Genomic DNA, 288,358 nt, shown 5'->3' on the forward strand with positions numbered 1-288,358 from the left:
TCAATTCTATTCCGTGCGGGGTCTGCCACCCTTACAAAGATATCTTCAGCTACGTTGACCTCGCGACATCGCTGATTAAGGGCAAGGGACTTGAAAAGGCAGTGCTGCTGAGGAGGTGTCCGAATGCTTTGTGCAGTCGTCTAGACATGTGAACGACGCTTGCGTAGATTTATTTTAATTATGCATACTGTTAGCATACATGCCAAAACAGGCCTTGCTGTGTTGGGCACAAATAGAAGTGTTATCAAATTGTATACAGAGTTTTTACGAAGTGCAAAAGCAAGAAATTTTAACGAGCAAAACAAACAAACAATATGCTATCGTACAATACACATATTAGCACTACTCAGCAGAACACAAGTGAGCAAGAAACTTCATTTGGACATATCAATTCTTATTTCAACATTTGGAACTTGCATAAGTACAATGAGCGATCTCGCTTTACAAAGCCTCCTCAAATATTTTAACATCATTGCACAGTGCAATATCATTCAGTAACTTGTTCCATGTATCGATAGCCCACACAATAGGTGAATGTTTAAAGGAGTGTGTTGTGTCGCAAAGGCATTGTGTGCTTACCGTGCTTTGTGGATTAACATCGTGTATTAATCACTAATGTTTTCGCGATTTCAGTTTCATATTTGCCAAACAATATCTGGAAAAAGAATTTCAGGCTGTTGATGTTCATTCTTTGCTGTACAGTAAGAATTGCTGCTTGTGCCCTCAGTCTTGTTATCAACTGCGTTCGACGGAATAAGGTTAAAAATAAATCTTAAAGCCCTATTTTTAACCCTTTCACATTTCGCGATGCTTTTTGTATATATGATTTCCTTAACGGGCAGGCGTATTCTAGCAACTGCAGCGTGGTAGTTTTATACGCTAAAAGTTTTACTTTGGTTGCCGCATTGCTCAGCTTACGACAAAGCATCGACAGTTTTTAGAGCGCAGCTCTTTGGCGTCCGTTCCTGGGTTTCGCGTCGTCGTCGGCGTCGTCGTCGTCGGCGTCGGCCTCGTAACCAGCTCGCCTCCGCCGCCGCGCTCCGCCGCCGCGCATGCGCCGCTGCTCCGCCGCCGCGCATGCGCGCTGTCGGCTCTCCGGGCGAGCGAGGATGATGGAAGGGAGGAGGAGAGACTGTGGAGGAGGGCTGGCTACACAAATGGCTCTTTGGCGTCCGTTCCTGGGTTTCGCGTTGTCGTCGGCCTCATAACCAGCTCCGCCCCCCTTTCATCCCCCCAGCGCTAGCAGCGACCGACTGATACCGCTTTCGTGAGTCCGCTACCGCACTCACGAAAGACGTCGTGCACTTCCTGCAACTCGCATTAACCGTCCATCGATCCACACCGATGTTAGTAGTGGGGGACTTTAATGTTGACATAAAGACAAACAGCAATTTCCTAACACTTATGCGGGAGAACATCCCGTTCCTCTCGCTCGTAACGCGTCCCACGGCTGTGACAACCTCGCGAGGCACTTGTATAGATCTCGTCTTTGAGAATCAAGCATTGGTGTACCAAGTCGAACATATATCAGTCTATTTCTCCGACCACAAAGCTTCCTTCATGACTGTCAAGAACTGTTAATGGAGTCTTTGTTAAAGGAATACGTGTGAAAAATAAAAAAAAATTCTGTGATAGCGCATACATGTGTTGCTCGATTTCTTTGCCTCAATCTATCGAAAAGGTGAAACAGCTTATTTGCTGCGCTCAAATTTCGCATTAGGAAGTAACGTAATCGTCGGTAATTTTTTTTTTGTTTTGCGGCTTATCGCAGATATAATTTATGTGGTGGCCCGAGCTCAAGTTATCTGTGACAAGATAACCCAGGTATTTATATTCTGACACACCGCAGTGCAGTTTGTAATAAGTCACGTAATGGAATAATTAAAATTGTGGGGTTTTACGTGCCAAAACCATTTTCTGATTATGAGGCACGCCGTAGTGGAGGACTCCGGAAATTTCGACCACCTGGGGTTCTTTAACGTGCACCTAAATCGAAGTACACGGATGTTTTCGCATTTTGCCCCCATCGAAATGCGGCCGCCTTGGCCGGGATGCGATCCCGCGACCTCGTGCTCAGCAGCCTAAAACCATAGCCACACGTAATGGAATAACAGAGGCTTGTTTTAGTCGGGCGACCGCAGTAAAATCATGAGCCATTTCACTCTGTAAAGGTGCTGGACCAGCAACGCTGTTTAGCACAGGACACGTACGTGACAAAGAATTTTGAACAAAGGTACGCACACTCATCATTGTCTTGATCGCTGATTATTATTTATCTCGCAACTGCAATCACATTCTTTGATAATGTGAAATCAATGCACTTATGCCACTGTGTGGTCGGTTGAGCCCAATCGGTGTGGCTTCGCAAGAGACATGTCTGCAGCGCGGAACGAGTAAACCACTGCCTTTTAGGTACCGACACATCCGCATTGAAATCACATACAACGACAACAAGGGTAGTGTCATCGCAGCTAATTCAAGAAAAGTGAGTAGCCACGAGCCTTACGGGATTAGGAGTCGTTGCATTTTTTGGTTGCTTACGGAGGTATGAGCCATTTATCACGGGAATATGAGTCATTGATGACGAGTTTTAGACATGCAGTTTTGTATGTTGCATGCGTGGTTATAAAGAACTTAAGTGTTCGCTTCACTTTACTGAGTACTTCTAGCCTCTGCCTTACGGCGCTGTACGCCAATGCATTTTTTGCGTGTTTACGGGAGGATGAATGCTTGAGGGTGTATGAGCTACTGATGATGTTAGTTTTTGTTCACGGAGAACAAAAATTCACGAAATCCTAGCGACATAGAGCTTCACTGTAAAAACAGTTTTGCTAGGATTCTGGTCAATTTGCCATTTTTAGGACCAGCAGAATATCATCCCCAAGTGTTCATTAAGTTTTTGCTGATCATTGATAGAATCAACTTTTGAGTATATTGTAAGGAAGATAACGAACGTGCGCACAGAGTCAGCAGCATCGGCAGCATCAAGCGTGCAGCAGAGGCTTGAGCTCGGGAACTGCTCAATTCATCCTAGAACCGGTGGTCGCTACGAACCCCAATAAGTCTACTTGATAAGTGGTGGAGCCGTGCGGTGTAACGTTCCATTCTACCATCCGGGAACTCCGTTCTTGGACGCTACCCTCCACCATGCCTGACGCCTACCAGCAGACTCTTCCATCGCCACCCGTCCCTTGCGCTGGCACCGTTCATCAGCGCAAGGGATGGGTTCGACATGAAGTTAACTTCATCTCGAACCCATCTCGAACTCGGACACATCTTCATCTCGAACCCAGTTTGAGAAAAAGAATATAATTGGTTGATGCTAGACATGCACGACAGAAGATGACTTGGAGAGGCCTTCTTCTTTCGTAGATATAGAATAGGCTGATTGTAGAGATAATCGCCAGGACTAATTCCTCTTTATTCATCAAGCGCCTCCTATCTTCAGCGGAACCGACGACAACGATGTTGAAGACTTGCTGTTGTCCTACGAACGGGGGAGGGTGCACAACAAATAGACTGACTCGGACAAACTGGCTGACGTATCATTCTACCTCGCCGGCCTGGCCAGTCTCTGGTTCAGATATCACGAGAGGGATATCCGAACGTGGTCGGTGTTCAAGACGTCGATTACAGAAGTATTTGACCGACCCGCCGTCAGGAAACTCCGAGCTGAGCAGCGTTTGCGCACACGCGCACAGGACACGGGTGAGACATTCACCAGCTATATAGAAGACGTTCTAGATTTGTGCAGGCGCGTGAACGCTGCCATGACGGAAGCGGAAAAGATCAAGCACGTCATGAAGGGAATCGATGATGACGCGTTCCGGATGCTTCTGGCCAAGGACCCGCGCACTGTTGGCGACATCATCAGCTTGTGACGGAGCTATGATGAATTACGTAAGCAGCGAGCTCTGACAAGGCGACATCCCACACCAAATGCGGCGTCTCTGTGCAGCCTGACCACCAGCTCAGAACAAGCATCCCTGATGACCCGAATCAATGATTTCGTCCGCGAAGAAGTCGCACGAGAGCTATCTCTGGTGTCCGTCACTCAGGAGTCTGCCAGCACTTTGCCGTCTCATCTACGTAACGTGATCCATGAAGAGGCCGCGGAAGTGCTGCCGGGAGTTCACGAGCAGGATGTCGTGACTTCACCAGTCACTTATGCTACGGTTGCTGCAATGGCCCCTCGCACTGTGCCTGTGCGTCATTTCCAGCAGCCTGTGCACCGCCCTACCCCTCCCAACCCCTGGACCACCACTGCCATCGCTAACCCGTGGTGTACACAGGACAATCGCCCTATCTGCTTCGCATGTAGGTGTCCCGGTCATGTCGCAAGGTTCTGCCGCCGCCGATCGCAGGCGTTCGATGACGATCGCCGAGCGCCCTATGTGCCGCCCGATTCAAGTGCGCCTTATGGACCCTTCCAAGCTCGCTCCCAGACTGATCGCCGCCCTCGGTTCGAACGCCTCCGATCGCCCACCCCACGTCGCTGATCGCTTTCCCCTATGCGTCGACGACCCGTCTCTAACGAAGAGGGAAGCTAGACGACGCAGTTTTTGAGGCAAGAACTGCGCGAGTGTCGACATGCCGAAGTCCTCCTCCTTTACTTGCCAGTGTCATTGATGTGTTTACCGAAGATGTCGCTACAGTCGCCCTCGTCAATACCGGTGCCGCTATTTCAGTTATGGATGCCAGGTTTTGCCGTTCGCTTCGTATTGTGACGACGTCTCTGCCTGGATTGTCGCTTCGAACGGCGACTGCTCAACCTATTCACCCTACCACTGCTTGTACTGCCCGTGTGAACATACAGGACGTTTTGTACACGACTGAATTCATTGTTCTTTCGTCGTGCTCCCACGCCGTTATTCTAAGATGGGATTTTCTCTCACGCCTCAATGCCATCATCAATTGCGCTCGGGCTGAGATTGAACTTTTTCGCCTTGGTGACCTGGCCTCCGTCGATGCTCATCCTTCCACTAAAATTCTCGTGAATGAAGACACCTGTACTCCCCCGTGCTCTTCAGCATACGTACCAGTCTTCTGTGGTACCATATCCGATGGGACGTTCCTCTTCATGCCCTCTCATCACTTTGTTACCCGAAAAGCAGCGCTTCCTTTGCCCTTTGCAGCTCTTGATTTTGCCGCCGGTGTTAGCACGATGCCCATTTACAATCATCTTTCATCGCCGCTATCACTGCTCCGCCGCGAATGACTTGGTTACGTCGAGTCGGTCGATTCAACACGAATTGTCTCCGTCCTCGACGAAGTGCCTTCTACTGCCGTCCATGAACTGAATTCCCTCTCCGTACCTGACTCAACATGGACTGGTGTGTTCAGCCCATTCATCTCCGAAGATCTGACGCATTCGCAGCGATCTCAACTTCTCGCAGTCCTTCAGCACTTCTACCGTTCTTTCGACGTTACGAAAACATCTCTTGGCCGTGCATCGATGGTCGAGCATTACATCGACACTGGCTCTCACTCACCGCTGCGACAAAGACCATATCGCGTGTCCGCTACGGAAAGTCGCGTCATTGCAGGCCAGGTCGATGACATACTACGTCGAAGCGTCATTCAACCTTCCTAAAGCCCATGGGCCTTTCCGGTGGTCCTCGTCACAAAAAAGATGTTTTCATCTGCTTCTGTGTTGATTTTCGACGGTTGAACAAGATCACGCTGAAGGACGTCTACCCATTACCATACATCGATGATGCTCTGGACAGTTTGCAGGGAGCCGAGTTCTTTTCTTCGCTGGATTTGCGGTCAGGCTACTGGCAGGTTCCGATGGCAGAGGCCGATCGCCCGAAAACTGCCTTTGTTACACCAGACGGCTTGTATGAATTCAGCGTCATGCCTTTCTGACTTTGCAATGTCGAATGCTACGTTCGAAAGAGTGAGGGATAATATTCTGCGTGGCCTCAAATGGAAAATCTGTCTTTGATATCTTGACGACGTTCTGGTGTTCGCCCATGATTTCACAACGCACCTGCTCCGCCTCCAGTACGTACTCACTTGCTTGACCAACGCCGAATGGCAACTTAACCTGAAGAAGTGTCGATTTGTTGTTCGTCAGCTCACAATTTTAGGCGGTGTCGTGTCAAAGGAGGGCATTCGCCCGGATCCCGAGAAGCTGCATGTGGTTACTGCGTTCCCAAAACCTCTTACTATGAAAGAGCTACGCAGTTTTATCGGCCTCTGCTCTTACTTCCGGTGATTCGTTCGAAACTTTGCGTCAATTATATCGCCTCTCGCGCAGCTCCTTCGTGGCACTAGAGATCTCTATCATGGTCTCCAGCGTGTGACGATGCCTTCACAACCTTGCGTAGTCTTCTCACGACGCCACCCATTCTTCGCCATTTTGACCCTCAAGCGCCAACCGAAATCCATACCGATGGAAGCGGTTTAGGCCTTGGCGCTGTGTTGACACGGCGTCAACCTGGCCACACAAAATACGTCGTCGCATACGCTTGTCGCACGTTAACCAAGCTGGAGACCAATTACAGCGTTACAGAAAAGGAGTGTTTGGCCATTGTGTGGGCGTTTGGCAAGTTTCGCCCATATTTATACGGCTGATCGTTTGAAGTAGTGACCAACCACCACGCACTATGTTGGCTGTCGACGATCAAAGATCTATCAGGCCGCCTTACCCCTCTGGGCATTGCGAATCCAAGAATATGACATCCGTGCGGTTAACCGTTCCGGGCGAAAGCGCTCCGACGCTGACGCGCTATCCCGATCGCCGCTTCCCCCGAAGGCTAGTCACGACTCCTCCTGCGAGCGCACATTATCCACTCTGGCCTTTGACACTATTGCTGCACAGCGTAATGATCTCTGGACTGCATCTCTGCTCGACCTTCTCTCGGATACGTCGAAAGCTCCGGCGTCACGTACGCTTCGTCGCCAAGTTCCTCATTTTGCGATTCGAGACCAGCTACTATATCGACGCACCTATGGCCCAGAGGGACGCACCTGGTTACTCGTCATTCCGAGAATCTTGCGGTCAGAGCTCTGCTCCTCGTTCCACGTTGATCCTCTGTGTGGCCACGTGGGAGCCTTCAAGACCTGTGAAAGACTTCGACACCGCTATTACTGGCGGGGACTGTACAATTTCGTTCGAAAGTTCGCCCGCTCTTGCCATAAGTGCCAACGCCGCAAAGCGCCAACGCACAACTTCGCGGGTGTACTCCAGCCTTTACAATGCCCATCCCGACCCTTTAAACGCGTGGGCATAGATCTCTATGGGCCACTTCCGTGGACTCCTATCGGCAACAGGTGGATAATCGTTGCGGTAGACCACTTAACCCGTTGTGCGAAGACTGCTGCTCTACCAAATGCTGCAGCGCAGGAGGTCGCCAATTTAATACTTCGCCGTTTTCTCCTTCGTCATGGAGGTCCACGTGAACTTTTAAGCGACATAGACCGCGCCTTCTTATCTGAAGGCATCGAACAACTGCTTGCTGAATGCGCTACTGTTCATCGTAAATGCACTGCTTATCACCCACAGACTAAAGGTACCACGGAACGTTTTAATCGAACTCTCGGTGACATGCTAGCCATGTATGTCTCACCTTATCACTTTAATTGGGACCTAGTTCTTCCGTTTGTCACTTACGCCTACAACACCGCGACTCAGACCACAACCCGATTCCTACCCTTTTACCTTCTTTACGGCCGTCATCCTTCGCACACAATCGACACCATTTAGCCCTATCGGCTGAACCCATCCGAATGCCTGCCGATCTCGGCAGCCGCCAGACACGCCGAGGAATGTAGCCAGCTGGCCCGCCGATTCACCTCGGACGACCAGAACCGTCAAAAAGCCGTTCACGATACCCAGAACTCGACTCCCACTTTTCTCCCGGGCGCTCTCGTCTGGTTGTTAGTGCCACACCGCACGCCTGGGCTCGCTTCAAAACTCCTACCGAAGTACGACGGGCCATACCGCGTTCTCGAGCGAGCATCACCCGTTAATTACCTGGTTGAGCCACTAACGCCGCCGTCCGACATGCGACGTCGTAACCGCGAAGTCGTTCACGTTCAGCGTCTCAAGCCGTACCCCCATTCTACCGTCTTTCCAGAAAACTAAGTCGCCAGGATGGCTCCTTTATTTTCGCGGGGCCACTGTAAGGAAGATAACGAACGTGCGCACAGAGTCAGCAGCATCGGCAGCATCAAGCGCGCAGCAGAGGCTCGAGCTCGGGAACTGCTCGGTACATTCTAGAACCGGCGGTCGCTACGAACCCCAAATAAATCTCCTTTATAATATAATGGTGTCATCCGCGTAATGTCTAATGAAAACGTCGGGCGAGAAACCACTATTCATATCATCATTATATAGTGCGAAAAGCAGTGGTCCTCTGACAGAGCCCTGGGTAACCCCCGAGCGTACCGTTCGTCTCGTACTTGTGGCGCCTTGGATGCAAACCACTTGATCTCGGCTTGTCAAATAGGCTGCAATCCTCTTGATGAGCGTATGATTCCGCAAAATCATGCTACGTTTATGTAACAACTTGGGATGCGGTATTTTGTCGAATGATTTCCTGAAATCAAGAAAAATAATATCAACCTGTCCTGTAGCGTCAACGATTTGGCTAATGAAGTGTGTTACATGAGCAAGAATGGTCACAGTAGAGGAGCCCCACCTAAAAGTATGTTCTTGCTTGAGCGTTAGATTGTACTCGTCAATAAGTTCGGTTAAGTGCTTAGTAAGTAGATGCTCCAGTATTTTACAGCATGTGCTTGTCAGTGACGCGGGCCTATAGTTGTTCGCGCTATCATTAGCGCTTCTTTTAATAATTGGTATTACTTTCACACATTTCTAGTCATTAGAAACCTCTGCTGTTTGCGTAGATTGGTAAATGTGTCAGTCAAGTAATAGGAGCACCACTCAGGGTACCTTTTCAAAGAGGCATATGGAATTCTACCCAAGCTCGTTGATTTTTCTACAGCAAGGTTAAAAGTGCCTTCTTTAGTCACCACAACACTGGTAATTGCAAATACAGCACAAGCTATATTCCGGTAAATGCCGTCATAGTTCGTAAACACTGATTCCAAATAATCATTAGGAGTAGAGGCTATCTGGAAGTTATCGAGAACTGTGCAGCTCACTCTGCTTAAATACACGTCACTCTATTCTTGAGCTGATAGATAGTGCCAAAACAGCTTCGGTGCTGTCTTAACACAGTAGGTTTGCGATTACTTCATGGATCGCCGTCTTCCTGTGGCCAACTGAGCTCTGAACGACAAAGAGAGCGTCGTGATGTCATCGCGTTTTGCACTTTGTTTAGTATTATTTTGTTTCGCAACCATGCGCCTCAGTCGACGCTTCATATGGATAAGTAATCGCGTGATTCATCGATTCTTCCTTTCAACCTTCTTCTTTCGCTCAGGTATGTACCGTTTTCTTAGGGTCTGTACTACTTCATGAAAACTTTTCCACGTATCGTCCACCGCTGAAGTCTCACATGGCACAAGCCATTTAAAGATGTCATGGCTAACATCGAGGTAGTCCAAAAGTGAATAATCTTCAGCTGTTAAATAATTAGCCACAAGTACAGTCTTCGTGTTACGCACGTGATGACGCGTGCCTAATAGGTAAACAATCACCATTTTGTGATCTCAAATTGCCTCCGTGATTTCCCAAGTGTACCTGCGTAGAGCTAGAGGCGGGTTCAAAAAAACAAGATCAAGTAGTGAACCTCCCTTTTCATCTACCCGAGTGTGCCCTTGAACAAACTGAACTACGTTGAGCGAGAACATCACGTCGAGAAGTGCACGTGACCGCAATACATCAACTCTACCGCTTTATATTCTGACCATTTACTGTATAGGAGGTTTAAATCACCAGCTATTACAACTGTTCTGTTTCAATTCTGTAATTCACTCTTTATAAAAAGTAGTTTATAGAGAACTTGTATTGTTCTATTCGATTAGGAGGGCATAAACTGCAATGAATGTGAAATTACTGGCGTGTAAAATCCTTTCACAGACAATACATTCAATTTCTAGTGGCGAGGACCATGCAGTGCCCACAAATTACTTTTCATAAATAACACAGCTACCTTCGCCTTTTCCTCTTTTTTCTTTTTTTCTTGGAAGTTGTATAAACGAAATATTACTGGCCGGGGGGTTTTCTAGCTTCTTTCCAAGTCAATGCATCCATTCTAAACTGCATGGGCTTACGCATATTACAGAAAAAGTTTTTTTTTTGCTCACAGCATGAGACAATTCATTTGCACATTCATTCAATTTCTCTGGAAGAACGTTGAGTGTGAAATTATTCTTGCTCAGTTAAAGCAGAAACTGCCTCTTACGCTTCGGCAATTTTCGGAATGAACAACGCAATAGTGGAGAACCTTTCCTAAATTTTTCAATCTCATCCATGTGGGCCGGGCTGGTATTCTACATCGCTTCGTCGAAAATAGTAGTTCCGGCTGTCGGTCCTCTGCAGGTTCTTGATGTGCATACGGGCGAGCTTTCGGGCTTCATCGGCGCGCTGGAGATAAGCGGCGACGTCTAGATTCTCTTCGGTGACATGCGGCAGCATGGCGTCAAGAGTCGTTGTCGCGTTCCTGCCGCAAACCAACTTCAACGGCGTGATCTGCGCTGTTTCTTGCACTGCCGTGTTATACGCGAAGGTTACATAAGACAGGATGGCATCCCACGTCTTGTGCTTGACGTCGACGTAGATTGCAACCATGTCGGCGAGGGCCTTGTTCAGCCGCTCTGTGAGGCCATTATTCTGCGGCTGGTAGGCAGTTGTCCTCCTTTGGCTTGTATGGGTGTATTACAGAATGGCTTGGGTGAACTCTGCAGTAAAGGCCGTTCCTCTGTCGGTGATAAGGACTTCTGGGGCACTATGTCGCAACGGGATATTCTCGACGAAGAATTTCTCCACTTCAGCTGCACTATCTCAATGCAGAGCTTTCGTTTTAGGTAAGTGGTTGAGGTAGCCCGTCACCATGACGATCCACTTATATCTGGACCTTGACGTCGGAAAAGGTCCCAACAAATACACACCCTTCTGCTGAAACGGCCGACAAGCCGGATTGATTGGCTATAGTCCGCTGCAGTCCGGTAGTCGCGCTGGCAGTCCCGCTGGTCTTGTCGGCAGTGTTCTGCGTCGTTGGCAGTCACGGCATGTTTTGATGTAACGGGCGACGTCGGCGGCCAGGCGCGGACAATAATACTTCTCTTGTATCCTTGCGAGTCTGCGGGAAAACCCGACGTGCCTGGCTGTCTGATCGTCGTGCAGGGCGTGTAGAACATTTGAACGGAGTGTTGCGGGCACAAAGAGGAGGTAGTTTGCGTGGGCTGGGGTAAAGTTCTTCCCCAGGACATCCAGAACAACAAGCACCGCTGTGTCGGAGGCATTTTAGATGGAGGAAGCCTTCATGAGTCCTTCATCAGTCCTTCATCAAAGAATACGTAACAATGAAAATGAGCCTGCCGTAGGAGAGACAAGGAAAGCGTTTAGCCCACTGGTAGTACATCTCCTTCTTGAACTGAACGCCGCAAAGTAGTGGAAGTGGCGTTACGCAGTCAACAAAGCAAAAGTTTTTGCCTCGTACAAGCAAATGCTGTTTTGGTGATCTGCCACGACATCGCTGCACCGTCAACTGACAGCCGTTTTGTGCAACGGCTGCAATTGGAAATCAAGTTCTTGGGCGACGACCGAGTATTGATGTAAGTTGATAAGGAGCCATGACTTAGGGTGTTAGTAAAGTTTCGTTCGTTCTCTGTCCTCGCTTCACCGTTGGAACTTGAAGCTTCTCGGACGATGATCGGCAGTTGTTGATCAAACGCAGGCAGGAAACGATGAGGTCAGATGTACAAGAAATATTTATATGTAAACTTTTCTATATACATGGCAGGTAAACAAATACATTACAAATTTGAACAATTGAGAAACAAAGTCTCACTCTTCGACTGTCTCAATGACTGTTAGAGCCCAGACTCGTTTTAACCTACATAGTACGGAGGCTCACTGATTTATCAGCAATCCTGATTTCAGCCAAGTCTGGGGGACAGCATGTCGTCCCGATTTTTGTAGCCCAAATATACAAAGAAAAAAAGGCGGTAGGGCCGTAGGCCCGTCCCACAGTTTCAGTTGCCAATCAGAGTCAACCGCTTGTTAAGCCACAACCAACAGGGATGGGCTTACTCTTAAAAATAAACATATTGGAAAACAAAGCCCTTTTCCTTCTTCGCCAAAACTCCGTTGCCCTCTCATTTCTCCGTAGTTAGTGACGGGCTCAGCAAAACACGCCAGGCCCGAACAAGTCATCGCTAGACCGTTTCAAATCCCAACGGCGTCTAGGCCGCAAATGTCTCGGAAGCAGGGGCATCGACACCACGAAGTGCCGCTGTACTCAAAGTTTGGCCGTGTGGGAGACGGATGGCCCTCCTTGTCCTTCAAACTTATTGTCTACAAGACAAAGTTCTCCGAGTGCGTGTTTCCAAGACGCCGTCGTCCGAATGCACTCTTTACGTGTGCACCGCATTCCTACAGCGTGCACGGTAAGCTGGCCTTCGACACCGCACAGGCAGTCGCACCCAACAACAAGGCTGGCGATTGCGTTCCGGACGCGTAGAAGATTAGGTCCATGCTCACTGCATGCGGCACGGGGTCAGAGTTGCTAAGTCCTTATTAACCTCGGCGGCGCCTCCAATTAGTCAGGCACTCGGGTGCCAGACCCACAATACCTTGTACAGCGGTCCGTTTCAAGGCTGGTCTGTGTGACCGTCGGCGGACTGCCAACACCGTGCGCACAATACCGACTTCCCGGAATCGGTACTCGCCCGCCTGGCGCCTGCCGCGACGGTGTTGGCACATAACACAGCAACTGTCGCCCCGCTGACATGGGGGGAAGTGAACCCCCTCTCTATACACAAAGCACGAGGCCGATTCGTGACACTTAAAAACACGAACAATCAGAGCGACCTTACAGTGTTCATACGATTTGACTATCTGTGGACCATTTTGAGGGGCGTAGTTATTTTCATCATGGAAGTTCAAGGACTGACTGCAGCCAAAACTTGCTTCGGATGCACGCTGCAAAGACCGCTTCGTCAGAGAGGCTTTCTAGATCACAGCAGTAACTTGATGGTTTATGTTCTGCGGGGGGACATCATGGAAGTTGGAGATGAAAGAATTTCGCAGATTTTCCAGTCTTTCTGAAAGCTGGAAGCAATAAGCATTGAGGATGTCCGTGAGCCGTCTTCAACCAAGTACCTGGATCGCTTTCGAAAGACCAGCCAAAAGTCCAATGGCAGGTACGCTGTCGTGTTGTCGCGGAAGGATGATCGCAAATACCTCATCGGTAACAATCGCAACGTTGTCGTCAACCGTCTACAGAAGCTTGAACGACACGAATGCTTACTTGAACGCTACCATACAGTGTTACGACAGTATATGTGGTGCGGTCTTGCAGAAGCTGTGCACAAGAAGATTAACGATCATCATCCAGTTTATTACCTGCAACATCAAGAGGTTATCAAACAAGAGTCATTAACAACAAAATTCATGGTTTTGTTCGATGCATCTTTCAGTGCACCAGGACTACTCTAACTCAAAGAATGCCTGGAAAAAGAAACTTACGTAAATCCTAAGCTTCTGCGCCTGCTAATTCCTTTTTAATGTTATTTATTGGCGCTGGACTCACACATAGAAAGCTCTCCTGCAGATTGAAATACAAGAGGCAGACAGAGAAGCTTTTCGGTTTCTTTGGTTTCATACTACGCCCAAAGAGAAGAAGGCTAATGTTCTCGAATGGTGCATGACGTGCGTGCCTTTTGGACCAACTTCAAGGCAACATTTGTGGATGGCTACTATTCAAAACCATCTAGACAACGTTTGTACTCATGACGAGAAGCTAGCGGTGACTCTGAAGAGGTTGTCGGGAGCTCAGTTTAGCGGAAGCAAGGAATACACGCTTTGACAGGTTAAGAACGGAGAGTCCACTGACTTTATTCAAAAGTAAAAGCGGGTTTGCTGAGTGGCAGTGGGGACGCCCCATACGGGCAGCCACCCTTCGGTTTCAAGAAAGAGCAGAGGAAATACCCCATACGACGGGGACGACGAAGTGACCGACGGGCGCAACAAGGGCTCCCCCCCCCCCCCTAGAATGGCGAAGGCTTAGGTGTGAATGGCGGAAGGAATGAAGAGCCAATGGCCAAGTTAAGCCGGTTTCCCGCGGTTGTACGACCTTGTCCCTTATTTGCCACGAACGTCAATCTTCAAGGTTTTCTCTTAACATGAAACCACTATAAAGAGGCCTTCAGAGGAAGGAGTCACTGGTGGCTTGATAAAGTCGTGCCGCAAACATACGTATGTGGTTGTGTCCATTGTCTGGAGACTAAGCACAGGCGGCCTGTGTGTGGGCGATACGTGGGGGTGTAGGTCGAAGCTGGTCAAGCCGGGAGTGTAGCCTAAGTACTGGGCGGCCGTTGGCAGAGTGTCTTGCTGGGTGCCGAAACGGGCTTGGAGGGTGTATTGCTGATCCATACAGCATCTCGGCTGCACTGACGCCGAGGTCATTCTTGATTGTTGTTCGCAGCTCCAGTAGCACTACGGGTAGCCTTTCCGCCTAGTGCTGTCTGTTGAGCGCGATGTTCAATGGCGCCTTCAGTTGTCGGTGGAGACGCTCGACCATGCCGTTGCTCTGAGGGTGGTAAGACATGGTGTTATGAAGGCCCGTGCCGCGCAGTCTCACCAGGGCATAAAAAACGAGCTTTGGAATTTTCGGCCTCGGTCAGTAGTTATTCCCAAACGGCAGCTTTACCATGAAACCCACGTAGCAACAAATTCTTCTGCCATGGTTTCGGCCATGATGTCTTGTAGAAACGTCGACTCAGGCCACCTTGAGTACCGGTCGACACACGTTAGGAGGTGCCTGGAACCAAGGAGGTAAAAAAAAACTGCTGGAGTGGAAGCTCTCGTAGCTTCTTATAAGGAAAGGTGAAGCCAGCGCCTGCGCCTCCTTCACCTGAAATAGAGCCTCATCTGGCGATTTCCGGCTACAGATTAAGTTATTTACGTCTGTTATTGTAATGCTAGACTAATTAGAAAATATATCTGGCTGTTCCCAACGAAAATAATAAATTCTTTTGAATATTGATGACGTTCTTCTCAATACAATATACCAGGATATTCAGATTTCATACTAAAAATATTAATACAGAGATACACTTAGATAAGTATCCGTCCGTGAAAATAACCCACGATTAACGAAGGAGGTTGATCAACTCGTGGGAAGTATGCGAAAAGCGCTTCTTCACCATTTCTTTATCGCTTATTTGCTGTTTTATCCTGTCCCTCGTGTGTGGCTTCACATTCTGGGCGTAGTTTCCACAACAGCAGTTTTTTCTAACCTCCTTGCTTGAAAACTTCGCAGGAGGCAGGAGGCCTCACTAAGACTAAATGCATGTGGTGCAACGGCTCTTCAGGGCGTGATCAGCTACCGGCGCGCGGGGCTGTCTAGGCCGTGCCGACGTCATCAGCCGCGGGCCGCAGTCACGTTTTCGGTGAGGTCAAACTGAAAACATGCTCCTGTCAATCATCTTGAAACCGAGCGCGTCGCCTGCTACGAGCATAACGCGACATGAATTGTGAAGTTGGAGCGATCACGCACTCGTTACGGACCGGCTTCGCATGGTGAGTCTGGTGGATTGGACTGGATCCATACGGCGGCCGCAGCCGCAGAATGGCGCGTTCGGATCCAATCCTTATTCATAATTTGAGAAAATGGCGCTTGCGACAGAAACTTCGGTTGCGGCCTTGGTATTGCTTGAGGAGGAAGGAGAGCGGCCTGATGTTCGAAACGCGTTTGAAGACATGATAGAAAGCGAATTCCGGCGTCACTTTCTTTTCCCGAAACAACCAGTGCGTTGTGTTGTATCCTTCTTTAGTGTTTCAGTTTCGTTTGTTCCAGTGTACATATCGTCATAGTCATTCAATATGTTTTGCTCGTAGAGTTTCTCAATAAATATCCTAGAAGGAAATGTGGCGCTAGTGTCTACGGGGGCTTTCATGAGCGTTGCCTCATCGTACATGGGAATGATGGGAAGTACAGGCTTCAGATTGACTTCAATCTTTAGACTAATGGCGTTTGCTTGCGGCGCAGTAAACGAAGCTATACTCAAATATCGCCTAAAATCTAATTTCATTTCTGCAGCGTCTTATATAATGCACAACAAGTTACATAAACTTTGTATGACTTTGAGATGGAAACATGGTTTACTATGGTTTATCGCCAAGGCACACCAGGGTATGCATTCTTGTGTGATTCTGTTCTCGATTTAACGCCAGGGAATAATTATTTATTTATTTTTGGAACAACAATAACAACCATGCATGTACTTATATAAAAATACTCATCAAGTATTTATGGAAATAAAAATGTTTTATTGTGAGAAACTGTTGCGCCCTTGAGCGGAATGCTACAAGTGTCGTCTGCTACGACACCTGCTCGCTGCAAACGCGAGACATTTCTCGCGGACGACAGGCACTTGCGAACTCTCTCGCTCTTTCGAAAGGCTTCGTCGGCTGTCGCAATTGCTGAACGTCTTCAAGGACTTTTAAGCTCATCTGCTACAGTGCTAGCTAGGACGCTTAATTGTGGCCTCCTACGAGTATGCTACATCATATTTTATATTGACGTACCGCGTCCGAAGCGTTATGTCGTGGCTTTGCACTTATCCATTTTGCGACACTAGACTAGATGATGATGATGGTTTTGCGACACTAGACTACAGCCAGGAAGTAGCAACCTTTCCTACCACAAGTACGTTTGTGTTCTCAAAGTTCTTAAAGACGCATTTCAATGAGCACGTAAACGAGCAATGCATAATGAAGCCCTCAATAAAATTTGATTGTCAAGCCACTAGAAGTACAGCTGTCTTTTATCAGTAGTGCCTTCTTTTTCCTATTCTGGGGAAGTTTCATGAAGCACGTAACGCTACAGCGCCAACCTAACACACTTAAAGGGACACTAAAGCGAAACAATAAACCAGTTTAGACTAATGAAGCGTTGTTTGAGAACCCTGCAGGCAGTCATTTAAAAAAGGTTGTTTGATTATTAGATTAGAAAATGAAGGTCCAAGTATCAGTATTTGAATCTCGCGCCGAAACCCCCGCGCCGGTACGTCCGCGTGACGTCAGGGATTCCAAATTACGTTTTCGCATTTGGTTCGCGTTGCCTGAATAAAGGTTCCTGAAACTTGCCATGTTTATTATTTCGTTCCTTTAGAACACAATGTTGCCAATCTGTACCGCAATATATAATTAGTAGGCCGTAGAAGATGCCATCAAAATCCAAGACGTCACAGCCCCCAGGTGCGGGAAACTAAGTAGGCGTTTTTGCGCTTTTTCTGGCTTACCAAACGTCTTATCGTTGCAAGAGTGGTGTTTTTGGTGTTGTAGAACGGTAATTTACTGATGCAAAAGAAAACATTTTTCACTTTAGTGTCCTTTTAACAAACCAAGGTCCAAACGCTCAAAACATGTTCTTTCAACGTTTACGATGCCGTCGCTTTCTCGTCAGGGCTTCGACACCACACCACGACAAAGACATCGTCCCAGCCGCTAGCCTAGCGCGCTATCGCAACTTCGAGCAACATAACAAAGGCAGAGAGCTTTGCGTTGCACTGTCCCACACCAGGTTACAGCAATTGCGCTTGGAGCGAAACCGAAACTGCCAGAAGAATACTTGTAGACTAGTTCGCCAGTCAACAGAATGCCAATCCGAAGCCTGTACCTCCCATAATTCCCATGATGTTTGAACGATCGCAGCGCCAGATTTCCCTCTAGGTATACTAATATGAAATTCTGTGATTTTGCTAAGTGCTAAGGTTTTGCTAAGTGGCTTTACTGTAACGAATAAAGGGGGAATGTACATACTGCGCTTGCGTGGTCCAGTGTCATGCGTCTGGGCTGAGTCAGACACCACATATTGGCGACGAGGGTCAGTATCGGAGCCATGCCGCTCGGGTGTTTGCCAGCACGGCCCCCTTTCTTGCCTGCACCCGGTGACCCGGCTGTGCCTTGGCAGCAGTGGAAACGCGTATTCCTGAATTTTCTAGAGGGCATTGGCGGCGACAACCTGCAGCTTAGGCGTTGCAGGGCAATTATGCTAAACTCGCTCGGGGTTGAAGGCCAGCGAATATTCTACATCGTTCTTGCACAAGGAGCAGACGTGACCGCGGACGCCAAGGCCGACGACACAGTGGACCAGTTCAAGCACGCGTTTGCTGCAGTGGATACGCATTTCGCGAGCGCTACGAATGATTTGGTGGAGCGGCGCCGGTTTCGCCAAAGAACTGCCTGGTGAGACCTTTCAAGCATTTAAAAACAGTCTTCGGGACCTTGCGTCTACTTGCAATTTTGGCAGTGCTACCGATAGCATGATTCGAGATCAATTACTGGAAGGCACTTCGTCACGAGCAACGCGTGAACGCATGCTTTATGAAGGGTCTTCGCTTACGCTGCAGCGTGCTGTTGACATCGGGAAGCAAATTGAGCAAACGCAACAAGAGCTCGGGGAATTCGCGCAGAGCTCTGTGAACAAGATTCAAGATGTGCGAGAAAGGTCAGACTCTCAGCAAGGAAGGTGCTACAGGTGCGGCTCGTCATCGTATATGGCCAACTCGACTGCATGTCCGGTGAGGAATAAGCGTTGCCACTCTTGTGGAAAAACTAGGTCACTTTTCAAGCATGTGCAAATCGAAGAAAAAGAAATATGCCGTTCGAAAGCCCAAGAAGGCCAACGCCGTCACGGTCCTTCAAATCGGTGACAGTAATGCCATGGCGAAAGATATTCGAGCCAACATTTCTATCGGGAAGATAAGATTGTCGTTGATTGTCGACACGGGCGTTACGGTTTCTTTGCTCAGTGAAGAGCACTACTACAAATATCTAGCCAACAGCTACTCGTTGCTACCGCCGACCGCAACTTTGTGCAACTATTCCAGAGAACAAATCAAGTTAAGCGGTTGCTTTCTTGCTGACGTATCTTACAAGGGAAAGAAAGCCAGTGTGCTATTTCATGTCACAACTAAGGGTACATCGCTGTTGGGGCTTGATGCCGTTTGGAGCCTGGGAATCACTATCAACGGCTCAAGCTTGAATTGCTGCCAGGTGACATGCCCCGACTCGCTGCCTTCAGAATTCACGCACCAGTTTGCACACTTCTTCACGGAACAGTTCGGGTATGTGAAAGGCTTTGTTCAACATGTTCATTGCCGTTTATCTGTGAAACCAGTCGTTGCGAAGCTCCGACGCCTGCCGCTCACGCTACGGCAACTGGCATCGGTGGAGATACAACGTCTGCTGGCCGAGGATTTAATTGAACCTGTCAACGCATCGGAGTGGATTTCACTGATTGTCGTCGTGAGGAAGAAGGACAGTTCAATTAGGTTGTGTGTGGACATACGTGAAGTGAACAAGGCAGTAATTGCCGATGCTTCTCCTCTCCCGCATACACAGGAACTACTTCATGAACTAGCTGGAGGAACGTGTTTCTCCAAGCTCGATTTAGCGTCGGCATAATACCAGCTAGAACTGACTCCGGAAAGTCGGGGATTACCCACCTTTATCACACACGAAGTGTTGTTTCGTTTTAGGAGAGTGTGTTTTGGCCTTGCATTTGCCCCTTCAGCCTTTCAGAGAATGATGCAGCATATTTTGAAGAATTGTAAAGGTGTACTCTGTTACATTGATGATGTGATTGTGTGGGGCAAGACACGTGAGGAGCACCACAAGAATCTACACCAGGTGCTAAAACGCATCAGTGATTCAGGTTTGAAGCTCAACCGGAAATGCACATTTGCCGTTTCAGGACTATCCTTTTTAAGGCATACGGTGAGCTCAAAAGGGCTCACACCATTGCAGCCTAAGGTTGACGCTATTGTGAAAGCGCCTGCTTCTCACGATGTTGCCACGTTGCTGTCATTTTTGGGTATCGCTGGTTACTATGCTCGGTTTGTGCCGCAATTTGCTGATTTTGTCGAGCCACTTTGAAGGCTCCTGCGGTCTGGTCAACAGTTCACGTGGGATGATGAGGCTGAGCGTAGCTTCCAGCGTGTTAAGACAGCTTTGTCTTCAAGCCCAGTCATACAAAAGTTCGATCCAGACCTTGATGTAATTGTTACGACAGATGCTTCTGATAAGAGTCTGGGAGCCGTTCTTCAGCAACGCGATGATGACAGCGTACGCACGGTGGCCTTCGCACTGCATGCCCTGACTCCTGCTGAGCGGAAGTACTCTTCTGGGGAACGCGAGGCCCTGGTTTTTCTGTTCGCGTGCGAGCGCTGGCACATCTGCTTGTGCGGTAGAAAAGTTTTGTTGCGCATGGACCATCAGGCACTCGTAACGTTAGTTTCAACTGCCGGTACAGGACGCCGACCTTTGCGTGTATCCAGATGGTCAGCTTGACTTATGTGTTATAACGTCGACACAGAGTATCAAAAGGAATCGCAAAATGTCGTGACCGATGCGCTTTCACGCCTACCTCCTGACTGTGATTCACAGCAGACGATGCAGGAAGAAATTGTGTCTGTTGTATCAAAGTGCCTAACAAAGGAACGTCTGCAGGTGGCCACTGCTGCAGACAGTACACTGCAACAGGTTGTTTTACACGTGGTACATGGCTGGGCGCCTAGGAAAGCTTTGTCAGCAGAAATAATGCCGTACTTTAACGTGCGGGAAGAGCTTTCTTTCGTTGATGGCCTTTTGATGCGCGGCGAGCAAGTAGTTGTTCCGAGTGAATTAACCTTGCTACTTGTTGGTTTTGCGCACGCAGGTCACCCAGGAATTGTGAGGACGAAGCAGAGATTACGTGATATTTACTGGTGGCCGCGCTTGGGTAAGCAGATAGAAGAAGAAATCCGTTTCTGTCACATCTGCCAGGCCGCGGGCAAGTCCGCTAAACCGTCGTTTGCACCACTGCAGCCGGTGACGTTTACAGCACTACCATGGCAGAAGTTAGCAATGGATATAGTGAGACCGATTGACTGGGCGCCTTCAAACTGTAGGTACATGGTATCACTGATCGATTATCATTCCAAGTGGCCTGATGTGACTTTTTCGTCTACAGTGACGTCACAGAGTGTGGTAGATTTTTTTCAGACTGAGTTCAGCCGGAGAAGGATATCCGGAAGAAGTTGTCCCAGATAATGAGCCTCAGTTAAGGTCGCAAATGTTTGTAACATTCTTGAGAGAAATGGGTATTGCGCATCATTGTTCTTCTGTACTATCCACAAGGAAACCTCGCGATTGAACGCTTTAATCGCGTGCTGAAAGATTTCATGCAGATTGCCCGATGGGAACAAGGGCCCCTCCAGGCTGCTGTGGTTGACTATCCGGCATTTATAGGTCGACACCGCACGCAACAGGTGTGTCGCCAGCCAAGTTGCTTCACGGGCGCCAACCAAGGACAAGACTCAATACAGTGGGTTTGCCCACAAGAGCGGGTGTGCATGCCGATTCGAATTCAAATGTTCCTGCCAGGTTTAATGCGAAACAGACGTATGCGAAACAGTATACGGACACGAGGCGAGGTGCGAAAAGGCCAGCCTTTTGTGGGGGGAACTTTGTTCGTGTACGCAAGCCAGCAGGCGGTGGGAAAGCGTCGGTAAACTACGTGGGTCCTTTCAAGATTGTCGGCAGAAAAGGCAAAAGTAGCTTTTTGATGAGCGACGGTTGTTGCTGAAACGCGTCTAAGCTAGTTCGGTTTCAGTGCAACCAATTGCAGACAACAGAACAATGGGCATGGGAATTGCCTCGTCATGACTACTCGGGTACCGCTGGGGATAAAAGCTGCGCAGACTCGCTGAGCAGGGTGAAATATTGCGATAGCCGGAAATAAGGGCTGAAGTAATGAAAAATTGGTCGCTCTTTCAGAGGATTCGGTGGAGAAACCTTTGCGTCGCAGCACTAGGGTACGCCGACCTGTCGAACGTTTGCGTTTACTTTACCTGAACAATAAGCGTTTAGTTCGAGTTATTATGGTTGTTACAAATGACTATGCTGTATTTTCAAGCGCGAGGCGATGTTGTATCCTTCTTTATTGTTTTCAGTTTCGTTTCTTTCAGTGTACATATCGTCATCGTCATTCAATATTTTTAGATATATAAGTGGCTTTACTGTGACGAATAAAGGGAAGGTACATACTGCGCTTGCGTGGTCCAGTGTCATGCGTCTGGTCTGAGTCAGACACCCCACGTTGGTTGTGCGGAGCCCGACCACGTCATCGGATGCCAGCCAGCCTGTTGAATGCTGTTGTTGCCTTTTGGAAGGTGCACCTATGTTTCCGTTGTTCTTTGTCCGCGCTGTGCGCAACACCACATAGGGACCACGCAGCGACACTAATAGTTAGAAAATGTAGTAGCTATACGTAATCCAATGTTAGTAAGTGTTTAATCTTGAGAAGAAAAATTACGTTTTTTTTTATGTAAAGATTTGGAAGATGTACAGGGAAGTGGAACGATCAGCTCCCGCTTCCTTTTCTTTAATGTTTTAGGCTGGTCCATCTTCTCGTATGGCTGTGAATTTGGTCTCAATCGACGTGGGAAGTTCTGACGCTTTTGTTGATATCAAACTTCTGTCTGTGGGTGGTGTTTTCGCCGACATATTCCTGTTTTTGTCTGCGCGACACGTTGTCGGCTGCTCAGCCTAACGGCTGACAGGCCTACAGCGCGGCGAAGCGCCAACGACTCCTTCGCTGGGGGCGCGGACCGCCTTTCGACGGCTGCTATGGCGGCGGCTTCTATGCAAGTAGAATATTTCGACGAGGAAGTGGGCTAGAAGACGGTCTTTGGCAGAAGAGCGAAAATGGCTGGCCGGGTCTGCCCTCCTAACCCACCCTCTAAGCAAGGAGGCCACGCTGGCGCGGGGCAGGTGAGCGCACGTTACCCATTTTGAAACATTATAAATCGGGTAGGAACGGCTTCCTGCATGTATCCGATGCCTCAGGAGCATATCGGAAATTGTGCTGCGCCAGAGAAGTGGCTTGAACTTGAAGAAAGCCGGTCCAACTTCAGTGAGCACAACAATCATCGAGGCGGCAGGCCTAAGTCTGGAGCAAACGATGGATGATGTAATTTGCCAAACGTTATTCAAAACAATTTGGTGGCCAGCACCCCCCTTAGAGCAGCACCCAGCAGCACCCAGCGCCCAGCACTTTCCTCAGTACCTCCCCCCCCCCCTCGGTGGCCTTTAAAACCTATGAGGTCAACGCCAATGAAACTGCTACTAGCGATACGTGCAAGGAACTTTTCGAAATGTGGACATTGCCGATGCGCCGGCAGCCCTTGAGAGAAACATTTTGAACGATCGCAACCCGCTAGCTCTCGGCGTCAAGAGCATCAGCGATTCTGGTTCAGTTAACGTCTTCGATGGACTTCGTGTGCCGAACTTCGTGAGATACGGACCTACCTTAGTGCGCTGTTTTCTCTACCGCAAACAAGCTGATTTATTTATTTATTTATTTATTTATTTATTTATTTATTTATTTATTTATTTATTTATTTATCATACCCTCAAGGTACGGTTGTACATTGCAGAGGGGAGGGGCAAAGTAAGTAAATACAGAGGCAAATCACAAAATAAGAAAGTAAGGCAAACAACATGGCAAAGAAACATCGTGTACAAAATAATAATGGTAAAAAGAAACTTGTGAGCGTGGCAAAAATACATGGCATAACAAAATAAAGAAAGGAAAGAACATACGATATAAAAATACAAGCCAAAATGTAAAAACAATGACATAAAAGCAGTTATTATGCAGAACAAGCAAACGCAACAATAATTTATAACATGAAGCTTTGAAGTGTGCTTTTAAAGTTATTGGTGTCAATAATGCTTGTAAGTAATGCGGGTAAGTTATTCCAATCTTTGCTCGTTTGGGGAAGAAATGAATATGAAAAGCCGACGGTGTTGCAGTGCGGAATGTTTACCTTTTGGCGGTGGTCTAAGCGAGATGAAATGTATGGTGGGGGTTGGACAAAGATAGAACGTAAATATGTGTTATGGTAGTAGATTTTATGGAAAAGACATATGCGAGATAGTTTTCTACGGGTTGATAACAGCGGGAGGTGAAGGAGAGCTTTCATGTTAGTGACACTCGCAGTTCTTTGGTAGTTGGTGAGAATGAAACGGGCTGATCGATTCTGTATTGCCTCTAGAGACTGTATGAGGGTGTCATGACCGGGGTCCCATACTGATGACGCGTACTCTAGTTGTGGGCGAATGTAAGTTGTGTACAGTAAGAGTTTTAGTGATGATGGTGCTTGAGAAAATTTTCGACGAAAGTATCCTAGTGTGCGAGTGGCCTTAGATGTTATGTGATCAATGTGAGTTTTCCAGGATAGATTGCTGGCAATGTGAACCCCCAAGTATCGATATGACGTTACACATTCTAGTGGGATGTTATTTAGCGTATAGGTGGGGCAGATGACGTTAGTACGAGAAATCCTCATTGTCTTACACTTTCTAATGTTTAATTCCATGCGCCACGTACGACACCACTCATTTATGTTATTGAGATCCTCCTGAATTAGTAGAATATCTGAAGAATTAGTTATTTTACGATACAAGACGCAGTCATCCGCAAAAAGACAAATGTTCGAGGAAACGTGAGTGGGCAAGTCGTTAATATAAATTAGGAATAATAAAGGACCGAGCACAGACCCTTGCGGGACGCCGGAGTCAACAGGGGCTAAAAGTGAGTTAGCGTCATTAGTGGTTACAAATTGAACACGTGATGTCAGAAACGCGCGAATCCAATTAATTATGGAGGGGTCTAGCTGATGTATGCTACACTTGTGGCAGGATTGGTCATCGAGTGGACGTCTGCCCGGCACCTGGAACAACGGAATGTAGGGGCTGTGGTTTGCGTAACCCAAGTGAATTGCATGTGTGTGAGCCGAAATGCAAGTTGTGCGGTAGCTTGCAAAAAAGCGGCTGACAAGGTGTGCAAAAAGCAGCACTTAATTCAATACATGGTACGTGTGAGACGTCAGGAACGCGCTAGAGAAGAGCGTACGTAGACACATGTGGCTGAAGGGGAGCCGCAGGTGGCGAGCGTTCGCCCCACTTCCAGGGAACGCTTTCACTCGCGCAGCCACTCCCGCTCCCGGCAACGTGCGTCATGAAGACAACGAGGATAAAGCAGAAGCAGGAGCCGCTCCCGCTCCAGGGGACCTCAGATGCGGGTCTCGTCTGGTGGAGACGCTGACTCCTGGTCTGACAAGGCCAAAGGCAAAGAGAAGGGCGCGCCCAGCTGTCGGATAGTGAGATTCGCAGTACAGAAAGATATATGATTTTATCGTTAGAAAATGAGAATAGCAGCCTCAGGGCAGCAGTCGATAGGCTTACACTAGAGCTATAGTTGAGCTCCGTAGAGAAATCACCCGCAAGAAGTCCGCTTTGTCTGAGCGTCTGTGGTTAATGAGGTTGCGAAGTCTATGTAGAACGCGGGGCCCACGATCGTCCGGCTCCCAAAAAGAGGGCCTTCGTTCTTTTTATCCACTTGCAAACCAAGGCGATATCTGACATTAAGGAGGCTCTCTCTACCATTAACGATAGCATCAGACAAATCAAAGACCGATTTAGTCGTATTAAGTGCAGCAAGGAGGAATCAGGAATCAGGTTGCAGGAGATCGAGGCGTATTTTAAGGAGACGGTAGTTCCCGCCATGAAAAAAAAAAAACGGTCCCAAAACTCTACCAATGCAGGGCAGGTCTCTTAGTAACTCTCAGATGAATAAGATATCTCCAAATAATCAGGATGGAGCCGGCTAATAGGAATGATAGAGTTTGGCAATGGAACTGCAGGGGAATAAGTCCTAAAGGCTGCCCTCCTGCCGGTAATTATTTTGGAGGCTGAGCAACAACACGCACTTATGTTCCAAGAAACCTTGATGATCAATCTTTCCTTCGCGGGGTACAAGATGGAGTATTTTCGAGGAGATAGAGGCAGGGGTGTCTCCATTTGGATAAAAAGGAAAATTCCTTTTGTCCGACATGAGCTCCGCACGTTACACATCAATGTTGAAATGATTGCGGTTGAGATTGTTTCCAACATTTACGTAGGGAATAGCAGCAGCATATTTCTCCTCAATTTTTACAGCAGTCCTAAGGATTCCAGGCAGTGCTTCAAAGCAATCCTAACCAAGGTAACTAAACTTGCCAAGGGAGCTCCTCTGCTTGGGGGGGGGGGGGCGACTTGAATGCACCTCATCAAGAGTGGAGATGCCCCTTCTCCACCTGCAATGGGGAGAGGCTGTGGACGCACGCTTCGGAACTTAGTCTAACTCTCGTTGCAGACCCCGAACATACCACTATATGCGGTACCTTCTCGGGCAGCAACACTACTCCCGACTTCACTTTTGTGAGGGGAATCAGGGAGTACATTTGGGACAATACCAACATTGATCTGGGCAGTGACCATTGCATATTAAAAATCAAACTCAAGATAGTCGTTATAAAGGTAACGGAATATAAACTGACTAACTGGAACAAATTCATTAAATTGAGAACCCCCCAAAGCTCACCCTCAGCCTCAGCTACGGCTCATCCGCCGTAAGAAAGCTGGGTAAACTCGGATCTGACATCAGAGCGTCAGAGAGGGCTATTGTCATGAATAAAATGGGCTCCAGGCTCACTCACCTCCTCAAGGCCAAGTCATCGACATTAGCATGGCGGAAAGGTCAACGGTTGGACAGCAGACTTAGAAAGAGAATAACAATATTGAATCGGGAAATAAATGAACACTACAGAGTTTTGTGCAGACAGCAGTGGGACGAGGTATGTCTCTCCCTGGATGGCATATTCCTCAAAGGCGGTGGCTGGGGCCTCCTGGAACATCTTCTCAAGGGTCCGCTCAAGGGTCCCTACTATGCAAAATTATTCACAAGGCAAGACAAGAAATGGCGGATGATAAGTTGTTGGATGACCTAGCTAGTCAGCACCTCCAGCTCGAGAGGACGCAATCATTTACCCCCCTTTCAGTCGGATACTCGGTGTCTCCCAATCACGCCCTCGACGTAGATTTTTCGGAGAGTAAAATTCGCTTTGCGATTCAGGTACTTAACAGTAGGTCTGCCGCTGGCCTCGATGGGATCTCTAACAGAGTTCTGCGCAGCCTCGAAGATAATTCTGTCAGTTATCTCCCAGACAAATCAATAGAGTCTATAAAGAGGGCCCGCTTCCCGGAAGAATAGAAACACAAATTTACGGTGCTCATTTCCAAGTCTGGCACACCTCTTAGGCTTCTAAACCTCAGACCGATCTTTCTGACGTCATGCCTCGGTAAGGCCGCGGAACATGTCGCGCTCACCCGGCTCTTGAACTACACGGAGGAGAACGAACTATTTTCGTACAGCATGATCAGATTCAGGCCAGGACTTTCGACCCAGAATGCTGCGCTTACAAGTAACAGAAGGCTCATAGAAAGGGTCACTCTCGATGTCAAGAAAGTTTCGACACTGTACGCCACACGGCAATTCTTCAGGCCATTTCGGATTTCAATCTGGGTGAATGCTTTTTCCGCTATATTCAATCTTTTCTGAGTGGCAGAACCACTTCCTTGCACATCGGCGACTTAAAATCACAACTTTATGAGCTAGGTGACAGGCCCACTCCACAGGGCTCGGTAGTGCCTCCCTTCCCGTTCAATCTGGTCATGGCCAAGCTGGCCAAAACATTGTTAGACATTGAGGGGGTTGAACAAGTCATTTATGCCAATGATGTTACTCTATGGAGCGCTGGCGGCAGCGGAGGAGATTTGGAGGTTCGAATGCAGAAGGCTATTAGCATCACGTAACTTTGCTTCTCCGCAGCGGGCCTCAAATGCCGGTCGAGTAAATCGGAATTGCTCTTTTACCGTCCTTCCAGGTCAGGACGAAAACCGAAGGGCTGGGAGCAGGATAGTAGGAATATCGTGCTTTTTGGCATGAATGGTACGGCATCCGTGAAGTAGAGTAGGTCAGAGTCGTAGGACCAACTATTGAAGATAACGGATCCAATGGCTTGATGCAAAGTGGAGCAAAGTGGAGAATGCTCTACAAATGTTTCGATGCTTTGTCAATAGAAATAGAGGCATGAGCAAGGAATGTGCCATTAGGCTCATTCACGCTTTCGTCCTTTGTCATATTACTTAAGTCGCGGCTATGCTCGATTGGAAAAAAAAACTGAAGAGGAACTCCACGACACCACCACCCGTCAAGTCTTCGAGGTAGCCCAGGGGCTACCCTTCAACGCATCCACCGAGCTCTTTTCGGAAGTAGGAGTATACAATACTCCTGCTCAAATCAGCACACAGTGCAGGTCGTCCGGTTGTCAAGCGCCAGAGTGGGCAGGGACCTCCTGGTCGCTCTAGGAATTTTTACTGCACGCGAAAAGGATAACGTCAGACATTTTAGCAAAGAAATCAGGGACGCGACAATGGTTCCTCCTTTTCCCAGGAAAGCCTACCCCGTCTTTAACCAAGGGAGAAGGCTCGCCCGTGCGAAGGCTCTTCTTGCCGAGGGTGCTACGGATGCTGTCTTCGTAGACGCCACCCAGGTGGTCAGTCGCGAAGATTTTTCGGTAGACTTATTAGACGCCAATGAACGAGCCTGCAACGCACTCTCTGTTGACGCCAACAATCCGGAACAAATGGCCATTTCACTTGCTCTTCTAGGTCCACAGCTCTCGGTAATCTATAGTCATTCTAGGGCAGCCACTCGCTCCTTTGCTAGGGGAGTGGTAGATGCGAAAGCTTCCAAGTTACTCGAAGGTAGACCGATTAGTATCGACTCTATAGTTTGGTTACCAGCCTATATGGGCGATTTCGTGGGAGGACAGCAGAACCTTAACGAATCCGCTCATAAGGCCACGCGAGAACTTGCGAACCGCGCTCCACTGTTGACCCCCTCGTCTTCTCCTAAGGCCTTTAACGATCAACTTCCGATACATTGAGCTCACCAAGCACTTTTATTTAGGACGTAGAGAATTCTCTCTTCCAAACAAGGGGCTTAACAGGGTGCAGTCAGTCACTCTCCCCTTGCTACAGACGAACTAGTACCCCAATCCTTGGCGTGCGTGCCGAATCGACCCGGACTACAACGGATCATTCAATTGTGCACAGTGTGGTGGACATGGGAACTTGGGACAAATGTTGTGGGGATGCGTGAGGCAGGCCTTCTATCTGCAGTACAAGAATAAGTGGGACGACGCTCTTAGGAGCAGCGAGCTACAAGACCAACTTTGGGCTATCTAGAAGGCCTAAGTTGGTCGTCAGTGTTGCCGCCAGTCGTCAGCTTTTCAAGTGTACTGGTAAGGCGGTCGACTGTTTCCTCCAGGCGCATAAGTCGGTCCCCTGGCTCTGAGACTTTCGCAGCGGTGATAGGTGGCCGTGGCGCAGACGAGCGGTCGCATATACGGTCAGCGAGTGCAGCTAGCCGATCGAGGCTCGTCTCGTCGGAACCCGCGAGTACGGTGCGTACGGCCTGCGGGAGGCATCCCAAAACATCTCGCGCAAAAGCTGGCTCTCATTTGCGGAGTGCTCACGCAGTAACGGACGCAACCGCTGCAGGAGGTGTGATGGTCGTTAGTCGCCCAGTTCCTCAGAGAGGAGCTGTTGGGGTCTACGCTGTTGTGACCGCTGTTGTGACCGCTACGCTGTTGTGACCGCTTGTGACCGACTGTTTGTTTCATATCGCCATATGCTGTGGCCGAAGGCGTACCCGCGAGCAAGTCGTCTGTGGCATCGGTGATGCCGCAGGGTAGCAAGGCGACGACATGCAGGTACTCTACTGTTTGTGAAGTAATGCAACGGAGTTGAAAACGGGCCCCTACATGCATAAACCAAACTCGGTCATTCTTGGGCCAAAAGTTGAGAAGCTGAAGCTCTGCGGCGATGACAGGAGACGTAATCGTGGCATTGTCCCTGCCAGCAAGAGTAAAAGCAGCGTCGTCCATGGCTAGTGCTCGAAAAAAAGAAATGTAAAAGTCCTGGGTCACGACTGCCGGAGGCTCGGTTTAGCGGAGGTAAGGCGTACATGTTTTGACAGGTTGAGAACGGGGAATCGACTGGTTTTATTTAAATGTAAAACAGGTTTGCCGAGCAGCAGTGGTGGCGCCCATGTCGGGAAGCCGCTCTTCAGTTCAAAGAAAAAGCAGGGTGGAAATGACCCCCACTGCCAGGAAAACAGGATTTCCGGAGTAAGGAGCAATGACCTCCCCCCCCCCTCTCCCCCCCGGCGGGGACAACGAAGAGACGGACGGTCGCTACAAAGTCGCTTTACGTTGATGACTTGCTTATCGGAGTAGATACATAGAAAAAAGACCTTTGTATTAACGAAAAGACAAAGACAATCATGAATAACGCCGCAGCAAACCTCCGAAAGTGGAGAACCAATAACAAGACAATGAAAGAACTTTTGCGAAAGAAAAAAAAAACCCTGATAGATGGAGACATTAGCGTTGTTACGGTTGTATTAGGCCAACAGTTGGATACAAATTACAATTTTAAGTTTACTCTGGAGCCAGTAATCGAATTCTTAGCGTCAGCAAACACAAATACAAACGGCATTTACTAAAGACGGCATCCAGGATATTTGATCCTTTTGGAGTAATTTCACCCTTCACGGTGACACCAAAACTTCTACTTCAACAATTGTGGGTGCGGAACGTTTCGTGAGATGAAGAGTACGCCTCGGAGTGAATGGTTCACGGACGTCCTACAGCTTGGCTCGATTAAAATTCCGCCCTGCGAAAGAAGCAGTCTGCAAGGAATCACGGATGCGATAGAAGTCCACATTTTTGTTGATGATAATTTGAGAGCGTATGGTGCATGCCATATTGGAAGGCAACCAACTTGTAAGGCGTGTCCGTTACTACGCTCACAGAAGCAAAGTGTCGAATTTCAGCGATGAAAATGCTCGCGTTGCCGAAGATGGAACTCATGGGCGCAGTTATCGGAGCAAGGTTGTTGGAGTACATTCGACCTGCGTGGGATTTCCGACGTTTTGCTTGTGATGTGTTGATTTACCTTACTAGTGTTTCCAGCTGGATTCGAGGAAGCAGGGACAAACTTAACCAGTTTCCCAACGACAGAGTGACGAAAATATTAAGTGTAACAGTCCCCAAAAATAACATTACTGTCCAGGACAACAGAATCCGGTAGACATGCTCACACGTGGCGTATATGCAAAGACACTTTGGGAAAGCCGCATCTGGTGGAGTGGCAAAGAATGGCTCACGCGAGTGAGTTTAGTGTGGTCTGCAGAATCAACTACAGTATCAGAAGAAAATGTTGAGTTAGGAACTGGGTCTACAGTGTTCAATGCCCTCATATAAGCCAATTAAAAAAATGACATATTCGGCGATTTAAGGAGATTCAGTGATCTACAGAAGTTTCGACATATCACTGCGATATCATTATTGTTTCTGGATAGATATCGTCATACGCGAATGCCCTGTTAAGGAAGAATGTGAGGGAAAAATTCTTGCAGGAAACATTACGCAGGCTGAAGAACTATGGATTCTTGTGGGTCAGGAAGAGGGTTTCAAAGAAAATACATGTCAAGTGTCGCGCGGAAATTCCATTAAGATGAACTCTACGCTAAGAGATCTGCATGCATTTTTAGGTCCCAAACGAGCACTTCGCCTTGGCGGACGACTTGAAGAGATGGATGGTATCTGCTAGGAGAAACTTCCTGTCATTCTTGCATATAAGCATTCATTTACAAGACTGCTTATAACAGACGCACACTAACGTGTTTTACATGGCAACCTGTGAAGCAGAATGAGTAGGTCATCTTTTGCCACTTTCCTTGCTTCCCATCGCATCGAATGAAAATCAATTGTACCGAGTGCACCTTCGTGGGGAGGTTGGTGCGAGATATTGATGCGGTCAATGAAGTCAGCGCTACGCAAGATAATTGAAAAAAAAATGCTGGATAGCTAAGAGCTAGCAAAGTTACTGGTGGAAATTGAGAGCGTAATCAATTCTAGACCACTCACCAATACGTACGCGGACGCAAGAGAACTTGCGTCGATCTGCCCGGCCATTTTCTGGCAGAAAATTTTTGTTGGCTAAACTGGATTACGCGGCGAGAAATACCAGAGCCGAATTTTGCAGACAAGTCAAGAAGACCCCGTTAAGCAACTACGATATCGGAACAAGCTTCTCAAACAACTGTGGTTTCTATGGATGGAAGAGTATCTACTCGAACTTCGTTGGCTTCATCACTACACAACAGCGACAAACAATCGTTGGTGTACGACACAGTGATCGTCGAGGAACCCAATTCCTCACGATACGTTTGGCCACTTGGAAGAATACCTGAATTCTATCGAAGACGAAGTATTTGTAGAAGCCTGCCGAGTTCAGACTCAGGACGGGAAGTTAGCAAGGCCTGTGCAAGAACTGTACCCACTAGAGATGACATCTGTTTCTTCTTGCCGAGAGAATGGAGAAAAGTGTTATAATAAACAGTGGGCTCTCGTAGAGAAAAGAAAAAGAGGATGAAGTTGGAGCGCGCCTTCAGTGTCCTAGTCAGTCTCGGGCGTTTTACAGCGGAGCTGTATATGGCTAGGGCTACGTGCATTTTTTTGTGTGCATCAAAAAACTATCATCGTCAATGGCTCATACCCCTGCAAGCATTCATGCGGACACCCAAGTGGCACACTGAAGTGTGATATCGAGAAGTTCAATACCACGCACGTTACGAGGATTTGCCGTGATGACAGTACCCCTGTGATCATCGTCGGAGACATCATCGTGGATATTTCATGGCCAGTCGAGAAATGGTTCACTCAATTCGTGCTAGAAGAGTTAGACTTGAAGTGCCACACCAATACAAGCCACTCAACTGCTCAACAACGTTCCTGTATAGATTTCACTTTGACCAAGATTTTGTGCAATGTTGTAGCTCAACTCCGTGCATAAAGAGATTAGCCTCTCTGTCGAAAATCATTAAATTTTTTCATAAGGGAAGCTAGGCGCGCGGCAGTAACCAGGGAATCTTGGGCTCAGTAGGCCACTGTGCAGAGAGCAGTGCTGCAGCTTGCCGCTGACGCCGGGCGGACGGTTTAGTGCGTTCTCGAGAAAATGACGCAAAAAGGCTTCGCCGCGAAGACCTTTTAATGCGCCCTGCTGAAGATGCGGCCCGACAGGTTTGCCGCCGAGACCCTAAAGTGCGTGCTGCTGAAAATATCTCCCGGTAGCTTCGCCCCCAATACCCTCTAGTCATTCTGTTGCCCAAAATGTGGCCCCGCACCTTCGCCGCGAAGATCCACGAGTGCCTGCTGCTGAAAACCAGGCACGACAGCTTCTACGCTAGCAACGTCACGTGCGCTGAGCCGAAAATGCGGCCAGGGAGCGTCGCCGAGCAAACCCTCAGCTGCGAGCAGACGAAAATGAGGCGCTGGAGCTTCTTCCTATATGATAACTGTCAACACAGAGGTAATGGATGGGCTGGTCAATGATACGGTTGGGAACCTCGCCCACAGTGAGGCAGATGAGTCGGGCCTCTGAAAAAGACTGACTCAGGTTCGACTGTGGTGCTACGGGAAGGCTCGCTTGGCTACAGGCGGCGCCACTGTGCAGTTTACTTGGGAGCGCGGTCCACCCTGAGTGGGTACCTGTTGAACAACGCACGATGAGCACAACGTTACCCCCTAAGGTTGACATTACATGTTGTAGTACACAATTTCCCGTGGTGCAGGCTAGTGCAATAGCGATTCATAAGCCTCAGGGTGGCACGTACACTAGCGTTGTTTACGGGTACAACACACATCACCCCAGAAATGTGTACATGGCACTGAGTCGAGTCACTTGATGGCCTTTACATCAGGAACACTGAAGAGGACTTCGCGTTTTACCACGCCGCCAAAAAAACCAGATCAAGCACTGGGCGACGAATTTCATAGACTCAAGCAACATCGCCTTGACGCAATCACGGAACGTTGCTTTGTACTGCGCGATCAGCGCCACCAATATGACATCTGCTCTCTCAGCGCAAGTCCTCTGGCTGCACACAGGCTTGACGTCATGGACGACTACATCTGTTTCTCTGAGACAACGGGTCGTACACATGACGTCACCGGCTGTAGGTGTCTCGTGTCAACAAATGAAACTACGCAACGGGCCTAGGGTATGGATATATACGAAGGACGAATAGAGGGTGTGCCATTCAAACTCGTAAGAGCACTGGACGTGGACTTTTCCGACGTGCGCGCAGTACATAACTTCGAGAATATTGTGGTTGCCTGAGCGTATGTGTCACCAGGTGCTCAACATGGTAAGGTTATGGACTTCTTGGCACATACCTTAGCTCCTCAATACCATGTGCCCCTAGTTTTTAGAGGTGATTTCAACGTAAACGCGAAGATCCCCACAACTCCTGGTTCCTACACTGTGTTAAGACCGCGGCATGGAATTTGTGTCAAATACAATATGCAGCTCTTCGAGCACCGGTTCTTGTTTGAAATTTGTTTTTACAAACATCAAAATACCCTTGCAGCCCCGCTGCATGTCCTTTTGCACCCACTTTTCCGAGGAGAAAGCACACCTTATTGTGTTTCAATAAATGCATGAGAATACAGACATGAATTTCAAAATACTTACTATTTGCAGTTACCGCGTGCAGTCAGTTTACGACAGTCTCCTATGGCGACGATCTTACAGCTTACGCTGCGACTGTGGTGGGTGTGCCGCGCAATCCTGTGTTTTTGTTTTTCGAATAAAAATGAGCACCACGAATCCCGTCTCCAACTCCCTACATCAAGTTTGACTACCGCGGCTTAGAATGACTTTAACGCTCTTGCAGTTTCAGCGGTTATTACAGTGCACAACACCAATCTGTGGCTGATGTGAAGTCCACGGCCTCGAAATCGAAATATATCGACACCACTACAGGCGTTTTGGTTGGTCCCCGCAACTTAGAGAGCCCCATGCCTCGTTCCCACTCGGACGCTGCTGCTGTGGTCTTTCTCTCCTTTACGGCGTTAACAATAGTATCGGCTGAGCGTGAGACCGGGGTTGCTGTGTAAAAAAATCAGAAAGGATCAATGTCACGACGACTGTCGACGTTAATGGGATTAGCACTGAAGCAATGCAGCGATGCGCAGTATCACAACCACTGAAACGCGTCATGTGCGAGGCGTGTATGCAGCAGGCCTCCTTGCGCTTTCCACTGAACCCACGGCGCCATCTATGTTCGTTTACTCTCCGTAGCACAGGCTCTGAGTGTCCGATGGGCAGGAGAATTAGTGAGTCAAATGTTTCCTGCATGATAATGTGGGGCAATGTTGTCTTGTCTAATAACTGGGCACGGCAGCACCGCAACCGCCATGCCGTCTAATCAGCGATTTTTGTTCCTCGAGCAGGTACTGCTGCTTTGCGCATCGATTCAAGCGCAAGCCCCGGACATGTGCATCGTCGGATCGGCTGCTGACGCGGCCGGTATCAGCGTTGGAACGTTGGATAGCCTCAAACCCGGAAGCCATGGAACGACGCCTACTGTCTGGGACAAGCCTATAAAGCTGGCACCTTTGGGAGTCGGCTTCAGTGGGCACGGCAGCGCCGCAACCGCCATGCCGTCTAATCAGCGATTTTTGTTCCTCGAGCAGGTACTGCTGCTTTGCGCATCGATTCAAGCGCAAGCCCCGGACATGTGCATCGTCGAATCGGCTGCTGACGCGGCCGGTATCAGCGTTGGAACGTTGGATAGCCTCAAACCCGGAAGCCATAGAACGACGCCTACTGTCTGGGACAAGCCTATAAAGCTGGCACCTTTGGGAGTCGGCTTCAGTGGGCACGGCAGCACCGCAACCGCCATGCCGTCTAATCAGCGATTTTTGTTCCTCGAGCAGGTACTGCTGCTTTGCGCATCGATTCAAGCGCAAGCCCCGGACATGTGCATCGTCGGATCGGCTGCTGACGCGGCCGGTATCAGCGTTGGAACGTTGGATAGCCTCAAACCCGGAAGCCATGGAACGACGCCTACTGTCTGGGACAAGCCTATAAAGCTGGCACCTTTGGGAGTCGGCTTCAGTGGGCACGGCAGCGCCGCAACCGCCATGCCGTCTAATCAGCGATTTTTGTTCCTCGAGCAGGTACTGCTGCTTTGCGCATCGATTCAAGCGCAAGCCCCGGACATGTGCATCGTCGAATCGGCTGCTGACGCGGCCGGTATCAGCGTTGGAACGTTGGATAGCCTCAAACCCGGAAGCCATAGAACGACGCCTACTGTCTGGGACAAGCCTATAAAGCTGGCACCTTTGGGAGTCGGCTTCAGTGGGCACGGCAGCACCGCAACCGCCATGCCGTCTAATCAGCGATTTTTGTTCCTCGAGCAGGTCAGTTACTATACCAAATTTGGTTACAGAAACGACAACCGTTTTGTTGTAGTGCTGCCGTGCCCGAGTGTGCTCTTTTCCGAATTTGCATCTATGTGCCTCTTGTTGTCCGGTGATGTAGAGCTAAATCCAGGGCCTGACACTAAGGTTTTGTTGAAGGAGCTTTGCGATGGGCAAAAAGCAATTCAAAAGGATCTAGATAGCCTCGGAAAGCGGCTCGAGTGTGTAGAAAAGAGCATTCAAATCGTTAGGGATCAAGCAAATAGCATAGTCAAGTTAACAAAAACTGTTAAAGAACTAAACGAGACCATCGTGAAGCAACAGGAGAGGTTGATAAATTTAGAGGATAGAAGCCGGCGAAACAACCTCGTGGTCTTTGGAATCAAAGAAAGCGAAAACGAATCCGCTGATGACCTTAACACAAAAGTTCTAAGTGAAGTTCTTGAAGAAAAACTTGGTGTGACGTTCAACACGGTAGAAAGAATTCACAGAATTGGCAAGAAAAATAGTAAGCACCCTCGACCAGTGATCTTGAGACTTTATGACTGCAGAGAAAATCAAAACTGTACCAAAACTGCAAGAAACTTAAAGGAAGCGGCATTTCGATTGGCGATGACTTTTCCAAGGAAACACTGGCAAAACGCAAGCTGCTCTGGAATTCGGCAAAACAGGAACGTGATGATGGCAAACGAGTCCGTTTTAATTATGACAAGTTAACAATAAACAGCGACGTGTTTGCCTGGGATTACTCTAAGAACCGCCGAGTACGAATACGCCAAAATAACCCTCCACCGGCCGAAGGCTCAGAATGAAGCCATGTGAGCCTAAAGTATTCTGATTTTCGATTAATTAACTTTATGCTAGGAGCCTTACGAATAAAATTACTGACCTAGAATACTTACTGGCTAGCTATGATCCACATATTGTCACTATTAGTGAAACATGGCTTCGTCCCGAAATAAAAGATCATGAAATTATACCCCCCGGCTACAAAATATTTCGCAATGATCGAGAATCGCGAGGAGGAGGTGTAGCCATCATAGTGAAAGAAAATGTTCAGTGCCTACATATGCAAGGCATTCCGAATCACGAGAGTGTTTGGTGTCAAATAAACTTTGAAAATTCGTCATTTATTATTGGAGCATTGTACAGGCCACCAAGCGCGCACGTATCATATTTAGATTTACAACGCCACTTGGAGGGACTTCAACCCTCGAAATGTAAGCTGATTCTCGCGGGTGGTTTTAACCTCGGGGGTATTGACTGGAATAATTTGACAATTTATACAAAAGAGCGGGCTTCCTCTGAAGTTCTTCTTGATATCGCGTTCAATCATGATTTGACGCAGGTTGTTCGTGAAAACACACGTATAGCAGGATCAGCACAGTCTACGCTTGACTTAGTTTTTCTTGATGCATGTTTGGATAATTACAAAGTACAAATTCAAAGTGGACTATCTGATCACAAAGTTATTTCTGTAGAACTTAAAACCGATCTTACTTCCGCCCGAAATAAAGCAAAGACCACACTTGTTCGCCAGTATGACAGAGCCGATGACACGAGCATTATAGACTACTTATCATTTACGTTGGACACTTTCAGAGCGGAAAGTGACGTCAATGACTTGTGGCTGCGGTTTAAAGATATTGTCTCGTATTGTATCTCAACGTTTGTACCGTTGCGAAAAATAAGACAAAAGAAACAAAATCCATGGGTAACCAGAGAAATAATTCATTTAAAGAGGCAGATCGCCCGCCAAAGACTGAAGAGAAAAAGGAACCACGAAAAAATAGCTCTGTTATCACGGCAATTACGAACTAAGCTTCACACAGCCAAAGAAAAGTATTACACCGAAACCTTGTCCAACTTTATGGTCTCCTCCCCACACCGTTTTTGGCGTCACTTATCACAGCCCGAAAATAACCCACATAGTATTATCATGAACGGTTCGGTTCTGCACGATGACGGAGCGATAGCGTCACATTATTACACGTTTTTTCAGTCTGTTTTTCCCCCGCGGTCTGGTGGTGATGCGTCGCAATATCAGATGCCTGGCCATCGTTCTTCGGAAATGCCGGACGTAAACGTAACGTACGAAGGCGTCGTTTCCCTCCTGCTAAACATTAACATAAAAAAATCTAATGGTCCCGACGATATACCAAATGCTTTTTTACGTAGATATGCGGAATGGATTGGACACTCTCTTACGATCATTTTTAAAGCGACACTTGAACAAAAACGCGTCCCAAATGACTGGTTAGCGGCCAAGGTTGTCCCAGTTTTCAAATCAGGAGACCGGCAAAAAATTGAAAATTACCGCCCCATTTCCTTATCTTGTGTATGCTGTAAACTTCTCGAGCATATAATATCAAAATCAATATACACCTACCTGGAAGACAAGAAACTTCTATATTCCAATCAGCATGGTTTTAGGCGAAATCTTTCGACAGTGACGCAACTGGTTGAAACAATTGATGATTTCGCGAGGCCTTTGAATAACAAGGGACAGATTGACTGTATTTGTCTTGACATGTCCAAAGCCTTCGACAGAGTCCCTCATTCAGAACTCATTGATAAGTTGGTTCATCTTGGCATAAACTACAATGTAACACAATGGATTCGTGCCTACCTAACAGGCAGAACTCGGTACGTAGAAATTAATGGCTCCAAATCAGAATTATTAGACGTCACATCGGGTGTTCCACAAGGGTCTGTGTTGGGTCCAGTCTTATTTCTTGTTTATGTAAACGATATTGCGCAATCTATTAACAAAGACATAAGGGTGCGACTCTTCGCAGATGATTGCCTCCTGTATAAACAGATAAACAACCAGGACGATTCGAAAATTCTTAACGAAGCTCTGCAGGTGGTTGAACAGTGGTGTGAAATTTCAAAAATGAAAATTAACAGAAATAAAACTTTTGTATTTCGCGTCACAAACAAGACAAAACATGTCGTTGACTTTAACTACACCCTGGGTTCATTTACACTTGCCGCAGTTGATAGCCTTACATATTTAGGCGTAACTATTTCCAAGAACCTGAGTTGGAAGGAGCACGTTAAAAACATTTGTTCGACAGCAGAAATGAAACTCTGGTTTTTGCGTAGGAAGCTCAAGCTTGCTTCGAAAGACTCTAAGTTAACTGCCTACCTATATCTGGTAAGACCGACACTGGAATACGCCAGTATTGTTTGGGACCCTTATGAAACAAATTTGATAACCATGATTGAAAGAGTCCAACGAAGAGCCGCTCGATTTATTCTGTCTAGTTACTCGCAAACTGATTCTGTTACAGAAATGCTGCAATTACTTAACTTACCCTCCCTAGCAGAACGACGCCATGTAGCCAGACTTAAGTTTCTTTTTTTGCTTTGGAAAGGGCATTTCAACATAAATACTACTACCTATTTAGCACCAAAACAAGGCAGAACCTCAAGAGGTACACATGAACATAATTTCCGGATATCTCAACTCCACATTAATGCATACGCCAATTCTTTCTTCCCCAGAACAATAAATGAATGGAACAGACTACCAAAAGCCATTGTTCAATGTGATACCGTTACACAATTTGAAAACAATCTGAGGCAAATCATGCCCTAAACAAAATTATGTGCATTATGTTACACCAACACAGATTGTGTTTATTGTCCCTGCATATTGCTTTTGTATTTGTGCTCTTACTAGATTCCTGGTTTTTATGAATGTATGCTCAAAAGCAGTGTTTTATGTATAATTTGCGTGCATTGTGTATAATGTACATTATGTTTTTCATTTTCTGTGCTGTACCCCACCCCTGTAACGGCCTCCGGGCCAACAGTATGACTAAATAAATAAAAAAAACTGTTGCACATGGATAGATGGTGTCGCAAGGAATTACGAACTATTCTGTGAAAAGGATCCGCATATGTTGATTTACATTACGACTGTCTGCGGGCCATAGTACTTCTCATGCATTCAAACATGTTTTGTTTGGTCAATTATATTGGTTGCATTATTCAAGACGAATAAAAGTGAAGTTGCTTTTGAAACCTGTGTGGCAGCGTCATTGATTTCCATCCTATTCGCTCACTTTCCTAAGGAAGCTACTGGAGCAATTGCCATCAATAACAACGTAATGATTTGGAAAGATTGGATGCGCTTTGTAGACGATCACAAGGAAGAAGACGGGACAGGCGCAAAGATGGGCAGATGTCCACAAAGCGCATCCAATCTTTCCAAATACAACGAACCAACTTGCCCAACAACGCATTTCGCTAAGCCTAATTACGTATTATGTTCACATTAGGACATACGCCACTCCTATAGGTAAAGGACACGCTGACGCTTCAGCTGAGGCGAGTCGCAAGCTCTCCTCAGCCTAAAAAAATAAATATAAATACTAATAACTGCTCGCGTAGTGGTCGAAATGCCGGATGCTAAATAAATTCCAAGAGTCGCGCCAAGCAGCATAAGAACGTGACGTCACTGCCATTGCCTGTTGTGAGGTCACTTATTTTTGCTTGCTGTTAGTTGTCCCCACAATACATATAGATGATGACGGTTGCAACGAGCTGCCATTGTTTCGTTTTTTTTTTTTGGCATGTGGGCTTCTATGGAAGCTTCGCTACCAGTTACCTTGCTTGTGCTCCGTGATGTTTAACCAGTTTCACGATTCGCACCGGTCGTGCATGGTGCAGTGGTGCACGAACGCCTTTAAAACAAGCCCAGCAAGGTTCTTCCGGGTGCCTAAAGAGCACAGGGCAGCGCGCAGACCCATGGACATGGGCAGACGCATGTATACGAACACGGCCCTATGCATGTGTGAGTTCCATGAGTCTCGGGACATCGTTGCGACTTGATTGTGTTATACTTTGCTCTTAACAGTAGTCAAAGCTGACAAATAGATATTCCTCCTCATTGTTACCCGGAATTTGCCTTCTGTTTTTCTGGGCCAAATCTCATTCTGCAACTTCAGTAACTCGCCCAGCTTTCCATTCCGCCCTGGGTGCTTCTTCTGCGTGTCACCGCTCAATAAATGTACTAACAGCTGAAAAAATACTCTTTGTGCTTATGCCTTACCTCAGTATTTGCAGTGGGGAAACCGCGCGAACAGCCTTCATGTGTAGGCATGTGTGTTTTTTTTTTCTACAAAGGACGAGCATTGCAAGTGTCCTATATGTAATTTTTTTGCGGTTCGTGTTTGTTACACAAAGGACTGCCCTGTATACAAGGTGGGACTTAGTGCCTTCAGCGGCATAATTTTAGGCCTAAGCTTTGCATTCATGGTGAAAGGAAACTTGTGTTGTTGACTTGTTTTACCTGGCCTTTCATTGAGTAATAGGCCTTTCGGTGAATGTTTTATGTGTGCTGCTGCAAGAACTGACTACCTTCTACTTCTCCTTGCCACTGCTACTCAAATTGTGGCCAAGTGCAAATTAATGTGTCTTTCTGTTTTTAGTACAATGTTATTTTTGTTCTCCCATGTCCGCTTTTCCATTTTGTTCAGTAGTAATGAACATATCACGCATTTCATAGGCTTTTGAGCAGGTACACAAGCTTCTATTTTTTGGTATGGCTGGCACTAAAACAATATTTGCTTGTCATTTGGTGTTTTTTAGGTATTTTTCGTGTCGTTGTTTTTGCCATTACAAGTGTATTTTTGCATTCTCTAGTTGTCATGACTTTCATACACGTTGTCCAGTTTTGTGCAATATCTGAGTGCATATGTGAGAAGCTCTTCTACACTTTGGTCTTCAGCGCAATATGTAAGCATTTTGTGCTTTTATAACTGTGTACTTGAATAGCCTTCACGTTGTCTTGCTTTTTATTTTTTTTTCACTGTCCGTAAACTTTTGTCTTGTTTTGTAGTCATGTACATGTCATGCATCTTTCACTTTCGTTCATTTCCTGAGCGTGTATCATGCGAAGTTCTACTAAAATCTTGGTTTTCGGAAATGGAAGTCAATAAAACGAGGCCAAAGATTTACTGTATTGGTAGTGGAATTTATTGATCTTCTGGCACGCGCAGGCACAATCAAAGTACGGATAGTACTGTGTGCGCGCAAACACATAAAGAACCCACGGCGCACACGCGCTAGTTAACAAACAATGCCAATGCGCGGCGTAGCTCGCGCGCGATTAAAAAGAAAAAAAAAACGCGTGCACCGCGCAGCAGGCGAAAAGAAAGGAAAAGTTAACTGCGAGCACGGCATGGGGAAGGGGGAACAGGCAGTGAAGTGGGTCGGCATAATAAAAACGAAACAAAAAACACTAAGAGCGCTAGTGTCAGGAAACGCCGCGGTGCTGCTGTTCCTGTTGCCATGACAACATAAGCAATCGTGTGCGCCGCCATTGCGCTAAAGTATCGCCCACCTGCTAGGGCCGTAACTGAAGGGGGAACTTGGCGCTAAAGTCGAGAGCGTGTCTGCATTAAAACAGCCAATGGCAACTGAGCGGAGATTCACCCCTCGGGGTGAAGGGCACTAAGGGTTTTACTGCTGCACTCAATGAAGTCCTAGCGTCGATATGTCGTGCAGCGGCCCTTCCCGCATGCTGAGCACAGCCGGACTAGACGCAGCAACGAACTGAGCGCACACTCCGATGGCGGGTGGGATAACAAAAACCATTATTTCGTGCCAGCAGCGTACCTATGTAGAAAACACTCTTGCGAAAAGTCACGTACAGACAGCATTTCATACGTCAAGGCGGCAGCGCCATACTATGCGGACGCATCAGACACGCAGCATAGTCGGTATCGCCAAACCGCACAAGTCGGAATGACGAGAATTCAGTGCGCTCAGCTTGTGCACGAATTGGGACGCCGATGACACCGCCCGAGAAGACCACGTCGGCCACCGCGTGCGTTTCCTTGTCGTCCGCAGACTCCAGCCGTCACGGCGTGAAGCTATTCGCTGAGGAGGACACTACGTGTTCCACAGCGCCTGCTCCTTTTGCTGTCGTAGATGCCGGCGTGTTTGCTGGCCTCTTCGACATGTTGCCCCAGCTGCGTACCTCTTCTGCCCCTTTAACCAATCTCGCAGAGGTGAAGACGTAGCTAAAGTATGCAGTTAGTATTGTTGTTATTTTGCTGTATGTTTCTCTGCTTTTCCGTATCTCACCTCTTTCACGCCGACTTGAGTCATTAGATAGTCACGGTCTACTGGATGGAACATCAGGCTGATCTGTCCAGTGAACCGGATTTGAAACAAATTTGGAACACTGGGTGCGTGCCAGTAGGTGTGTGCACCTCTACAATGAGCGAAAAAAAAAGATTCTTTAAATTTCTCCGATGCTCAGCGGAATCGAACCCGCTCTGAGCGCGGACACATTGCTGTGGCAGCGCTAGATGGCGCAGCGTGGGCAGCGCTAGAGAGGAGCGCTGCTGCATTTCACCAAGCAGATTTTGCGATGGATGATGTCGACCAACCGAGTGAAATATTCGAAACATTTAAAATTTCTCCCATGCATGGGCGAAATTTCGCACAGTATGCCGGGCGATATTGAGCCTCCTTCGCACGGGTTATTCAAGGACAACAGCCGGACGCTTTAGCAAGGTGCACTGGGTGTACTCCGCTTTCCAAATAACGTCTTTCACGCGAACGTGTTTGTGAGCTGCACGCCAATAATGCACTGGTTATGTGCCACTCTTCAATGAACATCTCCCCGACTCGGGTCACGAAGCATGAGCCACTGTGTGTGCGGCCAGGCTAGGTGGAGACAAATTTTCAGCGTTCGGACATACCGGCGCGCAGCTTCAGCCTCGCTATCAGGCTTCGGGTGCCATGCACGGTCTTCCCAGCAGTGCCTCTAGATGTCGGAGCGTGTCCAGCAAAAAGCATGAGGGAGGAGACCTGTTCCGCCTGGCGATTGTCAGCGTTCGCATGCACTGGCATGACACGTATTTCGGAGGGCGCACGCACGCACGCTTCGCGGCAGCGCCGCTACACGACGCCGAGTGTTTGTAGGGACGCTCGAGAGAGAAGTCCCTCTGCAGTAAACGCCTCATACGTAAGGTTTGACGGTGACAATACGTTCGGTTGCTCTAGTGGTGCACTCCTAAACCCCTTATCTTTGACAGTCATCCTGAGATGGCTTCAGCCGAATTTGTTTTGTTTCTCTGTTAAGATATTTTCTTGTATATTTCCTGTTATTGTGCCTCCGAAGCTCTACTAACACATCTTCTATTGCTCCTAGAGTCGATGCTGCAGTTGGCGAGTGCCTGTTGCCTAGTCAGCTTTTTCCCCACAGGGCCATTGAAGTCGGCTATGACTAGTGCAGGCTGAGTTTTCGGCTTTGTCACTGGTAATTCAGCATGTTCATAGAAATGTTCTACTTCTTGCAGGTGACGGAAAATTGCAGCTAAGCTTGTGTTACCTTTAATTCATATCTTCTTTTATCCTTTATTACGATCAGTGCTATGCTGTATTTATTACACTAGAATTTATCATTGCCCATCCGCCTCTTATGCTGTTGCGAATTTGAAATCATCTCCTGTGCTCTCTTTTATCTGGAAGGGCCTTGTAGAAAGAGAAGTGGCCGTTAGGCAGCACTATATACTCTTCCTATAGAAAAAAACCACACCCTGTATTCTTCTATGAAGGCATCCGCCCACGTATCCTCACTAAGGCTTGCCAGCGAATGTCTGATAATATCTGGAACACCTCTGCTAAACTAATTTCACTCATGCGTGTTCCCGTGTTGAATGTTTCCAAGTACAGCTTCCACTTGCGGCATGAGATTCCTAGCACCCTCTGCTACGTCGCACGCTTCACCGCCGCCTTGCTCAGGTGCTCCGCAGCCGCTGGGAACCGAGGACCGAACATTCATTGCGAGGTTTGTGAGTGAACTAGTGGCCAAATACTGCGCCAGGAAGGCTACTCCCTTATGAAAATGGATTTAGAGTTCCGTTAGAACTCATAATGAGTTCCTATGAAGTCAAAAAGGACTCTATAGGAACTCGCGATCTATAGAGTCTTATGCAGAAAATTTCTATAAGAAGTCTGTAGAAACAAGTCATTTCACACACAATATATGTGCAATAGAGGGCGTATTGACGTCATATCTACTAAATACTATAAAGGAATTTTTCTAGAATGTCTTTAAAGCTTCTAACGCAACCTGTCTATAGAATGGCTTTCCATTCGCCCTCTATAGACGTTCAATAGAGGGTGTATTCATACTATATGTACCAAATTCTATAAAATAATGTTTATGGAACGTTTTAATACTTCTAATGCGGCTTGTCTATATACTGACATTCCATTGACCCTCTATAAGCAGTCTATAGAGAGTTTGTTGTCATCCTATGTACAACATTCTATAGAAGAATGTTTACAGAACATTTTAAGCAATTATAATGCGGCATGTCTATAGACTGGCTCTCCATTACCATTCTAAAAATGCGCCATCGTATGACATCACATGCACTGACTTCTATAGAGGAACGTTTATAGGACATATAAAGAAGCTAAAGTGCAGCCTGTCTAAGAATGGCTATATATTTGCACTCTATAAACATTTATTAGAAGGGGTTCAATACTGTTGAATAATATCACAAGTTGTCTTTCTAACTCGGAAAGGCAACAATGCACCCATGGAAAATTTTCTATATGGAAGAAATGATATGAAAAAGTGATGTACATTTTTTCAGAGCGAAATAATGCGAGGCCTACCGCATTGATAGCGTACTGAGATATTGAGACATCAGAGTAAGGTTCACGCACTGTAGCACGTTTAGATATTTTGCTGTTTAGTCGGATGTACAGAGCTGTATCACTAAGTCCTTGTAAAATTATCACTCATGCACTTTTCGAGGAATTGAAAGTCTGATTATTTCAACCCTATTTAAGAAGTTTTTACAATCAAGCAAGAACGCCTTTATAACGACACTCATTGACGAAGGCGAACAAGGCACTAATCCAAATTAGAAAGACCAAAATAATGTCATGGAAGCGCGCATTGTGGTTCCTATCGCATATGCAGGTAAACCACAAAGATGACCTAAAATACTAGGCAAAACGGCGCCTAATCAGCCGCGTAATATCTATTGGCTGGAATGCAGTGACTGCAGTACTTGGGGTGGAAACACATCGAACGCCGCCGCACATTTCTGGAACACACCGCTTAAAAGTGACAAATGCACGCTGCACAAAAGTGCAGTTGTTTTTTAAAATTTTTTTGAGGAATCTTGGAGGGTCGCACAATGCACACAGAAGGCCTGAACAGCATGAGCGCGATCCGCGCACGGTAAACACACCGAAACAAAAGCAAGATACAGACCACATAAACGCAACCTGCGCCTCACGAGCAAAATTAAATACCATCGTATATTTGTTGCTATGCGACAGACAGTTATAAAGCGCACGGAAACATCATATACTGCCCACGTGTACCTCCGAGATCGTGTCAACAATTTCTGGGCTACATTTAAACAACAATAGGAAGTTTCTTCATAGAGAAACGACCCGTCTACCTTTTGACAGATTCTTTCTTCTATTGCGTTTCCACGCTTATAAATGCATCGACGTTGTGCACTATCTCTGCTTACGAGGTTCTCTGTTAACGAACAGTTCTAGGGAAAAACTGCAAGGTAAACACAGCTTGCTCCTAATAGAGCTTTATTTTCAAGACAAGATGTGTTGACATGACTTTGACTTAACGAAATATTACAGGGGAAAGTAATGGAAAATACAAAATTACACTGTAGTGTGCAGCTTCGGCGTGTCCACAATTTTACTTTGTTGAACAGGTCCCTATTATCATGACATTCGATGATTTCAACCTTTTCCTCACTTGCCACATTAGTGAAAACATTGTTTTCGTGACTCTTTAGGTGCTGCTTGCACGTGTTCTCGATATGACAGCATTATTGTCCCACTGCTACAAGCTAACACAGAACTCATTTTGTAGTGGTAAGATCGTGACCCAAAACATAAACCACAAGACCGAGGAGTCCCCTGAAATGCAGACCCCGTGGATATATGGCTACAGCAGCATGGCGTGTGATCTGGATGGCCGGCCATGTCAGGTGTGTATGAAGTGCATGTTCCAAAAAGTGGGCTTGGTATCATTCATGGTGTAGTTTACGAATACATTACTTCACACAGCTTATAAAGAGGAAAAATATTTATGAACCTTTATAGGACTTGATACTTATTTGTGTGCATAGCCATTATGCCCACATTATCGTGTTCTGTACAAAACTATACCGAACCTTTCCTGACGTTTAGCATTTTTTCTCGCGTAAGTTGCTTGGCTGCAAGCTACATTAATTTTTGCGGTATACATAGTATATTTATAGGTTTTATTGTGATTTTATTCTTTGAAAATTATTTCCTATGCTGTATCTTTTATGTACGTATCTTTTTTTTGTTTGTGCTACAATCTCCTGCAGTTTTCTGTGCATGTAACAATTCGAAGTGAAGTGGGCTAAATATGTCGCAGGTATAAGCACGTAGTGTGCACACCATTGTTTATCATTCACATGTTTAGTTCTTATTTTTGTCTTGTTCCCATAATAACAGCCACTGACAAATACACATTCGATGAGCTTGAATTTCTCGAAAATTAATATGAACGCCGTTACGCTGCATTTACTTCAGTAGTAAATAGGCACAGACTGATTTCGATCCCTTGTGATCTACACAGGATGCCTTCTTTGGTTGTTGCACTAAAAATGGGGGCTCTTTCACATATTTTGCTATTTATGATGTATGCCTCACTGATTTCACTAGTAAATTTTTTACGGTGAATGAAAACAGATGAACGATTGTAATCCAACATGAAGCCCCGTTGTGGAAATGTATGGCCAAGTTGGATGACCATACTCGTCTTTTGTATGAAATATGGTGACCTCTTAGGTACACGATAAGGCACCGGCCAGTTTACCCTATGTACGCTTGACCATTTGTGAAAGGGATACAGTAAACTCCTTATGACACACACTGGACAAATTTGCTAGTATCTTTAACCGAGCAAACCTCTCTTGCCTGCTTGGCTTTCTCAATTCACTTGCGCGCTGCCATGTATATGCTGCATACTTTATTTTTCACAGGATATATAGGCATCCCGTCAAGGAAGCCTTGCTTAAAGATACCACTAAATACGCCGTAGTCGCTTAGTGGCTATGGTGTTGGGTTGCTAAGCATGGAGGTTGCGGGATCGAATCCCGGCAACGGCGGCCGCATTTTGATGGTGGCGAAATGCGAAAACACCCATGTACTTAGATTTAGGTGCACGTTAAAGAACCACAGAGGGTCCTAATTTCCGGTGCCCCCACTACGGCGTGCCTCATAATCAGATCGTGGTTATGGCAAGTAAAACCACATAATTACTTTTTTAAACATACCTCTAAATTTGTCGTGTGTCTGCCAGGGGTATGTAGTCTATTCCTGTGATCATGTGTATATTTGTTCAAATGTACATGCAGCAGACTGGCCAGTGGCTCAACATGTGCCTAGGGCACCACAATAATTACCTCAAGGGACCAGTATGCTCGTCCCACTTGACCATTCACCGATGGGACTGGGCGGCGCGCTGGATTTAGACTGTTCATCCGTTTTGTTCACTTACGGCAGCCAATTGACCAACAAGATCGCTGAGAAATACCACATAAAAACAGTGGGTCAAAATCTGTTTACTGAATTCTCCGCAACCTCCAGCAGTAACAAACTTGTTTCTTGCTACTAGCTTCAGACACCTTATTCCTGGCCAAATCTCCTTCTTGACCTATAGAGCAGTTATGCAATCAATTTTCAAATTTACATCATTCCTGAGTATAATTTTTTTACTGTTTTTCACATGCTATGTTACAAGAAGGACCATTTTTAATTAATACTTAGTTAACTTTACAATTACAATTGGGAATTTTCTACATTGCACTCAGGATACACATCAGTGTACATACCCATAATAGATTAGAAACTAGTTGTTTCGATAACTCAAAAAGCACAAATATACTGTGCCATTTTATCTGACAGTGACACTGCGACTGCGTGCCAAATACCACACATTGGTAGTTATGCAACATAATTTGCGAGAAACATAAAACATTATTGTCCCCATGCAATGTATACTTACATAATTTATCATGATTGCTCAATCTTAGGCTCCACGTGAGAAATTTATTACTGGCATATTAGGCATAGTACATACCAACTATAGCTAACACCTATGGAATACAAATTTTGTCTAAAGCTCAACAGAGCCATGAAGTCATTCCTTTCTTTTCAAAAAATTTGTTTTTGCTGCGCATAGTGTGATGTCTGTATAGGACTCTTAGCTCATGGGGGGTGCTCCTACTTGCTTATGTTATAAACGGGAATGTGTTGTCATTGCAAGATGAGATTGATGTGTGACTGGGCTGTTGTCGTTTGGAGATACCTTTTTTTTCATCAGCAATAATATTCTGGGGCCAGGCACATTGGCGCAGTGCTAATGTCAGAGAATCTTGGGAAAGTGAAAATGTTCTCAGAAGTGGTTATCAAAGAACTGCCCCTCTTTGGCAGAGTGGTGATGGAGGTGGGGCGTTGTGGAACTTTTTTGTTATAATTTTTTCTGAAATACCCAAATGAAACTTAGCATAGTGCTACAACTGTATAAACATTTGTGGCATGTTTGTGCCTGCTAATACATTATGGCTTAACATTCATTACACGTTTTGAAAATTCATTTCAATTGTATTTTGCAGGCTCCACTGTCGCCGATTACTAAACGGACCAAATGAGGCTAAAAACTAGCCTTTCCTCGCTTCTTTCCCGGGAAGTGAAATAGCAGGTGATCATGTAAGAATGAACTTGCAACTGTGAGCAGTAGCCAAAGCTCCATACAGGTAATGCTGGTGGTCGAATGCTAAGACAAACAGTAATGTTTATTTTTTTGCTTCTTCATTTAATATTTCTTTATTCGTATCGCATGAATACTTTACAGGTTTCCAGCAAGGAATCAGATGAAATAAAGAAATATCGTTTCATCAAAGTAAACATCTTTTTCGAAAAAGCATAATTCATGTAGCACATTAACGCGATGAAATGTTATTAGGCAGCTAGATGGCTTTTTATACGAATCCATGAAAACTGAAAAATTTGAAGAAACAAAGCTGTAAGGTTAAGAAATCTTACTCATAAGTAAAAAACGAGATCACATTTTCATTGGACCTAGTACCATAATTTAATCTGGCAGATTTGAGATATCGTATTTCGCTCCAATATACAATCACTAATTTGTGAGTAGATGCCGAGAACTGAAGCATCGCAACAATTTCATGTAAGCTGTAAATTTATATATCAAATTTGCTGACTTCAGACATAGCAGATGGAGTCTGCAGCACTACGATATCTGTTTTCGGCACAGAGACGTGGATTATTAAGCTTCGGAGCATTATTTTTCCTTAAGCCTGCCAGTGTTGAATAATTTTTACCTCTACGCTCTGAATCACACAGTTCTTCCTGCAACGAGTAGAATTTAACTTTCTCAAATGTCACAAACTTAATTCCAATTAGTTATGTGGTTGTCTTAAAAGTATTTTTGTAGTTTGGATGTACTAGGGTAGCAAAATTTACAGAATTAAGGAATTGTGCTAGTGATTTTTTTGTAATTTACAGTTGCAAACCGAGCAAGTTTTTTTCCTTCAAGTTTGGCTATTTTCAGCAATTTGCAGCAAGAATTGATCGCGTTAATGTAAAAATTATGATTTAAAATTTGCTTACTGTACCAAACCTCATCCAACTTGGTCGCATACTTGGCGAGGAAAACGATGTTACTGTTCATGTGCATTACATAGGAGCTCCCGAGCTAAATATTTTTTTAGGTATTGCGTGTGTCGGTCTGGTTTGCATTTTTCACCCTAACTTTAGAATATCGACTCTGATCTCAAAATTTTTTTCCTTACAACGAAATTCAAGCTTTCAACCTTTGTGCGATATATGGTGTACTTCTGTATGAAGACCACTATTTGCCACATTGTTGCAGGGACTGCCAGTGCTAATTTTATCCATAAAAATAGACTAAAATGCTGTGTGGTTTTGGTGTATGGTGTACTTATCTATGAAGACCACTATTTGCCACATTTTTGGAGGGACTGCGAGTCTTATTTTTGCACTTAAACATAAACTAAAATGCTGTGTGGTTTCGTCAGGCTGACACAACATTGCAGTGCACATTCATATCAGTCTTCGTTCAGGCTTTAGTATCCAACCATTTAATGTGTACTGCTGGAACAAGCAGCCCTTTTGCAGTTTTAATGGCAAGGTTTCATGTCCTAGTATAGCCTGTTATTTCCAGGTGTCAACTGTATTCAAGTCTGCCACTGATTTTTTTAGCTCATGTTTCGTGCGTTAGCACCACCAGCTTGACCCGAGAAGCATGTTGGCAGCTACAGTTTGTGTGTTGCAAGTTCTAGTCTGAAGCGTGTATGTAACATATATGAAGCATGTCTCTAGTCTGAAGTGCAATAACATTTTCAAACTGAATACTTGGTGGTTACAGTACCCATTTTTCGCAACTGCATTTACTGTAGTCCTTATTGCCTACATTACCAGTTCTCTAAAACCTTTGTAAATTACGAGCACTTTACACATGTCTGCCTAGCTTCTATAGGCATTTGCCTATAGGGACTCGAAAGCAACTCCATAGAAATGTTCTATAGAAATTTGTCTTTAGCATCTCTAAAGCAACTCGTCAGAAATGTTCTATACAAATTCTTCTTTAGCATCTCTAAAGGAACTCGATAGAAATATTCTATAAAATTTGTATTTAGCATCTCTGAAGCAGCTCCATAGAAATTATATATAGAAATTTGCCTTTAGGATCTTAAAAGCAACTCCATTCAGCCATTCTACATAAATGTGTCTTTCTAGTTCCTATAAGAATGCGGTGGCCAAAAAACTTTTGGAACTCTATAGAAAAATTCTATAGGCAATAAAAATAAACAATATAGTTGTATAGAACAAATACAAAAGTCTTTCTAAAAAACAGATTAAAAATTTTTGTAAGGGCTTACGCACCATCGCTAACACTAGCACTTTCGAGTTACCCATAGATCAGCTGATGATATCCAGAGCAAAGCTGAGAGCTTCAATCGCGTAGAGTGAGGCTCCGTTGCGAGGTGTTTTAGCGTGGAGTGAGAAGGATTGAAAAGGGCGCCGTTTATTAGAGAGAAATACGGCTGTCTGGCATTGTGTCGCCGAGCCGCCTCAGCCAATGAAGAAGGGAGGTCTCCGGATAGGGATGTGGGTGTCGCACATGCAACGGAACCCTTGGCAGTAGCCCGTGCTCCCAGGGTAGAGACGCATGCACCTTCGCTGGCACGCGAATATCATTCCCCGCGCACATCCGAAGTCACGACCTGCGACAAGCGAAAGAACCTTCTTAGCCGAAAGCGATATTGCACCAGCGATGTGTTTGACTACCCGCATTTTTTCTCATATAATCACCCTTCATTTTAAGCATATTTTTTTATAAATTTTTAATACACAGCCTACTAGAGGCGCAGAGGCTAAACGCTTAAAATATCTGACAAAGACCTGTGACCTTTCAAGTTTTGGCATGCTGCATAAGCAATTAAAATAATATGTGCAGCCATGCTTTCTTCAAATGAAACATACAGAAAAAGCAGAGAATTTATTCAGTTTACGCTTCGATACATATGAAGAAGAGCATCATTATCTAGATGTCTGTATCGTAATTACACACTACACAGGATATATATATATATATATATATATATATATATATATACATATATACATATATTATGCGCCCATGAATTTGGTCATGGAGACATATTCCTACCACACACGCAGATATTTCGATGCACATATACTTATTACACGCATTCATATATTTTCACACATGAAACAGATCAAACTTAAGGGGATTCCATCATCCGAAAAGTTATTCATGAGCCAGGGGCGTAGCTAGGAGGGAGGAGGGGGCGGGCTTATGGAGCGTCAGCCCCTCCTCAAAATTTTTTCCTGCTGTCATGCACCGCCGACCAAGGCAACATCTGGTGCCGGAAATCATTCTGGATAATATCTAGAATGGCTTTTTTCTCGCACGAAAAAATATTTCGGGACCAATATTGCGAACTCGGGCTGGATTTCGCCGGAACGCCCATGCACCGGGAGTCACATAACGCAGGAATTCCATCCGAGCGCAAAGTTTCAAGGGTGTTTTGATGGTGAGCGGGCTCGTCGCAGCATCTCGCGGAGGCCACGGAATCTACGGAGCACATGGATTTCAATTCCCAAATTTTATGGGTATCAAGTTTTCATAGACTTTTGATGCGAAAGATGCATTGACATTTCCAAAGTCGTGCTTGAGATTCAGAATTCCGGAACTTTGTGGGGTTTAATGTGCTTATAAACATTTGACGCCAAACGTATATTGATTTTCTAAAGTCGTACATCAGGTCATACAACTAGACAAGCCAAATCTACACACTATCAGACAAGCTACTGAAGCACGCAGCGAGGTCCGATGAGACGAAGCCATATGAAGCGCTGTGGACGTTTATTTCAGCCGTCTTATGCCACAGAAAAGGATATCAAATTTTTTTTCACCTGCGCCAGCACATCCATGTCGAGTCACTAAAGCCAGCAAAAGTAACTATTTATTTTATTTGATTTATTTATTTTCTTTCTACTTTATTTATTTCTTTATTTTCTACTTTGGCTTTTATTAGCGAGGACACATTGAGTCTCTTCAATTTTTTTGTTCTGGCTACCCGCGGGCTGCCAGAGCCAGCCAGAGCGCACGCATTTTTCTCGTGTTGCCCCGACCACCGCGTGGTGCACTTCGGTGCACGTTCATTTTTCTCTGGCGGAGGGGATTTTAGCCTGGGAGAGTTTTGGACTCTTTCTGGCTAGCAGACGAGAAAAAGAAACAATGGTCGCTCGCGGCCATCACTGTGGAGACTCAACGGATTGCGACGCATTCGCTTGATCACAACCTCTCCGAAAAGTCTTGTCTAGCCAGTGTAGAATACCGAGCAGTATAAGTATGGCTCTCTGTGAACCAAGCGTCTCAGCTTTTCTTCGCTATTCCTTCGGTAGCCACAGTAATTGCTCAAAATGGGCCTTCGATTGAGGTCAACATGTTTTCCTTTGAGATTTTTTTTTTCATTTCGATGCCCCCGCCCCCACAAAAAAAAAGAGAGATTGTTGCGTCACAGCGCATTGTCGCATGGTGAATGTTCGATTTTGTTACTTCTTTTGCGGAAAGTAATGAGCCGCGGGAGTTTTCAGCTGCCGGATATTCTTGTTATATTATTACGATAGCCATTATATGGACTGTCTAGGCGCATTCCTGCCGTCACCCTCGCCTTAATATTCAGTATAAAGTCAAAGGGCGATAAATTTGCGACCGCGAGCCGCATGCTGTATCTGCGAGTGAAAGTGTAGGGAAGGGGGGTGGCATGGTGGCTCAGTCTTGCGTGGGCAAGAGAGAAAAGCGGGGAGGAAGCAGGCCGCCTTCAGTCGGGTATGGTACATCAGGCGGAGCGGATGGAGGGGGGAGACTTTGGATTCTGTAATCTGGGAATCTGTGATTGCGCAACATGTCTATTTGCATTGTTTGACGCATTATATACAGTGACTTTTTCTTAGATACGTTGATTTATCAGTTACTTATAGCTATATTTGGCTATCTTGTTGCGAGGTTCTGTGTATACGTACAGCGAACTTTGTTTGAAGTGACCCTTTTTTGCCTTAAGCATGCTGTATCTTCGCATTTGTATATTCCATTGTATTTTCGCTTTTATAATGCATGAGGGTGAGTCAAATGAAAGGGAACCAACTCATCCCGCGCAGTAATGGTTCGGTTTACTATATGCTAGGCATGCGCGTCGCACACAAGCATGTCTCATTCAAAAAAGTGACATGCAGGTGTGAGGATAAATGTTCTTTAATGCTCTCGTATATTGGGTTGAACATGGTTGGGTGACCTAATGGACACTCTAGAAGTTGAGCAGCGGGGTGTCGTGGGGTTTTTGACAGCTGAAGGTGTTTCTCCGAAACATTTGTCGCCCTATGGCTGCCGTGTACGTTGAACATTGCATTTCGTTGGCCACCTTGAAGCGTTGGTGCAAACGGTTCGAAGAAGGCCGTGAAAGTTGCGAAGACAATCCAAGACCGGGCCAAAGCCACCATGCAATCACCCCCAACACAATTGCAAAGGTTGATGAGCTGGTTAGACAAGAATGGAGGATAAGCATCGACAAATTGGCAGGGCGTGTGAACATCAGCCACAATTCGGTCCACAGTATTATTCATGAACATCTCGGACATCGGCACTTTTGTGCGCAATAGATGCCCAAGAGTAGGAACCACCGCCAGTAGACCGAGAGTTTTGGCGCTGTCTTGACTCATCTCATCCGGTATTGCAATGAGGGTGACGACTTCTTCTGTGCAGTTGTGACCGGGGAAGTATCATAGGGCCACTACTACGAGCCTGAAACACGATGGCAAAGTTTACTGTGGAAACATTCAAATGCACCACCCTCCAAAAAAAGCAAAGACCGTTATTTCTGCCAGAAAGGCGTTGCTGACATTTTTTAGATCGTCAGGGGCCATTACTGATCCAACTTGCTAAACCTGGAGAGGCTATCAATCATTTCCGATATTGTTAAACGCCCGATCGGCTGCGTATCGCAATCAAGAACAAACTACGTGGAAAACTGACGAATGAGATCATCTTGCTTCACAAAAATGCCCGTCCCCACATCGCTGATGTGATTGACATAAAACTGGAAACTTCAAATGGGAAACGCTGCAACATCTGCCCTACAGACTAGACCTGTCGCCTTGCTACTTCTACATTTTGGGGCAACTGAAAAAACAGCTCAAGGGAACCAGACTCCTCTCAGACAATGACGTGAAAGAGTCAGTTACAGACATATTGAAGTAGAAACCCAACAAGCTTTATGAGACAGGAATCACGCGACTAGTTAGTCAGTGGTATAAATGTCTAAATGTTCACGGAAACTACTTATAAATAATGTACCCCGTTTTTCATATATTCACATTGGCTCGTTTTCATTTGATCACCCTCAGATGTTTTGCGGAATTCCTGCTTTTTATATGCATGTGCTCTCTGCTGCAATTATAATTTCGGTGAAATTACTCACAATACACGACCGGTGAAAGCTGCTTCTGCGCAATACATTAGAACAAGGGACAGCATCATTGAGATTTTTCCCTGGCCGTTGCATATGTAGAAAAACGCAAGCAAGGTTCTTGAGTGACGAAGTTTCATTAAAATGTGTGTTCAACTTGTTCATTTCTTGGCCTTTACATTTTTCATATCAGTGGCATGCAATGCTTTGCTGGTTTCGAACTGATATGTTTCTAAAGTTCTTGGAATATTTTCTTTACGTGCAACATGGAAGCATTGATATCGCGTATTTCGGGTACAATTTTCGCGACATACTAGTATATTCTTTGATGAAAAAAATACATATTTTACTTATCATGACAGTGCGTAGCGTTCAGGAATTTGTTTGCATCATCATTGGCAATGATAATGCAGTTTTTATTCATGTATCATCCCTCCACAAGTCCTACAAGGAGGAGGCTGAGCTGTCGTGAGCCCCACCCCCCCCCCCACCCCAGCGAAATTTCTCGTTACGCCATGGTCATGAGCGTATTTTAATTGATAAGTGCTTATAACACTTTTAATGTTAGTTTTCAAAGTATTATAGAGGTACTGAAACAATTTTCCTTCCCGCTTGCTTAGCGCATAAGGTATCTGATATGCAGCTTGCTGTCTTCCGTATCCACTCCGCATTTTGGGTGCGCATCGTTTAGGAAACTTCATATAGCTAGAAATTATTTATACTTCTGTGTTTTGGTGTAATAATTGTAGAAGCTTGAATTAATACAAGCCTGCCCGCAGTATACAATGCTTATGAATTTAGGAGCCCTTCTAAAATCTCGCACTCTACCGTAATAATTTTCGAAACACCGCAAAATTTTTTTGCAGTTAAAAGAAGTTTGCTGTAATTTGTTTAGGTAGGGGTACTAGCAAACCACATGTGAGTTTAGAACAGAAAAGCCAATAATAGTGTTCGTTTTAGCCAAACAGGTATAAGGCAGATTATCCTGTACAAATATCCAAGGCACGTCAAAGTCTGTAATGAGGTAGTTTGTGTGTGTAGTCCAGCTTAGTTTCTGTTTTAACCATACCCTGAAAATGTTTTGTTCTTTAAAATATTTAATTATGCTTTCTTCAAATCTTACCAGAATGGTAGTGCATATGGTTTGTTTGTAGACGAAATATTATGTGCGTGGTTGTGGAGGCATTTTAAGTCAACTTTCTCCGTTTTAACCATCCGGAATAAAAAAACAAGACATGCACTGGCATTGCTTTCAAGTGCTGCAAGATTGTGGGAGGCAAAAAATATATCTGTGTCATGTGCCGACATGATGCCTTCAGTGGAACATCATTTATCAGAAATGGTGGTACACCAGAAACATCATTTATAAAAACCATAAAGAATAGTGGTCCAAGTATGGAACCTTGAAGGATGCTTTGTTGATCTTTTATTCCTGTTGAAAATCCATCATTATTCATTACAAGTTGAAAACGATCGTGTAAGTAGTTTCTGAGAAGCCCAAGAGCCATGCCTAGAACTTCGTACCTAGATAATTTGTTTAGGAATAAATGGAATTGTACATAATGTAACGCTTTCCCGTGGTGTGAAAACAAATCATGCGTGTATTCCAAGTCCTCCGTTTTTAGATTAGTTAGTGTTAGACATTTGCAAGAGCATGTTTAGCTGCTCAGTTGGACAATGCTTCGAGAGAGAAATGCTTGTGTGAGGAGACGGGTAGCCATAACTCGTGCACTGATAGCCAGCCTCGTGCAAAGTCAGAGAGGCTGAAATAATCTCATAGGTGGCGGCAATGGAAAAGAAACCTGCCATGAGCAACTACTTAATAGTGAAAAACAAAATCTGGGAAGAAACAATTTATGATAAGTCCAAGGGAATCTCATTAATTTTCGAAGCGAGATGAGGCTGCCTTAGAATATGCACTTATAAAGCCAGATATAAGAAGGAAGAAACATCTACTGGCTTCGGTAAACCTAGGCAAACCATAGAACATGCTTTATTAGAAGGTCAAGATATCTGACCAGGGGCCGAATAAGGCACTTGTGGCCTCCTTGAAGCCCTTGGGTTCAGGGATAGCAGGGGGAAAGTAAACATGTCCCGCAATACACATTAGCGAGAGGTGATTGGAGGTTCGGGAGCAGAAAAGTAGGAAGGCCACAAACAACCCAGACGCACAAAAACGAAGTTCCGAGCAAAAAAAAATATGAGGTGTGACGCGCCAAAACTATGATTATAATATAAGGCACGCTGTCGTGGGGGACTTCGGAATAATTTGGATCACCTGGGGTTCTTTGACGTGCACCTAAATATCAGTAAACGGGTGTTTTCATATTTCGCCCCCATCGAAATGCGGCCGCCGTTGCCAGGATGCGATCCCACGACCTTGTGCTCAAAAGCCCAGCACCGTAGCCACTAAGCAACCACGGCGGTTCGTTCGCAGTAGTGGTTCAGAAATTTCATGCTGGGAATTTTGTGTTTGTATATTTTCTAAAAAAATATAGGCAGGACTAATTAGGTAGGCAGAATAAAAAGAAAAGCTCGGTGGGGCTATTCAGCACCCTCTTTACAGCATCGATAGCACCCATCCATCCATCCATCCATCCATCCATCCATCCATCCATCCATCCATCCATCCATCCATCCATCCATCCATCCATCCATCCATCCATCCATCCATCCATCCATCCATCCATCCATCCATCCATCCATCCATCCATCCATCCATCCATCCATCCATCCATCCATCCATCCATCCATCCATCCATCCATCCACCCATCCACCCATCCATCCATCCATCCGTCCATTCATTCATTCATTCATTCATCCATCCGCCGGTCCATCCGTCCGTCCGTCCATCCATCCATCCGTCCGTCCATCCATCCATCCATCCATCCATCCATCCATCCATCCATCCATCCATCCATCCATCCATCCATCCATCCATCCATCCATCCATCCATCCATCCATCCATCCATCCATCCATCCATCCATCCATCCATCCATCCATCCATCCATCCATCCATCCATCCATCCATCCATCCATATACTAAAGTGCACAGACTAAAATATCAGTCTACCAGTCACGGATTCTGGTTCCTTCGCCAGGCTATTCCAACAAGCTCAGTTTTTTAGAAAATCATACTTCAAGGCTACAGGTATGAACTGAGGGTAATGTCTTCAGCCAATTCACCAGAACTACCGGTCTTTGTCACGACAAATCAATTAATTTGGTGAACAACATTTACACAGAAGCCGCTCCCTAGATTCGGAACATTTAATTTGGTAGACCTAGTTACATGACGCCCCACTTGAAACAATCTGAAACCGAAAATATATTGAGGTTAACAGACGTAAAAGCAATTTATTGAGCGTAGACGCCAGCCAGGGCCCACGCTGAAAGTCCCCCCGAAAACATATTAAAGTATGCCACTCCTCCTTCCAAAATTACTTGTTGACCTGAATTTGTATCCTTACAATATTAAGGTGAAGGCAAAGATTGAGCTTGTTTCATCTGTTGTTGTGTGGACACGGGATGCTTACTGTGACAAGTGCGTGCACTCGCATGTCGACTATGGGTGGGGCTTGGTTGGTCAGTCCTGAGAAATATTTGGTAGGGAGTAAGTGTAAGTGTTGGCCGTTGAGTGTTTACGTGTGCGGAGGCATCCTTGTGCGTCCAAATGAGTAAAACAAAACCCCACTCTCATCCACTTTTCTGCCTGCCCAAGGCTGACGCTATCTCGGATCAATATTTTTCGGAAAGTATCGTTTTAAATGGGTAAATATTGCTTCTGGCGTTCCGAATTTCAGAGTGTGGGACCTAATCGTTAAATATTGTGAGGAACATTAACAGAATTCTTGAGAATCAACGAATATCGATGCCTCATTCAGCGGGAAAAGTGAAACCACTGACTAATTCCTGTATTACACATGCATGCGAGGTGTACTAAAAAGAAACCAAAATTTTGCCATACAATCTTTGTCGCTTATTGTACAACTTTTTAAGCTCTGCTCCCTCAAATCAGTCCCCTGTAGTTAATACACTGTTCCCATATTTTCTTCCATTTTTGGGAAGCCTCCTGCAACGCACTTTCTGTTATGGCGCGCCGGCTTCTTGCGGAATGGTCCTGAATCTCTTCTATGGTTCGGAAGAGACGTACTTTCAACGTGGTTTTAAATATGGGAAACAGAAAGAAGTCTGCTGGACCTAGGTCCGAAGAATACGGTGGATGGAGCCCAATGGAAGTGTCATGTTGGGCTAAGCAGCGGTGGACAAGGAGCGCCGCGTGAGCCGGTGCCCTATCGTGGTGCAACATCCAAGCCTGGTTTTTCCGCAACGCAGGCGGATTACTGTGCACATGAGCCCTCAAACGCGCTAAAATTCCGTGGCAGACTTTCTTGCTTGCCACCTGGCCACGTGGTGCAAATTCCTAATGTACGGACAATGCCTTTGCAGTAAAAAAACACAACCAACATCACCTTCATCTTTGACCGACTCATGCGTGCTGTTTTTTTGGACGAGGAGAACCTTTTTCCCACCCCGTGAGACAGCAGCACCTTCGTTTTCAGTATTGACACGTGTACTTGTTTATCGTTCTACGGTGACCGCTTTTCACCGGCTCCCAAATGTTAAACATTATCACTCGGCGCAGGACGCGTCTGCATGTATCGAAAATTTCTCGAATGTCCCATCGATGGATCTATCCAACCTCTGTGGTCACCGAAGCTCGTGTATTCTGATTTTATGCGCGGTGGGATTTTGTGTAATACTTTCGGGAAGACACGCGGGCACCAGCGTGTCTTGTCAGCACTCTGATACCTTCGATGGTTCATATAAAAAAAACCGATGCGCTAGACCTGCAGATCAAATTTTCGACGATCGCCGACAGTGCTCGCCGCTATCGTTGAGCTTTGAGCGTCATTAGTTTTTTAGGGGTACAAGCTCGTCTAATAAAGAGCTCATTTCGTCAGTCACAGTTTCGTTTTTGACCGTCACTACAACGTGACATCTGGTGGAGGGGCTTTGGCGTTCGTGTACTGGACTCTCCCGCAAAGCAGTGAAACGAACCCGAACCGAGACGACGACGACACCAACGTTGTACCGGATGATCGAGCTAGCCTCAGACTACGAAGCGAGTTCCCAGAGTAGGGACCTCTTCGCGCGAACACCAAGAAGCGCTCGGCCACGACAATATCAACAATGACAGCCCCAGTGCCGCCTACAGCGACCGTGTTGCAGCACCGCAGGTAGCCACCTACATTCCGTGGCTCATCATTTGAGTATTCCAGAAAGCTGGCTGGAGACGTATGAAAGGGTCGCTACGTTTAACAGCTAGAACAGTAACGACAAAATACTCCATCTCTTCTCATTGGAAGACGCCGCCAAGACGTTATTCGAGAATCGAGAAACCACGTGGGAACTTGAAATTGTGGAACCTGTGGTTTTACCGGGCCCTGGCACGGACGCGCCAGGCCCCGGTAACTCCCGGTAACGCCAGGAGCCCGGTAACGCTGCAGTTTCGCTGTTCGCCGCCTTCAGCTCACCCGCCCGTCGGCCATCGCCGCTACCGAAGGAAGACATGTCTGGCACGCTCTAGAGTACCGCCCTCTCTGCTACTACTGCGGAGAAGTGGGTCACGTCTAGCGCCGCTGCCCATACCGCGAAACTGGACTACGAGGGTTTGCGGAAAACGCGCGAGTCCACAGCTTCGCGAATGGTATGGTGATATCGCCGAGTACCTCGACGCCACTAAGTGGAGCCCTCGAAGACCATCCCGTTCGCCGCCAACAGGCCGCTACTTGTTGCCACAACGCCGACCATACGCTGGCCCAGCCCGGGGTCGGTCCGTCTGTCCAGAAGGAAGTTGGTGGGGTGCGTGCAGCAGTTGCGAAGTGCACTGAAGAACGGGAATGGCCAAATAGGATGCTCACTAGACAAAACTTGTCACCAAGTTTGCCCTTGCAAAAAAAATTGTTGAATATTACGTGCCAAAGCTATTATTTGATTATGAGGAGCGTCGTAGTTGGGGATCCTGGAGTGATTTTGACCACCTTGGGTTCTTTAACGTGCACCAAATTAACCGTAGAGAGACGGGTTGCCATTTTGCCCCCATTAAAATGCGACCTCCATGGCCGGTGTTAGATCCGGTGACGTCGTGCTCAGTACCGCAGAACCATAGCCTTTATGACGCCGCGGCGGGTTCCGTCCCATGTGCCTCGGAGGCTGTATACTTCATTACCCCGAGTGTGGTCACGTGTACGTAGGATGAACTAACTGGTGCCTAAATTTGCGGTTGAAGGACCACCTTAATGCAACGAAAGGACGAGTGTGTTCCTCCAGCTTGGCGATCAATTACTGAGACTGTGGATGCATGCGCAGCAGAGTTCGGGCACACATCGGTTTTCTTCAGACACCGGGAAAAGGTAAGGGCAAAAATTAGCGAGTCCACTATCAAGAGAAATGGGACAATGTGTGACAGCCAGCCCTCTCTAGAGCTTTATAAGCTGTCTTCCTTGCCCACACTGCCCGCCCAGGTTTTATTCCTTTCTGTACGTGTGTTCATATTGAGGCGGCACGTACACACTAAAGTGAAGTGTGGAAGCCAAAAAAAAAAATTTCTCGCGTTTAAATACCGGCCGTCAAAGGGTTAAGGCAGCGTCTACCCTGTCCTACATAGGTACTACTATAAGATAATGCCATTTATTCTTTAGTGTTTGCCTTTCTTTTCACGTGAACGCAATGCCACCATGCTCTGTTGTCTCACATACGCATGGTCTTTCTCATGGGCAATAGTGTAGTTGGTGTCTGCGGCGTAGAAACCTTTTCTGTTCCGTTCAAGCTAAGAGAGATTTGCGCTCACGCAAAAAAAGGTACAGCAAACGTCCCCGCCCCTCCCCCAGTCTTTCCCAATTAAATATCAATTAAGAAAAATGGTTGCTTGTAGCGTACAGCACAACTTGCAAGTGGTGCGTCGTCCCGCGGGCTTCGTGTACAATGTGATAGTACGCGTTTAAGGTTAGATGAGCTTGGTGTTTTATATGAATGCGCAGAAAAAGACAAGGCCGAGCGGGGCGAGCGCGAGCTCCACCAACAACAACCGCCTTCTTCCTCTTCCTCTCCTGCTGGCGCCCATATTTCCCACTACCATCACTCCCCGACGACGAAGGAGCCATCCTGGCGACCTATGGAACCGGCAGCACTGATGGGTCGTAATGCGGCTTCAGTGGGCCGACATGAACACTTTCGCGTCAGCGACGCCGCTGGTCCGTAGATGGCTGAATAGGCTCCATGACGTAGTTTACCCGCGACGTCTGTTGTAGAAACCGGTAGGGGCCGTCATATCTTGAGCTGAGAACTTTGTAGCAAGGCCAGGAGTAGAGGAAACAACGCGAAGCCATACGATAGTTCCAGGTGAATATGATGCAAAAGTGAAGCTTGCGTCACGGCCATGTTTCCAGCTGGCCTGGTCTTGCGCGGTAAGTGAGTGAGCGATTTGACGACACTTTTCGGCATAACTGGCTGCTTCGTATAGGGTCGTAGATTCGGAAGCGCCAGGGCGATACGAAAAAATTGTGTCCATAAACGAGGAGCGTTCGCGACCACAAAGAAAAACGAAGGGAGAGAATCCCGTGGTAGAGGGAGTGGCGCTATTGTAAGCATGCCTAACAAAGCAGAGGATGCGGTCCCAGTTAGTGTGGTCAGCGGAGACCTACACTGTGAGCATGTCGCCGAGAGTGCAATTAAAGCATGCAGTCATACCATTGGTTTGCGGATGAGAGGCGCGTGTAGTTCTATGGGCAATGTTGTATTCGCGAAGGAGGGCTTTACAGCTTTGGATAGAAATGAACGACCACGGTCACTCAGTAGCTCACGAGGTGCACCGTGTTGAAGAACAAGGTTGCGAGTGGTGAACAAGCCGACTTCATGTGCTGGGACTGCCGAAAGTGCTAAGTTTCGGCGTAGCGCATGAGGTTGTCCACAGCGACGACGACACAGCCGTTGCCATGTGGGGTGTACGGTAGAGGTCCATACAAATCAATGCCGATACAGTCGAAAGGCCGGGAGAGACAAGGTACTGGATGGAGCGGCCCTGTTATCTTGTGAGGTGGGCTCTTGCGGCGTTGGCACTTGGAGCCCGAGTGGATTTACTGCCGAACGAAGCGGTACATTGCTCGCCAGTAGTATCGAAGCCGCAGGCGTGCATACGTCTTTAGTACACCGGCATGGGCGCATTGCGGATCCGCATGAAAAGCGGCACAGACGTCGGAACGTAAATGGCGAGGAATCACTAGCAACCATTTACGGCCATCCGGTAGGTAATTGCGGCGGTACAGGAGCCCTTCGCGGATGGCAAAGTGGCGAGCAGTGTGACGAAGCGAGCGGTCCGTGGGGCGCGATGACGGTTTAAGATAAATACTCTAGAAGAGAGGCTAGCCAAGGATCCCTGAGTTTTTCTGCTGGCATGTGGGCGAATGGAAGAGACGACGAATCGTAGCTGGAGGCAGACGGAGCACCTTGCTCATTGGGCAGTGGTGTGCGCGAAAGAGCGTCGGTATACGAATGCTTACGGCCTGACCGGTAGACAACACGGATGTCATAGTCCTGTAGACGAAGTGCCCAACGAACTACGTGACCGGATAGGTATTTTAATGACGACAACCAGCACAGGGCGTGGTTATCGGTCACGACGTCAAATGCACGGCCATATACGTAAGGTTGAAATTTAGTAATTGCCCAAACAATGGAAAGACACTCTTTTTCGGTGTCCGAATGGTTCGTTTCCGCTTTGGTGAGAGTGCGGCTAGCGTAAGGAATGACGTACTCTTCGAAGCCAGACTTACACTGGGCAAGAATAGCGCCGAGGCCTACTGCACTAGCGTCCATGTGGATTTCAGTAGGAGCGTCCGGGTCAAAGTGGCGTATAAAATAGGTGGATATATCAAAAGATGGCGTAATGGGGTGAACACGTCTTCATAAGCGGTGGACCACGCCGAGATGCCTTGGCTGTTGGAAAGCAGTTGCGTTAAGGGGGCGATTATGGAGGCGAAATTACGCACGAAGCGGCGAAACTACGAACACAGGCCTCTAAAGCTACGGAGTTCTTTCGGCGTAGATGGTCTGGGGAACTCGGCGATGGCGCGAAGCTTTGCAGGCTTGGGAAGGACACTATCCTTGCTGACAACATGGCCTAAGATGGTAAAGCGGCGGGCGGCAAAGTGGCACTTCTTGAAATTAAGGTGCAGTACAGCGTGTGAAAGTTAAGTCAGGATGTTTGCGAAATGGGTCAGATGGGAGCCAAAATTCTTCGAAAGGACTACAACGTCGTCCAATTAGCAAATACACGTGTGCCCGTTGAGGCCTCTAAGAATGTTGTCCATGAGACGTTCGAACGTTGCAGGTGCATTACAAAGGCCGAACGGCATCTCGATAAACTCATATAGACCGTCTAGGGTTACGAACGCAGTCTCGGGATGGTCAGCTTCATTCATAAGGGTCTGCCAGTGCCCAGATGGAAGATGCAAAGACGAAAAGAACTCGGCCCCTAGCAACCACTTGAGAGCCTCGTCAATTCTTGGCAGCGGATAGACATCTTTTCGTGGGATCTTGTTAAGGAGCCAATAATCAGCGCAAGATCTGACGCTACCGTCCTTTTTTGTTCACCAGCACAACTGGGGAGGCCCAAGGGCTGTGTGAGGGCTGGATAAGGCCACGATGAAGCATCCCGTTGACTGGTTCACCAATGACGTGGCGTTCAGCATGAGAAACTCCGTATGGACGCTGGCGTAGGGATGCATGAGCGTCGGTGTCAATGTGGTGAACGATGGCGGATGTGCGGCCCAAGGAATATTGCTTATGATCGAATGACATCTGAAAGTGTTCGAGCAGCTCCAAGAGGTGGGGACGCTGCGCAGGCGGGAGTTCAGAGTCAATTAACACAAGGAAGGCCCCGAAGGAGGACGAATTGGCAGTGGTCACAGGAGTAAGGCTGTGGACGAGAAGACTTAACATGTCGTCAGGCAGTTGAGTATAGTAGACGGAATCAATATCGTCAAGCCAACCTATACATTCGCCACGGAACAAGGTGGCTGTGGAAGAATACGGATTCGTGACATAAATGGCGCTGCAAGAGTTTTCGACTGCGAGAACTGCAAAAGGGAGGAGGAAGTTTTTGCGAGAGGGGAAGGCTTCGGAGGGCGCAAGCAGGGGGGTGGAAGAGGGAGCATAGTCGCAAGAAAGTGGTACAAGAACGGAAGACAAAGCAGGTATCTCGGTGTCCGCGGCGACAACCACTTGAGAAGGAGGTGGCTTGTCAGATGAGGCGTCACAGATGGGCGACAACTCGATTTCCCCACACGCACAGTCAACAACGGCGCGGTGAGTAACAAGAAAGTCCCAACCCAAAATAACGTCGTGCGAACATGGGGAAAACACGCCTAATTCGGCTACGTATAAAATGTCCTGAATGGCAAGGCAAGCTGTGCATGCCACTGAAAGTCGAATGGGGTGCGCAGTAGCGGTACGCAGGGAGACTTCGGAAAGCGGAAGCGTGATCTTTTTCAACTATCGGCACAGTTCTGCATTAAGAACAGACTAAGGGGCTCGAGTATCAATGAATGCTTGCACGGAAACACCTTCGATATCGACCGTTATTTCGTTCCCAAGTAGAAATGTACCACAAATGTACTATAAATGTACCTTCGTCTTGCGGTCGTGCCTACATCGGAAAGGTGGAACGCAGTCCTAATGCGAGTTTGCGGGTTGTTGCGCAAGAATGACCTTGTGCTCTTTCAACCCTCAATCTCAACTCGCGTTGCATTGCGAGAAATGCGGCTGTTCGCTAGTGCTTCACCGCCAGGCTCACGTTGGAGCAAGGCATTATGACCAGACAACACGTGAGATTCTTCAGCCTTGCCACATTTAGAAAGAAACGGACAAATTTTACCCATACATAAGTAAAATTAGCATAGCCAACCTATGTCCGTCCGCTACAAGAATTTGGTTAATCCACGTGGTCACCATATCAGGAGTACCTTATCAACATGTTGGAAGCTGCTCAGAAGAGAGAAACCAGATTCCTCCCGCGTAAATATGACCGTCTTTCTAGCATAACCCGAACAAAAAAAAGACGTTTCACTTCTGTCATTAGGAACTCGCCGCACGTTCGCTTTCCCCTGTTTGTTTCACAGGTGCATATTTATATCAATAATTCTCAGAGTTGGCCGATTCACGCACATGTGCGCACGTCCCGGCGCCTTGGAAACACGCTGAGTTTCATGCGCCTACATGGTTAGAGACAGATATTTCGCTCGTCATCCCTGCCTCGCGCTATTGCTTATTGGAAGTCTTCCGGACCACATTGTATCCATGTCGAATTGTGAAACTTTTCGTGGTAACCTGAATACGCTCTTTGATAACACTGTGTAAATATATTCCATTGTACTGTTTGTAACCTTTGCTTCGTGACTTTTTTCTTTATTTTATCTTTTTATGCGACATGTTTTTGTTGTGTACAATCTGTTACCCCCTTACACAATGCCATTCAGTGGGTCCTGTAAGGTGTTATCTATAAATAAATAAAAATATCAACATCGATGCTTCCAGCCGCCCTTTCGTAGCCATGGCTGGAGTGGCTCACAAGAACCATAGCACAATTGCTTAGAAAAACATACATGAAAGAAAGGACACCATAGCGCATGAGAACCCTCGCGATGTGAATACCAGATCTTATGCATTACACACAACCCTATCCATAGCGCAATCAAGTCAAACAAAATAGATAGTTATCGATTGGGTCCGTTTTATAGACTCCAAAAACGCGACTAATACACAGAGTGTAACAGCAAAAGGGAGGACATTAAGCTTATCTAGGGCAGTCATCAAATAAAAAAAGACAGGAAGATACCACGAACATAAAGAACGTGAAAATAACTCCTAGATAAATGACGTGCAAGGGCAAGGATGATCTCGATATAAAACTACAATATCAAGTGTCGCGCATCAAATAATGGCGAGGCAGCCGCTGCAAAAAGATCCGCTTTCAAACACATCACGTCATTTGGAAGTTTATTCCAGCCTGAGATAGTCACTGTTTCACCCGAAAGGCGAAGCATTGTGTGCGATAGGAAATTATTAGACATGTATGCGTAGTAAGGTTAGTAGTTTTGTGAACTGCATAAACTGCTGTAAGCATTCGCTTACTAATTAAATTAACAAGCACGTTGCCACGCCCACACAGGCAAACACGAAACTGTCTCCGTCGATCAACGCGGACACACTCTGGCAGAATGCTGGCAAGAAGAAGAGCAAAATCAGTGACAGCTAATTCTTCGTCATGTTACTTTTCTCGCTTAAACGCGAACTAGCCGCGCGAGAACACAGTGCACATAGGCTATCAGCTATCTGTTGGCGATTAGCCTTCTAACCCACCGGATATTGCCTCTTAAGACGCGCACGGCCTCGATCAGCCGCCTGAGCTGGAGTAGAAGAGGAGATGTGCAAGAGGAGATGTGCTTTGTTCTAAAATTGCCGAGTGGCATAAATGTTAGCATATTTATATAGGCCCCCAGACAACATTCTTGCATTCTAGTAATCGTCGAGCAAGTGACCACTTGAAAAAACGTACATGTTCGTTTTTTTTTCTCTGTCACCCCTTGAGACTGCCTTTCATTTTCTAAGCATGCCCCCTCTGGCATATATACACACAATGTGGCAACGCAATAAAATATTGTTGGAAGTCAGCGCTGTGTATGTCCTCTCTCGCAGTCCTTGTTTTTAGCGCTGTACGTTATTTTCGATCATGAATTGCCAACTAGCCCAAGCAACCACACTTGTACATGTATGTGCCTTGCTTTAGCTAATAAAATTACTCACCCTCGTATTCGTGATGCTGTCTTTGCCATTCTATCATCGTCTTTCCACTTTCGTGATCTCACTCTCATCATGCCGGTGTTGTCAAGCAGCCTGTGCCGACCCAGTGGCCCAGTTGTCTGAGTGCTTGCGCTGATAGGTATCTAGTCGCTATGCGGTCGTGGTTGTTACGTCATCGCCAATTCAGTACTCTCGTCCTCACGCCGTCGTCGTCGTGCACTCGTAATGCGTCTGTCGTCTCGCCGCCGCATGGATGACGTCATGGTAGTTAGGTCGTCGCCAACGCACTGCCGTCAAACAGGTTTCATGGTGCGCAGTCGTCATCACGCCATTGTCGACGTACACTTTCAGTTGCCGTCAACCCATTTGCTCTTACCGCAGTCATGCCGTTGTCGTAATGGCATCGCGTTTGTTGCCGCATCGTTATTCTAACATGATCATTTGACGCTTCTCATGTCGTTGTCGTTACACCATTGTGGTCACAAAGTCGTAGTCGCAACAGTGTCGCCAACATTGTTGCATGGTAGCGAACCGGGTGCCTTAACTCTGGTTAACCTTCCTGCCTTTCTCTAATTTGCATCTCTCTCTGTCGCCATGTCGTCGTCGTCACGCTATCGCGCTACCACCGTAATCACTGCACTAACGTAATCTCAGTGTCGTTATGACGTCTTCGTCATACCACCTTCGTCTTTCCATCGACGTCAACCGTTCTTCATAATGCTACTGCATTTATGCTGTCGTCATTCAATCGTGGTTATGCTGCTGTTGTCGTGCCTTTACCGTCATAGCGTTGTCATCCTACAGTCGTTAGCATGCATCGGTTGTCATGCCTTCATTGTTATGCCGTCTTAGTAGTGCCATCATCAACGCACGAGATTTGTCATACGACTCTCGTCATGCTGCCGTCACCATAGAGACATCACGGTGCTGTCTTCGTCACGCCATTGCCGTCATACACTCGTCGTTATACCATCGTCCTCATATCGTTGTGATGCCATCATGGTCCGCGCGTCGTCTTCACACAGTCGTCACCCATTCGTTGTCGTAACGTCGTCGTGATGCTGTCGCGATGGTTCCATCGTCATCATTCTAACTTTGACATCCGTCGTCATGCCATTATCGTCATACGGTCGTCGTCAAATCATTGTCGTCATTTTGTCGTCACCATGCTGTAATTTTACGGTTGCTGTCACTTAAGTAATGTCATCCCGTGGTCTTCATACTGCCTTCGTCGATCCTTCGACGCTACTTTTTAGTCGTTCAATCATAATCATAATCAGAAAACCCTAGTACGATCCAAAGTAGAATACGCAAGCTCGGTAGGGATCCGGTGCTCGAAACATTTACTAACACATTAGAATCGGTGCAGAATCGGAGCGCCCCTTTTATATTGTCACGTGTGAAAAGATACAGACGAAAGATGCTATTTACACGCTATTTACACTGGAGCCAGGCAGCCAGCCTGACACACGCTCGTGCCAAGGGCACCGACCAACTTCTTCGTCGTTCTCACAGCGGCTCGTCTCTTGAGCATCGCTCGATGGTATCGGAATATTACACCCCCCCCCCCTCCACCTTGGCGGCAAAAGCACCGTCACGGTGCTGTTAAATATCCAAGGTGCATGGAGAGTTGTAGGGCTTGAGTCGGGCAACGGGGACAATGTCACTGGTTGTCACAGCGGAGGACGTAGTGGGCGTGACTAGAACGATTTCATAGGTGACAGCGGTCACCTTGCTTATCACGCGATATGGGCCTGTGTAACAGGAAAGCAGTTTTTCAAAAAGGCCGACTTTACGCGATTGTGACCAAAGCAACACGGGGGAGCCGGGCACAAAATGGACATCACGACGACGGAGGTCGTAGCGTTGTTTCTGCCTGTCTTGAGACACTTGTAGACAAGCACGCGCAAGTTGGCGAGCATGGTCAGCATGGGCGATTGCATCACGGGCATAATCGCTAGTTGAAGCTGTGGCGGACTGAAGCACAGTGTCCAGTGGTAGCGTCGGTTCACGGCCATACAAGAGGTAAAACGGGGAAAAGCCAGCAGTTTCAAGACGGAAAGAGTTGTATGCAAAGGTAATGTAAGGTAGAGCCAGGTCCCAGTCACGGTGGTTGTCTGAAACGTATTTGCATAGCATGTCTGTAAGGGTGCGGTTCAAACGCTCAGTGAAGCCGTTCGTTTGGGGGTGGTCGGAGGTGGTAAATTTATGCTGTATTGAGCAGGCACGCATGATGTCGTCAATGACTTTGGCCGAAAAGGTGCGGCCACGGTCGGTAAGCAATTGACGCGGAGCACCACGCATCAAAATAATATCATGTAGGAGGAAGTCCGCAACATCAGTTGCGCAACTGGTCGGAAGAGCACGGGTTACGGCGTGGCGAGTCGCGTAGTCCACCGCGACTGCAACCCACTTGTTTCCTGATGTGGATTCCGGAAATGGGCTGAGAAGGTCCAGGCCGACACGATGGAAAGGCTCGCCAGGGATGTCGAGCGGCTGCAGGTAACCAGCGGGGAGCTGGGAAGGCTTCTTGCGTCGTTGGCAAAGCTCACAAGCGGCGGCGTAACGTCGTACGGAACGGGCAAGGCCCGGCCAGAAAAACGGCGACGTACACGGTCATAGGTTCGAGATACGCCGAGGTGTCCTGCCGTTAGTGCGTCATGAAGCTCTTCTAGAACGGTGTAGCGCAGGTGTTTAGGTATTACAAGCAGGAACTCCAAGCCGTCCGGATGAAGGTTACGACGGTACAGAGTACCGTCGCGGAGGACGAAGAGGCGTAGAGCAGCATCGGCCGGAGAGTGTTCAAAACGGTCGATGAGTGCTCTGATGTAGGCGTCACGATGTTGCTCGTCGGCGACATGAAGCAGCTGGGATACAGAGAATACGCAAGAAGCACTGGCGGTATTGGAGGAGTCACAGTCGTCAATCGGGTAACGCGACAAACTGTCAGCGTCTTGGTGCAGGCGGCCGGACTTGTACACCACGGAATATGAAAATTCCTGTAGCCTCAAAGCCCATCGACCAAACCGGCCTGTTGGATCTTTTAGCGATGAGAGCCAGCAGAGAGCATGATGGTCAGTGACTACGGAAAAAGGGCGACCTTAAAAGCAAGGACGGAACTTCGCAACCGCCCAGACAACAGCAAGGCATTCGCGTTCCGTAATGGAATAGTTGCGCTCCGATGGGGCTAGGAGGCGGCTCGCATAAGCAATAGCGCGATCCACCCGTAAGATCCACCCGATCCACCGGCGATCCATCGTAATAATATTGTTCGCTCATAGAGCTAGCGCAGCTGCAATGAAAAGTACCTAGAGCCTTCCTAGTCTTTTCCTTCGTAGAAAATTGTTCCGATTGATACTTTTTCACAAGATTTATTACCATAATCACCAACTAAAATGTGATCTTTTTCTGAGTCATCATTTATATCACCTCTCACAGATCATCGCCATAAGGCATGCATTCCACAATGCCGTACGAATGCGTATTTTTACTCATTTATACCAAAGACGGCCAACGATTGCAACCACCTGCCCACCTCTGTTGCCGATATTTCTGACACTTCTTTGTTTAAAACCGCCGCGCAAAACTATGCACTTGAATAATCTGCCTGGTTGTCTGCTGTGCTTCCGCGTTTGTAAACTTGTACTTTTTATTACTGTTATTCATAATGTTTTTTTTTGCTGTATTACGACTAGAACCCTTTTTTTCCCACTCCCTTCTGTAACGTGCCGCTAGGGCCTTGAAGGTATTGACGTAAATAAATAAATAAATATGGCCACCATAGGCATGCCGTCGTCGTTAGACAGTCGATATCATTCGTCCATTGTCATACTGTCATCATGCCGTCATTGTGGAGCTGTCATCGTCATTCGAGCTTCGTCATCCGGTTGTCGTCGTACCGTGGTTGTTACGTCATCGTCATCATGCACCTGCCGTCCTCATACTGCCTTCGTCACTCTGTCTTTTGTACACCATCGTCATCATTTTAAAATCGCCACGTCATGCCGTTGTCATATCGCCTTTGTCGTATCATCGGAGTCAATCCACCTTTGCCATAGGTCACGGGGTGATGGAGTCATCGTCATGCCATCATGCTCGTGAGCGACTTTGGGAAGCGAATCACATAGCAAAGTCGGACGATACCGCAGTATGTCACATATAGCCGAAGAAACGAAAGTTTTCGAATGACAACTACAGAAGTTAAATCAAGGTCACTTGATAAATAAGGCCTGTCGTTACCTTGCTAAAATGCAGCTGACGTAAATTAAAAAAAAAAACTGTTGTAAATTGCGAACATCAGAAAAGCGAAAGTACTCTTTCTGAAGAATCACGGAATTGAAGCTCATTGATTTTTCCATGTCGCGTACAACTTGAACTTGACTAGGCTGCTACTCGCTAAGCTTCTGGTTCAGCCTGTGATTTAAGTTTCTTGACGTGGTAAGGACTATTGTTTAATGAAGCAGGTCAATGAACTCGTGCATGACCAAAGAACATTTCTATTATTTCGCAACTCAAACGGCTTCGAAGCACGTGAGTATACCTTACCAGACTGTGCCACTCTAATGGGCATAAACAATATAACCACTCACTAGCGTTCCCAGCACTTAACTGAGCTACTCACGTGATCGCAGATGGGCTTCCTCACTCATGACGGCCGTTAGACATCCTGAAATAGAGTTCAGTGTTGATGTTAGATTTGTGGCTGAAAAGGAATAAAAATTATGCTGAAGCAATCTGAAATCTGCGATAGATGTTAAACATAGCAGCTGGTTGAAGAAACGTAGGGGGGTCAACAAGGAACAGAAAATACGGTGTTCCACTCCACACAATAGGGGACGGCGAAGGGAGAAGTCTGGCGGATATGACGCATCACTACCTTCCCGGGGGTGGGCGGAATGTACATTTGCTTAATGATACTATAAATCATTAACTACCCGTTATTTTTTCTGCCCTTGATCACATTTTAAACGAAATTCTGGCTTATGCAAGTTTTCTGACGGAAACGAAAAATACTAAATTGCCTATTGTCTACACGCATTGGACAGAATCATTACCTTCTGATGACTAATATCTGTGCTACGCGAACTTTTAAAACATATGAAGAAACTAAAGCATTTTCAGTGACAATATTCTTTTTGTATACTTTCTCAACTTTATTATTTAATTATCTCTTCACTTTCGGCTAAAACCGTAATCGTATGGCCCTTTTGCATAAGGAACCCCAGATGCTCAACGAACTTCTACGACGCCTTCTCGCTTAAGCGGCCATTTAGTTGACCTCTTTTATTGGCAGCAAGGCCGAATTGAATATGCTTCCACGAACGCTGGGGTATTTTGCGTGATTTCTTGAAGTTTAGAAGTTTTCCACCGAAAATAGAAATTGATGGGGCCTCGAGATTGCTAAATCAAGAGACGCGATTGCCTGTCGGCCCCTCGCAGAGCCCTGGATCGCGCCTCACACGGCGCTTGTTTTGCTGCTTTATAGTTATGGCTCGCGGCCACGTGAGTACCGCGGACTGTCACATTAACGAAGCTGAACACCTGCGCCGTAAAACTTTGCCGGCATCTTTCGTGGAGTTCGCGCAAGCCACTTGCGATATCACGTCGGGCTTCCTTGTGCACAAGTGCGAAAGCTGTTCCCGAACCCAGGTTTGGTTTGCCCAAGTGAGCGCAGTGACGGACATGTTCGTGAATCTGCGAAAAGCCAGCAGCCGGCGGCGGATACGTCGTCGTCATCAGACTGCAAGGCCGTGCCTTTCCTGCGTTCTAATGATTTAACCGCATATGATTTCTCACACACGGAACATGTGTGGGGCAGTGCCATAGTCCCAAGGTGCTGTCTCATATGAATATCTTTTCTAGCTAGTCATCCCTTCAAGCGCAGCAAGTTGCTAGATTAAGTATTCAAGCTGACACTCCAGAGAGTTCAAGTGGAGATCACGCGCTGTTTTTGTTGTATACTTTCGCAAATTATAACTCTTCACAGTGAAAGGTTTCCCACTATTAATGGCGCTGAAAGACCGTTATTCGTGTATACAACCTCCACTGCGCCTATTTACCACTAACGTGTAATTGAACACACCATGATAGCGGTGCGTGCGAAAAAAGAAACAATAAAATTAGTTACATTCACAATTATGCTGAATAGGTGTTTGAAAAGATACAAAGGTTCTTGCGCTCACTAAGATATTAAGGACGTTTCTACAAATAAATAGATCATATCTTCAGTATCGTTACAAGAAAGTCGTAATCAATAATAATGCGGTAGATATTAGGCCAATACTCGCAGGTGTACCACGTACAGCGTAGCATTTTGGGGCCAATATTGTTTATCATCTATATAAATGATCTTGTTTGTATTGCGAACAACCCCACCTTTATAACGCATGGGGATGACATCAGTTTAATATATTGCGCTCCATCGGTTTCCCAACTTGTAACTCAGGCAACGAACTCCTTGGAATTGCTCTAGCAATGGTCTGTAACAAATTCGTTCAAAACAAAAGCCAGTTCTTTTCAGGTCACCTACAAACTTTCCTGTGATCAGAGTATCGTTCTCAGAGCTGGCACTTTTGTTGTTCAGGCAGTGCAATACATAAAAATATTCGTGTTAAACAAGGGTGAATCAGAAATTCTTTGCTCGTATTTTTTCTTCGCAATATTACAGACGTAAATGCAAAGTCAACATATCCATTCCCTGTGGTGGACCTTCCTTGGACCGGCCCGGCCTTATCTGCAGGTAGCTCCGCGGCAGGGCGCTGCTGTCAGTAGTTGAAGATGGCGATTGTGCTTCACATGTCCACAGCGTACGAGCAACGAAGTGTGATGCCTTTTCTATAGAGCAAGGGGCGAACGCTGATCCAAATTCACGGTAAAATGCAGCCCACGTACGGGGATAGGTGTCTCGCTTTGAGAAGTATGAGATGGGGGTGTTGCGAGTTCGCAAAAGGCCGTGAAGGTTTGTACAACAATGAGGATTCGGGGAGGCCGCGTGCATCGCTGGCTGAGCGCAGGAACATCTCAAATTTAGTGATGCGATGCGACAAATGTATGGAACAGCTGTTGGGACTATGTGGAAAAATATTCTGAGGTACGTAGAATAGTACGTATATCTGTAATCGACTGTATGAACAATCGCGATCAAAAATGCGCGGCCCACGGCTCCGGGCGCAGGAGCGGCTGCGGAGCCACACCGGGGCGCTGCAATCTCCATCGCGCAGCGCTCGCCTTCATCCCCGCGCCAGCTCGCATCTCTTGCATACGTGCACCGGCTACGGCAGTCGCGCGTTCCTCCGTTCGGCTAAGCGCACAGAACGTAGTACGCCAGGCAGTGCCCGATTTGGTTTCACGCTTCATGTTTACGTGCGCCTCGCGCCCGTGTGTGCCGTGGTTCCGTGCCTTGTGATGCAGGCTCTAAACGAAAGACGCCATGGCAAGGCGCTCGTGCATAAGAGTAGCAAGCAAAGAGCCACCACTTTGTTGGTGTCAACGCCCGTCCTGACTAAGGTTCCATTCTCGTTTAAGGCGAAAGCGTTACTAGGCTCACATTGCAGAAACCGTCCGAACCTGCCAGCCTGCACGGAAGCCGTCCACCACCGCCGTGCCAAGAACTGCGGCAGCACGGCAAACGAATCAAAATGGAAGCGCCCTCGTGTGTACTGATCATCAGCTGCGAAACAGCCGATCGCCGCACTTGAAATTTATCAAGCGCTTGACCTGGCCGCACGAGAATGAGGGCGAAGTCTGGCGTCGCTAGGTGCACCCTGAAAGCGGGCGGCCGATGGAGACAGCAGCGCCGCAGTGTCGCCCCGTAGCCGCTTCTGCGCCCGGAGCCGTGGGCCGCGTACTTTCGACCGCGACTGTACCTTATTTTGGCTAGTAAAATATAGGAGCAAACACTTTCTGATTCGCCCTCGTATTCACCAAAAAAGCACTTTATCCTGTAAACGTCAAATGAAGCTGGTCACACATAAACTAGCGAAAAATGCTGGTGTAGTCTCCAGGGTGCGATATATGATGCCACAAAATATCAAAAATGTTTTGTATGATGCTTTGTTCACATCCGTATTAAGTTACTGTTTTTTGGTGTGGGGAACCACAATTTCTTCGAGTATAAGAAAACTCCATATAATTCAGAAGCGAGCTGTATGTCGTCACATTATGAATAACTCTGCTTGTTGTATATTTTTTGATGTTTCATTTATAGTTGTTTACATGCATGGCTTAAGTAAATAACTTTTGTACATGTTATTTTTAACAAAGCATTTTTTAGCTATCATTTCTCCGTTTACTTGTTCCCTGCGCGCTGTAGGGGTTGGGGTACGGACTTCGCGGATGAAAACCCAACTTGGTAGGAGGTTTATTCTCATATTATGTACAGAGAGGTGAGCGTCAATTAACAGTGGTACACACATTACGGGCCGGCAGCAACTCGGACGCTGCGGCCCGCGGCAAGAAGTTCGAGAGAGGTGAATCAGGGAATCAGGGCATGTCCCACAATCCTCAGGTCTCTCTGGAAGGCTTCTTATAAACCCTTAGAGCACTGCAAGTCACGTCATGTTTGACCAATGGGAGAGTCCACTCCGATGACGCCACTTTCAGCCAATGGTAGGCGCCCGTGTCGTGGTGTCACACCTGGCGGCTTGCTGCGGTCTTGCCTCGCAGACTGGCAATGCACTTCGAACGAGGAGAAGGGGAGGGCTGCTCATGCTCCATTGTCCGAGCCCCCCTTCTAATCCCGGCGGCACACGACCTGGCGGCCGCAAACTTGTTTGCTCGGCCGCTTCTCTGGAATGCGCTTCCTGCTTCTGCATTCCTCAATTAGCTGTGCTGCCATCCGATGTGGTCTGGGGAACTCGAAGTAGCCTCAGGAAACGGCGCCATATCTAACAGCTCGTCCTCGCCCCGGTAGTTCTGAATGGCCGGTGAACTCAATTCGCTGGCCATGAGGAACGCTGAAAGAAGCTGCAGGGTACTGGGGTCGAGCCACGTTTGACAACCCTCGGGATCCTGGGCCCTGGAGAACATACGTCAAACAAACCAAATAACACAGCGCTGCCCCACGTGTAAGCGCAGGCTCTTCACCCCTGACTCGCCAGGCTATTACTGAGTCAAAATCAACCCTGATCTTTTATTTCCCCAATTTTGACCAACAGTTCCAACCACCCTTCCAAACAGCTATCCATTTCTCCTCGATTGCCGACAAGACCAGAGTACTATTGTTGTTGCAAAACAAAAGGTCGTCGACGATGCAAACAACAAATGAAAACAGCCGAACATAACTTAAGTGGCCTAACTACACGAACAGCATGTTTCCAATCTATCGCAGTGGCGTACTTATCGCACGTATTGGTGCCACTGAACAATCTGGTCAACCTCACAAGTACGTAATCACAAGCGCACTAGCCTTGCGGTCACTAAACAGAACGCGTACTTGCGTTGTAGGCAAACTTTTCATTTACGCTTACTCACGTTTCTTCCCTGAAAGTCCTACAGGACACGTGACGTAAACGAACAATTAAACATGCGGGACTTACACACTCCGCAGAACCCTTAAAATAATGCGTCTTAATAACTCGTTCCACGCATACTTATCAGAGAAGTCAGAATACGGCTGCCCTAACACACACGAGCAACCCAGTCATAAATCTGCTTCCTTCCGTCCACACAGGACACGCGCTAAAGGAACTAAAAACGCTTCTCCGTGCAAATCATGCACTCACTTAAAAACTACGCGCTTAACCTTAGAAAATTCAAAACACACACGCGCTTTACCATAGGCCTTTCGACAATAACCTTGACCTTCAGGTTACTCACACACACAAAAAAAAGGCCTATCTACTTATTAATGAGCATCTCGCGAGACTACATGTTTACACAAACGCGTCTTTCAAATCTCGGAGCTTTCGAATGAAAACACAAACAAAGCTCATACGTTTACATATTGAAAGAAATCCTAGTCTCAATTCGCGAAAAACTTTCCGATGCTCAAAAATAAAACAAAACACTTCATTTCTACGGAAGGGCTCCTGGCCTCCCTTTCCAAACGCTTACGTCTGACTCATACTTTGAGTCGTACCCGGGGTGGGCGTGGTCTGAAAGCTACTCTGGCTGCCGGGGAACAACAAAAGGACTGACTAACTATCAGCTCCCCCAAGACGTTACGCTCTCCTGCCAATTTGCGTCCTCGCGCCCCGCTTTCAACACAAACTCGATTGACCGCGTCGCTACTGCCCACCTGGTCTCGTCCTGCCACCTTGCGTTTCTTCGAACTACACGCTGAGCTGTGAAAAGAACTACGGAACGACGAGGAGCTTAACTGCCTCGTGCCCTTTGTCCGCGTCCGTGCAGAACATTCTTCGCGGTCCCCCTTTGACCGGTGGCTCGACCATTCTGGATGCGTCAACATCGTCCTTGACGACCGCACCTTTTTCCTCGCGCCCTGCCCTTTTGGGTTTCTCGCCATTTTTGGCGGCGCTACATTAATTACCGTCTTTCGGTCTTTACTGCGCTTCTTTTTACGGCGCTTTCTCTTCGCACTCACTTTCCTGTCGCCTTCTCGTGCCTCGTGCTGGCCGGTACACATTTCGTCGGCCCGGATCGGTCTCTTACCCGCACAGTCTGAGTGATTCTCACTTAAATCAACACTCGCTCTGCCTCGACTGGCGGACAGCTCAACCGACTCTGGCACAATGCAGCAGGCTTTACTCGAGTAAGACAACTCGCACTCTTGCGAACTGCCCTCTGCTACATTGCCCAGCTCACGCTGTGCATCGGCACACAGCCCGTCGGTATCGATCGCTGTCTCACGCGCACCGTCCGAATGATTAACAACTGAATCATCCCTATCTAGGCCATCTAGACTGGCGGAGAGCCGCACCGATCCCTGAACAATGCAGTTGTTCTCTCGTGGACTACGGAGCTCGCCATCCCGAGAACTACTCTCAACTGCATCGTCCAGCTCGCACTGCACTTCTGCACGCAGATCTGGCTCTACATGGGTGCTCGCGTCTGTCGCGTCAACAGTACCCTTTTCCTCGCTAGCAACCTCGCTAACCTTACTAGCAACGCACACACGCGGTAACTGTGCCAATTTGTTCGCAGCTGGCCTAGCTGTCTCCACAGTCATCTGTTGGCACAGCACCTCGTCGCTCTCACTACGGCCTTTAACGGCCTCTGTTGCCACTAAGGCATCGTTAGCAGCTAGCCTTTTCCCTTCACTTATTAATCGGCAGCCAATCTCACAGGCACTAATCTTTTCCTCGGCTTTTGGCGAAACTCTGCTAGAGACTTCCTCATTCTTTCGCTCTCTACTACCTGCAGAATTCTCAGACAGCCGTTGTCTCTGTGCCAATAACTGATCACAATACTGTATCTCTTTGATCAGTGCTGCCTTCTCTCTCTCATACTTTTCCTCTCGCTCACGTTCGCGTTCATTCTCACGTCCGTGACGCTCACACCTAAGAGTAAGTTCTTGAAGCTCATGCTTCCGTTCATTCTCGCGTTCTTCACGCTGACGCTTACTCCTAACTTCACGACGCTCTCGCAAACGTACACGACGCTCCCGCTCCCGTGGCTCCTGTATCACCTCCCAAGCAAGCTCAATGCTTTTCTCATCATTGCCACTATCTTGAATCGCCTTTATGATAGCTGGCGTTTCCATCCGTTCGTCCGCCTCAACTCCCAAATCGTCGCACACCAACAACAAGTCTAACCTCGTCAACCTTCTAAGATCCATGGCAGCTGCCCCGACAGGTGGTTAAAACTGTTTTCCTTAATTAATTTGTGCAAACACACAATGCATCAAACTCCCGATTCCCAGAACTATCAAAATTGAACACACAACCTTTGAGTCTGGCGAATCATAAGGAAAAAAACCATGCACTCACTTACGGTTGCAGCACCCTGCCATCCGGTTCGCTCGTCCGCTGTTGCCGGTTCCTTCCGGACTCCCTGGGTCGAAGGCTCGCTCCTTCTTCGATACTCCCAGTCTCTTCGGACCTCTTTCGACGAAGGCTCTCTCTTCTTCGTTCTTCCCGGTTCCTTATGATCTTTCTCGACGAAGGTTGATCCGTAGCGCTGCCACCAGCTGATGCATTCGGAGGTGATCCTACCGCTGCCAACCAGATGTTGGGGTTGGAGGACGGGACTTCGCGGATGAAAACCCAAACTTGGGAGGGATTTATTCTACATTATATACAGGGACGGTGAGCGACAAGTAACATTCGTACACTCATTACGGGCCGGCAGCAACTCGGACGCTGCGGCCCGCGGCAAGAAGTTCGAGAGAGGTGAATCAGGGAATCAGGGCATGTCCCACAATCCTCAGGTCTCTCTGGAAGGCTTCTTATAAACCCTTAGAGCACTGCAAGTCACGTCATGTTTGACCAATGGGAGAGTCCACTCCGATGACGCCACTTTCAGCCAATGGTAGGCGCCCGTGTCGTGGTGTCACACCTGGCGGCTTGCTGCGGTCTTGCCTCGCAGACTGGCAATGCACTTCGAACGAGGAGAAGGGGAGGGCTGCTCATGCTCCATTGTCCGAGCCCCCCTTCTAATCCCGGCGGCACACGACCTGGCGGCCGCAAACTTGTTTGCTCGGCCGCTTCTCTGGAATGCGCTTCCTGCTTCTGCATTCCTCAATTAGCTGTGCTGCCATCCGATGTGGTCTGGGGAACTCGAAGTAGCCTCAGGAAACGGCGCCATATCTAACAGCGCCTATTTGTATACATTAGGTTGCTGCACATGTCAAGCGGCCAAATGTTTTTTTGGTTTTAATGTGTCTTATTGCGGATAATTATTGTGTAAACTTTTATTTGTGAGCTGTTTGTATAGACCCTCTTGTTGTTGTTTTTTCTATTTGTAAGCATGATGTCTGTAAGGTCTTCTGTAGGTGGTGCAGGCCCCTGGTCAAGCCTTTGCACATGCTTTTTGTCTGCGCCCCTAGATATCCGTGGGATGCTCAGTAAAGTTTGACTTGATAGGCGCGGTGTTTATGTGCACGTTGTAAAAAGAGTTATGTTACACCGATTAGAGTGTTCGCGGATGTTGAAATCTGTCGTTGCGAATACGAGGCGGCAAAGCGGAGGTTTGAAGCGCAACGAGCGTATTTTCTGCTATGGAAGATGTGATCTGATACAAGGTTTCTTATAAAATGGAGTAGTTTGATGATAGAAAGAAGTTTCTTGTAGTAGTAACTAGTTTTTAAATAATAGGTCATAGAATAAACGATACTATTGCACAGCAGTGCATTTATAACTGTTAAGGTGGTTTTTATATCAACACTACTACTCCGTTTACTATTGCTCGGAGTATCTACTCCGTTTTACTACTGCTAATTACAAAGAATTATGAATCGCAATTATAGGTACCCATATTGCCACATCTGCGTCAAGCTTTAGAATTATCACAAACTTTTCTGGGTGTGGGCAGCGCTAAAGTTGCGAGAAAACATCTGGTAAGCTTCAGGACACATTATGTGTACCGCAATCAGAATCAAAGGGCCGCAACGTGTCTGCTGTGGGCGTAGTGGCTACAATTAATGGATTCCACGTAAAGCTCTGGAGCTTGAATCCGCCTTGTGCGCTTGTTCAAGAACGCGCCTACGAATTATTTATGATCCTTTTAAAATTGCACAAAGTTAAATAAAGGGTCTAAAGTACAGAATGCTTCAGCGATTACGTTTTTTTTTTCATTTCAGGGCCAGAACGAGCTTTTTATTTTTCGCATTGATGGTGTTACATATAAGAGAACACAGGAGGTCCCATAACGGACGGCTACAGGAGGACCTCCTCTTGCTCCTAGTTCGACCAGACGAAAAAACACGCAATCTAGCATGCGTACTTTTTTGACGGTATTTGGGCTGACGGAATTTCTGGCTGCAGCCGAATGACCGGTAATGCAAAGCCACGTTCGCAGCATCCACATTTAGGGTGTTGCGCATATGGAAGCCCCATTAAAAGTGTAATTACAGAGGCAATTGGAGATCGCGGGTAGAGACCTTCGTCCGGCAGTGATGCTGCTGCTGCTGCTGCTGCTGCTGCTGATGATGATGAATATTTATTTTATGGCAGTTTTAAGCTGTATGCTCGTGGACACAACCCCATGCTTGTCTCCCGGAGCTGGTCGAACTTATCTGTTCACCAACTGCGGCCTGAATTCCCTGCGATTTTTTACAGCGTAAGCTGTTGTGAGGTAATTCTAATAGCCGTTTCGTTTGGCAATGGTGTCCTCCACCGCCGCCACCGGCATCTGTCGCAGCTATCGCCTGGAATGAAGAAGAGAACACCCAGTTCCCGCCGCTATCGAACCCGGGCCCGCTGCATCGAAGTGAGCTACTCTACCAGTAGGCCACGCCAGCGCTTGCTAGCCGGCAGCACAAAGATGCCATGTAAGCGTGTCCTAGCACGCGAGCAGACACGCGATCTAACATGCGCGTCGCGTGGCGTTTGCATATTATTACACCAGGTGGCGCGCCGTGTAGCACAAAGTGACTATGAGTGAGTGAGTGAGTGAAGAAACTTTATTGCAGGTCCGGCGAGGACGCGAACTCGTCGCGCACCCGGCTAGTCCCACGTCGGGACCGGCCACGTTTCAAGGGGATTCCCAATAAATCGTCATCATCATTATCATTAGCATTGTATACTGCCACTTGTGATGCGAGATGCGTGCGGCGTAGCGTCTATGCGTGCGCCCCTTACATGGCATTTGCTTATTATTACACCACGTGGCGCACGCACCATGTAGCAGTTCCACAGGTAGTGGTACAAGGTAGATACAGTTGTCATGAAAACGAAGAACACGATTTTATGAGATGTCTAAGTACTGCTTTAATGAAAACATGTATGGCTTACTTGATTAATTTAAGCATGCAAGGTGACTGCTTGCCACAGCCGTGTTACAAAGGAAGTGCCAATAAATCCTCCTCCTCACCATCGTCCTCTTCACTAGCATCGTAGTGGGCCACTTGATACGAGATGTCAGATAAGCACCGCCTAGCGTCGTTGCGTGCACACTTTCTATCGCAGATCCATATTATTAGACACTACAATACGAAAAGCATGTGTAGCACGCCTTAATAAATCAATCACGCTAGGTGACTGGTTGTCCCAATCCTGTTCAAAAGGAATGTCATTAAATCATCATCATCATCATTATTAGAATCTTATTGTGCCATGTCACGCGATGTGACGCGCCGCGTAGTGTCGGTACGTGCAAAGTTTGCATTGCAGTTGGGTTATCTTCGACCAGGTGTCCCGACATTTAGCAGTTGCGTGCTGCATGTAGAAGATATAGAAGATAAATATAGAAGAATAGGTCTCCTTCAAGATCATCTGAGTAAATTTCTCTCTCCCTAGGTGATTTGTACGGATGCATCATAACATTTAGAGAAGGTCGGAGTTGGCATCTTTTCGGGTCACCTTAACTGGTCTTTTGCTCTGCGCCTCGTTGATTATACCTCAAGATTTATTGCAGAATTCCTGGCAATTCTACCCATGAGAAAGTTGGGTCTACACATATCTAAAGTTACAGTTGTTACCGATACACTTTCGACTTTTACTCATTAAGCTTCTAATAATCAGTCACACCTTCCGAGTATATTTTCGACGCTGGCCCAGAACAATTTGTCTGAAACCCGCTTTGTCTGGGTCGCCGGTCATAGCGGAATCTTTTTAAATTAATAAGCTGACTCGCTTGCATCCTCATCGCTAAATTCGCCAGTCTTGAATATTTTTTCCTGGTTTCGCTTTTATAACAAGAGCTAGATTTAAACGTCTTTTATTTTTAAATTGTAGTGATTCATCCTTACTTTCCGCAGATGATTTCTGACACCTAAATTTCCTATGGAGCACGAGCGTATTCCTTTCACGACAATGCGAAGTGACCTTAAAAAGCTTCCATTGAAAAATTCCGCGCCTAAATTTTTGCCTCCATGGATCTGGTTTGCCCTTCACTAACCTCTCCTCTTTTTGCAATGATCCAGATACAATGGACCATTGCTTTCTTTCTTGCCGCCGCTTCACCACCCTCCGCAATATGTTCCTCTTATATCCAACTAGTAGGCTAGGCTTAATGCTTACTGCACCAAACATCTTCTCCTTTGGCGCCTGTCAATTAGGCACAAGCCAAGGGTCAATGATTTCTCCCGTACACTTGTTAATTCAAGCGTCAGGAATGTTTCGCTGCTAGGGCACCGACTGGCGGACGCTTTACATTATTTTCATTTTATCGTAACTTTATTTATAGGCCCCTTATAAATTTGTGTTAGCGTTTTGTTGCCTAGTGCTTCGTTTCGAATGTATGCCTTTACCTCATTTTGATATTTTATTAGATGCATTTTTCTACCAAACCAGTGTGGCCAATCCCCCCTGTGGGTACGAGCCATGTTTTGAGGCAACAACAACAAGTACACCAGTATAATCATCTGGTGCCTCGACACTAGGCTGTTGTCTTAGAGACATTTGTTCGGCTTTATTTGATTATTTAACTGAAACAAAACGATTGCCCTTCTAATTATTGTGTCTTTATTACAGATATCAAACTGCATTCATTCCACCTCCATCGGTTTCTCTAAATTTTTTATGAACATTTTCTCCTTCACTGTAGCCTCTTTTAACATTCACTTTACCGTAGGCTGACTGCTCGCTGGCATACTATTCTAGTTGTTGCATCATCTCCTTTTATGTATTTGTTTCACTTTGAATTTATCGTCTTCAAATAGGAATTTCCTCAAGCCACCTCCTGCCGCCCGATTTTTGGCCTATACCCCTTAATGGGCGCGAGCGATGACAGGTTCATCATCATCATCATCATCATCATCATCATCATTATCATCAAGAAAAAGAAATTATGGGAGACGTCTACGAAATCACTGGAATGAAAAAAAAAATTTAGCATACCTGGTTAACTGAAGCAGGCTAGGTGACTAGTTGTCACCACGCCATTTCTAAAGGAGTGCCAATAAACCATCATTATCGTCATCATCATTAACAGCAACCGACCGTGCCATGGGTCAAGGAATGTGACATGTGCACAAACGTACTCTGGGTACTTGTTCTTGCTTTTCGGTTCACGCTATGGCGCCTCCTGGCAAGCTGCGAACCGCTGCTGAAGAAACGAATCGTAAAGCTACGCACCCGGCTGACACCAGTTCACGTTCGCGCTCAGCAGACAACTGTGCAGAGAGCAGCACAAGCCGCAGTTCACCGTCGACGCAGGGCGGACAGTTCAGATCGTTCTCGTAAAGACGACTGAAATAGACTCCGCCGCGCGGACCCTGTAGTGCGTGGTGCCGAAAGTCAAGCTACTAAGGAGGTTGGTTGGTTACAAAGCCGCTCCTCTAACTTACGATGTGACTGTGCTGCGTGTGCCACGCAAGCTTGTGACTTTTTTATGGACGCATTCTTATAACTAAAACCTGTCTCACGCTTAAGCGGACCTGAGCGGCTATGACATCCTTCCGTCGATCAAAATATCCTGCATGAGGTTCTAGGCACTGGAACGTCATTACAACACAAGGTCCTAATTAAGCCATCAATATTTGCCAACCAGCCACTCAAATGGTTCTCTTAACATCATTTCCTGCCAATGTACGTGAAGTACAATCCAAATCCTCTTTCAGTGATCTGCCGTTACCCCTGTCTTATTTCACCCTGTTCTATCACTTCAAGTGTCGTTCCTCGTCACTAAAGTTGGGATTTTTGAGACATGTCACTATTTGTAAAAATTGCCCGATGTTTGCATCAACTAGCTTCATGCATCTGTCGAACTGCTTGCAGCTTGTTGCAGCATAATCTCCCGCATTTACGCTTGTTGTCCCGGAAAATGACAGATGGTCCCGGTTTTTCAGGTTTTCTGCAATGTTTCCAGTGATTTATTCGATTTGCCTAAACTCACTATGCCATTACCCTGCACGTAGTATTTGAAGCTTGTCAGGGAGCACTACCGGTTTCTTCTACGTATTTGGCTGTGGCATCCAAATTACTTGTGCTGCAATCTTCCATTCCTTCACATGTGCAAGAACTGCGAAGGTACTAAATTTAAATCAATGGCATTGGGTGTCATGTGGCGAGGCACCTGCCGGGTCCTGACTTTTCTTTTGTGTAAATCATTCGTCCTGTCTCCTGTAATGTGTTTCTCCTCTTTTACCAACTCTATTCATCACACGATCTAGGCATCTACCGCTGCTAGTTTTCCTTCCTTTGACATTCATTCTGTCACTTCAACAGACGGGGGGTTACCTGTTTCACGCTAGGAATGGCTTGCCCGTCTCCAGTTATTTCTTGATCCCGGAAATTAGCCTGCATGTCTCGGACCAGTTTGTCATAGTTTTCGCGCTCTATGAATTAACTGAGGGAAGCACGAAAGCACTAACGCCGCTTCCTGCTGTAGTGGAAAATGCAGATAATAAACGTAATTGGAAATGAGGCAACGACAACAAAATAGCCAGTATGGTGGAGTGGTAAGACGATCCAGGCAGGGCACTCACATGCGTAGTAAGTTGTTGCATCCCTGCATAGTAGCCCGTCTGCAGGACGTAAGCGTGCAGTTTGAAGAAAGGCAAACCGCAGTGCATCATGTGCATATCTGTGACCGCGAATGCCGCTAAAAGTAGCAACCGCGCTGATGCCTTGAGTATTCTGCGGCTTCTTTGACTACCTGGATCATCGATAATTTTTATTCTTCTCTAGCTCTGGTGTGGTTCATGGCCGCCATAATGGATTCATGTGCTCTACGGGTTGCAGGAATATAAGCGTCGATGGGCTGATGCTTCTCCCGGTGATATTGTCGATGTCGTACGTTTTGAGGAGCAGAGCTTATCGAGCGAGCTGAGACCTAAGCTTTGCTTGGAGCACAAAAATATGCTATGCCTAGCCGTGTAAAAGCAGAGTGACGTGAAGCTTCGCAACAAAAAGGGGAGGGGGGCAAGCGCCCTACCCAATATTCTGTAGAGACCTGGCATCTGCAAGGCAGATCCGCTTAGAGTCGCTGATGGGCTTCTTTTGGGCGTAGGCTGGTTTAGGCGACCACTTTTTCGGTCCTGTGAAAACCAACGTTACCTAAAACTGTACCATTTTCTTTTCGGTGTGTACACGGCAATGTTGTTTTAGTTGAAATCACGCGATCCTAAATTTCATACATCTCAGAGCGCAGTTAAAGAGGCGATAAAAACTTTCTAGACGCGTGAACCCATAGGTGAGCCAGACAGCGTAAGTAAGGTAGTGTTTGCCGAATGTTTTGGATGTAGTTATGCTTTCCGGTAGCGATACTGGAATTATGTCTTGAGGAAGGGGAAGGCCTCTGCAGAGGGTCCACCAGATTGCCTAATTTGCGAACCGCGTCTCACTCTTGTTCGATATATAGTTTACGTTCCGCAAGTTGGACGGGATACGAATAGCCCCTGACTGGGCATTAATAGAGTAAGACTATTCATCGGCCTGACTCTGCTCGGACATAGCCGAGAAGTTGAGACCACAGCTGTGGACATCAATAACTCACCTATTATGACCTTGTCCCAATAACTCACCTATTATTCCACTGGGGATGGCTGGCTACAACTCTATAGCCACCTCCTTCTTTTACCCATATTTTTGCTGCCTTCAAGCCAGTGCCTCTCACTCGCATTTTATTATTTTCATGTGTATGTCTGCTTTGGCGGTTAACGTATCCCCCACTTCTGCCACTAATACTGGCAGCAACGAAATATCTTAGAAGTAAAGAAATAATTAAAGCCACGTAAGCGTCGTAGTCGCATATACCGTCATAACATTGCAGAATGTATCACATAACAAATATTTCAGTTCAAGATAATCAACACAAGCTTAAAATTTGCAACGCTTTTCCTTCTTATTTGCCTTTTGCAAGTAGCCAGTTGGCTTTGCTAATAATATATTTAAGAGTGCGATTCACTGCGAACTATGCGACTACCCTTTCGAATTGCTTTGTAAGAAAGTTTAACAGCGGAACCATTCTAACTCTAACCTTCGCGGCCCGGCGTCCGGCGTCACGCAGGGGGGGGGGGGGGTGCAGGTTAGCGGCACCGATCCGTTATGGCATCGAGCTGGGCCATAGGATTGGGAGGCGATAAGTATAGGAGCAGGTGTTTCGCCGCCATGCGCCCTTTCGCCCCATGGATTCCGTTCGGTGTGCGCGGCAGCGGGAGCTCGCACGAGAGCGGCAGCGCACTCGCGCAAATCGCGAGCTTCGAGAGCGAGAAACGCAAGCAAAGCGCCAGCGGAGGGAAGCCAACTCCCACTTTCAAGAGGAGGCACCCCGAGCCAAACGCCCGCCATACGCAAGCTAACTCCCAACTTCGAGTGTAGGAGGCGGAGCAGAGACGTCGACGAAGAGCGATTGCTCTCACGGAGGGTGCCGACGGACGGTTCTAGAGGGAAGTCCACGACCGTGAGTGCGGTCATAGCTGCAAGGTGTGTCGTAGACTGTGGTTTGATCCCAATCTTACACAACTGAAGAATGCTCGATCCTGAACTGAAGCTCAAATCTAGCCTTTAATGAAGATTTTAATGAAAATTGGTCTAAACACGAGTTAGCGCTTGAGAAAACGACCCCCAGCATCGCTGTTTTCGCAACTGGGACTGCGTGAAACTGGCTTCCCTTAAAATATAAATACGGGGCCCAGATATACAGTCTGACTTTGTGCAAATTATTCTATAACTGACGGGTATATATGTACCTTCGCATTTACCTTTCGCGCTCTCCAAGTCTATGTCAGTTCAGCTATGAAATTTCCTGAGACTGAGGGCTGAGCGTTTACTTTTGAAATGATTGTCACGATGCGCTCAAAGACAACTGTGTCAAAAACTTATTTCTGTGGTTCGCACCGTATACAGTGCGAGTGAAACAACACGACTCAGAATGGGGCATGGGTAACAAGCGCTGCCTTTGGCCAAACAGCGTTCGTGGGTCGTTACGTTCGGGTAATTGAGCCAAAAGACGACGTCGGCGCCGAGTTTCTCTTTGACGTTCCCCGCAACAGGCAGTGTTTGAGCCCGCGCAGCGCACTTACCTGCAACCAGCAGCAGAAAGCACACAGTCGTCGCCCGGCCGCTCATGATGCGCTCAGTTCAGTAGCACCTTTGCTGCGCCTTGTTTTTGCAGAGCCGTGTTCAGCGGCGAGTTTCAGAGCGACTCTGAGCGGAACGCAAATAACTCCCCACGCTAGGCGGTCACGCGCGCGTTTTCCGAGTGCCCGTCTTTATGGCCGCTAAAGCGGGGTCCGTGTCACGCTTCCGAAAGGAAGAGACCTCATCAGTGTCAGCGCGCCTCCGCACTTGCTGTGTAGAAGAAAAAAAACACACGCGCTTGAGGAATGGCGGCAGAGAAAAAGACTGCGCGTCGAGATCCTCGCGCTCGGGAGTTTGTGAAAGCGGAATGTAGGACAGCTGCGTGGGCTTATAAGTGCCCAAATAAACCCTGTAAACTTTCTCACCTCAGCCTTTAATGAAGGTAAAGCATTTATTACATGTGCCTTCGAAAGCAGCAATAAATATCAAATGCCTGGATTTGTCTGTCAGCATTACGGCGTAAAAGAGCTGAGCTTTGCTACTCACCGTCGATACGCGACGTTCCCGAGCCCAAGAACACTGCTAACCGTTCTATATACCTTGTCATAGCTATTTCAAATTAGTGACCACGAGGTACTTGAATTAGAAGGGTTAAGATTGGAGCACGGACCCTGGCTACGTCAGGGCGCGGGCAAAAGTTAACGGAAATTTTCATGCAACAGGCCTGGCACAAAGACAGACTGATGCACGGACGGACGGACGGACGGATAGACAGACGCACACACAGACACACAGACGGATCGATAGACTGACAGATAGATAGATAGATAGATAGATAGATAGATAGATAGATAGATAGATAGATAGATAGATAGATAGATAGATAGATAGATAGATAGATAGATAGATAGATAGATAGATAGATAGATAGATAGATAGATAGATAGATAGATAGATAGATAGATAGATAGATAGATAGATAGATAGATAGATAGATAGATAGATAGACAGACCTTATTGATTTTAACGCGTTCCTTTGTTGGGCCTACTGGGCTGATGCCAAATTTTCATGCCCTGTTATAACTTTTTAAAGGTTTAGCACATTCAGGGAATATGCCAAGTTGAAGACAAAATTTCCCACAACAGCATTAGCACATATGAGAGAAGTGCACAGTTGAAGGCTTAATATCAAAGGTTCACTTGATATTTGGATATAGTATTCGTATTAATACGCTAACCTGATGGTCTGAGCGCCGTCACATTTTAAACGATGTTATTTTCAAAATTGCCTGTAGCGGTTAGCGCAGTTCCACCTCTAAGGTGGAACTGCGCTCATGAGATCTTCGTTAGCACTCATGAGCTCATCATGAGATCTTTTCCAGGAAGTTAATGCAAAGCATGCCTGACAATTGTGAACAGGTTTTTTTTTGTTGGACTTATTGATGAACCGGTGAAGCCCGATATTGACGAGAGTAGCATTGGTTTATCCTGGACGATAGCGTGGCTTTATGTAATGTTCGTGGCGCTGATTGATACTGCCTTAACTGGTAACGACGGGACAAGCGCCACCGGGCATGGCTCCATTGATTGACGAGAACAAAGCTTGTACGAGTAGTAGTACACACATGGGGAACGATGGGTTCGTGGCGCTTGTGCCATGCCCACTGGTACAGTCGATCGACGGCGGTTCTGTCATGGGGCTCATTGATAATGTGGCGAAGGCCCTTGGTGACGAGAGTGGCATTAATTTATTCAAGAACATAGCATCACTTCCTGTGATCTTCGTTGCGCTGATTGATACTGCTTTAATTGGTAGCGTTGTGACCAGCGCCACCCAGCAGATTCATTTGACTGATGAGAGCAAAGCCTGTACGAGAAGAAGTAGATGCATAGTGAACGATTTGTTCGTGGCGCTTTCGCCATGCCCTCTGGAGCAGTCGGTCAACGGTGGTTCTTTCACAGGGCTTATTGATGACGTGGTGAAGTTCCTTGTTGACGAGAGAAGCATTAGTTTATCCATGACAATAGCGCCGCTTCCTGTGATTTTCATTGCGCTCCTTGATACTTCTGTAACTCGTAGCGGCGAGAACAGCGATACCGAACAGGCTCCGTTGATTGACAGGAGAAAACCGTGTACAAGAAGTACACACATTGATAACGGTGCGTTCGGGGCCCTTGCACCGTGCCCACTGGTGCAGTCGATCAACGGCGGTTCTTTTATAGTGCTCATTGATGACGTGGTGAAGCCCCTTGGTGACGAGAGTAGCATTGGTTCATTCATGACGATAGCGTCGCTTGCTGTGATCTTCGTTGCGCTGAGTGATACGCTATAAGTGGTAGCGGGGCGACCAACCAACGCCACCTAGCAGATTTCTTTGACTGACGAGAGCAAAGCCTGTACGAGACGCAAGGTAAATGATGCATTCTTGGCGCTCGCACCGTACCCACTGGTACAGTGGGTCAACGGCGATTCTTTTGTGGGGCTCATTGATAACGTTGCGAAGCCCTTGGTGACGAGAGTAGGATTGAGTTATCCAGGGCAATAGCGCCGCTTCCTGTATTCTTCGTTGCGCTGATTGATACTACTTTAACTGGCATCGGCGGGACCAGCCCCATCGAGCAGGCTCTGTTGATTGACGAGAGCAAAGCCTGTACGAGAAGTAGACGCGTGGTGAACGGTGCGTTCGGGGCACTGGCGCCGTGCCCACCGGTGCAGTCGATCAACGGCGGTTCTTTAATTGGGCTCATGAATGACGTGGTGAAACCGCTAGGTGGCGAGAGTAGTATCGGTTTGTCGAGGACGATAGCTAGTTAGTTAGGTCATTCGAGTTTAATGGCGCAATAGCGACTAAGGCCACGCTACGCGAGTCACAGGACAGTTACATCCAATGTTAAAGCAGCAATAGCTGCGCTACCTTAAAGTCGATGTAAATACCCAGTTTCATCTAAATACTCGAAGTTAGTGGATGGAACTAGCGGCTCACCGCCCAATATTAAGGCAGTGTGTAAAGGTATATGCAAGTGATACAAAATAGTTGAAATGTTTCCGCCTCTGTGTTTCAGTATGTGGTCATGACATAATGATGTGGTTCACGGTAAGCGATTCATGGCATTTCTCGCAAGTTGGCGGACTTCCTTTTTCTAACAGAAAATTGTGTGTTAGAAGCGTGTGTCCAATCCGAAGTCGACGTAACGTGCCCTCGTAGAACCATTCTTGGTGACTGCATGATTTCCACTGGCCAAGCAGGGGTTTAGTCATATGTAACTGGTCATTCATGCAGGAGTTCCATTCTTATTGCCATTTTGATGCCAGGGCTTTACTAATCCCTGGCAAATTGTCTTTGTATGGAATCGTTATGTGAGGTATGCTTCTGTGCGCTGCCATGGAGGTGCTTCTATCTGCTCCTTCATTCCCTGGTACCCCAACATGGCTTGGGACCGAGCAGGTTCGCATGGTTTCTCCGTATTTCTTATTAAAGATCCCGTTTACGATATCCCCAAGCAGTGGTTCAGACTCGTAGTTGAAGTTTGGAGCTCTCAGGGCACTTAATGAATCGGTATAAATAATGGCATTCTTCGGCTTGTCGGTAGTAATTTTCTTGACTGCCATCCATATTGCAGAAATTTCGGTGTTAAAGACTGAAGAATAATTATTTATCCGAATGCTATTTTTCCAATTTTTCGTTATGATCCTGACACCTACGTATTATTGTGTTTCAGAGCCGTCAGTGTAAAATTCCGTGTAGTGTTTTATTTTTCTTGAATAGCTCGAAGCTCTTGTATTATGTGTTCTTGCGGAATGTCTTTTTTCTTTAGATGTTTTAGTGTCCAATCACATAGCTGCGTAAAATTGCACCACGGGGGCAATCTTGGTGGCCTTTCAGCAACCTGTAGGACTTCATGAGGAACGTCATAAGTCTGATAGTATTCATCGTGTCGTAAGATAAGTGGCCAGATCATGTTCGGTTTATTTGTGTAGTGTACCCGTGATTTGCACTGTGTTACGATGTTGTAGCGTGTATGTTGCGGTGATGCCCGAATTCTCAGTACATAGCAAAACGTAAGTAGTGCTCTGCGGTGCTGTAAGGAAGGCTCATTGCAGTAAACGTATAAACTTTGGACAGGCGCTGTTCTGTAGGCACCGCTCGCCAGCTGCAGGCCGAGGTGATGAACTCGATCAAGTCACTAATGTCGGGCTGCCTAGCTGCAGTATAAACTACACTACCGTAGTCGAGGATGTTACCAACAAGGGACCGGTATGTACTTAGTAGACATGTTTGGTCAGATCTCCAGGGCTTGTGCGATAGAACCTTGAGGATATTCACTGGTTTATTTGCTTTAATTTTAGTTGTGTTAATGTGGGCCAGGAATTCAGTTTTGGATGAAACGTTACGCCTAAAAATTTGTAGTCTTCTTTGAGCGTCAGCCTTATACCATCCAGTGTGAGAACTGGACTGCAGTGTAACCCTCGTTTCTGAGAAAAGAGAACTGTAACAGTTTTGTGTGTTGAAAAACGGAATCCGTTTTTGTCAGCCAATTGTGTGAGATTATTTATCATTATTTGTAGTTGTCTTTCGCAAGTGGGTAGACTTGAGGCATGGCAAGCCACTTGCAAATCGTCGACATATTTTGAGCGCATAACAGAGGATGGGGTGATCTTAACAAGTTTATTTTGACTATGAAGAGTGTCATGCTCAGAATGCAACCCTGTGGAAAGCCATTTTCCTGTGTAAACGCGGATGAACGTATTGTGCCGCGACGCACCTGAAATGTTATATTTGCCATAAAATCAGATAGACAGTTATTCTGCCATGAACTCCCAAGTCAGCCAGGTCTCTCAAAGTTCCATGCCGCCACCTGGTATCATATGCTTTTTGTAAATGGAAGTAACTACGAGACTGCGTTGTTCGTGTAGACACACATTACGTATTTTGTGGTCTAGTCGTACGAGGTCGTCAGTTGTCGAGCAGCCTTGTCTGTATCCACACTGGCGCATGTCTCTTAGGCTTCTTGATTCAAGGATGAGTGGTAGTCGTTATGTTTAGGTACCCTCGTAGGAGTTGGCTAGACAACTGCAATGGGTCTGTAGCTTCTTGGGGATGTTGCGGGTTTACCTGATTTCAACAAAGACACTACTAGTGCATTTTCTCAATCTGTAGGCATTACTCCGGATTCGCATATCTTGTTGAAAAATTTAAGAAGTGTTTCTACTGATGCTTACGCCCACAGGGAGATCACTACTCCGACACCTAAACTACACCGAGACGCATGTCGCAGACACGGACAAGAAAAAGCGAATACCACCGGACGCTCGAGAGTGCATTTGCATCGCACGAGTCCCCCGCAACATGCATCCCATATATCACAAGTGTAGAAGACAGGCTAGAGCCAACGCCATCAAACGAAGTTTCAAGCATGACCCGAATGCTCACTACACCAACGCGGCCAAGTATCCGTATCGAAACGCGTACGCTGTGAGCGTCGTAGACTCCCAAGACTCCGAGCCAGCATCGGCAACCATCAAGGCATGCAACCCGGAAACGGCTGAAGAAGCGGCAATCGCTCTCGCCACCACCATATGCACAGACGCAGCGGTTATATTCACCGACTCTCAGGCCGCCTGCAGAAACTTCTTGAGGGGCCGCATCTCGGCCGATGCTCTCAAGATACTAAAAAGACGAAGCACTCCGCTCCCGTACACCTGCGTAATGTGGGTACCCGGACACGAGGCACTAGAGGAGAACGAAACAGCCCACGCCGCTTCCCGCGAGCACGTCAGCCGGGCTCCCCTCTCTCCACGCGTTCTCCGACCCGTGACAGAAGAGGCGGAGGCCGTACCCACCAACTATTCGGCCATATTGCAACATTACAGGCTCGAGTGTTGAGTGTACCCTCCACCGCACCTTAAACTTGACAGAGAATGGAATGGAATGGAAAACTTTATTGACTCTTTTAAGATTTTATCGGGTCGAGGCTGAAGTCTTCATTCATGAAGCTTGGGTCCTCTTTAGCCATGGATGGGCCCCTAGTCCAGGGCTCCACTGAGCCGGGCTGCCTCGCCCGCGTGCGCTATTAGAGCTCTTGGAGCCTCTAGCTCGCGGCTGGTGAGCCAGCTCAAGAAAGCCTGATCCTTAGACGCCTGCAAAGTAATACGTACACGCACGGAACGAAAATGCATCGCCTCTACCCGACGCTCCACAGCTCCCTCTGTCCACTTTGCAACGTACCCGACACTCTGGCACACTTGCTCCTGGAATGCCCGTGGCAGGAAGGCAGCGAAATGCAACCAGAAACGCACGCAAAACGAGCAATAGAAGCAAACGAATTATTCGAAACGTGGGAGGTGTTACGACCTTGCACCGCTGCACCACTATTACGACTTTGTGGTCCCGTAGCGCTCGTCACCCGTTTCGTGACAGAGCGTTGGTAGCGAAGACTCCGAGCCAGGCGTCGATGAGAATAACAAAAGGGACTTTATACACTATATACAGGTCATTATACAGGACATGAACGGGTCGGCAATAGGGCCGAGATCTCACAGCAAACGCGACTGTTCCCGCACGGCGACGTCCGGCGAAAGCGCGTGACACATCTCACCCCAGTCGAGAGCGGCACTGTGCTCCCGGTGGGTCGGCGGATCCGGTTTTCGAGGCGACCGCCTCGCGGCTTTATACTCCCCGAGAACCATTGTCACTCAAACGGCCCAATACAAAGTCAGCACTCGACGGTCGTCCGAGAGGTCCAACCAGCGACCGCGCTGGCCACACGGTTCAAAGTTCGCGCGCGCGGTGACCTCCAGGCAAAAGGAGGTGCGGCGCCGGGCTGTCTGGCACTTGCTGACACGTTTGAACATGCTGCCCGCCAATGCTTTTCCGCAGGACACCGCTGCCTGACGGCTCAGCATCTTGACTTGTCAAGGGAGAATTTGGGCGCTCGCAGGATAAATTCTGCATCTTGCAGATTCAGAATCCGGGCTTGTGGTAATGGCACAACAGAGGCCAAGCTAACCCTCGGGGACCTGGAAGACCAACGACAACTCGTCGCCAGAGCTAGAGGGCAGTCGAAGCCAGACGGTTCTTGGACTAAGGAGCCTTCCCACCTTAGGGTGATACCCAGCCTCGCTCGGGACGCTGTTTCGTTTAATGAACGTTTCTCTCTCTCTTTCTGCTGATACTTGCAATAAGTGGGCCAGCATTGTGGAGTCGACATGGTCAAGACCTGTTGCCATTTTTTTTTTACCGGCAGAGAGAACTCTGTTCAATTCTTGCATTGTGAGGACGTTTTTATAAAGAGTCTGTTTCTCCGCCGACGCATTATATTTTAAGAATGCATTTGGGTAATCTGCTGAGCTGGATTTGTTGTAAAAGTGTTCGCCTAATAAGTTGGCCTGGTCCTGTAGTGTTGTTTGCGTGCCTGGACATGTAACTAGTGATAGTGTGTATGATGTGTACTTTCCTCTAAATTTCCTCACCTGGTTCCATATTCGTTTTGATTTGACTGTACTATTGATTGAAGATATCTAATTTTCGCATGACAATTTCTCCGCCTTTTTTCTAATGAATCGTGCTTTGGCTTTGCCCTGTTTGAAATTTAAAAGGTTGCTATAAGTGGGGTACCTCCGTAGGATTCCCCAGGCCTTATTTGGTTCTTTTTTGGCTTCAGTACACTCGTTTGTCCACCAGGGTTTCACCTTTTTGCGCACATACGGGATGACTGGGATATTGTCGTTTCTACCGCTGATATTATGACCTCAGTGATTTTTTGTTAAGTTCGTCAATGCTTAGTTCTGGCGAAAAGACAACTTCCAGTTTCGCGCTCTCCATAAAAACCAGCCAGTCAGCGAGCTGTGATTTCCACCGGCGTGGCCTAGTGACTAAGGTTGGTGGTGATTAAAAAGGTGTGATGACTGCAGGCAAGCGATCACTACCATATGACGTGTCGAGGGCTTCCCATTAAAGATCATCAAAAAGATGGTGAGCAACAAGCTAAATCTACACAACTAAAATTTCGGGAAGTCGGTGAAAAGTAGGTTCGCGCACCTGAATTTAAAAGGCAGATATCATTTGGCAGAATAAAATCTGTAACCAGCTGCCCTCTTTCGTCAGTTTTGATACTACCCCAAAGAGTAGAGTGAGCACTAAAATCCCTTACTAAAAGAAATGGCTCCGGTAATTGTCCTGTTAATTTTTTTATGTCTTTAGCAGTAAAATGTGTGTGGGGTGGAATATACAGTGAACAAATGATGATAGTTTTGTGAGCTCTAACGCTGACAGCAATGGCTTCTATGTGACTGGTAATGGGAACTTTTCTAGCTGCAATACCGCCCTGCAGAACGATGGCTACACCTCCCGAAAGCCGGTTCGTCTGAGTACGGTCGCGCCGTACAAGAGCAAAACCTTTAAAAATATTTTGCTGTTTTTCGCCTAGGCTTGTTTCCTGCAAGCATAAGGCCACAGGAGAGTAGTTAAATAACAGGTATTTGGTGTCACCTAAGTTAGGTAAGAGACCTCTAAAATTCCAATGGATAATAAAAGCCATTATTAAATCGAAAGGTAAAGAATAGCATTACGAGGGAATAAGTCATAAGAGAGATGTTAGGTGAGATAGATCTAAAGAAAGCTGATTCAAAGGAGCGATAAGATTTCGGTTATCGGTTTCTTATTTAGAGGGGTTATAGTACTTTGTCCCTCTTTCCGCGCTCGAGAAAGCACTTGTCCTTCGGTGTCTATGACACCGGGGTCCTTGGGTCGACCTCCATCGCTCTCTCTGAAGCGCTGGAGTACAGATAGTTTGGCGCCTAAACACGTGTCTCGGGCCTTGGGGGTGGTTTAATTTTAGGGCCTTGCGGAACTGGTGACTGCAGGTCCTTCGAAGAGGATGGAGAAGCACCGGCTGCTTCCACCGCAGGGGCGGGACAGGTCACTACGGGACTACTGTGCGTGGGCTCGGAGGACTCCTGAGGCCTCTGTGACGCTGCCCCACCTTCGTCACATCGGCATAACTACGTCGCAAAAGGAACGACAGTCGCGTCCTCGGTTCAAAGAAGAAGATTTTTCTTTCACGGTTAGTGCAATTACTTCTTTTTCTTTTTTCCAGCAAGGGCAAGACCACGAGTTAGCTGAATGGTCTCCTTTGCAGTTAATGCAATGTGGGGAAAAAGTGCAGTTGCCAGATTGGTGATCATAAGCGGCATGTAACACATTTTGTTTAGCCTCGGCATGCATGTGAATCATGTTCGAACCTTCGGCACTTGAAACATCGTCCGGGGTTCGGGATATATGGTCTGACGTTTACTTTTACGCACCCTGCCCCCAGCCAAGTAGGCATTACACTATATTTATTTATTTCACGTACTTTCAAGGCCCGAAAGCGTTACAGAAAGGAGTGGAGTCAAAACAAGAAGTAATGCAGTAAAAAATACAAACAAGTATTAACAAAAAATTAACAAAAAATTTACAGAAAATATTAACAAAAGGCATTCTGAACGCCGGTTTTGAAGTTAGTAGGGTCGGTGATGAGTGCGATTGAGGCGGGAAGGCGATTCCAGTCCGTGCTTGTCCTGGGGATGAATGAGTCACTGTACCGGTTAGTACGGCACAATGGGACCCCGATTTTAAGGCTGCGGTCAGTGCGGGCAGAAATATAAGACGGAGGGGCAAGAAGGGTCTCTATTAAAAGGGGGTTCAAGTGAAAAACTTTGTGAAAAAGGGAGAGGCGGGAAGATTTGCGGCGTGATGAAAGATCAGGTAAGTTAAGAGTTCGTTTCATTGAACAAATACTTTTATAGCGAGAATAATTAGATAATATAAAGCGTGCACTGCGGTTTTGAATACTTTCAAGAGTAGAAACTAAGAAAGACTGAGTCGGATCCCAAATGGCTGAAGCATACTCCAATTTGGAGCGAAATAAAGTTTTATAAAGAGTTAGCTTCAGGGAAGAAGGGGCAGAGCTAAAATTACGGCGTAAGTAACCAAGCATGCTATTAGCGTTTTTAGTAACATAGTCAATATGCGAGTGCCAAGAAAGGTTATTTGATATGTGAAGGCCGAGATACTTGTAAGAGCTAACTGACGTCACAGGTGCACCATTAATAAAGTAGGTGTGCGTGGCAGTGTTACGAGATATACGCATGGCCTTGCATTTATTTTAATTTAGTTGCATGCACCAATTAGACCACCACTCAATTACGCGGTTAAGGTCGTCCTGTAGCTCTTGGGAATCTGTAGGATTAGTAATTTTACGATAAAGAACACAGTCATCCGCGAAAAGCTTTATGGAAGAGGAAAGAACGCAGTTCGGAAGATCGTTAATATAGATTAGAAAGAGAAGTGGACCCAGGACTGACCCTTGAGGAACACCTGCTGGTACGTTAGAAAACCGAGAATTACAGTTATTAGTGTTTACAAACTGCGTCCTGTTAGAAAGAAAGTTTTTATCCACTCGAGTACATTTGCGTCCAAGTTAAGTTGAGACAGCTTAAGCAGAAGTAAATCATGGGTCACAGAGTCAAAGGCCTTGGCAAAATCAAGAAATACACAGTCAATGTCGGTACCTAGATCAGAAATTGCAAAGAGATCATTAGTAAATGTTAAGAGCTGTGTTTCACAGGAAAAGAACTTACGGAAACCATGTTGACAGGGGTTGAAAAAGGAGTTTGATTCTAAAAACTCAGCCAAATGTGAACATATTATATGCTCAAGAATTTTACATGAAATGCTTGTTAGTGAGATAGGCCTGTAATTGCTGGGTAAGTGTGTGTTACCTGATTTATGAACTGGAATCACCTTTCCCACGCACCAGTCGTGTGGAAGAACAGACTGCTGTAGTGACTGAGTGAAAATGTGCGACAAAATAACAGCAGAAAATACATTAGTACACTTCAAAATTTTTGAGTTCAGGCAGTCTGGGCCGGCAGAGGAGGACGTTTTTTGATTGTTTATTAGACAGCTAACACCAACCCAGTCAATAGAGATTGGATCCATGGGCGAAAAACCAGTATTGCATACAAGCGGTAATCCACGTGGCATTGTGGTAACATGTGAAGAGAACACATCATTAAATACATTACAGCATTCTTCAGGAGCAGCAGGTTGATCATTTGGGTATGTTAATTGGATTATTTTGCTTGGAGTACCGTTAACTATGGTCCAGAATTTACGAGGATTAGTGTGCAAGATGGACGGAAGGGTAACAGAATAAAAATGCTGTTTCGCACTAGCGGCGGCTCTGTTGTAGTCACTTTCAGTGAGGTAGTAAGCGGACCAAGCAACGTCACTGCATGAAGCTTTTGCGCGACGAAACAACCGCTTTTTTTTTTGTTACGTAGTCGCTTCAAAAAGGGGTTGAACCAAGGGGACCGTGGCTTGCAAGCGACTGTTCTTTGCGGTACGAAACGTTCGATTAATGACAACAATTTATTTTTGAAAATGCACCAGTTTTCTTCAACACAGCGCTGATCGCAATTAGCGATGTAAGAAGCTGCGAAATTTTCCATTTCAGCGGTAATGGAAGGCAAGTCGGCTTTGCTGTAATCGCGGTTCACCTTCGTAGTTTTCTTAATAGGAGCCCGTGTGTTGATATGAAAAGTGAGTGCAAGGTCATCACTTACGCCTTTTATGTAAAGAATTGGGGAAACTGTGTCAGGGTTCGTAGTGAGAATCAGATCTAGTATGTTAGATGAAGAGGCAGACACGCGCGTTGGTTTCAGTACAAGCTGGGTGAAGTGGAAATCCAAACAAGTGTTTATAAACTGGGCACTCTGAGAAGACTGGGACGTTGCCGTGTCGTTACGCCAAATGATATCGGGAAAGTTGAAGTCACCAAGAAGAAAAAGGGACGCGTTAGGGTATCTGACGACTAATTTGTTCAATGCGTCGTGAAGGTCATCGCAAAATGATGTCGAAGCAGTAGGAGGGCGATAGCATGTGCAAAAAATAACATCTCTGTTGTCGTGTACAACGCGCACGCAAACAAGCTCAAGTGGTGTTTCTATGGAAACTGAGCTCGAAGTGAGCGTTTCAGTAACTGCAATCAAGACACCTCCACCTGATCGCACACCACGATCGCAGCGATAACGTGAATACAGTTTTTCACAGTCAAAAATTTCGCTATTTTTTATCCGAGCAGAGAGCCATGTTTCAGTGAGACATACTATGTCAGCAGCGCATGAATCAATCAGCGAGGACACCGCAGCGCGTTTATTTAGTAGACTTCGCACGTTAGTGAAAAAAGCAGATATGGTGTTATTAGATTCTGCATGTGCTAGCTATGTCGAACCATTTGCTTCGATAGCTTGACGCGACCGAACAGAAGAGCGTGCTGCATGTGGCATGCTGACTTCGCATACATTGTCAGTGGTAGAACAGTAAACGTAGCACTTCTTGTTCAAAAATAACTTATTTAGCCGTATTGAGTATGTCTGTCCTGATGCCTTAGCAAAATCAAGCAGCTTTTTCCTAGACTGGCGCGTTGCTCGGCAGAAATCTTCGCCCACAGATACCCCGGTGGATTTCAGATTAGATTTTAGTGCTAGAATTTTATCCTTTAGTTTTGAGCAAGAAAATTTCATTATAATCGGGCGAGTCTTATTAGCAGTATACGAGCCAAGTCGGTGGGCTCTACATACCATATTCTCGGGGACCTCAAACTTAAGATGATGAGACAAAAATTCACACACCAATTTTTCGGACTGTGCCCATGTTTCTGACGGAGTGTCAGAAAAACCATAAAATATTAAGTTATCCCGGCGGGAGCGATCTTCTAGATCATCGATATGTGTCAGGAGGGAGGCATTTTCAGTTTTAACGGCGTGAGCTACAACTGCAGGTATGTCAGCTGACGACGCGTTAAGCTCAAGTGATTCAACAAGCGATTCAACTGTCGTTAATCTAGTGGTTAAATCGGACACTTGATTAGTTAATTGAGCTTGCTTTTCCTTTAATTCGGCGAGACCACTCATTACCTCTGTGTGTAGTGAATCTATTTTTGCTGAAAGGGCAGAAATGGCTGCAAGAAGTTCTTTGTACTGCGCGTCAGTTGCGGGTCCCGGATTAAGTTCAACATCACCAGATAGGATGAGTAGCCTTGCAACAAACGCACATTCACAGAGTGAGGCAAAGAATACACTTGGGCACGGGAGAAGCAGCAGACAGACGTTACTCGTACGTTTAGAGTAAAGAGACGGAGCTTCACAGACCTGCATGAAGAAGCAAAAAGGGTTTAGCGGCGACTGCATGGTTGCCGCTATCCCGTGCCTACTGAAAGTGGTCGGACGAAGGCAGCTGCTTAAGTAGAGCCAGAAGGGAGATGTCGCTCCAGGCGACTGTGAATCCGTGTGGAAAGGTATGAAGATGGCGCCCTGGATTACTTGCTGGCACCAAAGATCTTGACTTGCGTCAGATAGCAGGACTGGCAATGGTGTCGGTAAGTCATTATAGATGAACAGTGGTGAAACCGCACATGCGCAGGTCGAGGGATACAGCCATACTCCAAGGAGCACGATGAACTGCATGAAGAAGCAAAAAGGGTTTAGCGGCGACTGCATGGTTGCCGCTATCCCGTACCCACTGAAAGTGGTCGGACGAAGGCAGGTGCTTAAGTAGAGCCAGAAGGGAGATGTCGCTCCAGGCGGCTGTGAATCCTTGTGCAAAGGTATGAAGATGGCGCCCTGGATTACTTGCTGGCACCAAAGATCTTGACTTGCGTCAGATAGCAGGACTGGCAATGGTGTCGGTGAGTCATTATAGATGAACAGTGGTGAAACCGCACATGCGCAGGTCGAGGGATACAGCCATACTCCAAGGAGCACGATGAACTGCATGAAGAAGCAAAAAGGGTTTAGCGGCGACTGCATGGTTGCCGCTATCCCGTACCCACTGAAAGTGGTCGGACGAAGGCAGGTGCTTAAGTAGAGCCAGAAGGGAGATGTCGCTCCAGGCGGCTGTGAATCCTTGTGCAAAGGTATGAAGATGGCGCCCTGGATTACTTGCTGGCACCAAAGATCTTGACTTGCGTCAGATAGCAGGACTGGCAACGGCGTCGGTGAGTCATTTTAAATGAGCACTGGTGAAACCGCACATGCGCAGGTCGAGGGATACAGCCATACTCCAAGGAGCACGATGAACTGCATGAAGAAGCAAAAAGGTTTTAGCGGCGACTGCATGGTTGCCGCTATCCCGTGGCCACTTGTTCCAAAGGTAAGTATAACATGTTCTGTCTGGATTTCTCGGTCACTTTTGCGGATGAGAATTTTTTTGTTCTTTGGTAACATTTTGCTCATGGAAACCTTTCAGCTGTTCCTCATCGCTCAGGCCAATAAAGTCTTCTTCTAATATTACACCCTGGCTTGTATTTCATGCACTGTGTGATGAAATTGTAACTGTCGCGTCGCCAATGGTAGTAAGTTACTACAGCTTTAGCGCTTGATCTTTGTCATGTAGTTCTAGGTGGAGGTCCCCGCTAGACATTTCTGAGGCTTTGTATGTCGGTCCGATGTTGTCTTTCAGGTGCTTGGCCTCCAGGAATGAGGAGAGCTTTCTTACTGATATGTTGTTTTCATTATGGACTACAGAGTACTTGACAAATGACGGGGCATTGTTCTCAAAAGAGAACTGGAACGGTGCTTCGGCGCGGCATCTTTTCAGACGCCGATTATAGACGACAAAACGTTGCTCTGCCATAAGAAGATATATTTGTTCGGCAACAGGGCCGACCGCCCACCACGGAGCCCAACGAGGGGCCAAGGCAGAGGTTTTGTACAAGCCTGCACGACGCCAGCCGTACCCCGTCACTAGTCACTACAACCAAATATGTGTACCCAAGGTAGGATAGCCACACCAGGTTAACCCTTGCCGCCAAGGAGAAAGGAAGTAAACGGAACAGAGAAAACAACAGGAAAGGTCGAAAAGTGAGAGAGAAAGACGAAGATTTCACGAGAGAGAGAAGAAAAGGCCACAGCCGATTTCCCTCGGATGGGTCAGTCCGGGTGTGCCGTCTACGTAAAGCAGAGGCCATAGAAGCTTGTGAGCCTCCACTGCAGGTTAATAAAGGTCCGAACACCCGGTATCGGCTCAACACCAAGGTTCCCCCTTTCCCCGGACACGGCTAAGCCACGCACGGCTACACGCGGGAGGGTCCAACCCCGATGTGCTCGGGTACGTGGCGTCGCAAAGCACTAAACGCCTGCTGACGCAGACGCCACTCCTGGAAGAACAATAGCGTGGTTTCTTGTGACATTCGTTGTGCTGATTCATACTGCTCTAACTTGCAGCGGTGGGACAAGCGCCACCGAGCAGGCTCCATTGCTTGACGCGAGCAGAACCTGCACGAGGAGAAGTAGACGCATGGTAAATGATGTGTTCATGGTGCTTGAGCCGTGCCCACTAGTACAGTCGATCTACAGTTGTTCTTTTATAGGGCTCATTGCTAAAGTGGCGAAGCCCCTTCGTGACGAGAATAGCATTGGTTTATCCAGGACGATAGCATCGCTTCCTGTGATCTTCGTTTCTCTGATTGATGCTGCTTTAACCGGTAGTAGCGAGACCGGCGCCACAGAGCAGGCTCCGTTGATTTACCAGAGCCATAGAGTTTCTCACCATAACACCTAGAGGGAAATCTAGTGCCACCATCTATAGGAGTTTCCTAACGGGTGCTGTGCCGTCATGGGAATGACGGTTCATGTGTCTGCGAGGCTTGTGTTGGCTGGTGTTGTAAGAGGCTTTTTCTAAAACGTGGATATGGTTACACAAATAACGCGTGCTTAAATTAAAATCTTCATAAAATATTCTCATTCACGTATATTAAATCTTCCAGTGATGTTTACTCACTTACAATGCATAACCAAGCGAAGAAAAGCAAGAACAGACTACAAATTGTTCCAAAGTGCGCACGAATCTTGTCGCCTGTCCTCCAACTTAATTTAGTGGCCCGCTGATACTTTTTACGTTTAATATAATTGTACACGCAATAACAGGTTCTCATAGTTAAACAAAAGATGTTTTTTTCGTAATAATAAAGCTCAAATAGCTTTTTACGTGTTGTTTTAGTAGAAAATTAATAATTGTGATAGACGGAATAGTGCTTGCCTGGCTCTTCGAGAACGATGCCAATCCGAAGTGACAATATACCGGCATTACCATGCATACCACAGTGCAGCAGCGCCAGATTTCCCTCTAGGAAATACAGCGACAAACTCTATGACGAGAGCAATTCCTGTACGAGAAGTAGTAGGCGCATGGTGAACGATGCGTTCGTGCTGCTTGCGCCATGCCCTCTGGTGCAGTCGACCAGCGGCGGTTGTTTTATAGGGCTCCTGGATGACGTGGTGAAGCCCCTTGACGACGAGAGTACCCTTGGCTTATCCATCACGATATCCATCACGTTGCTTCCTGTGATCTTAGTTGCACTGATTGATAAGGCCGCAACTGGTAACGGCGGGACCAGGGCTACCAAGCAGGCTCTGTTTGACGACAGCAAAGCCTGTACTAGAAATAGACACCTGGTGAATGGTGCATTCGTGGCGCTTGCGCCATGCCCACTGGTGTAGTCGATGAACGGCGGCTCTTTTATAGGGCTCATTGATGACGTTGTGAAGCCCCTAGATGACGAGAGTAGCATTGGTTAATATAGGACGATAGCGTCGCTTCCTGCGATTTTCGTTGAGCAGATTGATATTGCTTTGTCTGGTAGCGGAGAGGCCAGTGCCACCGAGCATGCTCCGTTGATTGACGAGAGCAAAGCCTGTACGAGAAGTAAACGCATGGTTCGTGGTGCTTGCGCCGTGCCCACGCCATTCTTAGTTCTTTTTCTTAGCCGCCGGAGAAGCGCAGTGCCTGCGGCAGACTCGACCAGCCCTAATAATGTCGTCAGCAAGGCCTGAGCTGCCAAAAGATAGATTACAAGAGAGAGAGGGAGAGAAACATTTTTTTTTAATTCCGGCCCTCTGTCCGGGGCTACTAGGTACAAGAGACTCTGCTTCATCCTAACCTAACCTTCTTGTTTGAGGTCGGCCGAGGAACTGCCATCGCCATGCGAATTCCGTTTCTACGTACTGCATCTCCAAGCGCTCGAATCGACTCGATCATTGCGATATTAGCGGTAGTTGATAGAGAATGCGGAGTGTAATCAGTGTAGCGTTCTGTTTAAGCATGGACAGACATTGTGTCCCTTACGTACACCTACCGTGCGACGACGTCCGTTGACTCTTTTCACTGATGCAGCCGCAATACTTTCAACCATTGTCGCCACAGTAGCTAGGTGTCGGGGGTGACGCCCAGGTAACGAACACTAGCTGCACGACGAATTCGATTGCCTCTGATGTACAGCCTCAGTCGGGCTGCTTTCCGCCTGACTCTTGTATGGATGCGTGTGAATGGTTGTACTTCTTTAAGAAACCGCTGTTGTATGCGTTGAAGCGCAAAATCAACGGGAACAGCAATGCATTTGGACTGACTGTTTGAAAACTAATATCTGGGACCTGCTGCTGTCTAGAAAATTCGTTCCAAGCGGATACGCCGTACGAACTCAGCATCTATAATTTCTGGGTTGAAATTTACTGCGTAACGTAAATAATTAGAAAATTAATTAGCAATATTGCTTTAATTATTCAATTGAACATTTTGAGCTCTCGTAGAAGTAATGGGCGCGTCGTCGAATAATTTATATCAACGGTTAGGCTTGTGCTATCTGCCATGTGCAATCTTTAAAACATTGTGTGCAGCTAAAAAAACACCCTGTATATGTTATCGAGCTTACGGAAATATGGTAGTGTGTCATCTTGATGCCAGGCTGCAGGAACTGACGTTCATTCCTGATGTCATGAGCGGCTTTTTTCGCAGTCGGTCAGCCCTAAACAGCACCGCAGACCTTGTATCATTGCTTTAATTTCCTCTAAAATATTAGCACTCCGCTTATTTGCTATAACGAGATCCATTTTCCCTGTTGCGAATGCTGGAATATCGAGCCTTCTGCGTCTATTTGTGCGCACCTTTTACGCGAGAGCATAAAGGGCCCCGTGGCGCAGATGATCCGCTGTGGGCGTCGTTGCCGGCGTTGGCGTCCTACGAGAGAAAATTGCCGCGTATATTTGGTTACATCTATAGGCCACGCCTTGCTATATGATATGTGGTATATACGGTTTATATTTCCGCACTATAATATTACTAAGTTGCTCATACGTTGTCTTACATTCTTGGGAAAGTTATTCCTCGCAATTTTGAGGAAGACAGCCCACAAACAAATGTCACGAAACAAAACACCGATAGCGCATGCCTTTTATGCTTAATCTTCGCGGACTGAAATTAAATAGCTAAATAATTACATAAATTTCAAAATGATGTAATTTTTGGCGCCACTGTGACTACCTCCGGGATTGGCCCACGCAACACGCCGCGTTCCTGCCAGAGAGCTCACCTTCGTGCACAGCGTTCGCCGCCAGCGTTTCCCGGTAGACATTACGGTTCCATAAGCTGCAGTTGCCGCGAAGCGTGGGAAGCAGTAGGGATCTTTGAATGCTTTCGCTTTCCACGCTTAAAGGCCAAGCTTAAGCGTCCTCCAAATTTTCTATCACAGTGCTGAACGGAAGTGCGCTTGGAGGAGCAATAAGCATATCTTGCAATGCAGTGCGTGATGTCCCGCATGGCAGTGTTTTTATCGCCTGTTCTTTCTAACTGCGTTCTTTCTGGGCTTCCAAGCTATTTGTCATCAGAATATCACTTCCCAACATGAATAGTTTTCTACGCTGATGACGTCGGTCTGGGGCTCAGTGGCCCTTCGCACCTTGATTCCCACCTTCGAGCAAGCTTTCAGAGAGCTTTGAATGTCACTACAGAGTTTGGTGAAGTTGTGTGGCAGATTGCACCTGCCAAGTCAGCTGCAATTGGATACCAGTCTAGACAACATGCTCGTCGAACCATTAACCGACTACACTTTCGGGAGACACTGATAGGATGGTTACGTCAAAAAATTACCTGGGCGTAGTTATTGTTGATCTCTCATGGCACCCTGTGGTTGAACCTGTAGGCGCAAATCACAGTCTCTTCTAGAGTATGTGGCCGCCTTGTCTGCTATGGGTGACGGCTGCGAACAAATGGCGTCAGTACAGGCGTATCAATCATCTCTACTCTCTGACGTATTGCATATATTCCGAGTCGTGAATGTGTGGCCTAGTTTAATGTCCCAACTAGGACGTCACCATCGGGTAGCCCTCCGAGTCATGCTTGACTTACCTCGTGAGCCATAACCACTTGCATTACTGTGGCACATCAGTTACATCAGCACATCCTGTAGCTGTAAGCAGACTAAATATTTACACGTATACGTCCCGTCGAGCGTTTCCACCACTTATCGGATGACCAAGCACTTCTTAATCGGCTCATTCGGCGCCCATTCTCCCGCATGGAGACGATGGTGGCATTTTGTAAAAGCATTGCTAACAATTCTGAAGGTGCTACGTAAGTGACACCTCTGGTTGGTTTAAGCAAATCTATATTTCTGGTTTGTCTTTCAATTCCTCATATACACAAAACGTCTTAACTGCCTGTTCCAGTGGTATTCCAATTATCCCAGTAACACTTATTCGAAACATTTGTAGATTGGGATAAAGTACTTATGGATGCATCTGTACACAGCGATGACCAAAGCACATCTGACGCTTTTTTTTTCCGCTTCAACTGACATCCTACGGGTGCTGCGCATACCACAACCAGCCTCATCAACAACCTTTGGAGCTGGCCTCGGTTGATGTTGCTCTCAATCACCTGCAAGAGGAGTTAGACACATTGAAGGTGGTCATCATTACGGACTCCTGCGCTGCCCTGTAGTCTGCCCTCAGCAGACTGCAGAGAAGCGACGGTGATCGCCCAGTTATGCGTTGCATCACCGAGTCTGCCAACACAATTAGATCTCGTGGATTCTCCTTCGTTGACCTGTGGATACCTTCACACGTATCGCTGGAAACATAGAGGCCCATTGAATCGTTTCCTATTGTGCTCACAACGAATTTTAATGCCAGGAAATTATGTGCAGGCTTGAGGGTGCTTGTCCGCTGATTCCTCGATAGCTCCTCAAGCCGCACACATACCAGCATGTTGCAAAATGATTGTTTCCACCTCGTGTTCGAGGTCGAGGCTTCTGATATTGTGCTAGAGCTCTATTGCTCAAGTTAAAGGCTGGCTCTGTCCAGGTGCATGTACGTGTAGACAGTCCGCTATGTGCTTAGTGTGGTTCATGCGAGACACTTGAGACACTTCGTATCCAACCGTTCTCCCGCCTACTTGGATCACTGGTTCGAACCTTACCATACGATCAACTTGGCTCACTGTGTATGCGGAAACGTGTACATACGTACCGCTCTTCAACTAACCTCTTACACGCCGACATCGGTCACTCTAGACGCGGGAGAGGGTAGGTACTGTTGTTCAAAGAAACTGTTTGACGTCGATTTGGAGCACAGGGTATGCGCCACTCAGTCTGTGCTGGTCTGCAACGAACTTATTTCATACCAACTTGGGTCAGTGGGCATGTACCAGTAGGTCTGTGCCGCTCATCAATTAACGTATTTTACGCCAACTTTGCGAACTTGGTATATGCCACTGAGAATTCCACGAAAACGATCCCTTACATTTCATCAATGCCGAGCAGAATCAAACCCTGGTCACAAGGGCTCCTCAAGGACATCAACCCGACACATTAGCAGGCTGCGCCACAAATGCACTGGGTATGTGCCGCCTTTCAATGAACGCCTTTCACGCCGACGTTTTAGCGAGCTGCGCCATGAATGCACTGGGTATGTGTCGCTCTTCAATGAACGCTTGGCCAACTTGGGTCACGGCGTACACGCAAATGAATGCCCGACAAGCGAGAGAACTATCCCGAGCGTTCGAAGCCACCGGCGCGCCATGCTTTTCGTATCGGAGGCCATGCGCGGAGTTCTGGACGGTATATGGTGAAGCCTGTCAAGAAAGAACCGCGAGAGAGGGCTCCGGTTGTCGCATGACGCATGGCTCAGCGTTGGCAGGCACCGGCGTGTCATGCATTTCGTAAGCGATACGCAGGCTTCGCAGTGGTGGCGCTAGATGGCCCTGAGTGATCTGAGGGAAGCGCAAGAAGGTGTCCCGCTGCAGTAAATGCCTCATGCATAACTAATTTAGAAGGTGGCAAGACCATGAGTCACTAAACTGATTCAATGCTAACGCATTACTGTCGACAAGCGTTGCGAGACGGGTCCCACCACAATTTTTGTTGCTCATTTCTTTGAAGTTTTCATTCTTTTGTAAATAATGCCACCATGGTGTTTTTTTTTATTCACGCGTGTATGTTCCGTTCCTACTTGTGTACATTATGACTTGCTTTTCTTTCATTTTTGTGACCGATCACATTACTGTTTCTCCATTCTTTAGTTACCTTCTTCTTATCTTCAACGTCCTTTACTATTCCCATCTTTCTAAATAGTCGGGAAGCTTTGCGCCCTTCTCGTTGGCTCTTGCCAGCCTGTTCCTTTCCTATCTCCCTCTCTGTGCATTGTATGTCTTTTCATATCAAATAATAATAATAATGATAATAATAAATCCACTTAATGGCCAATCACCCGTTGTAGGATGTGCCATTGTCTCCCATCATCATGAGCAGCTACAGCACGAGATCACGTGTAACCGGGTGCTTCAAAGAAGACGAAGGCCCAACGGAGCTGGCTGCCTGCGCCCATTTGGAAGCACTCTGAGAATACCGAGCTGTTCACGGAAGAAGACCACCTTCCTGGTGACTGATTCATCAAAATGGGTGCGTTGGAATACCGATCTCACTCTCTTCATTAATACGCGTTGTGCTAGCTTCGACGGGGCGGCCGGACAGGAGCCCTACGGCGTGAGGCCTAAAGCAAGAGAAGATCCGGACTGCTCTAGTCGGGGTCCAGTCAAAGTATGCGTTTATTGCGGTGAGGGCAAAGGAAATTCATCAGGGTACGCTTACAGCGTTAGGCACGGAGTTGCGCCAGCGGTAATAACCATACGAAACCGAAACTGGATACCGAAACAGGATATCACATCATCTCTCCCTTGAAAAAAAATGCGCCACTCGCTCACTCTCCTCGGAAATGAAAAGCTAGAGATATGATTTATAGAACACAGAAATGCAAGCAGTCGTACAATGCATAAGCAGTTACAGAATGATTTTTTTTTTACGAAAGAAAGCATACAATATGAAGACGCTGAAAACAATTGAACAGTTCATGAACACAATTGCACTTCGCAAAAGTACCCATCTTGGTTGGCCAACGAAGAGGTTCGTACTTGCACATACATGATAATAAGAATTCAATACAAGAAAACTGACAATCCACGCGTCCATGTACACCCCCCCCCTCCTTTGAAGGGTACTACTTGTATATTATCTACCAAACAAAGACGTAAGGAAAACATTTTTGGCTTAGAGATTCGCATAGGAGGATTGAGAAAATAAAGCAAGGCCTTAAAGCTACTTGGTAACGTAATCTTGAAACCGTACTGAGGGTTGTCTATGACGTGTAGACCAGCAGAGAATTTATTCTGGTTGTAGAGGGAGACCAGAGGAATTATTACTCGTAAAGGAACTGGAATGCGTGTTGGTGTCCTGAGTGCCTTCAGGAGTGTCGGACGAAAGCTCAGGAGATTCTTCTGCATGGGGTGGACCCAGTCGCGGGGGTGAAACAGGAGGTTGTAATGAAGTGGATGCAGCAGCAAAACAAGTACCAGTAGGAATTGGCAGAAAAGGTGGGAAACTGTCATCACGGTACGGACGAGAACCGGCGTATTCAGCATGGTATGGCCGATGGCTATCATCACGGGAGGAGTAGTCATTGAAATGACTGCTTTTTCATCAAAGCTTTCAAGAGAATCTTGTTGTGCCGGGTATTTCACCAGTTTAGAAGCATTCCAACATTTGCCATTTTCAAGTTGGAAAGTACTTAGACCTACTCTACGATAAATCATGAACGGATCAGATTATTTAGAAGCAGATTTCCTGCGAGGTACGCACTCTGACCAGATCTCCTTGTTGGAACTGAGGGAATTTAGTTGCGCAACGAAGATCTACATATTTTTGGTATTTTGCTGTTTTTGATGTAGTCGACTCTGCACTTCTTGGCGCAACTTCGGAGAAGCAAATTGAGGGTGAATTGGAGGCATGTTTGCGACGTCAAGATGAATTCGCGGTTGACGACTATCGAGCAGCATAGGTGGAGACTCACTGGCAGTCATATATTACGTGGGGTAAACCTAAAAAAATGAAATTATGGAGTTTTGCGTGCCAAAACCAGTTTGTGATTATGAGGCCCGCCGTAGTGAAGGACTCCTGAAATTTCGACCATCTGGGGTTCCTTAACGTGCACCTAAATCTAAGTACACGGGTGTTTTCGCATTCCGCCTCCATTGGAATGCGGCCGTATATATAGCTATATATATATATATATATATATATATATATATATATATATATATATATATATATATATATATATATATATATATATATATATATATATATATATATATATATATATATATATATATATATATATATATGTATCCAAGGAAAGCATGGGAGAAATTCGCTGTTTCCTCGTGAATACATATATGTATATATATATATATATATATATATATATATATATATATATATATATATGGAGTCGCCGGGAGGTGCAGGTTATCTTTGGTTTTATTAACGCCTGCCAAAAGCATGACCGAGCACAGCGATATTATGAAATACAGTACTCATTCACCGATTCATTTCTTTACTAATGATAGAGCGTTTATAACACTGCGAAAAAGCACAGCAGGAAGATGATTTCGATGTTTCTTTTAAACCGCCATGGTTGCTTAGTGACTATGGTGTTGGGCTGCTAAGCACGAGGTCGCGGGATCGAGTACCGGCCCCAGCGGCCGCAATACGATGGCGGCGAAATGCGAAAACACCCGTGTACGTAGATTTCCATGCACGGTGCACGATGCACGGAAACCCAGGTGGTCCAGATTATTCCGAAGTCCCCCATTACGGCGTGCCTCATAATGAGATCGTTGTTTTGGCGCCTAAGACCCCATAATTTATTTAATGTTGCTTGTATACGGGTAGACGCTGGGAACCTTTGTATCGTCCAAAAGACAGCACTGCCTCTGTTAACTGCGGCAACAAGATGATGGCTTCGCGCGTGAAATACGAGTGTACACCGTTGTAATGGTGCCTCGTCCGATATAAGGACACGTACAACCAAAGATTTGTTCGCAAAAAAAAGAAAGAACCAACTTACAATTTGAAGCATCAAAAAATACTTTTGACAAAAAAAGGCGCCAATGCGAAAACACAGCGGGGAAGACTAAATGGCAAAGGGGAAAATATCGACGCATTGCATCGTATAAACAGCGGCTCTGGAGAGACGAAAGTGAAAGTAAACAATTATATCGAAGAGCGCGTTGCGACTCTCTAGGCACGCGCCAGGTTTCCTTCGTATTGCTTTGCACGTAGAACAAAGTCGACCGCATTGTTGTCCCTGACGCTCACATCTGCGCAGCCCTTTTCTCACGCCCACAACAGTGCAAATTCATAGACAGCCATGTTAATAAGCGGAAAGGCCAATTGTGCCGCTGGCCAAGAGGGTAAGGAGCTTGCGTGCCACCTATTTTCTCTTCGATTAACACCGTGCTGCTCTGCCCTCCCCCCTCCCGATCAGTGTCTCGCAATTAATAGCGTTATCTACATAAATGTTGCAAGCGCTGACATCTACCGTCGAGCTGTTCTTGCAAAAATGTAAAAAAGTAGCTTCCTGATGCGTAATATTGCTTTAGAAAAATTACTAATTGGTGTGAACCGACATTGCTTCCACTCTATGTCAGTTAATTTTTACCTTTATGCTTTTTTTATGCCCTTTCAGAGGAATCCTTTGTGGACGAGTCTATGGTGATGTAAGTAACTGAACTTTACCTCGCAGCTATGATCCATGCCTCACGACCTGCGAGAGGCTTCGCAGGACTTCCTGGCTGTGATAAAAACCAACTGTGAAACCATGGCGTTTAAGGATAATCGCAATCTTTAGGATAAAATTGTATAGCGCAGTATATATTTTACTTTTGGAGTGAAATGGCATATTGTCAGTTCTTGCTTTAGTATGGCTGACTGCAAAGTGTAGTTCCTAAAGCTTGCGGGACAAACATATGGTGTTATTGCGGTATTAAAAGTGAACACTCAGCAAATTAGATATAATACATGCCAGAATTAACATGTACGTAATTCAGGGGTATAAATTGAGAGTTCGTGTAGGCCGTTTTCAGATCCTGATTGGTGTCACATTATCAACTGCATTTTCTACGTGGAGTTAGAAAAAACTATTTGATGGCAATAATTTTTTTTTTTTTGATGTGGGGCATATGGCATAAGCTGCAATTTGCGTCTTCTTTAAGGCGTCACAGGTTTTCTCTTATTAAAATTTACGAAAATTTCCGTCTATACTTGAAGTGTAGCTAAGCTTCGGCATTGAGAAGTTACTAAGTGCGTCAGGCTATAACTGTCAACATATTGGAATACGAAGTCGGATTGTGTTGTATTTACTGAACATTTCAGAACCACAAAAAGAGAATGTGCTCCTCGCGACTCCTAATTTGTTTCTTCAGTCACTGTGTAAGTTGAATACGATGGGAACGTATCGAATTTAGACTTTGCTAGCACCCATCAGTTTCAAAGGACTTGTTTGCAACAGAAGCGTGTTGAACTGTCGTCCGAGAGTATGCTTATTGGTATTGAAGTTGCCTCAATGGAAAGTGAGGAAGCGTGATATGAATTCGTGGGATGTCTAGGCACAGTAGGAGGAGCATACGTAGCTGGAAGAAATAAGATTGAGTCCGCTGGTATGAGGGGCCAACCGGAATGAAGGTGTCTGTGCCCGGTTGGCGACCAACTAGTTATAGATATGAACAGTAACATTACCAGGAGACGCACGAGCGATAAAAGACGCGTTTTTTGTTGGCTCCGGTTTATTCAATGTCCTGAAGATGCTTTAATCTGCACTCGAATCGAGGCCTTCAGGCGTTTCGGAATGATGATTGTAGTACTCACGAGGTTTTACTTCGCAAAGAGCAACAGTGCGGCTGTAGGAGACGCCATTATTGGAGGATTTCAGGTCAATTTTTACCAGCTGTGGTTCTTTATTGCGCACCTAAATCTCAGTACATGAACGCCCTTCCAGTTTGCCCATATCTAAATGCGGCCGTTGCGGCCACGTACCCAAGCATCAAAACGCCATTGTAGCCAATGAAGCAGTGCGGCGGGTTGACCAAGTATACAGTTCGTGAGTGCATAATACAGGCCACAAAGCGAGGGATTCATTTAAACGTGAGAGCCTTTGTTGGGTTGCGAGCCTTTGTTGGGGTGCGATCCTTAAGGATCTGCAAGCAAGCGAAATGATTGAACACAGTAAAGACGGTTCCCTTCTTACAACAGTCACTTAAAGGCCTACGGCAGCGAAATTTTACGTGGGCTAAGTTGGCTATAAACGCATAGCTTATATTATCGAAGTAATCTTGGCAAAGCCGCAGGGTTGGTAACGGTCTAATTTTCTTATTCTTCATCATCATCAGCAGCAGCAGCCAGGCTACGCCCACTGCATGGAAAAGGCCCCGCCCATACTTCTCCAACTACCACGGTCATGTGCTAATTGTAGCCATGTTGTCGCTGCACACTTCTTAATCTCATCTGTCCACCTAACTTTCTGCCGTCCCCTACTAAGCTTCCATTCTCTTGGAATACAGTCCGTAACCATTAATGACCACCGGTTATCTTCCCTCCTTATTACGTGCCCTGCTCATGCCCATTTCTTTTTCTTGATTTCAACTAAGATGTTAGCTCGCGTTTGTTACCTCACCCAATCACCTCTCTTCTTATCCCCCTTAACGTTACACCCATCATCCTTGATTCCATAACTCGTTGCGTCGTCCTGAATTTAAGTAGAACACTTTTTGTAAACCTCCAGGTTTCTGCCCCGTAGGTGAGTACTGGTAAGACACAGCTGTTATACACTTTTCTCTTGAGGGATAATGGCAACCTGCTGCTCATGATCTGAGAATTCCTGCCAAACGCACCCCAGCCCATTCTTATTCTCCTGATTTTATTATTAGCAGCCTTTAAATAGCATCTACAAAAGTCCCAGAACCGTACACAACTGCTGATTTCTTTGCTGCGCCTAGGCGCGCAGGCGTGTTCGCTCGCTGAACATTTGCAAGTTGATGGGTGCCTCTTTCGGGGTGTTTTCACGTTGCGCTCGTAAGTTGAGCTGTTGCAAGAATGGCGACGCATTGCATGGCCCTCGGGTGCTCTAACACGTGCGCCAACACGAGTGATCGCTGTGCAGTACACCACGCCACGCAGACGAAGGCAGAACACATCATTCCTGTCGCAGCTCTCAGGGCGCAAGCATGCACCGTAATGCAGCAGGCAAGTGCGGCGAAGACAAGCCGAAGCGCAGAAGGCGTGTAGACTAAACTAGACAAGGCTGCAGAGGCTACATTTCGCGAGCACAGTCATTTACTCGTGCTTAGCAGCCCAACACCATAGCTACTAAGCAACCACGTACGGTAGGTAAGGAAAGTTGGCAGTTGGAGGAAAGTGACAGTCTGCACGTGAGACAATTTGTTCGCATACTCATTGTGCGAGAATAGGTACCAGCAGTCGAAGAATGACACCATACAGTACATTGTATTCGATGCGATGGAGTCCGCGTCCAGAGCCGAATCAGACCCTAATTGCAGACCCGGATTACCCTGCAACGACTGACGACCAGGCACCTCGCTTATATGCGCAGTCGCCTGACAGTTGCTGGGCTCTGGCGTCAGCCGCAGAACCGACTAGACCTCTCTTCCAACACTTTCCGACATTCTTGCCCTATTTCGCACCGTCGGGTTTCAGGCGAACTTCAGAAGTCAATTTGTTTGTCCCGAAATTTGGCCACCCGGTCAACGCTATGTCTTTTTTTTATCTGTAACTTATCTTTTATATTTTAGGTAGTGCTGCACCGAGATTTCCAGCGATTTCACTTTTCCCAAACTGCTTGGATTTTTACTGCCTCTGTTCATGTTTTGGGGAATTTTCGATAGGTGTTGAAGCCATTGCACGACCATTGGCCGTGCTGCTCTACAAGTCGTTTTATTTTTCTTAGGCCTTGTGCAAGCTTCTGTATTCTTGCCGTTCGTCAACCTACTCATTTCCCTGCCAATTGTATCCCATTCTGACACCTACGATACCATGCAAGTCGGCAATGATGTTGTGGCCATGGAATGGAAGCCGTTTTAATCGGTTTTATTGTGAACAGCAACTTGCGATTCGCTGATGATATCGCCTAGCTTAGTAACTCAGGGGACCAAGTGCAATGCATGCTCACTGACCTGGAGAGGCAAAGCAGAAGAGTGGGTCTAAAAATTAATCTGCAGAAAGCTAAAGTAATGCTTAACAGTCTCGCAAGAGAGCAGCAATTTACAATAGGCAGCGAGGCACTGAAAGTCGTAAGGGAATACATCTACTTAGGGCAGATAGTGACGGCGGATCCGGATCATGAGACGGAAATAATCAGAAGAATAAGAATGGGCTGGGGTGCGTTTCGCAGGCATTCTCAGATCATGAACAGCAGGTTGTCATTATCCCTCAAGAGAAAAGTATATAATAGCTGTGTCTTACCAGTACTCACCTATGGGGCACAGACCTGGAGGCTTACGAAAAGGGTTCTACTCAAATTGAGGACGACGCAACGAGCTATGGAAAGAAGAATGATAGGTGTAACGTTAAGGGATAAGAAAAGAGCAGATTGGGTGAGGGAACAAACGCGAGTTAATGACATCTTAGTTGAAATCAAGAAAAAGAAATGGGCATGGGCAGGACATGTAATGAGGAGGGAAGATAACCGATGGTCATTAAGGGTTACGGAGTGGATCCCAAGGGAAGGGAAGCGTAGCAGGGGGCGGCAGGAAGTTAGGTGGGCGGATGAGATTAAGAAGTTTGCAGGGGCGGCATGGCCACAATTAGTACATGACCGGGGTTGTTGGAGAAGTATGGGAGAGGCCTTTGCCCTGCAGTGGGCGTAACCAGGCTGATGATGATGATGATGATGATGATTGTGAACACGACAAGCACTTTTGCCCACTGCGAATGAAGCTATTGTATTAATTACCGCAATTCCTAAGCATATAAATCCCGAGAGCAAAAAAATTATGCTGATCCCACGCACTGTAGAAATCGCCGTAAGCGAAAGTTTTTGTGCTGTTTGCTTTGATTGTTTATAATTAGTGGGGCTGTTTACTGGAAATTTTTCATTTCTTGAGCATTTAGTTCAATACGAGAGTACGGGGTTGATGGCAAACATTACCTTGCGTGCACCACTGCTGTTAGTATGCGTAGTACACAGAACACACTGGGTGAGATGTTTCCTTGAGGCGTTGCTGTGCGCCATTGTTTATAACCTATGAGAGGGTTGAGCGTTGTCATTGCTTCACATGGCACATCGTATCGCGGCAGAAGTGTTTGCATAATTGTGGGGCTCTACGTGCCAATACCACAATCGGATTATGAAGCTCGCCGTAGTGGTGTACTCTGGATTAACTTCGATACCCTCGTGTTCTTTAACGTGTTCCTAAATCAAAGTGCACGACCGCTTTCGTATTTCGCTCCCGTCAAAATCGGCCCGCGGCGGGGATCGAACCCGTGATGTCAAGCAATGCTATAGCAGCGTAGCTACCGTGACAGGCACAGAAGCGTTGATTTGACGTGCAACCACTTCCGTATGTCGCCTAGACCCTACGATGATTTAATGCCGCTTTGCATCTGCACGCCCTGTGTTAGTTGTCCGCTTAAAGAATTTTCATGGTGTTTATTTTTCAGTATATTTCAGTTTGCCCACAACTGCTGTACAGTTTCCTCATCTTTCCACGTAGCCTTCTCCCTGTCCCACCGTTACCTCCAGTACGGGAACTGCGAACGGAGTGTGGCGAGGCTGTTATTCATTCGTTTCGTGATTTCTCCTGTTCTACCCATTATCTGCCTCATCTTCTTGTCCGCTTTCTACCATTCTATTTACCTCTTCTCAGGACTTGCACGTTAGTAGAACGGTAGTTTCCGCAATAATTTTTGCGGGGTGTCACGCATAATTACAGCTGTCATGAGGCGAATATGACGACGCCCAGGCAGCTTCAGAGAGCATTGTGCACGTGGAACGCGGTGTAAATGTCCAAACTAGTTTCTAGAGTCGTTTTTTCCTCTCTGCACGCTCTCAACACCCCCCCTCCCTCATTTGACGCGGTGTGCAAGACAATAGCAGCATCAGCAGCAGTAGAAAAGTTGAAGGAACAGACAGAGAAAGCTTCCCTTGAAAACGTTGCCTTTAATTGTTGGCATACAGGCGCGTGTCGTTGCGGCGTCATCGCGTGCGTTGCGGGATTTCATCACTGCGAGAGCCAACTGGACGAATTGTCCACTATAGCTTCTGCCTTCAGGAGTAACCTTATCCTGTTGCCAAGACGCGAATGGTCTATCCAGTTTACAGACCTACAAGACTCTTGTTATTTTCAGTCTGCTCATTAATTGCGTCCTCCACAGTTATTTATTTATTTATTTATTTATTTATTTATTTATTTATTTTCGTATACCTCACAGGCTCCAGGAGGAGTATTGCGTGAGGGGGGGCGGTACAGATAACAATTGTGGAGCAAAAACAGTTTTGTTACATAAATATGCACAGAGCGAGAATCAAATAATAAAGAAAGATAAAAAGAAAGGAAGGTAAACGAACAGTAGCTAGCTTTTCAGTATACAGTAAAGCAAACAACCTTAGAACAAATGCTTACATAAATAAATAGCAATGAAGGTAAAAGTAACAAAACTAAACAGATACTCGTTTTTAGCTATGTATAGCCAAATATGCAGCGATTTTTCGTCTGAAGGTTAATGGGTCGTTAGTGTCAGCGATGTTATCAGGAAGACCATTCCACAGTGCAATCGCACGTGGCAAAACTGAGCAGTTGAATGCACTGGTGTGACCGAAGATGCGTCGGAAACAGATGGTTATGCAGACGTCTAGATGTGCGGGAGGGAAGAACGAGCGGTAATGTAGATGGGCGTACATTAGGCATCACTTTGTGCAGAAGACAAAGTAATGCGATATTCGTGCGCGATTCCAAAGATGAAAGCGACAACGAGAACTTGATGTTAGTTACGCTCGAAAATGGGCTATATTCTCTGGCAATGAAACGTGCAGCATGGTTTTGGATCGACTCGAGAAGATGAATTAGATGTGCCTGATGAGGGGACCATATAGAAGCGGCGAAATCGAGCTGCGCTTGCACTAATGTTTGGTAGGCTATCTTTCTAGTGAGGGAATGAGCGCTGCGAAGGTTACGTTTTAGATATCTAAGAGTGCGCGATGCTTTAGCCGTCATTTTCTCAATGTGGGATGACCATGAAAGGCTAGGTGTTAGAATAATTCCAAGGTACTTGTATGACGATGTGCGAGCGACGATACTATTGCCTAGTGAGTAACTGAAAATAGACTAGGACTTTTTGCAAGTAAATGTCACTAGATTGCATTTGTTAATGTTTAGGGTCATTTGTCAATCCAAACACCAGTTAGTTACACATTGAAGGACATGTTGAAGAGCAATATGATCAGCGGGGGAGCGGATTTGACGGTACATAACACAGTCATCTGCGTATAGTCGAACACTGGATGTAATGTTAAATGGCAAGTCACTGATGAAAATCAGGAAGAATAAGCGTCCAAGGACCCTTCCCTGAGGTACGCCTGATGTTACGTTACTGAAAGGGGAAGAGTACTGGTCAATGAGAATGGACTGCTTTCGAAAAGACAAAGTTTCTTATCCAGTTCGTCAAGGTTTCACCATGAGAGTTTAGAAATGAGGCGACTGTGAGCCACGCGATCAAATGCTTTAGAGAATTAGATGAATATAGAGTCAGTCTGTGCATTGTCGTCCATATTTTGAAAAAGATCCGTAGGGAATTCAATTAATTGTGTTTCATATGAAAGGCCTTTTCTGAATCCATGCTGATGTTTAAACAAGTTATTACATTCTAAGTGATGAACGACATTAGTAAAAATGACGTGTTCGAGTAACTTGCAGGGAACGCTAGTTAGTGATATGGGACGGTAATTACTCACATCGCTCTTGTCACCTGACTTGAAGATGGGTATGATTTTGCCGACTTTCCAATCATTCGGCAGCTCCCCTGTTGATAGTGACTGCTGAAATATATGACTAAGGATTGTACTGGAAGGGACTACTGTATGCTTTAGGATTTTCGTCTTGATGCCATCAAATGTGGAACTAGTCGATAATTTGAGATTGTTAGTCAAGGTAGCGATTCCAGCGGCTGTTACGGTAATAGGAGTCATATATTGGTAATCAAAGTCTGCCACCTTTGGCATATTGGAATGATCTTCCTTTGCGAACGTGGAAAGGAAATAGTTGTTAAATACAGATGCACAGTGCTCTCGCGGTATGGGAAGACCAGTGCTATCTACCAGCGCGGGAGTGCAAGTGCTGTTTGAAAGAGATATAGTTTTTCAGGAATTTCTTAGGATTATTTCTTATCAGTGACTGAAGGTCATCGGAAAAGAATTTATGCTTTGCACGACGAAGGGAACTGCAGTAGGCTTTTTCGCAGGCTTTGTTTGTTCCACGAATCTAACGTGTTGACACTTTTGGCTGCCCTATATAAACGTTTCTTTTTGTTTTTAACGTATTCAAAGTTTTATTAAACCATGGTTTGGAGCAGTTGATGCGAAATGAGATCTGAGGTATGTATTTATTTGCTAGACCTAGTAGTTGTTCTTTAAAAAGGTACCAGTTTTTGTTGACTGATCGTTGAGAAAATGTTGCGATGAATCTTGATGAAAAGCTTTGTAAATCTCGTTTGATGGCGTATAGTCTGCTTTTTTATAGTCATATATTCGTTTTGTTGTTAGATTACGTGTACATGAAGGTGTGCGAACTGTAAATTCCAATAACGAGTGGTCACTGAACCCATCAGTGATTGAAATGGTGCTAACACTATTAGGTGCTGTGGTTAAAACAAGGTCTAAGACGTTAGTAATGCGCGTTGGTTGGAGGACTAGTTACTCAAAAGAAAAATCAAGGATGAGCTGGCCAAAGTCATTAGATGCACGCGAATTGCCTCTTAAGTTAGGCGAATGTATGTCCGGGAAATTAAAATCCCCAGGAATGAATGTATCAGCTTTAGGGCATTTAGAACGAACAACAGTAAGGTTCTCACGCATGTTAGAAATGAAGTTATCAGTGCTGTCAGGAGGCCTGTAAAACACTCCGCAAAGTGACTTTGATAGTGTCGATGTTATACAAACCCACACTATCTCAATAGCGGAGGGTATCGGTACTATAAACGAAGTGATGTGTTTCTTTATTGCCAGCAAGACACCACCTCCCCTTCGATTATGTCGATCTCGGTGGTAAATGACATAGTCCTCCGTATCAGGAAAAACTTCGCTGTCATTTACGTCGCCACAGAGCCAAGTTTCCGTTAGTGCCAAAATATCACTGTTACTATTTTTCAAGTACGATACGATTTCGGTGCGTTTAGCAATTATACTACGAATGTTAGTAAATGATAAAGCTAAGGCACGAAGGGCCGGTGTGTGTATGTTGCCCAGGAGAGGGGTTGTCAGACGCGCATGTTATCGGGTTAGGTTCTAGCTATCGCGAAATCGGCATCACGGTATCGGACAGCGAGTCATGCCTGTAAGTAGTGTTATCTACTCGCAGTTTGTCGAGGGTTTAATTTGGAATCGTTTTTTAATATTGGAATAGTTTTACGTTATATGACCCAAGGACAGCGAAAAGCCACAAAGTAAGCAGGTAGTGATGTTTTCCCAGTCTACGATGCGCTTGCTGAATCTCTAGCGTTGCCTGCACACAGCATGCTGAGTTCGAGGGGTGCCTTCATTTTGCGGCTAGCATTGCGCGGGAAAAAAAAAAAGATTAAAGCGCACGCTTGACCAACCTTGTAGCATTAGAATGGAAAATTCATTCCCAGTGGTTTTACGCTTGAGAGCGCATATGCCTCCGCGTTGAAGATTCGCAGTGCAGGTGCATGGAGCTCGGCGATAAAAGTTGGCACAGCGCCAAAAATTAGGTCGGTGGCACAGCTGTCCCGGAGGGTGATGGGCGACCTAGATAGGCGAGCGGCGCCGCAGATATCGACGTCCTCCCCTACATTCCTTTCAGCATCTTTGATTCGGTGTATTGATTGACTTCATTACTATACGACAAACAATTAGATAAATAATGACAATAATTAGACAAACAACCGCGGCAGAAATGAGAGCAAGTACGCTCGCGAGAAATACGGGTTTACTTCACGCAACGAGGGTCTTCTTTTTATGACTTGTATTGGCGCTTTTTGATATTATGCAATGTAGCACCCACTTTAAAAATTCACCCACATGTTACCCTTGGCACGGCTCTATTCTTGTGCATATCTAAACTTGCCGTAATATTCGGTTCTTAAAAAATTGGGGAAAACATGCGTACGACGCTTGCATAGCGCTTTCCACAGGAAGAATAAGTAATTCATTTCAAACACTGCAATTAAACGACACCGTTTAGAAAGTTGTCCATATGTCCTAACACATGGCCGCTATTTTAGAAAAGTTTTTACTTTCTGCTACTCTGTGTTCTCCCAGGGCACGTAAAAATCGTGTGCATTACGCTTTGAGGCGCTTGTACGAAGCTTTACAGTATAGAACAAGCACCCGCAGTGCTGCGATACCGCTCCTTTGATACAGCAAGCCTGATTGACGTTTTCTTATATATTCACGAAAAATCTTTTCTAGGCAGCTTACGCGAAACGTTTGCTTTCTTTTCCATATATATAAGTGTGGTGCTACCAAATTTAGTGACACCATTGTGGTATGCTTTTAGTCTTCATCGCTTGGCACTGATAAGAAATTTAACAGACGATACATGAAATCAGCTTCGGCCGTAATTGATTTGACACAAAAGTTTTCCTGCTAGAAATAACTGAACGCCTTTCACCCCAGTTATCCCCTTCTCCGTCGATTATGGTTTCCTTTTGTAGGGGTTGAGGGACGGACTTCGCGGATGAAAACCAAACTTAGGAGGATTTATTTTACATTATGTACAGAGAGGTGAGCGACAAGTAACAGTTGTACAGTCATTACGGGCCGGCAGCAACTCGGACGCTGCGGCCCGCGGCAAGAAGTTCGAGAGAGGTTAATCAGGGAATCAGGGAATGTCCCAGAATGCTCAGGTCTCTCTGGAAGGCTTCTTATAAACCCTTCGAGCACTGGAAGTCACGTCATGTTCGACCAATAGGAGAGTCCGCTCCGATGACGCCAGTTTCAGCCAATGGTTTGCGCCCGTATCGCGTTGTCACACCCGGCGGCTCTCTGCGGTCTTGCCTCGCAGTGGTGCAACCCACTTCTTCTAAAATGGAGAAGGAGGGGGGCGCTCATGCTCCATTGTACAAGGGCCCACCTGCTTCCAGTGACTCGGCTCCGCAGCGGTGGCAAATGCCTTCTTCAAAGGCGAAGGGGGACGATTGAGCTCCATTGTCCCAGGGCCCCTTCTAATCCCGGCGGCACACGACCTGGGGGCCGCAAACTTGTTTGCACGTGTCTCCTCTGGAATGCGCTTTCCTGCTTCTGCATTCCTCAATTAGCTGTGCTGCAATCCGATGTGGTTTGGGGAACTCGAAGTAATCGCAGGAAACAGCTCCATATCTAACACTTTCTTCGGGACCGCAGTGTAGGTGGTTGCGGACATCAGAGGCAGGATACAGCGTGGTAATTCTGGGGCTAATAAACTAAAGTCACGTGATTAACTTTTTAGCTAATTCACTTAAGATGTGGATCGCAATAAATTGAAATGTCCGGTTTGTATACATGCTACATCAGCGTGTCCATTAGGAAAATTGGGATTACCTGCACCGTTTCTGCGTGACGAATCTCCATATCCGTGCGAAACCTAAACTCAGACGCTGACGGTTGCATGCAACCACGCCTTCAAAGAGACGTCACTAGTTCTGCATACAAGTAGTGTTTCAATAACACTATACACCCTCATACACTAGAGGGACAAAATAGGACAACGGAGGTAGAAAACAATTCTAGAAGTAATAAAACATATTTGTTTCAAGGGGAACGCACCCATTTCTCCTGTTATAAGCTGGATGGCCGAAGACAAGGAGAAAGCGTCATTGCTCAGCGTGTTTTCGAAAGAATTCGGTAACGTGCTGGGAACGCTGGAGGCGGGGTTCCTTCAACACTTGACGGTGTTATTTTGACTGTTTAGAGTTCTGTTATGTGGTGGCATGTCATCAATAACAACAAAGAAACGCGTGCCTAAATAAAATAAGCCTGTTTCATGAACAACTGCGTCGACTAAGCTAAAAGCTCTGAATGAACACACGGAAGCGCAAACCTACAATGAAAATGCAAAGAAAAAAGACTGAAACAATGAGATTATGCGTGCAAATATAAGATTGTACTTCTGGGCTAATCATCTTCGATTCACTTGTCTTGGAGAAGGCACCAGCCATGAAAATTCTCACGGCACTCGAGTAGGAACGTTCCCCGGCAATATCAGGGTTCCCACTAAGCTTTTGCTTTGAGCGAACGCCACCGATAGTGCTCGTAATATCAGAAACAATAATGGCTTGAGAATTGTGTAGGCGCTGACCGGCAGCATTTAGTCAACCCGTCCCCGTATTATAATTCCTACGAATTTAATAGTATGTGTTACGTTGAAAACTAGAGAGAAAATTGTGCTGATTCCATTCACAGGGGAAATCCGTGCTGCGCAAAGCATAACATTTAGAATTATTGGCTCTGCATATGTCCGCGTATATGACTCCATCGGTATAGCATGCGGATATACGCGAAAAGACGATAATTCTTATACCACCTCTGTAAAAAACTTTCTCTTTTATTGAAGAGGCCCCAGACCAGGCGAGACTGAAACCTGCCTACTCTAGTTTTTTGCTATGGCTCGGAGAAATTCGTGCATTAAAACTCGCATGCATATAACCGCCCCACCACTGCTTGGTGTCCGCGCTACTGACAAATATATGACGGTGTTAGCGCGCATCGCGATACGGCACGCGTGCGTTGGCATAGCAATATCAGTGCCCCTCGTCATCTCCACGCAGAAGCACACTCGCGGCCCCACAATGTTTATACCAATGCCTTCTGCTCGAAATAACATTTAGCAAAGCAATGAAGGGGGCTAGTTGGTGAACGCTCATGGTTATATTGCGCGCAGTTTTACACAGACGATATTAAGTAAGGACAGGACGTGGACGGACGTAGCGGATTGCGCTACGCCCGTCCACGTCCTGTCCTTCCTTAATATCGTCTGTGTAAAACTGAGCGCAATATAAGCATGAGCATTCTGCTCATTTTCGCACCCCTCTTGTCCTCCACAGTTCACGGCCGGCTGGTTTCGTTGATAACGCGGTTGAAGCGCCGCCGCTTTCACGCGAAACGCGACGTCACCGGAATAGGAACCACTACAACATTGCGGCCCCGATACTCCACTTGGGAATTCCTGTGGGTGATCATCATTTCTAAATACATTAAATTGTTTACGTCTTAAGTATAATATTTCAAGGGCGCGCCTGAAAAACAAAAGCAATGTTCATTTTTGTCTTTCGGCCTTCTGGTGGGAGATTGTCGAACTAAGCCCCACGTGGCGTTAGAAATATCACACAGCACGGCTTCTAACCTTTGCCAGCATGACGCGACACGATAAGTGCGAGCAATTAAACAACTCGGCCCCGATTTTTTTTTTTGTCGGTGTCTCGGTCAGGGCTTCCAACACTTTCTCAGTGAAACGCGAGGGCTTCTAAAGATACCACGTGCATTTCACGACTGTGTTTCAAAAATCGCTTTTGTGAACAGTGTTACGCGGTGTGTAGAGAGTGGAGATAGGCGGCAATTGAAATCCGAGTCTCTGTACTGCATACGCTCTAGCACCTATCACGATGGCAACCGTAGTTATATCACAGGGACCGTTCTTGCGTCGAAAATCTAGTACAAATTTTTGTCGTATCTATAGGCTTCCATCGCTTATTCTTTAACCACTCTGCGAATAAAATTCTAAGTATCAACAGCATAATCACTGCACTTGTCTGGTGTGGATTATCTTCTAGAACATGTCTGTTACTTGTATTTTTCAATAATCGACTCGTACTTATAATTATTCGCGAAAAACCCGCTCGTTCCACTGAAAACGCGCTAGCTTCGCGGCTCTGCCACTCGGAGGGCTAGTTGGTACGTATCCAGAAAGGCTGGATATGTGTAACTCGATTATCTTTTTCCGTAACCAATTATATGTAACCAGTAACACTTTCCACGAAACAAGTTCCGAAAGCACCTAAATTTGACGGGAACTACAGTATCGAAAGGGATAAAAACTTGCACATGAGTTACCTTCCTCCTACAGTCAGTATCCTGCAGCTACGTCTCGTTCGCCAGAACATGACAGGCTTGCAGATTTTCCCACCTCATTTGGAAGTCGGACATCTGAGCTTTCCTCTTAATACATTTTTTTCTCTCTCCTTGAAGCGTCTTTGGGCAGCCTTCATAGGTGGTTAGAGCTGCTGCGCAATTTGGTTACCGCCGTCTGTGCATGGCTAGTCTGATACAGGGAGAAGTCACTGGCCGTTACGCGCTCGGGTTTTTATCTGTTTGATCAATACGTGACTCATATTCATCCATTTCTGTGATTGCAGAGTGTTTTTAGCAGGCAAGTAAAGCCTCTTAAACTTCGTAAAGTAGTGCCACGCTTTGAAGAATGCCGCCTCCTCCTCCAGCGCTTTGGCCGAAGCCGACGCCACGTCGCTATTGGCCTAATGGCATCACGTGGCCCCTTGCGCCGGCTTCATTTGTTTACTGTCGCGCTTCAGTGCCATCTTTGCTCGAGAAGCGGCGCTTGTTGGCGGCATTCCTTCCGTTCCTATTCTGTGTTGTTTTGATCTTGCGAACGCCTTGAAGGATGTTTTGTGGCAAGTGCGACGTCGCTTCACGTAATTTTCTGTTACCATTACCTGCTGCGCTTTCGGATGCCAATATAGTTTTAGCAAAGGCAAGAATATGTTCGCGATACCGTCCGGTAAGCGCAACGGGTTTAGAAAAAAGACATGGCTTCACCGAATCGGGAGGGAGAACTTCCGACCAACTTCCTCCGCGCGAGTATGTGATGTAAGTTGTGGGTCTCTCAGAGTATTGTATGTGCCAGGCTTGCGTATTGTGCTGCGGGCAATAACGTAGTAGATATTGCACAGTTCACTGTGCATGTTGTCATTTGTACGCTCGCTTTAACATGATTTTTACGCAACGTCTGCTTTGCTTACATGCGCACTACGTGGTCGTGTTAGTCATATTGGATGCGCTTAATCGTTTTGAATGCCAACCGGCTTGAGTTCGCGGGCACACGAGGTTGCGTGCGATGACTTGATTACGAAATTTTTAAGATTCAGCGCAGTCCTTTTGATAAAATTTCAGTCTCGATCATGAAAGCGCCTCAGGAGCGCAACTCTCTGCCTTTTGTGGTTACTTACTAGCCTTCTTTAGATAGACTAGCTTTGTTTGCCACATTTGTTCGTGTTCCTCGTTGGCGGTCGCCCGGTGGATTTGCGATACAGAGGCACCGATGAAAAGCGTGCGTGCTCTCCCGAAACCGTGTTACGCGGTGCGTTCGTCGTCGAGCGACCGCATCATAGGTAATTGAGACGTGTGTGCTAATTCGCGTGAGCTTTAAAGTGTGCGAAGCTGAAGATGCGGCGGTGGAGCACTCGCAAAGAAAACGGGCGGTCGCCCGCCCGTTCCTTGGCTGGTTTAGTCGTCGTTCGTGCTTAGTCGTTTGCTCGTTCTTTCGCACGCTCGTTTAGTCGTTTGCTCGCTCGTTTAGTTCGCGCGCTCATATAGTCGTTCGCTTGCTCGTCTATGCCACTATTAGTTTCTACAGTCGCTATGCCTAATTGAGACGCGCTTGCTGTAGGACTCTTAGGCTGGTGCGTTTATTTGCGCAATGAGAATAAATGCTGCACACGGACTTGTGACTGCAAAGGCAAATCTGTAATGCATCTATGCTGAAAATAAACTGTTAACTTGCAACTCGAATGCCGTTTCATATCATTTTAACCTATGGATAAAACATTTCACTTGCCGCAATTTCGGCCGCGTCATGGCGGGGGTATTTTTCGCGCGATCATGACTTCACTAATAAAGTGATGTCTCGCAAATGTTACTTCGAAGGGAGTGCAACCGTCCTCAATGCATGCACCTCAGTGCGACTTGTTTCGCGACACGTACGTCACTTAGTAAACGGACGAACCAACGCACGATGAAGTGTTATTCGTGATAAGTCATTAACCTGAAAAAATTACTGGAGGCCACAGTGGTCTTGTTTGAGATTTAGCCAAGCATTGTTATCGCGCTCCCGCTTCACGCACGAATGCTAAAAACTCATTTTATTTTCTTGTGTACGCACAGTCCCGACTCGATGATCGGCACGCGGTATTTCTGTCGGCGTTGAGACACGAGAAACATAATAGCACCAGCGCCCACCTCTGAGGCTTTGCGCGCCCTTAGATTGGCAAGCACGCACGTTGGCGGCACTGTAGCTTGTAATACCCTTTCGAACCTCCAGAGCAGTGATCTCCGTCAGCCTTTGTACGTCATAGCTGATACGCGCCGCGAATTCACATGGTAAGGGCGGCGCGGATTCTTTAGGCTGAGGGCTTGCTGGAAGCCAAGAGGTTGTCATTCGATGGTAAACGTGTTATTTACGACCATTCGCAACAAGATCTTGCGACACGCCCTTGACAAATGCTGCGTACCTAATTGTAGGGCACGCGATACATTCGCAGTCGTCAACGCACAGCGTTAACACTCCTTTAGGTACTTTTTTCAGAAATAGTTATCAAAAAATGAAACAAAAGCTGCCGTTACCGAATTTGTATAAGCATCCGACTAGAAATTATATGCTGTGCACGAAGTTACACGGAGCTGGAAAGCCAACGTGAACGCCTAAAGAGCACCGCCTTGCTATGCGTGCATTCACTCTGCGAAAGGTCGTCTGCAGCGCTCGAGCATCGTAGGCGGCGCCATGGTCGAGGAGGGAACGTGAAATAGAGGAGAAACGAGGAGTGAAGGCGGAGGAGGAGAGTGGCACTACTTTACGAAGTTTCAGGGGCTTTACAGGCACGTACCCAGGATTTTTTTCGGGGGAGGGGGGGGGGGCATCACCTCCATCATCATCATCATCATGTTTTATGGGCACTGCAGGACGAAGGCCTCTTTCTGCGATCTCCAATTACCCCTGTCCTGCGCCAACCGATTCCAACTAGCGCCCGCGAATTTCCTAATTTCATCACTGCACCTAGTGTTTTGTCGTCCTCGATTGCGTTTTCCTTCTCTTGGTGCCCATTCTGTAAGCCTAATGGTCCAATGGTTATCTAACCGGCGCATTACATGACCGGCCCAGCTACATTTTTTCCTCTTGATGTCAATTAGAACATCGTCTATACCTGTTCGCTCTCTGATCCAAACCGCTATCTTTCTCTCTCTTAACGTTGTGCCTAGCAATCTTCGTTCGATCGCTCTTTGCGCTGTCCTTAACTTGCTCTCAAGTCTCTGCCCCATATGTCAGCACTGGCAAAATGCACTGATTGCACACCTTACTTTTCAATAATAATGGTAAGCTTCCAGTCAGGAACTGGCAATGTCTGCCGTATGCGATCTAACCTATTTTTATTCTTCTGTGAATTTCCTTCTCACGGTCAGGGTTCCCTGTGATTAATTCACCTAAGTAAACGTACTCCTTCACAGTCTCTAGTGGTCGACTGGCGATCCTGATCTCTTGTTCCTTTGCCCGGCTATTTATCATTATCTTCATCTTCTGCATATTAATATTCAACCCCACTCTTACACTCTCTCTGCTAAGGTCTCCAATCATTTGTTGTAACTCGTCTGCATTGTTGTTGAATAGAACAACGTCATCGGCAAACCGAAGGTTTATGAGATATTTGCCGTCGATCTTTACTCCTAAGCCTTCCCAGTTTAATAGCTTAAATTCTTCTAAGCACGCAGTGAATAGCTTTGGAGAAATTGTCTCCCTGTCTGACCCCTTTCTCTATAGGTATCTCCCTGCTTTTCTTGTGTAGAATTAAGGTAGCTGTAGAACCTCTGTAGATATTCTTACGGGAAGGATGAGTCAGTAAGACGAGAAACTATTTACAGATTATATTTACAACGGTTGCAGCGCTGACCGGTTAGATTCACAGCGCGAGCCCAGTTCGTTCTTCCTCCTCTTTTCTGGAGCGATGGCACCCACGCGTATCGTTCAAACAAACAAGTACAACACGCATGTAGCAATACTTTCCAAGCATTTTACATAAGCGTCCTGTACTCGTTGATTACGTAGTGCCTTTATGGCTGCTGGTATCTCTGCTGAATCAAATGGATTTTCGTAATCTATATGAGCCACATAGAGAGGCTTATTGTACTCTGCAGATTTCGCGATAACCGTATTGATGACATGGATGTGATCCGTTGTAAAGTATCTCTTCCTGATGCCAGCCTGTTCCCTTGGTTGACAAAATCCAGTGTTGCCCTTAGTCTATTGGATATTATTTTGGTAAATATTTTATATAATACTGGGAGCAAGCTAATGGTCCTGTAATTTTTCAATTCTTGAACGTCTCCTTTTTTGTGGATTAGTATATTATTTGCATTCTTCCAGTTTTCTGGGACCCTTGCAGTCGATAGACACTTCGTATAAAGAGCCGCCAGTTTTCCAAGCATGTCTCCTCCATCTTTGATTAAATGGACTGTTATTCCACATTGTCCTCCTGTTCTTTATCGTTTCATGTCTTTCAGGGCTCTTCTGACCTCATGGCTAGTTATAGGAGAGTTTCTGTATCCTGTTCATTACTGTTTCTAAGTGAGGTATCTGACTCCTCTGGGTACTGTATACAGGACAGCTTAGAATTTTTCCGCTGCTTTTATTATATCTTCGAGATTGCTGATGATATTATCCTTCTTATCTTTTAGTGCATACATCATGGTTTGTCCTATGTCAGGTTTCTGTTTTACTGATTTCAGCCTGCGTTCATTTTTTACGGCTTCATCAGTCTTTCTCATGTTATAGTTTCGAATATCAGTTATTTTCGCCTTGTTTTTCAGTTTTGACAGTTCCGTGAATTGCGTAACTCTGTGCGGCCGCCAGTCCCGTACAACCGCGTAAAGCGCAGGACTCTGTGATTCTAGACGTATACTGCGCTCACCGCGAAAGGTTAGAAAAACACCCACATAAGCACAGCAGAGAAGTGGCTACGTGAGGCGGTTCAACCGATAACTGTAGAAGCGTCATTCAAAACAAGGAATTGTTCTCCACTTCCGGGGGCGTTTTTTCTACTTCCTTTTTAAATAAAAAGATGTTGATCCATAATATTCTCATAAACAAAGGTTAACTTTTTTATTATTCCCTTTTGCTTGCAGTTTGGTTGTTTCCTTGGCTCTCTCCCTTAGTAGATCGCCTAATTTCTCAACTCCTTGCGATTTTTGTTTCGAGTTGCCAATTTTGCACGATAAGTGCTATACAATTAGGGAGAAACAGACGAGGTAACGGGTGACAGTCATCTTGCTTATGGGTATAATGGTTATTGCAGGGTTTTATGATGGATGCTCTTTCACATTATTTTATTTCACACCTTATCTAACCCATATCACGTGTATATGGTTCCAGGTATCTGCCAGCGTCGCGCCGAGCCGTAACTCAAGGAAATAATGAAGCAAACGGAAAAGTTCAACGCAATTGGCGTTTTCTCCGGCCGCAACTCGTTCCATGAAAGTAAAGAGCAGCTGAGTAACAGCCGTATCCCTCTCCTGGTTCCAGGATCAGCCAATTCAAAGAAGGTTGAACTAAGAAAAGGAGCAGCTATGCGCGTGACGGTTGAATAGATGCTGACAATTGAACGCATCTCGAGTTAATCGCGCGGGTGCGGAATCTATGAGAAAACTGTCCTTCACATTCCAAGAGATGCCGATAACTACCGCCATCTAAAAGGAGTGAAAAAGGCTGCATAATGCTGACCGATGAACAGCTGCCAAGTCTCAACATTGATCTGGCGGCGCTTTAGGAATGTGTGAGGAGTGGTGGCATGGGTGTTGAGGGGGGGGGGTGTATGCCACTTGATTTCAGCCCCCCCCCCCTGGGTACGTGCCTGGTTCTTAGGGTTGCATAGTATGCAACTTTATAGTAAATTACGTTACAAGTTTTGCCACCCTTTCAAGGAGTGTGAATATTTGTTGGAGTCTGCTGCACTCAGTCGTCTAAGTCTAAATAGCTAACCAGGGAAGGCCGCCGGAAGGTGTTCTACCGGATGTTGGCTGACAAATGAAACGGCGCTCCAATGCCTCCATAGCGATCGCGCCTTCGAACATTTGTGTTCAGCATTTACCTATGGATCCTTCCTCTAACCCAAACAACTATGAAGCGCTGTGCTTCATGGAGGACCCAGACCCTAATATCGCGGCATTTTAGTAACCACAGACTTTTGAATCCGTAGGTTACAACACAGCGCTTTCCTCTTACGCACACATTGATTAAGGTTTCAGTGTCGCGGCAGCCATCTTAACACTCAAACGAGGAAAAAGCACCGATGAAACTTCGAAAAGCCATTTTTTTCCGTTCGGAACCTGTGAAAGCTGCATTCGATGCTCTGAAACAGCCAAGCCGGTTTGTCCTCCTTGCTGTATATTCGCAACCTTATAATGCAATTATGGAAGAAAGTAACGTTGGTAATCAATTACTTCCGCAATACAGTAATTGGTCAGTGTAATGAATTACATTTTTAACGTAATTGTAATTGTACTCATTGATTTTTTTCTGTAACGTGTACAACTCTAGTGTGTATGTGTGCGGGTCTGTGTGTGTGTGTGTATGTGTATATGCATGTGTGTGTATGTCTATGTGTGTGCGTATTTGTGCGTGTGCGTGCGTGTGTTTGTGTGTAGTATGTATGTATGTATGTATGTATGTATGTATGTATGTATGTATGTATGTATGTATGTATGTATGTATGTATGTATGTATGTATGTATGTATGTATGTATGTATGTATGTATGTATGTATGTATGTATGTATGTATGTATGTATGTATGTATGTATGTATGTATGTATGTATGTATGTATGTATGTTTGTATCTATGTATGTATGTATGTATGTATGTATGTACGTATGTATGTATGTATGTGCGGGGTGTGTGTATGTGTCTATTTATATAGGGTGTCCTAACTATCATGGACCAACATTTCAACATTTATGCATATGGCACATATATGGCAACATTTATGCATATGGCACGTAGCTGAACAGAGCCGGGTAATCGTCCTTGCCGACGCTTGAAGAGACTCGGACTATTTTCTTACGTTCCGCCTAAATACATAATTACTATTAATAATTATCAACTTTCCATGTGGTATAATTAGATGAAAAGTGTCAATGGGAAAATTGTAGAACAACATAAAAAACTCCCGACGCAGCTTCGTGCTACTCATTACGGGCTACATAAAAATGTTTTTCCCAGCATGAAAAAAAAAGCCCACGAATACACGCTAAGTCCCTCGAGCGGCCAGTCGCGCAGCAGTTTTGCCTACATTCACGGGCTTCCTTCACGCTGTGAAGAACACTTTTATGTAGCAGTGTTGTCGACAGAGAGCTGCGTAGGGAGTTTTTCATGTTTCCCTACAATTTTCTCATTTGCACATTTAATCTAAATAATATGTTTGAGAAGTTGATTAATGAATTAAGATTATGTAAGTAGGTCGAATGCAAAAATTTATCTGAGTGACTCCTAGCGACGGCAAAGACCATTACCTTGGTTCTGTCCAGCCATGTGGGATTCGCATATTTTTAAATCATGGTGCCTGATAGTTGGGACACCCTATGTAGATATATTTGAAGTTAGTGAGTATGCCTATGTCATAAGATGGAAGTAGACTGATGATCTCGGTACAAGAAGGAAAAAAGAACAAGTGGACCTCAACCTATATTAACAGCTCGTGTTACAGTTTCTTTTTCTGTTGACTGTACAAAATGGCGTATACCAGGTAGCCGACCAGCTCTTTCTTTTGACACTGCCTGGTCTCTTGTGTAGCGCACCACGTCAGTTTTGCGGGTACGTTTAATTTGCTTGCGTTTGCGCCAGGTCGGAGATGAGCGTGGACATGTCGACGACCCAACCGACAGACAAAGACGACGAGGACACCAAGAAGAAGATCATGCTGATCGTCTGCTGCACCCTCCTGCTGTTGCTGCTGCTCTTGTACTTCGTCGCCAGCGCGCTGCTCCTTGGTACGAATCACTTTGGAGAAAGAGAGAAAAAAAAAGCCCACGTATTTTTTGGGAACATAAGCCGTGTTCCCCCCCCCCCCCAAACAAAAAAAAAACCTTCGTCCGTGCGTCGGTGCGAGTTATATGTAGAACTATGCAAGATGGCGCGACCAATATGACCATTTTTCTTCCTTAGCACACTACGCCGCAGTGGTCATATGATCCACCGGCAAACAACGCCTCGTAAAAGTTCGAGGTGAACCACGGTGAAAGGACCAGCGATACTGCCGGCTGAAGTAGCTGAACTTTTTTTTTCTTGTATATCTGCGTCGGAGGACGAGATATCTGATGGCCTCGAGAGAAGGGCTCTAAATGTTGTTTTTTCTGCGCCTATGAGGAGTGTTGGCTGAGAGAGAGAAAAGTGACTTTATTTCAACCCGTCAAATAGATGTTGGGAGTTGAGCCTTTAGCCTAGACCCCCAAAATCCTCCCTAACTGTTGGCCGGGATCCCCTGCGACGCGACGTCGGTCAGGGCGAGACCAATGACTTGCTGAGTTTTTTTTTTGTATGCCAGAATGTTCCGCTTATAAAAACTTTGCTTAGGAAAAATATCCACGGGGTCGCAACATTCATGTGGGTACGGATTACTATTGAAACTGTTCGGGCTGCATACTGTCACGTAGTAGTGACAGAGAAGAAGGCAGCAAAACTGTGGTTAACGAAACTAGCGTTTTATTGGGCGAACTTGTGCCCTCAAAAGCAGGCTGCACTCAAAGAACAACGATAGCGGCGAACTCACTCGGCGATCGTCGAAAATCTGATCAGTGGGTCAAGCGCGTTGGCTTTTATACATCAGTCAACGAATGTTCCAGAGTAATCGCTGGAACCCACGTGTCTTCCACAAAGTTCTTCATTATTCGCGTCGCGCATACATGCAATCAGATTACACAAGATTCGGTCACAGACAGCGGTTGGAACCATCGATAACATTCCAGATAATTCCTATACATGCAGACGCGTCCTGCGCTGTGCGATAACACTTGTTAGGCGGTGAAACGTGGTCACCCGATAAAGAAGTACACGTGTCAATACAAATTCCGCGCTTTTGCATGGTCCTGCTGTGTCTGGTTGTATTCGCGTTTCATTCGCGTAGACGCCTCTCCGGTCATTCCTCCAGCGTGCGCCAAAACAATACACCTTCACAAGCGCCGCGCGGTCACCGCACCTCCCATGCATCGGCCGAAATTGCTGCTGCAGCCGCACCACTTCGAGGCATGTGACGTCATAACCACAGACGCGCAAGCCACGTGCACAGGCGCCGTCGCCACACTCTTTGTCCCTCTTCTCTACTGTGTCCATTGCTGCAGCGCCGTCGCCACACTATTTATTCCTCCCCCTGCCCATTCCCATCGCTGTCAGGATCCCAATCCCAATCATCCCAATTCCAATCCCAATTCATCCCAATCCGTTTCTATTGCTGCAACGTTGTCGCCACACTCATCCCTCTCTCCCCTATCCGTTTCCATTGCTGAAGCGCGGTCGCCACACTTTTTCCCTTCTCCCTTACCCGTCTCCATTACTACGGCGCCGTAGCACACTATTTCCTCTTCTCTCCTACCCATCTCCATTGTTAAAGCGCCGTCGCCACAATCTTTCCCCCTCATGCGATCCGTTTCGATTGCCGCAGCGCGGTCACCATACCCTTGCCCTTCATCCCAATCCGTTTCCACTGCAGCAGCGCGGTCGCCCCCTTCCCCCTCCTCACCTTCATCCCAATTCATTTCCATTGGTGCACCACGGTCGCCGCACTCTTCCTCCTCTCCCCTATCCGTGTCCATTGCTGTAGCGTAGTCGCCACACTCCTTCCCCTTCTGCCCTAACCGTCTCCATTGCTACTGCGCCATCGCACACTATTTCCTCTTGTCCCCTACCCATGTGCATGGATGCAGTGCAGTCGCCACACTTCTTCCCCTCTCCCCCTGCCCGTCTCCATTTCTTAGTGCTGTAGCCAAACTCTTTCCCCCTCATCCCAATCCGTTTCCATTGCTGCAGAGTGGTCGCCACACTCTTTCCCCTTCTCCCCTAGCCGTCTCCATTGCTAGAACTCCGTCGCACACTCTTTCCTCTTTTCCCCTAATCATCTCAATTGTTGCAGCGCCATCGCCACACTATTTACCCTCCCCCTACCCATCTCAATTGCTGCAGTGCCGTCGCCACACTATTTCCGCTCTTCCCCGGCCCGTCTCCATTGCTGCAGCGCTGTCGCCACATTCTTTCCCCTCTACACTACCCGTTTCCTTGCTGCAGCGCTGTCGCCACACTCTTGCCGCCTCTATTCTATCCGTTTCCTCGCTGCAGCGTGGTAGCCACCCTCTTTCCCCTTCTCCCCTACCCGTCTCCATTGCTAGAGCCCCGTCGCAAAACTGTTTCCTGTTCTACCCTACCCATCTCAATTGCTGCAGTGCGTCGCCACACTATTTCCGCTCTTCCCCGGCCCGTCTCCATTGCTGCAGCGCTGTCGCCACATTCTTTCCCCTCTACGCTACCCGTTTCCTTGCTGCAGCGCTGTCGCCACACTCTTGCCGCCTCTATTCTATCCATTTCCACTGCTGCAGCGCGGTCGCCATAGTACTACCTCTGCTCCCCTACCCGTCTCCATTGCTAGAACCCCGTCACACTCTTTCCTCTTCTCCCGTATACCCATCTCAATTGCTGCAGCGCCGCCGCCTCACTATTTCGTCCTCTCCCCTACCCGTCTACATTGCTACAGCACTGTCGCCAAATTCTTTCCCCTCTGCACTATCCGTTTCCTTGCTGCAGCGCTGTCACCACACTCTTGTCCCCTCTCTCCTAACCATATCCAATCCTGTCCACGTGCCCTGTCCGCGATACGGACATAAGCCGCCCAGGGTACCTTCCTCGGGAACGCACGGGGGGGTCCATACGTGGGCTAGAGGTAAACAGCTTCGATGTAAAATTTTGTGCCCTGAAATGGGTAAGTACGGCATATTGTGATGGGTGTACAAACGTGTATAATCACGTTTCATCATGCCGACCTAGTTACAATAAATGCATCTTATTTACGGCATTACGTATATACCATTTTTTTCTTAACACTCACTAAAAGTTGGGGATACGATCTAAAGTGCGGAATTTGTGGCAGTTAGAATAAAGGCAGAGAGGTTCGCATGAGGTAAAATTCTCGCAAGTTAGCAGCTTCGCTCAGGGAGTAAGGAAATGTCGCAAAGAACGAAGAACAAGATTGGTGATGATGACGGCTGAGGGGAGAAGTAGAACGCACAATGGACAAGTCTATTATGCTCGCGGGCAACTTTCTGTGGCAATGAAGGGAAAGCTACGGAGGCAAAGCGCGCACAAGTGAGAGCGCTTCTGAAAAGAGTCCCGCGTTTTCACCCACATTAGTTTAAGCTGGGGAATAGAAAGCATACACACCTTATTAGCAACAGGTAAATACGAAAAAGCACACCACTGAATGTAAATGTTTACATATTTTCAGCTGTTCTCTTCCGCCTCTGGACAAAAGCGAAACCATCACACGTGTAAGGTGCATCGATTCGCCGCCTGTACCGAGCAACCAAAAGCTCTGTCAAACGCTGGCGAACTACTTGGCGCTGTAACACATGTGCAGCAGCTTCGCCCCTGTACCTTTCCACGGAATTTTGTCCGCGAGTATAGTAGACTTGGCCATTGTGCGTTCCACTTTCCTCAGCACTCATCGCCCCCAATCTTGTTCTTCGTTCTTTGCGACATCTCCTTACTCCTGCCCAGAGCAGCTAACTTTGCAAGGAATTCACCTTGGGCGAACCTTTCTGCCTTTATCCTAATGATGAAACGCGATCATACACGTTTGCACACTCACCACAAAATGCCGTGCTTACCAATTTCACGGCAATAAATTTTTACAGCAAAGCTGTTTACCTCTAGCCCCCGTATGTATCCCCCACGTGCTACAGCCTGCAGTCCAGGCCTGTACTTTTCAAAATAATGGAAACAAGACCTGCATAGCCTGATAACTGAATTTACTGCCACGCTAAGGCGCAATATAGCGTCATTTCACTATGGCTGGCTGTCCAGGTGGGCACGAGCATAATTTAACATCAATCTTCAATGTTCTGAGGGCAGTTACGTAGCACATGCTTTACAGATTCATGCACATGGCCCTGCTCATAGTCTGCAGACTCGGACCGCGCTTCCAAAAACTATAGCATCACGAGAGATCATGTTATGAAGGCACACGCACAGTCGACTGCGCCTGCATTGTTACAAGAATTGCGTGTGCTATCAGTTTCTCTTTGGTGCAATATCACTTTCATTGAGGCTGTTGTTGATGGCATGACCAATCATGAAGGCTGAGCCTATTTACAGACATCCGAAACCATGTCATTGGACATAATGCTAGGTGCGTTCTAATAGTGAAATTGGTCTAATAGTGATAATTAAGAAGCGACAGTGTATTCATTTGTAACAAATTGCCAGGATCGCCACTAGCTTCCAGATAGTCATTCCCTAAGTGCCTGATGAAATACTCGTCCGTTGACATACCAGTTAATTTTGGCTTCGATGAAAAAAACAGCGTTTTGGTAAACTGTATTTTAATAGCGAGTTTGACGAGGCATTTTTTTTAAAACCAGTGCCATTTCCAGAATTAGTTCCAATCAAATGGACCTTGCAAACGCACCGGCTATAATTTTTAAATTAAATTTCAATATGTGCGGTAATTATTAAGGAGCCCAAATGGTAAATTTTGTTAATTAAGAAAGCATGCTTCTTTGCTTCGTTGTGAAGGTAATGTCGGCCACATTGAGCGAATCAATTAAGGATTATTGTTGCACTAACTACTGTAGGGAATTTTTTTAAAAATATGTGTAGTCTAAAAATTCTGGTATACATGTAGTCCAATGACATAAAAACATGTTCGTTGTCCGTAGCATTTGTGATGGTGTTCGCACTTGCACAGCCTTTTTCTTCGCTTCGTTTATATTTCATTTGTCACACTTCATAACAATTTCAAATATAACCCGAATTATCTCCCTGGTTCGTAGGTGGGCATTGCGCCAGCTACGAGCCCATAGCCTACGAGTTCATGCGCCCATGCCATGCCAACAACACAGTGCGAAAAAAATGTAGCACGATTGCTTGTTTTTCTTTCGGACAAACTGCTGCATTTCGCTGTAGTGTACAGCTTTAACCATGATTTCAGAAGTGAATGCGTAACACCCCCCAACAGAGAGAACAACCACTAATGTATAGCAATAGACTGGACACCACGTAACCAAGAAAAGTTGTGCTGTATGAAGCAGTTCTGTCTTCAACTTACTGCGTACGGAAGAGTTTATGGTCTGGCATTTCACTGGAACAAACGGTTTGAGATGATTTGCAGCTTAAAGAGATTTAACGAACGACGAGCAAAGAGTACTTCAACTCGTCTTTAGGTCAGAACAGCTGTGTCGGCTGCGACGCGGGCAGCAATATTTACTTTCGTCGTCTTCTGATCTGGTGGATTTATGGGCCTTATGCGCCTTACGAAGACGCTCAAGAATACTTGATATTCAACATAATAAGCTAATGAAGCTGATACGTAGCTAGATCGTGACAACACTGCGTAAGTCGTCTTTTTGTGCAAAAGGTCATTCTCATCGGCACAGCCAAAGTTATCTGACGCTATACAAGGGGAATTTTTGTATATTTGTGTTATTTTGTATTTACCTTGGCTTACTTTTGTTTGCTACACTTGGGTATTTACGGAAACTACCATGTCTTTAACTTTCTTTACATCCTAAGACTATCGTACATCTTTTATTTTGCAGACGAAGAGATGAATGACGGTAAGTAAAGTCATAGTACAGCCACTTGTATGAAGAACTAGCGAACGCCTCGCTTGTATTCACTGCGCCTAAGAATGAAAGTTGGTCCAATTATTTTTCCTCCACTTTCTGATTGCCCTTGGCGCCATAATGCTTTCCTGGAGTGATAACATAGACCTGCCATTGCAAAATCATTTTCTTTTTGATTTTCTAGCACTCATCAGTTCATGTTCAAAATGGATGCCGCTATCTGGCATTCGTCCATTCTTTGCCTAGTCTTTTCTTTCCTTGAACCGATTGCCAACACTTGGCAGAGAGAAGGCGGGTGGAACATTCAGTTTACTTTGTCCCTTCCCGTCGATCTTTGGTGTAAAGGCAAAGTTAAGTCAAAGTAAATAATTACGAGAGTTAATTAAGGCACTCGAACCAACGACCTTTGGTCGAAGTCGTACCCCTGATCTTTGGTGGTAAAGCGAAGGTAAGTCATATTTAATAATTAAGCCATAATTAATTACGGCACTCGAACCAACGACCTTTGGTGGGAGTCAAACCCACGATATTTGCTGTTAAGGGGAAGTTAATTAAATCATAGTTAATAATGAAGATATAGCTAATTAAGGCACTCGAGCCAAAGCCCTTCGGTGCGAGTCGAATCCACGATGTTTGGGGATAGGGTGAAGTTAATAAGACACGGTAACTAAGAGAGTTAAGGGCACTGGAACCCAAGCCCTTTGTTGGGAGTCGAACCCACGACCTTGCGTTGTGGCATAACGTCTAAGCATCGCGCGGTGGTCGCACTGCCTTCGCATTCATCCATGTATGGATAAGTAAGTGCCACTTTAAGTTTTGGCCCCATCTTCTGCGACCACTCACCCAATGGACCTCGACGGAATTTTGAATGGTCTTCAATTGCAATTGCCTTCATCTGAAGGGTCTCCGGGACGCATGGTTCCAGCATGATGGTGCCCTCCCCCCAACAGCAATAGTCAAGCTCGAGGCTAGCTTGACGTGGCCTTCCAAGGAAAGTCAATCGGGCGAAACGGACCAGTGTCATGGCCTTCAAGGTCACCAGGCATTACTGCAATAGAATTTTTTTTAGGGTATGTCAAAGACCGTGTGTATTGAACCGAGATCATCCTACCAGATGCATTAAAAGTAGAAGTGCCCAAGTTTGCAGAAATTCCCGAAGATGTCGTCAGGAGTGCATCGGCGGACGTTTAAAATGGTGTCAGTGCTGTGTCGTTTCAGAGGGAGACTTCTTTGAGCACAACTTGTAGTGCGCAAAGACTAAAGTCAGGCGCCCGTCAAGTCTCATTTAGAAGAGCGTATACCTGCACAGCGTATGTCCTTTTTAACGCCTCCTACCACATCTTGGTGTCCCAAGATGGTTCATCAAGATGGTGTACCAAGATGGTGTTCCAAGACTTGGTACCCCTAGACTTGGTGCCCAAAGACTTGGTGCCTCAGGACAGCAGGGAACCTGAAGAACCGGATGTCGTTGCTCCTGTGTATTTTGGTTTCGGCTAAACACCCTACCGCATGGTTTGCTGTTTACGTTTTACTTCATCTGCCGTTTTGTAGCCTAACGTCCTGGCTGCCATCTTTGGAATAGGGAAATGAAGTTACGCTGTTCTGTTCTTTGCACTCACTACTTAAGCCTGGCCCCCACGGAGCTTTCTTGCACGAGAAACGTGCGGCCGTGCGGCCCTAGTGGTGCTATCATAGGCACTTCCCGCGCACCACGATGGTGCAATTACGCGGAACAGCCGCGCGCGTGTCACACGAGGTGCATTTTCGCGTGCAAAAAAGGCTCCATGTGGGCTAAGCTTTGCTTTCTACAGAAGCGGCGCTGGCTTGCTTTTCGTGACACATCAGTAGTTTTTGACGCGAATCTTGCAGCCACCGGAAACGCCAAGCCCGTCCAAGACAGCGGTGCAGAGACAAGCGGAATTTCGTTTGCTGATCGGTCACCCGGGAGCGCTGAAATAGCGGTGTTATCACGCGCTTGTTTCTGTATTTCGCGGGCTATCTTTAAAGGGCCCCTGAAACGGTCCAGACAAATTTTGTAGACGCGTAGGGTACAGCTTAAGTAGAACATTCGCACCACAATTTAAGTGAAGCGTTACGTATTAATGGAGCTACAAGCGATTAAAAGTTACCCTCCTCCCCAGCCATGCTTTTCCTCCTCAACTCGTTCGCCGAGCGAGTGGGGCTAAGCTCCGCCTTCACTGGTCCTGCGTCACGATGCGAAGTCACATAGTCCACTTCCGGTTGTGTTGAAGCCCGCCCCCGCCCGCGCGAAACCTCTCCGCTAGCCGCTTGGCTGTCGACCCCAAGCGAGAGCTATCGAAGCAGCGTGCGTTGCGAGCATTCTGTCATAGCGCCGAACGGGTCTGGTATTCCGTTAGCCACAAGCAAGCTGGTCATATCGGCAAATGACTGGAGGCATAAACTCAAGCTGATGAAGGAACTTTGGCGTAGACGTATGTGAGCGGCCTGATCGGTCTGCACGGTCCAGACACTTGTTGGCGCAGCGCTTAACCAGCCAAACAAAGCGCTAATATTGCTCTAACCAAGTGTAACACATTTTAAACATTTATAAAAACAACGTGTTGATGATTACACTCCTGCGAAAAATACGCACCAGCAGCAAAAAAGAATACGCTTCGTTGCTGCTGTGTATGGTTGAGCTCTATGCCACCAGATGGGTGCACCGTGCAGACCATTCACCTTTGCCCTTCTGCTCATCTCGGCTCATCCCGTTACGGCACAGTCAAGCGGCCAGGCCCTGTCCCCTTGCGCTTACGTTTGCCCTAATACGGGACTCGCGAAACGCTAGTGCGTTAGTAATCTTCCGGTGTAAAGTGACGGCCACAAACGTGCTAATCCTGGCGCCGATCGGATAGCGGCAGTCCGATGCGCAGCAGCCAGTTCGCTCGTACGCTGCCCTGTAGAGGGACACGATGTCGCAGCTTGACATATTGGCAGTCGCTACGTTTGCAGTCCACAAGGCAACAAAGTCGAATCATAGTGCTCGCGAAAAGACTGAGACCAACTCTGACCGCGGAGCTCTCGTCAAAATGGAGTACGTTGTAACACAAGCAGACGACACTTGCTGTGTGCCGGAAGTGCTTAAGTGTACTGAAAAATTGTTGTTGTGCATTCTCTTTCTGCTACTTTCTCTTTCTAAAAACAAATTAACTAACATTCCAACTATTGCGAAGATAATTTGTTTACCATAAAGTTGGAAAAATTATCGATCACGCGCCCTGGTCAGCAAATCGGATAGCTCGCCCCACTGACGTCATATGGGTTATATCGGTCATATGGGTAGGGGCGGCTTAAAATTCCGCCGAGCAGTGCGCTGCGATCGGCAGCGATGTGCATTTTTAAAACCTTATAATAAATTACAAGCTTTACGCAGAGCACTTAGATGTGTCAACTAATGATCAGAAGGACCTACTCTAACGACTCAGTACGTTTGTAGAAAATCGTCAAAAGCGTTTCAGGGTCTCTTTAAGGTCAAGTACAAGGAGCTCCATCAATGGTACTTGATAGCAAACACTTTAGTCGTCTATTTTTAAATGTGATCTACAACTTTTGGTAAAGCCGACATATAAAAAGTTAGGCAATTAGTTTATACTAACTAATTGACTTTTCAAAATAAAAACACCGCAGGTTAGGCCGCGCGTATACAACCCCACTTAGTTAAGTTTCAGCCTTCTAGCCACTCCGTCGTTTTTAAAACATTGGTTACTTTTAGCTGAGACATCCGGTATACGACAGCAAGGGAAACACTAGAATGCTTACAACGAGACCAATGGCATGAAATTTCTGTTTTGCGGCACGCTTGAGTTAAGACGGCTGGGACGGACGGACGGACGGACGGACGGACGGACGGATGGACGGACGGACGGATGGACGGACGGACGGACGGACGGACGGACGGACGGACGGACGGACGGACGGACGGACGGACGGACGGACGGACGGACGGACGGACGGACAGACAGACAGACAGACAGACAGACAGACAGACAGACAGACAGACAGACAGACAGACAGACAGACAGACAGACAGACGGACGGACGGACGGACGGACGGACGGACGGACGGACGGACGGACGGACGGACGGACGGACGGACGGACGGACGGACGGACGGACGGACGGACGGACGGACGGACGGACGGACGGACGGACGGACGGACGGACGGACGGACGGACGGACGGACGGACGGACGGACGGACGGACGGACGGACGGACGGACGGACGGACGGACGGACGGACGGACGGACGGACGGACGGACGGACGGACAGACAGACAGACAGACAGACAGACAGACAGACAGACAGACAGACAGACAGACAGACAGACAGACAGACAGACAGACAGACAGACAGACAGACAGACAGACAGACAGACAGACAGACAGACAGACAGACAGACAGACAGACAGACAGACAGACAGACAGACAGACAGACAGACAGACAGACAGACAGACAGACAGACAGACAGACAGACAGACAGACAGTATCATTTCGTATCGTATCGTATCGCATACCAGTTGTACCAAGCCAAGCGCCGCCACATGCTCATATTGATTCCTACTTTCATATTTCATTTCAGATACAGAAATCCCTGTGACTGCCCGCACTTATGGTGAGTTGTAGAACTTGGTGGGTCGTGTTTAGCTTAGGTTACAACAAAGGAAAATGTTCGATAGAGTTTTGTTATTTCCCTGCACAATTCCAGAATTCACATCTCAACTACACGCGCAAAACAGCAGGTGGATACATGGGCAATCGATGGGCAACCGAAGACGCAGTTAGCGAAAAAGGGTGTTCGGCTGCATGAACCGGCTCATGAAAGACCCAGGTCATCGCGCACACCGGTCATAGACATCGCGCGAATAAACCATTCATGACTAATGTGTGCGCGACCAGCACTTCTGTATAGTCGAAATCTTCATATTGCCTAAGATAACCCAATTGTAATTACGCATGACGTCTCGATATAAAATATACGCTCGTGTTCACGTAACTTCTTTTGCTTGAGAACGTATTCTCGTTGACCGAAGTTCGTTTGCCGCTATGATATTGACCGGAGGGATAGGAATACTGCTGCTGTGGCGATTACGAATAGCACACAGCATTTCTGAAATAGCAGTTTTCTGACGAAGGGATCATTGTTCACAAATACATTCTCGCGCTAGGACTGTTCGTAACAACAAATTCCAGCCAGTCCTTTTGATGGATGTAGTTTTACCGGGCACGGCCAGCAAAGGAAAAAGATAAATGACGTGCAAAAAGCAATGTGAATACGGTCCAGACTCCCTGTGAGGACTGCAGCTTTAGCAGCGTCGGTTAGCATGGCAACACGTATTCTGCATGGACACAATATTCACCAATGTAATGTCAAATCTACAGTGAACTAGACGGAGTAAAGTGCTAGTAATGAAAAAAAAAAAGATATTGTATTTTGCAGTCGTTCGCCTGCGATATTGCCACCTCTCCTTAATTACGCTATGTCCCGCAGTTTATCATTTGTGCCGACCAAGGAATGGAACATCATTATACTGCAGTGATGAATTGAGCCCATATTCGCTGCGAGATCGAACTAAGGGCGACAGCACAGTCCTCGGGTTGCGTGCGGATAGGCGGTGGACGGCATGGATTGATATGTACGCGGAAGCGTACCGCTGTGAAAGATTCGGCCAAATTTTCTGCTAATGAAACACGCTGACTGCTGTGATCTGATCTTACATCGCCCTCCAAAGCCACTTTCTTGAGCAAAATACGCGACAACGTTTCCATTTACTTCAAATAAGCGCATACTGTCATTCAACGGGGACTGGAACACAGCCGCACAGTCTCTGTTCTGGCACTTTCTCGGGGCGCATTTTGTACATGGTCCGCTTGCGTTCCGCCTATTCGGTTATTATTGTTGCACCAGTTGTTAATACCGCATTGTTTGCGAACCTTGCACTGGTTTAATTTAGGAAATCTGGACTCCTGTACAACGAAGCTAAAGTGCATACTCCACAGCTTCTTTTCTTTTCTTTACTTTTTTATTCACTGAAATGCCAGCTGTTTGAATTCAATGAAGCAAGCTATATGCCACTGTTCATTACAGTACGTTAGTAGGGTCGTGCGGTTCATTGAGACGAGACTATTTTCATTGCCCTTGAACGCTTACGCGCATGACAGCGATTTCACATGGTCGTAACTATTTCATGAGCTAAAATAATTAGGCAATTTTATTTCAGCTAACAGTGACCACTGTGTTGCATCAAGCTAAGAACACCCAAATGAAGAGCGAAATGAAATTACAATATCCCGGTCACGCCGGCCGCAATTCAAGGGGTACGAAATGCAATAGCACGCGTGTATTTAGATTTAGGTGCACGTTAAAGAACCCCAGGTGGTCCAAATTTCCGAAGTCCCCAACTACGAAGTGCCTCATAATCAGATCGTGGTTTTGGTACGCGAAATCCTGTAAAAAAATTACACAGCCGCCTTTCAACTCAATGTTATGACGTCCTGCGTCCAGAGACCGGCGTGTCACATGTGACCCTATTTTAACTTTCCTCTTGTTGCAGCGAACCAAAGTAAAAAAGCGCGCGATTTAATTCTGAGGCAAAATCAATTCGCCGTAGTGCCACATATTAGAGCAGCATCTGTGGACGCGCAACCATTAAGCGAGAGTCATGCAATTATCAAGATGCAGTTATTGGACCACAAAGCGTATGAGGCGACGTGATATGAATACACGCTTACGACTCTCTTCTTCTTTTCTATTGGCGAATGACGTTCACGTCACCCCGTTCGTGTTTGATGGTACCACAGACATTGCGGAGTGATCAAGATATCGTGACCAGTCACTCAAGCGCGTTATTCACGTCCGGCTACTACCACTTCATCAATTTAATTAAAACAAGGTAAAACTCTTTTTGTGACGTTCTCGGAACACGAGGCTATAGTAAAATTGACGTGATCGGGGCAGTTGGAGGGCGCCATAATCCCCACACCGCGCGCTCGACAAGGTTTCATTCATCTCGCTATAGCTCAAAGACGACAGCGAAACGCTAGATGCTTTTGTGCACTCGCAGACCAGCATTTATGACTGTGCTACAGCCATGGTAGAACCGCGCGCACATGTAAGCACGTATAGGGCCTAGCAGAGCACGCGCAGTGCAATGCACGCAATCCTTGTTTCAGCTGTGCCCTCAAGGCGGCGACTCTGCTCGACCTCGAGGCCAATATTCATCGAAGCAAGACTTGCGCGAAATGTTTCTCAACGTTATTCTAGAACTGCTGAATATGTTAGCTGTATCATTAAATACAATGAAGCTCTCTATTCATTTGCCTTTCCACAGCAGTCGGAGGAGGAGGAGGTTCCCAACGTAAGTAATTACCCTTCGGCAGGGATCACCGGTAAATGGCTTCGCGCAGCCTAGGCCGCTCGACGCTGTTAGTAGCAGCATAGGGCACATTAAGTATTTTAAAAATCTTGCGAGGGTTATTTAGGAACTTGCCCGATCAGTGTACAGTATTTGTATTAGTGGCTACAGCATTGGTGTTGCTAAACACGTGGTTTTGGGTGCGGTTACTTGCATTAGTGACCACATTCTTATGCCTACAATAGACAACGATAGTGTAATAAGATTTAGTACAGCGGAAAAAAATGCGAGGTCGCAAAAATTCATCGGCAGCTGTCCGCATAGCGCGATTTCATTTTCCGTGGCGCATTTTCGTGACGTAGATCTGCACGCACTCGTTCGTGGTCAGTCAGAGCCTGTAACACAGGAAACATGGGCTGTAACTCACGACTAGTTTTAGATGAGAAAGTACTCACAAACAAAAAAAGTGTTCTTTACGCATTGAGCTAGCATGCATTACTAAGAGTGCTAGTTGTGTTTCACGATTGCGGCCGCATATTTAATTTAGTTCAAGAATTTCGCAATGCCACTGTACTAACAAATTACGCAGATCGAATGATATATGCTGGAATCTATATGACGCGAAGCTCTCGTGAAACGGTTAATAAATAAAATCCTGTAAATTTTCCCATTTCGCTCCTCCGTCTTGGCGTAAGAAAAACTGGCGCACGCCTGTGCTCTCGCTCACCCATCCCACGGAATGTGACAAATCCTACACTGGTTAATGTTTCATCATTTGTCCTTATATAAATATAGGGGCCGCTTCTTATCCGATTGCTCGTTGCGGGTATGTACTACTGCACAAAAATCATTAGCACCGTTATCAACGTGCGGATGCACTTCGTGTGCAATCCTCCATTGTGGTTATGTTCCGTAGCGTGGAAGTCGCGTTCATCATCAAAAATCGGTGGTCATCCCAACGAGCTGGTTGGTGGCACGATATGTACCAGGAGCTTCTAGGCTAATCCCTCGTTGTGGGTGCGTGCCACAGAGAGAAATCACCACCATAATCAACACCCGGACACGCTTCTTTCGCCGATCCATCACTGTGGCTATGTGTCATAGTATGGAAATCATAACCATCAAGAAGCGGTGATCATCTCAAAGAGATAATTGGCATGGCACAATAGTTACACAGTAGGCCGATACTCGGGTATGCCGATATAGTATGGGACCCTCACACAAAGGCTGGTATAGACATTACCGAAAGAGTACAAAAAAGGCTCTTAGATTTATCTACAGTGCTTATGATTGGCGCATTTCAGTCACCTCTTTAAGGTTGCGATCTGGGCTCCAGACACTAGAAACTCGTCGCAAAGTGCACCGTCTACAAACAATGTATAACATAGTTAACAACCACACTAAAATGAGATTTGACAACTACGTGCAATTTAACAAATCGCGACTGACCAGTGGTAAGCACAATCAAACAATATTGATGCCGTGTGCTAGAACAAACGCATATCTTCCTTCCTGCTCAAGACAATTTGCGAATGGAACGCTCTTCCGCAAAGCGTGGTCAACTCAGCCACTCCAGATTCCTTTTTATCTGCAACACAGAAGTGCTTGTAATGTCATGCATTCATTGTATCTTTTGCTTGTTACATATTCTGATGTCTCTTTAATTACGCCTTTCCTATTGGCAGCAATGTGACGGCATCATCGTATTTCTTTTGTGTATTTGCATATGTTTGCCTTGCCTATTAGGCTATCTTTTTACTTATTTTTTCTATCCCCTTTAGGAAAAAGTCTGAAATCACGTGATGTTTGTACCACTCCTGCCTGGGCTTCCAAATGGAAGCCGGCAGTATTGTGCTATAAATAAATAAATAAAGTACCGCCCACTTCTTGGCCAGTCTCTCGTGGTGGGCGATTGCCATTGTACCGCCCGCTTTTTCGGTAGGGAAATTACCTTGCCATTGTATGGAAATCATCATTCTCATAATCGATACGCGGAGACGCTTAAGGCTCAACCAGACGTACGCGTTACAATGCGTCCGCACACGCCTGCAGCACAGCACGCCTGGGCGCGTACGGCGTCAGGCGCGGAGGCTGTTTCGCGTGTCGGCGCGCGGCGGCGTGGAGACCTACAACCGCTAGGATTTTTGCGCCCGCGCCGGAAGCTGCCGCTCGCGTCAGTAGCATGACGCACCTCACATGGCCACGGCGAGCCAACGTCACTTCCGGAACGGCGCTTCGCGCGACGTTCAGGCAAGCCCGAGCAAGCTGCTTCAGCACCTCCTTGTTGGCTGTGAGCGTTGAGATCGACATTCTTCATGGCAGGTGCGGAAATCTTCAGCCGTGACGGCTGCATTAACAATGAAACTTTGATCGCCGAAGTGCAACGTAGCCAACCATCGGTACCGCTGGTACCGACGTCGCCTTCTCTTCAGCATTAGCAGCAACGTCATCATTTTCATGACAAGCAACACTTTCTTTTTTCTGGACAACGGTCTCATGATTCAACAGTTAGCACAAAGGTCGAGAGCTTGCAGCGCAGTTCGAGGTCTGACACACCGTACAACACGCGAGGCGCGTAGCACACGAGTGATGCTATGCCGATGCTGCTGCAGGTTTCGCCGGGCTCATAATACTCATATTAGGTCGCAGTTGAGCTGAATGAACCACAAGGAGTCGTAAAATATGTCTCTGAAATATAAAAACAAATGTTAAGCTAAAATTATTGTGTTTTCTTGCAATATGTAACACACTGCTTAACGTGGCCGTTAAGCGACACTGCCTTGAACATGGCAAGCTAGCAACACTGCGCCGCCGCTACGAGACGCGCGGCTACGCGCGGCAACTCGTGCATCGTTTGGGTGCGCGCCCTCTTGCTCCGTCGGGCGCGGCGCGACGTCGAGTCAGCGCGGTGTGTGCGGACGCATTGGAACGCGCACGTCTGGTTGAGCCTTTATTCGCCAGTCGCTCGTTGTTGGTATGTGCCCATAGTAGGGAAATAATATTCACAATCAACACGTGCCTGCCATCTGAAATAGTTATTTCGTGTCGGCACGAGAGAAGTATACGTGCGATTGTGGTCGAATGGTTGGAGCGTCAGACTGGTGCGTTGGCGGGTCCGGGTGTGAATCCCGGAGCTGGATGCGCCTCTTTATTTAGGGGAGGGTTAATCTACGCAGCGAGAGCCCGACCTACAGGCCATATCACCGGATGATAGCCAAAGAAAACTTCGCTTTACTAATATGGTGACTAAGCGCTAGAGATTGAACAGTATCTCGGCGTTTTAGCACACACACACACACAAAAAAATGTGCTGCAGTAGAAAGGCAGATGTCCATGAGTCAGCTCTCAGTGGCGGCTTCCCCGAAATAATGGAAGCCGGTCCCAAACGTACTGTTTTTGCCTATTGCAGACACCAGAAGCTTTGACATGCGCTGAAAAAACGTAAAAGCTACAGTGTGTTGCAACTTAGCCGTACGCAATAAATTCCAATGCGCACTTTACCTCTCCTTTCCGAAAGCCGGTTTTGTCCAGGAATCTATACGCTGAGCCCGAAAAATGGCGCAGCTCCTCACCTATGTTGTAGTGTCCGCATTATCCGTGAGCCGTGCTTCACAAACCCACGCAATTTCCTTTGCATGATTTCACGGAACAGAATATTGCCCGTACGTTCGCATCAACATAGCAATAATAAAATAGCGAAACAACTTACTGAATACTGGAAGTTCCCGGCGTAGTTGCCTGTAATACGGCAACGCCTGTGACGGCCCTCTCAACTTTTCACATTCCAGTGAAAATGTTTCGCTTCTGTCCTGCTGCAACGATAGGCCTCTCTCCTAACAATGCTGAGCTGTAACTGGAGAAACCTGGCGCCTGCGTCTCGTCACGCGGCACGTATGCGTGGGTGAAAGCGCATGCGGCCGCGGCAGTTTCGATTATGTCGCAGAGGCATAGATAAGCGGACGCTCTTGCCTTTGACGCCGTTGTATGTATGTAAGTTCTGTCCTTAAGCGTTATTCTCAACAACGAAGCTTTCCTGCACGAACTCTTTTACAAGTGAACAGAGCATCGAACGGGTACTTCAGCTGAGGCGCGACGTCTGCCCACCGATAGCCAAGCAGTGGCATAGCCAGTAATTTTTGGGCGGGAGGGCGGCCGGGCAGGCTGCATACTTTACATAAATTCAGGAGCGGGGAGGCTCGTGCCCGCTCGGCCCTCTCCCCCACCCTGGCTACGCCGCGTAGCCATGCGGCGCCTTCCTCCCGCTGTTCATGCGGCCGTCTCAACTTCCATAACAACGCGCTTGCCGCTCCAACAATGTACTATATGTAAATTTCATCGGGGCACATTGACTGCAGCAGCGAGGGACGGCGACGCGCACGGTGTATTTGTGGGAGAGGACCACCAGACTAGAGAGGAGAAGGGAGCGCTGCTTGTGGCAGCAATACAAGCTATCCTTCTTACCCAAATAGTCTTCTGCTGTTTATTCGTTCATTCATCCATTCATTCATTTAGTGGCCTCAATGCCACATGAAGTCTTACAGAGAAGAGGCCGCGGTTTCTACAAACAATGGATCAGAATTGCTTTCAATGGAGACGGGGAAGGCAGTTCCAACTGGACGCTAGCTGTCTTTGGCAAGAAGGAGTCTGAATAGTGGCTTGTACGGCAGCTTGGGACCTCGAGCCCGAATTTGGGGTCGACGCGAGACGATGTAGTGAGGCGCTACGAACTGTGCTTACTCGAGGTCCTAATTGGTGTGTTTTATCTTGTGCAAAATGACAAGTCGTGCTATCTTTCGTAATCCTGGGAGAGGTGGAACGTCAAGCAATTCTTTTGCTCTCACACTTGCTTCCACCTTTTTTCTGGTTCTTCATTCCTCTCCTGCAACTGGCGACAACATGCGTACGTGCTCGATGACGCGGCATTCAAAAACCGTGTAATAGCTATCTCTTTTTCGAAACGCAGGACCAAACACGACGACGACACCCGTGACGACAGTCGAGATAACGCAGGCGCCACCACCCACCCCGCCCCCTGTACCTCCTACGACCACCCCTACCACTACCACCACCACCACCACCACCACTACCACATGTGAGTGCTCACTGAACGCATTGCGCCATGAGGGTGTAAGCACGAGGCATGCCTATTTTACTCGGTGTGGGAAATTCCCATCGTCGCGAAGAACAGAAGGGAACTTTGGCGAGTCGCTGTTCGACGCAGTTACTACATAGTGTTGTGGCCCCGGCTGGTGATTATTTGGTTTAGCCTGTTTATGTATAGTTTTAAATCAATGCTTTCTTTGCCTGTTGCGTAAAATTCGTTTCTGAGCGAGTTGCTTGAAGTCTAAGGGATACAAATAGCGCGACAAGGAAATAAACATTTCAGAAGGGGGAGAAAAGAATCCTCCTGCTCATTTGTACTGCCTCCTCCTTAAGGTTTTTGTTTCCTTGTCGTGCTATAGTGTATCCATCTCTTTGCATCTTGCCCGCATTTGTTCTAGGCTAGCTGCCTCCCTCTCTCTTACGCGATTGACCAGTACCGGACACAGTGCGACGAAATACAGTATACAGGGTGTTTCACGTAACTTGACCTAAGGATCTTAAAAAGTGGTTAGCCGCAGCTTAATGAAACCAACAACTTAGAACTTGCTGTCCCGTGACAACAAATTTTGTAGTCACTTTAGGTCCAAGTGCATTTTGTTGCGTTGTAGAGGCGTTTCAGGAACAACCGATCCATCTTTGTTTTTGTCGCAACGTACTGCCTGGTGATATTTTTCGGCGAAAACTCACGAAATATGAAATAAAGCCACGTGACTGCGCTCGTGCGCTATCGTACTGCAGCGCTCTCAACAGCGCTTCGTGCGAAAGGACCGTGCAGGCGGACCGTGGCGAAGTGAGCGACCATGGCTCTAGGCATCGGCTTCGCAGTGCGCCAGGATCTTTGGCGATTGCACAGCAAAGGAAGCGCCGTCGTCCCTCATAAACTAAAGGCTCGACGCACGTTTGAGAGCGCTGCAATATGACAGCGCAAGAGCGCAGTCACGGGCGTTTCTTTCATATTTCGCCAGCTTTCTTTACACGCAGAAAAAAATCGCCACGCAACATCTACGTTGCCACAAAAAATTGGATTCCCTCTACAACGCAACGAAACGCACTTGGCTCTAAAGTGAATATTAACAATGTTGCACAACTCACCTTAGTTAACTAATTAAGCGGACTATGCAAAATACTCCAAGGAGCACCGCATGACGACACACGATATGCCGTTGGTTTCATGCAGCTCCGGCTAACCCCCTTTTTTTAAAAACTTGGTTCAAGTTACGTGAAACAGCCTGCATATTGCAAAACGAGGAGGTCCAGGATGGCAGGTGACGCACATAGGCATGGTTGTGATCTTTAACACAAGCACGCAATCGTCGTCATTCGATCGCGTTTTAAGGCGAAAACATTACATGCCCCATTACGCTAAAATGCGACGTTGTCATCCGCTGCTTGGGTAACCGGAAGATGGTACCAAAAATGGCCGATGGCGCGACGAGTAAAAACACGTCAGAAGTGCTCGGATTGACGTCAAACTTCCAGGAGGTTTCTGTAATCGAAGTCAGTTACTCGAATAGAAAAAAAAAGAAAGACATTTGATACATTTCAGTGCGGGTGGTATTCGAGCCCGGGCCTCCAGCGCGGGAGACGAGCACGTTTCCCCGACGCTACGGTGGCGCCACGGTCGCGGTTGACTAAAGTTGTGCCTAACGCGTGGGTCATTGCACACGTCATGTCACTGCCTCTGTCACTGGCTATCACGTGTCATTTGTTCTTCGGGTTTCATCCATGCTGTGTCTACTGCGCTGCACTCGCGACACCAAATCATGAGCGTAAAAAATGAGGTTAAACGACGTTACGTCGCTGCCTCCCGCGCGTCACTTGCCCTTGGTGTTTTATGGGTGCTTTGTCCACTCGGATGCACTGCGGAGCGTCTGTCTCAGCGGCACCTGTAAAACGTGGTCGCTCACGGAAGCGCGCCGCAGAAGACGAAGCAATTGGAACGCAAAAAGGAATGCCGTACAAGTTTACAACGTATGGGTATCAGGAACCCGTATGGGTTTCCTTTGTAGCATTTGCCACGAACGGGTGGATGTCTAATTTTCCCTTTATTAAGTTTACAACGTGCACGACGACATGCGGATGAATACTGAAGCGGCACTATTTCGCCACAGCTACCGCAATGCTTTCGCATTCCCACACGCAAGCATTCCTAAGTGTCTCTGCCAAACTCTGTTCTATTATCATTCCTCCAGCAACGTTGTCATGCCATCGCCAACGCTCCGCCGTCTTTACTTTGTCGAAGTCACTGCTTTGTTATCTTGTCATCGCGGTGGCGTCATCATGTTGTCATAATAACGACATCGTAACCGTGCAGTCGCCGTCATTTCATGATGCGTCGTCATACCAATCGAACCTTCGTTGTCCTATACCGGAGTCACCCCGCCATCGTAATCATCCTGGCGTCAATCTTTCACCAAGCTGCCATCATTTCGTTGTAGCCATGCCATTCTCATAATTGCGACATCGTGCATTTGTCGACATATTTCTTCATTTGAAAGCGAATAGCATTCTTTGACTTTTTCGGCCATTTTCGTTGTGTCGCAAGTCGGGTGATCAGACGGTGTTCTCGCGTAGGAGGGGGAAGGTGAGGAATCGCACTATGGATAAAGGCGTGTGCTCTTGGGCAACCGAGTGAGGGCCGTCGTGCGTGAGCTCTCCTACCTCATTGTATTCATTACATATTGGGGGAGAGTTACCATGGTACCCCATTGGGTAAGGGGTGCGGGAAAGAGGGGGGAATCAGCACGGCCGCTCGTTAGCTCGCTCGTTCGTTTGTCGCGGAGAGTGCAGGGGCACATGCTCCAGGGCATGCGAGTGGCGTGAAGGAACCCAATGAAACAGGAAAGCAGGTTGTCGCTCGCTCATTTATCGCACATCTCGCACGCCGCCTGGCGGTCGTCAGCCCAACGTGAACGGCGCAATGGACGAGATTCAATAGCGGATTCTGTCCCACGAAAACTAAACCGCAGGTGCATGCAAACGTTCCGGCCAACGCTGACCGCGTTGACGCCGACACACCAAGGAGAGCAAGAACAGGACTCGTTCGCTCTTCACCGCTGCCACGAAGAAACTACCGGAAGGGAAATGAAGTCGCCGAGAGAGAGAGAGAGAGAGTTGCGTGTGCTTTCGGGCAATGGAGTTGCGGGGATGGGGGACACGGAAAAAGGGGTGAGGGGGGGGGGAGCAGCTATCACTCGCTCGTTCACTCGTTCGTTCGTTGCTTTGTTCATTCGTTCAAGCCATTCGCTTATGTTTAGAATCTTCGTCGATGATTTCTGCATAACTTCCTCCTTCTTTAGCTTTAATATAGCGCCTGTACCTTCGCCTAAAGTCCCTTGATAATTTGAAAGTACCGCCACTCTTTGAACTCTGCCGCCGCTGCGCGACCTCCTTGCCTCCTCCTCGCCCCTTGCGTGTCCCCCCCGCGGCAACCAGTTTTGCCCCCGTTTTTCTGCACGACGATTGGTCTCCCTGCCGTTGCCCTTGGAAACACGCAGATCTTGAGTTTTGCTTGTGTTTTTCTTTTTCGTTCGCGCCATTTTCCTCCTGGCCACGGCTGGCTCGGTGCTTTAGCTCGGCGTAGCGAACGTTGTGCGCAATGTTTCTGGTCTATGTGCTAGCGCTATGCCGGGCTGTTGCGCATATAACTGCAGCAAGAAGCCTGAAGATGGTTATGCCGTTTTTATGATACCCCAACGAAAGCGTAACGGCTTGCGTAGGAAGCAGTGGCTGCATGACATTGGCCGAAGCAACTTTGTTCTGACAAAGAACAGCGTTGTTTTCGAGCTGAGGAGTCTTTCTTATAGCTCGTAGCAAAGCATCCCGTAATGCTGCATTTTTTTATCATTCTTCCGGCCTGCTCACCAGCGTTTTTGTTGCGGTTGTCCTCAGTATGCTTAATATTCTGGGGTATCTCCATCACTTCGCACGTCGCAAACTGTTGTTATTCAGTCGGAAGCGCAGAATTATTGATTCTGCTTTGCGCCCTGAAAAAATTAGTGGCAAGTATCCCCGTAGTATTGTAGGTGCTGAGGGTTCACTAGTCAAAATTCAGCTTTTTTTTAGTTTTAAGGCGAAAGCCTTTAGATCTTTATGTTTAAAGGTCGCGTTCTAAACTGGAAGTATCACGTGGCCCAAGGAAGGCCAGAGGGGACCCAAAGCATGTCCACCCCTGTATGAGAGAATGATTACCCAAGTTAATTAATGAATCATTAGTGGTTGACATAAGGTGGATTAGGGAGGATTAAGATTGATTAGAGTATATTAAAGAAGATTAAAGTGGATTAGAGTGCATTGCGAAGGATTAAGATGCATGAATAAAGATTTGGGTGCGTGGAGGAGAATTAAGGCGGATTACGATGGATTAAGGTGAAGTGTTGATGAAAGGGTATTAAGACCGATTGGGGTGGATTAGGGCGCATGAACAACAATCCAATCACTAATCAATCATTACTTTGGTAATCATTAATCATCTCTTATACGCGGCTGCACATGCTTTGGTTCGCTTCCCGCCTTCCTTCGGTCACGTGATATTTTCTGTAGCTCACAACAGGACCTTGAAACAGAGGTCTAAGGCTTTCGCTTAATAAGCCACAGACAAAGGGATGTGTCACAAGCAATACTAGACCAGACGCACGAAGTAAAGCATCTGATCATGTGGCAGAAAAATTGTCTGGAGTATAGAACTCGCCTCAAAGCTCCATTTAAATTAGTATACCCCATTCATACGGCGTTAAGAAAAAACCAACCTCCTCATAAACGTTGCCTCCAGCATTATCGATGCTGTTATTAGCATTTCTCAAAATTTTCAACCCCACTGGGGCGCGCAACTGGCCCAATATAACACGCCTCTATAGAATCCTGCGGCCCGTCCGCAGGAGCCCAGGAGGAATAGCGTGCCGTGCGCAGCCGGCGGGCGAGGAGAATCGAGGAGGAAAGCGCCGTGAGGAGGAGAGTGTCGCTACTTTCAAATTATCAAGGGGCTTTACCTTCGCCAATCCCCATTGTTGGTATGTGTAATATGACAGTATACGACATCATAAACACGTGCTGATCATCTAAAATAGGTAGCTGGTTGTTTGCACGGTGACTAAAAAAATCTGGGGTTTGGCGTGCTCGAACTACGGTTTCCTTATGAGGCACGCCGTAGTGAAGAACTCCGCATTAGTTTTGACAACCTGGTGTCCTTCAACGTGCACCCAAATTCACGAGGTGAACCCAAATTCCATCTCGAGGCGCGCTCGTGGCGTGGCGTCGCAGCCAATGATAATTTGTTGCAGAGGTGGATCATGTACTTTGGCGCGCAAAATATTCGCGAGCGAGTTGAGTGCGCAAGCACACGTTTAATAAAATTTCCTCTTGTCTAGCTGTTGTAAACTTCGCAATCTTGGTATAACCTCCATCAGCCGTTTGATTGCGATAGCAACTATGTGGCCATTCCAGGTGCATTTCTGTCGTCGGCGTCGCCGTGAGGTTCCGTATAAAGTCCAAGTGCAACGAAACCACGACCAACACACATAAGAGACAGTGCCTCAGTATAATACTACATACAGAAACCAAGAAACATGGCGAGCAAGAAGTTGGAAAGAAACTGGTCAATAAGTAGCTGCCGCGGGTTCCTACCGACACATACGGGGACTACGAAGGGGAAGCCGACCCGACATGATATCAGACAGTCAAGTGCTGCATACAAGCCCTTCAATATGAGGGGCATCGCGTGGCGATACAAAGTGATGCATACGCGATATATCGCGTAAAGTACACACGGTGCAAGATTTCGCAGTGACTGTCGATTAAACGAATGACCACGTTAACGTTCTATATTTAGAGACCCGACTAGTACTAGCAGCGTTAATCAATTCGTGCTGGCTCAAATAAAAGAAAAGAAGGAAATCTGGGATTGCCCCCTTAAGAACCGCAATCAGATTTTGATGTACGCCGTTGCAGGAGAAATTCGAATAATTTTGAGCACCGTGGCCCTTTTTACGAGCACCTAACGCCGGTACACGAGCGTTTAAATGCGAAAGCATTATGTGTCCCATTACGAGAAAATCCGGCGTTGTAGTCGGGGGCGTGACAGAATGATGGTCGCAGAAATGGCCCACGGCAAAGAGTGAAAAACGCGTCAAAGATATTCAGATTCGCGTACAATTCCTCAGCGAGGTTCGTGTAATAGAGAATAAGGCAATACCTTTGCAAAAGGATATTTGGAAAATTCAGGTCTGGGTGATGCCGGGCCTCTGGTGTGCGAGGCGAGCCCACTTTCCCGACGCCACGCTGGCTCCACGCTCCTGCCTGGCTGAATGTAGGCCCGGTGCGTCCGTCGTGGGACACGTGACTGCGCAGACAGTGGGTGGGAGGGGGCCACGTCATGAGTGTATAAAAATTACGGGGCCTCTTAAGATCTCTCCTAAGAGGTGAACGGCGAAAGCCTACTCTTCCTCCTCTTGTCATTCGCCTTATTAGTGATTATTTTTAGGCATCTGTGATCAATACTGGTCGTTACAATTCGTCGTTAGACATATTGGTCATTAGTAGTCATTACTAGTCATTTCAAGCCGTTCCAGTCATTATTAGTCATTACTGCTGGCCTAATAATCTTTAGTCATTTGTAATCAATTGTGGCTATTACGAGCCAGCATTAGACATATATTGTTAATTTCTTAGTCATTACAAGTAATTAGTAGTCATTTTATTCATTACTACTCATTACTAGACATTTCCAGTCATTTCCAATCAATTGTGGTGATTACAAGCCGTCGTTAGACATACTAGTCGTTTCGGAGTCATTAGTCGTGACTACAAGTCATTAGTAGTCATCATTACTCATTACTAGTCATTATTAAAGCTACACCAAATGCAAATACCAAGTCGACGTGGACTGTTTAAATACCATTCCAGAAACCTCGCAACGCTTATCTCGTGCGAAGAAAAGACCTAGTTTGAGAAAAACTCCGCATGCCTTTTTTGAAATTCAAATCTTGCGCCACCCAACCGGGGGAGTGGTGACGTTGCATACGCCATCACCTACCTTTGTTCGTCGATGAGTCAAACGTCGGGCGACAGACGGCGGTACCGGGCCAAGACTGAGCGGTGGCTTCGCAGCTGCAGCTCCTTTTTGGTCAAGCGGCGTAGGCCGTTCGGGCATTCCGCGACATCCTGTAGACGTTGAATTCCCTGGTACTCGCAAGCCAGTAAAAGCAGCGCAGCACTACGCGGTAACGAAACAACTGAAATGTGAAAGAGGGGACAGTGCAGAGTCGAACGAAACCTTTACACCGCCGGCGTCGTTTTCAAGGGTAATGCGACTGAGTTCTTTGTTGTAAACATGAAAGAGAACTGGAGAACGTTTGTCTTGTAATGCAATTCAATTCTGTTTTTATAACGAGTGTTTTAGTACTAGTGACAGAATTTACCTGAGGAGTCCTTTCGTCATCGGGCAAGTACTTGAATATCCCGGGGCAGTCTCTAATGATGTCCTGCATTTACCTCAATTTGTCGATTACTAAGGCTCTGTTCGCGATAATATTGACGCCTTAGATATTCTCGAGCACCAATCTATCACTTTAGGTTTGACTTAATATTTGCCTTTAGTGTCCCTTTAACCTCTACCAATCTCTATTATAACGTTATCATTCACTAACTAACAGTATGAATCATTTTTAATTCTTTAATCTCTCTTCATATGGTGGCATGACGCTTCGGCGGACACTCCGGCGGTCAGGTCTGCTGACGCAAACTTCACCGTGAGCCTAGAAAGGATTTCGCTTTAATAAAAAAGCATTAATGTCCACTTCAAGGCAGCTGAGCCGTCCTTCGAGTTATGAAATCCACGCGGGCAAGCGACCGCGCTGAGACGCTCGGCGCGTTTTCATTTGGCCTTACCGAGGCGCAGTTATAAACGAAGGTGACAGTTTGCGCTGACAAGGCACGCGCAGAAAAAAAAAATACATTTCACTAGAGGGGTTATAACGCTGCATTCCCTCACGTGACCAGGGTTAAAGGGCAACTCCGGCGATTGTTTTATGTCAACGACCGTCAATAAAATTCAATGGGTACGTTCCTGTGCACATTCCCGTCATGTACTCAAAAAAGCAGGTTTGAGAGTTGCACAGATTTTTTTACAAATTAATTTACTAAATTGCCTCGAACACCCACCTTACCTGTTCCTCAGTTACAGGCAACATTGTTTATGACGTCAGTGGAGTCCCACTCAGAGCATGCCGGGTTCATGCAAATGACAGCGACGAGAGCGTAGAGTCGACGATCATGAGTTAGTGAGAAGTTGGTGTCAGGAGAATTTGCCTTCCCTGCCTACGGGCAAGTGATGGGAGGTGGCAAGTGGTGTTGCGTTGTTGGCTGCACGAACTTCAGCCCTCGCCATCCGCACGCACAGTTTGAGCTGATGCCGATCGTTTTCAGCTGAGGTTAAGCATATATGTCAGAGTCGCGTAGTTCACGCGTCTGCTGCTGGCGGACCTGAGTTGCTGGCCTGAAGCTACTTAAGTCATCAGGATGAAGAAAACTTCTGTGGTTCAGTTTTGCCCATACGGATATGAAATAAACCGTTGCTCATTTTGTACAGTTCCTACACAAAAAGCCAGAACCGAAGACACGGAGCAGTATCAACATCACTACGTTGCCGTTTCCGACGGAAAGCTGCCCGCCGCACTTACCGGCACTTCCCTAAATTAAATGCGACTGCGAAGATGGGTGTATTTTTACGTGTTGTCGTGCGGACTCATTGTTTAACTTCCGAGGTGCACTGCTTGCCTCGTATCCCAAATGGGCAGTGAGCGTAGGCCCCTTCGATACAGCAGCGCAAACAGCCGCCTCGTTCAGCTGCCAACGGTATCTGTACTGGCACCGGCGTCTCCGCGAGAAAACTACGCGTTCTCTAAATGAACAATCACGCGCGCAAAGCCCTCACCAATGTCCACTTTACGGAACATATTCTGTGCATGAAGAGAATACAAAGAATGATAAGTAGGCAGCCTAACGCTGCCGTACTACAGTCTCCCGATAGCTGTTTTCTAAGGTGCGTGGTCATTCATATTAGCGCAATTCAGACTGATGCAACGGTGCTTACATGCACAAAATCTGCGTGTTTTCATATGTTATGACATTATTTGATGTCAACGATGAGCGGCTAGTATTATATCTCAAGCGAACGACGAGTGGTCGCTGCACCTTTCGATCGATGCAAACAAATGCACCGTTCAGTGCTTTGGACAGTCAGCGGCGTTCTTGCGAGATACAAATGCGGAAAATTGTGCTCCACATCTCACAGCGAGCGTGCGAAGCGTTTGCCTGAGAAGGAGTAAAACACCTAAAACAGCAAGCAGCACGTGTAAAATCAGTGGTTTGGGCTACCCTTGGTCTTCAAGTTGCAGCACGATATGTAGCACAGGGGCGCTGGCTCTCGAGATGGCGGGTCGAAGGCGAAAGGCGATTCGTGGCTATCGAATTCGTCAGAATCATATCTTTCAATATCTGACAGATCCTAGGAGCTGGTGCAGCTCACAATGTCACCCGAAGATCCGGCGCGGTCACGATGCCATAGAGTTACTATACTGACTCTAGAGGACAAGCTACCCATAGGGCCCATGCATTGAAATCGGGAACCGCAAGAGCGCCGCCATGTTGCTACGCGCCGATGTTGCCAGCTCCTGAGACGCTTGCTAGACTTGGTGACAGTAGTCAGTTTTAAGCCAGCAACAGTAGCAGCGTAGCAGCATGGCGTCTCGCTTGTAGTGTCGTGATGTGTGCGTGCAGCCGCGTGTTTGGGCTTTATAAGTTGGTTCTTTATTCTATGTTGCGGGATGGTGTGGGTGTGGTCCATGTTGGCCGTACAGGTGGCAGTTATGCAACCGAGGGATGATCCTGTTGGAGTTTCTGGCGGTATGCGGTTTTCAGCGGTAACGCCTGTTGCAGGAGTGTCACTCGACGAGGTTACGAGCTCGAAGCTGTCGTCAGATTCCTCGTTGGCGTTCCGTAATTCTCTTCGCACGGGCGCGGTATGTTGCAAAAGCCGCTTTCGCGACCTATCGTCGCAACGATAGATCGTTTTTTTTATTATTATAAGTACTGATCCAGCTGTAGGGCACATGTAACCGACAAACGGAAGTCTCAGGAGAGCTCCTGAGATTATAATAAAGCAGGCGGCGCAGGAACTCCAGGGCACCCAAGGGACAGTGGGGGTATCAAAGCTCCAAGCAGAACGGTACGTAGGTTGGGGCCGCCGAGGCAGGTGTGTGCCAGGGAGTGTTCGCATGGACAGCTGCCCTGGCACGCGCAGCAGTGCCTCGCAAGGTCGAGATACTTAAAAGGCACCTGCGCCCATGATCTTTCTTTTGCCTCGGGGCAGTGAGCACGATTAACGAGTATAATATGGAGGGCATCCGGTGCAGTCGCGAATGCGTCATGACAAATGTAGCTCGCGTCGCCTGGCGTGTGTAGTAATATCTGAGTTGGTTGTATGAACTTTATGCGTAATACGCTTTGTTACGGTACCTTAAAGGAATGGGTCTAGAGAATGGTGTTGGTACATTTTTTCGTACCGCCCTAATGCTATACCCTCCACTACAAACACACACACATACCCCCTTTTTATGTATACATACAGTTACTTGCCATGACGGATCATAGTCTCCTTTATTTTTGCAAAATAGAGGAGGCTACGGACCGATTGACCAGTTCAAGTTGTCAACTTGTCAGTAACTCTCATAGGAATCACTGTAATAAACACAATTCCACGATCGGATTGTTTACTTTCATTTTTTGTTGTAACACTGAGGACTACATAGAATTTTATTTTGTATATGTGAGAGAAGTATGTGGATATCACGAGCTTAAGCCAATGTGCAGCTGCTACAACACGAACTGCATTGAGGGCCACACAACACATACGTAATTAAAGGTGCAAAATATAGGGGGAAGCTTCAAAATACGCTTTGTAGCACTCCTAAGTATAACATATATTGTATGTGTACAATAAACGTTCAAAAATACAATGCATCAATGTCCCATTTGCCTTCGAGTTTATTATCAAGTTCAAATTTACTGAGGTTTATTATGAGCATATGTACAACAGGAATGTACTGACACACCCGCAGTCAAAGTGGCTGTTCGAGGTGTGCTGGCTGCCTCAGTGCAAGAAAAAGAAATTGGGTGAATGTCGACACCAGTGCCACTGCTTCTTGCCTCTGACCTGCACATGCCTCCGCGGCATCTTGCAAGTGTGCTGGCGTGGCGAGGCGTAGGAGTCATCCGAGAGAAAGAGTATCGTTTACATGGAGAAGTGTCTGTTCACATTGCCTGTCGCTTTCCCTCAAGTGTTTCCTTGGCGACTAGGGTTACACACCCGCAGTCAAGGTGGCTGTTCGAGGGGTTCTGGCTGCCTAAACTAAAGAAAAAGAAAGCAATTAGATTAATGTCGATACCAGTGCTATTGCTTCTTGCCTCTTACCTGCATTTGCCCCCATGGCCTCTTGGCTTGCGGAGTCTGTATGAGGGAGCTGCTGTGGCTAGGCGTAGGCATAGTCTAAGCAAAAAGAAAAGGCCATTCAAATGGGGAATTATGGAAATAAATGCAGTTATGTCTGCTTCTTGCACTCTTCTTGCCTAAATGTTTTCTAACATAGTGTCCAGAACACACCAGCACTTTGACTGCTTCTGCTTTTTACCTGCAGGTGTTGTTGCGAGATCCTTAGTATGGCTGCATGCAGCATTGTAACACTTGGTGGAGGCATTTGAAGTGGTAGCCAAAAACATTAAGAATCATCCTTGTCTGCTCGAATGCTTTCAATTTCTAAATGCAGTGGTAACTATCACTATTAGTGCAAGGTCCCCCACATCTGTGCGGCAAGTGCCATAGCTCGAAACTGAATTTTTCCTTTAGTGTTTCACAAGGCGTCTGATATGTCCACATTAGATGTGATGTGTTTGTGTTTATTTATCCCAGTGTGGAGAGAGCATCATTAAATTGCTTTTTTTTACTTTTGCCTCTCTTGTTTTTTGGTTTATTTCTGAAATCATCCAGCAGCAGTCTCATGATGCTAAAGTGACTTATGTAATGGCAATCAGCTTTTGTTTTGCAGTAAAACAACGCATTTCCCGACCCATTGTTTGACATCCCCTCACTCGCATAATTTTGCAGAGTATTCTACCTATATTGCCTTGCTTGACCTCCACTAAAGAGTCTTGCATTTTCAAATACGACTCTTTCCTTAAAATCATTCGACACTTCTAGTAATTTCCGTACCTTGGGCTTCTGATACTCTGCATTCACCATTTTTGCTTGTTTCTGACTAGAAATGTCGTCTTTAATTTCGAGCTTAAATTTTACCTTTGGAACACACGGAAGGGGTTGCCATTGCATATCTGCATAAAAGGGAAACACGTTTCATTAAACATTTGCAAAATCCAATTGAAGATTGATGAATGCAGCTTGTAGTGTGATATGACTGAATGAGCCATAAAAGTAACTCATCTCACTTGGTAAATTAAAGCACATATTAGTGTGATGTACAAGATACGTTACACTAACGGGGTGGGTTCTCTTGTTTATACAGCAACTTAATCGGTGCGCGAGAAAAAAATTATTTTGTATACCCCTTGTACACACTCATTCAAGGAAAATGAGCTGGAGCTGTACGCATGATGTACTTATTTTACCTGCGGGTATGGTAAACAAAAATGTGTCCCAGCTGCTTAGTGGTATTAAGGATTATGTCAGTATTGCACCTGTGCCTGTTGTCTAAAATAATTGAATTTTAAAAATGCTCGCAAGGATCTGTTGTGCATATCTACAGTTTATGGATACATGTAAAAGACTAAGCATCAAGTGCAAGTGAACGGTCCCACAGGCGCGGAGTCGATCATGCAAATAGATTCGCTGCACAAATTTATGACCAGAAAAGATATTCCACATGAAAGGGCATGCAAGGAAGTGTTGAAAATATTGCACAGTTAATAAAACGCCTGCGCTATTAATATGAGGGTTGATGCACTGGTTATGCAAAACGGAGGTGAGGCGTGCAGACAGGACACAGGCGTAGAGCATTTACAAGCAAACAACACGAGCGCCGCCCACTTCTCTACTCTTGTGCCCTGTCTGCACGCCTCACCTCTGTTTTGCATAATGGATGCTTACCAACTAGCTCAGCTTTCTGTCGTTCTAAGTCTCGATGCACTCGATTTCGTCCGCATTAGACACTCGCCTCTTGAAAACTTCGTGGCACAGAGATACTCGGCATCAGTCTGTTTTTCTGCTGTGGCCTTTGTAGAGGCATGATTGTTCAAAGTGAAACAATTAAACAGATTTTTTTAGTTGCTTGTGGCTTCGCCAGTACAATTCCGGTGCGCTGGTCCGCCTGTCCAGCAATTTCCTACTGAAGGGAAACCTTCAGTAGGAAAAATGCTCTACTGTGACGCTTCTCAAACGATTGTGATGCACCACAAGAGCTGCCTACTCGCGTGATATTCTCAACAAGGAGATACATTCGTTTACTTACATGTGAAGGTATATGCCAGAGCACTTCGGGGCTTCGGTGCGAAGGCACGAGTTTGCCATAGCCTCCGATGTCGACGCGCAATCGCATGTCAAACCTAAACTGTACGAAACCACTACGCATCCAAAAAACAGATTCGAAACCGAAATTCGCGCCATCCTTTATTGCATGAATGCGTACATCGTGATTTACATAAGTCACAGACTTAGCGATCGCTTTCTCTAAACTTAATATTAACGTACCACCTTCATAAAGCCATCAGGTAAGCGTTTTTAGATGACAAAGCATAAGGTGACCTGTACTTGTTTTCAGCTCTTTAAATAGTAATTGCGCTGGCCACATTGACCAGCAGCAACAGGGCGGTGCCCTAGAGGTTCCCAAGTTTCCGGCCCAGCCTTTCCTCTATAGTTGTTCTAACTCTATGCACGATGCAGCCAAGCGTCTGCCCTTGGCTGCCAGCGGGCGAGACCAGCATGCCTTGCGCGCCTTTCTCGGTGGAGACACTCGTGACGTCACAAGAAGAGGTTCACTCGGTTGCTTAGTGAGGTTTAGGTTTCATTTTTGACCTTTTTCGCTTATTTAAGGGTATTTTCCAATTTGCGAAATATTTCTACTATTAGACGCACGACAGGGGGTCTCGTGAACCTAAATATTCTACCACCTTGACATGGTCAAAAATCGCCGGTGTTCCACTGTGCGTTTCTGCTGCTTTGTTTTTGCACTCTTCCTCAATGGGAATGCAGCTTCCGCAGACGGAATCGAAAGCGCCACCCCGTGCTCCGCAGCGCAACGCCATGTATCCACTAAGCTGCAGCGGCAGCGTGAAGTTTCTGACAAAGCAATCGGCACTGATTTATTTCTGTGAGGTTCTGCGGACATTTTTCCTGACAAAGCATGGAAGTTCTGTAGTTAGTTGTCCCTATCCTTCCATCTGCAGTCATATTGTGAACAAAAAAATTCAACTTTCTGCATATTCTTACAATAACAATCTTTTTTGATGATTTAAGGAATCCTTTAGGAGCCCTAAACGAATTCTTTCTGTTATTGTTTTCAGATCGGCCTTCAAATCCCGCTTACGTGAAGAAAAGTAAGTCACCCGTTCTTTCTTTCTTGAGGCAATCAGATAGCAGCACCCTGACAAGTAGGCAAGAATAGTGCTCAAGCGTGGATGTGTAAAGCGCGTGCATACATATTTTCATATGGTTTCCGCGCTTGTGTGGCAAATAAAGAAACTTATCATCGGGCGCGCTACTTCTGCGTCACATCAAGGCGCCGACTACGGTGGGGGGCTCCGGGGCCCGAATTCCCTCCAGAGCTTCCCGGGGGGGGAGGGGGGGGGGGCCCAGTGATGCCGAAGCCTATCCCTCCACCACTCACACACACGCACTTGAAATGTCATTGCCAGTGTTTTGTGACACACATCATTTGAGGTTTCCTTTGACTTGCCTCGACCTTTCTTCCTAAAATTTTATTGGGGCTTCTAGCTTACCTCAGCATAGTTGGCGCGCACGTGCATGACTTTGAATTCATAATTTCGCTTTATTTCTGCAAACCCTGACAGTAGGAGGACAAGGACATTAGAAGCACCAGCGGCGGCTGCCTCATCCATATTTTCTCACTTCAACATTGTTTGAAATTTGCGCTGTAAACACCAAGCACATTCACAATATATTTAAATAGATGCACAGGACAAACTTTATTATAGTTTTGAAAGAGGAAGGGTAGCCAATTAAGAATTATTTCTAAAGGTATGGACAAGCTTATGCCTAAAGAATGAATATGTTGCTGTATGTTCACCTCGATTCAAATTGCTTAGCCTGCTTTTTTGACCCCCCCCCCCACTAAAAAAAATAACCTGCAGACTTCAGTAAGCCCTTGGGCCGAGTACATTATCAATGACGTGTGAAGTGCACGTGAATGATATGTGTTTCAGTATTGCATCGCCTTCTAGTAAGCAATTCTAACGGCTCATGAAATAAAAGATAAACATAACCTCTTTTAACAGGTTACGACATTTATTAGGGATAGAAACATCTTCACTTGCATGTGGAGGCCCTAAATATATACAGGGTGTCTTAATTAACAATGATACACCAAGATTTAGAACAAAACAGCAATTGCGCTACTCCAAGAAAACCTAATGCATATTTTTTTCCAGTACAGTGGAGTAGCCCCAGTAACTTTTTCGTTACCGAAAGTTATTTATGTAAATATAGTTAGTTATCTACCTCGACACGTACTATCCTAATTATCAAAGTGTCAGGCATTTGTAGGTACATCTAACTGCGGTATTTTCAGTGACGTACTAATTGCGTGCTCATTTTTTTCGACTGATATATAAACCCCGCGAAATATGAAAAATACCTCGTGACTGCGCTTCCACCTGCATCATAAAACAACTCCCTCGAACAGGCTCCCTCTGAATTAGCCAGAACGAAATAAAGGAAATAAAGAAAAAAAACATAGTGATCGAGCCTTATCTGCCGCGCTTGGGCCGAAGTAATACGTCACGTTTGGTACTAGTTGGCAAAAAGCTGTGTTAACTGTAGTCTTAGCCTAGATAAATTGCACGGATTGTTCTTTCTTTTTGCCACAAAGCCTGCCATCACAAAAGCGACACTGACTGGACAGCGTTACGTGGACGAAATGCTTGAAGGAGTGGTGGATGAGTTTCTCAGCGAAGTCCCGCTGTCACGTCTTCCACTTCTGCGGTATCGGCAAGATGGAGCACCAGCACACAGCAGCAGCCGAGCACAATACTGATTGGATAGGCCTTTTCATGTGCAATAGATTGGAAGGAACGGGCCTGTAAATTGGCCGGCCAGGTCACCTGACCTCTCTCCACTCTACTTCTTTCTATGGGGTTATATGAAAGATCGTGTTTGCATGGTCGAGATGGACGTCAGATTAGCTCAAGGCAAGGATAATGGATCTCTGCCGTAGAATTCCAGCGTCGGTCATCAAGAAAGCAACTGACGATGTGATAAAGTGGACTCAGTACTGCGTAGCTGCAGAAGCAGCAATTCCAGTACGTCCTATAGGCAGCAGCTGGTGTTCAACGGCGCTTACGAAGTCAGATAATAAGGGCACGCTGAAATGCGATGGTTTTCTTTTTCTGTTGCTTTTTTGTGCAGACGTCCCGATTGCCGATTCGGCTCATTAAGAAGTGGTACGTTTACTTTCTTGAACGCATTGGCTTTGCCTTTTCTTTAAACGTGGGTCGCTTGAAGGTCTGTTTATTCGCTTTTATTTTTTGCCACGAGCTTTTTTTTGCAGCAGCTATACACTCTGATGCAAAATAAAACCATCATTCTAATTTGGCTTTCATCCGAAGCAACTTTCTGGCGCGAGATGTAGCCATATAGCTGCGTGCGCACACTGTCGATACGGTGCGAGCAGAGCCGGGATTTTGAATAATGATATGCCTGTTTCATTGCTTTTCGCGTTTCGTGCGCGCCCAGAGCAGCGCTTCGGCCACGGTATCAAGGGCCTTTTCTTATCAATGTGATCAGTCGGCCTTGAGAGACGGATAATAAGTGTGACGTATAAATTAGAGGAAGAAATAGCTGCGAAGCCGCGAAACCTGCTGTTGGTGCTCCTTCCATACCATTATCAAGGTAATGAGCTGTCTCTTCGGGTTTGCGGCAGGCATATCAGTTGCTTTGAATCAGCTTATTTGAGGGCGCTGCTTTATGATGCGGGTGGGAGCGCAGTCGCGTGATATTTTTGATATTTCGTGGGGTTTCTTTACCAGCGGGAAAAAAATTAGTACGCCATTAGCGCCTTGCTGAAAACGCCACAGTTAGATGTCATTTGGGGGTGCACACAAACGCCTCATTGACACTTTGACAACTAGGACGGTACTTCTCGAGTAAATAATTATGATTAACTGAATAAATCTCAGTAACAAAAGAATTACTGACGGCTATTCCACTGTACCGGAAACCATACGCGCTAGGTTTTCTTCGAGTAACGCAATGGCTCCTTTTTAAATAGTTGGTGCATGATAGTTGAGACACCCTGTGTAATTCAATTAATAACCGAAATGAGGCCAAGCTGAATTGACTCGAAATCAGAATCAACAGCAGACATGCGCAGCAGCGCTCGGACTCAGTAAAAAAAGGGGGAACAAGAGAAAGAGAGAGTCTGTAGTTTTTCCGGAATGGCGAAGCAGAATTTGTGATAGCAAAGTATACGGCAACTACACGAAGAAAGATTACACCGCCGAGGGACGCCAGATTCTTGGTGGTGCGAGAGGACTCGGGCTGTGAAATTAAACGGTCTCCCACTATCAGTCTGGTAAATACTCAGAAGGCCGTCACTGCAGTGAGGAAATTATCGAGCTATGTATATATATATATATATAAACGACAAGAGAGGGGGTTAACTGAGGGTCCCGATTTTTATTAGTCCTATCATAAGATGCCAACAAACACTGACACCAAGGACAACATAGGGGAAAACTTGTGCTTAATAAACGAAATGAAGAAACGATAATTTAATGGACATTAAAGTGGATTAAAAAACAACTTGCCGCAGGTGGAAACCGAACCCACAACCTTCACAGTTGTTTATTCATCCACTTTAATTTCCATTAATTTATCGTTCAAGTACTTTCCCCTATGTTGTTCTCTGTGTCAGCGTTTGTTGGCTTCTTATGATATGACTATATCTATATATATATATATATATATATATATATATATATATATATATATATATATATATATATATATATATATATATATATAGCGCAGCTTCCCCTCAACCCCCCCCCCCGGAAGAATGCATACTTTGCGCCTATGCGTCCCATAGCATGAAGGCTTTTCCTTTTCCATGCGACGCATTACTTTGGCCAAGTATACCGTGTTTTCTCAGTAATACTAATCGGTACGTATCTCACAACTATGTATTGCTTTTGCGAAGTGGTCCTGAATACGTCTGTGTGAGATACCCAGCCAGGTGGGCTCTGGCAAGGAACAAGACGTCAGAGCCTGGAGATGGCTAAGTTGTCGAAATTGATGAACACCTATAAATAGACAAAATGAGAAAATATAAACTCACAAAATGAGACAGTATATGAATGCAGAAAGTACAGAGTAAATGAATGAAGGAAGCATAAGCCAGCAACACGGAAGCTAAGTGTATGCAGCACCAATGCAGGCGCGGCTACGTTAAACCGGACATTGTCCTCAGCACTTGCAGTCAGTTGCCCAAAATAGCTACGAATCTTCAATTGCGAGCTTTTGAAGAGGTATTTAGTAGCACAATGCCCGCAATGACCATGACTCTCCTGCTGGTAAAATATGCGATAAAAATATACGGATCAAAAAAAAAAGAAAAGATTACAGTCATGGTTGAAGTAATAAATTATAGCTTGATGTTTCGGAATCAACACAGGTACTACGTTCCTAATTCAGAGGACATCGTCGTAGTTACGTTATATGAGTAGCAGGTGACGCAATAGGAAAATAAACTTGGGGTGTTTTACTACCCACCCGATCAATAGGAGGAGAAAAAAAACGTTGTCCAGAATAGAAAACTATGCCTCCTGGTAACGGTAGACGAACTCTTTATTTTAACGGGTTCAGCGCAGTGGATCCAGATCAGAACGAGATTTCTGTTGCAATGTGTTGGGAGCTCCCGAAGTAGTTTCCCCTTCCCAACAAGGCTTGTAGTAATCACACACGAAAAATTGTTCAGTTCAACTTTCGAATTTTGTCGCGTCAACTGAAACTATGTTGAATATAAATGAAGTATATTAAAAAGTATACTTACGAAAAACGCAATACGATTACAAGGCACGCTGGAGTGGGTGACTCTGGCCACCGGCGCATCTTTACCGGCCACCCAATGCGCCGGCTTTTTCCGTTTCGAAATGCGGCCAGTGTGGACGGCACCTCATCCCGCGCCCTCGTAGCAGCGCAACGCCGTATATATATATATATATATATATATATATATATATATATATATATATATATATATATATATATATATATATATATAGGGTGTCTCAGCGAACACATTGAAAATATTGTAAAGGCTGCCTAGATATCTAAATTCTGGTTTATGAGACGGTCTACTCCAGGTTGGTGACACTACTTTCACCAAAAATTGAAATGCAAAATCGTATAATTTACAAGAACTCACTAATTTACTTTTTAGCTAACTATCTTATGACCCATATTGCAATTCACATGTTCTAGCAGTTCACTTCGCAGGGCGGGTCCACTTGGAACGAATTCTCAGGACGACACCAGTTTCGATATACAAATTCCTGGACTTTGCCGAGAGATGTATTGTCGTTCCAGTTACTTCTGTGCTGCAGTGCACGAAACGACCTTTTGTTAACAAATCTTCCTCCCCCTTACCTTTATAAATTGAATTCATTCTACTTTGTCGCCAACTGTCTGGAATTCTATATTTTGAAGTTTTTTCCACTGCTTTCACCAGAGCTTCCTTACTTTTTGGTCCTAGTTCATTTATCAGCCTAATGGGAACCTCGACTAGCCCTGTGGCTGTGCGCTTAGGAACTTTCTCTTCGGCTTTCTTCCATTTGAGCTTTGTCAGCAGCAGCTCCTTTTCCACGTGCTTCTCTTTCATGCTCTTTTTTTTTCGAATACAACCTCGTCTTTGCCTTGGAAAGATTGGGCTGTTATTTTTCGGATGTAATTTAGTGCCGCTTCCCCTTCCAACTTGTTTCCATCTTCGTCTAGGCTATGTTGTTGTATTATTGTTGACTTCCTGCCTAATAATTTCATGTGGTTCCAAAATATTCTAGATGCGACCTTCTTTTTCTCCCCACGTATTTCCGACATCCAGTGTTCACTTTCACCTTTTATTTTTGCCTGCGCCAGTATTTGAACCATAGACTTTTTCTCCCGGTATATTTTCCATTTACTGGCCACTTCATCCTGCAGCAACTGCGCCTTCTTTGCCTGCCTATGCTTTCGGGATGATTTGTGTCGTTCGGCGATCGCTCCTCGTATCTCCCTGTTCCACCAGCTTTGCGGTTTCTTCTTTTTTTTCCTTTCCAACGAACATGCTGCTTCTCTTTCCGCATTTCTGTCGTTATTACACTTAGAAGCAAATTAAGATAACTGATAGCCCCATCTCTATTCAGTTACAAGAACGTATCGTCGTAAATTGCTTACACGGCGACTTAAATTTAGATTGGGTCTTAGCGTTATTCCTTGAGGGACAGGGGCCGTTCGACGCATGTGCACAGATATCCAAGGCCCTCTCGGGTCTAACAGACTAAAAGCGTTGGTCGTAACAGTGGCTGCTACTGTAGGAAATGGGCGTGACATTATGTTTTGCTTCACAGTAGTTTCTTACCATCGCACGAATTGGTGAGAAGTGTTTTGTCACTGGACCAATACCGCACGGATGGCATGACTGTTCCGTGGTAGGCCGGACGTAACGTAAGCAAATAAAATGCTTCGCGTACTCGGACGCCCAAGGGATCATCCAGCAAAAGCATTTTGTACAGCAATGATGACATTTAAACAAACCATTAACACTATGCCACATAAATGCAGCGTGAATGATAAAATATACTGGGTTCAAGTACATGCCATTTGACGTCAAATAAATGAAAACGTCTTGCGTGGGCTTATTATGCCTATGTCAATTTCACTCGAGTAACGTAACGATTGACTGTCCGAGACATGTCACGTGAACAACGGTAGCAGCCGAACCGCTAATCCTTTCACGCTTTTGGCCTTTAAGATTCGCTGCGTCATTGCCGTTTTCCTCCCAGGCCGTCTATGCAACGTACGACCTAAACGACGGTTTCTCAAATCGTTTGCTTACGGAAGGATTTTCCTGTTAGATATGGGGCTCATGAGAAAAAAAAACAGCGTAGGAAATGCTCTGAGGCTCTGGTTAATCTTTAATCACTGCTGCTTTAGGTGCAGAACAACGTTTCTTTCTTGGAAACTTTTTAGTCTCGTTCGACAAACTAAGTATGCTTGACACACCGTGAGAGCGGCATGCTTCGTAACAACTGCGCAGACATCACTGGCCTGCTTTGCCACACCGTGGTGGACAGCTACCTCAAGTTTGCGGTGCCGGCGGGTTGCGACTTCTTCATCGCCGACATCACCATCGCTGTTCCAACGAAGCATCCACGCTACTCGCCGTACATGGCCACCGTCAACCTCAAAAGTGGTATGTAAGGTGTTACATGCGTACTGGTTGTCGCATACCTGTCAACCCTTAAAGTTTTCCTAAAGAGCACAAATTTGGGTTTGTTCTGCTATCTTACGAATCTTCCGTTAAATTTTACGAAATGTAGAGTCTGCTCGCAAAAAACAAAAAGGCTTTAACGTGTCATAGGATGGGGAAGCATAATGTGGCAAAAATAATAGCTATGATGGGCCTGGAATTCTGCACCGCAAGTCTGGCCAACGTTCCATCTCGCTTTCCGTTGTCCAGATAATTGCCCTTGTCTACGCGTCCCCTGGCACTCGCTCAGCTGACTCACAAGCAAAGATTAGCGACGAAGGGGAGGAGGCCGGTGTCGTCGCAAATCGACAAGAGCACCAAAATGTTGGCGGCGAACGCTCAGACACTGGAACCGGCCATGACGCCTTACTCACAGCCCCTCCCTGACATGACTAGGACAACTAAGATAAACCGAGAGGGAAAAGTTACTCCTTCCTCATATATCCTCAAGTTTTCCTGGACAACCCTTCTTTGGAGGTCCCCTCGCGTTTCTTGACAGTGGACCTCTCCGCTCTACCTGGAACGCTCTTTAAAGACGCCCTGGCTCCAGAGATATCCACAACCTTTCGAGACCCTGATAAAGTCACTACCTTCTACTAATCATGCAAACTTCAATACATTAGTTCCCGTTTTCATCATCATGATGCGCGCCTTCGTTCTCGTCTCCTGATTCCTGCAGTGAAGAGTCGCCTTTTTCCGGACATGGTCGAATCCTAAAGCGTACAAAAAGAAAATGTGATGCTGCATGTGCCGCCTTTTTGTGGCAGCACAAGACGCCTTCTTCTCGTACCAGAGGGGTAAATACGTCCAGCAAGTTTATACAGAGAAGTTTCTGAAACACGTGAAATCGATAATAGCGAATCCAATAAACATAAAAGTCGTCAAAGGAAAACGTGCGGGTTGCTTTACAGCCTTTGTTGTGCCGAGTTTGTTCCTTTAAGTGTGCTGCGTGTAAAGGCAAATTTTTGTTAATGCAAGGCATACACACCGTTCCAAAGGTATGTGCTCTGGGAAAACTTCGAAAACAATATGTGGGCAAATGTCATCTATGTACCTTACTTTAGTGACGTTGTATAGAAGAATGACGTCATTACTCCGACATGCATGTGGAGTGTGCACAGACGGCGCCAACTTCGCGCCATGTGCGACGCAACTGGATATAAGTGCGGCCTCATGCATGGAGTTGAGAGAGGCGCCGGTACATTTGTCCATCCGAACAGGAATGGTCGCATTTTAGAGCGCTCACTGTGCCGTAGTAAGGTGCCGTGGTGTGCCATGGCGGAGTGATGAAACATCTATCAAACTGGTGCTCGTGTGGAGTTGCAAGACCTATACGTGCCCAATTAGTTGCAGAAATTTCACTCTTGCGCCGCTATGGAGTCGCACGTAAGCACCTGAGGTCGAGAAATGAAGTGAGGAGACTCGTGAGCAGCAGGACGGATGGATATTCAGCTCGTTCGGCCTCGGTGGAGGGTGTCCGTCTGCATAGGGAGCGCAAGCGCCGGAGATTGAGACAAGCGCAGGAGCCCCAACCACCTACAAATGCGGAGGACCACCATACTCGAGCGACGAAGGTCGCCTCGGGCGTCACCGCCATTTGCGGGTCATTTCTCTGCCCGAGTGCCCAGACACCCTCTGCTGTACGAACGAAGCTCACTACGACTATAGGGAGGAGGCACGATTGAAAAACGAGACGGCAACACCGCGCTAGCTGTAGCTTAAGCGTGTAAGCTTTCTCATGTGTGCATAAACACACCTTGTGTATTTGCTTACGTCACTGCTGTACCCTAGTGTCCATACACCATTGGTAGCACACGCAGGAACACGCGGCCCACTGCCGCTGCGGCCCTGATACAACCTACCAGAATTTTACTATTTTTCTTTTTTGCTTCCATGCCCTTTTATTTAGTTATTTTCACATACTGCAGTCCCTGGTGGGGCTATAGCAAGAGTGGATAATACAAAAACTTGGTTATTTACGTATAATACAAAAATGAAATACAATAGGAAACAAAGAAAGAAAGTTAAGCGCAATGTTGAGGGAGCACAGACAAGAATTCATTTAATGGGAGAGAATGGTTGGTTCCTGGTAGCGAATTCCAAGTTTCAATTGTTTTAGGGAAAAAGCCATACTTAAAAGTATTAGTGCGTGCAAAAAAAAAAGGGTGTAATGTTAGGCGCGTGATGGCTCCTACTAGAGAAAATTTTTTCAAAGCTGATATATACATTACTGGAGAGGCTTTCAAGACGAATGAATGATGCCGTGAAATATTTTTACAGAATTAACGTGTCGCTGTTCGGCGGGCGATGTTAGGTTGAATGAGGACAGGACTGACGATGGTGAGAACTGGTGGTCATAACTTCGGTCGATAAATCTAATGGCTTTCCTTTGGACGGCCTCAACTTTTTGAATTTCGTACTGCTTGTAGGGATTCCAAACCATACTACCATACTCAAGTATAGGGTGAACAATAGTTTTTTATAACAGTAATTTAGTGTCGCGCGGAGAAGTAGACAGCGTACGACGTAAATAACCAAGTTTTTGTAGAACTTTATTCGTAATGAAATCAATGTGCTTTGACCAGGACAGGTTAGTGGTGAACGTGAGGCTAAGATATTTATATTCAGAAACGCGTTTAATTAAATCATCAGTAAATTCGTAGGTGAAAAAGAATGGGCTAGCTTTATTAGAGAAGGGCATAACGACAGTCCTAGGGAAGTTAGGATTCATTTGTCATGTTTCACAGCAATTGGAAAATTTGATGAATGATTCAGTAAGGCGAACATGATCAAAGGGAGATCAAATGATGTCATACAATACGCAGTCGTCTGCATACATTTGGATTTTAGATGATATCTCACCCGGTAAATCATTATTATATAGTAAGAAAAAAAAGGGAACGATGACCCATCCTTGGCGGACGCCTGATGACAAATCCACCAGCGAGTAATTGATCGAGTTAAAGCTTACGAAGTTAGAGTGATGAGACAAAAAACTCTCTATCCAGTTCGATAATTGAAGGTTGTTAAGAATGGCATTTAGTTTCGACAGTAGTTTTGAGTGAAGTACGCTATCGAAAGCTCTGGACAAATCTGTGAATATAGCGTCAATTTGAAATCCCTTATCCAGCTTAGAAGCTATGTCATGCGTGAACTGGACAAGTTGTGTTATGGTGCTAAATCCACGCCTGAATCCATGCTGTACATTAGAGAGAATGCTATTTGATTCAAGAAATTCCATAATGTGTTTGTATATTATATGCTCTAGTATTTTGCATGAACATGGTGTTAAAGATATTGGCCGGTAGTTAGAAATATGCTGCTTACTACCTGACTTTTGTAACGGAAGCACGTTAGCCACCTTCCATGATGAAGGTACTATGCCGGAAGTTAGTGAATTATTAAAGATAACAGTAAGGTATCGTGAAGTCCATAAGGCATGCCGAACGAGAAACAAATTCGGGATTGCATCAGGCCCTTCACTTTTCGTTGTGTCAAGATTTAGTATGAGTTTTAGGACACCTTCTGTGCTAAGATATCATTAATAGGGCAAGTTGGATGAATGTTTGGAAAAGGAGGAACAATATGATTATCACAAGTAAAAATGGACTTAAAGTATGCGTTGAAGGCGTTCGGGATTAATAATGAATCACTAATCATTTCGCTGTTCACACATAAAGATGTACAAGAGCTGTCACGAGGAAAAATGGATCCCCAGAACTTATGCGGGTTACTTTTCAACAGAAGCCGTATGTGCACACTATATAAAAAATCTTAGCTGATTGCGCTTTTGTACGAAGGTCCTCCTTCGCCTTAGCAAATTTAGCAGTGTGTACGGGATTATGGGAGTCCTTCAATCGTCTAAGCTTGCGAGCACGAAGTGAAAGATGTAGTGCATCTCTGTTCATCCAAAGGTATTTAGTATTTTTCTTTTTTGTTTTGATGGGAATGAAGTGTTCAATACATGACATGACAATATGTTCAAAATATGTCACGAGAACATTCACGTCACTTGATATACTGAGTGTTTCAAAAGTGTCGAAGCCACCAGCCAATGTACCTAGAATAGAGGTGTCGTCAGCGGGATTGAAATCGCGGAATGTAGGAAGAACGATGGATGGTTTAGGAACAATGCACGGAAGGGAAACAAAAACAGCCTTATGATCAATCAGAAATGCCTTCTACCACATCACAAGTGTAATCATTCGCGGCGAGGTTCGAGCTAAGAAAGACCAAGTCCAAAGGAGCATTCTGCCTGGTAGGCTTGCTAAGGATCTGAGTAAGCTCCAAATTCAGACTAAAATTTAGAAGTTCTTTATCGAAAGTGGCATCATGACCGCACGTCGATAGAGAGCGCCAATGAATGCCCGATGCATTGAAATCACCGAGACAAATAAAGTTGGAAGGACCTAGGTTGCGCATTTGCATGAACGTTTCGATTGCTTGAAGCGAGTCCACCGTAGTTCGCGGGGGGCGATAGAAAGCGCCGAATATAAAGTGAATTTTTTTCCAAGTAAAGTTTGCCCCAGGCCGATTCTGTATCAAGATGAGCTGGAAGAACGGAAAACCTAAGACCTGACCAAAGCAAAAGGGCGACGCCACCCCTTTGCTGTTCTGTCGGTCCGTCCGAATAGCGATATAGTCCGGTGGAGTGAATTCCGAGTCAAAAATCCCATTGCGTAGCCACGTTTTCGTGATGGCAACAACGTGACGACAGTACGAGTGAATAAGAGATAAGAAGGCATTAAATTTATTGGTTATACTTTGTGCATTAAGATTGAGTAAACAAAGACAATCAAGCGATGTGGAAGCTGGTCAAAGATGCGATGATGGTGATACAGTATGGCTGCTGGCATTGGCACGGTTGGTAATAAAATGCACAGATGAGGAGCGAAAAAAATTACTGGAAGATTTCACCATTCAGTTGGATGCGTGATTCCAATGATAGCGAATTTTGTTAATAAAGACATGATCATAGCGCATTTTTACAACAAAACCTTTGTCGCGAAATGAACCGGAGGCCTCCCAGATCTTTTTGCGAACAGATCTCACATTTGAAGACAGGCCATCGGTGAAGCGCAGATCGGAAGATCGGAATTACCGGGCGCCGGTGGCCTTCCCGAGGTTGACCAATCCTGTGACAGCGCTCAATGGACGGACATTGCATCATCGGCGTCTAAGAAAATAGCCGTGAAACAGTAGCTAATAATGCTTCCTGAGTTTCGCCAATCGGTTCATCAGGACCGTGAAGATTTATATTGCTGCGACGGGACCTATTTTCTAGTTCATCATTCTTGGAAAGTAGCCATGTCACAGTTGTCGAAAGTGAAAGCGAAGCCACCTCTGCCGGTAGTTTGGTGCACAAGACAGTGACCATCGGGGCGTTATCCGCTGCGGTCAATGCAATTCTCTAAGTCCTCGAGAATTGAAGAAACAACCTTGAAGTTGTGTTGACTGAGACATGCTTCCAATTCACCATTCTGCGTGGCAAGCCTGTTCACCGTAGTTGTTAATGCTAGAATTTGATTTTGCCCGCCATCAGACACAGAGCCAGAGGCCGAGAATGAAGATTCAAGTGTAGCTAGACGGCTTTCAAAGGCCTTGAAACGGAAGTCAACGGAAGATTTAAGATTACCAATATTTAGCGCAATTCTGTTCTGGCCAGCGAGAAGCTGGGCAAACATATCACCAACGTTAATTGTGAGGGTCAGCAACCGCTGCTGGCGACCTATCGAGGGTAGGGGTGCATCTGGACTGCGAGTTTAGCTCTGCGTTGGCTTGAGGGTCCCTTCTAGAAGGCCCCGGGTTCGTCTCAACATCACCACTTAACAAAATGCTACTAACAAGATGCACAAGCTCTGTCGAAATGTACGCAGAACAGGAACTGCAGCACTGTGGGCAAGGCAGCAGCAATAAAATGGGGCCGTCAGATCGAATGCAGCAAGCATTATTAAAGTAACATACATGCACAAAGAGCAGAATTCGTCTTAGCATGGTTGCGGCGTTGCTGTCACCTTGCCCGCTGAAGAAAGCGGCCAGCGGTGCTACTCTTATAGTCGCAGGTACTGACGTCACAGCGTTGGATACCAATAGGATTGGACAGTCTGTGATTACGTAGTCGAATGGCAATAAGTTGAAATCGGCGGCGGTCGGGCCAAGGCTATCTTCACCAAAGAAGACAATGCAGGCCAGGCACGGACGAGATGAATCCTGTATCCGTTGTTCCGGAATCGACGATGCATCCTGGATAGCCGGAGGGCGGCCCGCAGTAGCAAGGAACCCGAAGAGAAACTGCCTGCACAAAGAACAGAATTCGTCTTAGCATGGTTGCGGCGTTGCTGTCACATTGGCCACTTGCCTTGTCAGCAGAGCGACTAGATTTCTTTTGAAAAGTGCTTTTTATGCTTTTTTGCTAAACGGTGTAGTAAGGCGGCGTAAAATAGAACTTCTGCCTACCACGAGATAAAGTCGTATGTCTTTCCTCTGCTGCTGAAGTGACTATGCCTTCAAATCAGGACTTCCACAAAGTGCTAATCGGAATCAGCTTCTGGAAAAATGGTAGTGCGACAGGAGCTTTGTTTTACGCTACAATATTACATCGCCGAAGGGTTGGATAGAAAGCCGCATTTCGCCCTTCCGCTTGCATAATGAGGTACTATAGGCGAACAATTGGACGCCTATTGGTTTGGTCTATATGGCCCCTCTGAAATATGAAAAAGCGGAACTAGACCTTCATGACGATTCCTTCCTACTTTCTGACAGCGACTTGCGCCGTGAAGTTTGTAACTATGAGAAGTTCATGTAATTAGTTAAATTTTTGTAGTGACGTAACTTATCTGTACGGAGGAGGTCACTTATGCACAATAATTACCAGTCCCCGAAGAAGCTTGTCTCACCATAAGCAGCGTGCGAATTCGATTCGTCTGCTTATGGACACAGCAATTTATTATTTTGTCATTCTCACCATGTTTGGATTCCTTCAGAACAGCGCTCGGAGCTGCAGTGTTGTCTTTAGCTACTTCAACGAGCACTACACTCTATGTATCTCGGGACGTGTCGTACCCTTTTCTTTCATCGCTGTCATGATCATGACGCATTAGACATAATCCTACTTTCTTTTGTGTGTGTTTTTCTTATGATCAGGCTTCTCATTTAAAATGACATCCGCTTTTTAGTGGCAGTACATATATCACATAATGTGAACAAGCATTTTGTTGTCAAAGAACCTTTCGTGCGTCCACACAGAAACTTAACTTCAGCTCTCTGATTTTTAAAATTAGGAATACTCGTTATTCCAATGTCTATTTGTCTGCACTATTCTAATTCACATGAAATTTCCAGCTTTCGCTATTACAACGCCTGTGTATTGGGTTCAGGCAGGTTGATGCTCACGAGGACACGCAGTAGTGGGCGTGGAGCGAGAGAAAAGTGTACTGTAGAGGTTTGCGTCAGTCACACTGGGCTAAAATACACACCAACAGCTGCGCAGAAGCAGGCGGTGATGAAACGGATGCAGCTGGCGCCGGGCAAGGGCCTCATCCTGATGGTGAACCGCAGCGATCTGCGGCCTAAGAATCCCCAGGCACGGCCGCAAGCCATCGTGCGCGGAATCCTCCAAATCGTGACGGACATTAACGCCGACGGCGTCGGGCTCACCGACCAAAGCTTGAAGGAGAGCGACGTCCAGGAGGTCACGTCCGATGCCGACGTAAGTGCTGCCCTGAGGGCCCTTTACGAAACGCTAACCCACTTTTGCTTAGTCTGCAGTCTAGCATTTCGAGATGTATTTCCTTAGTGGAAGAACAACTAGGAGAGAAAAGGGATCGTAAAGAATACTTTAAAGCGAAAGCTTTACTTGCCGCGAACTTGCGATTTCGCCGTGACGGTACTCCTAGGGGGCACATGACGTCACTCTTCTGTCTCTCTCGCTCCCTAGTCACTACTGCGCATGCGCCACTAGTACCCCCAGCCACAGGTGTTCCGCTGGTATGACGTCACACCGCGATCCTCTTCGTTGCGCTCGCCTCCACTCGCTTCGCCAGCTGCGTTGCATGCCTGATAACATGTCGGAGGATTGAAAAGGAGAGCTCGCGTGCACCGCAACCACAGTTGAGGCGGCAGTATGGACGGCGACAATTCTGTTAAGCAGGAGGAGGCCTGGGATCAACATCGGAACGCGTTGAAGAGGAAACGAATCGCCCAGGAAACAGACGAACAGCGCGCCGAACGACTGGCTAAACGCCGCAACATAGCTAGACAACCAGTCTAACCTGGACTTGCAGTCAAGATTAACGAAGGCTAACCACGCTATGCCTTAGCTTTCGCTACGTATGTCCTGCCGTAGCCGAGCCAAGCCAGTGCCATTTTTTTTTCAATTCTTCTTCGGAAATTTACACTGATAGCAGCAACTCACGTCCCCCTCGCCTCACAACTTCTCTGCAAATTTGTTAAAAAGTTATTTCCGTCCCCGCGACCACCAGTTGAACACAGCTGTGAGCTCGCAAAGAATCACCTCCACACGGCAAAAGAGGTTGTGGCAATGAAAAAGAAAGAATCAACCAAGCGCCGACGCTAAAGTAAAGCCGACGTACAAGGTTGTACAAATGATTCGATGAATAAGTGCTGATTACCTGTACCTGTTGTCTCCATTTCTCCTGTTCATTATTTCATTATTTCATAAATCTTGTTTGTATTTCACGCTCAGTTCCGCCGACCGTCATCGTGTTTCCTTGGCAGCTCTGCAACGTAGAAGGCGCTCGTTGTATTCTTCAGAACTCTCAGCAACGGAGCGTCAGTGTTGGGCGACTCCATTCCGCTCAAAGACCTCCAAACGCTTCCCAACGTCCTGCCGCTCCTGGCGTGCCCGAAACGATTCACGCCCTTCGACGAGACGGGCCTCGCGAGCTTCGGTTATCTTGCTGCTGTGGCTGGCGCGTGCTTTGGCGGGTTGAGCTTCACGCGCATCGGCATTCCCACTGGCCCGTCGAACGGGCGCGGTCCTCGGCTCTCTTGCGTTCCCTTTCTTCAGCGTTTGGGTATTGACAGCCGTATAGTGAAACGGCGACATGTGGCCATTGCGAACCTCTCGCACGCCTCACACATCCCCTGTGACTGCACCACGCTAGTTCGGGCAGCGTCAAGACCACCGCGCCGCTTTCGCGTCGGCGCACGCTCACAGATAAGCGGGCATGCGCACTGAGACTTGTTTTGCGACCCAACTCTCTTCCGTCCAGAACTCTATATACCTCTTGCAGCACCGCTGCATGGCGGCTGCGATCTGTGAACACGTGACTACGCCGCCATTGCGTGCCTTCTGGCTTCCAAACGCCATAGCGAACAACGGGCTGATTATGTAGAGGAAAACAAGGTTTTAACTTTCTGGGAGGATTATAACTCACCAGTTATGTAACACTTTCAACGGAAAGCGCCAACAAAACGTTAGTGTTGATAATTTGCACATAAGCCTGATGGTGGTGAACGAATGCTTCCAAGTCGGCGCGGATAGGTCCATCGATGAAACAATATCCCCTCACGCGTACTTATTTTACAGCGCAGCTTTAAGGCGCCCGTTCGTGGTTTGAGCATCCGGCTTTCTTTTTTTCTTCTATTTCCTTGCGATAGCAGATAGCTCTTACCACCTCAGCACTGTGTAATCCGTCATGATGGCGGTTATGTGCTAGCAGTATGTTGATAATATTGATTTTAGTGGCATTAAAAACGTTATGTCCGATGATTACCATACCATTTGAGCGCATCTGTATACGTGTTTTCATTTCGCGATATACTGAGGCAAAGAACTTGAGACCGAAATCACCCCACCGATGGGCAGTGGGCCAGTGCCGTCAGCGCCTTCGACGAGGGAGGAGTAATATGGAAACGCTGGCATGATGAGTGGCACGGGAGCCAGCTGTGGAAGACGACGAATGCGCGAGCAGTGTCCCGAGCATGTTCGCGCGCTAAGGCCCAGGAACGGCGACGCTCAACCCAGGTACGCGCGCCTAAGAGCTGCGCTCTAAAAAAAATGTTTCTGCATATTTTTCACTGCATCTCACAGCCATCAGTACTTCTTAACATGTAAGATATTGACAGTCCCTGGAGATGCCTAAGCAGCAAGAATGGTCGCACTTACATATTGATGGAGGTCGGCCCACTTAGCGGCGCTCTTCTGATACTAGCTTATCGTTTTCCGAGTTAGACAATCAGATAAAATTAAAAGGAACCAAGTGAACAAAATTTAGCGCTCAAGCACCTTGGTAGTTTACGCTTCAGCGAAACTGCAGTCGGTTAAAGATATTTTGTTGTGCTTTACATGCTCAGCACAAAATTCGCACTGAAGCAACGCCATTTTAATTCTTGTACGTGGGACAACATAGAATGGACATACATGGGCTACGTTTTCGGTTTATCGTGACGGCGTACGGCAATCCACTACGATTACGGGTATGTGCGAGCACTGACTCGTCGTCTCCTCCTACTAATAAAATGCTCAGTACTGGACTCGAAATCGTCATTAAGAAGCGTGGAAATGCCGCAGCATCAAAAGCGCTTGTGCGAGAGGACACTCAACTGTTCCTAGCTCACTTCGGCTTTCAACTTCACGTAAGATTCACGTCACTGCTAAGTATCATTTTTCTTTTTAAAGCTGGCTAGCTAAGCCCGTGTGTCCGAGCACGTGCGCGAGTGACGTGTGCAGACTGTGCGCGAAGGAGAGAGCCACCGCGGCTCACATCCTTTGGGACTGTAGCATAAATCCTCGAGAAGCCAGCGAGAAGACGACGATCCCGCCGCAGCTAGAGGCTGCGACGAGGAGCTATGATCAAGAGATGCAACCGAAGGCCGTCCAGCAGGTCTCGGCAGCTCTAGAGAGGCAGCGACCACGCGAAACCGAGGAGAAGGGGGGCAGCACCCCCAGGAAGGGGGCGGCGGCCCTCTCGGACCCGCGGAAATAGCGAGGAACCAAGACGTCGTGGAGCACAACGCACGAGACTGACGTAGTGGCCGCGTCACGGTAAAAGCTTGTCCTCCCTTCGTGGGGGGGGGGGGGGGGGGCTAACCGATTCTGCAAGCGTTTTAAATAAAGTTGTTCTCTCTCTCTTAAAGCTGGCTAGCCTAATCAGTAAATATACTCATTCAGCTGTGACAAACAACAATTTATTAGCTAAAGGGCATTCTCCACACAGCACGCGAACGCGTGATTTCTCTTATTCCTGCTGCAGGGTACGCTTATATCGCATGGTGTCGGAGGATACTGTTACATGTGTGTACTTAGACACACCGCTTCGTATATACAATATCTTATCATAACCCGTCAACAGAGTTAGCAAAAGCCCATTCCCCTTTTGTGTCAATTCAGGCACTCGGCTGTACCCAGAAGACGTCGTATGGCGTCGGAACCATTAGTGCCATCTCGCGCAGGTCACCAAACTAACCACTGCAAAAGGTCGGTAGGGTATCTTGATGCGCTCGCCCCTCTCCGCGAGATCTTTCTGGTATTTGCCCGAGCGTCGTGCGCATGCATGAATTGTGCTAGCAACATCAGGAAACTTTTGTTTCTCGAAATTTGCATTTCCCTAGGCACTAGAACGGAAGAAGACGCACTTTGCTCCCTTTGTCCCGAGCCAAGCTGCACTACGCGACAGCGGGTTACTCTGAAATAAGCTTGCTCTCGATTTACAGGCTGTGCGTCTAGGCTTGGCGCTTATCACCGGGAGGTCCGCAGTTCAAATCGCGTGTTCGATGAAGTTGTTTATAATAATGTTCTAGCATTATTATGTCATTTGCCTCTTTGACTTCTGCAATATTGGTTTTTCTTTCTATGCTTCAACACGATGTCTGACACCGAGTGTTCCTGAATGCGAGCGAAGCCACCGGGTTCGGAGCACGGGAGGGGAGGGGATGGGGCAGGAGTGGAAGAATAAGTTTAGGCAGACGCCACTTTAGAGCAGCTTGAGATCAATTATTAATGCGCTTTGTTTGCATTCGTTTTATTGTAAACTAATTATTTGGTGGTTGTACTGAATTCATGTTCATAGCTGGGCGGAGCATTTGCAGAGGAGGCCCATGTGTCGCGTACTGTCGAGATCGCTTCCGTCACCTGCGACCCTGACACTGGCGGAGCGCCGAAAGCACACTGCAAAAGCTGCTGGTTCCACATTGATCCGGGCCAGCCACTGAATACTGTCACGTGGTGGTGACGTTGAATAACACAGTAGCAATACTGTGAAAGACAAAACTAACTTTTATTGGGCGAACTTATGCCCACAAAACAGGCTACACTTATAGCACAATGATAGCGGCGAACACGGTTGGCGATCGCCGAAATTCTGATCAGCGGATCAAGCGCGTCGGCTTTTATACAGCAGTCGTCGACTGTTCCAGACTAATCGTTGGGACCCGCGTGTCTTCCACAAAGTTCTACACCATTCGCGTCCGGCGATGAAATCAGATAACACAAGGTTCGGCGACAACCGACAGCGGATAGAAAAATCGATAACTTTCCAGAAACTTCGGATACACGCAGGTGCGTCCCGCGCTGTGCGATAACATTTGTTAGGCGGCGAAACGTGGTCGCCCGATAAAGATAAGTACACGTGTCAATACCCCCCTCTAAAAGAGCATCAACCCGATGCTGCAAACGAACGAAAGTAATAAAGAAAAGCACTCGGAGCAAAGAAAACAAAATAAGGAAGTTCGTCAGCGTCCGTAAAAGGGGTTTAAGGCGCACCACGTGGACCACTTCTGATCGTGCGCGGCGCCGCTGGGAATGCGAAATGCCGTCTGGCACGACCTCATAGTCCAGTGTGCCAATACGTCGGATGACCTTGTAGGGTCCGAAATAGCATCGCAGTAGTTTCTCACCGAGTCCTCGTCGGCGTATCGGGGTCCATACCCAAACACGGTCGCCGGGCTGGTACTCGACGAAGCGCCGTCGGAGATTGTAGTGTCGGCTGTCGGTCCTCTGCTGGTTCTTGATCCGCAGGCGGGCGAGCTGTCGGGCTTCTTCGGTGCGCTGGAGATAGGTAGCGACGTCAAGCTTTTCCTCGTCAGTGATGTGCGGCAGCATGGCGTCGAGCGTTGTTGGGTTCCTGCCGTAAACCAGCTCAAATGGCGTGATCTGTGTTGTTTCTTGCACCACCGTGTTCAACGCGAATGTTGCGTACGGCAGGACCGCATCCCACGTCTTGTGTCTGACGTCGACATACATTGCTACCATGTCGGCGAGGGTCTTGTTCAGGCGCTCCGTGAGACCATTCGTCTGCGGACGGTGGGCAGTTGTCCTCCTGTGAATTGTCTGGCTGTATTGCAGAATGGCTTGCGTGAGCTCTGCTGTAAAAGCCGTTCCTCTTTCCGTGATGAGGACCTCTAAACCGCAATGTCGCAGCAGGATGTTCTCGACAAAAAATTTCGCCACTTCGGCTGCGCTGCCTTTCGGTAGAGCTTTAGTTTCAGCGAAGCGGCTGAGATAGTCCGTCGCCACGACGATCCACTTATATCCGGAAGTTGATGTCGGAAACGGTCCCAACAAGTCCATCCCGATCTGCTGAAAAGGTCGATAAGGAGGCATGATCGGCTGTAGTGATCCCGCTGGCCTTGTCGGTGGTGTCTTGCGTCGCTGACAGTCTCGGTATGTCTTGACGTAACGGGTGACATCGGCGGTTAGGTGCGGCCAGTGATACCTTTCTTGTATCCTCGATAGCGTCCGGGAGAAACCGAGGTGCCCAGCGGTCGGATCGTGATGTAGGGCGTCCAGTACTTCTGGACGCAGCGCCGACGGAACAACAAGAAGGTAGTTGGCGTGGACTGGTGAGAAGTTCTTCACTAGTAGGTTGTTTTGAAGCGTGAACGAAGCCAATCCACGCTTAAATGCGCTAGGGACAACGTCGGTGTGCCCTTCCAAATACTCGACTAGGGCTTGTAGCGCCGGGTCTCAGCGTTGCTGTTCGGCGAAGTCTTCCGCGCTAAATATTCCAAGGAAGGCGTCGTCATCCTCGTCATCTTACGGCGGCGGGTCAATGGGGGTGCGTGATAGGCAATCGGCGTCTGAGTGTTTTCCTCCGGACTTGCATGTTACAGTGATGTATTCTTGCATTCGAAATCCCAAGGGTAACGCCGGAAGAAGTAAAGAAAGCCTTGGGAGATATGCAAAGGGGGAAGGCAGCTGGGGAGGATCAGGTAACAGCAGATTTGTTGAAGGATGGTGGGCAGATTGTTCTAGAGAAACTGGCCACCCTGTATGCGCAATGCCTCATGACCTCGAGCGTACCGGAATCTTGGAAGAACGCTAACATAATCCTAATCCATAAGAAAGGGGACGCCAAAGACTTGAAAAATTATAGACCGATCAGCTTACTGTCAGTTTCCTACAAACTATTTACTAAGGTAATCGCAAATAGAATAAGGAACACCTTAGACTTCTGTCAAGCAGGGGACCAGGCAGGATTCCGTAAAGGCTACTCAACAATAGATCATATTCACACTATCAATCAGGTGATAGAGAAATGTGCGGAATATAACCAACCCCTATATATAGCTTTCATTGACTATGAGAAAGCGTTTGATTCTGTCGAAACCTCAGCAGTCATGGAGGCATTACGGAATCAGGGTGTAGACGAGCCGTATGTAAAGATACTGAATGATATCTATAGCGGCTCCACAGCCACCGTAGTCATCCATAAAGAAAGCAACAAAATCCCAATAAAGAAAGGCGTCAGACAGGGAGATACGATCTCTCCAATGCTATTCACAGCGTGTTTATAGGAGATATTCAGAGACCTGGATTGGGAAGAATTGGGGATAAAAGTTGATGGAGAATACCTTAGCAATTTGCGATTCGCTGATGATATTGCCTTGCTTAGTAACTCAGGAGACCAATTGCAATGCATGCTCACTGACCTGGAGAGGCAAAGCAGAAGGGTGGGTCTGAAAATTAATCTGCAGAAAACTAAAGTAATGTTTAACAGTCTCGGAAGAGAACAGCAGTTTACGATTGGTAGCGACGCACTGGAAGTGGTAAGGGAATACATCTACTTAGGGCAGGTAGTGACGGCGGATCCGAATCATGAGAGGGAAATAGTCAGAAGAATAAGAATGGGCTGGGGTGCGTTTGGCAGGCATTCTCAGATCATGAACAGCAGGTTCCCATTATCCCTCAAGAGAAAAGTGTATAATAGCTGTATCTTACCAGTACTCACCTACGGGGCAGAAACCTGGAGGCTTACGAAAAGGGTTCTACTCAAATTGAGGACGACGCAACGAGCTATGGAAAGGAGAATGATAGGTGTAACGTTAAAGGATAAGAAAAGAGCAGATTGGGTGAGGGAACAAACGCGAGTTAATGACATCTTAGTTGAAATCAAGAAAAAGAAATGGGCATGGGCAGGACATGTAATGAGGAGGGAGGATAACCGATGGTCATTAAGGGCTACGGACTGGATCCCAAGGGAAGGCAAGCGTAGCAGGGGGCGGCAGAAGGTTAGGTGGGCGGATGAGATTAAGAAGTTTGCCGGGACGGCTTGGCCACAATTAGTATTTGACCGGGGTTGTTGGAGAAGTATGGGAGAGGCCTTTGCCCTGCAGTGGGCGTAACCAGGCTGATGATGATGATGATGATTCTTGCAGTCTGAGGCTCCACCATGCCAGCCGTCCTGAAGGGTGATTTAAGTTAGCTAGCCAACACAACGCGTAATGGTCGCTGACCACTTTGAATAGCCTGCCATATAGGTAAGGGCGAAATTTCGCCGTAGCCCAAACGATGGCGAGGCATTCCTTTTCGGTTGTAGAATTGCCTGCCGCTTTTGACAACGACCGGCTAGCGTAATCTATCACGTGTTCATGTCCATCTTTTCTCTGGGCTAGTACGGCACCGAGGCCTAGGCTACTGGCGTCAGTGTGTATTTCGGTATCGGCGTGCTCGTCGAAGTGCGGAAGTACGGGCGGTGACTGCATGCGTCGTTTCAGTTCTTGAAATGCATCGGCCTGCGCCGTTTCCCACTTGAACTCGGTGTCACATTCAGTTAGCTGTGTCAGCGGCTCAGTGATGCGTGAAAAGTCCTTGACAAATCGCCTGTAGTAGGCACACATGCCAATAAATCTGCGCACTGCCTTCTTGTCAATGGGCTGCGGGCACTTTGCGATGGCAGCTGTCTTCTGCGGATCGGGGCGGACTCCAGACTTGCTGATGACGTGGCCTAGGAACAGAAGCTCATCGTAAGCGAAGCGGCACTTTTCTGGCTTCAGAGTGAGCCCTGATGACTTGATGGCCTTAATACTGTTGCAAGCCGCCTAAGGTGATCGTCGAAATTTCCGGCGAAGACAACGACGTCATCCAAGTAAACGAGACAAGTCTGCCACTTCAATCCTGCTAACACCGTGTCCATCACGCGTTGGAACGTTGCAGGCGCCGAGCACAGTCCAAATGGCATAACCTTGAACTCGTAAAGGCCGTCTGGGGTGATGAAGGCGGTCTTTTCGCGATCTCTTTCGTCGACTTCTATTTGCCAATAGCCAGACTTGAGGTCCAACGATGGGAAGTATACAGCGTTGCAGGGCCGATCCAATGCGTCGTCTATCCGTAGGAGGGAGTATGCGTCCTTCTTAGTGATCTTGTTCAGACGACAATAATCGACGCAGAAACGTAGGGTTCCGTCCTTTTTCTTCACCAGGACAACAGGGGATGCCCACGGGCCTTTTGATGGCTGGATGATGTCGTTGCGCAGAATTTCGTCGATTTGTTCTCTCATAGAGTCACGTTCTTGCGGCGAAACTCGCTAAGAGCTCTGGCGGAGTGGTCCAGCGCACTCCTCGGTGATTATGCGATGCTTGGCGACTGGTGTTTGTCGAATCTCGATGACGTCGAAAAGCAGCCTTTGTATCGTCGGAGCAGACTTCTGAGCTGCTGTTGCTTAATGACGGGAGACTTGGATAAATGTCGTAGTCTGGTTCGGGAACCATGGTCGCCGGGGTAGATGCGGCGGAATTCGAGAGGACAAACGCATTACTGGTTTACAGAATTTCCTCGATGTACGCAATCGTCGTGCCCTTGTTGATGTGCTTGAACTCCTGGCTGAAGTTTGTCAGCAACACTTCAGTTTTCCCTCCATGCAGTCGAGCGATCCCTCTTGTGACGCGAATTTAGTAGACGTCGGTCGCCTTCGATGACGCCTTCTACGTCAGCGGATGTTTTTGTGCGGACCGAAATAACAATGCTGGAGCGAGGCGGGATGCTCTCTTGATCTTGGAGCACACTCAAGGCGTGGCGACTACGAGGGCCCTCCGGCGGCATCGCTTTATCTTCGGACAGCGTTATTGACTTAGACTTCAGGTCGATGATTGCGCCGTGTTGGTCCAGTAAGTCCATACCGAGAATGACGTCTCGTGAACACTGTTGGAGGATAACGGAGGTGGCAGGGTAAGTCCGGTCATGAATGGTTATTCTTGCCGTGCAGATTCCAGTCGGCATGATGAGGTGTCCACCAGCGGTCCGAAGTTGAGGGCTTTCCCATGCGGTCTTAACTTTCTTCAGCTGGGCGGTGATGTGTCCACTCATTACGGAGTAATCAGCCCCTGTGTCCACTAAGGCGGTAACTGCGTGGCCGTCCAAAGGCACCTTGAGGTCGGTGGTTCTTTGTCTGGCGTTGCAGTTAGGTTCTTGGCGTCGGATCACAGCTGCGTCGTGTTTAACTGAAGCTGGAACGTCGCGTCGTCAGGTCGTATTTCGTCGTCGTATTCTTTGCTTCCAGTCTTCGTCGGGACGGTGACGTGTTATTATGTCGTCGAGGTAGTTTCTTCGGTGTCTTCGGCGGCGGCGTAGGATCTTCGTCAATTTGACGAACAGCAACAGCACCTCCATAGGTTGCTGCTTTTAGTTTTCCGGATATAGGCTCGCAGAGCGGCCCCGTGCTGGGCCAGTGTATGGACGGCACTGCGGCGACAAGTAGCGACGGGGTGACGGCGAACGGGACGGTCGTCGAGTGCTCCACTGAGTGGCGGCGAGGTAGTCGGCGATATCGCGAGGTCGTTCGCCAGTCTGTGGTCGCAGTGCGTTAACGGCGAACCCTCGGAGTCCCATCTCCCGGTATGGGCATCGGCGGTAGATGTGCCCGGCTTCTCCGCAGTGATATCAAAGCGGACGGTGGTCGGGGGCGCGCCAAACGTCAGTCTTCCATGAAATGCCGCGTCGGGTGACGAGTTGGCGGGCTGGCGGCGGGGGTGGTGGTGGACGACGGCACTGTGTCGTTACTGGGCCCTGCCGTGGGCGCGGAGGGGGAACGTGACGGTGGGCTACAGCGGCGTATGTCATCGCTTGCGGCTGAGGCTGCGGCGATTGAGGGGCTACTCCGAGTTGTTGGAGCTCCTCCCGTACGACGTCGGCAATAGAAGCCACTTGAGGCTGTGATGACGGGAACAGCTTCTGCAGCTCCTCCCGCACGACCACTCGGATAGTCTCGCGCAGGTCGTCGGTGGCCAGTGACCTAACTCCGGCGTAGCTTGTCGAATTCCTGTGGCGGTTGAATTGCCGGTTCCGCATTTCCAGCGTCTTCTCGATGCTAGTGGCCTCGCGAAGAAACTCGTCGACAGTCTTCGGTGGGCTTCGTAGCATACTGGCGAAAAGTTCCTCCTTTACACCAGCCGGACTTTCTTTTCCTCGGACATTTCCAGGTCGGCGTGACTGAATAGGCGGCTCATTTCTTCTGTGAAAATCGCGGTGGTCTCATAAAGCAGCTGCACTCGGGTTTCTAGTAGTGCTTTGGCTCGTTTTCGGCGTACGACGCTTGTGAATGTCTGCAGGAAACCGCTTCGGAAAAGGTCCCAGGTCGTTAAAGTGGCTTCTCTGTTCTCGAACCACGTCATGGGCCTGTATTTTGTAGCGATGCCTTTTCCGATTCTATGCTCTTTAGACTTTTCGCGCTTCGCCACTGGTCAGAGCGACGGTCTGCCCACATTATCAACGCGATCAGGCGGCCGTGTGGGGTGGATGATAAGAATAGCATAGAATAAGGCATAAGGCATCGCTACAAAGTAGCGGCCCTGGCAGCGTCTTCCAATGCGAAGAAGACATGTCACAGTTTGTCGTCGTTGTTCCAGCTATTAAATGCAGCGACCCTCTCATACGTCTCGAACCACGATTCCGGGTCCTCGAATGTTGAACCGCGGAACGTCGGGGTCTCCCTGGGCTGCTGCAGTATGACGGGGGACGCTGGGGCAGCCATTGGGGTGGACTTGGTGGCAATCTTCCTGCTCATTTCAGGTAGAAGTCCGTGCTCTAGGGGCAGTTCTTGCAGTAGGCGGCTAGCACGCTGGTCTTGGGCGATGTTGGTTTTGTCCTCGGGCTTCGGGCTTGGATCGCGGCTTTGCGGGGGCGTTGGGTACATGAACGCACAAGCACCTCCCCAGATGTCACGTGGTGGTGACGTTGAATAATACAGTAGCAATACTGTGAAAGACAAAACTAGCCTTTATTGGGCGAACCTGCGCCCACAAAAACAGGCTACACTTATAGCACAACGATAGCGGCGAAACACGGTCGGCGATCGTCGAAAATCTGATCAGCAGGTCAAGCGCGTCGGCTTTTATACAGGAGTCGTCGAATGTTCCAGACTAATCGTTGGGACCCGCGTGCCTTCCTCAAAGTTTTACACCATTCGCGTCCGGAGATGAAATCAGATAACACAAGGTTCGGCGACAACCGACAGCGGATAGGAGCATCGATAACTTTCCAGAAACTTCGGATACACGCAGGCGCGTCCCGCGCTGTGCGATAACATTTGTTAGGCAGCGAAACGTGGTCGCCCGATGAAGATAAGTACACGTGTCAATAGAAAGAACAGCCACTCCGCTAAGGCGGATTCTGTATCGGCCGATATGATCCCATTTGTACAGAAGTTCAAGGCACTTAAACGAAAGAGGGGGGACAGTGAAGGGGGGAATAGAGCGCGTAGTCCTGCGTAGTATCTAGGTAAGCGCACATTAGAAGCAAGAGACCGCAGCAATGAGCCCCCAGATCCAGCAAAATCCACAGATCCCTCTCTCGGGAATTTCTGGCTCGGGCAAATACGAAATAGAAGCTCTCGTCCCTCCATCCCGCCGTGCGCGACGACCAGCGCGCATCGACGCACCCAACCAAGCTCTGGGACATTGTGAAAGAATAGACGGGTGTCCCAACGGCGCCATCGGTCTGCAGAATGGGATGACCACGATTCTGTTCATGCTTTTTTTCGTCTCGCCGTCAGGAGCGCTGCGGCATTGGGGGTAATTAATTTTCTGTCATCTGCTACCAGCGTGAGGCCCTGAGCTTACTTATTATTGCGATCGTAATTATATGGACACTCCAGGCGCATTTTTGCCATCGCCGTGGTGTTCTGCGTAAAGTCCATGGGCGATAACACTCTCGCCGCGCTTCGTATGCTGTATGTTCGAGTCAAAGCGCGTCAGGGAAGCCGACGATCGCGGTTCATTCTGGCGCACGTGAAGGAGGAAAGCGGACTGTTTCTGGAGTACGCGCATTCACGGCTATCAGCTGTCGCGAGCCGGGGTCACACGCGTGACTGATAAGAATTGTAACTAATCTTTGTATTCGACGCTTTGCATAGAGATCGGAAAGGCTCACAAACGTTGCCACAGTGCGCATTAGACAATAAGGCCCGCAAGCATAAAATCGAGGGTCGTAATATTCAGGTGACCTATTGACTTGCATTCGTAAAATAATAGAAAAATTCAATGAATGCAACAAATAAAGTGCTGCTGCCATTGTTGCACGAGCACGGCTATGACGTGCACGGGCGTGCCTTTCCCGCATATTTTTACAGTCCAAAATGGCGTACCTTGGCGCAACTCTAGCTCCCTAAACGGAGCCTGTAGAGTAAATCTATGAACACCCAATGATCCGCCCCGTCTGCCGAGAGTGACGTAAGCCACGACTGGAAAAATGGTCGGTGCGGCGGGCCCGTTTAGACACCTAGTCTATTTTTTTCCACCGTGCTCAAGGACGCCTCAACACGCTCCTGCTGCCCTGCTCCGTGCACGGACTGGGGAGAGCTCTGCAGTCAAATTAGATGGAACTTGGTGGATGCACGATAGATGGTGACAGCGACTCATATCCCGCGCTGTTTTCGGCTAATTATACTCGTGTTTTACTGCATCCTTTGTTGCTGATAATTTTTACATGTACTCTGCGTGACGAGGAATCCTTTATCTCCATTTTCATGTCCATACAGCATCTACAGGTCACCTAACCAGTTGTAACTTTTCTAAAAGTGGTTACAAGATACCCAGATCCCAGATACGCCAAATTCATCTGAAATCGGCAAAGAAGTCCTTGTCTTCAAGACACTATTCGGAAAACGAAAGTATACTCCTAGACTACGAGTTCTGTGTTGTGTAGCAAGTTGGAAAGGAGCCAAAAACCTTAAAATAGGGCGCAAAAGCTGCGAGTCACACGGGACCTAGGTTCAATGGGCGCAGTAAGGTACGAGTTAACGATCCAGCTGAGTCCAACATTCCCTTACGCTTCACTTCTAGGCAGACAGAAAAAAGAACACTCCAAACTTGGTTGCTTCGCTTTTCTTTTTGCCGCCACCGCCTTACATAGGGTATAATCTCACTGCATGGGAGATATTGAACCATGATCCACAACTAACAATTTTGAGGTGGTGTGAAAAGCAATAGAAATTATTTTTGCCTATGTGATTCACTTGAAATTATTAGACGCACAGAAGATCCGGCAAACGTGAGGCCTTCCGCGGCAATGTGGTCAGCGCTATTCGTTGTTGTTTCGTTGTTACTGTATTGTTTGTGATAGAGACGCACAAAATTTCTGCTAATTAGCGGATATTGACCCCAATCACAACAGGAGGCTCCCAGTTCGTTGCTCTATTTCTAAAGCTATGTTTCCGTGGAGGTGTTAACGTCTTATAATTTTATGTAGTAATTAGTTATAACGAGTGCACAAGTTTCCACTGTCGTAGGAAATGTGGCGTTGTTGTCACTGTTGTGTGACTGTCTTGTAGCCACTCATTTTCGTCAAATTAAGTCACTTGTAACCTATAACAAGCAAGTGGGTCAAATTTCCTTTTATCAATTTGTTCTCCATTTTAGACGCTTATTATTTACGCTCTGCAACTTCGTGTTTGAGCAGGAAATTGGGAAATAATGGCTACAAGAAGATAGTACACCGGCAAGGTAATATCGAGAGATTTATATCTTTTATTGAAAAATTGATTATTTGCATAGCAGTACAATGTAATGATAGTGGGTATAAGTAGATCGCCCATATAATAGCAGATGAGTTCTTAGTTCGAACCAGAGGTACGCTACATTTTTTATTAGTTAATGCAGCTTGCAGTATTATTTGCATGCATATTTTTTGTCCAGCTATAGAAGCCAACTATTTTTATTAAGACCCTGTTACGTTGGAAAACTAATTTGACAAAGGTGGCACTAGGTAGGTTGGAGGACATGTTAAAGGTTAAAGGCAATTTAAGACACACACAGAAGAAGGAAACAGATGACGGCACTGGGCAACAAGTTTGGAAAAGACAAACAAGAGGCTGGTTGTATTACATATATGTTTCAAGAGCACTGTTTACTAATTCTACGGAAAAGTAGCTATAGCTATAACTTGCGGAACAAAACATGCGCTTCAGCAAACACCAACTAGGCCAACAAACAGTTAGGTAGGTTGAGTATAGGAAAGAAACGCAGACTACGCTCAATACAGCTAAGGGCAGGGAAATAGAGGCATTTCAACCGGTTCGCATCACTTCTCGCCGAGCACCGGAAAGCCTTTTTTTTTTGCTGCATAATTAGAATCTGCACAACTACACCACAGAATTCTAGCTGGCAGGTTCGGTATATATGTGGCCAACTTTTTCAGGCTAGGAGAGATCCTTGTTAAAATGAAGTAACAGATATTCGTGAACTTAAAACTTCAGTTTCCTGTTTCAGATATTGTCGGACGAGATGCGACAATACTACGGTCTCTACAGGCACGAATCGTACACCGGATCCTTCAAAGGATTCAAAGATCTCATCACGCACGTTGCAACGTAAGTGGACCAAGTACAATAGGCCTCACTCACCTGATTGCTCTGTCACCAGCGAGACAACTGATCTTGTTATTGAACTGCGAGGCGTGCGTAAAAATTTTGGTTATTTAATTACGTACCTAGCCTACGCATAGGCCTACCTAAATATCGGTCGGCTGATATGATGTACTGAAAAGGAAACTGATTCGCCAGATATCGACCACTAATCCATATATCGTAATTTTGGAAGAACACCAACATAATCTTAATCAATAAGAAAGGGGACGCCAAAGACTTGAAACATTATAGACCGACCAGCTTACTGTCCGTTGCCTACAAAGTATTTACTGAAGTAATCGCAAATAGAACAGACTTAGACTTCAACCAAAGGATCAGGCAGGATTCCGTAAAGGCTACTCAACAATAGACCATATCCACACTATCAATCAGGTGAGAGAGGAATGTGCAGAATATAATCAACCCCTATATATAGCTTTCATTGATTACGAGAAAGCATTTGATTCAGTCGAAACCTCAGCAGCCATGGAGGCATTACGGAATCAGGGTGTAGGCGAGCCGTATGTAAAAATACTGAAATATATTTATAGTGGCCCCACAGCCACCGTAGTCCTCCATAAAGAAACAGCATCCCAAGAAAGAAGGGCGTCAGGCAGGGAGATACGATCTCTCCAATGCTATTCACAGCGTATTCAGAGACTTGGATTGGGAACAATTGGGGATAAGAGTTAATGTAGAATACCTTAGTAACTTGCGATTCGCTGATGATATTGCCTTGATTAGTAACTCAGGGGACCAACTGCAATGCATGCTCACTGACCTGGAGAGGCAAAGCCAAAGGGTGGGTCTAAAAATTAATCTGCAGAAAACTAAAATAATGTTTGCAGTCTCGGAAGGGAACAGCAGTTTACGACAGGTAGCGAGGCACTGGAAGTGGTAAGGGAATACATCTACTTAGAACAGGTAGTGACCGCGGATCCGGATCATGAGACTGAAATAATCAGAAGAATAAGAATGGGCTGGGGTGCGTTTGGCAGGCATTCTCAGATCATGAACAGCAGGTTGCCATTATTCCTCAAGAAAAAAGTGTATAACAGTTGTGTCTTACCAGTACTCACCTACAGGTCAGAAACCAGGTGGCTTACGAAAAGGGTTCTACTTAAATTGAGGACGACGCAATGAGCTATGGAAAGAAGAATGATGGGTGTAACTTAAAGGGGGGGATAAGAAGAAAGCAGATTCGGTGAGGGAAAAAATGGAAGTTAATCACAGCTTAGTTGAAATCAAGAAAATGAAATGGGCATGGGCAGGGCATGTAATTAGGGGGGAAGAGAACCGATGGTCATTAAAGGTTACGGACTGGATTCCAACTGAAGGGAAGTGTACAAGGGGGTGGCAATAAGTTAGGTGGGCGGATGACATTAAGAAGTTTGCAGGGACAAGAAGAAGGATGGGAGAGGCTTTTGCCCTGCAGTGGACGTAGCCAGGTTGATGATGATGATAATAATAATGATGATGATGATGATGATGATGAATCCAGATATCGAACGTTTTCTCACGCAGGTGCTGTGGCTGTACTACGAATGGCGAATGCATGTACACAGGCTTTCGCGTGTAAAAAATTTAATTGGAAGTGACTCTCTGTACACCCTAGTGCTTCCCGCTGTCCGTGTTCTATTTTCGCTTTACCTGTCTTAAGATGATAAAATAATTTACGCTTATGTGATAAGAAACGTCACTCGGAACAACAGTGGTACACCTAATCTTGAAATAGTACAAGAATTTCACAAAGACAGTATAGAGGAGAAGGTTACACATTTGTAGACCGACGAATAGGTCACAGCGATTAATTACTTCCCAAAATACTACAGAAATAAATTAGTGAACGCAGGTTACTTCTACACATTCGCTTGCAGTGAGCAAAAACAACAGGAAAATGGGTGAGGAAAGTTTTACTAAGGCTTATTCTGTTACAGGGCAACGCGCCTGGACCCATGACTTCGAATGCACTGACTGTCTTGAATACCTTAGTCGACCAGCCTTCTGAATATACTTTGCTTCACCTCAATTTCTCGCTGCTGGTTCTTTAACGCTTGCACCCATCCCCCCTCTTCGTTTAGCATTTTCTTACTTGTTTTAAGCGGCTGCTTCAGTAATGTCGTCGACGCCGTATGCCTTACGCAGGAAATCTTCACTCGTCTTCGTATACAGAGTCTTTGGTCGCGCGACATACTTCTCAGCTCCGTACTACACCAACTTCTTTATGGAGAAAAAGAACGACACGCCAGTGGTGAGTAGCCATTCCGTTTAATTTTAGGCGCTATGGTACTGTGGACATTTATTTATTTATTTATTTATTTATTTATTTATTTATTTATTTATTTATTCATTCATTTATTTATTTATTTATTTATTTCACATATTGTCAATCCCTCAATGGATTATAACAGGAAGGGCAAGTACAAATGGTAGTATTTGCGAACAAAGAATAAAAACACATTATATAATCACGAGTGTGTTATTGCAAAGATATTGGCTTCGATAAACAAAGCAATTTACTACTTTATTACAAATGCAATATATGGGTACAACTAGTATAACCAAGAAGAAGCTGAGAAAAGATGAAACCAAAGAAATAGAATGCCTGGAAACGCTTGTGATATAAAACACCCAATGAGCATGATAAACAGGATGCAGCCATGCATATAACGCATAGGATATGAAGATCGGTAACAAACCAGAGTAAGTAAATCATAGCTGTAAGGCGAGATATCTTTCCTCTAAATTGGCAAATGTATCTAATGAGGAGTGGTTACTAATGGTTTCGCTCAGTTTATTCCCCTCTCTTACCGCTAAAGGAAAGAATGAATTCTTGAAGCAATCGGTATGAAAAGATTGCTGATTGAGTGTTTTTGTGTGTTTTTGTCGCGTTGGCCGTGTTTCATTTCAGGAGATGTATCTAGAGGTATCAATATTAAGCTTGTTGTGCAGGAGCTGGTATATAAGTTTAGAACGGGCAAGCACTGCAAGGTTTTTTACTGTTAAGATTGCGGCTTTGTTAAGTAGTTTGGTGGACGAATCTCTCAGTTCATGTTTACTGTATATATACCGTAGATATTTCTGTTGTGCATCTTCTAGTTTTTTAATTAGTTGTTTAGTGTATGGGAACGAGATAACATTTGCGTACTCAAAGACTGACCTGACGAAAGTTTTGTAAGCCAGAAGTTTTATATCGGCTGGGGCTAGCCGCAGGTGTCTTCCAGGAAAGGAAAGGTGTTTCATTGCAGTCGCTGCAACGTTGTTTATATGGGAGTTCCATCTGAATGAGGTGTTAATGTTAATCCGAGGTACTTGTGTTCATGAACTCGTATTAGTGGCACGTCGTTAACGGTTTAAAGCTCGAGTTACCTTTTTTAGTGTTTGAAAGAACAGCTAGATTTCTTAGTATTGATGGTCATCTGCCAGTCGGGACATCAGTTAGACACAGCTTTGAAGTGCTTGTTTAATGTTATGCGGACATCACGTGAGTTAGTATTTCAATAAAGAATGCAGTCGTCTGCAAATAGCCTAATGCTTCCTGTGATTTTGCTTGCAGGACATTAATAAAAATTAGAAATAAAAGGGGAGCCAGAACGTTTCCTTGGGGGACTCCCGATGTTACCCGGGCTCTCTGGGAAATCTGACCATTCACTTCCACAAATTGAGTACGGTTAGTAAGATAGTCGCAAGTCCAGTCAATTATGGGGCCTGTACCTAATGTAATCTCAAGTTTCCTTATTAGCTTTTTGTGTGATACGCTATCAAATGCCTTTGAGAAATTGAGTAGGATGACGTCTGTTTGTCTGTGTTGGTCGATATTAAATGATATGTAGTGGGTTAGTTGCAGTAGTTGAGTGATTGTCGAAAGGCCTCTGCGAAAGCCATGTCGATATCGTGATACGATACTCTCCTTTTGAAAAAAATATGGTTATATGTTTTAGTGTGATGTGTTCAAAACGTTTCCACACGGTACTCGTAAGCAAAATTAGCCGAAAGTTGGACACGGGTAGTCTTTGCAGCCTGATTTATGTATTGGGACAACTTTTGCAGGCTTACATTCCTCTGGAAGAACCGATAATGATAATGACTTGTGAAATGTTATACAAAGGTACTTCGACGTCCATTCTGCGGATCATTTCGAGAAAGCGTTTGGTATTTTGTCCGGGCCTGGCACTTTTTTCGTGACCAGGTTTAGGAGAAGGTTCAATACTCCGTCCTCCGTGACGGTCAGAAAGCTTAGTCTGCGCTTAACGGTGATGTCGATTTGAGGTACTTTCCCATGGTCAGTTGTGAAGATAGAACACAAATAGTTATTTAGTGAACTAGCGCTTTCTTTGTTACTTTCGGGCGACACTAGGGGATCATTTGAAGCCTTAGGCTTAAGGTAGTTGTAGAATTAGCTTGGTGAATTTCTTGAGAATCCTTGAAGTGTATTTGAGTAAAAGTTTGACTTCGCGGTCTTTATTTTAGGTTTCATGTCTTTGATAGCTGGGGTAAGATTACTTCGAGATGAAGGATTAGATCTCATTTTCATTGATTTTCTGAGACGCTTGACTTTACGTTTGGCATGAATTATGTCACGTGAAATCCAGGGATTGTGCTTCCTTGGAAACACAATTAAACGTTATATTCTTGAAACTATGCCACAATTTTTGCATGTTTGTGGTGTGACGTAGTGAAAGTGCTTTAAAGGCGGTAAATTCGTTAGATAAGTAGTGAATAATGCTGGTATTGTTTGCTCTACTGAAGTCCGTTTAGGTGATGAGTTGTTGGGAGGAAAATGCAGTATTATGAGCAGGTACAAACAAAGTAATCTTATAATCAGATATGTCATTGATGAATTCTTGATACGTTTGGCCTAAAGGAAAATGATGGCTGAGAAAATAGCTAATCAAGTGTGTTGGCAGTAGTTCCCGGAACACGTGTGGGCTCTCTTACGACTTGGCTGCGATTCAAGGAAAGCATAAGATGGAAAAGCACATCAGCACTTCGTGAGTGGTGTTTAAATGCTTGCCAGTTCAGATCAGGCAGGTTAAAATCCCCTAGAAGTGTTAGTCTGGCCCCTAAAACGTTATTTGGCGCATACAAGCACAGTCTTTCGATCACTTAAACCTCCAATGAGGGACTACAATAACTACACCCGACGACAATATTGCATTTTGAAAATGTTAACTTACAAAACATTCCTTCCGCTCCTGTGACATCAAGTAACACGATATAAGAGATTTCCTTCTTAATCAATAAGGCGACGCTACCACCACATGTTAAGCGGTCCTTCCATTCGATTACGTAGTTTGATGGTGTCATTGCAGCCTCCCTGATATCGATTGTTAGCCATGTCTCAGGTAAAGCAACAAAATCTGGTTCGATACCAAGAAGTAATGCTTCAAGGAAGTCAGTTTTCTTCAGTATGCTGTACGCGTTATTACTGCAGAAAGTTACTTTGGCCGGAGTGCGGGGCGCCGAAGGCGTGTTGCTTGCCTTCCTGCTTCCTTTTTTTTTGCTTGAGGTAGCTGAATGTGGTTAGATAAGGGCCACGTCACTTGTTTCGTCATCCCATCGGTAGAGGCCATCATTGATACGCTGTTTTTCGTGGACCAGCGATGCCTTGTCCCCAGATTCTTTTTTCAATTTTCGCGTAGTTCCATAGTTTTTTCCTGATGTTTCTTACACGCCAGAAAAAATCTTCGCTGACTGAAAAACTGCTACTCTTTAGCTTATAACAGTTGCTTCGGATTTGCGATGTGTCACGGTAGTCCAAGAGCTTCAAAATGACTGGTCTGATTTTCTTAGCTGCTGGCCTGCCCAATCTGTGAATCCTTTCAATCGTTACATCTTCGACTTTGACGACACCTTTAAGAATGTTTTCGTGCACTTTGTGTTCGAGTGAGTTTTTGTTTTCCTTACCTTCCTCGGCAAGACCGCAAACGGTTAGATTTGATCTTTTGGAATGATTTTCGAGATCGCCCACTTTTAGTTCGAGTGATATTAGTGCTTTGTGCAGGCTAGTAATTTGTTCCATGCAGGTAGAAACCTTGGTTTCAAGGTGACTTAGGCTGTCAAGCTTTAAGTCGATGATGGATATTAGGCGTTCTTCTTTACCAACGTAAATGTCGTCTGCAATTTATTTTAGCTGCTTGGAAAACTGGTCGTAATCAGGTCATATCTTTCACTAACGGTGAGGGTGCAAGAAGAAACGCATGAACATGTGCGCCCTGCGCCCCTTCGCCCCATCGTCTGCATCACATGCCATTGCTCCTACTGCTGCCGTCGGTGGCGCTGCTCGTCTTGGCGCTGCTTTATGGACATACATTTATGAATAGCATTTCTTTATATTCAGGAAGCTTTACGACAACGTAGTCTGGGAATTCCTACGGGATATTCTCAAGCCCGAGAGTATAGACAACGATATTGTGGAGCTGCTGAGGCACAAGTAGGAACAACCAAGTAAATATTGTACGGGAAGGCCGGAAACGCAATAAAGTTGTCAAAGATCACCGATCAGTGAAGCAAGAATGTCATCTGGCTCCATTGCTGTTTACGCTTTATGTTAAGGGCATAGAAAGACGTCTGGAAAGAACTGAATTAGGGTTTGATCCATCTGACATCCGTAATGGTCAAAATGTGCAGCATAAGTGCCACTGGTGGTCAACGAAAATAATTTACAGAAACTTACGAGTATAAGTGGCAATGCAACGGCAGAATTCCGCCATGCATTTACGCAGGAAAAAAAATTCGGAATTAGGATGTTTACTGTAGAGACAAGTAATGATCTGGCATAAATTCAACGCGAAGTCATACTCGCTGTCAAGCACTATACCTGGGTGTATCCATAAGCGGAGGAAAAGCCTACTCCACCAAGATAATATAATAATGAAACGGAAGCAAGCTGCAGCAATAATGATACTTGGAGCCCATTGAGGCTGCAATAAATGCGAGGTGGTGCGAGGAATTTCGAAAAGTGTAGTGGCGCCAGCGCTAACATTCGCAAATGCAAGTCTTTGCTACTAATGAGAAATCTGGTCGGGGCTGGAGATTAACCATAAGGCTGTGGCTGACTGGCGTTGTGGGCTCACGGCCAAAGCACAAATGGGCCAATGCAAGGTGACATGGTCTGGGTTCTTTTTTTAATCAGAGCATCTTAGAGCAAGATAAGTTCTGAAGAGAGGCTACTGAATATGGGTGAAAAGAAGTGATCGGCTAATGTGAAGAAATATTGCTACCTCAAAAGCGTTGACACGGAATGTAAGAAGAGTACAGAGTAACTGAAAGCGTAAAAACACAACCAGGAGCCAAAGAAAGGTCGCAGTTTCGCCAGAAAGGCGAAGCATCGAACGATGTCAAATTATTATACGGCTGTACGAGGCAAGGATGGTAATATTATCTGCCGTATATATTTGAAATATTCGCTTACCACTAAATTAACAATTGGGCATGATGCCACGCGCGCACAGGCAAGCATGAACAGATGTCATTCGATGACCGCGCACACTCGCTGTCAAAACGCTGGCGTGAGGAAGCGCTGCAGCAGCAGCGAGCGAAGTGCTGTCTTTCTCTTCAACGCGAACTAAGCTGCGCAAGCACAACACATACGAAGTTATCAGCCCTCAGCACACCTAGACTCTGTCCCCATCGCAAATAGCCTTTAAGATGAAGCTCGCGCAGCCACCACCAGAATACAACGTCCCTCTCCCTCCCTCCCCCTTCCCTGGTGTGGGATGGAGACGCGCTTCCTCTGTTCCTCCCCACCTTCCTGCCTTGCGTGCGCGAGATTGAGCCGCCCTCTTCAGTTCCCTCTCGCACGCTTTCACTCTCGCAAACAGCATACGGGGCTCGGCCACGATATTACCGCACTCGTTCTTTATGCAGAACATCACGGCGACATCGACGGCGTAAATGCGTCTGTTGTGTCCATATAGACCTTTTTCATGGTGATCCCAGGGGAGCCGCCAAGTTTGATCACGTGATGACGCGACCATTGCACGTCTCAGCTGTCTCCGTCCCCTCCGTGTTTACAATGGACGTACATGACGCTATTGCAGCTCAGAAAACCTCTGTTTTGGTGGATATTGTAGACGGTGACTGGGTGAAAGACACAAAGCTTTGGTCACGGCATCTGGGGACATGTAAGCTCTTTCTGAGCTCGTTATGCCTTGTCCAAACGGCGCGAGCAGCGCATGCGGTCCTTGTACTAGAAGCGAGGATAGCAATGTATGCCAAGCTGGCCAAACAGTCCGCTTGCGAAATAAATCAAGATTAGTGTTTTTCTGTTCGTTCTTTATTGGGCGAACACACTGAAGAAGCGGCTTGTCATGTTCCTGACTCGGTAATGTTCCTCGATGCTGTCACTGTCTGATTGTTCTGCCTAATCGCTGGCGGGTGTGCTCAGTCGTGATAGATTTATTCTTGCTGCGCCCAAGGCTCAGAACGTAGATGTTCTGTATTCTGTAATAGCTCGTACAAAAGTCGCAGTATCGCTAGATGATGGCTCACTATGTCAGGGATTATTCATCTCCGAATATTCATGAGCATTTGGTACATTCACCTTCACGCATACTTCTGCTCATTGATTCAAGAGCAAGCATTTTCACTTATTCTTTATTATGCATAGGCGTTAGAGTGGGTGTAAGTTTTCAGGTCTGTTGGGGTGGATGTGTAGTCATGACATGCAAGAAACTATGCCAGGAAGCAGCGCTACTCCTTTCGTACCCGTGTAACAAGCGGTGCACAATCTTGCCGACTTTCCGGAGTCGAAGTCCTTTCTTCGGACGTTGACAATACAAAGCTGGCAGATGACTGAGTTTTATTATTGTCGCGAGGAAGGCCGCGAATCCAAAGAGGCCGACAACATAAGCAGTCCACTCCTTATGCAGCAGCTTGGCCCCACAGATTCGTTCAATGCCTTTGTAGCGACCATCCGTCACTTCACCTCGCCTTACGTTGGGGTCATTGCGCCTTGCTAGGGAAATCTAGTTTAACTCACCGTGCCTCGCCGTGGGTATCATTGCTTCCTGCTCTTTCTTGGAACCGCGGTGGCTGACCCACTGGGCCACCACCGCAGCCATTCGGCAAACCTGCTTATATATATATATATATATATATATATATATATATATATATATATATATATATATATATATATATATATATATATATATATGCGTTGTTTGGGACACCCGCCGTGGTTGCTCAGTGGCTATGGTGTTGGGCTGCTGAGCACGAGGTCGCGGGATCGAATCCCGGCCACGTGTACGGCGGCCGCATTTCGATGGGGGCGAAATGCGAAAACACCCGTGTACTTAGATTTAGGTGCACGTTAAAGAACCCCAGGTGGTCGAAATTTCCCGAGTCCTCCACTACGGCGTGCCTCATAATCAGAAAGTGGTTTTGGCATGTAAAACCCCATAATTAAAATTGTTTGGGACAGGTTCGTACAAACCACGACAAGCGAAACACGAAAGAACTAAAAGGTGTATACACATGTATGGTTAGGACGCTGGCCATATTGATTGTATGCGTGCCATGCATAGACCATTTCAACGAACTAGGTGGAAAGAGGGAACCTGCGCGCGCCAAGCCTTTCCTCCTCACTGGCTTGTGCTGCCGGCGGAGCCGTGTTTGAAGGTTTTGCCATCGCGTGCTCATGAACAATTTGGAGATGTTTTAAACTGTTCTTGAGGTTAGAAAGTCACTTATGACAGCTCATACAAGATCGTCGAGGAACAACTATGTAGCCTTCTATAGTGCAGGAGCAGCTACAGTGCACTTAAATTCCTCATGGGTGCGCAAACACACGACGTGCATCACGGGCCACGGTGTTTGTACGTGCTGTGAACTGTTTTGACAGTGTCGGTTACCACTCGACGAAGAGCAGAGATGTGCGCAATATCTGACGTACATTTGAAGATCTTCTCGCTATCTGATCGCTTGGCCTGCTCATGTATGGCCGACCCTACGCAACCTGAAATATATAAGCGTCAATCATTATAGAAACTCTCTGTCAGCGACCCGCATCGTTCTCACTCAGTTGAGGTCTAACATACGCCAAGTCTTCTTTAGGCTCCTAAAGGCCGGTGGCGTGGCTCAACACAGGGATCAAAGCGGTTAGTAAAGCGGCGTGAAACATACAAGCTTTGTGTTTCGGCATTGCCTTTTTGCCTTGTAATCCAGTATGATTCGAAGGGGAATCGAATACGAAAGGCGACGTCTATTTGTGAGGACGCAATTTACGTGAAACGGGTGAGCACGCCGAACAACACCGAACAAAGAAATTGGTATTGATCCCCTTGCGCCTTGTGAAGTTCGAGTCACGCTTGTCTAAGTCAAGATATGGACCGATTTTACCGCAATCCCTTGCGCAAAAAAGTGACACGGGAAATAAAGCCCCGTATGGTGATGCCCCATGCTCAGCCCTTGCGATAGAACAGACAGACCGGTAAAGCAGCAGCTACCCCTCCTTAGTACACTCGCGTAGTGCGCAGCTGGCCGCTCGAGCGCACAAGTGGGAGTCACACAGTAGGTGATGCTCTTATTACTAACGAGTTAGTCACGCTATGTATATACAACTGGAATGCTTGTCAAAGTAAACAGCTTCTCTACAGAGGAGTACCTATATACACTGTTACGGTCGTCGTGTACGTTTCTTAGCTACTCATTGCTGCTAAACCGTAGCTTAGAATTACAGAAAGAATGTGGCAGTAAGGTAACATTCGCGAAAAGGACTAGGCTCAAACACGCGCACTCGCATGGCGCTGGGCGCACTGATGCCCGCACTATGTCTGTGTGTTTGTGCAGAGTGAGTACATCAAGCAAGAGGTCATCGTCCCGCTATCACTGAAGCAAGGCAACAAGGCTGTCGCCCTCTCCATGTCGCTGCGGGTTCGCAAGTGCACCAAGTACTCCCTGGACGGAGACCAGCCACCCAAGTGCACTGAGTTGCCTCTGGACTTCCAGCACGTGGGTGACACTTGTTTGACGCGCGGGCATTTGTATTAGGTCTGCAACAACGCAGGTGCGTGGTCTGTGATACACGCACGCACACAAACGCACACACGACGAGGCATATCGCCGCGTGTGGGCGCGGCAAGAAACTCGTTTGGACGTTGGCACGGCGTCGGCCCTATGGCGCTCCCTAGGCGTCGCCACATTAGCCTCTTGACCACTGTATAATTATCCGCTACCCCCTTCAAAAGCACTACAGAAATGGCAACACTTACTTTTCTACTAACGTGCAAGCGCAGCGGGAAGCTAGATAGAATGCTAGATAGAATGCTAGATAGGAGGGGGCAGTGGAGGCAGAGAATGGGTAGAACCGACGCAGTCGCTAAATGAGTGAATAACAGGCTTGCCACTCCTCGCTTGCAATTCCCCTTCAGGCGGGGGGTATACGCAAAAGGTGACGTGAGAAGGCAAGGAAACGATATTACGAATAATGTAGACACTACAGCGGTTGCCGGCAAACGGGGTACCTTTAAGTTCAGGGTACGGCATGGGACGTTTCTGATATTTCTGAAAAATAAGCACCATGCATATTCTTCGTCAAGCGAACATCTACGCAGGGCGTGCAGAAGCAGAGCCGCATTACGGCAGCGGTAACACGTCAAATCAACACTTCTGTACCGGTCGCGGTAGCTTGGTCGCTGTGGCATTGCTCGAGGTCACGGCTTTGATCCCGATCGCGGCAGCCGCATTTCGACGGGGACGAAATAACAAAAAAACGCACGTGCACTCAAATTTACGGACACGTTAAAAGGACACTAAAGGCAAATATTAGGTCAAGCTAAAGTGATAGATTAGTCCACCAAAATCTCTAAGGCGTTATTATCGCGAACAGAGCCTTAACAATCCAGAAATAGAAGTGAATGCAGGGAATGATTAGAGGCTCCCCCGAGATTTCCAAGTTCTTCCTGATGACGACAGCATTCATTAATTAAATTCTGTCAGTAGTACTCAACCACTCGTTGCACAAAATATCATTGCATTGTATTATACGAAGAAATAAAATTCTAAATTACTTTTAGAAAAAAGAACTCATTGAAATTACCCTTAACAACGACGCGGGCGGTCCAAAGGTTTCGTTTTCGCTCTACACGCTGCGCCGCCCGCGCTATCGCGTTTCATTAGTTTCAGACACTTGAGACGCAATTTTCTCGTAAACAAAGTCTGTTCTTGGCACCAAACAAGCGCTCCCAAATTTCTGTATTGGTATATAAATAGTCTAGATTGACTTGGTAATTGCCTTCAGTGTCCCTTTAAAGAACATCACTGTTTCAAAATTAATCCAGAGACCGCCACTGCCGCCTGCCTCATAATCTGATTCTGGCTTGGCATTTGCAGCCCCTTAATTCAAATAAAGTTTAATATTTATGCCGCGATGCCATTTTCCGTGTGAGGCAATGAATATATTCTAGTCTCTCGGAGATTGTGAAATGCAACGCCACAGCAAACACCTCGCTCTGTGTGTTCTTTGTACTACGCCGACAAAACAGCAGTGGTGCACGCAAGGTAACGTTTAACATCAACTCACCGCTCTCGCGTTGAACTAAACCTTGATGAAGTAAACAGTAGCCGTCAACCTCACCGCAATTATCGTCAATCAAAACAAACCACACAGAAATCCTCGCTTACATCGATTGCCACAGTGCGTGCGATCCGCATAACTTTCTTCAGGCCTGTATTCGGTTTCTTTAAGTGAGGACCGGAAGTTGTCGTAATATTTTTGTTGCTCGTTCTTCTTGTGATTTCGTTTGCTCAATAGCCAATTTGTGCAATAACAGCGGCGCACCGACGTTCTTGCCAATCATGAAAGCAGCGGATTTTGAACCCAGTTGTTACAAAATGTGGAACCAGAAAGATTATCCCGGAAAAGTATACAGCGCCGGAAACATGCAATTCTGACGATTACCTTTGTTTTCTATAACTTGCTATTTGGCACCTCAACAGTAACGAATGCAAAGTTACTGTAGCTACAAAAGTGTAACTCTCGACCTAACGTGCTACTCCCAGTATTTCAGCTCAGTTGTGAATACGTATTTGTGTTCCTTTGCGTAGGATACTCAGTGTTTTATAAGGTGTCGTGAAGGAGAGTTTAGACAACTTCAGTGAGAACTCTCTTCATGTGGAACTTCGGGATACAATACGAGGCACTTAGAAAAGAGAGGACGAGGATGCCGTTTGCACTCATGTATGCATTGTTCACCTCCCGCTTTGTTCTGTATTACTACTTGCTGCAGAACTACTTGGTTCGTATGCATTGTGTAACTGTAGTCGCGGCGCAATGTCAAGTAAGAACCGGAAATCTTTAAAACTGATGGTAGCGCTAAAAAGGAATGGACACACGAAGAAAAGACGACACGACGACGAAGGAACGCTACTGACAACTGGTTTATTTTTCGCAAGAATTCTATATTTAAAAGAATCGCAACACATGCGCACAACCGAACTACGCCAGCCTTCTTTATCGCCATATCAAAAACAATGTCATGCACGCGAAGCGAGATGATAAAACTCCCGAGCAGCAAGAAGTGGACACATGACCAATTGAAGAAAAGCCATACCGTTACGGTTTTTTAAATTTCCCCAGAAGTGTGCGCTCAGCCGAGTACAAATTAATTGAAGCATCGCTGATGCACAGACCCGCCTTTTCTTGTATGTGGAAAGCTTCCAGCAAAACTCTAGCTTTTGCACTTGCACTTCTGCCCAGAACCTTTGCTTCTTTAAACCGTGGCACGCACTCGCAAACTATCACATGCGAAACTAAATTCGCAAGTTTGTCTTGTTTTGTTATGTTTTGAGAGTGTTCCCTTAAGCGGTCATTCAGGCAACGCCCCGCCCCGTCTGCCCGATATAGCACTTGCCGCACTTGTCGGGCAGACGGGGCGTTGCCTGAATGACCGCTTAAGGGAACACTCTCAAAACATAACAAAACAAGACAAACTTGCGAATTTAGTTTCGCATGTGATAGTTTGCGAGTGCGTGCCACGGTTTAAAGAAGCAATGGCTCTGGGCAGAAGTGCAAGTGCAAAAGCTAGAGTTTTGCTGGAAGCTTTCCACATACAAGAAAAGGCGGGTCTGTGCATCAGCGATGCTTCAATTAATTTGTACTCGGCTGAGCGCACACTTCTGGGGAAATTTAAAAAACCGTAACGGTATGGCTTTTTTCAATTGGTCATGTGTCCACTTCTTGCTGCTCGGGAGTTTTATCATCTCGCTTCGCGTGCATGACATTGTTTTTGATATGGCGATAAAGAAGGCTGGTGTAGTTCGGTTGTGCGCATGTGTTGCGATTCTTTTAAATATAGAATTCTTGCGAAAAATAAACCAGTTGTCAGTAGCGTTTCTTCGTCGTCGTGTCGTCTTTTCTTCGTGTGTCCATTCCTTTTTAGCGCTACCATCAGTTTTAAAGAATGCATCACCAACTAGCCCAGCACCAAGTTTTATTGAAGAACCGGAAAGGAAGCATCATCTCTTTGCCCTTTTCTGAGCTGTCCTTACTTCATAGCGACTTGTACTGCTCGACCGTTCACGTAATGCAGTGACTATTCACCGAGCAGGTCTGAACCTTCCGCTTCCCTACTTTTTATCGCCTTGCTTAACACGTGACAGAAGGCTGTCAGACGGTAGAACATTGACGCCCTTGTCTTTTCAGATCTGTGACATAAGCACAGCGAACCTCGAGTGCCATTATTATTCGTTGATGACTAGGCGCTGGATGGGGGGATTGAACGAAGACCTCACTGACATCCATTTTTTCGAAGTTGAAGAAACCGTTTCGAGGAAGGTGAGAGACCGAACCAGTACGCATCTGCGCCCCGCTGTCATTACGCTCCGCGGTGGATCTCTAAACAATAGCCTACTATTGGGATATTTGCCTTGAAGCAGGGCTCCTGTAAAATGCTTCATCGATATCTAAAAAAATAATAAAGTATACGTTAAAGAACATTGACTCAAAGCGACCCCTCCCAGTTAAGCATACTGCCACACCTCCTCTAAAGGAGAGGCTGCAGTTCTCAAGAAATGCCGCGGAGCGTAATTACGAGCAGCGACCACGTCTACCGAAGGTCGGCTCTGACAGCCACTTCCTCGAGTCGAGGTGGAGTGCTGCGCGGAGGCATGTTCTGTAACACGTGGGTAAAGCTGTCGGAGTCAAGACGAGCATTGCGCAATCAGCCAGAAAAAAATCGAACAGAGGGGCACAATTTTTTTTTATTAACGATCGCACCACGCAGCCAACAGGCAATGAAGTCAAAGAAAGCATTGCGTAAATTGACACTTATAATGATGAATTAGGTGCAGTCAGACATACAGCAATAAATGGATTGGGGATGAATTCGACTCGTTCACTCCTGCGTCAAAACAGAAACTTCGCGGGCCTATTGGCGCGCGTAGCTCAAGTCGATAAGTCAAAATCACGGTGCCATCAGAGACGCGAAGGCGTAATTGGGTGCGCACAGAGTTCTACAAACATTGTATGATGGTCTCGCACAATATTGAGCCCTCGCTGCTCTCCTTCAAGTTGATATTTTAAGAACCTTATTCGCGAGCCTTATTTTCTAATGTGAATGAGCTTTTCCGCACTTTATGATCGTTAAAATAAGAACTGAGCAGCGTTCTAGTTGCATTTGGCACTTGTGCGCATGAAAATTGCGAAATAAATGGTGTGTTAGACCTCCTCCGTAGGTTCCTTCATGTTCGGCCTTAAAGAGCCCCTCACCAGGCCCTATAGCAAATTTTAGTTATACACTGGAAGTTCTTACGTGTCCTCTAGGCAGCGTTCTGCCGTAAAAATTTTCCAGACCGGCTCATTATAGCCGAGATAAAAATATTTCAGTGCCGCGAACCCGCGATTTCAGGAGGCGAGCTCCACTGCATAGCGAGACGTTCTCTCCACTTGCCCCGTCTAGCCTACGCAAGCGAAATTCCTTCGCTGCGTTCTCCCATACGGGATCTCAAGGATCGCATGACGCATACGTCACGGGCCCCGCTTTCATTTCTTTTTTCTCGCTTTTTTGCGGCGTGGCACACTTTTGCTGGCGGTGTCGTGCGCGAGCTGCGGCGCTATAACGTAAAACTATTCCAAACTTTTTTATTCCATTTCTGCTATCAGCCCTCCGCGATTGGTCAAAAACTTTTTTCGACCAGCCCCACTTCACATGTCTGTCACGCGACGTCACGAAAACCGCAATACCTCCCCATCTGACATGATGTGTACACACTGATTATGCATGATTTGACAAAAAAGAAGAAAAACAGTTATTTCTGATTCAACCCCTTTTCGCCATTAGCTCTCGGCTATTGGTAAAAAGTTTTCGGGCTGCACCCACTTCACCTGCCTGTCAGGCGACGTCACAAAACCGCAAAAGCTCACCGCGTCAAAGTGACGTGTACGCATTAAAGATGCATTAATATGCCGAAGAAAAATGAATTTTTTTCGGAATAGCCGCAGTCTGCCCCGTTCCGAAAGGAATAAAAGATGGCTGCAGCCGATCGCTGAGACGCTGGCTGCTCGCACCTGCCGGAGAGCATGGGTGTATTTGCGTATAATAAAACTTCTTGCGTGACCCTGTAACGTTTTCAAGCACTTTCGGCGCGTTTACGACGTCGCTCAGCCAACTATCCTTTGTTGAGGATCCGTTTTAGCGGCATTCTTAAGCATCCGTTGCATGCCGCCGCGATTTTCCACCAGCCACCACAAGCAAAGTAAAGGAAAGCCGACCAATCGCAGACGCCGGCACCACCTTCTTCATCCGGTTATCGATTTTCAGTGCACTGGCTCTGCCCCAGTGAATCCCTCTCCACTTGAGCGTTCTCCTCACCTCTCGTCAGCCAATTAGATACGACAAGCCGCTCAGTGTAGGCAATGTTATTCGTTTTTCAAGCAAACAAAAGTGACCTCCTATGAACGAGGAGAGCGTTCGATTGGTCTGTTCAGACAACCCTGCGGGTGACCGCCCGGTGCTTGCGTCGGTGGTTACGCAAATGTGACGTCAGGAAATTGGAATAGAAACATATTGGAATAGTTTTACGTTATAGGGCCCCTGTTATTGTCTCGTTTCGAGCAGCGCACGATTTTGCGCGCTGTGCACGAGGACCCCTGACTAGAAGTACAAAGTCAGTGCTACACGAATACTGAGGCAGACACAAGCCGATCAAGGAGCATGATCCCACGCTGGAGCACGCTAGACAATGACATAGTTTTGTTGTCTGCGCGTGCGACTGCACAACGTGGGAGCAAGCAGACGAAGCGGAAGCACATCTCTCTTGCTGCGGTTCGAAGTAAAACAAGAACATGTAGACATTCGATTGGTGTGTTTTATCATTCCTCTAATCTTTATTTCGTCTATTCAAGCAACATATTACTGAAATAACAGATTTTTTTAGAATAAATATCGAAGTCACGTGTCAGCACGAGGGATGTCACAGTACAAACACGTGTACGTAGACGCACTAGCACGTGTACGTCATGCTCCTGCTTGGAGTGCGGCGGCCGCTAGGAGAAGGAAAAACGGCGTTCGGTTTGAAATTCCAGATCTTTCCGCGGCCATGTAATACTTTGCAGACACGATCGTTATCGCGCATCGTATGATCTGTGCTTCTCAGTTCAAAAGGGCCAGACCTGGTGAGGGGCCCTTTAAAAGAAATCCACTGTCTTATATATTCCAACATCAGTTATTGCCCAGTAGCTTCGAGTGGCTTCAACGATCACAAAGACTCACAATAGTTACAGCATTACAATGGGTGACTGTGTGGCTGTTTCGTACTTTGAAGGGGAAATCGAATACTAGCGACACTGCTTGATTTTGTTCTCGCACCTTCTGTTCCTTATTAAAATCACGAGTTCAGTCGTCTTAATTTTACGCTTCTCTTCCTGTATTCTGCTATAAAAAGCTGAAGCAAAGGACGTACAGTCAAGCAAGAAAGTTTACCGGCAGTATGATTTAAGAAAACCTTGAATATCTACGCAATTTCGGAACGCAGACTTCGTACACAGATTTCCAGCCATAACCAGTATATACGAACAACATATTATTCTACGGTTTAGTTGACTTGTGCCACAGTCTGCACGGAAATTCAGCGGTTTCCCAGTTGCCGTTTTTCGCACTTTCGCGGTTGATTGTGCTTTCGTCCGGCAAAGTGGAACACGCCAGACACATCAGACCTCAAGACATTTATTATAGCGAAATTTCTGTCCTCGAAGTCCGACCACGATCATAAATAAGGAAGGAACGTTTACTATGTAACTAGACAAGGCGTTTTGAAGAGCCAGTGAAAGTATATCCCTTTAGAACGTGAGATGTCAATTGAATTGCATGACGATGTATTTTTCAGTAAATATGCAATTATAGGGGATAAGATACTGAACGTACAAATTATAACAATCGATGACCATTTTCTTTTGTTTTCTGTGAGCTTATATATTTAAATTTTATTTGAAAGTAATTTTAGCTTTGCCAGAAGTTGTACCCTCTGTAATTCGTAGCTGTGTTGTGTACTGTTCAACCTCTCACTCAGACCTGACAGACCTGCCATGGTGGCTCGGCACTCGGCTACTGAGCTCGAGGCTAACTGACTCCCGGCTGCGGCCGATATGCGGAAGTACTCGTGCGCTTATATTCGGGTCTACGGTAAAGAACCAGAGGTGGTGGGTAACCAGAGGTGGTGGTATTCTACTACCACGTCCCTCATAACGTGACGTGCACTTTCGCGACACTAAACCCCGCCACAACTGACTACTGTACCGGACATATGGACATACCAGGCATATTTAAACCAGTCGGTGCATTGTGCATTTTCGAGCGCGTGTGGTTTAGCCACAGAATTGTTTTAAAAAAAGCTAATTAGTTGCGTTTCGCTCTTTTTCCTGCCTTTCTACAGGCCCGCCTAATGGCTGACCAGCTGAAAAAGGCTGGAATTAAGACAATCGGCATCATTGTCGAGCATTACGAATATGACGCGGACAAACCTATCCTGACCTATTCATATGACAAGCAACGGAACATCTCGTGCAAGGTGACCCCGTTTGGCATCACCAATCGCACGAAGGCGCAGCTGGGCAAAGTCCTCTAGTTTCCTACTGCGGAAACACGACGTCCACCTGGTTGGAGATTGCGCCCTTCAACTGTGTGCTTCAGAGTCAGCCTCAAGGAGGTTGCAGTCCTGTGCTGCACGGTCAACTCTTCGTTTTTTTTTTAGCTTCCCACCTAGGCTCAATAGCGCCTAGTATTGTCACATGATTTTAGAGTGCCTGTTCTTGAACATTCTACTTGGACGCTCGTCAGTATTTTTTTTTTCATCTAGGACTTTATTGAATGTGTTGATCCTTAGAACATACGTTGTTCGCTTTGTCTGGACCACATCCAAGATGTCAGCAAAAATGAACTCATTTGATGTTTATGAGCTTGCTTGACCATATATTAATACCGAAATATGCCAAAGTCAAAGTCAAAGTCGAAGTATTTTATTTAGGCATCAAAAAACGGTTGCCTAGGAGGCAGACATAAAGGCAATTATTGCCTGGTCATGCATTTTAATGTTGTAACTCAGTTTGCTTTGGTTAGTCACTAACAAACCAAAGCGGGCCGGTAGACTTCGCTTACACATTTTGCGACAACCACAATGGCCACACCATTTCCCCGTGCGTTGCACTCCACTCCGTAGCTCATGACACGGAGCAGAATCGGTGCCGAAAACAAAATGCTTAAAATACCTTTTTGCGCCATTGAATTGCAAATCTTTCTTTGAGCTAATTATTTATAGCACTGACACACACAAACGAAAGCCGATGCCATTTTCTTCTCCAGCCCTCGTCTGCTTTCGGTAGCTGCCAGCTGAAACCCACTGCAGCTTTGCCTTAATAATACGTTTTTTTCCGCAGAGGCTTCATATTTGCAGATTGTTGTAGCCAGGAAGTAAGAGTGAGAAGGCCAAACGAGGAGTCACATACACAGACGTTTAATGGTCTCTCAGATGTGTTCTGTCTCAAGAAGAAGAAGACGAAGAGCACGCGCTACCAGATCAACGACCACACGCAGTCACGGGGAACTATGTCTCCCAGCTTTCACTAGATGGCAGCATATACAACATCTCCCCGACAGAGCAAGCGAAGTTCGATGCAGCAGGCGGCTTCACACACCTCCCATTTCTAGTATGCAGGTGGGAAGTGTCTTGGCTACACGAATGGGCGTCTGATACACCGTCACTGATGCAAACACTGTCTGCGTTGGTTTTCGCAGGGGAATAGCGAACAAGCTGGGTCCTGTTCCTGCGTACAGCACCAGTGTCAGTGTTAACCCAGTAGGACCTCATCGGCTGGCGCTTGAACTGTCGCTTTGCACTTGAGGTCTGTCAACCAAATGTCGTCTCCGTAGAATAGTTCCAGCAGGTCGCGGACTCCATGACGTCTGTCAAAGTCCTTCCTTTGATGTTTCCTGTACTGCCCTTCGAACTTCCCAAGGCTCTCTTGATCCGGCAGTTGGGGTGTCAGCTTGGTGGAACTGAGAAGAAGATTGGTTCTTAGCCGACGACCCATCAGTAGTTCCGCAGGACTATACCTATTCTTCAAAGGAGTCGACATGTAAGCTAGCAGCGTCAAGTAAGGGTCTTTCGTCTCTTTCATGGAAGTCTTGATTTTTACCGCAGACTCAGAAAGTCCATTGCTCTGAGGATAGTCAGGGCTAGAGGTAACGTGCTTGAAGGCGCAGTCCTGAGCGAAATGTGAAAGCTCAGTCGAGGAAAACTGGGGGCCGCTGTCATAAACCACTTCCTCAGGAATCCCGTGGCGTGCAAAAAATGACTTGCAGTGGTTGACTACAGCTGCGGACGTAAGCTTCTCGAGCCGAGCCAGTTCAGGGTATCTTGAATAATAATCTGTTGCTATCAACCACCGCTGGCTCTTATAGTGAAACAAGTTCATTGCAATACGTTCCCAGAGTCTTTCTGGAAATTCGGAACTTTATAGTGGCATTTCCTGTTACTTGTTGTTTCGCCGCATTGCTGACATTGCTTCACCAGGAACGTGACATCAGCTTCTATAGTGGGCCACCAAACACAATCTCTGGCTCGAGCAAGTGCCTTCGTCAAGCCAAAGTGTCCATGTAAGAGTCGTAGGACTTCGTTTTGGCGAGAGGCAGGGACGACAACTCGAGCAGCGTAGAGTAAATCGTTCTCCAGAGTGAGCTGGTGTCAATGCTCGTAGAAGGGTTTTAGGTCCACTAAATCTCGCTTGGAGGGCAACTGTTCTTTCTTGCTCCACCGGCGAAACTGTGCACAAACAGGTTATGTTTGTTTAGATGCCTTTAACCATCGAAGGCAGTGCTCCTTTATCGCAAAATAGGTTTTCAAAGAGCATACGAAAGCTTCCACGTTTTCTCCGAGCTCTATATTGTCAAGGGCTTCTTGTCACGTGGTAGTGACGATGAAGAAAGCAGCAAACGGTGGAATACAGGGCCGCTATTTTGTAGCGATGCCTTATGCCTTATTCTATGCTATTCTTATCATCCACCACACACGGCCGCCTGATCCCGTTGATAATGTGGGCAGACCGTCGCTCTGACCACTGGCCAAGCGCGAAAAGCCTGAAAAAGCATAGCATCGGAAAAGGCATCGCTACAAAATACCGGCCCAGAACTAGCTTTTATTGGGCGAACCTGTGCCCACACAAACAGGCTAGACGTATAGCACAACGATAGCGGCGAACACGGTCGGCGATCATCGGAAATCGGATCAGCGGGTCAAGCGCGTCGGCTTTTATAGATAAGTCGTCGAGTGTTCCAGATTAACCGATGGGACCCGCGTGTCTTCCACAAAGTTCTACACTATTCGCGTCGCGCATGCATGCAATCAGATTACACAAGTTGCGGTGAAAGACAGTGGACGGAACCATCGATAACATTCCAGAAACTTCTTTTACATGCAAGCGCGTCCTGCGCTGCGCGATAACATTTGTTAGTCGGCCAAACGTGGTCGCCCGATAAAGAAAAGTACACGTGTCATTACCCCCCTCTTAAAAAGCATCGACCCGATGCTGCAAACAAACCAAAGTAATAAAAAAAGAAGCACTAGTACCAAAGAAAACAACAAAATAAGGAAGTTCGTCAGCGTCCATGAAAGGGTTTAAGGCGCACCACGTGGACCAGTTCAGGGGCGCTATGCAGGATGCGTCGAGTTTCTCGTTCACCCGAGTTTTGCCCGAGTTTGCTCGACGGCAGTCAGTGAACGGAGATAGCGCGGAACGGGCCGAAGGTGCAGGCAAAAAAATATGTAGACAAGAAGTCGCGTATGACAACATGAGCGCACCCTGCGCGGCACGCTGCTTCCACGTTTCAAGCGCAGAAGGCTGCACAACGAAACGCGCCAGCGCCGCGTATTGTTATCAACGGATTATCGCAACTTAGCGATACCGTGACTGCCCCGCTGTCTGTCAGCACACTTGCCGTGAGCCGTTTGCCACGCCTTTCCCGGGCGCGTCAAGGGCGTGCGTCATCTTTCGGGCGCTATCTATCTATCCTCCATCGAATGCGAACGGGGTACATGCGGCGCATTCTTGCACCTACACTTTCACTCAAACGAATACGTTAAAATACGACAAATAAAATAACGCACATTTTTATTTCTTTAGGTATCTGTTTTTCGTTTTCAATGCTAGAAATTTGTGATGACAAACGGAGATCGAGCAAATTATTAAATTTTGCACTTCTTGCCGTGAGTGGCGACAGGGAGGCGAAAGCTTAGAAGCCATACATTGAAGCGGGTCGCACGCACGAGGGCGTTCATACGGTGATAAGTCGCCTAGGGGCGCTACAGTGCTATTCTCAATAAAGTCAGTCATGATCCATGGAGGGTCATGGCCACTCTTTCTCTATTAGGGGAATAGAAACGCAGCGCCGCGGTACGGCTGTTCATCGCAGGCGCTTCACTAGGCTTTAAGGCCCCGCTTTACCGACTAAAAACGACACAACAGCTGTCGCTGTAAAATGGCGGTATGTTATTTTAGAGTGCGTAGTGACGCAGTTCAGTGAAAATGTACCAGTTTATCTTTGTGCGCGAAGCCTCTGCGATACATTGCGAAACGTACGTGCTTCCCCAGCGACAGAATTCATCGCTTGTCATCGCTTGCCCAGTGAAGGCGCGTCTGAGCGCATGTACGCAGTATATGAGTGTGTTGTGCAGTCGAAGGTGCTTGCGGATTACCTCTGCTGGAGCCAGCAGCGATCGCAGATGGATATCGTAACGACACCGCAGCACTCGCATTTTGGCAGGTGAGGGCTCTTGTGTGCATTTATGAAATCAGATTTCGAACGGAGAGAGGTGTTGGAACTGTTGAGTGCGCAGTGCTTGGGATGAAGAAATGCCATTGCACTGGGCCTAGAAGAGCGAGCGATTCTCGGACGCTGATCGTGTTCACGACGTTGTGGCTCCGTTTCATCACCGATGACAGAGCAGCCATCTGAAACGACTGCTGCAATAAGCACTCTTCAGCATCGTCGTCCCCCTCGACGCCTCGACGCCTTGCAAGCACCTACAGTGACGTGCCGATAATTATTTACTGTGCGCTACGCGCCGCAATGCAGGCAGTGAAACCGTGTTGTGCGGCCATCTCAGCCCGAGAGGATGTATGCCAGCGACAGTCAACGCTTTGTTTTCGATAGTGGTGCTCAGTACATCACCGATGACAGTGCGTTGTGCGTGATTTATGTCGGCGGTCAAGATTGTTGATGCCTCTCAGCTCGACACCGCGTCGCTGTTGCCGGAAGATAAGTTGGGCGTGGCCCAACTGTAGTGGGTGCGCGCGCAATAGTTACATGCCTCGCGCGGGGCGTGACCTCTGGTTTTGATTGACAGGCGAACTCGTGCTAAACTCGTACATCGCGAAACCCCCTCCGAGTTCAACTCGGGAACATGGCGGCGGCAGCAGCAGCCTGTTTCATTGCATCCGCGGCAGCAAGCGTCAGTATGACCGTCCGGACCCGTTCACCTGCATGACCGACGGGGAGTTTCAGCGTCATTTTCGCCTGTCGAAGACATCAGTGTGCTGGCTGTGTGACGAGCTAGGCGAAGACTCTCGTCTGCGGAGACAGCGTGGCGGGCTTCATTCGCTCACCGTCGTAGAGCAAGTCATCTGTGCCCTCCGTTTCTACGGGACTGGGAGTTTTCAGGGAAGCGTCGGCGCCGAGCGTTACATCGGACGCCATCAAACTACTTGTTAGCCACTGTGTCAGAGATGTGTATGACGCGCTTATCGATGCGGCAGTGCGTAAGCGGTGGCTAGCTTTCCAGAATACTGCGGCGGAGCGGGCATATATAAAAGAATGCTTCCCACTTCGTGGGAACATTACGAACGTAGTCGGGTGTGTCGACGGAACGTACGTAGAAATTAAGGCGCCTTCAATGTCATCGTTACTGTGATTAACAGACTTTTTCGCTGGTTGATCACTTTTTGTCGATTGTTCTACTTATCTGTCAGGGTGCCTTCCAAATGGCTCACTTTCTTGGGAAAGGGGTTAAGTATAAATAGATAAATGGATATCACTAATTGTGTTAAGTAACCTATGAATCCTAATCTCATAAACAACTTGGGGTTCTTCATTGGTGAAGTTACTAAGTATGCACAATGCTGAATTTTGGTCATGCGTAATCTATCGGCCGCACTATGAAACAGCGAGGCATTGCACAATTTGTTGCAGCGCAAGATGTGGATGTTGCGCCAAGCCAGTTGTGCCTATGCATTTGTGGCGAAATGAAAATGCATTGAGAATCTTAGTGTGTTGGCTTGCATGAAGAAAATGCTTCAGATTGTTTGCTCTGTTCACTGTCGATGCATGTGCTAGAGGTTCAGTGCATCTTCTTTTTTTTGGGGGGGCGGCGTTATTCTGGATGGATAAATTGTATATTTTCGTCTCATAATGGGGCTCTAATTCTTAAGCATTAGGACAATGCACATCCGATACTCTGCAGAACTCTCTGTACGTGAAGATGTCATGAACCACCAAGGCATTATTACATATCGGAAGAAATGTGGTGCAGATGCCAATGAAAAGTGGGTCTTTAACCTACCATGATAAAAATAAAACTTGCAGAGCAAATAGACCATTTGTACAGGTTTAGAGCAACGATTACACAAAACGTGATATGCCCAAACGAGTAAACACTTGCCGCATTGCCAAAGTAGGCTGAGCGACATGCAGCATATATTGGCATTGAGCATGTCTCGTAACTGTTATTTTTATTGTAAGCCCTCGCTGTCACACCTGTCCCTCCAGCACTCCCTTTACTGAAACGTGGCACTGTCTTTCCATTGGTGTCATGATGATAATGGTAACGGCAGCAGCAAGGCTGGTTAATGCTTGCCTCTTTGATTCCTGTGAGTTTAGTGGTAAAGAATATGGCACGTTCATACATACTGCTGTGCTGCAAAATATAACATTTGTGATTTTTCGGAGAACAAATTTGTGTTGGGAAATTTCAAAGATGTGCACCATTGTGGCCTAATAACTAGAGCATTGGTGAAGTTGGAGACGGTGTATTGGTATAGAAGCTTGAAGTTTAATTGCACAACAATTCGACGGGACAGAAAGAGAAATACACACAGCAGAATGCTTTGCTGTGTGTGTTACACTTCTTTGTCTGCCGTTGAATTGTTGTGCGATCCAACTTAAAATAGAGCATTGGGCTTCTTTGGTGCAGGACCGAGGAAGTGTGAGCTATTCGACAACATGCCAGTGCCTTGCCACACACTTATGGAAGTCGGAAGGTTTGCAAACAAAGCTTTGCTTTCAAATCCAACTGCTCATGTAATACAAGCGCTGATTGAAAGAACCATCACACAAAAATAATGGTGAAATCAATGGCCTGTGAAAAGTGTAATTTGTATATAGACACTGTTGACATAATAGGTGCCATACCGGTGCCATGATAGGTGCCATACCGGCCTCAAAATTGTACTGGACAGAGCAGTTTGTTTCCTATGTGAAGCTCGACCTCCCATTACATGCTGTGCAAATAACCAAGCTCAGTTTGTTTTGACGTGCTACACAACATTCAGTGTAATCTGTTTTTGATTCTAAAGAAGTGCCAAACACCACCTCTTTTTCAAGGACGTCATGGGAATATTTGGCGAGACCTTTTTCAGCCCCTCATAATGGAAGTGTGGTCAGCCAGCTTTGCTTGGATGCCTTTATAGATTTCTGCTCCTGATCATTGTGTGCTATCAAATTGCAGAAGTCTATGCAACTGGTGCAAGGCATTACGTGTTTCTATAGTCGGATACAACTTTAGGAGGCTGCAGAATCAGCACTTTAAGGCAGGTGAACACAAGCCTGCACCAATGGGCACGCACTCGAGACTGATATCGTGCCGCCAGACAGACTAATATTGCTCATTGGAGAGGGACTATTTCTTTAGACGTGTAGGCAATCGGCTGCTGCGCTTTGGTCATCTGGGTGGGGCCTCTCCTGTCTTCTGAAGTTTTATCCGACTGTAAAGGATGCTGCTTTCGTACAACACAAAAGGACAAAGTGTACAATTATTTGGCCTATGAAATGGATACATCAGAAGTGTGCTATGCAAGGGCTTAAGATGTGTGAAATATGGTACATGCAATTATAAGACAATGTTAAAGAATATGTGGTATCGAACATGCATGTAATGGCACATTTGAATCGGGGAGCGTTGCAGTCATATGCACAGTCTATAGGTGATAGCATTATTAAGCTCCTGCTGTTTCCTTTCTTCATTGTGAATTACACACACCGTTCATCTTGTGGCTAATGAACACGCACTGTATTCTTGCACATAGAAAGAACAAACAGCATGATGACGTGTATGCTACATTAGTGTATTTTTTATTTACATGGTCCAAGAGTGGCACAGGTTGTCTTACGTTTTTGCCTATTTTGAAGGGACACAAAGTGCATGTTATAAGTCTCCTAATATGCACAGCACAATGTTTACTGCAATAATTTTATTCATGTTCTTGAATAATAAACAAAATATTAAACTGAAAGCTCCTTTATAAGGTGCCTTCTGTGGGCTTGACAGGACAGCAGTGAGGGCACCGATACTACTGTTGCGGAGCAGCCCTCTGGACCTTTGCCACACTCTCAAGAGCACGTGCCTGGCGCTCGCCTACTGCCACCAGGCGGTTGAGTGGCTCCAGCAGCAGAATGTTTTGCTGCAAAAAAGTGTATTGGAATGAATCAGCCACATACAAACCATTATTTACAAAGAAAAATGCTCGTTGCACTATTAGTACTAAGTGCCCTTAAATGTGGAAGCCTCTAGTGTAGTATGCTTAGTAAAACAATGCGTTGGGACAACATTGCTTTATTTTTCAAAACTGGGGTTTTCTTTTTCAGAGCCAATTGTCATGTTGATTAGTCTGCCAGCAGCTGATGTGGCCCTGCACCTTCACGAGTCTCTACTGTCAGCACTACAAACCTATTTTTGTTCGCTGCAAAACAAATGCCTCACCCTACAATCCCGTCTTATACGAGCTGATTGCATCCTATGCCTACAAACATCATATTCTTGTCCCATTACGCAATTTTCTACCATCCTTGGCTGTAGTTCTCTCTCCTTGACATTCATTCTGTAATGCTTATGTAATCACCTGATATGAATTGGCAACAAGTGATCGAATACGTGCATGGCCTGCCTGCGGATTCCTTTCTTTTTTAATCTCAACTAGCATATCAGTTGCCACGGTTTACTACGCCACTGTCTTCCTGCCTTAATGCTATCTGCAACAATTTTTGTTACTTCGCTTTCTACACCGTCCTTGACATCTCAAGTTTCTTTGTTAACCTCCAGGTTTATGTCCCATATTGCATAACCGGTGGAAGGCAATGATTCCAGACTTTTTTCAAGGATATCGGTAACGTGGCGATCACGATTCGGTAATGCCTTCCATGTGCTGTTCAACCCATGAAATTTTTGTATAAGTTTCCTGCTTTATATCAGTACTTGCTATTGATATTTCACTTGGATAAAGATACTCTTCCATAAATTTTCTAGCTTAATGTCACTCATGAATTTCTGTTGCCTCACCAAGTTAGTGAAGGTTACCTTCATCTATTCCATATTTTCGCGGGCCCACTTGCACGTAAAAGCACGAACACTCATTGGTTCTCACTGCCTTCTTTAAACTGCTGGACATTCAGTTCGTTACTACGAAAGTGACTTAATCCGTGCACTCTTATTATGCTAAATATGAAACAGTAGAAATATACTTATCTGCAGTTTGTCGAAGTCTCCTTCACTGTGTTGGTAGCGAGATCCATCGTCGGTACCACCTCGTCGCATCGTAGCTATATAGGATGTCTACCTTTTGCCCACACTATGTAATGTTCGTGACGCTCGCAGTCACGCAGAGTGGAGGAACTCAGCGCACTCGCAGAAGCAGCACCGGACAAGTTGTTTCTTCGGCACTTCGCCGTGAACAGTAGGTGCGCGTTGCGATCTGTAAAATCGCCGAAGCTATTGGCAGTCTTACCGGGTGCACGGGAAGATTGCCCACGGAGGAACAGAACTATCCAAGAAATAGTGGCCTTCGTCGTGCCTGATCACTACGTCGCGCACTGCAAGCTCGTTGTACGGGTTTGTTTACACTGGGCCTCTCTGATGCTTAGCCGCCATGCTTGCCCGGTGAATGGATGTGATGACGCCTCTACAGCGCTGCCTCGTGGTATAATGCGAAGCGTACTAAATTACAAATTAGTCTAAAGCGCATTCAGTGCACATCTCGTAAGCTTCAAAATGCTTCTAAACCACGTTAAAGTAACTAATAATATTGTACTAAATGCATTTGTTTTACAACTTGCTTCTGCATGTAATGCACTCGGTGGAACGACAAACAAGTGAAAGAAGGCACGACCATGCACCGACGGTATGATCACGTGAGCCCCAGTTTGTCGACCGCCCAGAAGGCAACGCCCAAGGAATGATAGCCAGCCAGAGTGAATCTAGATAAACCAATGAAACTGGAGGCTTGTCGAAAGATAAACTGTGTCTCGGTACCATTCGTGCTTTCATCTCGGGGTGTCGCCAGAGCTCGTGAAGATCCCGAGTTTCGCCAAACTCGACGCATCCTGCATAGCACTCCAGATCGTGCGCGGCGCCGCTGGGAATGCGAAATGCCGTCTGGCACGACCTCATAGTCCAGTGCGCCAATACGTCAGATGACATTGTAGGGCCCGAAATAGCGTCGCAGTAGTTTCTCACTGAGTCCTCGTCGGCGTATCGGGGTCCACACCCAAACACGATCGCCGGGCTGGTACTCGACGGAGCGTCGTCGGAGGTTGTAGTGTCAGCTGTCGGTCCTCTGCTGGTTCTTGATCCGCAGGCGGGCGAGCTGTCGGGCTTCTTCGGCGCGCTGGAGATAGGTAGCGACGTCAAGGTTCTCCTCGTCAGTGACGTGCGGCAGCATGGCGTCGACCGTCGTTGTCGGGTTCCTGCCGTAGACCTGCTTGAACGGCGGGATCTGTGTTGTTTCTTGCACCGCCGTGTTGTAAGCGAATGTTACGTACGTCAGGACGGCAACCCAGGTCTTGTGTTCGACGTCGAAGTACATCGCTAGCGTGTCGGAGAGGGTCTTATTCAGCCGCTCCGTAAGACCATTCGTCTGCGGGTGGTAGGCCGTTGTCCTCTTGTGCCTTCTCTGAATGTATTTCAGAATGGCCTGGGTGAGCTCCGCTGTAAAGGCCGTTCCTCTGTCGGTGATGAGGACTTCTGGAGCACCATGTCGCAGCAGGATGTTCTCGACGAAAAATTTCGCCACTTCGGCTGCGCTGCCTTTCGGTAGAGCTTTAGTTTCAGCGAAGCGGGTGAGATAGTCCTTCGCCACAACGATCAACTTATTTCCGGATGTTGATGTCGGAAACGGTCCTAACATGTCCATCCCGATCTGCTGAAAAGGTCGATAAGGAGGCTTGATCGGCTGTAGTAATCCCGCTGGCCTTGTCGGTGGTGTCTTACGTCGCTGACAGTCTCGGCATGTCTTGACGTAACGGGCGACATCGGCGGTTAGGTGCGGCCACTAATACTTTTCTTGTATCCTCGATAGCGTCCGGGAGAAACCGAGGTGCCCAGTGGTCGGATCGTCATGTGACGCAGCGCCGACGGAACAACAAGAAGGTAGGTGGCGTGGACTGGTGAGAAATTCTTCACGAGTAGGCTGTTCTGATGCGTCAACGAAGACAATCCACGCCTTAATGCCCTAAGGACAACGTCGGTGTGCCCTTCCAAATACTCGACTAGGGCTTTTAGCTCCGGGTCCCCTCGTTGTTGTTCGGCGAAGTCTTCCGCGCTTATTATGCCAAGGAAGACGTCGTAATCCTCGTCATCTTGCGGCGGCGGGTGAATGGGGGCACGTGATAGGCAATCGGCATCTGAGTGTTTTCGTCCGGACTTGTATGTTACAGTGATGTCGTATTCTTGTAGTCTGAGGCTCCACCGTGCCAGCCGTCTTGAAGGGTCCTTTAAGTTAGCTAGCCAACACAATGCGTGATGGTCGCTGACCACATTGAATGGCCTGCCATAGAGGTAAGGGTGAAATTTTGCTGTAGCCCAAACGATGGCGAGGCATTCCTTTTCGGTTGTAGAATATTTGCCTTCCGCTTTTGACAACGACCGGCTAGCGTAAGCTATCACGTGTTCATGTCCATCTTTTCTCTTGACTAGGACGGCAGCGAGGCCTAGGCTACTGGCGTCAATGTGTATTTCGGTATCGGCGTGCTCGTCGAAGTGCGCAAGTACGGGCGGCGACTGCATGCGTCGTTTGAGTTCTTAAAACGCGTCGGCCTGCGGTGTTTCCCACTTGAACTCGACGTCACATTTAGTTAGCTTTGTCAGTGGCTCAGCGATGTGTGAATAGTCCTTGACAAATCGCCTGTAGTAGGCACACATGCCAAGAAATCTAAGCACTGCCTTCTTGTCGATGGGCTGCGGGAACTTTGCAATGGCAGCTGTCTTCTGCGGGTCGGGGTGGACTCCAAGCTTGCTGATGACGTGGCCTAGGAACAGAAGCTCGTCGTAAGCGAAGCGGCACTTTTCTGGCTTCAGAGTAAGCCCTGATGACTTGATGTCCTCTAGTACTGTTCCAAACCGCCTAAGGTGATCGTCGAAATTTCCGGCGAAGACAACGACGTCATCCAAGTAAACGAGACAGGTCTGCCACTTCAATCCTGCTAAAACCGTGTCCATCACGCGTTGGAACGTTGCAGAAGCCGAGCACAGTCCAAATGGCATAACCTTGAACTCGTAGAGGCCGTCTGGGGTGATGAAGGCGGTCTTTTCGTGATATCTTTCGTCGACTTCTATTTGCCAATAGCCAGACTTCAGGTCCATTGACGAGAAGTACTTAGCGTTGCAGAGCCGATCCAATGCGTCTTCTATCCGTGGGAGGGGGTATACGTCCTTCTTCGTGATCTTGTTCAGGCGAAGATAATCGACACAGAAACGTAGGGTTCCGCCCTTTTTCTTCACCAAGACAACAGGGGATGCCCACGGGCTTTTTGACAGCTGGAAGATGTCGTCGCGCAGCATTTCGTCGACTTGTTGTCTTATAGCTTCACGTTCTCGCGGCGAAACTCGGTAAGGGCTCTGGCGGAGTGGTCGAGCGCACTCCTCGGTTATTATGCGATGCTTGGCGACTGGTGTTTGCCGAATCCTCGATGACGTCGAAAAGCAGCCTTTGTATCGTCGGAGCAGACTTCTGAGCTGCTGTTGCTTAACCACGGGGAGACTTGGATTAATGTCGTAGTCTGGTTCGGGAACCATGGTCGTCGGGGTAGATGCGGCGGCATCTGAGAGGACAAACGCATTACTGGTTTCCAGAATTTCCTCAATGTACGCGATTGTCGTGCCCTTGTTGATGTGCTTGAATTCCTGGCTGAAGTTTCCAGCAATACTTCAGTTTTTCCTCCATGCAGTCGAGCGATCCCTCTTGCTACGCAAATTTCACGGTCTAGCAGTAGACGTTGGTCACCGTCTATGACGCCTTCTACGTCGGTAGGTGTTTTGGTGCCTACGGAAATGGCAATGCTGGAGCGAGGCGGGATGCTGACGTGAGTTTCGAGCACGCTTAAGGCATGGTGACTACTAGAGCTCTCCGGCGGTATCGCTCGATCTTCCGACAGCGTTATGAACTTCGACTTCAGGTCGATGATTGCGCCGTGTTGGTTCAGGAAGTCCATGCCGAGAATGACGTCTCGCGAACACTGTTGGAGGATAACGAAGGTCGCAGGGTAAGTCCGGTCATGAACGGTAATTCTTTCCGTGCAGATTCCAGTCGGCGTGATGAGGTGTCCTCCAGCGGTCCGAATTTGAGGGCCTTGCCACGCAGTTTTAACTTTCTTCAAGTGCGCGGCGATAGGTCCACTCATGACGGAATAATCGGCTCCTGTGTCCACTAAAGCGGTGACTGCGCGGCCGTCGACAAACGCGTCGAGGTCGGTGGTTCTTTGTCTGGCATTGTAATTAGGTCTTGCCGTCGGATCGCGGCTGCGTCGTGTTTAACTGAAGCTGGAACGTCGTGTCGTCAAGTCGTCTTTCGTCGGTGTAGTCTTGGCTTCCGGACTTCGTCGGGACGGCGGCGTGTCGTCATTAGGTCGTCGAGATGTTTTCTTCGTCGGTGGCGGAGGATCTTCGTCATTTCGACGAACAGCAACCGCACCTCCATCGGTTGCTGCTTTTAGTTTTCCGGATATGGGCTCGCAGAGCGGCCCCGTGCTGGGCCAGTGAATGGACGGCGCTGCGGCGACAGGTAGCGGCCTGATGACGGCGAACGGGACGGTCGTCGAGGGCTCCATTGAGTAGCGGCGAGGTAGTCGGCGATGTCACGTGGGCGCTCTCCAAGCTGTGGACGCGGCGCGTTGACGGCGAACCCTCTCAGTCCCAAGTCGCGGTATGGGCATCGGCGATACACATGGCCGACTTCTCCGAGGTGATAGCAGAGCGGGCGGTGATCGGGGGCTCGCCAAATGTCCGTCTTCCTCGCGTAGCTGCGCTGAGCGACGGGTGGGCGTGCTGGCGGCGGCGGCGGTGGACGACGGAATTGCGGCGTTACAGGGCCCTGGCCTTGTCGCGGAGGGGGACCTTGATGGCGGGCGACAGCGGCGTAGGCCATCCCTTCCGGCTGAGGTTGCGGTGATCGTGGTTGCACCTCAGGGAGTCCAAGCGATCGTTGAACCTCTTCTTTGACGATTTCAGCGATTGGATCCACTTGGGACTGCGTCCTTGGGTAGAACTTCTGCAGCTCCACCCGTACGACCGCTCTGATAGTCCGTGTAGATCGTCGGTAGCCAGTGATTGAACCCCGGCGTAGTTTGTAGAGTTCGTGCGGCGATCGCATTGCCGGCTTTGGATCTCAAGTGTCTTCTCAATGTTCGTCGCCTCACAAAGAAACTCTTCGACGGTCTTCGGTAAGCTTCTTACCATTCCGGCGAAAAGTTCCTCCTATACCCCACAAATCAGTAGGCGGACTTTCTTCTCCTCGGCCATATCCGGGTCGGCGTGCCGGAACAAACGGCTCATTTCTTCCGTAAAGATGGTAACGTTCTCGTTTGGTAGCTGCACTCGGGCGTCCAGCATAGCTTCAGCCCTTTCCTTGCGCATGACGCTGGTAAAGGTGCGCAGGAAGCCGCTACGGAACAGGTCCCACGTTGTCAAGGTCGATTCACTGTTCTCAAACCAAGTTCTGGCGGCGTCTTCTAAGGTGAAGTAGAGATGCCGCAGCTTGTCGGATTTCGAGTTGTTGAATGTCGCGATTCGTTCGTAGGATTCCAGCCATGATTCCGGGTCTTCAGTCGCTGCTCCATGGAAGGTTGGTCGGTCCCGAGGTTGTTGTAGGATAACGGGGGACGCTGGGGCAGCCATTGAGGTTGTCTTGACCACGATCTTCTTTGTCGTCTCAGGTAGAAGTCCGTGCTCTGGGGGCAGTCCTTGCAGTCTGCAGCTAGCATGCTGGTCTTGTGCGATGTTGGTTCTGTCCTCGGGCTTGGCTCGCGGCTTTGTGGAGGCGTTCGGTACATGAACACGCAAGCACCTCCACCAGATGTCACGTGGTAGTGACGGTGAAGAAAGCAGCAAACGGTGGAATACAAAACTAGCTATTATTGGGTGAACCTCCTTGCTATCGTCGCCAATGGTTGGGCCATTGGGTAAAGATGCAAGTTTTGCAACGACGCTGTCGGCCTCTCGGTGGTTGGCATTTTTCGTGACTGCGTCCTTTAGCAAAATGTGGGCCGATCCCAGCGGTACTGCGGGCCACAAATAGTGCGGCTCGTACCTCGGTGAGGCAGCGGCTTCAAGAATTCAGCAAATTGAATCGAACAGTGCGTACATATTTTTGTAATCACGCATAGAACTTACGGAAGAGCTTAGGTTTCAATAAAGAACAAGTACAAAGCAAGCGTCCGAACCACATAGTTGTATGATAAGGTGCTTCTGATAACAGGGCGAAGCACGTAACGCTGCCCGTATACGTTTCGCAGTAGATTATTATTGCGCAAGCTGCCGCGGTTACGGAAGCTTGCAACGTAGGGAGCGACATCTCTAGCCTTTCGTTTATGAAAGAACAGGCCCAGCAACTGATTTCAGTGTTGTTGCAGCACCAGTATCGGCAGTGGCGTGCTATCAAAATTACCATTACTACCATTACTCAAAATTACCATTACTACCATTACTCCAAAACAATAAAGCATTGCATATCCCACTCAGCCGCCGCAATGGTTTTCAACAATTTTGCTGGACATTCACTTTAGTACGGCCGAGACGGCGAGTCAAGTTATTAAAATATAAATCAATCAATTAAGTTGTCCAACGGCCGGATTCAAACAGAGGAGCCTATAGCACAGAAGTCCGATACTTTAACCATTACGCCACGGGCGCTTTTCCTCCACAAAGGCGCCCCTCATTATCAGATCCTAGTTCCCGCATGTAAAACCCCGGAAGTCGCTTCAAATTAACGCGTAATCACACGCCGAAATCAGGGACGATCCAGAAAATAGTGCAGTCTAATAATGTAAATCGATCCCGAACATGGAACAGTAAAAAATGATGTAATAGCCGGCCACTCCTCCTACTCCCCTCGCGGGCGATGTGACGCAACGAAATGCTCTGCGCAGTGACTCCGCCCCTATCGCACGTTCAACTCACTCAGGAAGACTTCGTCTTTCATCGACGTCAGCTGTACGTTGAGTCACATTCCAATATTACTTTCTCTCTCTCGCTTAGCGCCTGTGTCAGATATCGAAACTTCTCACATGGATAATTTTTCTTTTTTGTAGAATGAACCAAGCGCGAAAGGAACGGGAATATGTTTCCACATAACTGTTGGTGTGGCCTAGTCGGTGCTTGCTGAAAGACATGTTTTTCGCCGAAAGGTAAAACACACACAAAAGAAAGACACATAGACGACGATGCGGGCGGCACTTCCAAATTCGCAAGCCTATGAGCGATCGAACAATCTTGTTTCCGATTTGCAAAGCACAACAGATGTGCCGCTAATGCAACTTGAACCTTTCTTGTTTACATAATAGGGTTCCATTAGCTCAAGTGCTGTTTGATTTCTGCTTCTACCGAGAATCTTATTGTCCTGAAAACGCGGTTTACACATGGAGGCCTTGCAGTGCACTGGCAAATGTACCACGCCATCTTTCGTTAAATTTTGGTCGTGTTCACTGGTTTCGTTCACTTATGCAGCGTCTGGTCTGTCCGATGTAGGACGTGCCGCACTCAAGGGGAATTTCGTAGACCACCCCCCTGGCGCAATTCCCGTAAGTCGCGCCATGTTTCTTGGCACAGCCGAGCGGTCTCCTCGTGAGTGGTTCTCGAGCAGAATCTGAGCAGTTCGACGGGGGCAGAAAAACAGTGGGCACCCCACACGGGGCTTCTGTGTGTGTTTTAACTTGCGGCAAAAAACATGTCTTTCAGGAAAGGGAATGTTTCTTTGTGTGTGTGAGCTAAATGGGCGGCCGGAACAAGCGGATTCACACGATTGACGACGACTGTGCGTCGCTGCTCGAAAGATGGCTCGCTACTCCCTGAATTGTTGAAGATTACCGTATATACGAGTGCTTTTCAGTGGTGTGCCCGCGGTTCGTGGTCCCTGTAGACTATAAAGCTAAGTGGTGCGCGAAGCGTGACATGTCAATGCGCGTTCTGGGCTACAGTATTGGTGTTCAAGCTTTTCAACCGAGTTTACCGCATTTCGTTGCGATAGAAATTATATGGTCGCTCCAGGAGCATTTCTGCCGTCGCGGCGTCGCAGCCGCGTCACCGTGAGGTTCCCTATAAAGTCCAAGGGCGATAAAATTGACGCCACGCGCTGTATGCTGTCTGTGCGAATGAGAGCGTGCGAAGGTGAGCTGACGATCGCGGCTCCATCTTGCGCACGAAGGGAAGGAAAGCGGGGAGGAAGCGCGCCGCCTTCTGTCGCTCGCACTATTGATAGGTGACTGTAGGAGAGGATGGGCGCGTTGTACTCCGGACGGCTGCGAGCGCCCGTCCGCGCCGGTGTATTTTGAAAGCCATCTGCGACGGGTACAAGGTGCGCCGCGCGCTGTGTTTTCGCGGCTTAGTATGCGTTGATGCGAGACGCAGCACGGAGGTCAATTCGCTCGCTGATGGTGTCGCGCTTTCTGACTCCAGCGTTTTGACATCCAGTTTCCGTGGTGAACGAGTGAAGTGTTTGCATGTTTGCTTGTGCACACGAGACACTATGCTTGTTAATTTAGTTAGTATGTCTATGTTTACAACATTATACAGCCGATAAATCTACTATCCTTACTTCGTATAGCTTTCCATGAATTTGCTATCGAAATCGATGCTTCGCCTTTCTGGCGAAAATCCGAGATTTTCTTTTTTTTAATCTGCGATCAAATCTTCGCAAAGTTCTTGAGGGCGTTTTTATTTTCGCTTGATGCATTTCGTCTTCTCCAAATACATGAAATAAAGGTAAGCATTCCTGCCCAACAGGATAATGACAACGAAGTTTTCTGGTAGATTCACTGCAAAGCAAATTTACTATGTCTGGTGATAGTGGATTTGACATGACAGTGTACTTGCGCGTGCCGTAGGGTACTTGCAGTAATGTTGTGTTATCTCTTCCTTCAATGTCACAATATAGTTCGAAAAGCGTAAATACGTTTCCTCTGGAGTAGATGCTGTTCTTACTCCACCATAACTCATTTATTTTTTAGTGTGTGGCCATACAGCTGCACTGGGGCTCTCGCGCTGGTGGCGTAGCTGCAAAGGGCCATCAGCTTTCTCCGCCACGGCCACACGAAATCTTCCAACGTGGAGAAAGGGAAATCTCGCAATAGAAGCTACAGTTGATTACTGACTAAACAAAATGCGCATAAACGTTGCTATATAAACCAGTGTGGTACGTGCAGGTTAACTTTTATTTCATAATCACTAATTTATGCATTTATTTATTATTAGTATACCCTTAAGACCCAGAGGGCGTTAGAGAGGGGGTGGGTACAATGCAAATACAAAACAATAAAAAGGAATTTACAGGAAAAAACAACAGTTTGCCGCTACACCAGTAAGTGTTGAGTAACTGCAGACTTGAACAACGCTTGGTCCTCAGTGGCAGCGATGGAGGGGAAAAGGTGATTCCGCTCTCTACTTGTCTTCGGAAGAAAATGTAAAAAGAGATTAGTGCGACACAAAGGGACGGCTACTTCATTTGGGTGGTCAACACGTGATGAAAAGAAAGGAGGTTCTGAGATGAGTTCCCATCGAAGTACTTGATTAGGAAAGAAAATTTCATGAAAAAGCAAGAGGCGTGAAATCTTTCTTCTCATCACCAGCTCTGGAAGGTTAAGAGTGTATTTCATCAAGGTGACACTGGCAGTACGAGCAAAATTATAGAGCATAAATCGAGCTGAACGGTTCCGGACAGATTCTAAGGTGTCAATTAGCGTTGATTGAGCTGGATCCCGGACGGCTGAAGCGTACTCCAGCTTTGGATGGATTAATGTTTTATATAGCTGTAGTTTAAGGTGTGCTGGCGCTTGGCGAAAGTTTCGGCGAAGGTAACCAAGCATACGACAAGCATTGTTAGTAATGTAGTTAATGTGAGAGTGCCATGATAAATCGTTCGATATGTAAACACCAAGATATTTGTAAGTACTAACCTGCTCTGATTTAGTTCCGTTCAAGGTGCAGGTAAAACTTTTAGAAGTGTTAGAATGCGAGATAGCCATATTTTTACATTTATTTACGTTAAGGGTCATTAGCCAAAAATTACGCGATTAAGGCCAGCTTGAAGAAGGTAGTTGTAACGTAGAATAACTAACGAAAACGACATGACACAGTCATCTGCAAACAGTTTTATGGATGACGTGACGTTACGCGGAAGGTCATTGATATATATTAAAAAGAGCAAAGAACCTAAAAGTGAGCCTCGCGGAACGCCAGATTTAACTGCACAGGAATGTGAGGAACAATAATTAGCGGTTACGAACTGCGTGCAGTTAGTCAGAAAGCATTCTATACATTTGAGAATATTGGGGTCGATGTTCAGCGTGCTGAGCTTCAGTAGTATTTGATCCGCACCGATGGCACCGGTTATTGGAACCTCAGTGCTGACACCCGTTGTTGCAACCGGACCGTTGGCGCCCGTTGTTGCAAATGGGTCGCAAGCCCCAAGGGTAGCGTTGGCCTGGCGGCCTGGGGCACACTGGAAGCATCCGAAGGTCCCAGCAAAGCATGAGGCGACTGCTAACAGAACAACTTGTTTATTCTAGCATCGCAAAGAGCGGGCGGTCAGGTCGACCGAAGTAGAGAGACGGGAGAGCACGTTACTCAACAGAAGAAATCGGAGCCTCTCTCCTGGCGTCCGGGGGCAGCTGCTCTTATACTCTTGGCGTCGCGGGCAAGAAGGAAGGTCACGAGACGACACCACGTGACAGCGGGCTACGGACGGACGGACAGACATGTAGAGACAAGGAGGTGACGCATCAGCCGGGCCGGCGCCGGTCAGACCTCCTCGCTTCACACTGGAGGAGCTCCTCTCCCCGGCTGCCGCGCTTTGACAAGCGTGGGCACACACACACACACGCACACACAAAGACACGTGGCACTGAACATGCCGGGACGCGCTCGGCGGGGATGCGTCGCGGCCGCTCCGAACGGGCCAAAATGTCCGCCGCTTTGAACGAAGCCCCGGCGTCCGTTGAATCCGCGCCGGCTACAGCGCGCGTCATAGGCGAAACGTAACAGTAGTAATGATTGGTGCGACATTTATCAAAAGCTTTTGCAAAGTCTAGAAACACATGTTTACCCAAGTTAATCTTGGGTAAACAGCGCAACACATACACGGACAAAAGCTATAGAAGTGACGGGATCAGCGCCTATTTCGTCAATTCCTCAGTTCTTGTCAGTATGTGTGTTCCGCCGTTTACCCAAGATGGAGGTAAACCAACTCATCCAAATGTCAGTTTTGTTAAGTGAAACGCTTGCGTCATTCAGTAAAGGCGCCGCGGCCCCTGACGGGATCATTTATTTTTATTTATTTTTTAGAGTGCTAGTTTCATGTCATAATGCTTCTCGTTTGCAGTATGTAAACTGGGGGCTTTACCTTTAGCCCGGATGGCCAACCGGCCTACCGACCTTTGGTTAATCTGTCACCCTGAGACCATACCCGATTTTAAGCAAAGAATTTCATTTGAGCACGTTGGCGATGGCACCATACTCTCGCACCACCTCGTATATATTGTAGCCCAAAAGTGTTCCCTCTTTTGTGCATTCCGCTTCCCTTTCATTCTTGGAGTGTCTTGGTCGATGCTTGATGTCTTTCCTTCGTTTATGTAAAGACCCATATGGCTTGACTATGGGCATGACTTGCGGTTGAGGTGGCTAGTCTGCGGAGGTGGTGCAGTGGTAACTGGTGCCATCGTCCTCGGGATTTGTCGGGGGTGACAAACTATAAGTAAATAATAAATTATGGAACGTACTTGTATACATGTGATACATGTACCACTGGCACCATAGGTCACGGCGCAATGACGATGTGGTAAATTAGGTACAAGATCGACGAACATTCTTGTGTGCTAGTACATAACATTTAAAATTGACAAACTCTATTGCCAGTAGCTAATAAACCTAATGTTACAGTACCTTAATATAAATATAGCAAGGACATGATATGGCATACAATTATTCTTCCAACATCGTGTACCTTAATCTAAAATATTTACCACCAGAGTATATACTAGCTTAATATAATTTCAAGGTATATTTTCTGGTCAGTACAGCGACACATATTTGTTGAACTACGCAGTGTTTTCTTGCAGCAATGACAGTAGATTCATGTCCGCTAATGGAGCATGCGCTTCCGGTTCCTGCTCCCCGGCGTTGTAGTCGGTGTTCAGATTCATTCACCTCATCCACAAATCTTTGCAAGAAAAATAATTCGTCGGCATGTTATCCATATCGATGGTCCCCCAATATTACACGACTTTATTATTTTTACTTGTCCTCTGCAAACATTTTCGCGAAAACACGACAGAGAAAATTTTAAAAAAACAAGCACAATCGCGTCATTCGCGCTTTCCCGCGCCTCGAGCCTGCACGGGTGCAGCGACTGGCGGCGCTGCCTCCCACGCCCGGCGATGGCGCCCCCTGGATCGGCGCTTGCGCAGCTCGGAAAACGCGATGATGACCGCCAGCAGGAAGATCTCGATGCCGATTCCCGACAGGGGAATCACAAACGCGTACCTGCGACACGTGATAAAACTCGTGTCGTCACCTGAGGATCCACGTGCTTTGGAGAGGCCTAGAACAACATCGTTAGTGCACACTATAAACTTAACCGCGTGCGCGCGTGCAAGTTATGAGCTGCAATAGCGTTCGACGTTAGGCCGGTTCGTTCACCTGAGATAAGAAGTGCAGCTGATCCAACGAGCTGGAATCTAGATACGGCGAAGCTTCGCGTGATTGCATAAAGAGACGAAACACGACTACACGCACGCACGCGCACACAAGCACGGGCGCACCCAAATTGTGCCGAGCCTTTTGTTATGCGGAGTTGCCAACCTGGGTCCGACGGAGCGAGTGTGACGGACGCCTTGGACGCATCGTGGTTCAATTCGAATTCGCTCAATTCGCAAGAAGTGCTTACCTCTTCATTACCGTGCAGGTGCGCGAAGGCGAGCTTTCTGGTCCTTTTTTTGTTTCCCCCGCACGGCCAGCGTCGCCGCTGCCGCGGTGATGATGATGATTTAATGACATCCCCTTTGAAAGGGGGAGGTGACAAATAATCGCCTAGCCTGCTTGATTTTATCAGGTATGCTATACATGTTTTTCATATCTATCGCATTTTTGTATATATCTTTTTATTCTTTTCCTTTTTTTCCTTCAAGTTCTACCTTGTACCGCTAGCTATGACTATGAGATCCAGTCTTATCAATGTCTTCTCTTTTTCCACCAATGCTTCAAACGTCTCTTGCTTATCTCGACAGATGACCGTTTGACGCTTCCGTCTCTTTTAAACCCAAGCGCTTCTGGAAGATATACGTCACCTACGGTTCTGCCTGGGTGAATCCTTTCACATTCCATTAGGATGTGCTGAGTGGTCTCCAGATTTTCACAGCAGCTTACACATGCCTTATCTAGTTCCGAGCATTTCCTCCGGTATGTTTTTGTTCTTAGGCAACCGGCTCGAGCTTCACGCATCCATGTCAACCTTTCGCGCTGTGGGTCGTCAACAATACTGCATTGCGTGCTTCCAGACATGCCGTGTTCTACTGTTAAGGCACGTTTATAGTCCGACGTTACCGGCGCGCGGGCGAGCGTCGTTCGCGGTCAGTCACGCTACGTCGGTTGCGCTGCCCCAGCCGAGATTCCCCCCCCCCCCCTCTATACTTCAACGCGCACGCCGTCGGCTGCTATCTTCGGAGCATGCGCAGAACGTTCGCCAAGTCGCGCACCGTCCGCAAAAGCCGTCTGCAGAGTTGGCGCCTTTTTCTTCGCGCGCAATGCACTGTGGTGCGAGAGTTCCGCCGACTCCGACGCGCCAATGGCTCAGGAGCCATATCGGCGCCGGGCCCGCCGGGGCGCGTCGGAAGCCGCCGGTTACGTTGGCTGCGCCGGTGCGCCCGACTATAGGGGGGTCGTTTTCGCCGACGTGACGTAGCGTGCGCGCGCGCGCGCGTTACGTCGGACTATAAACGGCCCTTTAAAAAGGGGGAAGCTATAATCCCACCTGCTGCGTACACGGACCATTACATCGAAGCGGTCGGCGTCGAAACCGTTGCTGGCGAGGCAGCTGTAGTTGCCCCTGTCGCCAGCCACTGCGTCCTCGACCACGAGGACGGCCTTGGAGACGTTGTTGTGGGCCTCCAGGTGGACGCGATCCGAGGGCGACAGCACCACCCCGTCGCGCAACCAGACAATGCGCGCCGGCGGCCATCCGGTCAGCTGCACGGCAAGGCGCGCGGGCTTGCCCAAAATCCAGTGCGAGGGCTCGGGCGCACTGGCTTCCCAGTCCAGGTAACAGAACACTTTGTAGCGCACCTGCGAGCATCAACAAGGGCCCACCGCTTACGCGACAGTTGACGCCATTCAAATCGCGATGCTTTCGCTCTGTTTGCGAAAAACTGACGCGGTTGTTAACTGTTCAAGCCGACTGCGTCCGCGCTGTGAGTGTGAACCGGGGCGTGCTGCAAGATCCCGCGCTGGCAGATCAGCGTTCAAAACTTAATGTTGGTGTACAGCGAATTACCCTCCAGATGTCACTTAAGAATGTGCAGAAGAGTATAGGAGCGAGTATTCAGAACAGGATGAAGCACGCGCCTGCAGCAGCAAAAGCCCGGAGACGGCTGCATCTCAGTGTAATAGTATGCCAATATATTCACTCCAGCAGGACCGTAGAAAACGCCCCTTTAAGAAGCGCTGGAACTGGAAACGATTGAGAGCGTTAACTTTTCAGCGGTCGAAATCAGCTAGAGGCATTTACAGTTTCTGTAGAAAAATAAGCAGGGAAGAGTTGGAGTCGGGTTTGTTACGTGGCATGGTTAGCTGTACAATATTTAATGAAGAACGAGAATAAAAAAAATTAGAGCTAGGCAAAACGCTAGCCTGCAAATTAGAACCTAATAATCATCATCAATCATGATCATCATCACATATTCCCTGCATAACTGATCTGCATGATGCCATACCAGTCCAACACAGTAGTTCTGTACGTGGTTACGTCTTTTTTTATAGAAGTGCTTATTCCCAGAATCTGCAGGACACTGCGGTCAATAAAAATTTTTTACAAACGATGCTTATTCCTCCAGGCTCGAAAAGAGAACAGGTATGCATAAGGATACAAATGAGTACGCCAAAAGATGCTGCTGTGAATACCATGAGCCAACGAACATGCAGAACAAGAACTACGTGCAGCATTGTGCCTAGCGGCAATACATTAACAGCGCCTTTAGAGAAGCACTTGTACTTTCACCAATTTTATATTAGAATTGTAAGATCGGCAACATACCAGATCTATGGCGGAATGCACTGCTTTAGTCCGCTCCTGTCAATATTGCATTTTTCTAGCACTCTTGTCTCCAGAAGAGAGGGAGCTTTAGGCTACAGGTGGACGGGGCCTCTGTCCCCATCAGTTAGCTACAAATGGGATACGGAGACTCACAAAAAATGTACAGGCAGTGACTCAAGCACTATGGTGTGTGAGAAGTGATGTTAACAAGCATTTCTTCACGATATCTCACAATGGCTCGCGTGTCATCAAATATCAGATGTGATGTGAAACATTTCTTCTCTCACAAAACATGTCATGTAAATGAAACTTTCTAAACCGAAGTGTTTTAAGCGCGTTATATCAGTCATCTCAGTTGAGCAGGAAATTCAAGTGGTCTCATCAAATATACCGTTATAAAAACAGAGTGAAGGCAACATGCTAAGTGTAGTCACTGAATGCTTTGGCTGTTAATTCTTTTTTTTATTCTGGGACATTACACGACAAAACCACAATATGATTATGAGGCACTCCGTAGTCCGGAAATCCGGATTAAGACCGCCTGGATTTCGTTAACGTGCACCCAATGCACGGTGCATGGATGTTTTTGCATTTAGCCCCCATTCAAATAGGGCCGCTGCGGGCGGGATTCGATCCCGCGCCCTCGGGCTAGCCCAACGCCAAAGCAAGTGTTCCACCACGGCGGGTCGTATAATTTTCAAATACACTTTCTAAAACACATAATAATTCCAAGGTAATCACAGTACAACGTCAGTAGTTGTAAGATACTTTCTGAACACATGTATCAACCCTACATGTGCCGGCAAAAAAAAAAATTATTCATTCAGTAAAAGGCTTTTTTATTGCACACCTGGACAGCAAACTTTCTTTTCTTTTTCATATAGAAAATATATATAACATGGGTGCAGTAAATTCACAACTTGTGGCTGAAAATACGAATTAACAATAACCATGCACTTTGACTAAATGTTTTCGAGTTTATAGGAGTTCTGTTCCGTTACAACCGCTGGTTGCTGCGGGTACATATTAGAGCAAACCATTGTTGAGAGGCTTGCAGATGCCAAAAGTCAAAGTTCTTGAAGCATGGCTCAGGAGGGTTAGGACGTTAGTTACTTATGATGGGTCTCAAAATATCGCACGAGGCAAAGACCTGCACCACACTCCTTGAACCACAAGCATGTTCCTTTGCGTACTTATTTTCAGTGTTGCTTCGACCTTTGCAAAAGACAAGCCATCGCCTTGTCGGATGTTCTTCGTCTGTTGCAGACGGAATAAAGCCCACAATGTGCCGTACGTTAGACGACTAAGGCATGTTTGAGAAGTTTTCATGCTCGCCTGAGGGGCAGCAACAAGCGACTGGCAGCCAACATTTGAATATCTCTGCCCAAACTAACTCTGTTCGTTGGGACCCTTAGTGGTCAAAGAGGAAACTTGTCAGAGCGTCAAAATGAATCGCGCGAGCCGGGTCCATTATCGACGCTTAGAACGAGCGTCCAAACACGCGGACGAGACCCATTCGTCATTGGCGCTTTCTGAAAAAAAAAAGGAATGTCACCGAGTAAGACTCGTCCACGGCATTGACAGGGTTAATTTTCCAACTCACTCGTTCCAGCTCACTATTCCTGAATACGTATTAGAGAACCTTAGCACACGGTACCTGTATGGACACTTTAATGTTGGAGTCACTGAGCGAGCACTCGTAGACTCCGGCATCGCTTTCTCCCGGATGTTTCACTGTCAGGGTGCCACCAGTGATGGACACGCGGTCTCCCTTTGTCAAAGGGACGCCATCTTTGCTCCAGTTGAATGCGCTGTCCACGGCGTCCGGCAGCCAGCAGGACAGCGTCAGCTGTGCGTCAAGCGGCCTGGGAGCGAAAGTGACAAAATGACGAAATAGTCGCGGTGAAGTCTGAATATTATTCCTCATATCTCTGAACTCAAGTCAACCTGTGCTATCTTCGGGAAACAAGTGTGTGCGTCCAGCTATAAACAGACCAGGAACGAGCAAGTCTGTCAAGGCCCATGTGAACTTCAGTATGTGCTTCAAGGCCCCTGTTAAAGTGAATTAATTATGGGGCTTTACGTGGCAAAACCACGATTGGATTACCAGGCACACCGGTGTGTATTAGGGTACTCAGGCCTCAGTAGGGGACCCAGTAACGTGCCCCCAATGCACGGAATACCGGAGATTTTGCATTTCGCACTCGCCGAAATGCGATCGCCAAGGCCGGGATTTGATCCCGCGAGCTCGTTCTGATAAGCGCAACACAATAGCCGCAAAGCTACCAGGGCGGTTGTCACCTGGTAAAATGTTCATTTCAGGTTCTCCGAGAACCTCTTCATTCTGATTTCGAAAAGATACAAGTGGCCGAATTAACCGATCCTAATGAAGCTGTTGCGCTTCGTAAAAATTAAATTCTCATCAATTGAAGGCACGTCAAACATCAAGGAGGTGAAGGCCACAAGTGTGGAGTTTTACGTGCCTGAACCATGATCTGATTATGAAGCACGCTTAGTGGGGGACTCCAGATGAATTCTGCCCACCTGGAGTTCTTTAATGTGCACCTACTTCCATGTACACGGGTGTTTTTGCATTTTGCCTCCATCTAAATCCGGCCGCCGTGGCGGGGATTTGATCCCGCGACGTCATGCCTATCAGCGCAGCACCAATGCCACTGAGCAACCACGGCGGATCCATAGGTTGCCATGGAGGGAGAAAATACTAGGCGGGAGCGTGACGTAATGCAGCAAGTCTCGACAAGGCAATCTCCTCTGACGACGGCCTTCCTCTCTGCCCGGCCCATTCGTTCGCTGGCCCTTGATAACTAGGCCCTACATGGTTGCCCGACATTTCGAGGCATTCTTTGGTTCGTGGTAGCCTATACAGCGACGTCCTCGTCTTGATCAGATCTCGCACACCCATCCTCAACTCTACTCTCTCCAATTCTGTATGCGCACTCGTGGAGGCTAAAAAAAAAGAAAGACTGCTGGCCTATCGCGGTGAGGACCCAATTCCTATGAGCCTTTCCTTCATATTTTTATGGCTAGTCTTCAGAAATTGTCACGTGGAGTCCTTTCCTATAGCCTTTTTCCTTCGCCCATATAGAGGACGATGATATGTAAGTGTACATATAATCTACAAGATTACTAATATTTATCAATGATCTAACTCCACGCAATCACCGAGATTTCGGCACTGCAATCCGTTGTCGTACGCAGTCGTGCAGCTGCGTTTACTACACGCTCGAATTAAAAACCCTTCACGACTAGCCATAAAAGTACGAGGACCATCGCTGAGAAATATATACGTTTAAAATTACGGTCGTTCGCAAACCTATTTAAACGCTGCACCGTTGTTCAACTGCTCCGTTAGTGTTGGAATGCATTTCATACTGTTGCTATTTCAAGCGGCAACAACTTTGCATCTACGTGGGCAATACATGCAGTCTAGAGTGACTCATCTTTATTACGTGTAGTATTGAAGGCGAGCTGTGAAATTGCATCTCATGGAAGAACGCTAACGTATCGCTAGGTACCCTTACACAATGGTACATTATGAAACAAATAGTTGGTAAACTTGCGACATCATTACGTGACTGATTTTGCTTACATCGTGCCAATTCGGCTATTTCCAAATGGTTATACGCCGGCACCTACAACACTGTGGCCCGGAAGAACGTGATGCTGAGGAGAAATGCTCGCCCCCCCCCCCCCCATCGATGTCCGGTCCTTTTCTACACAGCCGCGTAAGGTTTGTTACGGTCAAATTAAGCATCATGAGCGTCGATATGGCTTTGACAGACGAGGACGTGCGCCGAGTCCCTCGCGTACGGCTTGCCTCCGTTGGATACGAGAGCTGTTTCGCCCCAGTGCTTGTGCACTTGATTTTACAGTGCCCAGTGAGCAAGTTCCAACACCAACGTCTTTCGCTATCGTCGCTCACTGATTTCTCATTCCCGAAAGGGCAAGCACCTAGTCGGTAAACTATGCCCGCAAAAACAAAAAGAGAAAAAAAAACCTCTTCAAGAATCGCTTTCACCAACGCGCTCGACTCAGGCCTGTAGGCATTTTCCTGCGTGTGCATGTACGAAGTGCTGTGTCACGCCTTTCTCCTCCCTCTTTCGTTACATTCTTCGTTCCTCTTCAAGCAGGTGGGCGTTATGTCCCCGTCACCCAAGACATTTATTTCCTCGCTGCTAACCAAGTTCTCTAGCATTTTAGTGCCAAGTTTATAGATCAACAAACGCGGCGCCACAATCCCAACACCATCACATACGCTTCCCATTCACCACAAGTGCAATAGGGTCCCAAGCCGAGTGAGAAAAATAGCACTGCTCGTCAGTCGTTCTTGGTGAAATGAAGGAATGAGTAATTCGAATCTTGCTATTTAATAAGATAGCGAATGTTGTTCTACATGAAATTGTGTGAGGCTGAAAGTGTTTGCTAGAGGAAAGCTGGGGGAAACTGACGATAGGAGAAGATGCATGGCCGTTTAATAGAGCCCTTCACATATTGTTTAGGCGCTGCATTGACAGTTACTGCGCATCGTTTCGGCACGACGCGTTCCCAGGTGCGAGCTGCCCGAGGCCGCCCCCCGCTCGCCCCCACCTGATGAGCAATCCAGCACCGGGCAGTTCCTCGTTGGTGTGCACCCCGTGCGGCCACACGTGCAGCCTGGTCGAGGCCGTGGCGGCCCGCGGGCACCGCCCGTCCAGGGCCCGGCACGTGTACTCGCCGCTGTCGGCCGGCGCCACGTCGGTCAGCGTGAGCAGCGAGTCGCGCACGCCGGCGAATCCCGAAAGCCGCGCCCGAGACCCCGACGAGGCGAGCGGGACGCCGCCCACGAGCCAGCTGAGGCGCGCGGTGTTATTGGTGCCACCGACCACCTGCGTGGGGGCAAGTTCGTGTGATCAATGTTTCCAAATAGGCTTCTGAAAAGCGTCACTTGGCTCCTTTTAGAGCGCAGCTCTTTGGCGCCCGTTCCTGGGCTTCGCGTCGTCGTCGTCGGCGGCGTTGTCGTCGTCGTCGTCGGCGGCGTTGTCGTCGTCGTTGTCGTCGGCCTCGTAACCAGCTCGCCGACGAATCTGCTGCTCCGCCGCCACGCATGCGCGCTGTCGGCTCTCCGGGCGAGGGAGGATGATGGAAGGGAAGAGGAGAGACTGTGGAGGAGGGCTGGCTACACAAATGGCTCTTTGGCGTCCGTTCCTGGGTTTCGCGTCGTCGTCGGCGTTATCATCGGCCTCGTAACCAGCTCCGCCCCCCTTTCATCCCCCCAGCGCTAGCAGCGACCGACTGATACCGCTTTCGTGAGTCCGCTACCGCACTCACGAAAGACGTCGTGCACTTCCTGCAACTCGCATTAACCGTCCATCGATCCACACCGATGTTAGTAGTGGGGGACTTTAATGTTGACATAAAGACAAACAGCAATTTCCTAACACTTATGCGGGAGAACATCCCGTTCCTCTCGCTCGTAACGCGTCCCACGACTGTGACAACCTCGCGAGGCACTTGCACAGATCTCGTCTTTGAGAATCAAGCATTGGTGTACCAAGTCGAACATATATCAGTCTATTTCTCCGACCACAAAGCTTCCTTCATGACTGTCAAGAACTGTTAGTGGAGTCTTTGTTATAGGAATACGTGTGAAAAAAAAAATTCTGTGATAGCGCATACATGTGTTGCTCGATTTCTTTGCCTCAATCTATCGAAAAGGTGAAACAGCTTATTTTTTACAAACCAAATGCTTCCATTTGTTCACAAAATACGTACGTACCCGCTACCGCCTAAGCAGGAAAAGTGTCCTCCCCATCATTTAAAAGTCGCACGGAACCGTCTTAACAGTACAAACAGTGGCTCTTTCGCTAAACGAAACGGTCTCACAACACATATGCATGGAACAAGTACTATAGCGGAAAAAAAGAGTTCGAAACTCTGGCCGAAAAGAGAAAAAAAACTTCCTTTTAATTTTATTCTTTTCGCGAACACTTCTTGCTATGTTATGAAATAGCCCCCAAAGATTCTAAAAGGCTATTAACCACAATACCTCCCAGCCATTTGCTCTGTTTGACGAACAAATCCGTCGTATTCCCGATCATAAAACGACTGAGCAACTTAAATGCGTTTTTCTTTGTTTCTTTTTTACAACTGAACCACGTATTTTGCCTCCCTTCCTTTATTTCGGTCATGCAAACACGCCTGACATTACTTTTTTGTCCTAACTGCATTGAGAAGCTAACTTATCAATGCAAACTTACATCACCACCTGGTGTGGATGATATACACATCAAAATGTTGAAAAACGCCAAAATAAATGCGGGCGCGTCTTTATGTGCTATTTTTCGCCAATCGATATCATCTGGTGTGGTGCTGCTAAGCACGAAGTTGCGGGATCAAATCAATATCATGGCGGCTGCATTTAAATAGGGGCGAGATGCAAAACGTCGCTATACCGCTCATTTAGTGCAGGTTTGGGAACACCAGATGGCCAAATTTAATCCGGAGCCCCCCACTACACCGTGCCTCTAATCAGATCGTGTTTTTGACGCGTAAACCCGAAAATTCAGTGAATTTGTAGCAGTGGTGCTGGAAGACAAGAGAGTGAGCAAGACTGTTTCTGTCCCGAAGAAAGGTACTCCCATCGTTATGCAGCAGTGAGCGTTTCATTTCACCCACCAGTAGTTGTTTTAAACTAATACAGCATGTTATTTACTTTCAGATTGTAAACGTTTTAGTATCCCATAACGTTTTGCATCTTGCTCAACATTGCTATCGACAAGGACCTTGGTGAAATTGTCAACTAGCCAAATTTTTAGCGTTCCATGTTCTAGCCTCGATCCAAACATACCTGTAGATGCCCTTTTCTTGGACTTCATAAAGGTATTTGATAAATTTGCACACCAATGACTATTCTCAAAACTTTCTCGTCTGAACATTAGCTCCTTTCTACTGGTCTGAATACTTAGCTTCCTCACTAACCAGCAGCAGTTTGTATATGCCTCCTAACACATGCTGATGAACAGGCATCTCTTGTACATTTCGGGGTATCAGAAGGCACTGTTCTCCGACCTCTACTGTTTATCATTTACAGTAATGTTCCTTTTCGCCCGAGTACTGATATTTCACTCTTCCCAGACGACCGTGACATTTACGGTCCTATAAGAAACACTTGTGACATTGAAAGAAAACAGGGGGAAGGCAGGGGATGGAAATTCAAGCTGATGACCAAAACGACAACAAGGTAAAAGTGGAGCTAACGTTTCGACAATGGGGACTTGTCTTTTTCAAAGCGACATATGCTTTCCTCGGCCCAGTTTATATAGGTGGGCTTCTTCTAAAGGGGAGATGTGGTAAGGCGGGTGGGTGAGGCAACTGCCGAAGGTGTGTTAGCGGCAAGGGTGTAGAAGTGGGAATAGCGGGGTGCTATGCACATGGCCGGTGACACGGCCGTGTGTCAGCCGGCGTGTCAACGGCCGTGTGCCCAGCAACCCTCTGTTATCAGCCTCGCTGGAGGTCAGTGGGCTATCGTCTCTCCGAAAGAGATAATAAAAGGAGCTGTAGAAAAAGGTGCTCGTGAAAAAGAAATTGCTGAAATGCAATTACCATATAAATGAAAAAAATGCACGAAAAAAACACTCAGTAACGAAATGCAAATAACTAAGTGTTGTTGCCTAGAGCTTGAAATCTAGCATAGCCAAAAGATATTCCCCTTTAAAACGTTTATGCCTATTGGTTGTAATGTCTTAAACTTATGGGTAAGGCATGATTCTCTGTATTTTCTTTCTTGTTCAAAACGGAAATTTGACTGTCGGATGTAGAATTTAAGTCCATCAAAGTTATGACCAGGAAGGTTGAAATGCTTGGCAATGGTTTTGGGAAGGTTTTTAGCTGTGTCCGCGCGTTATCCGTTTAACCTGACGTTCACCGATTGTCCCATTTCTCCTTCACCGCTATATTGTTTCTTACAGAAGGAACATTGCACAAGTAAAGCTAGGTTTCGCTTTGTGTGTATAACTATTTTCGGTGCTTTTACTTTTAATGTCACTTTGAAGGTACCTGCAGGTTTAGCACCTGGGGCGACAACATGCTTTTATTACTGGGGAATGATGCTGGCTGACTTTTGCGTGCACTAGCATGTCTTTAAAGTTTCTGTTGCGGCAAGAAGTAAACCTTGGTGCATCTGGGAACGCTTTTCTCAGACGCTTGTTACATGATAATATTGGGTCGTATTTTCATAGGATGTTGTTTACGTATAGGGACATTAGAATACTTTGCTTTAAAGGCCGGCGATTTGTCAGATTCTGGTGCAGGCTGTTTCCTAGCTAATTCCGACTGTCTCTCCAATCTTGACGCGACGTCATATGCTCTGTTGAGGGCAACTTGTGGATAGTTTCTTTCTGCTAGCGTTGCTTTAACCTCATTTAGGTGGTGGATATAATCATTGTTTCGAATAATATGACAGCGCTAGCACATACAACCACAAAAGAACAAGGAAGAGACACAAGCGCTTGTGTCTCGTCCTTGTTCTTTTGTGGTTGCATGTGTTTGCGCTGTTACAATTTTGAAATCAAGTATGCACCAACTCGCGCGGAAAGAAGTTTTAACAATCGTTGTCATTGCTGCAGATGCTTATTCGTTTCGCTTGTCCGACGAAAATTCCTAGCTTGCAGTGTCGCGGGTGATGACTGTTGTAGTCAAAATATTGTTGGCTATCCGTAGGCTTCCGGTGAAGGGTCGTGCTCAGTTTTCCATTTTCCGTGTAGACCATCGTATTGAGGAAGCTGATTTGATCTAGACAGTGGTTCAGCAGTAAATTTAACACTAGGCCTAATGCGATTGAAATGGATAATTAAGTCGGTTAACGCACCTGTGCCGTGTTCCCATACTATAACTATGCCGTCAGTGTAACGCACATAAGCGTGGGGTTTTAACGGGTAAGATTTTAACAGGTCTGGTTCAAGCTGTCCCGTGAAAATGTTCGCATACGTTGGAGCGAATCCTGCTCCCTTGCTAGTGCTGGAAGTTTGTAGGTAGTGAATACAATCGAATTCGAAATAGTTGAGCGTGGAAACTAACCTAATGAGTGAAAGGTAATGTTGAGAAGCGTGCGCTTGGGGAATTGACTGCGAGGGATTTCGATACGGCTTCGATTCCTTCACTCAAGGGTATGTTAGTGTAAAGAGCAGAAATACCTAAAGTGATCACAATAGCGCGATCGGAAAGGCTGTGGTTGGCATTGATGCCATCGATAATTCGAAGGAAGTGCGGCATGTCTTGAACAAAACATGGGAGGGTAGTGGTAATGTTTGGCAGGCGGCGATTTATTCATTTGGATAGTGACTCGGCAAGTGTGTTGCTAGCATACACTAAAGACCGACATGATATTTCTTCTGTAAACTTTTTTTCAACAGGAGCATTATGTATTTTAGGAAAAGAATAAAAGCAGCCTGCTTCTTTGTTATTTGGCATCGTGAAGAGATATTCAGATTGCGTCATTAGCTCCCTGGACAGCAGGTCCGCTATTGTGCTTTGCACACTATTGCTGTAGTCTGAAGTTGGGTTATAGTCGACTTTTGTGTAATGGGTGTGGTTGCTCACTTGTTCAGAGGCCTTATTCTTGTACTTATCTATAGGCCAGATTGCTATACTGGCATCTTTGTCTGCTGGTGTTATTAGAATATCATTTGTTTCCGCGAGTTTTTAAGGACTTGTTGCGGAGCAGGGGACAAATTTTCGCGTTTCCGGCAATGCCGCGTTGACTCTAGAATTTTTTTTTCGATTTGTTTTGAGATGACTGCTGACTAGCTGATGTTCCCGTCCACTTTAAATCGAAGTGCTTCTGGAAGCTGTATGTTACCTAGGGGTCTCACTGGATGAATACCTTCGCATTAGGTTAGTACGTGCTGAGTAGTCTCCAGATTTTTGCTGCAGCAGACACACACCTCATCTTGTGAATATTTGGTCCGTTATGTTGCCGTCCTGAGGCAGCCAGCTCGAGCCTCAATTAGCAAGGCGCCTGCATTTGACTTGACGTACAGATTTTCCCCTCCAATTCCTTTCCTGTCATTCTTGTAAATCTAAATGGTGTTTTTGTTTCCATTCTTTGCATCTAATTCACTGTCTCCGTTTCTCTGACTCTTTTTTATGACTCCTGGTCGTCCATTTACTTTCGTGACCTCTTCCTCCATTCTGTGTCCACGCTTTTCAGGTAAACATACTTGTGCACATTAGCCGCTCATTTATCTTTATCTATGTTTCTGAGTTTTCTTGAAAACTAACTTTGCTCTGCGGTTCACGATGGACAGACGGATGGACGGACGGAATGAGCGTCCCCTTAGAAACGGTGGGTTGCGCAACCAAGCTGTTACTATGTACGCGGCCAAAATGTTTTTACTCAAGATATTCAACTTGCTGGTGAGACTTGCGCCGCATATATTGAGGAGATCCTTAGGTTGTGTAAGCAGGTCAACCAATGTATGTCAGAAGCAGACGAAGTTGGCCATCTACTCAAGGGGATCGCAGACGACATCTACAATTTCCTTACTAGCAAGGATAACTTGAACTCAGTTTCTGACTTTATACGGCACTGCCGCACCTTCGAAACCTTGAGTATGCGCCGAATAACGACCAAGTTCGGTCGGTTGATCAACCTGCCTACAGTGAAAGCGTTGACGTGAGCTCGTCGTCGGACCTGGCCTCAACGATACGCCAAATGGTTCGTGAAGAGCTACTCCGACGCGGAGTTCCTTCATCCCCACCACGTTTCGCGAGTACCTGACCAAATATTACCGAATGTCCTACCTATATTCAAGAAAGAAAAACACGGAGTATATTCATTACCAGATTTTCTGAACCCCTATTCGGAACTTTGTTTTTGTATGCCTCCGTTGTTTGTCGTCTCCCCGCATTTCTGCCGTCAATAATCCAATCGCCTCTTACTAATCTCTACTGCAGACATGTTTGCTCTCGCCGAACCCACGAGCTTCAAGGAGGCCAGAAGTGCCTAAATCGACCGCTTCTCATTGTAATAAAACGTGCTCCAGCGTTTCCTTAGCTTTACCATAGAAAACACGTGCGTCTTCTTTTTTGTATCTCGCTTTATAAGTGCGCGATCTAAGGCAACCAAATCTCGCTTCGAAAAGTAGTCACCTATCCTTTGAGTTATCATAAGTTGTTTCTTTCCTTATTTCGTGTTTTTTCCTCTTAAGTAGTTACTTATGGCAGGTTTCCTTTCCATTGCCGCCACCTATGAGATTATTTCAGCCTCTCTGACTTTCAGCTTGACGTTCCTTGTTGCTGTGTCGCTGACCCTACAGGCCACATACTTGCTGGTAAGCTTCCTAGTTCTTTGCCTCCACTGTGAATCAATGTTTTTCCTGTACGAATATCTGAACACTCTCCGAGCCCATTTAATTTCTTCGATATTCATCAGTAGTTCATTATATTCAATTTTACTCTGAGCTTCCCCCACTTCAAATCTTGTCCGGCCCATATCACCCTGCACAGCTTCATTTGTAGTCTTCTCGTGAGCGCCCAATGCGAGGCGTCTCACTGACCTTTGGTTCGCACCGATTCCTGATTGTAACCCTGATTGCAAGCAAACAACCGCATTTCCAAATGTAAGTCCTGGAATCAATACACCTTTCCGCATACCCCTAAGCCACATACCACATAGCGCTAAACTTTTTTTTTTTCCTGTCTGTGCTCTCGGCATGCTTTCTGTCGTTCGGTGGTCGCTTCTCGTATCTCCCTGTTCCGTCAGCTTCTATGTTTCTTTTTTCTCCTTTCCAACCAGCATGTTGCTTCTCTTTCCGTATTTATGTCGTTATTGCTATTAGAACCTCCGTATATTCCCACTCTTTGCTTGGCCATTAGACAAGTTCTTCTACTCTCGTGATTATTATTGCTGAGTTCAAATTTCAACTGGCCATTTATCGCTCCTTGCTCTGTACTAATGTTGTGCGAATATTGTGCTAATGTAGAGCACCAGCGATAATTTTGTGGCGCCATCTACTAACTGAAAATCAAACCACATTTACGGCTTGGCACCGTCTCTGCAGTCCTAGCAGTGTCAAAACAAATAGGTCATCTAAATAATCACGGCAAAGCTTACCAACTGCTCTGCCCTTAGCGTCAGATTACAAGCAATAACCAATTTTACCATTTATTTCTTGCTATCAGGGCAGATAGCCATTAACAAGCTCGAATTGAGGTCCAAGCGGGCGCTTTGGGTTGTACGAGCGCTTGAATATTGCTAGGTAATCGCAGTTACGGCGGCTACTACAGCTACCGGTGGTAACCGCCAAGGTAACCGCCAAAGTTACGGCGTGCATACTCATAGGGCCGAGCATGTCACGTGTCTCTGTAAAGTACCACGTACTAAGGAAAAAGAAAACTATCTGATCTCACCAATAATCAGACAGCTATGCCCGGAACGATGTTACGCTGCCCAAAGATAGTGTCCGTGTACACGTCGTACCTTCAGCGGTGCTCCACGCTACTCGTGAGGTAGAGCATAGCTCTCCGAGGAGCACGCTGCTGTTACGCGAGCTTTTCCGCGTTTAAAGAGGTTTCGGTTAGTGGTGGCGCTGTGACTCGGTTCTCCGCTGTCTGGACCACGGAGCAAAAATAATATTTTTAATCGGTGGCATGGGCCCACAGCTTCGGAGCGCGTTCGTCGCCGAGCTCCGCGGTGCGTCTTCTGTCGAGGCGGGCCGTTTTGTCTTGCCGGCTCAACACAGCTTCGCTTAGACCGATCCGCACCATGCGCAAAGTCTTCGCGATATTGAAGTGAATGGGCGGGAGCAGTATCTGACCTCCGTAGAGTAAGCGAGCGAACAAGAACGTGCAGGTGCGCAGCCGTTGTCACGCAATCGTCGTTGCACTGATTAGAATCCGTTGTCGCGCCGCCCTGGTCGTCACATCGTCTCAGTCGTGCCGTCTTCGTAGCACCGCGATCGTCGCTGTCATCGTCATTCCATCTTCCCACCGCGGTCATCGCTCTGTCGTGTCATCTACTGAAACGCGTGCGCTATAGTTTATGACGCCTTCATCTAACACCGTTATCGACGTCAGCAGTGGGATTCGAAAATATTGCGAATGTGTCCATCTATTTGAGCCATTTGTTTACTCTGACCACCACCTTCGATAGTTTCTGGAACAATTATTTTTATAACAATATCCATCGTGCACATTCTTCGGAAGCGCTCGCGTGCTTTAAAAGTGTAGATTAGCCTACACAATACCTTCTTTGAGAGAAATGGGTTCATTGTAAATTAAGGATAATATCCAAATTCCGAGATGACGGATTTTTAGAGAGCGCGTATATTAGAGTTTGTGGCACGCCCTGAAAAACCATCGGTTCAGGTGTTTGTAGCTTGGTGTCTGTTATATCAGAGTTTACGGACGTCACAGATATGTTACTTGGAGCGGAAATGTCAACTCTGGTTGTAACATTGCATCGCGTATATTTTGCACCAAATATACGCCTGTATCGAAAAAATTTCACGTAGACGACTTTCCTTTCACTGCTTTGAAAATTAGTCCCGGTGTAACTGCGATGGCCTGCACTGCCATTCGAAGAAATGTACTCTTATCAGTGCAAGAAAAGAAAACGAACAAGCGCTAAAGAAGAAGGCCTACAAGCTCGGAAGTCCCGTGACCACCGCGTGGCTCGGAGCAAGTTCGCCATGTTGCTGAGCCTCGGTGTTTCCACGGCGCTCCTTGCTGGCAGTCGACCGACTAGAATAGTGCGCTGTTGCCGGTGCCGGTGTAGCAAGGAGCGAAGGGTCTCCTTCCGGCATGGCGAACACTGACTTGAGAGTACAGTTGTGAAGTTACGGTCTCGGAGGGAACCCAGCGATTGTTAAGGGCCTTTATTCGAGATGATCAGCAAGGAGCGCCATGGCAGCACTAAGCCTCATCAAGATGGCGAACTGGCTCCGAGCATGCCGATCTTCTTCCTTACAATGAGGAAGTAAACTGATTTATAAACAATGCCTCAAGGAGAGGCCGTGCCTACCTTGCAATCAATATTAACCGTGGCTCCGGCATCCACGACGCGTGTCTCCGGGCTACTCTCGATGTGCAAGGGCGACACGACGATGACCAAGGGAGACTCGCGCGTTCCCAAGCGGCAGCGGTAGGCACCGGTGTCGGTGTGGTTGGCCGCGTCGATGACCAGCGCTCCGTCGGACCTCAACTTCAGGCGGGAGTCATCGATCAGATCGACCGCTCGCCCGTCACGGTACCAACGTACCTCTGCGGTGTCACCCATGAGCAGATCACACGGGATCTCCAAGGTCTCGTTGAGCCTCTACGCAGACCTCGGGAGTCAGGGGAATGATCTCAAAGTTCGCAGTTTGTGCGTAGTATGAGTGTAGTGCAAACAGATTCGAAGGGCTCGGAAAAACTTGGAAATGTAAACTGTCCCCTTCGTTTCCCTTGCCCACCTTGGGCATAACTTTTATCCCCCTTTAACCCTTCCCCCTGCGCAGGGTAGCCAACCGGAACTACCTCTGGTTAACTTCCCTGCCTTTCTCTGCATTATTTTCTCTCTCTCTCTTAGGCATAAAAGCCGTAAGAAACAAATGTTCCACATTTCTGATAAAATAAGGCACACTATAACATAAATCACGTTGAACTTACGATGTATTGCTTGTAAGAGACAACACTGACGGAGCGAATTATGTTACCCAGTATGTGCCATATTTGTGTCAATAGCGTGCTGCATTCCCGCTGTTCATTGATTTAGTTATTTATTACGTGCAAGGGAATAATTGCCTAAAATGTAGCGCAGCAGAAGGAATGCACAATGTTGTCATGTTTAGCAATTTAACACGTGATAAAAAGCATCATTCCATTAAATACAAACATTTTGTGCAAGACAGTTCAAATCCTGAATGGTATGAATGGAAAAATAACAACGAAACACGTCATTTCCAAAATGAACTTCACAAACTCTCATAGAATAGTATGTTTTTCTACACACATATTGTGGCGAGCCTATGTGCATTTACAGTATATTATTCCTGCCTGGCATTTGCTAAGAGAGGCATCTTCGACGTGAGCCCCTTAATTATTAGTGGGCAGGACTGAGATTTCACAAATGACAAACAACGGAGAAGACATCCTCGAACAGAAGTCGCGCAAAGGTGGCCTCGAAGGTAAGGATAGATAACTTTCTTATATTCTCGAGGCTAAAGATGCCCACGGATGTATCGGTAGGCACGGATACCAAAATTAGCTCTTGTCTAGAGATTTATTAGCAAATCTATGAAATGATATTGAATTGTTCTGCTGTTCTTGCGTCTGTTGACGTCGAAGCAACAGCACCATCGTATATATTGTTACGAGGGTGTTGGGAGCATAGAAAGACTATTTACAATAAATATACAAGATGAGTCAGAGTAGTTAAGACGGCTGACCACCAACAACACGCAGCAGCCAGTGTCTCGCAATCTTCTTCTTCCTCTCTCTTCTTTCATCCTTCCGTAACAGGACCCCCGGGTGGTGAAGCGCCGTCTCGGCGCATGGCAGGCGAAGAGTTGGGAGCAAAGTATGGCTTCAGCCGCGAAACATGCACGACGCCAACAGGCGTCGGACTTGAGGATGCATCAAACTATAGCGGCGAAATCTCGTAATTTAATTACGTCGTTAACTTGACGTAGGACTTCATAAGACCACGTGTAGTGAGACAGAAGCTTGTGGGACAGGCCAACCCGACGACATAGTGACCAAAGGAGCACCCAAGAACATGGCACGAACTCAACATCACGATGGCACCGGTCATAACGCAGTTTTTATATGTGCTGCGAGGGTAAAAAACGAGATTAGGCGACTTGACGTGCCATGTGAGCGCGATCGATGACTTCACGAGAGTACTCAATTGGAACACGTGGCACAGAAGGGAGGATGGTGTCAAACGGCAATGAGGGGTCGCGACCATACAAAAGATAGAAGGGTGAGTATCCTGCGGTGTCATGTCAGGACGAGATATACGCGAACGTCCCGTAGGCTAGCGTGGCTTCCCAGTCGCGGTGATCGTTGGAGACGTAGATAGACAGCATATCTGTGATTGTTCGGATGAGACGTTCCGTAAGACGGTTCTTTTGTGGGTGGTAGGCGGTGGACAGCTTCTGCTCAGTGGCACGAGAGTGGCGGAGGCGGTCGACAACTCGAGACAAGAACGAGCGGCCGCGGTCTGTAAATAACGGTCGAGGCGCCCCATGGGGGAAAATAACGTCGTGAAGGAGAAAATAGGCGACGTCAGTTGTGCAACTAGTCGGCAACGCCTTTGTTACCGCGTAGCGGGTCGCGTAGTTAGTAGCGACGGCGATCCACTTATTCCCTGTAGTCGTCATCGCAAAAGGACCAAGCAGGTCAAGGCCTACGCGAAAGAACGGTTCAAAGGGAACTTCAATTGGATGGAGTCGTCTGACAGGTGACCCGCCGTCGGTGCATCGTAAAGTTGTTGGATAGCGACAGATCGCAGATGACGAGTAAGGACCAGGAGCAACTCAGGGCCGTGGCGGTTGATGTTGCGGCGGTACAGGATGCCGTCGTGCAGCACGAGCATGCGGCACGTGCCATCAATGCTGCCAGGTTGCACCACGGCGATGAAGGACTGTAAGGATTCATCACGTTGTTGCTGAGCGTGCATGTCGGTTATGTTAGTAAAAGCCATCACGCAGGTTGCCTGATGACAGGCCGACGAAGCAGCGCACATTAGAAGCAGAAAGTAGCACAGGGAAACTGCGTACGGCGTGAACTTCTTCTGGCTCTGGTTGGACACCAGATGCGTCAACGACGTGTCCCAATACGGCAATCTGACGGCGCCCGATTTGACACTTCGTGGAGTTCAGTTGGAGGCCTACTTTTCGGATGACCGCTAGAATGGCAGCGAGTCAGGTAAAATGGCTGCCGAACGTGGAAAAAAAATAATAACGTCGTCAAGGTAACAAAAACAGGTGGTCCATTTGTAGCCTCGCAGAGGAGAGTCCATCATACGTTCAAATGTCGCAGGAGCATTGCATAGGCCAAATGGCATGACTTTGAACTGATAACATAAGCCATCCAGCATGGTGAAAGCCGTTTTCTCACGGTCCCTTTTATGAGCTGAAATCTTCCAGTAGCCGGATCGAAGATCGATGGACGAGTAGTATTTAGCTCCGTGCAAGCAGTCCAAGGCGTCATAGATGTGTAGTAGTGGGTAGGCGTCTTTTCGCGTGATCTTGTTTAAGTGGCGATAATCGACGCAAAAGTGCCAGGTACGAACTTTCTTTTTCACAAGGACGACAGGCGAAGCCCAAGGGCTGGGTGATGCCTCGATGAGCCGTTTGTGGAGCATTTTGTCCACTTCTGATTTGATGACTCGACGTTCAGCATGCGGTACACGATAGGGACACTGACGAATAAGATTCGTGTCTCCAATGTTTATACGGTGGTGAACAACAGATGTTTGGCCTAAATGCCGGTCACCGAAATCAAAGATGTCACTGTACGATTCGAGCATGAGACGTATGTCGGTGCCCTGTGCAGAGATGAGGTCAGGTGCAGTCATTTTCGCGAAGTCATCCATTAAGGAAACAGAGCTGTGAGCTCCAATTGGCGCTAATAAACGACTCTCGGCATTCAGACTCTCAATGTCAAATTCGAAACCACTAGAAACGCTGGCCAAGAACAGGCCGGCCGGAATCACTTGAGGGCGCAGGCTAAAATTCAGAAGCGGTAGAAAGACGTCGTTATTAGTAACCGTGACCAGCGTATGCGCAACAGAAACGTTCCGGTTCAAAAGCACGTCGACGATGGCGCGACGCACATATTCACTGTCAGGAACATAAGGCTGGGCCGTCAAAGTGACGTAAGTAACTGCCTCAGGTGACCGACCCTCATCGTGAAGCGAGCACAAGTGCCGTGGGGTGGTGCTCGGAGCATCGGTGAGTTGAGGCAGTTTTAACTAAAGAACGCCAGTCGCGCTGTCGATTAGAGCAGAATGAGCGGATAAAAAGTCCAATCCAAGGATGACGTCGGGAGGGCAGTTCTCGATCACAGCAAAGGGAACAGAAGTAGGGCGGTCGGCTATACTTAAACGCGCAGTACACATTCCAAGAACAACCAGCACGCCACCGTCGGCCACACGAAGCACTCGGGCAGCTGCTGGGGTGAGGACCTTTTTTAAACGTCTACTTAGGCTAGCACTCATCGCAGATACGTGGGCTCCGGTGTCGACGAGTGCTTGGACAGGTACGCCGTCGATTTTAACGTCAATTACACTTCTCATTCTTGGCACAGACAGAGGATTTGCTGCAGGATTAGGCAATGCAGCAGCACCTCCGAGGGCTGCATTTCTTAGTTTTCCGAAAGGATGCGGCCAAAAGCCACACGGGACGCGGCACACAAACGCGGCTGCGGCGAACGGGAAGATGGACGACGTGTTTGCGGTGAACGAGACTGGTGTCCACGCGGCGATGGTGAACGACCGTAGCACGTGTTGCTAGCAGCGTTGACGACGCTGTTAGACGCTAGCAACGCCATTTCCAACCTGCAGTGAGCGAAACAGTGCGGACATTTCCATCAAAACGGTTCAGGTTGGTCGGCGTGCGAGGTGTTGAGGGCCACCAGTTGCGACAGTATCGGGCGACATGGCCGATGCGGCTACAGGTGAAACATATCGGCGGGTCCTCCACAGTTTTCCACTCAGTTGGGTTGCGATAGCGCGGAGAGAAGCGTCGGGGTGGAGCGAAAATAGTTGAAGGGCGTTCGTTAGCTCTGGGATTGGCGACAGCACAGACAGAATGTAATCCGATATTTTCAAGTTCCTGGCGAACGATAGCTTGTACGAGGGGAACTGAAGAAGTGATAGCACCAGGGCTACGCAAAAAAAAAGAAAAACTGCGGGCGCCATCGCATCCAGTTCACGTCCAATGATTCGCAACACATCCCCCGATGGCGACGCATGCTGCTGTGCGGGTTGATCTTCACACGTCGACGTTGCGGCAGTATTGGGAAGTCTGGTGACTGGCTGCAAGACGCGTCGGCTTTTGGCCTGCTCGAATTGTCGGCACTCTTTAATGATAGCATGAGCTCTAGAGCGGCTTTTGCACATGAGCAGATTAAAGGCGTCGTCAGCAATGCCCTTAAGCACGTGTCTGATCTTCTCAGCTTCTGTCATGTCGTGATCGGCTTAACGACAAAGTGCCAGCACGTCCTGGATGTACGAGGCATAGGACTCCGGTGGGGGATTGGGCACGGGAGGCCAGTTCCTGCTTTGCGGCCATTTTACGATCGGCGGGTTTGTCAAACAACTCTATCAACTTCTCTTTGCATTGGTCCCAGCTGGCTGGCTCCTCTTCGTGCTTTTCGAACCGCGCCTTTGTCGTACCTGTTAGGTAGAACAACAGGTTAGCCAGCATAAGCGTAGGGTCTCATCTGTTTATTCCACTCACGCGCTCGTACATATAGCCACCCACTCTTCAACGTCGGCGCCATCAGTCTCGCAGAAAGTTCCAGGATCATTGGATTGCACAACGACAACCGAAGGCGACAGCGACGTAACTGGCGATGGTGACGTTGGAGGTGGAAATGACGTTGATCCCGCGTGCTCACCCTCTTTCATTGTGCGGACGGTGATGCGACGTCCGCTTCGGAGCTCCGTTTCCAACCGTGGTACCTCGCACTTCCCACCAATATATTACGGGGATGTTGGGAGTATAGAAGGACTGTATTTACAATATATATATACAGGATGAGTCAAAGTAGTTCCGATGGCTGACTACCAACAACATGCAGCAGCCAGCGCCTCGCGATCTTCTTCATCCTCTCTCTTCTTTCATCCTTCCGTAACAATATCTGCATGAATTTTCACTGTGGAGGCACATAAGTGCGGGCCTGAATACGTATGGAATTCGGCTAGTAGCTGCTCTCTCTAACCTCCTGAGTCCCCGCTATGGGGATTTGTCCAATATATTGGACATTAAGAAATAAGACAGCACTTCTCTCACAAGGCTTTCATCCTCATGAAACCGCACTGTCCAACTCATTGGACACCTGCTTGCGCCATCTATGCAGCATTGATGAAAATACATCGTTCAAATTCCTGCCGAAACAATTCCACAGTGGAGGCATTCAGCGGCGCGGCGTTTTACGGCAGCTGCCGGAGAAGTCAGCACTGTTTCTCGTATTTCTACCTGCTTTCAGGGCATATCTTTGATTTTATAATAAAGTTAATACAACAGCATAAGCGCAGAATACGAAATTTAAATTTTTGGCGCGCTTACTTTTTTTCACGATTCCTTTGATTTCGCGTGTCCATTATGTTGGACGCTAGGACTCAAGCCGGTTATTTAGACCGCGCTTTTGAGATGGCCTTGTTATGAACAGCAGGCGAGTACTGTTGGCATTTAGCGGCTTGTGGACGAAATCGCGTCTCTTTTTTTTCTTTAGGGGACCGGCCTCGCGTGTCTGATGAATTAAGCGGATAACCTTTCTTTTTTCAATCCATGGCTAGGAGCCGCAAGACACCTGTCGCAGGTGGTCTCGTAAAGAACAGAACATATCGATGTTCCTCGACCAGATATTGTGCGCATGTACAACGTCAACATGGGGGGTGTTGACAAGGCAGACCAAATGATAAGTTACTACACGCGTCAACAAGTGGACAGTCAGAGCCATCTTTCACCTCTTCTACATTGCCCTCAGCAACTCCTGGGTGCAGTACACGCGGGACATACGCTCCCTAAAGAAACAGCGGAAAGAAATACTCAAATATATGCAGTTCCGCCAATCTGTTGCTCAGACTCTCGTGGCTCAAGGGAAGAAGCAGGATGAAACGAAGAGTGAGAACAAAGCCGAGTTGCATCCGCCATCAAGGCAGGCTCGACTGTCTCCTCGAGAACCCCCAAAAAAGAGCACTACCCACTGCTCAACGCTGGCTGACACTGCAAACGCTGCCCGTTGCAGACTACATGGCTGCGACATGGAAACAAATCTTTTTCACCAAATGTCGGCTCTTCTTCGGCATCACCCAGGAACAAAAAGTGTTTTGAAATTGCCCACAGGAAGTGAACACAAGAGCAAAATTTTTGTTGAGCAGAGGAATGCTCTTTTTTGTACTTTATACACTACTTTGCCTTTCGAGTTATTAAAATATTTTTGCACACGAATTTAAGCGAAATATCTGCGGTATGACATTACGTGCGCGCTGGGTGAAAAAGACCGGGTAGCATCCCGGTGTCCAATATATTGGACATCGCGCTGAGCTGAAACTATCAGGGCTGTTAAAAAAATATTCAACACTTTTCATCTTCATACACCTACTGACTTATTCTGAAAGTTTGGAAAAAATCTGTGCACCCAAATGCATCCCGGGTCTCAGGAGGCTAAATGAACGTCGTGGCCTGGCTTCTGGTCTCATTTTATCAACTAAGGCCTCATTACAAGTTTATTTTTGATCTTGACTCTTTGATTCTCTGTAAGCCTTTTCGACGTCATCTTTTGAGGTTGGACTGTCTGCCTACACAGCTCAGTACTACAGCGGCCAGCAGTCTGCATGGACTCTGGGGTCGCCCTTGTCCTAAGAAGCTTTCGTTGGCCCGAATGGATCGAGCAATTGAGAACTGCCTCAACGGAGTCGTCAGAGAGATACTCAGGTAGGTCGATGATCACCTAGTGGCTGATGACAAAAAGCACATTGCACGTACTGTGCAAGAAGACCGCGAAGTCTTCAGAGAGCAAAGACATGACTTGCCGTTTGCCCACGAAACTTCTGAAGAACGCCAGCTGCAATTCCTAGACGTCAACCTGCAGTTGAACCCCACTCACGCTTGCTGGAGGTGCCACCCTAGATCAAGGAAAATGCTGTTAAGCTATTGTTCTGCGCACACGCGAAGAAGGCCATAGCTAGCTCGTGCATTCCAGCTGCTCTTTGATGATGTCACGCGTGCACCAGAATAATTTAAGCATGGCGGAACAGGTATCCAGGCTCAAGAAAGCAGGGTGTCCCGAGTGCGTAATAACGAGCAATTCAAGGAAACTTTCGAGAGATACGAAAGTAGCTACAGACAGCAGGCACCCCGAAAATGTGGATTTCAGATGCCAAAGGAAGTCGGTTGCATCGTATGTTCATCGACTTTCGCAACTTATGAGAAAGATGATGGCCACGTACGACACCGCTATTGTTTTTCCGATGAAAAACTTAGCTGGAGTGTGTGCGGACGCAGACTAGGTGGCAACAGTACACGTGCGGCTTGCACTAATGAGACAAATCAAGTATGTGCCAAGCAGATGGGTGATGGTGGAGAAGATTCTCTTCACCTTCGGATGTGTCGACATTGGCCAGACACGGAGATGTGTGAACAAACGCCTTCCAGAGCATGCATACAACCTACAGACGGTAACCCAATCTCATCTAGCAACGAACTGTCGATACTGCACGGGCTGCCTACAATTCGACCAAGTACAAGAAATTGCGGAAGCCATCAACAAAATAAACAGTCAGTCTAAATGTGTGAGTCAGGCGCCGATCGATAAATCTTTTGTACTGTGAATGACCTCTTTTAGGTCTTTGATGACAACGTAGACGTGCGGTTGTTTTTTTGTTTGTTTGTTTTTTTTTTTTCATTTCGCGTCGCGGCTATCGCAGTGTATGCTACACCAATCATGTCTGTTCTTTCATTCTTCTCGCTTCCTCTTATAGTGGCTCGCCTGGTTAGCATGTGACATAAATAAGCATTTACCTAACATTGAGGTTTTGGAAAGTGAAACCTTAAAAGTTAAAGTACCTAAGAAAATATATCCCTTGAATGTCAAAGCTTCTTCCGTCGTATTGTGTCATTTGCTCCGCTACCCTCAAAACATGATCCATTGCCAACTCGCCCTGTAGAGTATATCTTCTCACACAATTCACGTTGCCCAACTGTCACAGTAGGCACTTAAAAGCTAGACGATTCCAGACTGACAATGCTGACATTTAAGGCACACTAAAATATTAAAACTTATCATGTATCACCAAATGACACTTCATCAGTGCCAAAGCCGTCGCTTTAACAGTGAGAGGAGCCTTTGCGAGGCGGGAATATACGCAAGAAAAATAAATGTCCGGCGTCACCACCTTGATATCCTGCACCAGCTCGCTCGTACGTAAATGTTACCAGTGTTTGCGGCATATACTGTCAAGTTAACAAAACTTATTTACTTGAATAACGCCAGTCTGTCGGCCGCACCTACAATGCCCGATCACACAGCACTACCCTTACGTTCTTGTCTTGCGAGAAGCCCGACATGGCAGCTGAATTACATTGTCTTATCCGTTGTCATCTGCTGGCGACTATTAGAAGCGTTGTCGATTCCGGAGCACCAAGAAAGTCGGCACCACCGGCCCGCCGTCTTATAGGTGACCTATTACGTGCTAAGGTAACGTACGAGATTTCGTTCCAGTGGTGATGTAGGCCAGGCAGTACACCCGCGTGTTGATCGCATCGGAATCACGGCTTGCTACTGCACCGGTGTCATCTGAGCTACGTTTTATTGCGATAGCAATTATATGCACACATCAGGTGCATTTATGCCGTCGGCGTCACCATCGGCATCGGCGTGAGGTTCCATATAAATTCCAAGGACGATAAAATTGTCGCCACGCGCCCTATCCTCTATGTGCGAATGAAAGCTTGCAAGGGTGAGCTGGTAATCTCGCGCGCGCAACGGACGAAAGCGGGGAGGAAGCGCGCCGCCTTCAGTGGCGCGCAAGGCTTCGGGCGGAGGGCAGGAAGGGGGGCGCGTTCTACTCCGGGAGGCACCGGTGGCCGCGTGCGCCCGGCCGGGCGGCTGTATCTTGAAAGCCATCTGCGACGAGTACTGAGTCCGGGCTGCGCTGTTCTCGCGGCGTAGTTCGCGTTGATGCGAGCGGCCGCGCGAAGTTCAGTTCCATCGCTGCTGCTGCCGCGTTTCCTCACTGCAGCGTTTTCACAGTTTCCGCGGTCATCGAGTGAGATGTGTTCATGTTGGCTTGGGTGCGCATGACACTATGGTTGGTACTTCATTTACTATGCCTATGTTTACTCATTTATACGGTGGATAAAACGACTATCTTTATTTTGTATAGCTGTGCAGTAATTTGCCATCGCAATCGATGCCTCGCCTTTCGGGCGAAACTGTGACTTTTTTTTCTTCGAGTTGAAGTGTATTTCCGGCGCCAGGTTCGTTGACGCTTCCATGTCGGTCGTTAGATGGCCTCGGTGCTTCCTTAGCTGATTCAGATGCTGTGTACAAGTGGCTGTGCCACAGTTCACGAGCCATGATCGGTAACCCAAAGGCTTCATGAGAATACCGGGCGCCAGTCAGGGTCCTTTCCGAATGGCTTCTCCAAGACGAGTTCGTCTGGCTGGAACCTGCTCTCGTTGGGTAGCTGTTCATTTTCGTCGGTTGTTTTTCTCAGCACGAACAGATCAATTTGCATCGGCAGATCACGGCTACTCATAGTTCTTGCTGCTGTAACTCCAGTTGTTTTATCGAGCCTAGTCTGCTGCAGAAATAGGAATCGAGAGACTCGAAGGTTAAGGGACCCTGAGGTCTCTACGGCCAGTCATTTCTTCAGTGCACTAACATATATTTCAGATTGGCCGTTGGTTGCGGAGTGATAAGGTGCAGAAGTGACCGCTGCGTTTCCGTTGTTCCTCGTGATTTTTTTTTCATTTCCCGCCGAAATAAATGCTTTCTCGTTATCTCACAATGCCTTGGGAGGTATGCGAAAGATCGCAAAACGTGACCGCAACTGAAGAATGACTGTTGCTGAGGTCAGTTGATTTCTTTTCCTCACCTTTACCCGCTTGGTGAAAGTGTCCACTGCCACCAAAAAAAGTATCTTTCTACACGTCCAACAAATTTGAAGTGCACAGTGTGCCGTGGTGTTGATGGAAGCGTCCTTTAAGGAATCGCAGCCTTGGGTGAATCTCCTTGTGTGTGCGAGCACGCTGCGCTGTCTGTGTCCACGGGATGACCCGGCTGTCACATGTAACTACGTACACAGGCTCTCATCGCAACTACTCGAAGACGGTCTGCATAAAAAAGAGCAATTGCTTGCTCTTATTGCGGCTGTTCGTACAACAAGCTTCGAGCCACAGGTAATACATCTGCGGTGAGCGGCGAGCTGTGTGCCTCTTCTTCGATACGGGGCAGCGTCTTCCCCTTCAGACTGGTATAGGACGCCTTGTTGAACAGCAGTGTAAATTTTCAAGAGAACTGCGTCATTTTTAGCCAAGATGGCTAACTGCTCTAAGTAAGAAGTTGTGTTCGAAGTGCCTCGAATAAATGCATGTCGCCACGGAGATGCGCTTCTTCAACGCACGCTGGCAATGGCAGCCTGTTAAGCGCATCCGCATTCTGTTGCAGTTTTACTGACCGATATTGCGGCTCATAATCCTGCACTGCAAGTTAGACATACCGCAGAGTCATGCACGGAGACAGCGTTTCGGGCACGAGCCTATGAAAACCAGGTATCCGTAGCACGAGCTCAGTGCATCATTAAAGAATGCAACTTTCCGCCCTGTGATAGACTTCTGAAAATTAGTTGCGGCAAACACTACTGCCAGACCTTTCTAGCTGGGAGTAATTGCGTTCCACCGTATCCAGTGTTAACAAAGCCATTGCTGCTTATGGATGAACTCTTGCGGTATAAGTTACACTTTCTCGCTCAGCCACGTTCACGACATAGACGATCTTGACATAGCAATGTACACCGTAGCGTATTCCCAAAGGGCGCGTGCAGCTATTAATTCACCATATATTACAGCTGACATCCGACGTGAGTACATGTTCAGACTCATTTTGTGCATAAATACCTAAAACACCACGCCGTAAGCACTAATTACAAAAAATATGCCAATCTTGAAATCAGAAAATGCACTGCTTCGGCTTAGCTCTCTCCCGCTCACGGCCAATGCGATTCGCCGGGGCAGATCACTGTGCATCATTTACCTTGACGATCAACGCGTATCCCTGAACAAGTTGTGAGGAAACGTCAACATAGTAATTCGTAACCTGGGAGGTCTGGGACGCGACTCTACTTTTCAACGCTGGTGGAGCTGAACGATCCACTCGCGGTTAGGCCTCTGCGTCTTCGTTAACCATCTGACGTTTTCATATACTTTAGCGCTTAGCTAACGATGACAACACTGGCACAAGGACACAGGTCAAGCGCTATGTCTTAGTACCGTGCGTTATGACTACCGTTTCCACTAGATTGGCGCTCTTTGGCCATACCTGGCCCTTGCGCCATTAAAAATCAAACATTCATTCATGACTACCATTTCGTGTAAATGATGCGTCAGAGTCCAATTACTGCATTTGCACGTAAATTAGGCGATCACGAATATAAAGCGCGGGGGGGTGGGTGGAAGGGAGACTCTTTGTCCCGCTGAAAAAGGAAGAAGATATAATACGATCATACGTGTTAGAAACCTGAGTGACTTGAATATAACGCCTCGCGTTATATTCGTGCAAAAACGGCACAAGTTCTACCGTTCCATTGAAACAATTCACTGTTGAAACGAGCGCAAGCATCACTTAATCACTCACCAGTGTGATGCAGCGGTTGAATTCCCGTGGATTTCCAAGGTCCCTACTGCTCTCCTTAGGCATGATGATCACGTGGTGGTACCGAAAGGGCGCACCATTTACGCAGCTGTATTCACCAGTGTGGGACACCTGAGCATCCCGCACCGTCAGCGTTAGTACCTGCGCAAGCGAGGCCATCACTTTGTTGGCTCCTGTGTGCTACTGCAATTCTGCCCCGAACTAAAACATAGACTTGGCTCGACAGCTATAGCCATAGCCACCGTTTGGCCACCAGAGCTTAACCAGTACCGCCAACACAGACGCCAAATTCATTCATCGTACTTTAAGCAAAGAACGGTCCGCGGAACAAATGCATAGCTTGGTAAGCAAGGTTGACCACAATTCTACAAGGTTAATGACTTTTGATTCCTGAAATATCATTATTTTATTGTCCACGCTAGTGATTCTATCTTTACGATACCAAGGTGCGTGAAGAATGTGTATGTATATAGAGTCAGTGTAGCATACAGAGAGCTGGCAACCACCCACGTTAGGAGGTGCGCTCTTGACGTTTAACATGTTCTCTTTGTCAACCTCGTCTAACACTATTGTCATTGATTCTCAGGCATCCTGAATTGCTGCTGCCAGAGGCCGGGCCATAAAAAAAAAGGAAACTCCAGCTTATGTGCGAATTCTCGCAATGCGTCATGCGTGAAATTGGCAGAAGAAAAATGACTGTAGAGGGGGCCTCTCAGCGTAGCCGTCAAGTTCCGCGGTTGCCCAAGGTACTCCGTATTTCACCTTAGTATCAAAATTCGTGACACCATGCATATGCGCTTACGTAGCCTACTGTGACTCAGCGAGGTTCAGCGTACCACAAGCCATACCGAGCACCTAAATTTAGATTGCAACAAATATTACTCTATGTTGTGTCTTTAAATGAAATAAAAAGTAAGTGGATCCAACGCATTCTGGGAATCGATGTGAGCGAAGCACTCTGTGCTCTTTGCTTTGAATGACGATAATTAGCGGTGATGATCACTCTATATGGCTTCCCCCTGGACTTGACGGTTAGTAGAAAGCTAAGCGCTGCGCTGAAATTTTTACAATGCTTTGGCGGGGTGTCACAGATAATTGTAGCTGCCAACAGGCTAACGTGGCGACGCCCAGGAAGCTCCAAGGGTATTGTAAACGTTCAACGTGGTGCAAAGGCCCAAATGAATTTTTCTTCCTCGCGTTGCCTTTCCTCTCTGCTGCACTCCTGTCAAGTATATACACAGGGTGTCCCAGCTAATATGGACCAAGATTTTGAAAAAATCTATGCGTTCTCCTGAACAGAAATCGCGTGGATGTTAGCGTTTATCTAAACTTACAGTACCATTTTCTTGCTCGTCTTTTTGAGTAATTAGCCGAGATAAATTAATTAATTGTATTGTATTGTATTGTATTGGGTTTTATGGCGCATAAGCAACTTAGGCTATCATGCGCCAAACACATGGTCTAACTTATTTCAAAAATTGGGTATCCTTATCGAGGTCCTTGTCCAGACAAGGACTCTGAGGAGCCCAACAAACCAATTGAAGACCTCAGCCTTCTTCTCAGGACTGAGAAAATGGGTGAGGTGCATCATAAGATGCGTGTAAAAAACGGGTAATAAATTTTAGAATTAGTAGTTCTGGGATATACTATATTGCGTTTAGGATCGCTGCGTCTTTCAAAAAACTAAAAACAGATGAAGTTTCTACTAGTGGGTTATCTCCTAAAAGCAGACTGGGATGGAAGGGAATGTGTTCATTGTAAAATACAGTAAAATGTTTTTTCCTTAGCCGTTCGAGTTGTGTGCACGAGAATAAAATGTGATTTACAGTGAGTTCATTGCCACATTTCTCACATAAGGGTTTATCTTGTTTTTTCAATAGAAAGTTGTGTGTTAAGTGGGTGTGTCCGATGCGCAGGCGGCATAAAATTACTTCAATAAAACGTTCCTGATGCCTGCATGATCTCCATTCTCCTAGAATAGGTTTTACTAAATGTAGTTTGTTATTTTCTTCGCTATTCCATGTACGCTGCCATTTTTCTTTAAGCTTGTTTTTTACTAACTTCATGCAATCTGCATAGGGTATATTTACAGTACTGATATCCTTATGGCAGGCTTGAGCGGCGCACGCGTCAGCTCTCTCGTTGCCTCTAATTCCTTGATGGCTTAATTAATTAACTTTTTTAATATAGCTTGAAACGTTCAGACGTCAATAGGAAAGTTGTGGAACTTCACAAATATTGCCCAACCCAAGTACTTCCAATGAGGTAGACTTAGCGTGGCCGTTTTTGTTCGGGAAAAACGAAAGCTTACGGAATTGCAAAAGTACAACGTGACAGCGCTCTCTGTGCGCCCGAAAGCGCCGCGATTACAGTGCTCTCATGAGTGATTTGTAAAAACATCGCCAGCGCCGCGCCTTCTCTTCACTTACGAGAAATGGCTTCAACCTTTGCTCGGTTCTGACAGCACCGGCAGCGGCTGGCGACGGCGCTCCGAAAAAGCGCTTCGTAGCAGCCGCTCGTGCCTGTCGCCGAAGAACGCATCGTCATCAGCCGTTTATACCGATATGATGGGAAGAGAAATTTTTTCCCAGCGTTCAAGTCGATGCGGAATAGAAAAAATACACACAAAACATGCATCCTACATCTGGGACCTGTGCGAGAGAGGGCATCATTTGTTACAACGCCGCTTTTCTTCCAAGCTGTGCCAGCGGCTAGATGCATGCGAGCTCGACTGTCTATTACTGTCGTGCCGCGCAACCGCTTCGAATTTGTTTGCAGTGCCCAAAGCATGTCGTACTCAAGCGAGCAGAAGGCGAACATGGTCGTAGCGTTGGGAGCTGCACGGGGCGACAAGAGGGAAGCTGCCAAGGTATACCGAAATTGGCAATGTGGGGTTACAATGAGAAGTTACTTGACGCTGAAAGAAAAATATAGCTTCAAGAAGACGCGGCACAGAAAGGGGACCATCAGTGAAGACGCTGAAGGAAACATTTGGCTTTCATGACTGCAAAACCTTCATTCCAGCGTGCGTGATGTGAGCGGTGAGGTCGGCATTTCAGTGTTTTCAGTATCAAGATGTTTTAGGAAGGCAGAAATGCATCACCTACGACTGCATCAAAAGCTGCAAGAAAGATACTTTCAAAAACATTTTGATTTCTCAAATTGGATACTTGTGAACAGTGACGAAATACCGGATTTTGTTTACAAAGTGCTCTGGACAGATGAGGCAACCTTCTCCAGAAACTCTCAAGTCAACTTCCGTAATGCGCATTACTGGAGCGATACGAACCCGCATTGGGTGGCGCAGACCAGACGCCAGTACCAACGGCCATTCAGTGTGTGGTGCGGTACCTTTGACGGAAGAATAATTGGCCCCATATTTTTTGACCACATGCTCTCTGCTCAGCGGTACGTGAACGACATCTTGGAAGGCCCAGTCGAAGATTTTCGCTGTGATCTTCCGCTTGCGTTTTTAAAATGAACTTGGTATCAGCACGACGGTGCACCAGCTGACAGCAGCAGCCTCGGCCGAGCCTGGCTTGACGAAGCCTTCAAACGTCAGTGCGTCGGACGGCATGGACTAGTGGCATGGCATGTAAGGTCACTGGACTTGACGCCTGTTGACTTCTTGTGGTTGGACATGTGACAGACCGAGTCTACCGCAAACGTAAGTACAACTACACCTGAAGCGCTAAAGGCAGAGATTGATGAGGCCTGCAGATAGATACCGTCCTGCGTCATCAAAAAAGCTACATCGGACGTGCTGAAAAGGTGCCAATACTGCATTATGGCAGCGGGCGACTTGTTTGAACACATTCTTTAGACAGACATCCCAGCGAATACATCTCTACAACCGTTATCCATGAAAAAAGCCAGCTGTGTGAAACTTTTGTACGACCTGGGAAAGGCACGTAAGTAATATAAAACTACAAATTCTCTGCCGATAAGGAAGGGACCGGAAACTAAGAAGCAACCTTCTGTGTCAGTTTACGATTCCTCCTTTTGTGACAACCAGCGTAATTCACACGCCGTTATCAAGCTTGTTATAATGCGTGTTTTCTCGTTGGGTATTACTTCCAATTTCGAACTCATGAGCTTGTAATTTTTCCTCCGCATGCATTCTGCTAGCTTGAGAGTGCAAATATCGCCGTAGAAATGGGAGCCGCCCTGTATTTCACCTGCCGCCCGAACCCACTGGCATTGATCTCGAAACCAAGCACAACGCGAAGCTCTGTCGTGGGCATCACGAAAGGCGCGAAGCGAGCGATGTTTTTTACAAAGCATGGTTGAGAGCGATGTAATCATGGCGCATTCGGGCGCACAAAGCGCGTTGTCACGTGGTATTTTTTAAAACTCCGCTGGCTTTCGTTTTCCCGTATAAAAATGGCCACCCTAAGTCTCTCTTGTTCGAAGTGCCTGGGTTGGGCAATATTTGTGGAGCTCCACAACTTTCCTATTGACGCCTGGACGTTTCAAACTATATTTAAAAAGTTAATTATTTATCTCGGCTAATTACTCAAGAAAGACGAGCAAGAAAACGGCACTGTAAGTTTAGATAAATGCTAAGAACATCCACGCGATTTCTGTTCTGCAGAACACATAGGTTTTTCAAAATCTTGGTCCAAGTTAGCTGGGACACCCTGTATAAACACACGCTCTGAACAACCCCCTGACGCGGTGTACCAGAAAGCAGCAGCAGCTATGCTCAACCTTGTCAACCTCGCTCTGAACCACCCCCGACTACTACTACTATTACTACTACTACTACTACTATTACTACTACTACTAGTAGAACTACTATTACTACCACCACCACCACTATCACTACCACCACAACCTACTACTACTACTACTACTACTACCACTACCACCACCACCATAATGTTAAGATGTTGCGAAAGCATGCCACACAACAGACACTGAATAAGGCCAATATGATTGGCTCTATCGTGTGCCTCTCGCTACCACAAGCCTTTCTCGCGCTTGCAACTTGCCCTTCACCTCATCCTCCTCCTCTTCGTACACTTGAGGGAAGACACCTGAACACCCCCCCTTCCCTTTTTCCCTCTGCTTTCTGACATGAAATGTGTTTAAAATAGGTCAGAGAGGGTCGCTTGCTAAAGCCGCATGCTACGAAAACATGTTTTAATATTGTCGCTCATGTCTTTGCTACCGCACCACCCACGTGTCTTAGTTTGATGTCGTTGTTTAGAGGCAAGGCACCATTACTCGATCATGCGTCTCTCGCCGGCACAGATGGCGCTGTTGTCGCGTAACGCAAGATGCTATCGGATCTAAATTTAGCCCCTCTCGACCTTCAGGGAGAGATAGTGTGCATAATCTGAAACCTGTGCTCATCAGGAGTTATAAAACGTACGAGTGTACAAATTTTTGCGTAAGTTTCACACTTTCTCGGCTATGGCAGCACCGGCGTTCGACATGTAGGGTCCCACAATGGCGGGAAAAGGCTCGGGCATCAAGGCAGAGGGTGCTACTTCGCGCTCACCACCTTTGGCGACAACGGGCCCATTACGAATATGAAGCGAGCGCGACTGCAAAATTAGACTTTAAGACCCCCGTCTAGCTATAACATAAGTTAGGCGATGTAAGTTTTGTAGTGCATGAATATATGCGACCTTATTTGGAAAGGTCATTTCTGCCTATATATTGCCCACTCATCCTCTTCAGCACGCATAAGACGTTCCACGTTCCCTCGCAGCTAAGTCTCTGACACAGCCTGTCCGATTATTTTTGAGAGCAGAGCGCACACGTTTCTCGCAAAAAAAGATATAAGTCAAAACAGAGCGTCAGTAAAACGGAGAGCGCGGCAAGAACATTCAACAGTGGTTTCGGCTGCAGCGAAAACAGGCTCCCACGTCGACCATTCAGTGTGCCCAAACCGTTTTCAGACAGCACCTTATTAGCCTCACCTTTTAATCGTCTCGTTCGTCTCGTTTTAAGAAAAAAAAGGAATTAATGCGTGACCGATGGTGAAATCGGGACTCTGCAGTCGACAACCGCATCTGGGGGCTCTAATTATTAGGCTACGATCGCACGAACACTTCTCTCGTTCTAAAGCGGTTCAGCTCTTTGAAACATTTGGCACGTACATCACGTGGCACTTCCTCGTCTTTCCGCGTGACAGCTCGAGCTTTGCGACACTGTTAGACTGCATTATCTCCGGAAACGTCCCACATTCATCGTAGCAGTTAATGCTACATGTAGAAACTGTGCGCCGTCGTAGCGACTTCATGATCTGTCCAAGTTTTTTTTTAACATTTCTTTGTCGGAGTATAAATGACATTGCCACTTTAACAGAGATCACAGGATATAAACATCGCGGTATGTACGATTGCATAATGCTTAGTCGCAGACCACGTCACAATCTGTGTTTCTCTCGCTAACGCCCGTTGCGTACTCACGTAGAAACCAAAAACACACAAGCATGGATTCGCGTCGGAGGGCCCCCGTAGACATCATGCCGTTGCCACCATGCGATCCGATCGTGAACGTGGTCGTCGTCGCGCTGCTGTGTTCACACCCTCTTGCACGTGCTTTGCTATTCTCTATGTAAGCAAACACGCCGGTCCACCAGTTAACGCTTTTCCTGAACCTCAAAACAATGCTGTATAGCCAGGTAACTGCAACATGCTTCGCATAACATAGATTCCCGCACTGCGTGGGACTTTCAAAATGTTTCGCCCTGTAATAATTTCTGAATGCGACTAGCATTGGAAACTTCACGTGCGAACATCAACGCCGTAATACTCTAGCCTTCTCAGCGGAGGACACAATTATCGAAAAAAAAAATGCACATAGTGTGATTTCGTGGCAAGAAATTCAACCACATAATATATAAGTAACCACATTTCGGAACCACATAAAATTATTAGGCAGGAAGTCAACAACAATACAACAGCATATCCTAGACGAAGATGAAAACAGACTGGAAGGAGAAGCGGCAATAAATTACATCCGAAAAGTAACAGCCGAATCTTTCCTAGGCAATGACGAGGCTGCACCTGAAGAAAGAAAGAACATGAAAAAGACCCAAGTGGAAAATGAGCTGGTGCTGACAAATTTCAACTGGAAGAAAGCGGAAGAGAAAATTCATAAGCGCACAGCCACAGGGCTAGACGAGGTTCCCGTTAGGCTGATAAATGAACTAGGACCAAAAAATGAGGAAACTCTGGTGAAAGCGGTGGAAAGAACTTTAAAAGATATACGAATACCAGACAATTGGCGACAAACTAGAATAAATTTCTTTATGAAGGTAAGGGGGAGTAAGACAGAATTCACTCGTATAGACCATTGACCATTACATCGGTAATATACAGGCTAGTAATGCAGGCAATCAAATTAAAGCTTCAAGCATGGGCAGAGAATAATGGCATTTTGGGAGAGCTTCAGAATGGCTTCAGAATAGGTAGGCGTATGGATGATAACTCGTTTGTTCTTACTCAGTGTATTGAAATATCAAAAGTAGAAAACAGACCGTTTTGTGTGGCCTTTTTAGACACTACAGGAGCATATGACAACGTAGACCGCAACATTTTGTGGGATATTCTGGAAGGGGAAGCCTTAGGTGACGATTGTCTACAGCTTTTGAGAGAGGTTTACCTAGAAAATACCATTTGCGTTGAATGGGAAGGGATGAGGAGCGAGGAGAAAGTTCATATCAACAAGGGACTGAGGCAGGGATGCCCTTTATCCCCGCTGCTGTTTATGATGTACATGGTGAGGATGGAGTGGGCGCTAGAAGAAAGTAATATCGGTTTTATTCTCTCATACAAACGGGCGGGTACAGAGTAGAGCAGCAGCTTCCAGGGTTATATTATGCAGACGATATTGTGCTGCTAGCTAACAAGCAAAGTGATTTGCAACGTCTGGCTAATATCTGCGGACCGGAAGCCAACAATTTAGGTTTGAAATTTAGTGTTAGAAAATCAGGTGTTAGGGTATTCAATGAAAACAATGAACAGACAGTGGCGATACAGGGCCAGGAAATACATCGGGTAACAGAACATAAATTCCTTGGTATATGGATAAATGAAGGCAACAGATAGATGGAAACACTGGAAAAAGCAGTACCAGTGAAGGGGAAGAAAAATGCAGCCATAATGAGGCACAGAGCGCTATGGGGATACGATAGGTATACGAGGTCCTCCGAGGTATGTGGAAAGGTGTAATGGTTCCAGGACTTACTTTTGGAAATGTGGTTGTTTGCTTTAAATCAGGGGTACAATCAGGACTCGACGGGAACCAAAGGTCAGTGGGCCGCCTCGCATTGGGCGCTCAAGGGAATACTATAAATGAAGCTGTGCAGGGTGATATGGGCCGGACGAGTTTTGTAGTGAGGGAAGCTTGCAGCAAAATTGAGTATGAAGAACTACTGAGGAATATGGAAGAAAGTAAATGGGCTGGGAGAGTGTTCAGGTATCTGTACAGGAAAAACATTGATTCACAGTGGAGGAAAATAACTAGGACGCTTACCAGCAAGTATGCGGCTTGTAGGGTGGGCAACACAGCAACAAACTAGGTCAAGCGGAAAGTCGAATAGCTTTCTTGACATTCTCAGGCCAGTTTCTTTCCGCCTACCTAAGTCTAACCTAAGCGGAGCAAATTGTGGGCTGAACCTCAACGTAGTGCAGTCTGAAAATGTGCACCGTTCCCGTAAGTGTGCGTCATTGGGTAAGTACCACTGGGTACGTGCCACTGGTACGCGCCGGCTTCGCGGCGGCGCCGCTGTGTGGCGCAGCGTGTCCACAGGGAAGCGCGAGAAACGATTCCCGGTTGCACTACACGCCTCATACATGACGCGTTTCGGCTATTGGCATACCTGGAATGTCATCGCAGACGAGTTTTGGCCGAAATTTTTTCACTTGCACACTCAGACTGCTGCAGCTCTTCCTGTGCGGTGCTTGTTCTTCGTGGAACACCTTAACGAACCACGGCCCTGACAAGGTGGGCACGCGGCCGAGCGCTTCAGAGACGGCGCATGGCTCACCCTTTCTGAAGTTCCGCTGGCGTGCTGCTCCCGCAACTCATAGCCGGCGGCTGCGTCGACACTGCGGCCATCCTTGAGCCACGACCCGGCTTCCAGCCCTGGAGGCAGCCGGCAGCTGAGCGAGAAGGGCTCCCCCTCGGTCACGAGTCGCTCGCTGTAGTGAGGCGCGTTACCCGCACCCAGCGACCACAGTTCTTCGTCGTCAGGGGCGTCGAATGGAGCGCCAGCGACAGGAAGGGGTCGCGGCAACGACGTGGCCGCAAGCCATGCGAGCAGGGCGTAGAACATGGCTACTGCTGCTGCTTCTTCTTCCTTACCTTCGGCGTCGATGCCTGCAAAAACAAAATGCTGCCGATGTGCTCACCGTAATACGACGAGCCGCTTACGCCTTTGGCGCTTTGGTCCCGTTATGAATTATTACACGCTTACAACTGTTGCCTGCACTTCAGCACAGGACACAGTATAATGGATCGTTCTTCCAGCGTGGTGTAGAGACCACAGGGCGTAGGCTCGCGGGTTGTTGCTGATGTTGGCCTGAGTGGTTGTGGCGCATACCCACATTGGCAGATCAGCCATGAATCGGGTGGGTAAATTTGGTGGATAAAAACACAGCAATTGATACCTGAACGTTGGAACTTGGAAGGTAAAATTTTTTGTCGCAGGTAAAAAAAGCAAACAGAAAAAATCTATGAATAAAAATACTGATAATAGGTAAATGAATAAATGAAAGAAAACTATGGTGGGGGACGGGCCCGGTCAGTCTAGCATTGTAATCGATTAGGTTCAATCAGGTAATTTTGGATTGCCAAGCAAACATTTCTGTCTCAGAAGTAGATGCAGATGCATAACCTAGAGGTTAGTGGCACATAGCCACTCTGATGGATTGGCCAATAATCGGGTAGTTCCATATAACAGTAAGAAAAAAGAAGTATAAAAGAACTGCAAACAGAATTGGTGAATAGGTACATGGGAAGTAACAAGCAGATTCTAGCCTATGATTTTAATAGAATGTAGGAATAAATAAAAACAAAAATACAGCTAGTATAACGGATTTAGTAGAAATATAAGAGGACCTTAAGTTTTTATTTCATAGTCGCCATTTTTTTTTTTTGACCCGGCAGTCAAATGGTGGACGGAATCTCCAACCTTCCTGTCATTGTGCCCATGGGTCGAGGCCCCCAAATATAGTAAATTTTGAACATTTTAGTCTAATCTGAGAAGCCGGAACGGCGTTTGTAATGTCCTTTAGCGCAATTCAGGATATCTTTGACAATCAGTAAGAAAATATTCAATTGTTTCACGTTTCCCGCAAGAGGGACACTTCGTTAAGGGAACCAGACCAGCTCTGTCTAGTTAAATATTTAGAAAGTGTAGTGCAGCAGTGTAGTTTAGCGATCGCGACTTCATGTGCTCGCATTTGGCAGAGTTTATCATCCCAAAATGCGACAAGTGCTGAAAATCTGTAGAGCTATTTAAGGAAGGGGCGTGAGATTCACGCAGCGTCATTTGCCTCTGAAATCTCACTCCTATAATACAAGCTGATGCCGGTAGGATTTCAATGACTTCAGGGACGCTTTCGCCAAGAAATCTGCCATTTTGGTTAGAATTAGGCATTTAAGTCCTGGTACCCGAACCAATCTAATCAAAGCCAAATGAGGCGACACTAAATATTGGATAGCTCGCAAAACGTGGGAGTCATAAGAAGCAGTTAGGGAGGAGTGCAGAGACAGAGAATCCGTCACGACCGCTGTGTAACGTGATTTAGTTTACGAAGGCCTAGAGTTACAGCTAAATATTCTGATAGAAAAATGGGTACGAAGTCTGGGAGGCGAGGAGAAAACGACCAATCGAGAGTAGGAGAAAATATACCGATTCCACACTTTTCTTCATATTTGGGAAGCGTCAGCGGCAATAACTGTCCTGAGCGTAATGTGTAAAATGTAAGAATTTAAGATAGAGCTAAGCATGCAATAAGGCAATGCCTTTGCATATTTAGGGAAAATTTCATCGAACTGAACTTTTATGGAATGGGTGTTGCAACAAACAGGAGTCACCTCTCGAATTTGGACGTTTAATTCATCTGGGAGATTGTACAAAAATAATTTGAGGTATGTGGAACTCCGGTCAGTACAAGCCAAAATACAAATCCAGCTGGCAGATAAAAACTGTTTGTGGACGCCTTATAGGGGATTCATATAGCCTTATAAATGATTGTACAGGTAATAATTGAGACCGCGTTACAAGAGAAGGCATCCTAGCTTCCAGATATTTAGGTAGTCCTAAACTTTATAGGTAGACCTAAACAATGTCGCGAGGCCTGCCTCTCCAGAAGAACAAGAGGGCGAAGTTTATGTGCAGGTGCTCCAGAGTACAATACAAACCCAAAATCCAATACCGGGCTAATACACATGCGGTATAGTGATAACAGCGTTCTTCGCATTCCTCATCGACTATATTATTCAGCGTACGTAGCAAACTAACCACGCAAACACTTTTTCTGCAACAATAAACTTATTATTATTATGTTTATTTTTATTTATTTATTTTTTTTATTTTTTGCCACCGACTTCTGATTGCCGAGTGTTAGTTGGTGAGTATTGATACGCTGTTATGGGTGACGGTGGTGAATGTTTTGTTTGTCAGAAGGCGTTGCTCAACAACGGCCGTTTTATCAGATGCATGGATTGCAAAAAGCCGTATCATTTGGGGCACAACTGATCAGGCATTGCTCCAAACACGTTCAATACGATACGACCACAAAAACTAAACGTTTCGGTTTGCAAAGCTTGCCTTACTAACAAAAATGTACTGGCTGCAGTTCGCAACAGGTGCCACAACCTACGGACAGCTCTGACACGCCAGCAGCACGTTTAGCGGTGATTAAGGACATCAAACGAAATGTAGAATCGCTGCCAGAGCTACACGCGAAGGTAGATTCCCTGCTTCTGTTAAAGGCAGACTTCACTAGGCTTTGTACAGTGGTTTATGAAGTAGAGGAATCCGTGAAGTTCCTCTCTGCACATTACGATGATGTGGTCGAACAACTGAAAGCTGATAAAGAGGAAGTGTCGGCTTACAGGAAAGAAGTGCATCAACCACAAGAAAAGGTGCACGCCCAAGAATCATTGATTAATCGACTGCAGCAAGGTCTAAATGATTCCGAACGACATAGCAGGAACGCCAACATGGAAATTGATGGCTTCAAATCGAAAACTGATGAAACCCTGACGGAGTTCCTTGATTAGCTGGCCGATAAACTACAGAAGCCTCGTAATGGGGAAGTGGTGACTGTCCACCGTCTTCCAAGCGAGAAGCCATCTCCGCCGATCTTGGTGCGATTCGCTTCAGTGGCTGTTCGGGAACGCTGGTACCCAGCGCGAGGCAAGCTTCAGAGCCTTTTTGAATCGGAATCATTGAACCAGCTCTATTTCAATGAAGACAGTTCAACAAGAGGTTGTTTTGGTTAGCAAGGACCACAGGAAGGAAAGCAGGCTACAAATTCGTCGTGGTAAAAGGCGTCAAAATCTTCGCAAAGAAAGACGAAGCCGCAACACTGATCCGAATCACTTGCGACTCTGACATCGATAAGATTGACCGAATATTACCCAGCCCACTGAAATTTCCAGAAAAGCGGCGTTCTAACCCACTGGCAATTAACCCGAACTAAAAATTCTTTTCTTCGTGGAACAACACTGCGGAATCTGTATTTTATTGGCGTGCAGAAAGCTATAAAGTGCGCGTTTATTATTTCATTTTGAAAGAAATTCAAAATGCTTAATGTCATACTCATGCTCTGTCTTCGACACTGTGCGTCTAAAAGTGCCAGCATAGAAATTTTAATCCATCCAGTTTTGAGGGCTTTGATTATGCAACAATTTCTTCCAAGTTGCTTTCTTCGCCTGTAGTCACGGGAATAATCATCGTTCCACCAAGAAGAATTCCATTTAGGTGATTGTATCACAAATTCACATTTTTCCCGAGAATCTTTTAAAACAGAACAAATGCCAAATGCTTCCGATTTGAGACGAGCATCAGTGAGAGAAGTCAATGGGGATAGCAAGGAATTTTGAAATTTACTGTAATTTAAAGGTTAAAGAGCCCGCGCTGCACCCGTCCCCCGGCTGCCCATGGTGCGAGCACGAACGGGCCGATATGGCCCATGTGCTTTGGGAATGCCAACGCCATGAGGAAGAAGGACCAGGAGGAAGGGAGAAGACAACAGCAGGACACTCTGAAGTGGGGCGCCTCGCTGAGAGATGGCAAGATGCCCTTCTCAGCGAGACACCCGAAAACCAGGAGTGGGCCGTCCAACGGGCCAGGGCTGTTGCCGAGGATATTGGAAGATTTTCCTCGGGCGCTGGACCCCTAATAGCCTAGCCCCGAGCACCGACAGCAATAACCATTGCACTAATAAAGTTTATTCCTATTCTATCCCGTAATTTATGAAAGTAGGCACATTATAAACTGAGGAGGTTACTGGATGTATAATATCAAAAATGACCGGTATGTGGTCCCAGGTCTTGAGTTTCTTTTTCTTCTCCTTTGCCACGAACTACCCATGCCCTAGGCAAGAGATGCGGATGCGATATGAGTACGTGCACATGAAAAGTGCTGAATGGCTGCTTAATCAATATATACAATTTTGCTACATGCGTTTTTATGCACAATAAAACATAGATTTTTTGACGTTGGGAAAGCAATAGGAGACCACCGCTTTCTTCGACGCGGAGAATCCTAAACAAAGAGTCCCTTTATTGCTATGAAGAGACAAGTACGATTGGGAGAAAAAGACCAACAACACATAGAAGGCGGCGAGTGTTTCCCTACTTTCAAGATGACCTTTCTCACTACCCTACCGACCTAATCCCTTCGCTGTGTGTCATAAAGTTATATAACTTCGATCACTCGTACACAGAATGCGTAAGTGCGACCGCGCTCAGACCTTGGGGGAACTTCGTTACACAGGGTCATTAATAGCGCATACATGGTACTGAATGTCGAGATTAATATACTGTTGCTTTTCTCTGCCTTGTCTGTCTTCGTCTCACCCCGCTGGCCCCTCAAGCCCCACGCTATCATGAAGTTTCGAGGGAGAGAGAAGCGCTAGGGGAATGGCAGCGAGTTCAGACTGATTGACTATCCTGCATTGGGGAAGGGAGTCTGAAAAATGCAACTTAGGAGAAGCCATGAAACTCATCAAATCAAACGTCCGAGTCACTCCCTCCGCCAGAGACCGCGCCTGGATTTTTCTGTTGGTGCCAGGATATTATCATCGGCTTTCGTTCCGATTCATAAGCACACTCCATCCCTTGATATGCCATGGTGGTAATAGAGAATGATGAGGGGGCGGAAGCGAATATTGCGCAGTCGGCGTCCCCTCACCCTATTTTGTAGCCGCCCCTGCCGCAACGGAGTTAAAGGGTGACCCACCCCTCCCGCTCTTGACCATTTGGTTAAAGAGCTACCTTTGGCCTACGGGACACCAGACACAACAGAAACTAAGGTAAATTAACTCTCCTTAACACAAACTAGTGACTGTTACTAAGGAACTCAATGAAGCATTCAAACACATTATTGATCTCTTGTAATGCGAGATTAGGAGTTGCATAGTACTGTCCATGTAGGAGGCAAATGGCTGCAAAGGAATTGAACTGCCTTCCGGGTAGCAAGACCCTCTACAGCAGCTAACGTACGATATGGCGTGCGATATGGCGTCCGAAATGGCATGCAACAAACATCCCTGTCCGTGGACGAAGAGGCTCCATGACTGACAGCGGTTCTAACATATGAAATATTGGTTTGATAAACACCGGTAATTAGAATTATCTTTAGGTCTTTAATTTTGTGGATTGTATTGCACGTGACTGCACCTAGATCTGCGCGTATGCTTGAACGACCCGGTGGTAAGTAATTGTGGCATTAGTCACTCGCGGGTTGTAATACTCCAAAACAACACCACTGGGGCTATCCACAGTGGAAGGCTCGGACACAATTTTGGCCGCTTGCAGTTCATTGGCCTCTACCTCCGACTATAAGTAGACGGCATTTGGTGCTTGTGAGATAAAACTAGCACGCTCTAAAAGCCGGAAAAGGGGCTTCTAACACACGTGTCCTTTCAGGACCCGCATACGCTTCCCTTGTTCACAATGGAATGAAAGTACGCCATGCCATCATCTGATTAGTCACAAGATTCCATATGCTTCTTGCATAAACTTCTGGCATATTGCCACATGTTCAGTTTTGTGTGCGATCAGTAAATTGTATATAGAGACACTTTAGTAAAAGGGCGGGAAAATAGTGATTTTACGCTAGATTTCCAGTCTATCGCATGACCCATAACAGCAACATGTACGGCCAATGCATTGGAGGCTGTTTCCTTTGACCACTCCATTCTGCTGTGGTCTGCGACACTTTCTAAAAATTTCAGATTCCCTGATGAGTGATGCTTCGACGTCTCCAAACGCTATCTTGTAAAGAAATTCCGCGAAACGTGTCTGTTTCAAATAATCAACTGCGCGAACATCATCATCATTAACATCATTATCAGCCTCGCTACGCCCACTGCAGGGCAAAGGCCTCTCCCATACTTCTCCAACTACCTCTGTCATGTGCTAACTGTGGCCATGTTGTCCCTGCAAACTTCTTAATCTCATCCGTCCACCTGAGTTTCTGCCGCCCCCTGCTACGCTTCCCTTCTCTCGGAATCCAGTCTGTAAGCCTTAATGACCATCGATTATCTTCCCTCCGCATTACATACCCTGCCCATGCCCATTTCTTTTTTCTTCATTTCAACTAAGATGTCATTAACTCTTGTTTGCTTTCTCACTCAATCTGATCTCTTCTTATCCCTTAACGTTACACCCATCATTCTTCTTTCCATAGCTCGCTGCGTCGTCCCCTTTTCGTAAGCCTCAAGGTTTCTGCAACGTAGGTTAGCACTGGTAAGACACAGCTGTTATACACTTTTCTTTCGAGGGATAATGGCAACTTGCTGTTCATGATCTGAGAATGCCTGCCGAACGCACCCCAGCCCATTCATATTCTGGTTATTTCAGTCTCAGGATCTGGATTCGCGATCAACACCTGCCCTAAGTAGATATATTCTCTTACCACTTCCAGTGACTCGCTGCCTATCGTAAACTGCTGTTTTCTTCCGAGACTGTTAAACATTAGTTTCCTGCAGATTAATTTTTAGACCCACCCTTCTCCTTTGCCTGTCCAGGTCAGTGAGCACGCATTGCAATTGGTCCCCTGAGTTACTAAGCAAGGCAACATCATCAGCGAATCGAAAGTTACTAAGGTATTCTCCATTAACTCTTACCCCCAATTCTTCACAATCCAGGTCTCTGAATGCCTCCTGTATACACGCTGTGAATAGCATTCGTGAGAGTGTGTCTCCCTGTCTGACGCCCTTCTTTATTGGGATTTTGTTGCTTTCTTTATGAAGGACTACGTTGGCTGTGGAACCACTATAGATATAATTCAGTATTTTTACATACGGCTCGTCTACACCCTGATTCCGTAATGCATGCATGACTGCATGACGCGAACAGAACCACCCCTAAATTTATTTGAAGGCATGTGCAATTTGAATGCTATAATATTTAAAGGTTATTGCCGGCGTACCGCTTGTTCCAGACGCGTATGGAATGAGAACAAGGCTTGCTTTTTCTTTTTTCTTCTTCTTCCGGAGCTTTGTCTTTAAGCGTCAGGGCTGACCGACGTAATTGTTTCTACAGAAGTTGACGGGGCTGACTGTTGGCTGCGAGATCCTTCCTTAGACTTTGCAATTCTTTCCGAGAATCTTTCCCTGAGTACATTCCAAATGTCCGATTAAACAAAGACACTGCCATTGAGCACTTCTGGCCCATGAGATGTTCGGAGTCGAAGCTGACGTATCTGCCAGTGTGCATATGCTTTCTGTGCAAAGATTGTCGAGGCCGGCAGATGCGCACTCCACGAGGACGTCAACGAACGCAATACGACCATTGTCTTCCTCCTCCAACGTAAGCTGAATGTTCGGTTCAACAGAGTTTACGCAATCAAGGAAAGGCAATACGTCCCATCGCCGCACCACACCGAAACAGTCCCCTACGTTGCACACGATAAACTTCTGCGGGTGCCCAAAGCTAGTCAAAGCCGTGCACTCTATGCTTTCCAGGGTTAGATTGGCACAAGTAACGGAGGCAAAAACTTCCACGGCCGTGCCGAAAACTTACTTGTACTTGTAAAGTTCTCAATTGAAGACGAAGCAGGTGTTGCTGAAGCAGAATCTCAAGAGGCGGCGGAGTCTCAAGCCAGAACTCCATGGGGTCACAACTGCAAGCTCATGAGCGCCCTCAAAAGACAGTGACCATGAGACACAACTTTCACACTGGGCCTCCCCGCGCTCCATCAACATCAACTCCTGCGATACCGCCGGAAAATAGACCGCTTTCAGACCACAGCAAACATACCTTTGCTAACGTCGTCAAGATGGCTAACAGCGAAGCGTTAGAACACGCGAAAGCGAGTCACGCCAGAATGACAGGTCAGTCTGTCCCCGCCTCACTCTCAGCAAATGAAGGTGCACGTGTTCATGGACAAGTCCATGAAACTACCTCTCGAGCTTTCACTGTCGGGACACTAGAGCAGAGCCAGAATAAGCTTCTAGAAACGCAGCCAAAACCACAAATTCAGCCTGACTACGAAGCCATCTTCTCTGCACGCCTGGTACAAATGGAACACAACATCATGTCAAGGGTAGAAACGATGATAGAACGAGTTATCGAAACATGCATTCGCACCATCATGGAGCGCCTAATGCTCAACGGAACGCTCTCCTTTGGAGGTCTTACCACGGCCGCATCAGTTAATACGGCGCCTTTGCTGCCTGTACAGACAGCTCCGACGCAGATGGCTCACACACAACATGGCTTAGCTAATCACTCAAGTTAATGTTCGTGGTCACGGTCGGTATGTGGGGGGAGCCATCCCGACCGTGATTAGTGGAACTGCCGCTCCCTCAAGAAGAAAAAAAGCAGACATGATTTTACGCTAGGGCTTGTCTCATAACAGCCTCAGACCCGCCGTTCTGGCATTGCAGGAGGTGACCTGCTTCATGCCACGCTTACCATACTATGAGGGCTATGGCTTCCTAGAAGACACCATCACACCTGTGTGCACAGCTGTGTATGTGGATCGAAGACTCACCCACAGAAAGCTCGACACTGAGCCTTGGTGTTCGAATATTGCTAATGTTACTGGATGCCGGATTCAACTCACGCCCGAAAGAATAATCATTGATTTTTCGTGTACATACGTGCAGAAAACGCACGAAGGAAGGCTAAGCGCGCCTCGGTAGACTTTAGCTACATGCAACATTTTCGGAAGATTTATCCTCAAGGATACAATTCTAATC

The 288,358-nt window shown here is 46.9% G+C and overlaps 2 protein-coding genes and 2 long non-coding RNA genes across 7 annotated transcripts; 1 reads left to right on the plus strand and 3 right to left on the minus strand.

The window, feature by feature from the left end:
- Positions 1 to 52,461: 52,461 nt before the first annotated feature.
- Positions 52,462 to 90,516, minus strand: LOC139054880 (uncharacterized). Its single transcript, XR_011511578.1, has 3 exons — positions 90,334 to 90,516; positions 73,930 to 73,974; positions 52,462 to 52,676 (listed from the first exon to the last, which is right to left on the minus strand). It is a non-coding gene; the product is annotated as an uncharacterized lncRNA (long non-coding RNA).
- A 21,464-nt stretch (positions 90,517 to 111,980) lies between these two features.
- LOC135913065 (uncharacterized) lies at positions 111,981 to 219,271 on the plus strand. Of its 4 annotated transcripts, none has more exons than XM_065445737.1 (15): positions 111,981 to 112,105; positions 115,230 to 115,260; positions 136,600 to 136,745; positions 142,554 to 142,571; positions 147,183 to 147,215; positions 149,932 to 149,958; positions 154,919 to 155,047; positions 169,624 to 169,656; positions 176,589 to 176,744; positions 184,283 to 184,509; positions 199,743 to 199,843; positions 202,025 to 202,130; positions 210,674 to 210,835; positions 214,527 to 214,658; positions 218,753 to 219,271. In XM_065445737.1, exons 1-15 carry the CDS (start codon positions 112,102 to 112,104, stop codon positions 218,942 to 218,944), a joined length of 1,497 nt encoding a protein of 498 aa, XP_065301809.1. In that variant the 5' UTR covers positions 111,981 to 112,101; the 3' UTR covers positions 218,945 to 219,271. The 4 variants fall into 4 exon arrangements, with proteins under 4 accessions (XP_065301809.1, XP_065301815.1, XP_065301822.1 ...); XM_065445743.1 differs by having other exon boundaries at positions 149,935 to 149,958; XM_065445750.2 differs by lacking the exon at positions 136,600 to 136,745 and having other exon boundaries at positions 112,021 to 112,105.
- On the minus strand, positions 136,635 to 153,798 carry LOC135913096 (uncharacterized). Its single transcript, XR_010567888.1, has 3 exons — positions 153,665 to 153,798; positions 143,424 to 143,628; positions 136,635 to 136,755 (listed from the first exon to the last, which is right to left on the minus strand). It is a non-coding gene; the product is annotated as an uncharacterized lncRNA (long non-coding RNA).
- Positions 219,272 to 240,307: 21,036 nt separating the features above from the next.
- LOC135912537 (protein sax-3-like) lies at positions 240,308 to 279,491 on the minus strand. Its single transcript, XM_065444996.1, has 8 exons — positions 279,388 to 279,491; positions 278,959 to 279,290; positions 269,934 to 270,092; positions 257,386 to 257,679; positions 247,974 to 248,251; positions 245,023 to 245,230; positions 242,088 to 242,398; positions 240,308 to 240,601 (listed from the first exon to the last, which is right to left on the minus strand). The coding sequence occupies exons 2-8, from the start codon at positions 279,244 to 279,246 to the stop codon at positions 240,424 to 240,426; spliced, it is 1,716 nt and encodes a 571-aa protein (XP_065301068.1). The 5' UTR covers positions 279,247 to 279,290; positions 279,388 to 279,491; the 3' UTR covers positions 240,308 to 240,423.
- Between the last annotated feature and the right edge of the window lie 8,867 nt (positions 279,492 to 288,358).

Source organism: Dermacentor albipictus, chromosome 1 (assembly GCF_038994185.2).
Source record: "Dermacentor albipictus isolate Rhodes 1998 colony chromosome 1, USDA_Dalb.pri_finalv2, whole genome shotgun sequence".
Taxonomy (NCBI): domain Eukaryota; kingdom Metazoa; phylum Arthropoda; class Arachnida; order Ixodida; family Ixodidae; genus Dermacentor; species Dermacentor albipictus.

Coding starts and splice junctions, on each gene's coding strand:
- LOC135913065 (XM_065445737.1), top strand. Junction 155,048..169,623: donor CACCACCACCACTACCACAT/GTGAGTGCTCAC, acceptor TATTGTTTTCAG/ATCGGCCTTCAAATCCCGCT. Junction 210,836..214,526: donor TGCCTCTGGACTTCCAGCAC/GTGGGTGACACT, acceptor TTGTCTTTTCAG/ATCTGTGACATAAGCACAGC.
- LOC135912537 (XM_065444996.1), bottom strand. CDS start 279,246: ATGTTCTACGCCCTGCTCGCATGGCTTGCGGCCACGTCGTTGCCGCGA. Junction 248,252..257,385: donor CGGTTAATATTGATTGCAAG/GTAGGCACGGCC, acceptor GCCCCCACGCAG/GTGGTCGGTGGCACCAATAA. Junction 245,231..247,973: donor GGTGCTGGATTGCTCATCAG/GTGGGGGCGAGC, acceptor TTTCGCTCCCAG/GCCGCTTGACGCACAGCTGA.